At 42.4% G+C, this 220,336-nt stretch overlaps 6 protein-coding genes and 1 long non-coding RNA gene across 14 annotated transcripts; 3 read left to right on the top strand and 4 right to left on the bottom strand.

Annotated features, from left to right (window-relative positions):
• Positions 1 to 2,251: 2,251 nt before the first annotated feature.
• Positions 2,252 to 11,384, bottom strand: OAZ1 (ornithine decarboxylase antizyme 1). Its single transcript, XM_014076375.2, is given in 6 exon segments — positions 2,252 to 2,718; positions 2,867 to 2,952; positions 4,140 to 4,312; positions 4,585 to 4,671; positions 4,673 to 4,730; positions 11,110 to 11,384. Coding segments are annotated over 6 exon segments (657 nt in total). The 5' UTR covers positions 11,232 to 11,384; the 3' UTR covers positions 2,252 to 2,587.
• A 23,845-nt stretch (positions 11,385 to 35,229) lies between these two features.
• Positions 35,230 to 56,108, top strand: JSRP1 (junctional sarcoplasmic reticulum protein 1). 2 transcript variants are annotated; one of them, XM_087702101.1, is made up of 7 exons: positions 35,230 to 35,337; positions 43,653 to 43,791; positions 46,082 to 46,128; positions 48,152 to 48,491; positions 49,174 to 49,317; positions 52,070 to 52,149; positions 53,812 to 56,108. In XM_087702101.1, the coding sequence occupies exons 2-7, from the start codon at positions 43,674 to 43,676 to the stop codon at positions 54,463 to 54,465; spliced, it is 1,383 nt and encodes a 460-aa protein (XP_087558227.1). In that variant the 5' UTR covers positions 35,230 to 35,337; positions 43,653 to 43,673; the 3' UTR covers positions 54,466 to 56,108. The 2 variants fall into 2 exon arrangements, with proteins under 2 accessions (XP_087558227.1, XP_087558160.1); XM_087702034.1 differs by lacking the exon at positions 35,230 to 35,337 and adding an exon at positions 35,590 to 35,650.
• Positions 56,109 to 60,818: 4,710 nt separating this feature from the next.
• Positions 60,819 to 78,882, bottom strand: AMH (anti-Mullerian hormone). The gene is made up of 5 exons (XM_087701924.1): positions 78,102 to 78,882; positions 72,276 to 72,454; positions 70,048 to 70,171; positions 67,825 to 68,008; positions 60,819 to 61,980 (listed from the first exon to the last, which is right to left on the bottom strand). The coding sequence occupies exons 1-5, from the start codon at positions 78,694 to 78,696 to the stop codon at positions 61,035 to 61,037; spliced, it is 2,028 nt and encodes a 675-aa protein (XP_087558050.1). The 5' UTR covers positions 78,697 to 78,882; the 3' UTR covers positions 60,819 to 61,034.
• Positions 78,883 to 85,102: 6,220 nt separating this feature from the next.
• SF3A2 (splicing factor 3a subunit 2) lies at positions 85,103 to 99,962 on the bottom strand. Of its 2 annotated transcripts, none has more exons than XM_087703061.1 (9): positions 99,796 to 99,962; positions 97,064 to 97,215; positions 94,751 to 94,822; positions 93,469 to 93,515; positions 92,127 to 92,236; positions 89,501 to 89,550; positions 88,191 to 88,331; positions 86,483 to 86,551; positions 85,103 to 85,546 (listed from the first exon to the last, which is right to left on the bottom strand). In XM_087703061.1, the coding sequence occupies exons 2-9, from the start codon at positions 97,187 to 97,189 to the stop codon at positions 85,220 to 85,222; spliced, it is 942 nt and encodes a 313-aa protein (XP_087559187.1). In that variant the 5' UTR covers positions 97,190 to 97,215; positions 99,796 to 99,962; the 3' UTR covers positions 85,103 to 85,219. The 2 variants fall into 2 exon arrangements, with proteins under 2 accessions (XP_087559187.1, XP_087559196.1); XM_087703070.1 differs by having other exon boundaries at positions 99,801 to 99,962.
• Positions 99,963 to 100,172: 210 nt separating this feature from the next.
• On the top strand, positions 100,173 to 112,627 carry PLEKHJ1 (pleckstrin homology domain containing J1). Its single transcript, XM_014076377.2, has 6 exons — positions 100,173 to 100,305; positions 102,798 to 102,865; positions 104,095 to 104,164; positions 107,901 to 107,991; positions 108,875 to 108,938; positions 111,097 to 112,627. Exons 1-6 carry the CDS (start codon positions 100,212 to 100,214, stop codon positions 111,160 to 111,162), a joined length of 453 nt encoding a protein of 150 aa, XP_013931852.2. The 5' UTR covers positions 100,173 to 100,211; the 3' UTR covers positions 111,163 to 112,627.
• On the bottom strand, positions 105,538 to 211,382 carry DOT1L (DOT1 like histone lysine methyltransferase). Of its 6 annotated transcripts, none has more exons than XR_015695222.1 (29): positions 211,017 to 211,379; positions 195,440 to 195,483; positions 189,684 to 189,758; positions 184,374 to 184,437; positions 180,674 to 180,902; positions 178,469 to 178,563; positions 175,079 to 175,141; positions 171,106 to 171,161; positions 168,754 to 168,833; positions 164,982 to 165,050; positions 163,450 to 163,556; positions 162,183 to 162,224; positions 161,455 to 161,538; positions 158,842 to 159,079; positions 157,792 to 157,905; positions 155,298 to 155,389; positions 154,160 to 154,261; positions 151,574 to 151,711; positions 149,958 to 150,083; positions 147,272 to 147,756; positions 143,982 to 144,105; positions 140,458 to 140,604; positions 137,161 to 137,290; positions 135,785 to 136,410; positions 130,491 to 130,696; positions 129,120 to 129,184; positions 126,872 to 127,825; positions 120,412 to 120,490; positions 105,538 to 105,662 (listed from the first exon to the last, which is right to left on the bottom strand). XR_015695222.1 is itself a non-coding variant. In XM_087703006.1 (29 exons), the coding sequence occupies exons 1-28, from the start codon at positions 211,095 to 211,097 to the stop codon at positions 125,390 to 125,392; spliced, it is 5,232 nt and encodes a 1,743-aa protein (XP_087559132.1). In that variant the 5' UTR covers positions 211,098 to 211,382; the 3' UTR covers positions 114,501 to 120,490; positions 125,351 to 125,389. The 6 variants fall into 6 exon arrangements, 5 of the variants coding, with proteins under 5 accessions (XP_087559132.1, XP_087559140.1, XP_087559162.1 ...); XM_087703006.1 differs by lacking the exon at positions 105,538 to 105,662 and adding an exon at positions 125,351 to 125,985 and having other exon boundaries at positions 114,501 to 120,490; positions 211,017 to 211,382; XM_087703014.1 differs by lacking the exons at positions 105,538 to 105,662; positions 140,458 to 140,604 and adding an exon at positions 125,351 to 125,985 and having other exon boundaries at positions 114,501 to 120,490; positions 211,017 to 211,382.
• Positions 185,507 to 186,831, top strand: LOC106555420 (uncharacterized). The gene is made up of 2 exons (XR_001313992.2): positions 185,507 to 185,873; positions 186,614 to 186,831. It is a non-coding gene; the product is annotated as an uncharacterized LOC106555420 (long non-coding RNA).
• Positions 211,383 to 220,336: the final 8,954 nt, after the last annotated feature.

Below are 220,336 nucleotides of genomic sequence, written 5' to 3'. Positions count from 1 at the left end.
ATTTCTAATTAGTTACGGTTAGATGTATGCCAGTGTTTCTCAACCTTGGCGACTTTTAAGTTCTGTGGAATTCAACTCCCAGAATCCCCCAGCCAGCTGTGCTGGCTGGGGGATTCTGGGAGTTGAAGTCCACAGGACTTAAGTCACCAAGGTTGAGAAACACTGATGTATACCCTTCTTTTCCTTCAGAAATGGAAAACTATGTACATTTCCCCTAATCCTGTATAGTAATTTGGGTTGAGATACTGACTAGCCTGGTACTAATCATCTTGTGAACTTCTATAGATTAACAACTTTGACCTGAAGAGCTTTAATCTTCTTACTCCAATACTGAACCATCACATTTGTAGGGAAACCCAGGAGGGACCAGCAAAACACGAGAGATGTGGACTCGTAGGGATTTGTAGGTCGTCATATTCTTTCTTGTTTACCTCAAAGTAAAGGCAGAAGTCCTACCACCCTTCAGCTGTTAAATTGCAGCTCCCAGCATACCTCGCCATGGGCCATGTTGTCAACTGCATTGAACTGTAGCTCAGGAACGTAATCCTGAATCACCAAGAGCCACGATAATCCCATCCCTAAGCAAGAGTAATATTGGCAATTTATGCCATAGACGGAACCTATGGTTGTCTTGAAAGGATGGACTAATTATGAAAATAGATGGTTGTATTAAGAAGTCAAGAACAGTCTGAGAAATTCATGAAAAGCACTGGAAATGTAGTATGTGCCTTTGGTTACATTTATCCTGTTAGAACATGACTGCTAACATTCCAGGGCTGTCAGATCACGCCCGGTTTAGCGAAAGGGGGGGGGGAGCCACGATACATCATGTGACACCTCTGTGACAATGTGAATTTGACAGCCCTGTTCTAGGCAAATAACACCACTCCTTCGTATTGGAAAATGAAGAAATCAGTAAGCAGAGAAGAGACAAGGCATTAGGAGCCGTGGTTCAGATAAGACAATGAGATAGATGAAGTAATTCATTTGTTTCTTCCCAAACAACCAGACCCAGTTTAAGGAGACAGGATTATTTGTGCACCCCAGCTTGAAATACTACGAGTGGAAATCTGGAGTTACTTTCATAGGCTCATTCATTCAAGGCTTGGCAAGAGCCAGTCTTCAATTATTCCTGCAATGCGGCAGAAGCAATTCAGAAAAGTAGCTATGGGATTTATTAAGTTGTCCATTGTTTCGGGATAATTTATCAAGGCAGAAGGGGTGACAAATTTACTGACAAAATTTGAAATTGCCCCAATTGTATTTTCATGTGGGAAGGGAAGAAAGGGGCGATAGAGCTTGACAGCAAAAAGGCATGGAGATGAGGGGCTCTGAACCCATCATAACCTCATTACAAAATTATTTTCTCATTGCCTGATTTTTCCAGGTGAAGTTCTTATGATCAGAACTCAAAGACAATTATATACGCTTTTCATTTCCGCAAGTCTTTAGAGGGTAGATTAATACATGTTTTAATATATTTAAAAATATTAATGCAATTAATAACTAGTCAGTGCAGATGAGGAATTCAACCACTGGGGGAGAATTGTTGGATCCCAAATTGTGCATCTAACTTTCCTGTCTCTATAGCATCATCCCCCGAGCTGGCATGCATATTCCTGATATTGGCAGGCTTGAGGCCCTATCCCCACCAATGGGATAGGGCCTCAAGCCTGCCAGATACCGTATTTTTCACCCCAAGAGAGTGAAAATCTGGGTGCATCTTATACACTGAATACAGTAGTTTTGGCCTCCCAAACCCCGCCCCCTTCATAAAAATGGACGTGCATAGGCTTTGGGAAGCCTGCAAAGTGCTCCTGTGGGCTGGGGAGGGCAAAAACGAGCAGGAAACGGGCCATTTCTTGCTCGTTTTTGCCCCCCAGTCCCCAGGAGCACTCTACAAGCTTCCCAAAGCCTTATGCATGCCGTTCTTTTTGCAAAAAAAGGGACCGATTTTTGCTCGTTTTTTGAGGGGGGGGGACACTTTGCAGGCCTCTCAAACGCTCTGCATGCCACATTTTTCACAAAAAATGAGGTGTGCAGAGCGTTTGGGAAGTTTGCAGAGTCCAAAAACTTTTTTAAAAAAATTCTTCAAAATCGGTATATTTTAACCGCAGCTATGGACCAGGCTAGTTAGGAGTAACTAGATTTTAGTACAAATGAAAGATAACAATCCAAGGATTACGTAGCAATTTGTGCCAATTCCTTTCTAAAATGAAAAGGTTTTGAAACAGTAAAACCAGCAGTAAAGTAAAATATAAACTTTTATTTAGAATTAAAGCGAATACTTCAGTATCACAAACACACAATATTAAACTTCCAAGAAATATACTGCTAATTTGGAGTGAGCATTTATTTTTGCACAATTACAACATGCGGACAAGTCCAGGGGAAAAAAAGAGAAAAGATGACAAACAGTTGGAAATTTTCAACATCTTTCCCACCACCAGAGCAGCTGTCACAATAATTCGTACAAAGAGCAAGTCATTTTATGTGTGTGCATGTATGCTGATGCATAAGATGTTGACAAAATTCCTACAGATTCATCTTTGACAAGGAACAAGCTCTAAAAGGCAAACACTGCAATCTAGTCTTCTTCAGAAGAATCTCTTTCAAAGGTGTACACCATAAAGCAAGCGTCAGGTCTCTTGGGGACAAGGGGATGACCTGGTCTCACAATCTCAAAGCCCAAGAAGCTGAAGGTACGGAGCAGCGAAGCTACGCGGGAAAACAAGAGGTTTAGTACAAATTCCTTGAGAGAGAGGACACAAGGCTAACACGCGAGCAAACTCACCCCCCATTCCACCACCACCACCCCTAGGCATGCAGCCTCTGCTCACCCTGGCACCATCCCAGTCTTCCTTACCTCGGTCATCTCTGTTCTTGTGGAAACAAATGAACACATGCTCTACTTGAAGCTGCTCTTCCGCAAACTCAAGAAGAACTGCAAAACTAAAGACAGGAAGAGAGTGAGGCACTTTCCCACCCCCCTCAGAGGTATTTCAAAACTATATTTTTATCTAGCGGAAGATCCGTGACAGGAGAAAGGTTGAAAGATAAAAAAATAACATTTTGTATTAGGAAATCTACTACCACCTACCATATATACTCACAGATAAGCCAAGAATTTCAAGCTCCCAAATGCAGCCGGAAAAAACTGGCTCATTTGTGAACCAGAACTCAGATCATGGCCTTAATATTGGCTTATTGTATAAATGATATTAGCTATAGTTTTAAGAGTAGTTACAATGTGAAGGTAAGCTTATGTGTGCGGTGATGCATCTTTCATTGTATTTTGCTCAAATTTTTGAGGGCTGTCTTATGTGCTATTGCCAGAGGTGGTATTCAGCCGGTTTGGACCAGTTCGCCCAAACCAGTAGTGAAAATCGCAGGTAGACCCACCCCAGCTGTATGCCGTCCAATTTAGGCACATTTTTGAGGCCAGGTGCCTGTGCGGAAGGGACATATGTGAGCAAAGTGTATGCACAGAAGGCCAGGGACATACATGGAAAGGGTGCACGTGTGCGAGGAGTGGGAGCGGGCGCATACAGCAAACCGGTGGTAACAAAATGTGAAACCCACCACTGGCTGTTGTGTAAGTTTATGTGATTTTTGCTCCATAATCTTGGGGCCATTTTAAGTTTCATGCTTTTACTTTTACACATGATTACAAAGCAAAAAGCACTTGCTCAAACACCAACAGCAAAACACACTTTCAATGTAGTTGGTGAAAAATAGTTTTGAGAATTAAAAAGCATCATTCTCTCATGCTTCTGAACACCAGAGGGCACTGATCATTTATTCAATACTGTTTCAGTTAAATAGGACAAATAGTATCACCCAACAGCGAGTTTCACTAATTAATTTTCAAATCTATCGAGATCTAAACTTTGACCTCCTTCACAAATAGCTTCTAGTCATGAAATGTGATCGTGGAAAAGTATGAACTGAATACCAGAAAACAGGAAGCATTTGACATGGGCACAAACATAGCTGCAAGCAGAATACCAAGAACATAGCATTTTGCAGCTGTGGATCAACAACTATATTACTTGAGATTATGAAATGTGCTGTTGACCTAACAGCAACAGCTCTATTTCATAATGTTGAATATTTCAAAATCAGCTATTTTGCTCTACCTGTCTTTGCTCCCCTCCGGCAAAGAACCATTGGGAAGTTCGATATACAAATTGCTGTTATTCAGCACAGTTCTCCAACTGATGTGTTTGGCATCCGTCAGCCTGGATTGGATGTTCAGGATTTTTGTCCTGTTACTTGATGTTATTTCCTCTGTTACATTCAGCCGATTATCCTAAGAAAGCAAGGCAGAATTTAGATTTATTTGTAGAGCTCCTGAACCCTAAGCATATTGATCAAACAATGCACTCCAAATTTTTCAACAGCACAAGATTTGTTCCTATGCTGGCTTACTTGCCAGGCCCAAAATTCAGATAGGTACAAATCTGTGTAATTGCTCTTAACAGCTAATCCAGAAACCACCCCCTTCCAATTCTTTTACACTTCTCAAGCCCTCCACAATTCAAACTGTATCAATCTCCATTTATAAAGAGGTGGTGTACTTACAGAATAAAATAAGTTAGCTGAAAGATTGTGATCCCTCCGACTATTCCCTCGCCCACCTGGGATCTTCAGGGGTGGGTGAGGGACATCAGGAGCACCACCGAGGCCCTGGACCCAGGTTACTACAGCAACTGAAAGACACCCTGGAACTGAGAGGAAGAAAGAAACATTACTGAGGTCAATATTCAAGGGCAGACTAAAAATTTTAAAATAATCAAATATGGTGAAAAATAGCCCATTACACCCAGCCAGCAAGACGTTATAAACCAGCACTTAGAAAGCCTAAAGTTGGAGATGTCTAGATAATCCCATCAGCAAACAGAGATGAAATTCTCTCACTATCATTCCTCCTCTCTGTTTCTACTAGTTAACATGGAACATCTAACTTCCAGGAATTGCACAGCTGCCCCCAGAATCACACCTAGATATATATCAAGTGGGGCAGACTTCAGTGCAAAGTCTCTTCTTAGTTTTGGTAGATCTGATAAGCACAGAACCTTTATGTGTTGCAATGCAACCTTTACATTACATAATCGTTATATTCAGAGATTGTGGTTAAAAAAAAGAACTGCAAATCTACATTTAGATTACAGTAACACATTCTAATAGCCTTTGAAAATGATGTAGAAAACTACAACTGGCAGAAATGTAGCAATCGGGAGGCTAGCAAGAAGGAATATTATTGCAATGTAACATTTATCCTCCAATTGATTGCTGACAAGTCTGAATCCAATTCAAAGTGCTGGGTTTGAGCTGTAAAGCTCCATGGCTTCAGAGACCAGTTAATGTAAGTGGAATCTATCTAACCTAAGTGCACATTTAGAGGGAGGAGTTTAGTAGGGTTCCATTTTGCAACAAGTGGGCGTGAACCCAAATATAGCTCCTATTATAGCTGCCCCATTATGGAATGTATCAGTGCTAGAAGGGGTAAAGACAGTATTATTTAAGAAAGCTTTTTGGAAAATGGTTGGTGGTGTCCTGATTTCTCAGTGACCAGGTGAGGGTTTTTTGGTTTTTGTTATGTAGTTTTGGATTGGTGTTCTATTTTATTATTTTAAATAACCAGAAATGATCTGAGCTGGGCAATATCTAAGTTGTTAGTAAATACATTTTGCATCAAAATCAGATAACTAAAAAAAAGAACAATTTCCTGCAAACATATAATTCCAGACTTAACAGTCCCATCCGAATAGTTCAACTACATGTTAACAGCCCCCCCCCCCCCCCCAATTGCTTTAGTCTAGTAGTCTTTGCCTGCTGTTCTTAGGCTGTAGGTTAAGCGCTGCCATTTGGAAGTAAAACATTCTTAGGAATTTATAGAATTTATAGCTTCTATGTTAGAAAAATCAGATGCTTCCTTTAGGACCCTAATTGCTATCATAGTACACAAAACTTCCATTCTTTCTTAGGTAGGTTGGCAACATATTAGATGCTCCATCATTTTCATTTAAATGGATAAATAAAAGTATTTTTAAAAATGTGTGGGTCTGCTCCAATTATATTCTGTAAGAATTCTGTACGGTAGTTCAATTATGCAACTTAAACAGTTTGTCAGCTTGAAAGAATCTGGTACAGTACAGCGTTTTGTTTGCAGAAGTGATTTTGTGTCACAGCACCCAACTTAACTGAAAGCAATTATTTTGCCTTTAACACCAACCACAGAAACTGCTGTTCCTGCTAGCCCCTCCCTTTGCACCATCCTTCATTCTGCAAGCTCACTGGGGTTGCGTCACCACAGCAGATGCAGCAGATCAAGGTCCCCCTCAGGGAAATTCTCATAACCCAGCAGCCATTTGCAAAACAGAAGGGGGAAAAAATCCACCATTTTGAACACCCTTTAAAAATCCTGAAATTTTTTAGCGCCAGGCATCAAATTAGCATTCCTAAAATAAACGCTTTAACAGACTGGTTTTTCTGCCATATATGGCGGGGGGGGGGGGGGGGGGGTCCCAAAAAAAGAAAAAAAAGAAAATGCAAAACAAATGATATGTTGGTTCACCTTCCAATCAAGAACCCCTTTCTTGCACCTTGCACACAACTGAGGTTTTTGCTATGTGCTAGATCTTTTTTATTAATGTGCAGCGTGCCATGGCAAAGCAAATTTCACCCTGCACTGGTTGAGTAAATGTTAAAACACGGTTTTAGGGTGCACTCCCAATAATTTAAGGTTTCCTGCTTTGTATGTATTTGAGGGCTGCTTTTAAATTTTAAATTGTGATTTTATTTTGAAGGGTAGTGCACATACTTTAGCAATTAAATAATCAATGAATCCCAAAAGAATAGCTTCAGAAAAATTAGGTATTAAGCTTAACACTGCTACTCTTGCAATATGAAACAGCATTTTACTCCTTCATATGGGTAGCTTGAACTATCTGCTGGCTAATGGAATCCTAAACAAAATGCTGAACTAGCAGGACCTTGCTCTAAATTAGAGCTTAATTTCTCAAAAATCCTGAATTCATTCTTTTGTTTCCAAAATGTTAACCTACATGGGTGAACCAAAAAAGTATGGTAAGGGAACTGTCTTATGCAAGATAGATTCAGCCCAACCCTATTTTCTAATCATTATCTTCTATACTCAAAAGCTGTACTGTGTCTGAGGCCATTTCAATAGCTCGGAATTAAAGTTTTTCATGGGATACATTATGCGTTCACTGGGTATTTCTTCTGATATCTATGCTCCACAAAAACTAAGCCAAATGGAGTGCTCATAAACACCATTCAATTAAGTATACCAGCCCCATTCTCTATTATGTGGGAAATGTTTATGGATAAAACAGCTTATTTTGCATACTTTGAAGAATGATTCTTTCTTGCTTTGTTTAAATCTAACTAAGAGTGTATGTAGAGAAATGGCAGGTAGTTCTTGCTGAAGCACTTAAGCCATGTATTTTTTTTAAAAAAAAAACTTGCTAAACATATCCTTAAGATCTCATACATTGAAATCTCAAAAGATAGTGGCATTCATTTCAGTCTGCCTGTCTAAGGTTCTGTTGGTACCATTATTTTAGGTGCTGTAGCATTAATCAACACTGCCAATGCAGGTCTAGAGAATAAGGCCCAGCTAGTTCTTGGGAGAAATCTCAGCATCATTCGTTTACTGCAAATCCAACAGCAGAAACTACACTAAATGGCATTTGATCCGATTTAAAAAGGCAATTCAGACCTGGCTAGTGGGGATGCTGATTCAATTATTTACTTTTATCACAGTACATAATTCAACTATCTGCTAAAGACAATTCACATTAGAGTTGTCTCAAGAAGACATCTTACATAGAATCACTCAACTATCTGCTAAAGACAATTCACATTAGAGTTGTCTCAAGAAGACATATCTTACATAGAATCACAAAGGGAAAAAACAACTTTCATTCATCATATACAATGATAAAGGTAGAACAGAGAAAGGAAATTTTTAGATGAAGTGCATAAAGTTGAAACAGGCTATATTTTAATGCAACAATTTCCCAACCACAGGAAGCTCTAGATGTTGGCCTATATATATCCCATTATTCACAATTATTGATCATGATGGCTGAGGATTATACAAGATAGGGAATTCTGTGAATGGTATCAAGAGGCCAGCCTCTTTTTATACCTTATGAAAAACTTGCTTGGCTCATCAAAGAAATTTCCTTATTACAATGAATATCTTCTCCTATCAGGAAAAGAAAGTATGTGCAAAGCAAAAAAACTAACCTTATCTCAACCAACAATTACAGTCTCAGCTGGTCTGGTTCAGCTGAGGAAACACTGCATGTGACCTTTGTCTTGGTTAGGTGATCCCCATTTCCAAATCACTGGATTTTCCCTGAAGCAGCTTTTTTCCTGACCGCATAGCACTAATGAAATACTGTGATCTTGACTTCACTGTTCGTACCAAGCCATAATATGCAGTTTGGTTTGACACAGTAGTGTACTGAATGAAGCCCTCTAGTTGTGGCTAAAAATTTGCTTAGCATATATGAATCCAAATTCAGAAAACATTAAAAAATATCAATTACAGCTGGAAGAATTATTAATAGGCAGATCAATTACTGAAGAAAATTCTGTGCCATACAGCCATTCACAAATGTTTTTTTTAAATAGGGGAATGATGTAAAGTAAGTGAAGCCATGTTGTATATACAGGGATGGCTGGAAATTACTTTATTTGACTCTTTCTGGAGAGTACAGCAAAGTTTTGTGGTTTCCTTCTTCAAAACTGTGGGGAACCAAAACATTTTCCCTGTAACCATTATTATGACTCTCAGGGGCCAGTGTTAGTTTCTGTTTCTAACTACAAAGCTGATCGCCCTAATGTCACCCATTTTGCAAGCAGAGGCACATCTGCCAAAGATAAATTCAAATTTAAACTGCTTGCCTATAACATTTCAGGATACTTCTAGCTATAAATTCAAACAGCTTTTTTCTTACGCAGATACTCTCTAAGCAAGTTTATGTACAATTCATATTGCCAAGGAAGCACTGTCAGATTTGGAAAGTATACAATAAAACATACACTTCTCCCACCCTTATTCTATTGAACAGCGTAAGTCTGCTATGTGAAAATCTGAATGTAAGAAAAGCCTGCAATCAAGTGTTTTCTATCTTACAATGGATCAACTGTATCCTGCTGTTACTTCTCAGCAGTTCTATTACAGTGCCCACAATTCACCTAAAGGAGCAGATTGGATGGATGCATAGGACATTTGGGGAGGGAAAGGTACAATTTTTCATCTAGAAATAAAACAAGATAACTCCCTTTCTAATAAAACCTTTATTTTTTGAAAGGCAAGATCTGAAGCAGGAAACACCCACATGAAAATGATCTGCATGTCTATTTGTGTGTACTTCTTGTCATCTTATTGCTGCATACTAGCTGGGAGAAAGGAAAGATTTTTCCCCTCTATGAAGATAGGGCTTATTTTATGTATAACAGGGAAGGTGAACACTCTTTTTTTTGGGGGGGGGGCATCTATTCAGGCTTGAAAAGATACACATTTCCTACTACTTGATTGTTGGACCTTTTCATATATGTTAATGCTCAACAGCCAACAGACTGTGGAACTGAGAAAACCGTAATAACTCATTTATAATACACTGACTTTCACATAACAGACATCACCTCAAATAGGACTTTTTTTTCTCTAAGCAATGGATATTATATGATTAGGTTACAGAGGATCTTTCCCAGGAACTATGAAATAAGGAACAAGCTTTTTTACTATTAAAAGAGTAGACAGACAGCAACTAATTTTATCAATAAAGGCTTGCTATTTTCCAATTCTCACTCCTGAAATATACCTAAATTTTCTCTACTTTATGCAACTGGAAGAAAAGGAAGCCATCCCCTCCCCCAAAAAAGCTTTATGGCTTCAATTGCTTTATTGATGGACTGCACATACTTTTTAATTAGGTAAAATGAGTCATTCTTTCTCTTCAATGAGGGACTAATCAGGATTTTTCCATTTTCTTTTCTCCTTAAAACCCAAATAATAATTAGGCAGAGAGCCAGTTCTATACTACAGCAACCAGGCTCGAAATAGAGACTTGAGTTTTAGTCCCACCTTAAGTTCAAGACCAGATGATGATCTTGGGCCAGATCTTGGGACTTAGGAAGGAAGAAGCAATAAGCAAACCACTTCTGAGAAAAAAAAACCTTGCCAAGGAAACAGGCAAGTTACCAGCAGTGGACTAGACTGGAAGGCGGGCACATCCAGAAATAAGGCCTCCACCAGCCTAGGCCCTATTTAGGGGAGAAGAGGGAAAGTGAAACACCATCCGTTGATATCTATACTCTCTCTCTAGCTATCTCTAATCAATCAATCTATCTATCTATCTCTAGTCTATCTATCTATCATCTATCAATATCTAGCTATTTAGCTATCTCTATTCTATCTATCTATCTATCTATCTACCTATCTATCCAATCTCTATCTAATCGATTCCCCTTTTAACTACTCTTCTGTTCTGGTCGGAAAGTAGCTAATAAAAGCGCACAGCTAGCAGGAAGTATGGAGTTCCTATATAGAAACCTTTAAGAAAGCGCAACTCTCGGTTCTCTTTTTTTCTTCCCTTTTTTATGCCAGTTTCGGCTGCAAAGAAGGAAAGGGGCTTTCGGACTCGTCCTGTTCCCACGAGCCGTTTCTGGAAGCTCTTCAAAACGAGGGCTAGGGCAGCAAGGTTTAAGGAACACAGGCAACTGGACGCCAATCCCACTAGCCTCCCCTTGTAAGGTTAAAGGAAAGCAGATGGAGGAGGATCGCAGGAGACGCGCATCTCTCCTCCACACGAGGCAAGGCTTTTTGGGAGAACCGAGTCCTGGGGGTGAAGCGGGGACAACGCGGGGACCTCGGTTTCCGAAGGCTCGCTCTTCCCCCTCACCCCACGCGTTGCTAGGAGAAAGGGGGCGTGGTCCCGCCGGCTCCGCCCCCTCCCCTCGTGCCTGGGCGGGGCTAGCAGGGCGAGGCCGCGGAACTAGGCCGCGGAGCGTGAGGCGTTATTTTGGCCGTTTGTTTTTGCTTTTTTCTTTCTCCTCTCCTCTCACCTCCTCAAAGCGGCGTTGGTGGGCAGGGTGGGCATGGTGACGATACTGGTCTTTTTATTTCCTTCCTTCTCGCGGGCAAAGCAATGACTGTTGAGGATCCGCTGCAGGGAGGATTTCACCATCCGGGCCGCCCCCTGGTCGCCGAACCCCCGGTCGGGTCTTTGCCCTTTTCTCCTCCTCCTTCCAGCCCCGTCCTTCTCGGCTACCTCTTGGCAAGGATTTCCTTCGTTCTCCTCTCTTCGACAACACAAAATGGCGGGCGGCGGAGGACGGCCAACTGCCTTTATATGGCAGTGGGCGGAGATAGCCCCGCCCATCCGTGGCGTAGGATTGCGTAAGCGGCGCCCACTTGCATTTAACGAAAGCCCGGCCTACTTCCGGTTGCTTAGAGCGGCACCCCTCCCACTTCGAGTCTGCTGCCTCGCCAATGCTTTCGTGAAAAATAAGGCCACGCCCCTCCCCTTTCCCTCCCTTTTCTTCTCCACCGTTCGGTCGTGCGGGTCTCTTCTCTGAGGTAAACAGTATTTTCTCTTCCGACCTCCTCGCCTTTGAGGCGGTGCCAATGGGGAAGAAAGCGTTTGTGATTGGCCGATGGGCCGAGACGAAGAAAATGGTGGGGGAGCATTGGTTAAGATGCCGCGTGCGCACATCCTAGTACATTATTCGTTAGGGGCATAGTAGGCAGATCCAAGTGGAAAGTTTCATTGGCTTAAGGAACGTATAGTTCGGCACTCCATTGGTTGTGAAAGGTGCCTTTCTGGAAGGTGACGACGACAAGCGGGGACAGAAGATAGTGAGGAACCTGCGCACGGTCAAGGCTTTAATGGCGGAAGGGTGAAAAGAGGGCAACCCCATTCGGCTGTTTCAACACCTTCCCCCAAAAGTATCAAAAAATATCAAATCTATATGGTCTTCCACCTCACAAAAAGTGACCCTGCAAAAAAAGTATAAAGTAATAAACATGTCTTACACAATTATATTAAAATTATTTTTTTAAAGAGCACGTACGAGAAACGATGAACGCCCCCCCCCCAACATCTCACCGGTCCCCGAGACCCCCAAACCTGACGACAAAGCCAGGTCTTGTGGGACTTCTGGAAAATAAGAGAGCTGACCTTACTTTTGGGAGGGGAGACAGACGCCACGGCAGAAAAGGCAGGGGAAAAAATATTTGCAGTCCAGAATACAATAAAAAACCCTTTTTTCAACTTTGCCCCCCCCCCGACCCATTCAATTGTCTGCTACGTATACTGCCTTGAGTTCCTGAAGGAATAATTTAGGTATAAATTCCCTAACCTTCCTCCAATCTTTAGTGGCCCCAGGACACAGTTCTCCCTCTAAGCCCTTATACGGTAGCCTAAACTGATAATCATAATGATATTTAAATTACCTTGTTATTTTTTAAAGAATTCGTTTTTCTTTGAAAATCCTCATGAAGCAGATTCTCCTTTAATTCATAATTATAATGTGAAAATAAACTGCATCAGAAAAAAGCCACCCATTTCAAGTTTCTTCCTGTTCCATTCAGTATTCATATCAATGAATAATTTAGAAAGAGGGAAAGACTATATTCTTAATAAATGAAATTGTTGTAAAGCTCCCATACCCGTAGGGAACAAAATGAATTTCCAAAAGATAAAATCCAATGGTTGTATCTGAATAAGAAATATCAAATGCATCAGTATGGGGCGGAGAGTAAACCATGCTCATTATTAATATATATGAAAAACATCTAGAAGTTCTTGGTCAATAACAAGCTGAATGTGAGCAGACAATGTGATGCAACTATAAAAAGCGCAAATGCAATCATCAGCAGAAATAAGAGTGCCTAAACCATTCAAAATGAATTTATGAAATATAAAGAACCCTACTATGAAACAGCCTCAGGCAATTTGGTAATTGTTTTATTCTTTATTCTCTAAAAGGAAAATGGACCCGGTGGCAGAAAACATCTTACAAGTCATTGATTCCCCCTAGTGAAATTTGTTTCAGAGAGCACAATAAAGGGGTGGGGGGGATATTTCTGAGATGCTAAAGACATTCTCTGTTCCTAGTCCACAGGGACACCATAGTGTCAGAAAGCTTGGTTCACATTTTATACATTTCCCACTTTTCAATAAGGCTTACAATTTACATTTTATTGATTGTATATTGTATTGTATGTATCCTATCCTATCTGTACATTGTCAAAAGTCCTTAGGAATTCGGTAGGCTTATAAGTAAGAATGTATATAATTAAAAAATATACTCTTATTTACCATAGTCCTTTTTGTATAGGTGATACAGTAATGCTTAATTAGGTTCAGTTTACACAAAATGTGGATCCACAGAACTTCTGATCCCATTTTACCTTGAAAAGAAGCATCCTTGGGATGAAAAGTAAATAGTTGGATTTTTCCCCCCATGTTTCATTTTGGATCAAAACATTTTCCTTTTTTTGTACCGTAGTCTAATAAAGTCAGCTGCTGAAATCTCAGTTTATATATTATGTTCACTTAATATAGAATAATGCTCTCACAAGGACATTTTGTGTAATGTACTTGTTTCTTTTCTGGATGCTTCCACCATATTGATCTCTTTTATTCATCCAATCATTCACCAGCTCTGATGTGCCTAAAGCTTAGTTGTTCTCACTCTATAGAAATGGTTGCAATGATGTGGCACGGGTGAAGATTAAGATAAGCATTCCTTTTGCCTAGAAAAATAAATATTAAGCTCATTTCATTTCTGTTTTTGTTATATTAACAACATAATACAATACTCTCATATAATTTCAGCTTTGTTGTATTAATCTACATTAGGGACAAAGAATTGCATCATACGAGTCTATTATTGCAATTTCAGTTTCAACAGGAAAGGCTGTCAAAACAACAAATCCCAACGGTGTTAAGTATTTATATCTGAGTTACTTTAAACTCAGTTCTATCTTCTTAAAGAACAGCAAACTTTGAGGGAATACCTACACAATATCATTAATTGTTAAATTTACTAAGGCAAATTATTTCCTCATTACTTATCCAAGCAATGGATCGTTTAGTGTTTCTATCTCAAAATGATATATTCATAATCTTAATCATATCTTATTACAGCCAAGGCGAGAAGTATTAAACACCAATACAAATAGTCAAACAAAATATTAGTAAAGATAAAAGATCACCAGAGTGAAAATTGGCGGGGGTGGTGGTGGATTGGAACAAGGCAATGGAAAACCACTTCCATACATGTACTCTTCAACTTATGACCACAATTGGAGCCACAATTTCCATTGCTAAAAAAGTTGAGTGTTAAGAAGTCATGCTTGTTTTTATGACCTTTTTGCCATCCTTGTTACGTGAATCACATCATTAACTAATTCCAGCTTCCCCCATTGACTTTGCTTGTTGGAAGCTAGCTAGGGAAGTTGCAAAAGGCAATCTCATGACCCTGGGTCCCGCAATCATAACAAATACATGCCAGTTGCCAAGCACCCAAATGTTGACCTCTTGGGATGCTAGGATTGTTGCAAGTACAAAACCAATCTTCTCTTTTTCCAGTGTCATTGTAAGTTTGAATGATGACTAAACAAACGGTTGTAAGTCAGGGACTTCCTATACTTGTGTTAACACAATTAGATTGACATACAGTTGTTGAGCTTGACTGAATGGAATATTTACCATCATATGCAAAGGAATATATAAAAACCTTGATTGCTGGATAAGCAATCAAGTATGTATGTTATGTAATATAATGTTAAGTTCCTTCTCAAGGTTTGAAAACATAATCTTATATGCCATCAAGTCATTTTCGATTGGATTGGATTCATGTATTATGCTAACCAAGGTGAGCCAAGGTGGCGCAGTGGTTAAATGCAGCACTGCAGGCTACTGCTAGATCAGCAGTTCAGCGGTTCAAATCTCACCGGCTCAGGGTTGACTCAGCCTTCCATCCTTCCGAGGTGGGTAAAATGAGGACCCAGATTGTTGGGGGCAATATGCTGACTCTCTGTAAACCGCTTAGAGAGGGCTGAAAGCCCTATGAAGCGGTATATAAGTCTACTGCTATTGCTATTGCTATTTTTGGTTTAACCATGGTTTTTTAAAATAAACTACAGTTGGCTGGGATCACATATGACAAACCATAAATTGCTTGTGCAAAACCTGTGGCCTATGGTTTATGACAAAAAGCAAAGTTTACAAACCCTGGTGGGCAGGTTCACACATTAAAGCTAATATAAATAAATATAATATACTAAGGTAAAATTAAACAAATCACATTATGACATACCGGTAGTTTGATGTGCAGTCCAACCGATATCTGTGCTAGCTTCTCAGTATCTTTGTAAAAGCTCTTTTTTTGTATTAAAGTGTGCATCGTTGAGTGGGGGAACATTGCAGGAGGATCTATTTAGCTAAATCCAAACATGTTTGTGATATATTTTTGTTGCTTCAAACTGAACATTTGGGGCATCGGATTATAAAAGAGCTAGCACTTTGAATTGCAATTGTTGGGTCAGGAGAGAAAAATCTATGACTCCTCAGATGATTGCTGCTACACTGGTTTCAGTTATCAGTCACTTTATTTTTCCTCTAGTTCCTATCTTGCCTTGTTAAAAATAAATTGCTTTGGCTGCAAATTAACTCTGCTACGCCCTGCTGTGCTTGCACTGATGTCCACGGATTCCTGGAGCGTATTAAATCATTTGACTGACGTTATATAATACAATCTAGATGGACAGTTTGGCCAGCTCAGTTTTTATCCTTGCATTTTCCCTCTATAGTAGCCGTTTCTATTTTGTGCTGTTCTGTATGGCATCAAACAGGTTTTTACCTGCTTCTTTAAAAAAAAAAAAAAAAAGGACATGGGGCAAATATCCAAACTACAATTTACTTGCTTTGTTTATTTGAAGATTTACATCTCTAAGTATTGCTATGAGATTCTTGCCTCGTTGTTTAGAAGCCAAACAAGTTTACAGATCAAATCATGGCCTCTGGATTGGCAGGACTTGCTGATTTAAAAAGATTAGTTTGTGTCCAATGTGCTGTGAGATCCCAGTCAGTCTGATTAGTTTGGTGTAATGTATGGTTTAAGCACTGAGTTTTCTCATGAAGCCATGAGAAAGTGAAGGCTGGTTTTACTTTACTGATTTGAGGAACAAATCTCTCTGACATTTCACGAAACGAAGAACCAAGAATGTGAAACAGTAAATATGTGTGAAGCACTATCTCGGCTACCAACACCACTGTGCCTCTCTCGGCATTCCAAAGTGTGTTGTAATGCATGGTTTTCCAACTTCTCATAAACTGTAAAGTCCATGGAGAATTACTGGGTGGGAATATCCTAAAAAGATAAATCCTTATTTATTATATGTATTTAGTGCAGTGTTTCTCAACCTTGGCGACTTGAAGTCCACAGGACTTAAAGTCGCCAAGGTTGAGAAACACTGATTTAGTGTATGGAATATTATAGATCGACTATAGCAATAGCAATAGCAATAGCAGTGGACTTATATACCGCTTCATAGGCCTTTCAGGCCTCTCTAAGCGGTTTACAGAGAGTCAGCATATTGCCCCCAACAATCTGGGTCCTCATTTTACCCACCTCGGAAGGATGGAAGGCTGAGTCAACCCTGAGCCGGTGAGATTTGAACCGCTGACCTGCTGATCTAGCAGTAGCCTGCAGTGCTGCATCTAACCACTGCGCCACCTTGGCTCTTGACTAACAATATATATTAACATTTCATCTAGATTAGCAGAACACAATAAAATACAAATGTTAAAAAGATCTATGTTCATATTACCAATGCCTAGGCCAGGGGTGTCAAGCTCAAGACCCGCAGGCCGGATCCGGCCCATGGGGTGCTTAAATCTGACCTGTGGGGCCACCCGGGAAACAGTGAGGACCGGCCCGTGGTGCCTCTGCCAGAGAAAACGGAGCCTCAGAGGGCCCTCCCAGGCTCCATTTTGGCTGCAACGGTCTCCTGCAGCCCTCTGCCAGCAAAAATGGAGCCTGGGGAGGCCCTCGCAGTCATAAACAAAGCCCAGGCAGGCCGCACGCAGCCTCCCTGAGCTCCATTTTCACTGGCAAAGGGTTGCAGGAGGCCATCCCAGCAGAAAACGGGTGTCAGCCTCTGCTTTGCTGTTGCTTCGGCTGCCATGAAACGGGGAGGGAGGGCATGGTATTTGGGAGGGGTTACTCATTGTGCTGGAGGAAGTTTCTGGAGCTTAGCTGCCTGTCGGACTACGCATGCGTAGGAGATTCCCGCCAGGACTAACGGCACCGACATTCCATCTTCGTGATGCCTTTTGAAGTTATCTCACACCTGACACTTGGGAGAATTATGATTGGACTGTGACTGTGATGCCAAGGGGTGGGGAATGGGCTATTCTATATATCAATCGCTTTCGCGCCTAAATAATTAGACTTCGCTTACTGTCAGATCCTCTCCATTAGATAATTAGTAAAAGTACACTTGATTTCTACTCATGGAGTCTCGTGGTCTTCTTTCTTAATTATCTAATGGAGAGGATCTGACAACGGGGCCTCGAGTGATGTCAAACGGCCGGGAGTGGGGTGGGGTGGCCATGCTTCCCCAACGTCAAACACAGCTCTGATGCATCCCTCAATGAAATTGAGTTTGACACCCCTAGTCTAGGCCATTGAAGCAGAGGATTATTTATATGAAAGAAAATCAGATACTTGACCAGTATATGCCCACAGCTTACAACCGGTCATAATGTGACCTACAGTTTGACATGCGACCCCACAGTCACACTGATTGTCACCCATTTATACAGAGAGTCACGGTAGATGCCAGGTGAGGTGCGAATCCTATTCAGGATTGTCCATTGTTGATGTGGTAGCCTAAAGCCCAGCATTTTTTTTTTTTTGTGGGATCGTTTATACCAGAGGTGGGTTCCAACCGCTTCGCACTGGTTCGGCTGAGTAGGTAGTAATTCGGCCTGTCACGCCCCCGAACTGGTTCTATCGGCAGCGCCCTAGGTGCTGCCATCTTGTTTTTTGCTTCTGAGCATGCGCATGTGCAAAGCGCGTCCCTGAGAGAACCAGCAGTAGAAGAAGCCGGAACCCACCCCTGGTTTATATGTCTTTCTATGACTGGCTGTTCAGTGACCCATTGGGATCCAAGAGCCATTATGTTTCCAGGTTCCATCACAAATGCACGCACAACAAAAGCGCGCCTGACTAAACCGCGGTGTCTAAAGCGCGGTGACAAAACCGCGCAAGAATGAGCGACTAATTAGCCCTAAAGCGCGCCGACAAAAGCACGCCGACAGAAGCGCGCTGTAACGTAACCCTAAACCTAACCCTAAACCTAACCCTAAACCTAACTGTAAATCTTACCTTAAATGAAATCGCGCTTCTGTCGGCGCGCTGTTGTCGGCACGCTTTTGAAATCGCGGTTTTAGCGCTGCGGTGTTGTCGGCACGCTTATGACGTTCGCGCTTTTGACGGGTCACGATGTTTCCATACTTTTATTAGACAGTAACATAGACATGGCCATCTTCTAAGAAACACAAATAGAAAACAAAGATAATCCCTATAAAACATATAGGGCAAAGGCAATTATGGTTCTTCTGGTGGATAATGTAGCATCTCCTGATATCGTAGATTCTTGGAATTAAATATTAAATGGGATGTGGTCCAGTTAAACAGTCCTTGTTGTGCATTTAGGAGTGCAAACTCTGTTTTTAACATGAAGTATACATAGCGATAAGACACAGCAGAGCACACACATCTCTCTCTCCCCTCCCACAACTGTGTTGTGGTTTGAGGATTAAAGTAGGCCAAGGAAATGCTTTTGCCATCCATTAGTAATGTGATAGGGGCAACTATTAAAGCTATGTTGTTCATTTGAAGTTTTAGAATCGGTCACAGGGGGCTCAGTTAATATTGCTGATGGTCCACAATTTTCTAGGTTATACTAACAGTGTAAGAACAATATAGAGAGTCCATCTTCCCTTAAATTCTCAGCATGGAGACATACAGATGTGATATTATGTCATGCTCACATGGGCAAGAATTTACATGGTTTCTACATGGAGGTTGGCGGGATTTTCCCCCCTAATTTTTACAGGGTATATTGTATGTGGTATTTTCAGTTTTCATCTCCTGCCAACCAAGCAGTTGGAAAGCATGCAAATGCGAGTAGATAAATAGGTACCATTTTGGTGGGAAGACAACAGCATTCCATGCACCTTGGTGTATAATCATGGCGGTCCCATGACCACAGAAGCATCTTTGGACAATGGCTGGCTATCTCAGCTAAGAAAGGGAGATAAACACCATCTCCTAGAGCAGTGATGGTAAGCCTTTTTTTGCTTGGGTGCCAAAAGATGCCCACGCCCATAATACAATGTGCCCCCCCCATGCATGCATACACAACCCCTCGTGCTGCCCCCCTCTCCAGAGCATGTGGTCTGGCCTCATTTAAGCCTCCAGACGTCTGTTGAGCCCGTTTTTCGCTATCCACAGGCTCCGGAGGCTTTCCTGAAGCCAAGGGAAGGTGAAAACAGCTTCCCCCGGTCCTCCGGAAGGGCGAAAATCAGCTGGCCAGGGTGTGCAAGCATGCTGGAGCTGGCATAGGGCAATGACTTGTGTGCCTTCAGATATGGCTCTGTGTGCCACCTGTGGCACGCTTGCCATAGGTTCGCTATCACAATCCTAGAATCAGACATGAATGGGGCAGGGGAAACCTTTATCTTTTAAAAAAAATCAGTTGTACTGAACACCAGGAGGCGCCGTGTCCCCCCAATTAAGATGGAATTTGGGACACAGCGCCTCCTGGTGGTCAGTTTAATTGGTCAGATGTGGGATTCTCCAGATTTCAACCCTGTACAATGAAGTGTGTTTGCCTGTGTCAGAGGAGTGCTAAGAAGAGCATAACCAGACAGAGATTTGGGGCATTTGGGGGGCTCTAGGGGTACAGTACAATGCCATGCTCCCCCCCCCACCCTCCGATGTCTTCTGAATGTTCTGGGCCCCTGGATTAAAATGGTAATTCCACAAGGTATCCAGATCAGACCTTCAGTCCCTGTTTTAAATCCCTTTCATCTTTTTTTTTTTAATCTCAGCAGGGACAATCTGTTCACCAGAAATACCAGGGCCCAAAGAACAATTTGGTTAAAATGTGCATGCTTCTTTGCTTTTGATGTCTGCAGTGATATTAATCATCTCATCCCCTCTCTCACGCCTACGGATTTCCTGTTCACTCTCGTATCAGTTGTTTGCAAGCATTGCTGGGAGTTTTTCCTTTTTTTAATATACTTGCAGGCACAAATCTTTTAAAGTGTTTTCTGCAGTAATTCTGAAATTGCAGAATATTGCCACGTTCATTAGTTTGTTTGTTTTTTCCCCCTGAATCTTGCCTATACTGTAGCTGGCTTTTCACCACCCTTTTTCAGGAGTAGAAGGAATATTTTCCAGCACAATAGAGCTTTAGGGGAATTACAGCCTTGCCTTCTAGCTGCCTGCTGTTTTTAATAATATGCATTAAGGATTAGAAAGCAGTTTCAGAGAGGAATTTTCAAGCTGTGTTGAACAAATACATGTGTACCCGACTCCTATGGAACGCCAGCAATGCCAATGTCAATTTGGAGGAGGAAGGAGACGAAGATAAAATAATTATTCATCTTTTGGCAGGCGGTGTCTTTAAGCTGATTTCATAAATCCTATTATTAAATATTTTATTACAAGTTAATTTGTTTTGTTGCAATAAAATATTTAATAATAGGATTATTATTATTGTAGGAGGACTTGGCAAGAGGGTGCAAGTTGTTAAATTGTTTTGAAATCTGGAATCCCAAGTTTTTGTTGTTGTTAAATATACGAAACAGCTGTTCCCAACTGCAGGTGTATTTAAGGGTGATAACTGGAAAGAGACAGCTGGAGAGGCAGTAAAGAGGTAAACAGCAGTGGGGGGATGCTCCGAGTTCAGGTGATCCTCTAGTGAAGATTCTGCGTGGTTCAGTGCACCCCCAAATCTCACTCATGGGTGGCCCAGCCCACCCCTCCCCTCTCTTCCCAGGAGTGTCCACACAGCCCGTTTTGGATGCCAGGTAAGTGCAGGGCCCACGCGGAGGCTCAGGGAGGGCGAAAAATGTTTCCGGCCTCCAGGGAGCCTCCGGAGCCCAGGGAGGCTGTTTTCACACTCCCGGAGGTTCGAAGAAATCCCCTAGAGCTGAGGGAGAGCAAAAAACGGGCCTTCCGGAAGGCCGCAAAAGGGCCCATTTCTGGTTTCCGGAGGCCCTCTGGAGCCCAGGGGAGGCTGTTTTTGCCCTCCCGGAGGCTGGAAGAAAACGAAAATGCCCCCCGCCCCTCACCATGGTGCCGGAGGCAGATTAGGCCACGCCCACCATGGCCACGCCTACCCAGCAACCGGCCAGATAACCTATTGGTAAAAATTTTGAAGCCCACCCCTAGTAAACAGAACAAATATGCAAAAGACCAGATGCATGTTGCGATTTGTCGTAAATGTGGACAGGATGTGGTGGGTTTCTTTGCAATAAAGCATTGAAATGAATTCTACATTTCCTGTGCTGCAAATCTGCTATCGAGAAGCAATGGAAAAGCAGCAAATATACAGGCAGTCCTCGAATTACGAACACAATGAAGCCCCAAATTTCTGTTGCTATGTGAGACAGTTGCTAACAATTTTCTTGCCACAGTTGTCAGTTGAATCACTGTACTTGTTAAGTTAGCAACAAGTACAGTGTTAAGTAAATCTGGCTTCCCCATTGACTTTGCTTGTCGGAGGGTCACAAAAACGGATCACATGACTCGGGGACACTACAAACGTCATAAATATGAGACAGTTACCAAGCGTCTGAATTTTGATCACCTGACCATGGGGATGTTGCAAGGTGGTAAGTGTGATAAATGGTCGCAGGTCAACTTTTTTGCTGTTGTAAGTTTGAACAGTCACTAAATGAACTGTTGTAAGTCGAGGACTACCTGTAATACCATGAAAGCATCTGAAAGCTTCAGTTCAATAACATTTGATTTATGGTAAACCTACATAAGGGTTATCTACAAGTTGCATGTATGGCAAGTTCCTAAGTGCTTGCTAATAATAGCATCAGTACAGTGGTGGGTTTCAAAAATTGTTCGAACCTACTCTGTGGGTGTGGCCTCCTTTGTGGGAGTGGCTTGCCGCCCATGTGACCGGATATGAAGATGCCGACGACACATGTCAGAACCACCTTAAATTACCTCACACACAGCACTGGCATGCATAAGAATATGATGTAAACTTGTTTTTTAAAAGGCATTTTTGGTTTCCGTTAAAACAACTTCAACACACGGAATGTTCTGATTGCACCACAAATGCAGTCGTCATCCTTACCTTTCACAGAGGCACTGAGTTTTATAAATATGAGCATGATAGTGTAGAATAATCATATCCAAGGACCAGTGGTGGGTTTCAAAATTTTTTGGAACCTCTTCTGTAGGTGTGGCCTGCTTTCCGGATCCACTGGTGGAACCTCTTCTAACCGGTTCGGTAGATTCGACGAACCAGTTCTACCGAATAGGTGCGAACTGGTAGGAACCCACCTCTGCATCAGTATATCTCCTAAGGTTTGCACCTTATCCAGGTCAATCTTTTAATGTCAATTGAGACATCAGCTGGTTTCATTTGTATATCCTGCCTAGGATCTTTTTCTATATCTTTCATGTATCCTGTCCTTTTTAAATCCACTTTCAAATCAGCCTCAGTTTTGTCCAGTAAAACCTGTTCCTCTTCCACATAATCTTTTAAACATAGTCTGTCTATAATAGCAAACACCTTTATAATTAACATCTGGATCCAGTGTGCACAAATAACCTCCAGTGTTAAAATACTCTGCTCCATTCTGTACTAGTAAGTCAAACTGAAGTGTCCTCTTTTAATTTCAATCTTTAGTTTTCTTTCTTGTTCCCTCTAGTGCCCAACCTTCAAAGTCCTCCCCCCAAAATCATACTTTTTTTTAGAATTCAAAACACAGATTTCCCACAGAAAGGATTCTTATAATTGATTTCAAAATCTTACTTACAAAATCTTACTTACTTACAAAACCATCCATCTGGATGCTTAGTTCTTTTTTAAGTTTCTAAAATTCAACATTCCATTCATGAACCAAGATGATGAGGGGACTGGAGACTAAAACATACGATGAACGGTTGCAAGTACTCAGCGTGGCTAGTCTAATGAAGAGAAGGACCAAGGGAGACATCATAGCAGTCTTCCAATATTTGAGGGGGCTGCCACAGAGAGGAGGTGGTCAAGCTATTTTCCAAAGCACCTGAAGGCCAGACAAGGAATAACAGATGGAAGATTCAACCTAGAAATAAAGAGAAATTTTCTGACAGTGAGAATAATCGACCAATGGAACAGCTTGCCTTCAGAAGTTGTGGGAGCTTCATCACTGGAAGTTTTCAAGAAGACATTGGACTGCCATCTGTCAGAAATGGTGTAGGGTCTCCTGCTTGGGGGGGGGGGTTGGACTGGATGGCCTACAAGGTCCCTTCCAACTCTGTTAATCTGTTAATCTATTTGCTGTTGATTCCCAAAAATTATTTTTAAAACCTTTGACCTATATTTAAAACTTGAAGGAGATTCACTCAATGCTATTGTGTGTGTGTGTGTGTATGTATGTATGTGTATATATATATATATATATATATATATATATATATATATATATATATATATATATATATATATATATATATATATATATATATATATATATATATATATATATATATGATTTTTTACAACCCCTGGTAAGCCCCAATTATGGGAGGAAGCTAACTGCTTCCATCATCTGTCTATCGGCTCGTCACAAGAGTCCATCACGACAGAAATCCCAGTTCAAATCCCAGTAAGGGTATGGCTAGCTGATGAGAGCTAAATAGCTTGAAATAGATCTATACTAGTCTCCCTTTATTTATTTATCAGCACAAATAAAACACACACACACATATATATATATATATATATATATATATATATATATATACACACACATACACACACACATATATACACACACACACATATATATATATATATGTATGTGTGTGTATATATATATACACACACACACATACGTATACATATACATATACATATACATATACATACATACATACATACATACATACATACATATATATATATATATATATATATATATATATATATATATATTTTCTGAGGTTTTCGTGGGTGTTAGTATGTAGGTCTTTGGTTATTCGGGTTTTCTCCCACGTAAAATTGGAAGTGTCTTGGCGACGTTTCGACGAAGCGTTGCTCCTGGAAGCACGAAGCCTGAAGATGACGAATGAGACTTCGTCGAAACGTCACCAAGACACTTCCAATTTTACGTGGGAGAAAACCCGAATAACCAAAGACCTATATATATATATATATATGTATATGTATTCAGGTCTTGGTGTATTCGGTTCTTTTCCCTGTAAGATTGAGAGTATCTTGGCGACTTTTCAATGAGGTCTCACTTGCCATCTTCAGGCTGTTGCCTTTGGCTCCGTGCTTGTGCGAGCAAAGGCTCAGGATGTTACAACTCAGCCAACCCCCCAGGAGGTTGCAGCACAGGACTCAGGATATCACTACAATAGAGCTCAGGATGTCATCACACAGCGTATTACCCAGGTTGTTACAACACAAAAGAACAATAGGCACAGAGGAAGTACCTCAGCCACACAGGATGTTACGAAACAGCTGACTGCAAACATCAACTCCATCAACTAATCAAGATGTTACAACACAGCCAACCAATCCGCCTACAGCAACAAAGCCAGCACTCCACACACACACACACCAATATTTGTAGAAAGACGGCAGCTGCGATCATGCTTTGCTCGTACAAGCACGAAGCCGAAGGCACCAGCCTGAAGATGGTGAGTGGGACCTTGTCGAAACATCGCCAAGCTATTCTCAATCTTACACGGGAAAAGACCCGAATACGCCAAACATAGCATTTGAAGGTTTCTTATATATGAAAAGTAATTAACAAGCAATTTCAAAAAGTGCTCTGGGAAAAGAATGTGAATCCTGTGTCCATAATGGTTTTGAACACAGTTTGGGTGGAGAAGGAGTTCCCTCATCTCTCAGAGGTCTAAACCCACTAGACACCTCTCTCTTGTGGCCTCTTCACGTGGAACAGGTGCCTGGGCCACTTGTGGATAATCCCAAATCCTCTCCTCCTTCAGAGAGGAATTTCAAAGAACTGCTCTGTTCCCCGGCACGTTATTCCACCAGAGTCCTCAATTCGTCATTTCTTCCCTGGAAGTCCCAAGTTTGCCTTAGCACCGTAATGGCTAACCTTTGTCGCGTGCCAAAAGCGTGCGCGTGCACCCATAATGCAATGTGTGCGCCCCGCATGCCCTTGCATGTGACCCCTCTGTGTGCCCCCACCCTCCACGCATGCATGTGTGACCACCACACACTCCCCCCTGCGCATGCACACACATCACCCCCCACATATGCCCCCCGCATGCATGTATGACCCCCCCCATGCATGCACCCTTGCACATGCACAGCAGAGACCCGAAAACCAGCTGGCCGGTGGGAGGCACACATGCATGTGTAGTGGAGGAGTGACGCCTTGCGTGCCCCCAGAGAGGTAAGGCCACACTTGGAACTCGGCATTCAGTTCTGGTCGCTGATGTAGAAAAGATGTGGAGACTTTAGAAAGAGTGCAGAGAAGAGCAACAAAGATGATTAGGGGACTGGAGACTAAAACATATGAAGAACGGTTGCAGGAACTGGGTATGTCTAGTTTAATAGAAAGAAGGACTAGGAGAGACATGATAGCAGTCCTCCAATATCTCAGGGGTTTCCACAAAGAAGAGGGAGTCAAACTATTCTCCAAAGCACCCGAGGGCAGGACAAGAATCAATGGGTGGAAACTAATCAAGGAAAGAAGCAACTTAGAACTGAGGAGAAATTTCCTGACAGTTAGAACAATTAATCAGTGGAACCGCTTGCCTCCAGAAGTTGTGAATGCTCCAACACTGGAAGTCTTTAAGAAGATGTTGGATAGTCATTTGTCTGAAACAGTATAGGGTTTCCTGCCTAGGCAGGGGGTTGGACTAGACCTCCAAGGTCCCTTCCAACTCTGCTATTGTATTGTATTGAGAGAGAGCTCTGTGTGCCACCTGTGACACGCATGCCATAGCTTCGCCATCACAGCCTTGAGGGATACGTATATAATCCGGGGGAGGGGGGTGTTATATACATATCCCTCTTCACCAGTGGTGGGATTCAAATAATTTTAACAACCGGTTCTCTGCCCTAATGACCAGCTGGGTAGATGTGGCTCGGTGATCATGTGACTGAGTGGGCGTAGCTAACTCAACGTCACTCACGTTGACGGGCGCTTCGCCTTAGCTGTTACAATGTCATAAGGGTTAACCAGAGAGGCAGTTTCTGTAAGCAGGACAATAAAGATTAGGCTAGAAGCAACACCAGAATGTTTCCTTCCTGCCTTCCTTACAGGATTAGCCCTGTAAAGTGGAAAAAAAACAAAATGAGATTTCTTCCAACAACCAGTTCTCCAAACTGCTTGCAAAGTTAACAACCGGCTGAATCCCACCACGGCTCTTCACCCAAGTGCCTATTAAAGAAGCCTTGACAGCTATCCAAAACAAATACAACCTGCCCCCACTCCCAGCACATCTTGGACCTGACCAACCACTGCCTAACTAACACATACTTCATCCACAATGGACAAAGATACAAACAGTTAGAAGGAGCACCCATGGGATCACCCCTCTCACCCGCCTTAGTGTTTTTTGTAAAACTGCTGGGCTGACGTTGGGTGAGCTAATGGTGACTCAGCCATTGCTTGCTTTAGAGATAATCTACATGCCATAAAAAAAGATATATTAAGATGAGAATACGTGTAGCGATGATGACTATGCTGATAATCTTCTGTTGTTATGATAATGCTGATGCTAATGCATTGGAACTTTTGAAAGGATGGGGAAAGGCATAGCTGAGAAATCGGAATGCCTACTGTTTGTGTAGAAAAAAACCTAAATTCCTATCTGTGGCGTCTCCAACTGAAGAAATAGCAATAAGCACTTAGACTTAGATACTGCTTCACAGAGCTTTACAGCCCTCTCTAAGCAGTTTACAGAGTCAGCATATTGTACAATACAATAGCAGAGTTGGAAGGGACCTTGGAGGTCTTCTAGTCCAACCCCCTGCCTAGGCAGGAAACCCTATACCGTTTCAGACAAATGGCTATCCAACCTCTTCTTAAAGACTTCCAGTGTTGGGGCATTCACAACTTCTGGAGGCAAGCTGCTCCACTGATTAATTCTTCTAACTGTCAGGAAATGTCTCCTCAGTTCTAAGTTGCTTCTCTCCTTGATTCCACCCATTGCTTCTTGTTCTACCCTCAGGTGCCTTGGAGAATAGTTTGACTCCCTCTTCTTTGTGGCAACCCCTGTGATATTGGAACACTGCTATCATGTCTCCCCTAGTCCTTCTTTTCATTAAAGTAGACATACCCAGTTCCTGCAACCATTCTTCCTATGTTTCAGCCTCCAGGCCCCTAATCATCTTTGTTGCTCTTCTCTGCACTCTTTCTAGAGTCTCCACATCTTTTCTACATTGTGGCAACCAAAACTGAATGCCGTATTCCAAGTGTGCCCTTACCAAGGCATTATAAAGTGGTATTATTGTTATTATAAAGTGGTATATTGCCCCCAACAATCTGGGTTCTCATTTTACCAACCTTGGAAGGATGGAAGGCTTACTCAATCTTGAGCCAATTGAGATTGAACTTCTGGCAGTGGGCAGAGCTAGCTCGCAATACTGCATTCTAACCACTGTGCCACCACGGGTCCTTAGCTAGATTGAGGCTAGAAAGAAAGTAAAACTATCTAGGCCAATCAGAGAACGCTAAGGTTTACGAATTGTAAAAATGTGGGTGACTCTATGTGCCATTTTCCACTGTGGTGCAGTTAGTCCTTGACTTACAATCATTTGTTTAACAACCACTCAGTGTTAGAACGGCACTGAAAAAAGTGACTTATGATTGGTAGTCGAATTTATAACCCTTCCAGCATCCCTACAGTCATGTGATTAAAATCCAGGAGCTGGGCATGTACTGGAGACAGTTGCAGTATTCCAGGGTCATAGGATCACCGTTTGTAAGCTTCTCAGCTGGCTTCTGACAATGGGGGAAGCCAGATTCACTTAACAACACATGATTCCCTTAACAACTGTGGTTAAAAAAGGTCATAAAATGAGGCACAATTCACTTAATAACTGCCTTAGCAATGCTAATGTTGGGTTCAATTGTGGTCGTAAGTCAAGGACTTGTAGTTGGTAGACCAACAGCGGCATCCCAGAAGATCCTGAAATCGGGGAGTGGGGAAGAGGAATCACCTATTAGGTTTTGGAGAATTTAAATGCAAAAATTAAAAATGAAAATGAAATATCTCCCGGGTAGAGAATGAAGTGTAGCTCAAGAGGAGGACACAGGCTTTGAGACAGATGGTGGTGCCATGTCCAATCTGGGGGAAATCTCTTTTTGCCTGAGGCATGGAAAACATTTGTCAGCAATAAACAATTCTGGATTGGATCAAAAAGTGACGTAGTACTGTTTTACTCTCTGCAACTCAGTTCCCAGTATTTATGCATACCCCGCCATCCAAAGCACGGATGTCTATAATATTTGCTTTTACGTATCGATACAATTTAGAATTAAGTGCTATAGAATAGAATAGCATAGAATCCTTTATTGGCCAAGTGTGATTGGACACACAAGGAATTTGTCTTTGGTGCAGATACTCTCAGTGTACGTAAAAAGACAAGATACATTCGTCAAGAATCATAAGGTACAACACTTAATGGTAGTCATAGGGTACAAATAAGCAATCAGGAAACAATATCAGTATAAATCGTAAGGACACCAGCAAGAAAGTTACATTCCTGCAGTCATAAGTGGGGATAGGAACAATGAGAAGACTAATAGTAATAGTCCATGCAGCCTTAGTGAATAGTTTGACAGTGGTGAGAGAATTAGTTGTTTAGCAGAGTGATGACATTTGGGGGGAAAAACTGTTCTTGTGTCTAGTTGTCTTGGTGTGCAGTGCCCTACAGCTTCGTTTTGAGGGTAGGAGTTGAAACAATTTATGTCCAGGATGTGAGGGGTCTGTAAATATTTTCACGGCCCTCTTTTGGACTCCTGCAGTGTACAGGTCCTCGATGGAAGGCAGGTTGGTAGCAATTGTTTTTTCTGCAGTTCTGATTATCCGTTGAAGTCCGCGTCTGTCTTGTTGGGTTGCAGAATCAAACCAGACAGCTATAGAGGTGCAGATGACAGGCTCAATAATTCCTCTATGAATATGATTCTCATCACAGTCAAGAAGGCTGACCAAGTGATCTTCCTTTTTGCCTAATACGGTATTTGTTATCCAGATGCTACCTTTAGGCAAGCAACTTGGAAAGCCTATGGAATATATTTGAAAACCCAATGACATAGTCCCACCAGTAGGGGACGCTAAATGATCATTAAATTAAAAGGGCAAGTCGCCTTTTTTTATATAACTTTCAAATAAGGAAAAAAAAAAAAGAGAACCAGGTCATCCCCTGAAGAGGAGAATATGTAAACACAACAACGGATAGAGTGGATGGAGGGAGGAGTAGAAGGAAAGATAGGAAGGAGAGGAGAAAGGAGAGGAATAGGAGGAAGGGAAAGGCAGAGGAAGAATGGGAGGGAATGTAAGAGTAGGAAAGAGGGGAGGAATGGGAAGAAGAGGGGAAGGGTAAAGGGGAGGAAGGGGAAGGAGAGAAGGGAAAGGAGAGGAGGAAGGAAGGAGAGAAGAAAGAGAAGAAAGGGGGGTAGGAAGGAGGGAGGGAAGCAAGGAGGGAAGGAAGGAGGGAAGGAGAGAAGGAGAGAAGAAAGGAGGGAAGGAAGGAGGGAAAGAAGGAGAGAAGAAAGGAGGGAAGGAAGGAGGGAATGTAGGAGAGAAGGAAGGGGGAAAGGAAGGAGAGAAGGAGAAAAGAAAGGAAGGAAGGAGGGAAGGAAGGAGGGAAGGAGAGAAGGAGGGAAGGGGAAGGAGGGAAGGAAGGGGAGTAGGAGAGAAGAAACGAGGAAAGGAAAGAGGGAGGGAGGGAAGAAGAAGTAGGACCGTTGTAAGATAAGATGGATCTATGGGATGTTAAAAAAGCAATCTTCAAGTATATTGTCAACTGTAGGGAAAAATTGTTATAAATACATATTATTAATAACAGTTATGAGATCATATAATTGTGAATGTATATATGAAATTGATAAAATAAAATAAAAAAAATTAAAAGGGCAAGTCTATACCGTAGTCAAAATAATTTCCAGTTATTTTAAATATTACAAAGATAACTAAGAGATCCAGACCTTTGGCAACGACTTCTATAAGGCTGAAGGCATTTCAGTTGCTAAATGTTGATTAAAGCAACTGCAAATGATTCTTTCTAGAACTGCTCAACATCATCGGAAAGGCTTTTTCTATCCCAAGCCTTACTTTCCCATTGCCAAGTTTATTTGATCTGTTGGAAGTCGTAACCCAGCTTTCTGACATCATTGCAAAAGGCACAGATCACATTTTTTGGCCTGATGATCACCTCTGGGGAAATTTTAAGCAAAAGTAATCTCATTTCTATGCATTAAAACTACCCCAAAGCCCCAAAAAGTGAATGGAAATGTTTTGCCCTTTGTCATCAGATATCCATAAAGTGACTTTGGTGTGCTGTGGAGCTGCATGCAGGCTTCTTGCAACTGACTTTTATTGTTTTTATTTATTGAATGTTGATCCCACCTTTATTGTGTTTATAAATAACTCAAGGCGACAAACATACATAATACTGTTTCTTCTTCCTGGTTTTATCACAACAACAACCCTGTGAGGTGGGTTGAATTGAGAGAGTGTGACTGGCCCAAAGTCATTCAGCTGGCTTTCATGCATAAGGCGGAATTAGAACTCATAGTCTCCTGATGATTGACACAAAGTCACCCAGCGGACCTTCATGCCTAAGATGGGACCAGAACTCAAAGTCTCGTGGTGATTGGCAGTCACCTAGCCAGCTTTCACACCTGAGGTGAGACTAGAACTCACAGTCTCCTGGTGATTGGCAGTCACCTAGCCAGCTTTCACGCCTGAGGTGGGACTAGAACTCACAGTCTCCTGATGATTGGTGCAAAATCACCCAGCAGACTTTCACACCTGAGGCGGAACTAGAACTCAAGTCTCCTGATGATTGGCAGTCACCTAGCTGGACTAGAACTCATAGTCTCCTGATGATTGACACAAAGTTACCCAGCGGATCTTCATGCCTAAGATGGGACCAGAACTCAAAGTCTCGTGGTGATTGGCAGTCACCTAGCCAGCTTTCACGCCTGAGGCGGGACGAGAACTCACAGTCTCCTGGTGATTGGCAGTCACCTAGCCAGCTTTCACGCCTGAGGCGGGACTAGAACTCACAGTCTCCTGATGATTGGAAGTCACCTATCTGGACTAGAACTCATAGTCTCCAGATGATTGACACAAAGTCACTCAGCAGACTTTCATGCCTAAGATGGGACCAGAACTCAAATTCTCCTGGTGATTGGCAGTCACCTAGCCAGCTTTCACGTCTGAGGCGGGACTAGAACTCACAGTCTTCTGATGATTGGCACAAAGTCACCCAGCAGACCTTCATGCTTAAGATGGGACCAGAACTCAAAGTCTTCTGGTGATTGGCAGTCACTTAGCCGGCTTTCACGCCTGAGGCGGGACCAGAACTCACAGTCTCCTGGTGATTGGCAGTCACCTAGCCGGCTTTCACGCCTGAGGCGGGACTAGAACTCACAGTCTCCTGATGATTGGCTCAAAGTCACCCAACTGGCTTTCATGCGCTAAGAAGGGTGAGAATTCATAGTTTTCAGGTTTCTAGCTTGAGGTGTTAACCACTAGACCAAAGTGACTTATATGCATGTAAATTGAGCATTGCTCAATTTAGGAAAAGGATCTCAACAAGTCGAAGATATTTTCAGGGTATTTCAGCAAAAATATATCATTTCCAAATATTGGGAACTAACAGTTCTTTTCTGTTTTAGCCCGGTCAGATGTTTCCTTCAAGACTACATCAAGGTCTGGCCTCCACAATTTCATAAAGCGTGGTCAAAGTAGAACAGGTTCATAAAAGAGCAAGGAGCATGATTGCGGAATGGGAACCAAGTCCTGTGAGAAGAGATCAACATTGCTGGCTGTGCTCAGCCCTGAGAAGGAGAAACTGAGGGGGAATATGATAGCATGCTTTAAATACCCATGAGATGTCCTAGTGAAAGGTATGAGCCCTTCTCTGCCGTGCAGGACATAGAACACGGTATAAATGGGAATAAATTCCATTTGAGCCACTTCCTAACAGCAGAAGCAGTTTGACAGTGGAGCTGATGGTCTAGAATGGGGATATATGTTCAAACAGCCTTCTGTTATGGATGCTTTAATGTGGATGCCAACACAGGACGAGGAGTTGGACTCAATGGCTGAGATGGCCTTTTCCTGCTTCGTGGTCCACTGGCTTTATGAATTTAGTAGGGTTATAATTGTTGTTTTCATTTGGTTCAGCATTTTCATGCTTGGACAAGATGAGGGTTTGGGAGTTGATATTAGTTTAGTTTACTTCATTGTCATTGCACCTCATACAAAGAAATTAAATGCCATTTTCAGTGTAAAGGTAAAGGTTCCCCTCCCACATATGTGCTTAGTCGTTCCCGACTCTAGGGGGTGGTGCTCATCTCCATTTCAAAGCCAAAAAGCCAGCACTATCCGAAGACGTCTCTGTGGTCATGTGGCCGGCATGACTAAATGCTGAAGGTGCACGGAAGGCTGTTACCTTCCTGCCAAAGGTGGTTCCTATTTTTCTACTTGCATTTTTACGTGCTTTCAATTCTAACTGCTAGGTTGGCAGAAGCTGGGACACGTAACGGGAGCTCACTCTGTTAGGGATTCGAACTGCCATTCTGATCGATACTCTTAGTGTCTTTGCCACTGAGCCACCGCTTCCCCCCACCTTCAGTGTACATCATACATAAGAAAACTATACAAATAAAACAAAACCACACATCATCCTTCGCATTCTATTCAATTGAATTGAAGACGCCTGATACTGCATTAATATTGCACTATACCGTAGAATTGAAAAGGGTTACTGCCCTGGGATAGAAGCTGTTTTTCAGCCTATTTGTCCTTGTTTTTATCATCCTGTACCGTCTGCCAGATGGTAATAGTTCAAAAAAAAAAAAGTGCCCAGGATGAGATGGATCTTTAAGAATGTTTTGAACTTTCTTAAGGCAGCGAGAGTTATAAAGCTCTTCCAAGGAGGGGAGAGGGCAACCAATGGGCAATGACGTTTACCCTCTGGAGTGCACATATTAAAAGCTGCTGAGCTTGATAAACATTATTCTAATGCCTCCATCTCATCTCTTGTAAAGGCTGCTCTGATTGAATTGAATTGAATTTATTGCACTTATATGCCGCCCTATTCCCGGAGGGACTCAGGACGGCTCACAATCCAAAGGTAGGGGATACAGACAAGGGATAAACAACAAACAAGCACTACAAAAAGAATTTAAAAACAATCAACAGCCAGACAATTCGAGCAGGGACGGGAACTCGTTAGCCCCAGGCCTGTCGGAACAGCCAGGTTTTAAGGACTTTGCGGAAAGCCTGAAGGGAGGTGAGGGTCCGAATCTCCACGGGGAGCTCGTTCCAGAGGGCCGGAGCAGCCACAGAGAAGGCCCTCCTCCGGGTGGTAGCCAATCGGCATTGGCCGGTAGATGGAATTCGGAGGAGGCCTAGTCTGTGGGATCTAATCAGTCTATTGGAGGTAATTGGCAGCAGGCGGTCTCTCAAGTACCCAGATCCAATACCATGAAGGGCTTTATAAGTGACGACTAGCACCTTGAAGCGTATCCGGAGACCAATAGGCAGCCAGTGCAGCTCGCGGAGGATAGGTGTAACGTGGGTGTACCGGGGTGCACCCACAATCGCTCGCGCGGCTGCATTCTGGACAAGCTGAAGTCTCCGAATGCTCTTCAGGGGCTGCCCCATCTACCTCTCGATCTAGTTTAGAAAGCATAGAACTTTTAGCAGTCCTAAAGTTAATTATTCTATCTCCAGCAATCTTCATCTTTTAGGCTCCTTTCCTTCACATCATTGGTAATGCTGGCTCCTCCCTACTAGTATGGGATATCCATGATCTCCTCAGCAGGCAGGCAAATCACCATACAGTTAACATACCCATCGCTCACCAATTCAGATCTTAACCAGGGGTGGGCTGCAACGGGTTTCCCCGGGTTCGGGAGAACCCGTAGCTAATATTATGGCCGGTTCAGAAAACCGCCCACTGACCTGGATGCTTCTGAGCATGCGCAGAAGCATTGCACGCGTGCACCAGCAAACCAGTACCCCGAGATTTGAAACCCACCGTTGGGTGGGACCCAGAAGAAGGGCCTTCTCCGTGGTGGCCCCCTCTGTTTGGAACATCATTCCCTGGAGATTAGAACAGCCCTCATTCTACATCTCTTCCGGAAGGCACTGAAGACCTGGTTCTGCCAGCGGGCCTGGAGAACCCAGAACGGCATGGAGCCCATTAAATGGCTTGTGTGATCGGCTGTCGCTGGGGCAGGGCGTGATTTTGTTAAATTAATTTATTTGATTTTTTTAAAATTAGTTTTACTCTTTTTAGATGTGGTTTTTATATTCTGTAAGCCGACTTGAGTCGCCACGGGCAAATGGGGGGGCATATACATTTAATAATAAATAAATAAATAAAAGTTGAGGACTACTTGCATAGGATGTGTCCTGCCTGAGCTGGTGGTTGGACTAGAAGACCTCCAAGGGTCCCTTTCCAAGTCTGTTATTATTCCGGAGATTGTCACCATTAAGAAGCATTGGCCCCTGTTTCTTGCATAACTATTTCTGCCTTCTGTCCTTTACCTCCACAGGGCAAAGGAACCTCCTGGTCTTAATATACGAAAGAAAGAGCAGCAGCGTCTCCTTGATTGGCTAATGTTTTCTTCGGAAAGGATCCAACACCTGTTGCTGTATATTACAGCTGTGTGGATTGAAGAGGGGGGGAAAGGAGAAGGCAACTAATCCCGGCGACAAGTCCAAGACTAGACGGTGCGATTTCGAACCCTGGTATGCCGCGGACGAGCATCTGCCTCCAATATTCGGGATTCTGGCTTTAAAAAGGTACCTCTACCTATTCATGTAGGGGTTTTTTTTGGAGAGGGGGGACTTCAGAGCTCAACTGCCGATGACCGTGTGGATCCATCCGCATGCTGGGCTCCTGCAGTCCCCGGGGGTCTGACGGAGAGCGACGTTAGGCTGTAGTCCAATTCGGCTGCCTTGCATGGTTTTGCCTGGATAGGAAAGGAAACTATTTTTGGATGACTCTTTGATGTTGAGTCAGCAGCAGCCTCTGAAAATCCCCCACTTCGGCTCCCTGAGAGCTGCCCTTTGCTGGTTTATGCGAGAAATTAAACCCAGCGATGAAGGTGGAAAGGTATTTTCTTTTATTATTGAAATACCCTAACCGTAGATCTTTAGTGGGCTTTCCCTTGCTGGATAAAAGTGAGGAAGCAGGTGAACAGTTCGGGGAGGGGATGGGGTGGGTGGGGAAACCTACCTGTTTGCAAGCCAGCTAATGGATTTAGAGAAAAGGCAGGTGGTATTTCACTCATATTTAGTAGCAAAGGCTATTGTTGTGATGGAGAGTGCATGGACTTGCATGTAGCAGGGAGCCTTGCTGGCATGCTGTCTTTCTTTCTATGGAGATCCATTGTCCACGAGGACTGTGCAAATCCCCCGAAAGCACTTTGTTGCATAGACAAAGTGCCTGAAGAGCCTCACTTTTTGAGTCCAAGCAGCTGTGTCTTCTCCCCCACCCAACCCCAGACTCACAAAGCTGCTTCCTAAGTGTAAATTACAACTGGTTGTAGCTCTAGTGGGCAGAGGGGTCCCTGCCAAGAGAGATCTGCTCTCGGACAAAGCTCCCCTATACAGCTGATTTCAACCGATTTGAAAAGCGGTCCCTCTGATATTTCCGAAACTCCTACCCTCTACCTCTTGTAGGATTCTCACCTGTGGCTGTGTGACATTCCTCTTCACCGAAACTGAACTGCATAGAGTTCCCAGACATGTATTTGAATGACTGGTGCTGGCAATAGAGCAGCATACAGCTGTATATGCATTGTAATCAGAGGTTGGTTCCTACCGGTTCGGACCGGTTCGGACGAATAGGTAGTAACTTACCAGCCTGGATTGCTGGAACCGCCCCAACGACTCAGTCCTGCCACGCCTCCGAACCGGTTCTCCTACAGCAGCGCCATCTTGTTTTTCAGTTCTGCGCATGCGCAGGACAATTTTCATTCCAAACCTTTATTCCCCCCCCCCCCGTTTTTAAAGGTTTTGCCCATGCACAGACCTTTTTATTTGCAAATGTGCACGTGCACGGAACACACGTCTGGCGTGCATGTGCACGCAAAATTTTTGCACGCACCAAACCAGCAGTAATGCCGGCAGCAACCCACTGCTGATTGCAATTCTTAGATGTGGGCAGGTCTTATTCAGGATGTGTTAGAATAGGGGTGTCAAACTCAATTTCGTTGAGGGCATCAGGGTTGTGTTTGACCTCAGGGGCCAGGAGGGGTGTGGCCAGCTTGACATCACTCATGTTGGGGAGTGGCTGTAGTGGCTCGAGCGCTCTGCTAGCGAAAATGGGCTCCCGAGCTCTGTTTTCGGCCACAACGGGCTCCTGCCACCCTCTGCCAGTGAAAACGGAGCTCAAGGGGTGCCTCAGCCCCTCAGGCCCCGTTTTTGGCCACGACAGTCTCCGGCAGAACTTTGGGAGCTCCATTTTTGCTTGCAGAGCACTGCAAGAGGCCGTTGCGGCCAAAAACAGAGCCTGGGAGGGCCGCGGACAGCCCAGATAAGCTCCATTTTTGCCGGCAGAAGCACCGCATGGCGGTCCTTCGCTGTTTCCTGGGCAGCCTCGCAGGCCAGATCTAAACACCCCGGGGGGCCTTGAATCTGACACCAAGCGTGTGAGAAGGATCTTCATTCTTCTGAGAGGATCAGCAAGACTCAATCTGTGCTTTTGAAATCCTTCATTGGTTGGCTCCAATTAAGGACCACAAGGATGGTTAGAGGTGGACCTTCGTTTTCTGTCTTCTACTCTGTAAGACGAACGTCCTGGTGAAGTGAGATTGGAGTTCCCTGCCCCTGAATTCCCGCCCTAATCCTCCAAACAGGACCTAATTGCTAATTTCTCACAGAAGAGGCTGCCAACAAATCAGCATGCCAGAGCATTATCGAAGTGTTAACAAGCAATTAGATCCCGTCCCTAGGAATCCTCAAAGCATTGCTCTAGGCTGATAGTCCATAAGCCCACCAGGATGCAAAAAAAAAAACCCTCCCACAAACCTGAAACTCACCCTCTTTCCTCTCTATGATACCCCACCCTAATATGACTGGTTCTGCAAATATAAAGCCACTAATTTGAGGTATCTGCGGTTATAGTAAACCCCAAAAGACGGTAGCTTTACATGAAATGCATTACGGTCTCTGCTAGAAGTCTTTTATGAAGGAAGTTGTGGGAGCTCCATCACTGGAGGCTTTCAAGAAGAGATTGGACTGCCATTTGTCAGAAATGGTGTAGGGTATCCTGCTTGAGCGGGGGTGGGTGGGGTTGGACTAGATGACCTATAAGATCCTTTCCAACTTTGTTAATCTGGAGTATCTGGAGATATTCTCATTGGCTGTTTCGTCATTCTGGAACTACTTCCAATTAGAGGTTTGCCAAAGTTCTTGTCTAGGCATGTGTAAAACACCACCTTTCTTTTAAAAAATACGTTTTGCTCCAAGTTTTTATTTAGAACATTAGCTAAATAGAATAACCGAGTTGGAAGGGACCTTGGAGGTCTTCTAGTCCAACACCCTGCTTGGGCAGGAAACCCTACACCACTTCAGACAAATGGTTATCCAATATCTTCCTAAAAACTTCCAGTGTTGTGGCATTCACAACTTCTGGAGGCAACTTCTGTTCCACTGATTAATTGTTCTCACTGTCAGGAAATTTCTCCTCAGTTCTAAGTTGCTCCTCTCCTTGATTAGTTTCCACCCATTGCTTATTGTTCTACACTCAGGTGCTTTAGAGAATAGTTTGACTCCCTTTTCTTTGTGGCAACCCCTGAGATATTGGAAGACTGCTATCATGTCTGCCCTGGTCCTTCTTTTCATCAAACTAGACATACCCAATTCCTGCAACCCTTTTTCATACGTTTTTGCCTCTAATCCCCTATTTGTTGCCCCAAGCATTTTACTCCCTGTAGCAAGATTTGTCGATCCCTGAGACTTTAAGAAGTGTGGACTTCCACTCCCAGAATTCCCTAACCACGGGGAATTCTGGGAGTTGAAGTTCCTACATCTTAATGGCTGGAGGATTCTGGGAGTTAGAATCCACACAGTCACTGGAAACCCTATACAGTTTCAAACAAATGGTCATCCAACATCTTCTTAAAGACTTCCAGTGTTAGGGCATTCACAACTTCTGGAGGCAACTTCTGTTCCACTGATTAATTGTTCTAACTGCGTTTTGTTTCGGTAAATACGTAAAGAATGTTTTTATGTATTTTTTTCCTCAACACAATTTCTGACATGGAGGAGAGGAAAGTTATCTGTTTTGTTAATTTAATGCTAATTTAATTGAATTACGTTTACCTCTCATCTTTCAATCGGAATTTTCAGGGTGGCTTGGAAAATGCTCCAAAGATATTACAGAAGTTTAGAAGCATGTGAAATCTGTAGAAGTGCCTTAACGTTCCTTAAAAGAAAATGACACTGAAATAAAGCAGATAAACATTAGTTAAAAGGACTTGAAGACAGACAGACAGACGGATATATGTGACAAATAAATAAATCTATATCAATACATTATAGGACGAAGCCTCTTCATTGGAGTTTATGGACTGTCATCTCTCATTCTTGCCCAGGGTGAGTTGATGGACAGATGCTTTTTGACTTCAGAATCTAGAGCTGGGAAAGTATGACTGTCCCAAAGTGAGCAAGCCAGTTTTCATGACTCATAGAGGATTAAAACTTTGACCTTGCTAGGAAGGAAGGAAGGAAGGAAGGAAGGAAGGAAGGAAGGAAGGAAGGAAGGAAGGAAGGAAGGAAGGAAGGAAGGAACGAACAATGGATGGAAACTGATCAAGGAGAGATTCAGCCAGGGGTGGGATTCAGCCAGTTCAGACCGGTTTGGGCGAACCGGTAGCTCCAACGATCAGCTGGGGAGTGAACCAGTTCGCTCCGACGATCAGGTGGGCCCGCCTGCCTGCCCGCCCCTGTACTTTATTTACCTATATCCTCTCAGCTGATTTGATCAGCAGAGATGATTGCCGTACCTTAGCTGTGTTACTCCCCAGAAGTAACATGGAAGGTAAGTTTTGTTAAAACTGTGCATGTGCACAGAGCTCGCGCGAAGCACACAATCACCAAAACGGTTGTTAAACCGGCAGGATCCCGCCACTTGATTCAGCCTAGAAATAAAGAGAAATTTTCTGACAGAATAATCAACCAATAGAACAGTTTGTCTTCAGAAGATGTGGGTGCTTGATTGTGTATTTACAATCATGGCCAGACTTCCATGTTTGTTGATAGATTAGATAGATAGATAGATAGATAGGTAGGTAGGTAGGTAGGTAGGTAGGTAGGTAGGTAGGTAGATGATAGATAGATAGATAGATAGATAGATAGATAGATAGATAGATAGATAGATAGATAGATAGATAGATAGAAACTGCAAGACTAACTTAGTCTTTAAGGAACATGGTTCTTAGTTTACCCAAAGTTTTAACATACCGTATATACTCGAGTATAGGCCGACCCGAATATAAGCTGAGGCACCTAATTTTACCACAAAAAACTGGAAAAGTTATTGACTCGAGTATAAGCCTAGGGTGGGAAATGCAGCAGCTACCAATTTCAAAAATAAAAATAGATACCAATAATGCCATTGCCCATTGAATAACATATACAGCCTGCCTGTGCCCATTAACTATACAGTAGCCATTGTAAAAATTTGCTCTGCATAACAAATTATTATCACACAATACCGGTGTATTCAATGAAATACTTCACTCACCTCATGATGCTGATGTCCTGCTGTGATGATGATGTCCCGCCTCCTATGACACACGGCACAGTATCATTGGATCACTGTACCAGAGGAGGTGGGACATCGCTATGTGGCTGCTTGCCATAACAAGGAGGAGGTGGGACATCGTTGCAGAGCGGCAGGAGGGGGAGGAAGGGGAATCGTAAGATAGCCCTGCATTACATTAGAATGTGAGGAGGGGGGATGGTGCGGTGCACGCAGCGCGGCAAACTGACACAGAGGGAGGGGAAACTCAGGGGCGCTGGGCCATTCACGAGTGTCACCCAGCGGCATGGCCCCGCCCCTTTTTCTCCTCCATTTCGGGCAAATTTTTCACTGACTCGAGTATAAGCCGAGGCGGCTTTTTTCAGCTCAAAAAGTGGGCTGAAAAACTAGGCTTATACTTGAGTATATACAGTATGATTTTCATACTAGAACTTTCCCAGGTGCGTTTTTAGAACCCATGGATATTTGCAGTTTTAAATTGGATGGCAAGGCCTTAGCAAGTGTGAGTGACATGTTTCTGGGGATGAGTCTTCTTGATGACTTGGGTTACAACCTACCGTGATGTAGTTGCAAATTTGGAATTTATTGTCTAGTCTTGAGCAAAGTACCAAAACTAATAATAATGGAAAGTCAGTTTGGTCTCGAAATTAAGGCACCAGGAGATTGTGAGTTCTAGTTTGCAATTTAAGGCGCGAAAGCTCGCTGGGTGACTATGGGCCGATTACCAGAATACTGACTTCTTGTCCCGTCTCAGGCATGAAAGCTGATTGGGTAACTTTGGACCAATCAACAGAGGATAATGAATTCTAGCCCCACCTTAGGAATGAAAGCCAGCTGCGTGACTTTGATTCAGTCACTTCCTCTCAGGCCAACCCACCTCACAGGATGGTTGTTATGGGGAATATATTAAGGCGCTGTGTATTAGGTACGTTCATCGCCTTGAGTTATTTATAAAAATAATAAAGGTGGGATTTAAAATAAATTTAAAGAGCCGTTCAGATTCACCTATGTTGCACAGCTTAAATGTTGAAAAAGGGAAAAAAACACCTCAACCTCGTCTTTATTAAACTGTGCTGGGCTGATTAATGTTTTGATAGCTCGCCAAATCAGAATGGCATTTCCCAGACTGGAAGCGGGCCAGCGTACTAGATTTCATATCCCTATTCTTAGAAAACTGCGCGGAGGCTTGAAGGATGAGTGTGCAGGCGAGGCTTGGGTTTTATGTATCCAAGTGTGAATGAAGCATTTCTAGTGAGGGGAAACTCAATTGCTATTTAAAAACCTGACAAAATTCTTCTCCAAAGCCTTCATGGTTGTTTTTTTTCCAAAGACAGTTCTAGATTTTGAATAAAGACAAAAAGAAATGGAAGAAAAAGAGAAAGGGCAATACCCAAAGTTTAATTATTGCTTATTGTAAATATACATACATACATATACATATACATATACATATACATATACATATACATATACATATACATATACATATACATATACATATACATATACATATACATATACATATACATATACATATACATATACATATACATATACATATACATATACATATACATATACATATACATATACATATACATATACATATACATATAGAGATAGATAGATAGATAGATAGATAGATAGATAGATAGATAGATAGATAGATAGATAGATAGATAGATAGATAGATAGTGTCACAACCCCTGGTAAGCCCCAATTATGGGAGGAAGCTAACTGCTTCCATTATCTGTCAATCGGCTCGTCACAAGAGTCCATCACGACAGAAACCCAATATTTTTTAATGTTGCCTTTGTTATATTTGTGTTTTTTTATTTGTGCTGATAAATAAATAAAGGGAGACTAGTATAGATCTATTTCAAGCTATTTAGCTCTCATCGAATTCGAATCCCAGTAAGGGTATGGCTAGCTGATGAGAGCTAAATAGCTTGAAATAGATCTATTCTAGTCTCCCTTTATTTATTTATCAGCACAAATAAAACACACACACACACACACACATCTATCTATCTATCTACCTATCTATCTATCTATCTATCTATCTATCTATCTATCTATCTATCTATCTATCTATCTCTATCTATCTATCTATCTATCTATCTATCTATCTATATCTATATCTATATCTATATCTATATCTATATCTATATCTATATCTATATCTATATCTATATCTATCTATCTATCTATCTATCTATCTATCTATCTATCTATCTATCTATCTATCTATCTATTCTTGCCATCTTTGCTTTGGCCTTTCCACGCAGGTGCTTGCTATTTATATTAAAATGGAAGGCTACAATGTGGGATGCTGCTTGTAGAACATGGTCATATCAAATTGCTTTTCTCCACTCTGCATCTGCACCAAAGACAAATGTCTTGTGTGTCCAATTGCATTTGGCTAATAAAAAATTGAATTCTATTGAATTCTATCCCATCCTGTCGTGTCCTATTCTGTCACTGATATTGACACAGTGCCCATTTGCTTCCAAACTTTGCCATTGCTGACATGGTCAAGGAAAGAAGTGCCTGTTAGGAATATAGTTGGGTTGGCAATATATAAACCATATAGCAATGCTCTACCTGTTTCTCTAAATCATACTGTAAATGAGATTGGTTGCTGTTTCCCTCAATCAGCCATAAGAGGGAGCCAGAATGACTGTTAGCTCTCTGTTTGTTAGATGCTGGGCTGATCTGATCTGAGTGTTTTGGAAGCTGGCTGTTAGAAAGTGCCTTGAGCTATTGTAAGTTTTACAACTGCTAGCAAACTTTGAGTACCAGACTGTTTGTATGTTTATGGACTATGTTATTTGGATTATCCCTTAATTGAAAGACATTGATGACTGACTGCCTTATCCATATATGACTTGGACTGTTTGATGGACTCTGATACCTCTATTTCCATGAAAGTAAAAGCCTACAGTGTCTCTGTATGCTGGTTTGTGTGTTCTCCAACAACACTCTTACAATGCTTCTCCCAACGGGGAGCTCACCCAACAGTGCCTAATGACCAATGAAGCAAGCAGATCTCCATGGTATGTAAAGAGTACTCAACACATTTGGTGATTGGCCAGTACTCAACACTATCTAGAACTGCTGGGCACACCATTCTCCATTCCCAAAGTCTCAAAAATCAATGTTGTGTTGCTGCTATGGTCCCATGGATAGTAGGAAAGATTACAAGTGTTCAACATGTGGCTGAACTTCATCTCTAGATATTTTTTTAAGATGAGCAAAACTATGTACCGTTGGCCTTAAAATATCAGCTAAATAGATCTTAATCCTGCTAAAAGACCTGAGAGTGTTATTTTTTCCATCTGCTCAGCCAGAATACCAAGGGGGTGATATGGCCACAGGTCCTCAGGAGCAGTGGGAACAAAGTGAAGAAGGCCCAGATTTTGTGAAAGAGCTTCTCACCGAGGAGGAAGGCATTCACAATCATCTGAAAGAACGCAATAAAAAAGGTAGGATCGTGTTTGGCATGTGAGTTGAGGTTTGTGTTGTTGCTTTATCATGGCTGCTAAGGAAAACTTTACTTCTCAAATGTATTTACTATATTTTTGGGAGTATAAAATGAACTTTTTCCCTCCCAAAAAAAAGGGTGAAATTCTGGGTGCATCTTGTACACTGAATATAGCATTTTTGGCCCACTGAAACCCTGCCCCCTTTGCAAAAATGGACGTGCAGATTGTTTGGGAGCAAAGTACAAAGTGCTTCTGAGGGCTGGGGAGGGCAAAAATGAGCCAAAAACACGTTTTTGCCCCCCAGCCCCCAGGAACACACCACAAGCCTCCCAAACCTCTGCATGCCCCTTTTTCAAAAAAACGAGGTGTGTAGAGGGTTTGGGAAGCCTGCAGAGTGCAAAAACCTTTTTTTTTTTTAAAATTTACCTCTTCAAAATTATGGTGCGTCTTATACTCCGGTGCGTCTTATAGTCTGAAAAATTCGGTAGTTAGAACAGGGCCCAGCACATTTCTTTTTTCAGACAAGGTAGTCCTTGACGTGGAATCACAATTTGGGATCAGAACTTCTGCAAGGTGGCTGTTAAGTGACTTATGCCCGATTTTATGGTTGTTAAGGGAATCACTGCAAATGTTAAGCGAAGCAGGTGGTCATTAAGCAAATGCAGCTTCTCCCATTGAACTTTATCGGAACCTTTATTGGAGGGGCTATCGTAGTGTTCCAATATCTCAGGGGCTGCCACAAAGAAGAGGGAGTCGAGCTATTCTCCAAAGCACCTGAGGGTAGAATAAGAAGCAATGGGTGGAAACTAATCAAGGAGAGAAGCAACTTAGAACTGAGGAGAAATTTCCTGACAGTGAGAACAATTAATCAGTGGAATGAATTGCCTCCAGAAGTTGTGAATGCTCCAACACTGGAAGTTTTTAGGAAGATATTGGATAACCATAGGTAGGTATTAGTTAAAAAGGTAGACCTATCAAAGAGAGATCCAAAATAGAACTAAGGAAAATTTTCCTGATAGTGAGAATAATTCATCAGTGGAAAGGCTTGCCTCCAGTCGTGGGTGCTCCATTACTGGAGGTTTTTAAGAAGACAGCCATTTCAGTGGTATAGGGCAGGGGTGTCAAACTCAAGGCCCATTGGCTGGATCGGCCTGCAGGGTGCTTAAATCCAGCCCGCGGGGCCGGCCTGGAAATATTAAAGGACCGGCCCCTGGTGCCTCTGGCAGCTAAAACAGGCTGCGTGTGGGGGCTCGGTGGCTCATTTTCACCTCCCCCCCATGGCCTCCTGCAACACTCTTCTGGCCAAAATCAGACAGAAAAATGGACAGAAAACAGGGCCGAAAACAGCTGGGTGAGTGCTGCAGGAGACCACGGAAGGTTAAAACGAGGTACAGCGGAGGCGCGCACGGACTCCCCGTGCCCCGTTTGGCTGGCAGGGTGCTGCAGGAGGCCGCTCCTACCCAGCGGTGGTATTCACTTACCTTCCCTACCAGTTCGCAAATGTGAGCACATCTGCACATCCGCTCAGCAGGCGCTTTGGCTAAAAAAATGTGCCTAAATGGGATGCCATAGAACCAGGGTGGGTGGGCAGTGCCAGCCGCGATTTCCGCTATCAGTTTGGGCGAACCATTCCGAACCAGCAGAATACCACCTCTCCCTCCCCCTGCAGAGGAGAACTACAATGCTGATCCGGCCCTCGAAGAAATCCAGTTTGACACCCCTGGTATAGGGTCTCCTGCTTGGGCAGTAGATTGGACTAGAAGACCTCCAAGGTCCTTCCAGTGCTATGATGCTAAGTTCTAAGATCTCAAAACCCAAGGACAATGTAAACCAGTCTGTTATCAGTGTGTTTACATAAATATCCCTTTATTGAGAGGGTACCAAAACACAATCTCTTCATCGCTTGATGAAGAAACGCAATGAAAAGTGCTCTGAGCTCACAAAAGAAAGGTGAAATATAAGCACAATAGAAATTAAAAGATAAAGAAGAGTCGGAATATTATGAAATTTGGAACAATTGGTACAAATGGCTGCAAAACAGGAATAAAATTAATTAAGCCAAAAAACAATATATATATAAATATATATAGAACTGTGTATAAAGTGTGTAAATATAGAAGCGAAATATTATATACATGTACAGGTATGATGACACAACAATGTTGATGTAATGACTGGAAGGTGGAGTAGAAGGGAAAAAATAATTTTAAAAAATCTGCTACAAAAAAAGAAATATAAGCACAATAAATGAAAACCGTGAATAAATGCAGGGATGGGTGTGTTTTAACAGATGTCAAGATACCTGCAAGTCAAGGAGAAGTGAACGGCAGCAGAAACGTAAGTAGCATAGCATTGGGAACATGTTTTAAAAGTTGCTTCAGAGGACACATCTGTCTCTAGGCCTTGAGGTATCTCTTCAAGTCTTAAAGAATCTGAAACAGACATGTTTGCTTCCAACTCCTGATATTTGCCTCCAGACTGAATGATTATTACAGCATTTTTGGGATGGGCAACTAACTCTATCCAAATAAAACAGCTGGGAAAGAGCATGAGAGCAAGAGAATTTGACCTCTGTTGTGGCCCACCAATGGCCAGCAGAGTTGGGCAGTAAGGAGGTTGGGGAGGAGCATGGGCCAGTCCTGGAGTCTGGAGAAGGCTTGGACGAGGGCTCTGCATTGGAGGGAAATAGGGCCAGGGCCGTCTATCAGTTCTCAGCTGTCTTCGGAGCTAGACAGCAGTGAGGCAGAGGAACAGCTGGAGCCAGTGTGCGCATGCGCAGAGCTGCCAGAAGAAAAGAACAGCTAAGAAACCAGAGTCGGCTTGGGAGTAAAGCTGCAGGTGGACGGTGAATGGCCTCTCCCATAGGGGATAAAAGAGGAGCGAAAGGGGAGTGGGCTTTTGCAGGAAACAATTGGTTCATTTCAGGAGTGTGAAGATCTGTCTGTGAATCTCAGAGACTCTGTGCCCAGTCTTTCCTTGTACAGCACTGCATTTGGAAAATATTTACATGGCAGCTTCCCAAGCTAGATAAGGTCTGTGGTCATAACTTTGCCTTTGAAAGACTGTTTGCCAGGCCTTTGCTGAATGTCAATGAGAGGGATTCACATTCATTTAATAAAAGGGGTTTTGTCGGGACCAGGAATCTGCTTTGTGCTTTTTGGGGAAGCCTAAGTCAGAACAACCTCTTGCTAAGACACGGGAGTCAGTTGGAATCCTTCCCAGCATTTCTGAGCCGCCTGGGCTTTTTAAATTATTTATGTAATTTTTACATTTATATGCCACCCATCTCATTGTTGAGTGACTCTGGTTTTTTGCATCTCTGGCTAGCACAAGTGGATCATTTGTGTTCGGTTCAGGACCTTTTCCCTAAACTTCTGAAAAAGACAGGAACCATTGTCAGTTGGTCCAAATATTGTTGCCAAGTGAACTCCTAAATTTCCAGACCAGCTGAGGACAAACCGTCCTCCCAAGCTGAGTGCTGATGGACACATACAGACCAGCTGCAGTCATTTGACCAACTCATTTGCAACTTTGTCTTTCTTCTTGTGCTGGTTATAGAAATCTTGAAAAGGCCCCTCTTTGTCTCTTTTTAAAATGTTTACTGGGTGTATCTTTTATGAACATTTAAAGCGCTTCCTAAAGGTACTTGCCGTAGGAAAGTTTGGGAGAGAACCCAACTTGTCCAATATTTAAAACTTAAAAAGACAGGAGACCTGGTGACAGTGGTGGGATTCAAATAATGTAACAACGGGTTCTCTGCCCTAATGACCAGCTGCATAGGCGTGGCTCAGTGGTCATGTGACTTGCTGGGTGTGGCCAACTCAACGACACTCACGTCAATGGGCGCTTCGCCTTAGCTGTTGCAAGGTAATCACGGTTAACCAGAGAGGCAGTTTCCGTCAGCAGGGCAATAAAGATTAGGCTAGAAACAACACCAGAATCTTTCCTTCCTGACCTTCCTTACAAGATTAGCCCTGTAAAGTGGAAAAAAATAAAAACAAATTTCTTCCAACAATCGGTCGGTGCCACAATTTTGAGAGGAGCTTCCGGTGGGGGGGGGGGGGAGAGAAGCACAGTGCGCCAGGAGAAGACTCTATGGCCAGGGGAGGGTTTTCCAGTTGTCCCCACAATTGATAGGGCTTTCGGTTATATGACAGATAGAGGAAAAAGTACGCCACGCTAGGAGGAGACTCTATGATGGGGGAACTGAACTTCCGGTCAGCTCCAGAATCGAATGGGGGGCTTCCGGTTAGGACCTTTGTGGCTCCCGGTGTTTTCTTTTCTGTGGGAAACGGGTCCAAATGGCTCTTTGAGTGTTTAAGTACCCCTGTACTAGATCGTTGTCTCTATTCTCTTTCAGGGTCCAGAGGAGGAACAAAAAAACACCCTCCACATTGTTGAGCAAGAGCTCGATGAATTTGTGGATAGCATGAGCGAAGCCACCCCGTCTGGGCTTCCTAAGAAATCACCCGAAGCGGAGAAGCATCTGTTGACTGAAATGGCTGCTTCCAAGTTGCCTCGGGCCGAGCAAGTTGCAGCTAAAGTCCTGAGGGCTGAACGGGTGGTGGAGAGAGCCCAACGGGTAGAAAAACCACCAGTATTGGAAAAGGCGGCAGAGAAAGTGCCAAGGGCCGAAAAGGCACCGCCGGTGGAGAAGGCGGGACGGGTAGAAAAGGCAGCCGAGAAACCGCACCTCGCAGGTATGACTTTTCTCTGAGCCAATAAAGCATTATGTTGGAGAGGCCAATGGCAGACATGGAGGAAACTCCCAGAATTCCCAACAATTTTCATCACCGGCAGGATTTCTAGGAGTTGAAGTCTAAAGATTTGCAGGAGGCTTCACTTGGGAAGATTGATTTGTAGGAGACAATTTATAGGGACAAAGGTAAGTACTGGTGATAGAAGGTTTATAAAATGATGTATGATATGGGAGGACAGAGAGAGAAAAAGAAAGAAATTCATATCTCTCTCACTCCCTCGCTCTCTTTCCCTTTCTCTTTCTCTCTTTCTTTCCCTTTCTCTTTTTTCTCTCTCTCCTTCTCTCTCTCCCTCCTTCTCTCCCTCCCTCTCTTCTTCTCTCTCTCTCTCTTCCTCCCTCTCAAGCATAAAGTCCAGAAGTGATTTCCAAGCAAAAACAAACCTGGGTACGTTCTTTTCCTTAATTGGAGTAGTTAATTTTGCCCCCTCTGTCAGATCCATTACTTTTTCCATTGGTTTTTCCATTGTGGGAATTGATGTATCTTTTCCATAGCTCTGGCCTGAATTCCAATCCTGTGTTTGTTGCAAAGATAACTTCAAAACGCTCAGGAACTGGTGGCAAAAGCCTTATTGTGGGGAAAGCCAATTTGCTCTGCTAATGCTCTGCTTTTTCTCCGCTTGAAGCACCGAAGTTTGTCTCTGTGAAGCGAAAGACAGAAAGCCGAGCTGCTAAGGACACGCTGCCTTGGGAAAATCTGTCTTTGAACAAATGCATTCTGGTGGCAACTTTCCTGGCTCTCCTCAGTGTGAGCTGCCAGGTGGTCCAAGGTAAGAGAGAAGACCACTTTCTCATGGATCCAACAAAGCCCACCCCCCTTCATACCTCTTCTAGCTGATGCCTCCATTGGAGATCATGCCTTAGGGCAGGGTTGTCAAACTCAGTTTCATTGAGGGCCGCATCAGGATTAGAATAACAGAATTGGAAGGGACTTTGGAGGTCTTCTAGTCCAACCCGCTGCTTAGACAGATAATCCTACACCACTTCCGACAAATTGTTATACAACATCTTCTTCAAAACTTCCAGTGTTGAAGAATTCACAATTTCTGGAGGCAAGTTGTTCCACTGATTAATTGTCCTAAGTGTCAGGAATTTCTCCTTAGTTCTAAGTTGCTTCTCTCCTTGATTGGTTTCCACCCATTACTTCTTGTCCTGCCCTCAGGTGCCTTGGAGAATAGCTTGACTCCCTCTTCTTTGTGGCAGCCCCTGAGATATTGGAAGACTGCTATCATGTCTCCCCTAGTCCTTCTTTTCATAAGACTAGAGATACCCAGTTCCTGCAACCGTTCTTCCTATGTTTTAGCCTCCAGTCCCATGATCCGTATACAATGCAATGCAATGCAATGCAATGCAATGCAATGCAATACAATACAATACAATACAATACAATACAATATAATACAATACAATACAATACAATACAATACAATACAATAGCAGAGTGGGAAGGGACCTTGGAGGTCTTCTAGTCCAACCCCCTGCCTAGGCAGGAAACCCTATACCGTTTCAGACAAATGACTATCCAACATCTTCTTAAAGACTTCCAGTGTTGGGGCATTCACAACTTCTGGAGACAAGCTGTTCCACTGATTAATTGTTCTAACTGTCAGGAAATTTCTCTTCAGTTCTAAGTTGCTTCTCTCCTTGATTAGTTTCCACCCATTGCTTCTTGTTCTACCCTCAGGTGCCTTGGAGAATAGTTTGACTCTCTCTTCTTTGTGGCAGCCCCTGAGATATTGGAACACTGCTATCATGTTTCCCCTAGTCCTTCTTTTCATTAAACTAGACATCCCCAGTTCCTGCAACGGTTCTTCATATGTTTTAGTCTCCAGTCCCCTAATCATCTTCGTTGCTCTTCTCTGCACTCTTTCTAGAATCTTCACATCTTTTCTACGTCGTGGTGACTAAAACTGAATGCCGTATTCCAAGTGTGGCCTTACCAAGGCATTATAAAGTGATATTAACACTTCACGTGATCTTGATTCTATCCCTCTGTTTATGTAGCCTAGAACTGTGTTGGCCATTTTGGCAGCTGCTGCACACTGCTGGCTCATATTTAAATGGTTGTCCACTAGGACTCCCAAGATCCCTCTCACAGTTACTACTATTGAGGAAGGTACCACCTATACTGTACCTGTGCATTTTGGTTTTTGTTGCCTAAATGTAGAACCTTACTCTTTTCACCATTGAATTTCATTTTATTAGTGCCCAACGTTCAAGTTTGTCAAGATCCTTCTGTATCTTAAGCCTATCTTCTGGAGTGTTGGCTATTCCTGCCAGCTTGGTGTCATCTGCAAATTTGATGAGTTCCCCATTTATTCCCTCATCCAAATCATTGATGAAGATGTTGAAGAGTACTGGGCCCAAAACAGAGCCTTGGGGTACTCCACTGCATACTTCCCTCCATCCTCTGTGTTGCTCTTCTCTGCACTCGTTCTAGAGTCTCCACATCTTTTTAAAATTGTGACGACCAAAACTGAATGGAGGATTGCATTTGACCTCGGGGGGGGGGGGGCATTTCGAGCTCATGTCGCGGGCGCCTGTGGAGGCCTTAGTGCTCTGCCAACGATATTGGCTCCTAAGCTTCATTTTTGGCTGCAACGGTCTCCTGCAACCCTCTGCCAGTGAAAACGGAGCTCAGGAGGGCCGCGGGCCAGGCCTTTACTGCTTTCAGATCAGCCCCATGGGCCAGATCTAAGCACCCCATGGGCCGGATCTGGTCCGCGGGCCTTGAGTTTGATACCTCTGCCTTAGGGTAAAAAAGAAAACCACCTAAGCTGGCAAAGAGAATATGTAACCATCTATAGCAGGGGTGTCCAAACTTCGGAACTTTAAGACTTGTGGCTGGGTACTTTTGACCGTGATAGTGTGCATTTTGGATTCAAGTTCTGTTAAGATACAGCCTGTTGTGCCGTAAAATGGCTTCTACTGTGCAGTGCAGTGGAGTTGCCATGGTAACAGCTTCAAGTATTCCACAAGGGGGCTCCCTCTGGTAAGAGGGAAAATCCAACATTAGAAATCACATTTGGTCAGGACATTTCCCCCCTATAAATAAATACCTGAGCAACACCAGGTTATCTGCTAGTTGTAAATAAAGATAAAGGCGGTTGACTGTAATTCCAACATCTAAAATTATTAGGCTACCCCACTGCCACTGTGTCTTTGGATCTTCCAGAGTTCCATCCTCAAGGTATGGGATAGCCCTCCACACTGCATCTTGACCACGTAGGAGGCAGTTTGGCCTAGTGGTTAAAGCGTTGTCAGGCTGGAGATCAGGGGACTACGAGTTCTAGTCTGCCTTAGGCATGAAAGCTGGTTGGATGACCTTGGGCCAGTCATTTTATCTCAGCCCAACTCACCTGGCAGGGCTGTCGTTGTGGGGAGAAGAGGAGGAGGAAGGAGTATTAGGCATGCTTGCTGCCTTAATGAAGACAGGATGATATCAACCACAGAAATACATGCAGAAAAAAAATTAATTTTAATACAGGAGCTTGTTCATTCACCATCTCGTCTTCTTTACAGAGGTAATAGAATACGGTGGGGCCGTTCTTGAGGCAGAGCTGAGTGCCTGGACCACGCAAGAAAGCAGTCCTGGGGAAGAGGTGAGTTAAAAGTGGGAAGAGCAAAATAGTCCACAGTAAAACTCATTTCATCAGAGGGCAAAAAAACCAACCTACTTTAAAAAGTTAGCCTTAGGTTTATATACATCTGGAATTGCTTAAGAGACAGCCTTCCATCCTTCCGAGGTGGGTAAAATGAGGACCCAGATTGTTGGGGGCAATATGCTGACTCTCTGTAAACCGCTTAGAGAGGCCTGAAAGCCCTATGAAGCGGTATATAAGTCTACTGCTATTGCTATTGCTATAGACACCCAGTTCTCCTGGATTCATTCTTTGTTGAGCTGTTTTGTGATGGGCAATCTTCTCCCTCTCTCTTATTTCCCCCGTATCCAGAGGTGGGATACACTTACCTTCCCTACCGGTTCACAAATGTGAGCATGTGCATGTTCATCTGCGCATGCGCACTGCTTCTGCGCATATGTAGTGCTCGCGCATTACATCAGGGCAGGGGGGGAGGAGCTTCCCACAGCCGCTGCTACTGGTTCACCCGAACCGGAGGAAACCAACTGAATCCCACCTCTGCCCGTATCCTTCAGAGGCAAAGATAGTCCTGAGAATGCTTTCCTCTTGAACCTCTTTCCCCCCTCTCTCCTGCCCACCTTCAACAGCCTGTGCTATTAAAGTAACCATGAATTTACACAACCCGCCATGTTCCAGCAGTAGAATTTCGGTGCCAAATACAAATAGTTGCTTTTCACAGTCGCTTTCAGTAAGACCATGCTTTTTGAATAGGCAGATTTTCATAGATTGCCGCCTGTGGCTTTTCCAGAAACATTGACTTGACTACTGTAGGAAACAAGACACAGGATAGGGTAGGGTAAGGGTAGGGTAGGGTAGGGTAGGGTAGGATAGGATAGGATAGGATAGGATAGGATAGGATAGGGTAGGGTAGGGTAGGGTAGGGTAGGGTAGGGTAGGGTAGGGTAGGGTAGGGTAGAGTAGAGTAGAGTAGAGTAGAGTAGAGTAGAATAGAATAGAATAGAATAACAGAGTTGGAAGGGACCTTGGAGGTCTTCCAGTCCAACCCCCTGCTCAGGCAGGAAACCCTACACCACTTCAGACAAATGGTTGTCCAACATCTTCTTTAAAACTTCCAGTGTTGGAGCATTCACAACTTCTGGAGGCAAGCTGTTCCACTGATTAATTGTTCTAACTGTCAGGAAATTTCTCCTTAGTTCTAGGTTGCTTCTCTCCTTGATTAGTTTCCACCCATTGCTTCTTGTTCTACCCTCATGTGAGTTGGAGAATAGTTTGACTCCCTCTTCTTTGTGGCAACCCCTGAGATATTGGAAGACTGCTATCATGTCTCCCCTAGTCCTTCTTTTCTTTAAACTAGATTAAAATGGCTCCAGGAGGACTCAAAGGGCATGTGAAGAGTCCTCTTGTATTACTCTTAAGATTAAACTATCCCAGGCCAGGAGATAGTTTTGAAGCCACCGTATCATTATGAAGACGGCTGAATCTTTCTTTCTTTCTTTCTTTCTTTCTTTCTTTCTTTCTTTCTTTCTTTCTTTCTTTCTTTCCTTCCTTCCTTTCTTCCTTCCTTCCTCCCTCCCTCCCTTCCTCCCTTCTTTCTTTCTTTTTCTTTCTTTCTTTCTTTCTTTCTTTCTTTCTTTCTTTCTTTCTTTCTTTCTTTCTTTCCAGGAGGAACTGTGGTTTTATGAACGGTGGTTTGATTGGTCGGACATGGATGAACCTCCTGAGATAGAGGAGGACGAACTCCTGGAAGTAGAAGGGGAACTTTTAGAAGTCGAGGAAGAAGAAAAAGAGGAAGAAGAAGAAGAAGAAGGGGGGGAAGACGGAGAAGAAGAGACAGAACCAGTAGAGATTGAAGAGGAAGAGGAAGAGGAAGAAACAGAGGAAAAACCAGTCCCAAAGGTGGACCTCAGAAAAACCCAGAAGAAAACCCAACGAGAGACACCTTCCAAGAATAAAAGCCGGAAAGAACGCAAAGCTCAGGAGGAGGATGAAGAGAAAAAGCACCTTCAGGACAAGAGACATCGCTGGGAAGGGAAGGGGAAGGAGAAGCAAGAGGAGGACAGGAAGAAGACCCATCGCCACAAACACGGTGAAGCAGCCCATCCACTCAAAGAGCATAAGGAAGACCATCCCCCACAGGGTAAAAGAAGGGGGCACCCCAAGGACGAGCGTGGCAAAGGGAAAGGCCACCTCAAGCAGGAGAAGGACGCGAAGGACAGGAAGCCCTGGCAGATTCAGAAGCCTTTCTTCCCCCCACCCAAGGACAGTGCCAAGACATTTGGGCGGCACAAATCTCAGGAGTGGAAAAGGCACGACTGAGATTTAAAAGTTGCTGATCCGAGGTCCCTGTGGCAAGCAATACGCTGCGCTCTCTCGCTCTCCTGGCGCATCGTTCCTCTGAAAGTGTGGGGACACAAAAGAGACCCGGATTTGAAGCTGGGTGACTCCTGTTGAGAGGCAAGTTTGGCACCTTCCAGATTGGGAGCAAGAGATGCCTTTCCTATGCCTTGCTGTGACCCTTTGGTAGTGGTGGCACCATTCTCAGGAGGGGAACAGGAGTCACTTAGCTGGATCAACCTTACCTGCTCCACCACTCCCTCAGAGTCCTTAAAGAACCTTAAAAAAAAAAGCACCTCCTTCCTTCATTTGTGCTTTACCTGCCCAGTTATCTCTAAATGAAGTGCTAATGTTGGTTTTATAACAAAGAGGAAGCCTTAACCTTTATACTGACCTCAGTCCCTGATTTGAGAGAGCCTCACACACAATTGTTAGTTGCGAAGTCGTATCCGACCCATCGCGACCCCATGGACAATGTTCCTCCAGACCTTCCTGTCTTCTACCATCCTCTGGAGTCCATTCAAGCTCATACCTACGGCTTCAGTAACTCCATCCAGTCATGTCGTCCCCTCCTCCTTTTGCCTTCAATCTTTCCCAGCATGAGGCTCTTCTCCAGTGAGTCCTTCCTTCTCATTAGATGGCCAAAGTACTTGAGTTTCCTCTTCAGGATCTGGCCTTCTATAAAGCAATCAGGGTTGATCTCCTCTAGGACTGACCGGTTGGATCGCCTTGCAGTCCAAGGGACTCGCAGGAGTCTTCTCCAGCACCAGAGTTCAAAGGCCTCCATTCTTTGGCGCTCAGCCTTTCTTATGGTCCAACCTTCACAGCCATCCATTGCAACTGGGAAAACCACAGCCTTGACTAGACACACATTTGTTGGCAGGGGGATGTCTCTGCTTTTTAGTAAGCTGTCTAGATTTGCTTTAGCTTTCCTACCCAGGAGCAAGCGTCTTTTAATTTCTTCGCTGCAGTCCCCATATGCAGTGATCTTGGAGCCCAGGAAAATAAAATCCGTCACTACCTCCATTTCTTCCCCATCTATTTGCCAGGAATTGAGAGGGCCAGATGTCATGATTTTAATTTTCTTAATGTTGAGTTTCAAGCCAACTTCACACACGATAACTGGTGTTATTGCCTAATCTCTCATTATACACAGATTTGCAGCAGGAATGTGTGAACTGCCTCTCTTGTACACAACTGCGTGTTTTTTTTTCCTTTTCTTTTTTGAGCTGATATCAAAGCTGTGTGTTTAAATCTAGAATTCTTCATTCAGAAGTGCAACAAAAGAATTATATGCTGGAATGGACCTTAGATGTTTTTAGCAACTCCCATACCTCGATGAATAGACTTCTCAATTTTATTTTTGGTCACTTTTCAAGAGAAAAGCAAGACTGTTCCTCAGAGTTTGCTTCTTTCCTATTTTGTGGGGGAAATGGACTTTTTTCCTCTGTGGCACAAAAATGAAGCCTATCAATGTGAAGCTGAACCAGCTCCGATTCTCCTTAGGATACCAATGTTACCATAGAGATATTGTAGCAAGTAATCAGCCAGATTGGGGAAAAGTCGTGATAATTTCAGAAATAAATGTCGGCTGTGGACTGCTTAAATATGTTCATGTCTTAACATAAGGAAGAAATAGAATTCACAGACCACAATACAGTCTTTGGTATTCCAAGGTGCTTAGGATATTATTTTGGATTTTTGAGCTGTAAAAAGCAACTTCTACACTTTGAACTGAAACACTTTGTCCAAGAAAATTTCAGTGGTGGGATTCAATTTTTTTTACTACCGGTTCTGTGGGCACGGCTTGTTGGGCATAGCAGGGGAAGGATACTGTAAAATCTCCCTCCGTCCCCACTCCAGGGGAAGATTACTGCAAGATTCCCATTCCTTCCCAATCAGCTGGGACTCGGGAGGCAGAGAATAGATGGGGGCAGGGCCAGCCAGAAGTGGTATTTACCGGTTCGCTGAACTACTCAAAATTTCCGCTACCGGTTCTTCAGAATTGGTCAGAACCTGCTGAATATCACCTCTGGAAAAATTGCATTTCTTCTACATCTATTGAAGAGTTAAACTAATATCAAAGAAATGATGGAGTAGAATTGGACACTTCGAGTTGTACCGCATCAAGTTTGCCGGGGTGAGTTAGCTGGAGTGAGAGGGTCACAGTGGAATGGTTGCGGTGAATTGTCCCATTCCAGAACTAGGGAGGGTCAATTCTGAGATTAGGAAAGGTAATTTCCGAGATGTTTTATCACCCCACATTCCTGCTTTGTACTCAAGATTTTGTTTATTAGACTGTTTTCTAAAGCTGTGACTCTCCCTGTAGAACCCTGAATGTGGCTGTAGCCATTTTCCCAACCCTGGGAAAGCATGGCTGGCTGGGGAATTCTGGAAATTGAAGTCCACACACTAGGTTACGGCAAAAATGATGGTGCTAGTTGGTGGTGGGATTCAAATAATTTAACAACTGGTTCTCTGCCCTAATGATTGGCTGGATGGGCGTGGCCAGGGTGGGTATGGCTAGGGGGTGTGACAGGCAGCACTCAGCCTCCTGCACCTCCCTGGGAGCAAAAACGGGCCACGGGGGAGTGCCGCCCCTCCCCACACCCCATTTTGGGCCTCGTAGGCCTCCCTACACTTACCTGGGAGCCAAAATGGGGCGTGTGTGGATTCCTAAAAGGGGCGGGGCAGGAAGGGATAGGGCCAGCCAGCAATTTAACAACTGGTGCGCCTGAACCAGCCCAAATTGACTGAATCCCACCACTGATGCTAGCTAGTAAATGTATTTTAAAAATGTGAAGAACATATATGTAGTAGTGAAGTAGTTTGAAATGAGATGAATTGTTAAACTTTTATTTCTGCCAAACATAGGGAAATCAGGAAGCTGAGGCAGTTCAAACGAATGTAAAGATTTATTTCAAGATTATGTTATCTACAAGAATCTGAATGACTAACAGCTAAAGCAAATTGGCGGTAGATAAGAGTCAGTGGAATTCAAGATGGGCTGGACTTAGATCCCTTGTGGGTACGAAGGGACTTGAGACTGATGACATGTTTGATCCCTTCCTGGGGTCAATTTCCTACAATTTCTTCGTCAAGGAAGCTTTGTTGTGGTGATTCTTTCAAAGCCTATTCAGTTCACTGAACAATATGTTTGAATGTTTGAATGTTTATTTTATTTATATGCCACCCTTTTCCCCCCCGAAGGGGACTCAGGGCGGCTCACAACTCAACTAAGGGAGGGGGATACAGACAAAAAAATTAAAACAACGCGCAACAATACATAATTTAAAACACACAACGGTCATACCATTCGAGAAGGGGGTAGAAGCTTTTTAGCCCCAGGCCTGTCGGAACAGCCAGGTTTTAAGGGCTTTGCGGAAGGTCTGGAGGGTGGTGGGGGTTCGAATCTCCACGGGGAGTTCGTTCCAGAGGGTCGGAGAGGCCACAGAGAAGGCTCTCCTCCAAGTAGTTGCCAGTCGACACTGGCCGGCGGATGGAATTCGGAGGAGGCCTAATCTGTGGGATCTAATCGGTCTAGAGGAGGTAATTGGCAGCAGGCGGTCTCTCAAGTACCCAGGTCCAATACCATGAAGGGCTTTATAAGTGACGACTAGCGCCTTGAAGCGTATCCGGAGACCAATAGGCAGCCAGTGCAACTCGCGGAGGATAGGTGTTACGTGGGTGAACCGAGGTGCACCCACGATCGCTCGCGCGGCTGCATTACACATCATAGCATTATCCAGTAGAATATATGACTCTCTAAAATATTTTTGTTGCGGCAGGAAAATATAGCAACAGCATCAGAATACAACAGAAAAATACAGAAACCAATTGCAAACAAAGTGAAGAAATAGCAGCTAGCGTTACAAGTAGCTAAATATAAATATCAGCAAACAGTAGTTTGGAATAAATACATCTTCGAAGCTTCTTTTAAAAAGGCCTCAAAGAAGGAGCGATGTAGGTCCAAGGTAGGAAAGTCCTCCAAGATCTGAGGTCTTATCTTGTGTTGAATAAGAGGCATTAGAAAATTGGTTGGGTAAAATATTAGGGAATTAAGGACGTATCTGGATAATGCATAGAGAGGGTGAGAAGATGAGTAAGATTTCAATCTCCTTAACGTGCAGTTGTTCCACTTCAGAATAATGTGGGTGAATAGTAGCTATTGCTGAAAATGCAACTTTAGACAGTCCTTAACAACCATTTGTTTCAGTGACCGTTTGAAGGTGACTTATGACCATTTCCCACACCATTGCGGCATCCCCTGGTCACGTGATCAAAATTTGGGTGCTTGGCAACTGGCATGTATTTAAGACAGTTGCAGGTTCCCGGAGTCCTGTCACGACCTTCTGGCAAGCAAAGTCGATGGGGAAGCCGGATTCACTTAACAACCGTGTTACTCATTTAACAGCTGCGGACCGGTGTCTGTAGAGATGATCCTCAGTCATCCAGGTCATGGTTGTCCCAAAGGTGTTTTTTTTTCAGGAGGCAACTGGACTTTCTTTTCTTTTGAAGACGTTTCGCTTCTCATCCAAGAAGCTTCTTCAGCTCCGACAGGAGTTTCAGGAAGCTCTGAAGAAGCTTCCATTCCCCACTATCCTGTCAGAGCTGAAGAAGCTTCTTGGATGAGAAGCGAAACGTCTTCAAAAGAAAAGAAAGTCCAGTGGCCTCCTGAAAAAAACACCTGTGGGACAGCTGCTGTTGGGACATCAGCTGCAATGATCCCCTTAACAACTGTAGCAAGAAAGAACATAAAATGGGCCCAAACTCCCTTAACAACTGCCTTGGTTAGCAACAGCAATGTTTGGGCTCAATTTTGGTCATAATTCGAGGACTACCTGTACCAATAATTCTCATTTTATTTTCTTGATCACTGGAGGTATTAACAGCATGCATTAGCTCTTTGTTCCTCTCGTTGTCTCATTCCTCTATTTCTCTAATTGGGAGACTGCTCTACACAGCTACTTCCTAAAGGAAGAATACAGATATTGCTCATTTAGCGACCACTCATTCAGCGACCACCTAAAGTTACGATGGTGCTGAATGAAGAGACTTAGGCTGGTCCTTGACGTTTTGGCCATTACAGCATCCCTATGTTTGGGCACTGAGGTTATGGCAGCTGCAATTATCCGATCTCCATTTGCAACCTTCCTTGCCTACTTCCCACAAGGGACGTGGAAAAGGAAGCCAGCGACAAGTCGCAAGTCGCAGCCATGTGACGTCACACTTAGCCACCAAGCACGATTCACTTAAAATGGCAGCCAGAACTGCTGTCGAGTCGGTGCTGCACATGATCTCTCCTTTTTATGGCTGCGTTGCTTAGCAACAAGAGTTCCCAGTCCCATTGCACTGAGGACCGCCTGTAGTGAATTTACTTCTTCCCACCAGAAGACTTGGAAAACTCAAGAGATAGCAATAGGAGTAGACTTATATACCGCTTCATAGGGCTTTCAGCCCTCTCTAAGCGGTTTACAGAGTCAGCATATTGCCCCCAACAATCTGGGTCCTCATTTTACCCACCTCGGAAGGATGGAAGGCTGAGTCAACCCTGAGCCGGTGAGATTTGAACCGCTGACCTGCTGATCTAGCAGTAGCCTGCAGTGCTGCATTTAACCACTGCGCCACCTTGGCTCTTTTCTTGTTGCGCCACATCAGTTAATAAACATAACTTGTCCCTTCAGACTTTATAAACATCCATCTCAAGATCCTCTTCTAAGCTGCTTAGAATCAAGATCACATGAAGTGTTAATACCACTTTATAATGCCTTGGTAAGGCCACACTTGGAATACGGCATTCAGTTTTAGTCACCACGATGTAGAAAAGATGTGGAGACTCTAGAAAGAGTGCAGAGAAGAGGAACAAAGAGGATTAGGTGACTGGAGGCTAAAATATAAAGAACGGTTGCAGGAACTGGGTATGTCTAATGAAAAGAAGAGAAAAGAACAGAAGAGAAAAGAAAAGAGACATGATAGCAAGTCTTCCGATATCTCAGGGGCTGCCACAAAGAAGAGGGAGTCAAACTTTTCTCCAAAACACCTGAGGGTAGAACAAGAAGCAATGAGTAGAAACTAATCAAGGAGAGAAGCAAAATTTCCTGACAGTTAGAACAATTAATCAGTGGAACAACGTGCCTCCAGAAGTTGTGAATGCCCCAACGCTGGAAGTCTTTAAGAAGACGTTGGATGGCCATTTGTCTGAAGTGGTTTAGGGTTTCCTGCCTGAGCAGGGGGTTGGACTAGAAGACCTCCAAGGTCCCGTCCAACTCTGCTATTCTAAATGATTCTGAATGGGGGAGTGACAATTCTCATCCTACACTTTGTTCATTAGGATTCTCTGTAAATAAACTGGAGGAGTCCAACTTTCCCTACCATCATAAAAAGCAAGAACAACGTCGCAAGCTTGCTATGTACACAGCGACATAAATTTCATCGGTAGAACAGGGATTACTGCAGTGCTGTGGTTTAAAATGGTACCCCATACTGGCCAGGACAGCAGGGCACTGTCCAATATCCCATCCTCCTGATGAGGAGGACTCACCTGCCCTTTTCTACCTGCACCCACAGGACTCCGCCACCATATCTGGATAGGCCTTAACTATCATCCCTTGATCACTGGTAAAGGTAACCATGAGGCTTTTGGAATATTTCACCGGGACGCAGCAAGGGGCTCGCTGGAGCGGCATGCCCTGTTCGTGCATACGCAGCAGGAAAATGGTGTGGGAATAGTAGTCCGGGATGCGGGTGGAGAGCGGGCTCTGGCAGGGGCCCACACAGTTGTTGGCATTGTATGACTCCGGTAAAATGATGTACCTGGTGGAGACCAGGTTTATCCTGAGCTCTCGCAGCCGGCAATAGTCATCCTGGACTTGAGTGCTACGGTTAGCGCGTAAGGACACCTTCCTGGCCTCTTGCCAACGAGTGCGCACCACCTGGAGAGCCTTGAGCAACAGAAGGCTGTGGATTTTTCTGCGGGTTTGTGTTTCCTCCGTCTCTGCAGAATCGCTCGTGGGAAACTTTCCGGAGTCCCTCGAAGGATAATAGCACAGAGCTAGCAGAGTACGGAAGAGGTCGGCGTTGGCTTGGAAGGACGGCATGGCTTTCAGCTCTTGGATCACGGAATGCAGCTTCTCCAACAGTTGCCGAAGCAACTTTCCCTCGAGGTACCACTGGCCGAGCTGGCGCTCCATGAAAGCTTGGCTGTTCTCGGGGAAAAGGACCACGAGGTGATTTTCAGACTGCACCAGCCGCTCAAAAGCCACTTTCTCTGACAAGTTGAGCAGTTCGTGAGGAAGGGCCTCCATTGTGTCGAAATCCAGCAGGAGGTGCCCCTGGGCAACGGGAGGCTCACCAGAGGGGTTGAGGACTTTGTTGACAAATTGGGAGAGGGTCTCCAAAAAATATCCAGGGTTTGTGAGCACTGACGCAGTGGCATTGGTTTGGTTAGTGATGGCGGCAGCCTCTGAGAGCGGGTGGGCTATGCCGGAGCTCAGCAAGCTGGTGAAGAGAGGGAAATAATTTTAAAAATTATTTGACTGTCTTCTTGTGCTGCATATGCCCAACTCATCACTGAGTTCATGCATTATGCAGACATTCAAGGATATTGCTCTGACCAAGGCTTCCCAAGAGCATGAAGCAAACTTCTGGTCCTGACAACAATCCCTTTTATTAATTTACTATAAATTCTGCTCATTCACATCCAGCAAAGTCTTTCAAGGGAGGATTTACAGTCACAGACCTTATCTGGCTTGGAGAGCTGACAGGCCGATATCTGCAAAACTTGGCAAGGAGTCTCTGAGAGTCGCCAATTAAGCAAACCAATTAAGCAAACTAATTGTCTCCTGCAAACTCAAATTTCCCTTTCACTCATTTTTTATTTCCTCTGAGAGAGGCCGTTCATCATCCACCTGTGGCCTTACTCCCAAGTCGACCCCTGTTCTTTCGCTGTTCCCTTCGTCTGGCAACTCTGCGCATGCGCACACTGGGAACAGGTTTCAGCTGTTCTTCTGCCTCACTGATGTCTGACTCTGAAGGCAGCTGATAACTGGCATACGGCTCTGGCCCCCACTCTGTCTCCGACACAGAGCCCTCCTCACAGCCTTCCCCAGACTCCAGGACTGGCCTATGCTTCTCCCCAACCTTCTCACTGTCCGAATCAACTGCCAGCTCTGCTGGCTGCTGGCAGGCCATAACAGATACCAAGGTCAAATGGCAGATTCCTCACAAATAAGTTAGATTAATAGTAATACAGTCTTAGTAAATTATTTGACAGTGTTGAGGGAATTAGTTGTTTAGCAGCGTGATGGCATTGGGGGGGGGAACTGTTCTTGTGTCTCATTGTTCTGGTGTGCAGTGCCCTATAGCATCGTTTTGAGGGTAGAAGTAGAAACTATTTATGTTTCTATTGGGTGAGAGGGGTCTGTAGTTTTATCAGTTCTCATTAAATTGAATGGAAGCAATGCTTTTGAATTTTTTTTCCCAAACAAGGGATTTCAGTGAAACTCTCAGAGGTAGAGAGGGCAGTGGACTTGATATACAAATAAGAAGAGGAGTTTGTGAAGCTTCCTATGCCCTCGATGGTTGACAAAGTTACTGGCACCCAACTCCTCAATTAAATCAAAAACATCCCAAAGGGATCCCACTTGTGAGGCCTTTTTCATTTTGGGACATGTGGCAAACAGTGGTGTGGTAATTGTTATATAGAGCAACAATATTAGCAGTGGCATCATTTGTAATCTCCAGTGGAGCCAGTTTGGTCTAGTGCTTGAGGCATCAAGCGAGAAACCAGGAGACAGTGAGTTCTAGTCTCATCTGAGATATAAAAGCTGGCTGGGTAATTTTAGGCAATCACCAGGAGATGGTGAGTTCTAGTACTATCTGAGATATAAAAGCTGGTTGGGTAATTTTGGGGCAATCACCAGGAGATGGTGAGTTCTAGTCCTACCTGAGATATAAAAGCTGGTTGGGTAATTTTGGGGCAATAACCAAGAGATGGTGAGTTCTAGTCTCACCTGCCATATAAATCTGGCTGGGTAATTTTGGGGCAATCACCTGGAGATGGTGAGTTCTAGTTTCAGCTGAGGTATGAAAGGGAGCTGGTTGACTTTGGGCTACTTCCTCCCTCTCACCACAACCTATCTCACAGGATGGTTGTTGTGGGGAAAATAGGAGGGGGGAGGAATATTAGGTATATTCACTGCCTTGAGTTACTTATAAAATATTAAAGGGATAAAAAATATAATAATCAATAATTTTGATGCATAAAGAGAAACGTGAAAGAGATTCTCAAGCATTTTAAGAAGAAAGGGGATGATGAAAACATTAAGACAATGCAAGATAGCATTCAGCCCACAGACCTCAAACATTAAATGACGAGTAATTAACTGAATTAATTACATTCACATTAAAGTTATGCAAACATGTTAATATGGTCATCTTCTTGCAAGAACCCTAAGCAACAAGACCCCTGACACTTCCTGCTCTTCCAACTTTGCATAAAAAAATCAGACAAGATTCCAGTGTTTCTCGGAGGAGATTTTGGAAACAAATGGTGATGAAACGGCTCTTATCTGCTTTATTTACGCTGTCGCTGCCCTCGAAAGCGACACAATGTTCCTTTCGAGGGTTTCCCAAAGTCCTTATCGGACTTCTGGGCAGGCCAGATTGGAAGCAATTAAAGAGGCCCACAGGAATCTGAGACCTTCTGAGAAGTCCAATTTATTTCAGGAAAGTCAAAAGGCCTTTACAAAATATTTCTAGCAAGTGCTGGGTATGCAGACAGTTCTAGCTAACGCTGAGATCTAAATGCAGGGGTGGGATTCAGTCGGTTCAGACCAGTTTGGGCGAACCAGTTCGCTCTGATGATCAGTGTGCCTCCCCCCCCCCCCGGCCCTGTGTTTTACTTACCATATTTTTCAGAGTATAAGATGCACCTTTTTCCCTCAAAAAAGAGGCTGAAAATCTGGGTGCACTGAATACAGCATTTTTGCCTCCCAAAACCCCGCTCCCTTCACCAAAACAGCCGTGCATAACCTTTAGGAAGCATTCAGAATGCTCCTGGGGGGCAGGGAGGGCAGAAATGAGTGAAAAACAGGCTGATTTTTGCTGAACTTTTCCCCCTCCCCCAGCCCCCAGGAGCACTCTACAAGCCTCCTAAAGGCTCTCTTTTTTGATAAAAAACAGGCCTTTTTTGCTCATTTTGGGGGGGCATCCCCCAGGAGCACTCTACAAGACTCCTAAAGACTATGCATGCCCTTTTTTTGAAGAAAAAAAAAACGGGCTCGTTTTCACGAAAAATGGGCCGTTTTGAGAGGTCTGCAGAGTGTAAAAACTTTTTTTTTTTAATTTGCCTCTTCAAAATCTTGGTGCGTCTTATACTCCAAAAAATACGGTACCTATTTCCTCTCGGCTGATTCAAGCGGCAGAGCGGATTGCCGCACCTCAGCTGTGTTACTCCCCAGAAGTAACGTGGAAGGTAAGTTTTGTTAAAACTGCTGACACGCACAGCACGTGATCACTGAACTGGTTGTTAAACTGGCAGGATCCCACCACTGTCTAAATGCCTTGCTTGAACTCTGCAATATTCTGGATAGCCCTCCCTTTGGGGGATGTAGCTTCCTTTCTACCTGCCTCTGTTTGGGGCAACAGACACAGATAGTCCTCGGCTTATAACCATTCGTTTACCAACAGTCCAGACTTACGGCTATGCCTCGCACTTATGACTATCACAGCATCCCCAGTACGATCACGTAATCAGAATTTGGGTGCTTGGAAACCAGCCTGTATTTACAATGGTTGCAGCTTCCTGGAATCATGTGATCACCATTTGCAATCTTCTCACCTGGCGTCTGACAAGCAAGACCAGGGGTCGGCAACCTTAAACACTCAAAGAGCCATTTCCCACAGAAAAGAAAACACCGGGAGCCACAGAGGTCCTAACCGGAAGCCTCCCATTCAATTCTGTAGCTGACCCGAAGTTTGGTTCCCCCACCATAGAGTCTTCTCCTAACACGACGTCCTTTTTCCTCTATCTGTCCTAACCGAAAGCCCTATCAATTGTGGAGCAAGCTGGAAAACCTGCCCTTTGCCATAGAGTCTTCTCCTGGCGCGCTGTGCTTCCCCCCACCCCCACTGGAAGCGACAAGGAGCTGCAGCAGAGAGATGAAAGAGCCACATGCGGCTCCAGAGCCCCGGGTTGCTGCCCACTTGCGCAAAACCTAGGGGGCAAACCAGATTTGCTTAAGGACTGTGTGATTCACTGAACCACTGCAATGAGTTGCTTAACAACTGTGGCCAAAAAAAAAGACCACAAAATTCACCATAACAACTGCCTTATTTAGCAATGGAAAGTCTGGGGCCCTTTATGGTTGAAGACTACCTGTATCAGAGGTCTTCAAACTTGGCAAAGCTGGCTGGAGAATTCTGGGAGTTGAAGTCCACAAGTCTTAAAGTTGCCAAGTTTGGGGACCCCTGACCTATACGATAGAATCTGGCCATTTTAAAACATAAGCATGTAAGTTCTCTGGATACTATTGGAAATTGGGTGCTGGATTGAATGGTGATTCCATCTGACCCAGCAGAATTCCAGTATTTGAAGGGGTGCCACAAAGAGGAGGGGGTCAATTTATTCTCCAAAGCACCAGAAGGGAAGACAAGAAGCAATGGATGGAAACGAATCAAGGAGAGAAGCAACCTGGAATTAAAGTGAAATTTCCTAACAGTGAGAACAATTAACCAGTGGAACAGCTTGCCTTTAGAAGTTATGGGTGCTGGCACTGGAAGTTTTTAAGAGACTGGACAGCCATCTGTCTGAAATGATAGGGTTTCCTGCTTAAGTAGGGGGTTGGACTAGAAGTTCCCTTCCAGCGCTATTAGAAGAGCCGAGGTGGCGCAGTGGTTAAATGCAGCACTGCAGGCTACTTCAGCTGACTGCAGTTCTGCAGTTCGGCTGTTCAAATCTCATCAGGCTCAGGGTTGACTCAGCCTTCCATCCTTCCGAGGTGGGTAAAATGAGGACCCGGATTGTTGGGGGCAATATGCTGACTCTCTGTAAACCGCTTAGAGAGGGCTGAAAGCCCTATGAAGCGGTATATAAGTCTATTGCTACTATTGCTATTCTGATTGGGAAAAAATTCTCCATTTATCTTGTAGTTGTTTTTCAGACAAAATTGGGCGTAAAAGGCAGTGGTAGAGAATGTGCAGGCTTACACATGACTTGTGTAAGGTACCAGGCTTGGAATCAGGAGATCGTGAGTTCTAGTCCTGCCTTAGGCATGAAAGCCAGCTGGGTGAATTTGAGTCAATCACCAGGAGACTATGGGTTCTAGTTCTGCCTTAGGTATGAAAGCCAGCTGGGTGACTTTGGGCCAGTCACTCTTTCTCAGTTTAATTCATCTCATAGCGTTGCTGTTTTGGGGGAAATAATAATAATAAGGAGTATTAGGTACGTTCTCTGTCTTAAATTATTCATAAAAATAACTGAGCCGAGGTGGCGCAGTGGTTAAATGCAGCACTGCAGGCTACTTCAGCTGACTGCAGTTCTGCAGTTCGGCTATTCAAATCTCACCGGCTCCGGGTTGACTCAGCCTTCCATCCTTCCGAGGTGGGTAAAATGAGGACCCGGATTGTTGTTGGGGGCAATATGCTGACTCTGTAAACCGCTTAGCAATAGCAATAGCAGTAGACTTATATACCGCTTCATAGGCCTTTGAGGCCTCTCTAAGCGGTTTACAGAGAGTCAGCATATTGCCCCCAACAATCTGGGTCCTCATTTTACCCACCTCGGAAGGATGGAAGGCTGAGTCAACCCTGAGCCGGTGAGATTTGAACCGCTGACCTGCTGATCTAGCAGTAGCCTGCAGTGCTGCATTTAACCACTGCGCCACCTTGGCTCAGTGGCTGAAAGCCCTATGAAGCGGTATATAAGTCCAACTGCTATTGCTATAGGTAATCCTCAACTTGTGAGCCTATTACAGTCGTAAGTCATCAGTCGTAAAGCAGCTCATCACACAACTGACCCGATTTTCTGAACCTTTCATTTCTTCAAAACTTTTCAACTGGGTCATATGTTGTTGTTTTTTTGCAGTGTGTGTGTGTCCATTGTAACTTGGAGCTGCCGCTAAGTGATCAGTCGTAAGTTGAGAACTCCCTGTAAAGGCAGGTTCTAAATAAATGCAAGGAAAAAGCCCACACAATCAAGGGAAACTGCAAACCCCGAGAGAGAGGCAAAGGCTGGGAGCGTTGGGGCAATTGTTCTCTCATGCAGGCCTGGGATTTCATGGCTACCAGTTCCTGTCTAGAGGCGGGGAATCATGGGTGCAAAGTTTAGAGGATGCTATTTACCTGGGTTTCAGGTATGGTAATACATCTAACTTGCCATTCGCAGAGAGGAAAGAAGAGGGTGGATGGGAGCCAAGGCCGAAGCTTTGTTTCACCAACAGCAAGACAGCCGGGGTCCTGCGGGTGAAACACTTGGCATCAAAGCCAAACAGAAGATCCTGGGCTTCATCAGAGGAGACAGCAGCATCTGGGAGGCAAGGATACAAAAAGAAAAGAAAAGAAGAACAAGAACAAGAAAATGATTTATTGGACCAGCAACAAGATCAGAGGTGGGTTCCTACCAGTTCGCACCTATTCGGTAGAACCGGTTCGTCAAATCTACCAAACCGGTTAGAAGAGGTTCCACCAGTGGACCCGGAAAGCAGGCCACACCTACAGAAGAGGTTCCAAAGTTTTTTGAAACCCACCACTGGTCCTTGGATATGATTATTCTACACTATCATGCTCATATTTATAAACCTCAGTGCCTCTGTGAAAGGTAAGGATGACTACTGCGTTTGTGGGGCAATCAGAACATTGCGTGTGTTGAAGTTGTTTTAACGCAAACCAAAGATGCCTTTTAAAAAACAAGTTTACATCATATTCTTATGCATGCCAGTGCTGTGTGTGAGGTAATTTAAGGTGGTTCTGACAAGTGTCGTCGGCATCTTCATATCCGGTCACATGGGTGGCAAGCCACTCCCATCCGGTCACATGGGCGGCAAGCCACTCCCACAAAAGAGGCCACACCCACAGAGTAGGTTCAATCAATTTTTGAAACCCACCACTGAACGAGATCCTCCCTCTTATTGTTGTAGATTTCTGAGGCCTGAGAAACAATGAAAACAAATTAAAAGATCATAAATATAACACCAGAAGTGGGTTCCTACTGATTCAGACTGGTTCGGCCACGTAGGTAGTAATTCGGCCGGCCACACCCCCAAACTGGTTCTATCGGCTGCGCCATCTTGTTTTTTGCTTCTGCGCATGCGCAAGCATTTTTTAACCTGCTGCTCGTGTGGCATAGTGCGCATCAAGGGCGCACCCACGCCCAAAGCGCATAACTGAATGAACCGGCAGTAGAAGAAGCCGGAACCCACCTCTGTATAATACAGATGCTGTACATCAGGGTTGTCATTTTACATGTGGCTCAAGGCCTTTAATCCTACAGCAGCTCTCAAATTTTTCATTAAAAGTTGGGGGGGGGTGGAAATCCCGAGTTAAAAGTTAGACTGAAAAGTTAAATTTCCATATCATGTCAAGGAATGATGATATGACCATGACTGTGATGGTCGTAAGTAGAAGGACTGGTCATAAGTTTTTCAACCCTGTTATAATTTTGAGTGGTCACTAAACAAATAGCCGTAACTCGAGGACCATCTGTACATAGACACAAGGAAACGTACGTCCCAAACGTTATTAAACTACAATTTCTAGCATCCCTCACTATTGGCCACATAATGAAAACGATGCTGGGAATTGTAGTTTAGTACTTTTGGAGGTCCACAACCTTCTTGCCTGTGATGCTTTCAAAGGGCTCCATTTTATACCACAGAAAAATCACTGCATTTTGATCAGTTGTTTAGAATTTGTGTTTTTCAAACAGAGGAATGGGAGATTTAAGAGGTGGCGCAGTGATTAGAGTGCAGTACTGCAGGCTACTTCTGCTGACTGCCGGCTGCCTGCAATTTGGCAGTTCAAATTTCACCAGGCTCAAGGTTGACTCAGCCTTCCATCCTTCCGAGGTCAGTAAAATGAGAACCCAGATTGTTGGGGGAAATAGGCTGACACTGTAAACTGCTTAGAGAGGGCTGTAAAGCACTGTGAAGCGGTATATACAGTATTTTTCAGAGTATAAGATGCACCTTCCCCCCCCAAAAGAGCGTGGAAATGTTGGTGCATCTTATACACCGAATACAGCCATTTTTGGCCTTCCCTCAGTCCCCAGCAGCACTCTGCAGGCTTCAGCAGGGCTGGGGCAAGGCAAAAATGCCCCTGTTTTTACGGAAAATGAGCCATTTTTCATAAAAATTGAGGCTTTTTTTGCCTTCCCCCAGCCCCCAGCAGCACTCTGCAGACTTCAGCAGGGCTGAGGGAAGGCAAAACCTTTTTTTTCTTACTTACCTCTTCAAAATCTTGGTGCGTCTTATACACTGGTGCGTTTTATAGTCCGAAAAATACAGTAAGTCTTAAGTGCTATGGCTATTTCACCCCGGGGTCCCCACCAGCCATGGAACTCTGCCCTACCTGTATTGTTTTGGTGCCTGATTTCCAAGGAAAGTTCATAGCTTAATTCACCAGGCGAATGTCTCCCAGACATCACAGAGCCTTGGAGGACAAGGTAGCGGGTTTCTCTGGAAAGGCAAACAACCTGAGATGGGAAAAATTTTAAAAATAAACATACTCCAACATCCATCTATTTGATCGAAGTCCCCCCTCAAAACTTTTATTTCCATCATGAAATGCAGAAACTCCCTTGAGGCTTCATTCTTAGGTCAAGAATTATTTAGTTCCTGAGGCCTGCTAAAAGCATCTGCTCAGCCTTGGCAGGCAATTTTGAGGTGTGTGGACTTCAAATCCCAGAATTCCCTAGCCCGCATGCCGGCTGGGGAATTCTGGGAATTGAACCCCATACATACATCTTCAAGTTGCTGGCGTTAAGAAATATTTATCTAGTTCAGGGATCGGCAACCTGTGGCTCTGGAGCCGCATGTGGCTCTTTTATCCCTCTGTTGCGGCTCCCTGACGCCGGTCGGCTCCACAATTGATAGGGCTTTCGGTTAGGACAGGTAGAAGGAAAAGGACGCCATGCTAGGAGGAGACTCTATGGTGGGGGAACTGGACTTCCGGTCAGCTCCAGAATTGATAGGGCTTTCGGTTAGGACAAGTAGAAAGAAAAGAACGCCACGCTAGGAGGAGACTCTATGGTGGGGAAACTGGACTTCCGGTCAGCTCCAGAATTGAATGAGGGGGTCTTCTGGTTAGGAAGCTCTTTGTGGCTCTTTGTGTATTTAAGGTTCCCGACCCCTGATCTAGTCCAACCCTCTACCAACTCTAGAAATCTACTAAATTATCCACGAAAAGCTGGCAGGCCAGTCTCCATTTAAAAATCCCAGTGAAGTGGAATCCATGTCTCTTAATGATTTCCTGCTCCAACCACTAGGATCTCCCATTACCAAACATTCACTAATGTTCAGAGTGAATCTTATTTCTTTAAATTTCACACCAGGCCCTTGGTTTCAACAGAGGGAAATTAGGTAGCAGGAGTGATGATGAGGGCATTCTATGAACTGAAAGGGTGTCAAATCAAGTGTACATGGTATTTTAAAAGATATGGGGCTTTTAACAATTAGGGTCACTATCTTGAGTTCCTTGATGTAGCGTTTTTGGTATTCTGTAGAGTGTTTATCTTAACTTGCCTTAATGTGACCTAAAGAAGCAAAAGAGCTCTTTGAGTCATCCAATGTGGGACATCATCAATGCTTTTTGGTCAAATGAAGGTGGCAAATATACTTAATATTCCTGCCCCCTATTTTCCCCACAACAACCCTACAAGGTAGGCTGAGGTCACAGAGAGCATATTAGGTATGCTCACACCTTGAGTTGTTTATAAAAATCAGATAGGTGGGATATAAGCAGAGAGAAATAAATAGAACTGAGGGCCAGTTCTAGTGGTTAAGACACATAGCTACAAACCAGGAGATTGTGAATTCTAGTCCCGCCTTAGACATGGAAGCCAGCAGGGTAACTTTGGACCAATCACCAGAAGACTGTGAGTTCTAGACCCACCTTAGGCATGGAAGCCAGCAGGGTGACTTAGGGCCAATCACCAGAAGGCTGTGAGTTCTAATCCCGCTTTAGGCATGGAAGCCAGCAGGGTGACTTAGGGCCAATCACCAGGAGACTGTGAGTTCTAGTCCCGCTTTAGGCATGGAAGCCAGCAGGGTGACTTAGGGCCAATCACCAGAAGACTGTGAGTTCTAATCCCGCTTTAGGCATGGAAGCCAGCAGGGTGACTTAGGGCCAATCACCAGAAGGATGTGAGTTCTAGTCCCGCCTTAGGCATGGAAGCCAACAGGGTGACTTAGGGCCAATCACTAGAAGACTGTGAATTCTAATCCTGCCTTAGGCATGGAAGCCAGCAGGGTGAATTAGGCCAATCACCAGGAAACTGTGAGTTGTAGTCCTATCTTAGACATAAAAACCATCTGAGTGACTTAGGGCCAGTCCCTCTTTCTCAGCCCACCAAACAGGGTTGTTGTTACAGGTAAAATAGGTGTGTGTTGGATATGTTTGCCTTGAGTTATTCGTAAAAAATAATAAAGGTGGTATATAAATATACAAATAAATCAATATAAATAAACAAACAAATACACTTGAAATTGTGGGCGGAGGAGTGTATGCTACGTTGATCTCCTTGGAGGAAATGAATGCTATTAGGAATAACACGGGGAGGGGGGAATTGTCCCACATACCTGCTTTTGATGTAATCCTGTCCCTCCCACCAGAAATCTCTTTGGGACCCCTTGATGCACCGGTTCCTTTTCTCCTTGATAGAAGACTAGGAGGACCAGCTGCAAGGAGCTGAGAGGCTCTTCCACATCCTTCTGAAAGGTCAGTTTAAACCTGAGTTTGGTCTCGACTTCCCATTTCACTACCAAAACAGACGAAGAATTTTTTTAAAAAGGGGATACAAAACAGGGACATCCCATTTCTTAACAGATAACAGATGAACAGAGTTGGAAGGGACCTTGTAGGTCATCTAGTCCAACCCCCCCCCCCACAAAGCAGGAGACCCTGTACTATTTTTGACAACTGGCAGTCCAGTCTCTTCTTGAAAGCCTCCAGTGATGAAGCTCCCACAACTTCCGAAGGCAACTTTTGCTGCATGGGTTGATTGTTCTCACTGTCAGAAAATTTCCCCTTGGATATATGTTAAAACTAAAGATGTTTATCTAAATGAAATTATAAATGCCATCAACATAAAATGGAGCTTGCTTAGAAGCTGAAATACACCAAGTAAATGAGATGAAGAGTGTGGAGTAGAGGAGAGAGATAAGGGAAGAAGAGAGGGAAAGGAGAGAGGGTGGAGACTCGAGAGGAGGAGAGAAAGGGGGAGTGGAAAGGGGACAGAGGAGAAGGAGAGAGGAAGGAGAAGAAGAGAAGGGTGACAGAGGGAAGAAAGGAGGTAGGGAGGAGGAGGAGATAGGGAGAAGAAAGTGATGGATAGGGTACAAATATGGTATATGGAGAGCAGAAGAGCCAATAATTGTTTTTGAGGGTTGATTGTAAGATGAATTGATGTAAATATTTAATAATATAAAAAAGATGTTGGTTATGTAACAGTATACATGTGGTTATTTGTTATGAATATGAAAAAATAAAATAAAAAATTCTCCTTCTTTCTAGGTTGATCTCTTCTTGTTCCGTTTCCATCCATCGTTCATCAATTCTCTTAAAAATAAGCCATCTGAGGTGCTACCTATGCTGCAGTGGTGGGTTTCAAAAATTGTTTGAACCTACTCTGTGGGTGTGGCCTCCTTTGTGGGAGTGGCTTGCCGCCCATGTGACCGGATGGGAGTGGCTTGCCGCCCATGTGATTGGATATGAAGATGCCGACGACACTTGTCAGAACCACCTTAAATTACCTCACACACAGCACTGGCATGCATAAGAATAGGATGTAAACTTGTTTTTTAAAAGGCATCTTTGGTTTGCATTAAAACAACTTCAACACATGCAATGTTCTGATTGCACCACAAACGCAGTAGTCATCCTTACCTTTCACAGAGGCACTGAGTTTTATAAATATGAGCATGATAGTGTAGAATAATCATATCCAAGGACCAGTGGTGGGTTTCAAAAAATTTTGGAACCTCTTCTGTAGGTGTGGCCTGCTTTCCGGGTCCACTGGTGGAACCTCTTCTAACGGGTTCGGTAGATTTGATGAACCGGTTCTACCAAATAGGTGCGAACTGGTAGGAACCCACCTCTGCTATGTTGTCTCCTATTGTCCAACTCTCTTCTCTGCCTGCTCTCCTCTTCGGAGTTTCAACCGGTCATTTGAGCTCTTCCTTGATTGACATTTAAAATATTTTTCACACGTGTACGCCTCAACTTGTGACCACAACTGAGACCAAAAGTGCCATTGTTAGCAAGGGGGTTGTTAAGTGAGGCATGCCTGATTTTGCCACCTTTTTTTGCTGTAGTCATTAAGTGAATTATCTGGTCCTCAAGCGAACCATGTGGTCCTTAAGCGAATGCAGCTTCCTTCACTGACTTTGCTTATTGGAAGCCAAGTTGGGAAGGTTGCAAATGTTAATCATGTGACCTCTGGACTATTCCATGACCAGCACACACATTTTAATCACACGGCCGTGAGGATGCTGCAACAGTCATAAGTGTGAGGAATGGTCCTCACTCACTTTTTTTCAGCACCAGGGTGACTTCTAATGGTTGCTGAATGAATGGTTGTATTGACTTTATTTTAAAAATGGAAAACAGTTGAATGGGGCATCCACAGGGTGTGGACAGAAATTCAGTCAGAGTACTGTGGCTGCCATGTTGGCTTTTTTTGGCCGTATCCTGCAGGTGTCCCTGGGTTCAATAAACCATTGACCCATGTTTACATCTCAAGGAAAAATGGTATGTTCTTCTTAACAAGAGATAGATTGAGAGGAGTGTTTAGCCTGATACTGGTGGATTCACACAGGATATTGAGGCTGAGATGGAACAGGATCAGTAATGGGTTTCAAATTTTTTTAGAACCTCTTCTGTAGGTGTGGCCTGCTTTGTGGGAGTGGCTTGCCAACCATGTGACCAAGTGGGAGTGGCTTGCCAGCCATGTGACTGGGTGGGCATGGCCAACTTGTAAAATGTGGTGAAACTCACTTAACAACGCTCTTGCTTAGCAACCAAAATGTTGGCTCAGAAACTCTGGCATTTGAAGCATGCAAGTCTTAAAGCTATCAAGTTACAAGACCCCTGCTCCCCTAACCCTTTAGAAAAAAACCCAGGGGTATTCAAACTTGACAGCTTTAAGACTTGTGGACTTCAACTCCCAGAATTCCTCCTCTCGCTCTTCATCTTGATGATGGGCGGACGGGCGGGAGGACAGAGCTGGAACCGGTTCTAAACGGCACGGTAGGTTTGTGGAACCTCTTCTATAGAAGAGGTTAGAACTAGCAGGAATCCACCCCTGAGCAGGATAGACTGTGATTCAGCACATTGTGGGAATTCAGTCACTGACTTAGCTGATTGTATGAACAAGTCCAAGTCCTCAAAGATGCCATATGGGTAGTCCTCGACTTATGACTCAATTGAGCCCAACACTTCTGTTGCTACGTGAGACATTTGTTAATGTCTCCCTCAACAAAATGGAGTTTTGCTCCATTTTATGAACTTTCTTGTCACGGATGTTAAGTGAATCACTGCAGTTGTTAAGTTAGTAACAAGGTTGTTAAGTGAATCGGGCTTCCCCAGTGACTTTGACATGTCAGAAGGTCGCAAAAGGGGATCGCATGACCCCAGGACAATGCAACCATCGTAAATATGAGTCACTTACCAGGTATCTGAATTTTGATCATTTGACCATGGGAATGTTGCTAGGGTTGTATGTATGGAAAATGGTCGAAAGTTACTTTTTTCAGTGCCATTGAAACTTTGAATGGTCACTAAACAAACTGTTATAAGTCGAGGACTACTTGTAATTTGGTGCATTTGGGTGCTTTACATCATGTTGTACCCATGCTGTAACAAATTGGATTTGTTAAGTTAAGTCTCTGGCTAAGAGCAAGATGTGGACTATACCAAAGAGTTTGAAAAAGACATAAAATAGAGGGGGGAAAATAGTTAGGACATGATAACGAAGAAAAGGGAACAGGAAAGGATAAGCATAAAATTATATCCAGGTTTGCGGGAATATCATCCTGAAAATACACCAGTTGAGAGTTGAAAACAACAGAAAAGGAAAGGAAGAGAGGAGGAGAGGAGAAGAGAGGAAAGGGGAGGGGAGGAAAGAAGGAAGGAAGAGGAAAGGAGAGGAAGGACTGAAGGGATAGAAAGAGAAGGAGAGAGAGTAGGAGGGGAAGAGGGGAAGAGGGGAGAGGCAAGGGAAGAAGAAAGGGAAAGGAGAGGAGGAAGGAAGAAAGTAGAGAAGGGAGGGAGGGCGAAAAGAAGGAAATATTGGGTGGCCATAATACAAAATAGGTGTATGGGATGGTAAGCAAAGCATCCCAAAATGTATATTTTATCCTTTTATATGGAAAAATAAATATGTAAAAGTGATAAAGATAAATAAGAATAATTTTTGTGAATATATACTTGTAACTGTATGTAAGAGAATAAAAAAAAACTTTTATTAAAAGAAGACATAATGTTTTAAAAAAGAGGTATCTGGTGGCCATCTAGTCCACCTCTTTTGCTATGCCCACCTTTTGAAAAAGCAGAACTCTTGTCTGCTCCATCCTACAAGGTTTCCTTTCACATTTGCTCATGAAAAAAAGTCTTTGTCTTGTGTCATCCTGATGTATAAATATTAAGTATTGCAATTTTTTTAAAAAAAGACTTGATTTGTTTAATGCCTTAATAGATCTAACCTGAGGGGTCATTTTCTTTTATCGGAAGGCAATAATTTAAAAGTTGCAGCTGAAGCTTTGGTGATCATCAGAGTGATTGGGACGATCCGTTTCCGTTTCCCCCTCCCAAACTGTTTGCAACTGCTGGAAATGGATATTTTATTCTTTGTAATCTCTGATCTCTAATCTCGGATCTGATTCAGACTTCTGACTAGTCAATATATTTGGTCTGATCCAAAGAACTCTGTGCCCACAAGAAATCTGAATTTTTGCACCTTGAAGCTATTTCAGTCCTAGTTAAGAGACTGATCATTTTTCCTTCTTTTCCTCTTTTTTCAGATTGTTTTCTCTTTTCTTTTTTAAAAAAAAGGTTTTCCCCCTTTCCCTTTGCCACCCATCGATACTGGTATCTTCTGCATGCATATTTACCCCAGTGTTGGTGTTACAAAAAAATTGGCTTAGATTTAATATACTTTGGATTCAAATTGGGTATTCTGTAGAATTGCTGAAGCAAAGGACTATACATTGGGAGTGGGAGAGGGAAGGGAGAAGGAATTTTAGAAAAAGCACTAGATGCTTTATATAAGCCCTTCATCATTTTATAGCATTTTATACTATTACCATCGCTTGGTACTATTTTATCATTTTATACTAAGCATTATCACTGTTCAAGGCCAATTTCTAAAACTTTATTGATGTTTTAGAAATTCTAAACAAAGCTTTCTAGAAAAAAGAGTGCAGAGAAGAGCAACAAAGATCAATGATTTGGATGAGGGAATAAATGGGGAACTCATCAAATTTGCAGATGACACCAAGCTGGCAGGAATAGCCAACACTCCAGAAGATAGGCTTAAGATACAGAAGGATCTTGACAAACTTGAACATTAGACACTATCTAATAAAATGAAATTCGACGGTGAAAAAAGTAAAGTTCTACATTTAGACAAGGAAAACGAAATGCACAGGTACAGTATAGGTGGTGCCTTGCTCAATAGTAGTAACTGTGAGAGGGATCTTGGAGTCCTAGTGGACAACCATTTAAATATGAGTCAGCCATGTGTAGCAGCTGCCAAAAAAGCCAACACAGATCTAGGCTGCATAAACAGAGGGATAGAATCAAGATCACGTGAAGTCTCAATACCACTTTATAATGCCTTGGTAAGGCCACACTTGGAATATTGCATTGTTTTGGTTGCCATGATGTAGAGTGGAGACTCTAGAAAGAGTGCAGAGAAGAACAACATAGATGATTAGGGGACTGGAGGCTAAAACATATGAAGAACGGTTGCAGGAACTGGGTTTGTCTAGTTTAATGAAAAGAAGGACTAGGGGAGACATGATAGCAGTCTTCCAACATCTCAGGGGTTGCCACAAAGAAGAGGGAGTCAAACTATTCTCCAAAGCACCTGAGGGTAGAACAAGAAGCAATGGGTGGAAACTAATCAAGGAGAGAAGCAACTTAGAACTGAGGAGAAATTTCCTGACAGTTAGAACAATTAATCAGTGGAACAACTTGCCTCTTGAAGTTGTGAATGCTCCAACATTGTAAGTTTTTAAGAAGATGTTGCATAACCATTTGTCTGAAGTGGTGTAGGGTTTCCTACCTAAGCAGGGGCTTGGACTCCAAGGTCCCTTCCAACTACGTTATTCTATATTTCTAAATGAGAACAGAGGGAATAGTGGTAATAACAATGTCTTTTTCCACCCTTCCCTGTCTGCACTTACCTTCTTCCAAATGCAGCATGAAGAAACGGTGTCCAGCAGGCCTGCCCAGAGAATCAGCCACCCGCTGGAGTGACCCGAGGAGGCTGTGAGGTGGGCTTGAGGGACAGATGCCAAAGATCTCCAGGTCCTCTCTGCTCCAGTCGGATCTGCTCAGGGCCTTCAGGAACCCACTGTCGTAACGGCTGAGGAGGCCCCCCACCTCCAGGTGGTTAGGACTCCAAAAGCTGCCCCCATCCAGCCTCACGTGACACACCGATTCCTCCGAGCTTTCGTACAGCCATGGCTGAGAACTGGGTTGGGGCCATAAGCTCAAGGGCCTCACTTCCTTCTCAGCCAAGGGCAGGTGGGGTAGGAGACGTCCAGGGGTGTCTTCAGGCTCCAAGGAAGCCACCAGGGCTTTTGAAGGGGCTTCCTTGAAATCCAACCCAACTTTGACGTGTTCTTCTTCTTCTCCTGGGGATTTCAGTTGCCTTAAATTGGGACTCTCCCATTGCCTCGGAGGGGTTTCTTCTAGCAGGTTTCCCTTTATAGGTGAGGAGAGGGACTCGGCTGTTAGCCAGAGACCGAGGAGGATGCAGACCAGGCCAAGCTCCATGGTTGCTTCCCTGATGAACTAAAGCCACCGCTGTAGGATTCCCCAGGGAAAATTCAGAAGGGAGTGAAGGCATCGGATAACACGCACACACACACACAAACAATCACACAGAGCGAGATGGCCTGAGTTTTTCTCCTTAAAACCATTTGACCTTGAGTGATCCTGGAAGAATTCTTGCAACAAGCTGGCTCAAAGGAACTGTCCTGTTCTATTTGCAGGTTTTTTGATATCTTTTCAGTCTGGATGCTTTAGCAAAATGCAAGGCATCCGAGCCGGCTCAACCTTGATGTAAACACTTTTTATCATATTTCAAGCGTCCCCTCCATCAAAGAGATCAAAGCACAACCCACATTCACACACAATTTGTACCTCTCAGTCTTTACATTGTATCGGAGTCCGCTTATTGTGTATTTCCACCCACCCCCCCTTAATCATCTTATATAAAGGCTGGGTTTTTTTTTTTAATCAGCAGAAAAGTATTTCTTCCTTTAAATATTTATCACCTAAAAATTAATACCTTGAAGTATGTTAAAGGATCAGAGAATCGGACATAATGGAATGGGAGGGGGGGGAAAATTCTTAAGGAGTGAAAGAATTTGGATAACCATTTGTCTGAAGTGTTGTAGGGTTTCCTGCGTAGGCAGGGGGTTGGACTAGAAGACCTCCAAGGTTCCCTTGCAACTCTGTTATTCTGTTCTGTTCTAATTTTAATTCTATTCTGTTCTTTTGTAAACACTGTTAAGATAATCTGGGAAGGAAATGTTTCGAGGCATTTTGTTTGTCTTTTTGTGGCTGCCTCCAATGCTTCATGAGAAGGCTGAGCTGATGAAACTCACTGTTGCTAGATGTACTAATGGCCTTTCCCTTCAAATTTTAGATCAAGTTAGCCCCAAAGGTGCTTTTTTTAGGCGGCAACTGGACTTCCTTGTTATTTCTTTTTCTTTTGAAGATGTTTCGCTTCTCATCCAAGAAGCTTCTTCAGTTCTAACAAGATAGTGACAGATAAACCTCCAAGTGCTTCAATGACCTTCTAAAACAGTGGTAGTCAACCTGATCCCTACCACCCAGTAGCGGGCATTCCAGCTTTCATGGTGGGCGGTAGGGGTTTGCTGTAACTCTGCTTTATAAATTTTATAATGTAAAGTTACTTCCCTACTTTATAAATCACCATTACTGTGGAACCGGTAAAATTTTACTACTAACAGAGATACAAAAAGTGGGCAGTAGGTATAAAAAGGTTGACTACCCCTGCTCTAAAAGGATGCAAATTACCAGCTGCTTCAAGGAATAAAAATCCTTCCATTCTACACTATTTTGTCAGAGTTGAAGAAGCTTTTTGGATGAGAAGCGAAACGTCTTCAAAAGAAAAAGAAAAAAAACAAGAAAGTTCTGTTGCCTCCTGATAAAGCACCTTTGGGACAACCATGACTGGGATGACAGAATCTCTAGACTTTTAAATCAACTTAGCAATCTTTTTTATTCAGAGGCTAAACCTTTTTTTTTTATTTGACCTCTGAAGATCTCAATTAATTAATACAATAATACAATACAATAGCAGAGTTGGAAGGGACCTTGGAGGTCTTCTAGTCCAACCCCCTGCCTAGACAGGAAACCCTATACCATTTCAGACAAACGGCTATCCAACATCTTCTTAAAGACTTCCAGTGTTGGGGCATTCACAACTTCTAGAGGCAAGCTGTTCCGCTGATTAATTCTTCTAACTGTCAGGAAATTTCTCCTCAGTTCTAAGTTGCTTCTCTCCTCGATTAGTTTCCACCCATTGCTTCTTGACAATATATAGTCTTCACTGGAAGAACAGGATAAAAAATTCAGTTCCTTTTTTTATGCATTGGGATGACGATGATGATAAAATAAATGCCTTCTGCCAAGAAGACATTTTAAGTTGGGAACTAGATATGGGCAAAAGAAGAAAGGGACAACAGAGAATGAGGTGGCTGGATGGAGTCACCAAAGCAGTCGGTGTGGGCTTGAATGGACTCCAGAGGATGGTAGAGGACAGGAAGGCCTGGAGGAATGTTGTCCATGGAGTTGCGATGGGTCAGACATGACCCATTGCAACCACATGGACAAAGTTTGGTCTCCGGACGCGCTTCAAGGTGCTAGTCGTTACTTTTAAAGCCCTACATGGTTTAGGACCTGGCTACCTGAGAGACCGCCTCCTGCCATTTACCTCCCAACGACCAATAAGATCACACAGGTTGGGCCTCCTCCGGGTGCCGTCGGCCGGTCAATGTTGGTTGGCGGCTCCCCGGGGGAGGGCCTTCTCTGTAGCTGCTCCGGCCCTATGGAACGATCTTCCCGTAGAGATCCGGACCCTTACTACTCTTCCGGCCTTCCGTAAAGCTACTAAGACCTGGCTGTTCCGGCAGGCCTGGGGCTGTTGATCAGTATCCAGCCCCACTGTAACAGTATGCATGGTGTGAATTTTAACCTTTGTATTTTTATTTTTATTTTTTATATATGTTTCCTTGTCTTGTCTGTAAGCTGCCCAGAGTCCCAAGGGAGTGGACGGCATACAAATGTCAATAAATTGAAATTGAAATTCCTCCAGGCCTTCTTGAGTCCATTTAAGCTCACACTGACAGATTCAGTGACTTCATCCAGCCAGCTCATTCTCTGTCGGTCCCTCCTGCCCTCCATCTTTCCCAGCATTAGGCTCTTGTCCAGTGAGTCCTTCCTTCTCATTAGGTGGCCAAAATATTTGAGTTTATTGATTTGAGTATTTAATGCATACAGTAGTGTTTATTTATTTCACAAAGCCAGACAATCCATCTTGCAATCTCTGCAAGTTTATATACTACGCCTGCCGTATTTTCACGATTCAGGTATTGCTCAGCTATGCATTCTTGGGGCTTTACCTTGAGATGTTCCCAAGCGCGCTGTGATTTTTCAAAATGGCAAAAAGTTTGATTTGATCCATCTTTAAACTTTACTTAGTATGTTATCATTTGGGCTAGAGGCTATGTGACCATAAAATAATCAAGAGTTTCCAAGCCCTTTGCTCATCGAAACCTTCATGAAGTTTCAGATTGTTAATTGACCTCCAAACATTTATCATATAAAAATGTTAATATTGTAATAGCTTAATAATAGAGACAAGGCTGCTCTTCCTGGCAGTTGACTATCCCGCCCTGGAACAGAGTCTCACTGCTCATCCCCTCATCATCAGGATTAGGGTGAAGATCTAAAGGGGTCCAAGAGATGAATTGCCTACAATTGACTTTCCATCATTTAGTCACTATTTATTCTTTACTGACCTCTTGAATTATCCCATTGACCCTTGTGGTCAATACTGACCATGTAATCAATAGTGATTGTTTATAGATGTCAAGATATAGTCCTTGTTTAGCAGCAATTGGAATAGGCAACTTGGGTATTAAGGGAAATGGCCGTTAAGTGAACCACAATGTTTATTTTCTTAATTCAGTTTTCCTTTGCTTTATCTACCTGCAAAAGTTGTAAATGTGAGCACTGGTTGTAAGGTTATTTTTTCATCACCATTGTTTGTTTTGTTTTGCCTTTATTTGTATGCCGCCCTTTTCCCTGAGGGGACTCAGGGCGGCTCACAATTCAAAAAGGGAGGGGGAAAAGACAAACAATAGACAATACAGCATGTTAAAAAAAAAGAAAACACAACAATCGCACAATTCGAGTGGTGCTAGAATCTCAACCCCAGGCCAGCCGGGACAGCCAGGTCTTTACAGCGGCGCGGAAGGACTGGAGGGTGGTGAGGGTCCGAATTTCTACGGGGAGTTCGTTCCAAAGGGACGGAGCAGCCACCGAGAAGGCTCTCCTCCGGGTAGTTGCCAGTTTGCACTGGCTAGAAGATGGGATTCGGAGGAGGCCTAATCGATGCGATCGAATCAGTCTAGTGGATCGGTCTAATTGTAACTGCAGTAAGTCCCCAAACAAGGTGGTGGCTAAATTAGAATAACCTGAATTTCAATATCTTGAACAGCCCTGGGCTTTTTCTGCAGCCACAAATTCCTTTTATGTATAATCAACTTGCTTTCGCTGTAAACCGCCCGGAGTCCCCCGGGATTGGGCGGCCTATAAATTTAATAAATGAAATAAATGAATGAATGCTTCCTACATCTGAATTGTCTACCTTATCCATCCATCTACCATGGCAGCCCCCAACTATCCTGTTTCCCCAAAAATGAGACCTCCTGCAAAATAAGCCCGATCAGGCTTTTGAGCGCATGAGCTAAAATAAGTCCTCCTCCAAAAATAAGCCCTCCCTGAAAATATTTAAATGCATGTGCAGCTGGTCCCCGCCATTTCCTCTGGTTGCTTGTTGCGCAAACACAAGGGGAGGAGGTGAGGGCAGGGGGCGGGGGAGGAGGGAACATGCCCCACGCAACCCAAACGGGCTTACCTAACAGCCACTCAGGCAACCTTAGCCACCATGCCCCTTCTGTCATGCTAATGGCTGCTGCAAAAGCCGTTAACGAAGAACAGGGAGGTGACGGTGATGGTGGGATATCCGGTCACAGTGGGGTGGCTGGGCTAACAGCATGGAGCAGAGTCTGGGAAGCATGGCTGGAAGCGAGTGCACGGCCTCAGGGTTGAACAGCTGAGTGGCTGTTGGTGACCACACTCGCTGTCTCCATCTCAAAAATAATAAGACCTCCCCAAAAATAAGGCCAAGTGCTTATTTTTGGGGTGGTGGTGTCAAAAGAAAACAAGACAGTCTTATTTTCAGGGAAATTTGTTCCTGAACAAATTCTGCATTACTCTGACTTGAAAAATTACTTCTTTACTTCATTTTCAGAATCATTTTTGCTAACATAAAAAAGGATCACTGTTGCAAACAGCCAATGAAAATATCAACCCATAAGGACAGTCATGAAAACACACAAACAAAACCACATTCTATAAGAGGGATTGTCAGGGAAGGTATAAAAGGCAGCATCTGGACCGTTTTAGAGAAGAACCTCAACCCGGGCTACAATCCCACTCCAACCGAATTTGTGGAAACTGGTCAAGCCAAATTACTCTGGAGAATATGGGTCACTGGTGGCACCAGGAGTTAGTAATGCAACCCTGGGGTTTTGTGGGTTTAATGTTTATGTGAGCGTGGTGTTAATTGCCAGGAATCCTTGCTGATTACAGCAGTACCCAACGCAAACTATAAACCTAAAAATCCAGCTGGGCTCTTCTAAGATTTCTGGCAATTGATTTCAAGGAAGCCTGAAGCTGCCGTCTGCATTTGATTAGCTCTGGGCACACACGTGAGGCTAATGGAAAGTCCAGTTAGGCAGAGAAGGAACCAGGATCTTGGTTAGTATTTCTTTCTCTGTTTTTTTAAAATTCTTTATTTAAAAAAAAATGTATTTTCTGTAAGACGCCTGGAGTCCTTCTAGATTGGGCGGCCTATAATTTTATTAAATACTAATACTAATACTATCTTAAAAAAGCAAACCCCCAATGTAAAACAGATTCTTTTACTTAAAAGTAGTCTATCACAGGGGTCTCCAACCTTGGCAACTTTAAGACTTGTAGACTTCAACTCCCGGAGTTCTGGGAGTTAAAAGTCCACAAGTTTTAAAGTTGCCAAGGTTGGAAAGCCTTGGCCTAGAGCAGAGTTTATCAAACTTGGCAGCTTTTAAGATGTGTGGACTTCAATTTCCAGAATGCTAGCCTGTAGAATTCTGAGAGTTGAAGTCCACACATCTTAAAAGTTGCCAAGGTTGAGAAACAGTTCTCTAGAGATGAATGTTTTAAGATTACTGTATTTTTCAGAGTATGAGATGCACTGCCCACCCACCCCCAAAAGAGGCTGAAAATTTGGGTGCTTCTTATACTCCAAATGTAGCTTTTTGGGAGATTTTTTCCAGCCCTAATGCCAACAAAAGATTTGAAAACTGCCTAAAGAGGTACTTCCTTTGTCCAGTTTCTATTTTTGGGAGATAATCCTGTCAAGGGCAAGGCAGTATGTTCCTGTGACTACATGATTTCTATTCTTTTGGGGATAATCCCTTTAAGGGCAAAGCAGGGATTTTTCTGTGTTTTTTCAATAGTCTCCTTCAGGCAAACACTGGGCTGGTTTGTTGATTCAGCTTTATATTTTTACTAGGTGTGAAGTGTTTTTGGCTGAATGCCCAGACATCTAGTTAAGCTTATTAAGAGTTTCCCATGGAGAAAGAAAAAAAGTGGAAAAAGGTGTCATTTTATTATACTATTCTGTTTACTTGCTTTTCTGGTGTTATGGGAATAAAAATGAATACCTGGTAGGCAGATTTTTTTTTTTTTTTTGGATTTTCTCCCAAAAACTAAGGTGCGTCTTATAGTCTGAAAAATACGGTAATCATTTCTTCTCCGTTAGAAGAATGGGAGCAATGAAGATGATTATTTTTTTAAATGAAGCCACAACATTCTGAACTGAAGTCACTGATGTATTTAAAAAGTACACAAGGAAAGAAACGAGACAAGATCAACTGGTGCCTTTTAAAAAACGGTGCCAGGGAAAGACAGGAAGAGTCCCCAAAGAAAGGACTTTTCAACTGGTGGGTGGTGGTGGAGGAATGTTCCCTGGTCCTTCCGTAGGGAGAGGGGGTCTCAGCATCGGGGGCATTGGAGCAGGAGGAGGAACGCCAGGGGCTGGGGGCATCTGGGGTGGACCTGGGGGCAAGGGTCCCGTCGGCGGAGGCATGGGAGGCATAGCCATACCCCCAGGAGGAGGGGGTGGGAGAGATTCCGGGAGTGGTGGCCGGGGGGGCAGGCCATTCATGAGAGGAGGTGGGGGAGGCCGCTTCACGGTAGCTGGAGGTGGGATACTTTGAGGAGCAGGTGGCTTCTCCATCTTGAAATGGAATTGAAGGAAGAACTAAAAAGGAAAAAAAAAAAAGGGGGGGGGAGAGAACATTAGATTTTATTTGACTGCAAGGACCCAGTTAGATCTTCCCAAGGTAAAGATAAAGGTTCCCCTCGCACATATGTGCTAGTCGTTCCCAACTCTAGGGGGCAATGCTCATCTCTGTTTCAAAGCCAAAGAGCCAGCGCTGTCTGAAGACGTCTCCATGGTCATGTGTCCGGCATGACTAAATGCCGAAGGTGCACAGAACACTGTTACCTTCCCACCAAAGGTAGCTCCTGTTTTTCTACTTGCATATTTACATGCTTTTGAACTGCTAGGTTGGCAGAAGCTGGGACAAGTAATGGAAGCTCACTCCATTACACAGGATTAAAACCGCTGAACTGCCAACCTTTCTGATCGACAAGCTCAGCCTCTTAGTCACTGAGCCACCGCGTCCCAATAGATCTTCGTGAAGGATTCCTCAAAACCAGGATTTGGGAGTAAACTTTCTCAAGAAGCTTTCTTGAGCTTCTTCCGATCAATTCAGTCTGATTCACAGAGTTCCTACCTAGCTGGCTGGAAACAAATCTGTCATCCCAACTGATTGGGGAGAATCCAAGTTATGCAAAAGATATGAGACAGAAATTTCTAAATTTTGTTTTTAGAGACTCTGTCTCTGAGTCCCCTCCAGCTTCCAAAGAACCCGCCTCCAAGGATTACGCTACAGGAATCACAGGAGTATCAAAAGGCACCCAGCCTGCCCCTCCAACATCTAGGATTAAAAAGATTGTTATGCAACAAGGTGATCTTTACTTTTCTAATAACGATGCTGACTAAGCTTTCTGATCTTGGCTCACAATTCCTCTCAATAGTGAAAGAAAGTTGGTTTTTAAAAATGAGTTTTCAAATTATTCATCTCCCTTCAACAAGGGTGGCTGGCGGCTTTCAACCTCTTAAACCATTTACCTGTTTTGTTTCTCGATTCCAGTGAGTCCAGAATTTGCCTTCAGCTTTGTCAATCTCCCTACTGGGCACCTGCAAAAGAGGAAAGTTAGGAGGGGTGCCAAGCTGTTGCATCACAGGACATCAAAGGCTGGGTTTCAGCAACTTATGAAAGAAGGCAGCCAGTTTGTTCAAAGTGAAAATAACAGAAGGGGAGGGGGAGAAAATAACCCCCTCTTTTTCCCTATCAAGGCCAAGATAAAAGAGTCGAAGATGCTTTGATCTTTGCATCAACTGAAAGGAGGAAAAGCAAGCAGAGAGAAACATCTGCCGCTATCTAGTATTGAACTCTCAACCTTCCGAGAGGGAAACAAGTGTTTCACCACTACGCTACACCCACCACATTTTGTATCGGATAACTCATGTGCTGCAAACTATCAATCCTGACAGCCCAAGTGCAGCATCCAATATTTGGCTATATCCAATACAGCAGCAGTAGCCGGGACTTATCAGTTGAAAGAAACTAATAATATCTCTCATTCAATCCATCAAATAATCAGGAAATGTCTCCTTGAGGAGGAGGACAACCAACCAACTACAGGGATGCTTGAGAATCAAATTCAGCTTCCAGGATTTGATCTCACGATACAAATCGTTCAACACAAACGGAAATTCTAGAACAACTAGATTTTATTTTCAATGCAAAGTTTAATAGAAACCCTAATCTTAGAAAAAAGGCAGGGGTAGATGAATCAAAAGTTGGAATTAAGATTTGCCGGGAGAAATATCAACAGCCTCAGATATGCAGATGATGCCACTCCAATGGCAGAAAGTGAAGAGGAACTAAAGAGCCTCTTGACGCGGGTGAAGAAGGAGAGTGCAAAAGATGGCTTGAAACTCAACATTAAGAAAACGGAGATCGTGGCATCTGGCCCTCTCAATTCCTGGCAAATAGATGGAGAAGAAATGGAGGTAGTGACAGATTTCATTTTCCTGGGCTCCAAGATCACCGCAGATGGGGACTGCAGTCAAGAAATTAAAACACCTCCTGGGGAGGAAAGCTATGGCAAATCTAGACAGCATACTAAAAAGCAGAGACATCACCCTGACAACAAAAGTGCGTATAGTCAAGGCTATGGTTTCCCCAGTTGCAATGGATGGCTGTGAAGGTTGGACCATAAGAAAGGCTGAGCGCCAAAGAATGGAGGCTTTTGAACTCTGGTGCTGGAGAAGACTCCTGCGAGTTCCTTGGACTGCAAGGCGATCCAACCGGTCAGTCCTAGAGGAGATCAACCCTGATTGCTCTTTAGAAGGCCAGATCCTGAAGATGAGACTCAAATACTTTGGTCACCTAATGAGAAGGAAGGACTCACTGGAGAAGAGCCTCACGCTGGGAAAGATTGAGGGCAAAAGAAGGAGACGACAGAGAATGAAGTGGCTGGATGGAGTCCTCAAAGCAGTCAGCCTGAGCTTGAATGGACTCCAGGGGATGGTAGAAGACAGGAAGGCCTGGAGGAACGTTGTCCATGGGGTTGCGATGGGCCGGACACAACTTCGCAACTAACATCAGCAATCTTAGATTTCTGCTTCATGTCATTCCCCTTTCTTTCCTTTATGAAAACGAAAGCCCTCAAACCAAATCCCTTCCCAGAAGCACTTACGTTTCCACCACTAAATCTACCCTTTTGTATGTCCCAAGAACCTCACAAAAGAGGCCAGACTAGAACATTACCTTGAAAGCGATGGTCTCGTAGGGTTCTGCTGCCATCAAAAGGTACTGCCAACGCCGGTCGGGAGGCTCAATTCTCTGCTCGTAGGCTGACATAAAGCGGTGCCTCGGCATGATAGTTTCAGCAATCTCCGGGTAATCGATCTGTGTGGTGCAGAGCCAGAAGAAAGAGAAGTTGGAAGTGCCGTTTAAATCCAACAAATCCAACTGCCTGATCATATGGATAACAGCCGGGGACAAAAAGAAGGGGAGGGACAGAAAGAGCAGGACTGTTCTATGCTCAGTTTCACAAATAGATACTCAATAGTTGGGGGAACCAATAGGAAAAAAATATTCGTAACTCAGGCCTAAACTGCGGAGTTCCTGGTGCCCACTGAGCTTGGCTGTTCTCCTGAATGACAGAGAACAGAACAGAACAGAACAGAATTAGAATTAGAATAGAATAAAAAATTAGAATAGAATTAGAATAGAAAATTAGAATAGAATAGAATAGAATAAGAATAGAATAGAAAATTAGAATAGAATAGAAAATTAGAATAGAATGGAATAGAATGGAAGGGAAGAGAATTCTTTATTGGCCAAGTGTGATTGGACACACAAGGAATTTGTCTTTGGTGCATATGCTCTCAGTGTACAAAAATAAAAATAGAATACTTTCGTCAAGAATCATAAGATACAACACTTGATAGTCATAAGTTATTAATAAGCAATCAAATCATACTAGGAAACAAATAAAACAATATAAATTGTTAAGTTACAAGAAATGTGGTTATAGTAAGTGGGAGGAGCTAGGTACTAGGAAGGATGAGAATAATAATAGTAATACAGTCTTAGTAAATAAAATTCATACAGGAGAACACACAGGAGAAAAATTCACACAGGAGAACAACCAAACTCAAGAGAGCACCAGGTATCTCAAACATTGGTTTTTTTTCACTGGGCCAAAGTCACTTATTGTACCTATTTTTTAAAAAAATATACAGGTATTCCTCAATTTATGACCATAATGGAGCCTGCCCATCATAAATCTCGATGGTCAATCACGTGATTGGCCAGATTTTACCACCTTTTTTTGTGGCAGCTGAGTGAGTGCTGCAGTTGTTGAACGGTAAACCTGCAGTAAATGCCAGCTTTTGGCAAAAACCGTCGTAAAGTCAAGTCATGTTGCCATGGAACGCTGCAAATGTCTGTAAAAGCAGCCCCAAGATAGATCTGCCGGTCACTTCAATTGGTCACTAAGAAACTGGGTTGTAAGTTGAGGACTACCAACATGTAAATTTTTATTAAAGAAATTAAATTTAGATGCATCTTACCTGGAAAAGGAGGCTCTGCTGGCCTGTTTCTGGGTCCCTCTGCTTGGTTACTGAAAGGAAGGATTAAAGAGAGACCGAGGGGTCAGCAGGGCTTTGCGACAGGATCCTTTGGGCTTCAAGAGCTCGGAATCAAATCTCCTATTGAATGTCCCAATAGCAATAGCACTTAGACTTACTGTATTTTTCGGAGTATAAGACGCTCCGGAGTATAACATGCACATTAGTTTTTGGGGAGGAAAATAAGGGAGGGGGGAATTTCTGCCTCTGCCTACCACCATCCATCAGTATTCATCTAGCTAGTGTCCTTAGCAAACAGCCTGGTGAGCTTCAGCACATCAGCCTGATTCAGCACAAGCAGCTGATTGGCGGATAGAGTTCCTTCCCGGAATACCCCCCCCACACACCAATCAGCTGTTCTGAGAGGGGAACTTTAGCAACAGGTTTGCTGGTTGAGGCTCAAACGCAGCGTCAAAAATGCAGCTGAACTTCGCAGGGCGCTTCCGTCAGTACAGCAGGCGCTGTGCGGAACCGGTCTGACAAGGCAGCAGCTGTTCTGGGCTGCCTTTTGGCCTCTGTGCCTCATGTTTTAAGCCTCCGAACACCACGTTTTTGGCCTCTCGTGTTGCGTTTTCAAGCAGCAATGTGCTCTGGGGATCCCCGCATCGTTGAACGGGACTGAAACTGAGCGTTCGGAGACCAAAAATGCAAGGCATGGAGGGAGGAGATCTGTGGCAATCCCTGCTGCCTGTAACAGGTCTAAAATGCGACACATGGAGGCCAAAGGGTGGGGGGGATGGCGGGTGGGCAGGGCTACATTTGCTGTATAAAAAGGTAAAGGTACTAGCACATATGTGCTAGTTGTTCCCGGCTCTAGGGGGATGGTGCTCATATCCGTTTCAAAGCTGAAGAGCCAGCGCTGTCTGAAGATGTCTCTAATGTCATGTGGCTGGCATGACTAAATGCTGAAGGTGCACGGAACGCTATCTACTGAGCCGAAGTGGCGCAGTGGTTAAACGCAGCACTGCAGGCTACTTCAGCTGACTGCAGTTCTGCAGTTCGGCTGTTCAAATCTCACCGGCTCAAGGTTGACTCAGCCTTCCATCCTTCCGAGGTGGGTAAAATGAGGACCCGGATTGTTGGGGGCAATATGCTTACTCTGTAAACCGCTTAGAGAGGGCTGAAAGCCCTATGAAGCGGTATATAAGTTTAACTGCTATTGCTATTGCTCTTACCTTCCCACCAAAGATGGTTCCTATTTTTCTACTTGGTTTTTTACATGCTTTCGAAAGATGCACCCAATTTTTCTCCCTCTTTTAGGGTAGGGGTTGTGCGTTTTATATTCCAAAAAATACAGTATATACTGCTTCATGATTTTCCCTAAGTGGTTTTTATTTGACTGACCTCGGAAGGATGGAAGGATGAGTCAACCTTGAGCCAGTCAGGATCTAACTCCTGGAGTGAGCAGTGAGTTAGCCTGAAGTATTGAATTCTAACCACTGTGCCACAACGGCTCTTATGAATATGAATATGAATTCATATGAATACGAAGCAGCCATCAAGGCTGCTTCAAGCACACTGGAAGCCAAAGTGGTTGAGGAGGGGAAAAAAACCATTTCAAATTCAACTGTTTCCAAAGGAATACTGTGGAAGACTCCGCTGTCTGTCTGTCTGTCTCTCTCTTGTATACTACCCATCCCACCAGAGGTTAGTTAGCTTATAAACATTGGACAATATTCAGAATAAAACATTAAAACAATAAAGATTTTAAATTTTAAAGTGAATTGAAAATAATGGAATGTGCCGAAATTGACATTTGAAATTAGAGAGAACAAGAAGATAAACAATTTTATAAGGTATGGGATTTATTTTATCAATGGTTAGACAAAAAAGTATGGAAATGAAATATGCTAAAGAATTTTACAATATAAGGATAATGGAGTGATACAGAATATAATATAAAGATATACTACTATTGGATGGATTTAGGATGATGTAATGAAATGTCCTAATATAAATTAATTCAAAATTCAGAATATCTCGCATAAAATGAAGAAATAATAGTTATAGTCAAATAAATGATTAACAATGCTAATAACCTATGCATATATACTAGATTGATAATATGAGATTCTATATAAATTGTAAGTGAGGACTATGGAGAGGATGCACAAAAGTTTTGTAACCAACCAACACACTGTATGTAACTGGAAGATGGTTTTATGTTTTGTTTGTTTGTTTGTCTAAAAATAAAAATCTCTTAATTTTTTTAAAAAAGTGAATTAAATTAAAACTAAGCAAGAGGGAGAGGAGGGTGTTCTCTATGCCATTACTGATCTCTAACATGTCACACTCCTAATTAGGGCCGCAGGCTACTTGCCACAGCTGTGTCTTAAAGGCCTTTTGGAAGATCCAAAGGGTGGGAGCAGATTTGACCTTGGCAAGGAGGGTGGGGTGGGGGGAATGTTCCAGAGGGTGTGAGCCAAGGTAGTAAAGGCCTTCTGGACCCTCCAAGCCAAAATTCCTTGCCTCGCGGGGTCTGCAGCATGGCCCTTCTGCGGGCATCAATAGGGCTGGCTAATTCCATTAGGGTGAGATGGTATCTCAGGCAGCTTGGAGCCACGCCTACCTTTGTAACCTGGACGACCAATTTTCACAAATTTCTTCACTTCCACCTTCACCTTTTCTGGTGCAGGCTGAGCTGGGGCCTCTTTGGCTTCTTTGGCAGCTCTTCGAGCTCTGTAAACGAAAGGAAGGGGGGATTATCAAACCGCACTGAGAAAAGGGAGGGGGGGATTTCTTTTACAGAGTTCTCCACCATTGGGGGAAACGATAAATATTTAACACCTCTGCATAAGGTCTTTAAAATTATTCCTGCACAAGTCATGCTGCGCTCGGGTCTCGAACCCCGCTCTGTCAGCTTGCCAGCTCACAAGCTCAGCATCTTTACCTGCTGAGCCACTGTGCCCCCTTGGGAAAAAAAATACTACTGGTAAGTAAAGGTAAAGGTTCCCCTTGAACATATGTGCTAGTCATTTCTGACTCTAGGGGGCGGTGCTCATCTCCATTTGAAAGCCAAAGCTGTCCAAAGATGTCTCTGTGGTCATGTGGCCGGCATGACTAAATGCTGAAGGTGCACAGAATGAACGCTGTTCCCTTCCCACCAAAGATGGTCCCTATTTTTTTACTTGCATTTTTTACGTGCTTTCGAACTGCTAGGTTGGCAGAAGCTGGGACAAATAACGGGAGCTCACTCCGTTACGCAGTGCTAGGGATTCGAACCGCTGACCTTTCTGATTGATAAGCTCAGTGTTAGCCATTGAGCCACCAGAGGGTAGCCACCGGTAGTCTAGTATAAACCCAAATGGTCATGTAAAATCAATTTATATTGGTCTCATAACTTTATTAACAACCCTTGGAGACCTACATGAAATAGGTAGGTCTCCAAGTGTTGAAATATCCGAGGCTGCTTAGAACAACTGCAGAATAACAAGAAGCAACAAGTGCTCTGGCTTGGTTCTCCCTCCATATAAACAAAACTGTCCAAATTGCTTTTAACTGTACTTACTAGGGACACTTCTGAGATCAAATAAACTTTCATGTAAAGCTTTAACTGTGAAACTGGCCTTCAGCTGGAGCCTTCAGACGATGCACCCACATACGCCTAGTGACACCCAATCTTGAGAAAATCAGACACACTGTCAGCCAAAGCCCTCAAGGGTACTCCTGAGACAGTTTCTTATCAGGTGGAGGAAGGCTGACGGATGTCATGAAAAACGCTACATCCCAGACTGGCGCAAGGCTGCAGAAAGACAATTGTGTCTTTGTGACTAGCGGATTTTTAGCTGATTCCCAAGATGCTCTTTGCTCTTGCAGAGCGTATAGGTTTTTGGCCTATGCAAGGATAGAGGAACAGGAGGGAGAGGTTTTGATAAAAGAAAGAAAAGAGGTGCTTACGAGTAGCAACTTACAAGTTGGTCTGATGTTTTTTCCCCTGGGTGTGTGCCAAGTAGCTTCCCTGTGGGATAAGAAGAAAGGGTGGGGGGACATTAGTTAAATTCTGGGCCAAGCCTGACTGCCCCAAGGATAGACAGAGCTGGGAGGGAATCAGCAAAGTCAAGCAGCCTCAAATCTCCAGCTCAGCTTCAACTCTGCACGTTCAAGGGGCCAAACGTGTTTTTTTAAAAAAGGTTTCAATTACAGTAAATGGGCTATTTATTCAGACTGCTGAAAATGTTCAGCTGAACATTTTCTGCTCTTTGTTGGCAGCAGTTTTCAGAGTTTTAGATGAGTGTCTGGAGATGCTGGAGATGCCAGATGTTGTAAATCTTTTATAGGGAAAGGAAATATTCAGCTATTCAGCTAAAGCTTTTCTATAGGTAAAGAGAAGCTGACTCGATACAATATGCTCGAAATGAGTTAACAAAACATAATTCCTGTAGACATCACCTGCATTGCAAAAACAAACTATAGTATGGGTTAATATGATGGTCTGGTTCTCACACTGAGCTGAGAGCATTTGCTGGGTTCCCACCTGCTAAACCATCTGTAAACAATAAGGTTCCCGACCTGTTATAGCCAATTGTGGGAACACAGGCTAATAGTCTAGTTCCTGTGGTTTTGAGGAACAGGATTTAAACAGATTTGGAGGAAGCTGCTTCATATCCATATCATTTATTTGTTATGCACCATCAAAACAAAGCATGATTCAAAACATTTTGCAAAACAATCAACAAATGCAGCCGTAACAGTTAAAATGTAAATTAAACAACTAATCAAAGGTTATTAAAAATACAAGGATGCAAGGATAACGACATCCAGCGTGGTTTAGTGGTTAACACACCAGACTAGAAAGTGGGAGACTGTGAATTCAAATCCTGCCTTGGCCATGAAAGCCAGCTGGATAACATTGAGCCTGTCACCCACTCTCAGCTCAGCCCACTTCACAGGATGGTTGTTATGGAGAAAATAGGAGGACGATGATGTGTGGGATATTTTTGCCATCTCAGGTTGTTTGAAAAAATAGTAAAGGTGGGATATAAATAAATAAATATAATAAAAGAATTAGCAAAGCCAAATAAAACAATATCAATAATTAAACCAAACAGCAGGTTTTAGAAGGTCAGAAAGATTGCAACACAATTCAATTCTTCCAGAAATACTTGAGCTGAGCTTGGGGCATTTATAATAACGTATTGCTATGTCACAACATTCCTTAGCGGACAAAGTGCATTTGCAAAAATAAGTCCTCACCTCATTGTTGTGCAGCGTTAGACAGAGTTTGCATTCATAGGACCCCAAGTGGTTTTTCATAAAATAGGGATCCTGTTGAGAACAAAAATAAGAGTTAAGTCTCAGTTTAGGCAGTACAGAAAGCACACATGTACCACACCCAGGATGTAGACTTCACACACACACACACACACACACACACACACACACACACACACACACACACACACACACACACACACACACACACATATATATTTGTGTGTAAAAAAATCTAATAGATACCTTTCACCCTGGCTTCGCTGATAACGGATAAGAGCCTGTGGCCTAATGGCGAAGAAGTCTGCCTAGGATGTAATATAGCCCAGGTTCAAATCCCAGTAAGGGTATGGCTAGCTGATGAGAGCTAAATAGCTTGAAATAGATCTATACTAGTCTCCCTTTATTTATTTATCAGCACAAATAAAAAAAACACAAATATAACAAAGGCAACAGTAAAAATATTGGGTTTCTGTCGTGATGGACTCTTGTGAAGAGCCGATAGACAGATGATGGAAGCAGTTAGCTTCCTCCCATAATTGGGGCTTACCAGGGGTTGTAAAAAAATCTAATAGATACCTTTCACCCTGGCTTCGCTGATAACGGATAAGAGCCTGTGGCCTAATGGCTAAGAAGTTTGCCTAGGATGTAATATAGCCCAGGTTCAAATCCCAGTAAGGGTATGGCTAGCTGATGAGAGCTAAATAGCTTGAAATAGATCTGTACTAGTCTCCCTTTATTTATTTATCAGCACAAATAAAAAAACACACACACACATATATATATGTATGTATGTATGTATGTATGTATGTATGTATGTATGATGTATGTATGTATGTATGTCTATCTATCTATATCTATCTATAGATTGCAATAGCCTGTGCCTTTGCATGCCCCATTTTCAACCTCCGCATCCCGTTTTCAGCCTCCGCACACCCCATCTTCAGCCTCCGCACACCCCGCTTTTGGCCTCCCCCCCCCAATTTTCCACCTGTTTTGGGCAGCAGGAATCAGAATGGGCAGAAAACAGAGGCCAAAAAAGGGATGCAGAGGTTGAAAATGGGGCACCTGGAGGCGGCAATAGGCTATGGCCATGATGGCGAACAGGTGGCATGCAGAGGCATTTGTTAGAGCATGTAAGGCATTGCTTTGTCAGCTCCAGCGTACATCTGTGTGCTGGCCAGCTGACTTTGGCCTTCTTTTAAGGACATTTTTCGCCCTCCAGAAGCTTCCTTGAAGCCTCCAGAGAGCGAAAAACAGCCCTACTGGCAAACCGAAGTGACTTCTGGTTTGGCCATACGGTCGGTTTTTGCCCTCCGGAGCCTTCAGGGAAGCCTCCTGAAGGCGAAAACCAGCCCCACAAGCAAACCGGAAGTCCGTTCCTGAACTTCCGGTTTGCCCATAGGACCTGTTTTCCACCCTCCGGAGGCTTCAGGGAAGCCCCTGAAACCTCTAGAGGGCCTCTGGGGGGAAGGAGCTGTTTTTACCCTACCCAGGCTCATAGAAAGCCTCTCAAGCCTGGGGAGGGTGAAAAAAGTGCAACAAACCCGGGGGGGGGGGGGATCCTGGTTATGTGCACATGGCGCTGGGGTTGCGCGCATAGCATTATGGGTGTGGGCACGCCTGCACACGACCCCTCCCCTATGCTTCCCCTGTTTTTGGCACGCAATCCAAAAAAGGTTAGCTATCACTGGGCTATGGCAATCCCTGCAGCCTGAAACAGCTGATGGTCGGGAGGCCAATCCAACTGACAATCAGCTGCTTGTGCTAATCAGGCTGTGCTGAAGCTGAAACATACTGTTTGCTGCAAGGAGGCAGAGGCCAAAGGATAGGGGCCAGCGGGTGGGCGGGACTACATTCGGTGTATAAGACACATCCAAATTTTCACTCTCTTTTAGGGGGAGAAAAGTGCGCCTTATACTCTGAAAAATATAGTAAATGCCATTTCTCAAATTTGAAGATCAAGCTAGAGATAGGTTGTTGAAAAATATGTGTTCTGTCTTAATCAAGCCATTCTTTATTAAGTGTATATACTGCTTTTCCTCCAGGAGTGTCTTTTGCCATGCATTACAATTTCCCCCCTTAATTTGATCCTTGCAAACAGCTGGCGAGATTGAGAGTATACGGCAAAAGACATTGTGGCAGAGGATGGACCTGCATCTGGCGTTCTTAGTCTGAATGTAACACCTTAACAGTTGAATGATGGTGGCTATGGAGCAATAGATTCATCAGACCTTTATTTCATTACAATGTTATATTTCCTATTTACCACACAACAAAAAAGTAGAAGCTCACCTTATTGATATCTATTGTTTCCAAGGCTAGTTGCCTCAGCCTCTCTCTGCGGTCCCTGTTGCTTTCTGAGGCTGAGGCAACGCCTCCACTCCCTGTTTTTCCACCTGGACGGTGCTGAAAATCCATGACTGAAGTCTTTGTGCTTCAAAATGCTGGGAATCGGAGAAAGAGAGGAGAAAATTAAGTTGGTGTACTTGAATGGCAGTAAGCAAAGGACTATCTATATTGTGTTTTACACTGTGATCTACCCAAAGTCACTCTAGAGCAGGGCTGTCAAACTTGTGGCCCGCGGGCCTGATGCATCACGCGCTGGCCACACCACACCTGGTTTAGCGAAGGGGGAGGGGGGAAAGCTGCAATACTTCACATGACGCCATCGTAAGGATGCAAGTTTGATATCCCTGCAATAGACTCAGATGCTACCTAAATGACCTTGGCCCTAATATATCCTGAAAAAACATGGAAAATCTGCACAATAATTAACAGTGGCAAAATCACGTGACAGTAAGTATTGTATCTCAATTGTTATAAAAAGGAATCCCTGCAGATTTTACTCTGCTAGTTGTAGTTGACTTTAGGGGGTGGCGCACATCTCCATTTCAAGGCCACTGAGCCAGTGCTGTCCAGTCATGTGGCCAGCATGACATCATGGAGTACTGATACCTTCCCACCAAAGTGGTACCTATTTATCTACTCGCATTTGCACGGTTTCAAATTGCTAGGTTGGCAAGAACTGGGGCAAAAATGAGAAATCACCTTGTTGCGTGACACTTGGGTTTCGAACCTGGGCTGTTGAGTTTCTAGCAAACAAGACCCGCCCCTTACCGCTGAGCCATTGTGTCACCCACCTCAAATGTTATAAAAAAAACTCTATTTAGCCAAACTGAAAGGCAGAAATCATAAAAACCAAAAAAGAATTTTAATGACAAGGTTTCCTAATAGAGTGGAAGGTAGTCGCCCTGAAACAAAAACAATGATCTTTCACTAGGACGTTAACATGACATGTGAGGAGCTTTAACATAAGTGAGAAGGCAAGCCTTTTGGTGTGGGTGACTAGAATGAATCCATATAGAATGAATAATCCAATTAATAACCATTATATTCAGAATTAAGAGCACAAAAGAAAAATGCTGCGCTAGCCAACTTCAATAGTCTGTAGGAAAACAAACTCCAAATTCACACACTACAAGCTGTTGCAGGGTTAAATCTGGTTTGGTCACCGGGACCAGAGGTTTTGTCTGAAGATGGGCTCCAGCACGAGTTCAAAAGACAAAACCCCTGGTCCTGATGACTGACCAAGTTGGAACCTGCAACATTATCTTGGGACACGAATATTCACTTTCATTTGTGACTACAATCTGTTTCTAAGATGAAAAGGTTGACCTTCTCTTCTGGTTGGTGTTGCCGTAGAGGTTGTACACCGTTCTCCTTTAGTGCCCATTCCTGCCATAACGAATCCTTCCAGGCTAAGCTTTCATTCTCCCTTGGCTAATTCTCCACATTCTTCCATGCAGGAAGACAGAAAATCTTTCTCCAACTTTTTACGAACCAAAACCGTAGTCTCCGCTCCATCTACAATCACCCTGCCTCTTTCTCCTGCAATGCAATACTGCTCCTTTCCACTCTAGCTCCAGTGTTTCCAGCTCCTCCACCCTGTTAACTGTCATTCATTATGCCTTTTCCATCATCACAGATAATCTTCAATTTATGACCATAATTGAGTCAAAGGTTTCAGTGGCTCAGCAAGACATTTGTCTATGGAGGTTCTCAGTCATGGTTGTCCTTGTCCCAAAGATCCTTTTTTCCCCAAGAGGCAACTGGACTTTCTGGTTTTTCTTTTCTTTGGAGAAGTTTAGCTTCCCATCCATGAAGCTTCTTCAGCTCTGACTGGATGGTGGGGAATGGAAGGACTTATACTCCTTGATTCTTTCATTGAGGAGTTGGAGCTGTGCTTTCTGCAGGATGTTTTCTTTATACAAGGAGTATAAATCCTTCCATTCCCCAACATCCAGTCAGAGCTGAAGAATCTTCATGGATGAGAAGTGAAACAACCTAAAAAACAAATAAACCAGAAAGTCCAGTTGCCTCTTGGAAAAAAAAGCACCTTTGGGTCAAGCAAGACATTTGTTAAGTGAGTTTTGCTCCATTTTACCACACTTCTTGCCCGAGTTAAGTGAATCATTGAGTTGTTAAGAGAATCACTGCAGTTGTTTAGTAACATGGTTAAGTGAATCTGGCTTTCCCATTGACTTTGCTTGTGAGAAGGTCCCAATCATAGAACCCAGGGATACAAAAACCGTTATATAAATAGGAGTCAGTTGTCAAGCAGATGAATCTTGATCACGTGACCACAGGGATAATGCAATGGTTGTTAAGTGTGAAAACTGGTCGCAAGTCACCTTTTTCAGTGCCGTTGTAACTTTGAATGGTCACTAAATAAAGTGTTATAAGTCGAGGACTACCTGTTCAAGCTTGTACAAGGGAATGCAGGTCTTCCTTCCTCCAAAGCAAGGCATTTCCTCTATTGCCCCCATTCCCACGATCGGCTGAGCCCCATTAAGTTTGGAGGCCTGTTTTCTCCTCCCATCAGTCCTGCTGCTTCCCCTCCAGTCTCCCCACCACTTAAGTTATACCCTCCTCCCGCATGTCTCTCACCCCCAGGTTTAATTTCCCCCATCACGGCCTCAGAGCTCTGCCCTTCTCTCAAGGCTGGCTCTCTCTCTCCCTCTTACCTCACCCGTGCCGTTTCGACTCCCTCTCGCTTCCTCAGCCGCCGAGGGGCACCGAATCCCCCGAGCGACCAAGGCCGCCTTTACCGCGTCGCCGTGTTACCGCTAGAATTTACTACTAGGCCAAAAGCGCTTCAGGAGCTTCCACTTCCGGGTTAGATCACCGTCGGCGATAGGATATTCTCCCGGAAGTATATCAAGAGGAGGGACGAAGAAGGGGGGGGAAACTTCCCAGGCGTCTACTCTAGGAATAGAAGAGGATCAGAGAGAAAGAGGCCACTTTGCCGGGAGGGCGGTGGGAATCGGACCCGGAAGTGTTACGTAAGGGCAAGTCCGGGTCGTGAGAAAGCCATGGCGGAAGTAAGAGGGAAGAGGCCATCGATCCGAGAGGCCGGGGGGGCGGGGCTGCGGTGGAAGCGATGCGGTACAACGAGCGGGAGCTGCTGTTGCTCTCCCGAAAACCGGCCGAAAAGGCGGCGGAGGTTCTCATGCGCGCCCCCAAGAAAGGAAGCGGTAAGGAGAAGGGGCAGTGACGTCACGGTGGGAAAGGGAGGGGGGATGTGACGACACGAGACCGGGGGAGGCTAATTGCGTCATCTGAGGGCGCTGGGAAAAAAGGAAGCGAGACGTCCAAGGGCCTCTGGCATGACTGCCATCCCTGAGGACTAGACTCTTGAGTGGGCTTTTATCAGCCCTCTGGTTACTAGTCCTCAGTTCTAGCTTCTATGCAGTTTACGTCTTCCATAATCTCTTGTTCATTTTCACCATGACTCTGATTCATTTACCGATTTCATGTTTACGCTTTGTATATTTATTTTGTATTTGCCTTCTGCCTAGTGCCTCCTGGTCCCCGAAACTAATAAATTTATAGTAAAACACAGGTAGTCCTCAACCTACGGCCGCAACTGAGACCAAAATTTGTGTTGCTAAGTGAGAAATGTGTTAATCGGTACAATACGTGACAGTTGGTAACTTGGGAATTTTGCCCCATTTTACGACTTTTCTCCCCGCATTTGTTAAGTGAATCACTTCATTTTTTAAAATAGTAGCACGTGTTGCTAAGTGAATCTCCCCCCCCCCCCCCCGACTTTACTTGTCAGCAAATCGCAAAAGGGGATCACAGGACTCTGGGACACTGCCACCGTCATAAATGGGAGTTTGGCTGTCAAGCCTCTGCATGTAAATCGCATGACCGTGGGGATGCTGCCACGGTCATAAGTGAAAAATGGTCACAAGTCACTTTTTTCAGTGCCGTTGTAACTTTGAACGGTCACTAAATGAACTGTCGTAAGTTGAGGATTACCTATAGTTAAGGTGCTAGTTTTTGCTACAACCGACTGACAAACAACTTCTAATGGAGTTCGTTTAAAATTACTTTCTTAATCCAAACATATTAAAATCTCCTTCCTTAATATGGCAGCATTTTTATATAATTTTTTTATATAACTATAGATACAGATGCACAAACCTCTAGTGCAGAGGCTTCTGTATTTGGAAGGCCCATCTGCCAAAGCAGGGTGCTCTGCTCCATACCTTTCCTTGGTATTTCCATCTCCTACTTCCTAGCCCCTTAGTTTGCTCAGTTCTTGAGGGGTGTGTGTGTGACTTTGGAGATTCTCCCCATCATAATGCGGCAATCAATTCTGAGGTTTGTTTTAAGTACCAAACAGCAGCAAAGCAGAGGTACTGGGGTACTTTGGGTGTCCTGATTTCAGAAGGTGGTGCACTTGGGGGAATTAACTTCACTGTTGGCTTATTGGATAATGTCAGTATTGTACGTGATAATTGGTAACTTGCTGTGCCACTGTGAATACTAAAGCTATTCTGTTTAAGTGAACAGTTTGGCTATTTTGCTTATTCATATGCATGCATAAATACAGCATTATTACATCAGGGATTAATAACTAGACTCCTTTTAGCACCCCTTTCTAGATCTTATGATCCCCCCCCCCCCCCGGTTATGTTGGATTGTAATTCCTCACCCCCAGTAGGATAACACATATTTGATTTTAAGGATTTTAATGCCCTTTTTTGACCCTTCCAGATTTAATTTTCTTAATGCGAGTCTCCAGAAAGAGAATTATTAAAGGGCAGGGAAAAACTGTTCTCAGGCATTCTGAATCTACAGGACAGAATGGGCCCATTTATTATAATATCGAGTGGTACTGATTTCATTAGGGGGCTAAATATTCTTAGGGCAACTTTTGAGGGTAAAAAGCTTTTTATTCTAACCACTCTTTGCCATGAAGTGACACAGGTAGGGAGACAAAGAGGTATCGTGTCATATACCGAAGCTAACAGTAGTTTAAAGGTGTTAATGTGCTACCTATGCTGGTAGGAAAGGTTTGAGCATCCTTTGATTATAACTGGTCTCAGGTGCACAGTGTGGACCTGCTGGGGTGTAGCAGATGCTGAGTTATGCTATTCCAAACTCAGGGGCTGCTTACAGGCTTCCTGCTGATAACCCAGCTGTCAAACTGTGCCTGCCCAGAGTCACTTGGTTGTGTTGGGCCGTGGCACGACAAAACCGCGCTCGACTAAAGCGCGCCTGATTAAACCGCGTCGCTGACGTCATCAGCAGGGCAACAACAGCGAGCGCGGAGAAAGAAGGGCGCTTTAAATAGCGCTTTGAAAGCAAGCCGATTCAAGTTAAGGTAAGGGTTAGGTTTAGGATTAGGTTAAGGGTTAGGATTAGGTTTAGCGTTAGGTTAAGGGTTAGGTTTAGGGTTAGGTTAAGGGTTAGGTTTAGGGTTAGGTTAAGGGTTAGGTTTAGGGTTAGGTTTAGGATTAGGTTTAGGGGTTAATTTTAGGTTTAGCATTTACAGCGTGCTTTTTTCTCCGCGCTGTTGTCGCGCTGTGATGACGTCAGCTACGCGGTTTCATCGAGCGCGCTTTAGTCGAACGCGGTTTTGTGGTGGAACCGTGTTGGGCAGCCATAGAAATCGAATAAATGAGTAAATAAAATTTTTAAAAAACGGTTTGTTGTGTCCCTTTTCACTTTGCAGCCTTGAAGAAACGCCTGGTGAAATTAGTGGTCAATTTTCTCTTTTATTTCCGAACAGACGAGACTGAGGTAACAGTAGTTAGCAACGGTGTTAAAACGTGATATGAATTGCACTTTAATTGCACCTAGGTCTAAGGGGTTAGTGCATCTTGCAGTAATTGGGTGATCACTAAAAAAAATTTTTTTTCTGGTATTTGGCCGTCAACCAGGATGCAGGAATCTGTGGCCCTTCAGCTATAATTGAATTATTGGCTCTGCTTTCTGAGATGTATAAAAATCAGAACATCCAATATATCTGGAACAATAAGGTTGCCTACTTCTGTAATAAAAGTAAGAGTTGGGATGTATTTTTAAGTTCAACCTAGGCCAATTCTAAGGAGTGTGTGTGTGTGTGTGTGTGTGTGTGTGTGTGTGTGTGTATAGGCTGTTGTAGTGTTCTATGGTCATGTGATTGTGATTTGCGACTTCTTTTGCCATTTACTGGCAGAAGATTGCAAGAAAGGACCCAGGTTGTTGGGGGCAATATGCTGACTCTGTAAATTGCTTAGAAAGGGCTGTAAAAGTACTATGAAGCGGTATATACTGTATTTTTCGGACTATAAGACACACCGGTGTATAAGATGCACCAAGATTTTGAAGAGGTAAGTAAGAAAAAAAAGTTTTTGTCCTCCCTGCCCCCCAGCAGCACATTGCATGCTTCAGCAGGGCTGGGGAAAGGCAAAAATGCCCCCATTTTTCACCAAAATGAGGGCATTTTTCCCTCTCCCCAGCCATGCTAAAGCCTGCAGAGTGCTTCTGGGGGTGGGGAAAGGCAAAAATTCCCAAATTTTGCGAAAAATAACCTGTTTTCCACCCATTTTTCACAAAAATGGGATGTGGAGGCAGGGTTTAGGGAAGCCAAAAATGGCTGTATTTGGTGTATAAGATGCACCAACATTTCCATGTTCTTTTAGGGGGGAAAGGTGCGTCTTATACTCTGAAAAATACGGTAAGTGTAAGTGCTATTGCTATAAAAGCCCATTAAATATTGTCGATTCATTAACACGGTATAGTTTGCTTAACCACCATGCGGGTTCGCTTAATGTCCACTGTGACTTATTTTCCACTTACAGCCATCATAAAAAGAGTTGTAAAATTGAGTCCAGTCACTTGGTGCCTCAACTTACAACCAATAATGACTGACGACCAAAATTTTGGGGTCCATTGTAGTTGTAAATCAAGGACTTCCTATAACATTTCCATCTTCATTGAAAAGTGGATCTGATTCTTTCTCTCCCCGCCCCTCTATCTCTCCTCAGCCCATTGGTGCTTTATTGTTGGAACACTGCAAGATCAGCAAAGAAGAAGGAAAAAACGTCTTTTCCATCAGTAAGTGCTTTAAGAAAGAGTTGTTGAGATGTTTGTGTCAGGAGAAAATTTCTCCCCCTTAGAAAATTGGCAGCCTTTCATTTTTAACATTGACAACATAACAACGTCACTGATTACGTTGAGCCAATTCGCCAATTCACCGGTCCATTCAGTCTCGGTTTGCTGGCTCTGACTGGCAGCTGCTTTCCCTATTTATAAAGTTATTTATACACACCCATTTGCATTATTTTTTTTTACACCTGTTTGCACTACTCAGGTGATCCTGAGGGCACAGATAAGCCTCCCAAGTTGTTTCAGGGACTCTCAGAAAGGGTGCTAATGGCCAGGGGACTATACATCCTTCCATCTTCCACCCTTCAGTCAGAACTGAAGAAGCTTCTTGGATGAGAAGCGAAACATCTTCAAGGAAAAACAAAAGTCCAGTTGCCTTTTGAAAAAAATGCACCTTTTGGACAGCCATGACCTAATGACCGAGAATCTCCATAGACAGTTGTTATACATTTTACCCCCAATCTCTTCCTAGCAATGGGACTTGAGGGGGAGGAAGAGTTAAAAGATTAGGCCTCCTCCGAATTCCATCCGCCGGCCAATGCCGACTGGCGACTACCCGGAGGAGAGCCTTCTCTGTGGCTGCTCCGACCCTCTGGAACGAGCTCCCCGTGGAGATTCGAACCCTCACCACCCTCCAGACCTTCTGCAAAGCCCTTAAAACCTGGCTGTTCCGACAGGCCTGGGGCTAAAGAGCTTTTCCCCCCCTCCTCGAATGGTATGGTTGTTGTGTGTTTTTAAATTGTGTATTGTTATGTTTCGTCTTTTTATCCCCTGTCTGTACCCCCTTCCCTGACCGAGTTGTGAGCCGCCCTGAGTCCCCTTCGGGGAAAAGGGCAGCATATAAATGAAATCTAATCCTAAAAGATTTGCTCCTTGCACTCCCTTTTCAGGCAGGAGTAGAACAGCTTCTTCTCCTCTTCCATTACTTGAAGCTGGAGAAATCTCATATTGCTGGCTAAGAGAGAGGTCTTAAGAGCGACTAATCAGGGAATGGGACTTGGGGAGAACACCAGTGGTGGGTTCCCGGAAATTCGGCCCGGTACAGGACTACTGGTGGCAGCTGGGAGTAGCGCCTACCGTACTGGAACGGTGGCTCGTGTGGCCCACCCGCCCGCCTGCGTTCCTTACTTCTTTTTGATGCAAACGGGCCAATTGCGCGCACAGCATTGCGGCGCGCGTGTGACCTCCGCCAAGCAGCTGAGTGTCGCTGGGCAGGGGTGTGTGCATGGATGCGCAGCGCGCGTGCCTTACAACACCTGGCCCCGTCACAGCATACCGGTTGCGACGGGATCCGGAACTCACCATTGGAAAAGACAGCTAGTTCAGCGAGATCTCAACAGTCTACGACCAGTTGTGGCCATTCCAGTCTAAAAGCAGATAACTGTAGCTTGAGATGGAGCCTTTTTCCATCCTTTGGTTGCCACAATGTAGAAAAGATGTGGAGACTCTAGAAAGAGTGCAGAGAAGAGCAACAAAGATGATTAGGGGACTGGAGACTAAAACATATGAAGAACGGTTGCAGGAACTGGGTATGTCTAGTTTAATGAAAAGAAGGGCTAGGAGAGACATGATAGCAGTCTTCCAATATCTCAGGGGTTGCCACAAAGAAGAGGGAGTCAAGCTATTCTCCAAGGCACCTGAGGGTAGAACAAGAAGCAATGGGTGGAAACTAATCAAGGAGAGAAGCAACTTAGAATGGAGGAGAAATTTCCTGACAGTTATAGAACAATTAATCAGTGGAACAGAAATTGCCTCCAGAAGTTGTGAATGCCCCAACACTGGAAGTCTTTAAGAAGATGCTGGCTAGCCATTTGTCTGGAACAGTATAGGGTTTCTTGCCTAGGCAGGGGGTTGGACTAGAAGACCTCCAAGATCCCTTCCAACTCTCCTATTGCATTTTTACTCTGGGGGAACCCTTAAAGTAATTTTTAAGTCTCAGGGAACCTCTGCATAAAAACAGCAAAAAAAAAAGTGAGGGGAAGGACACCTAGCACTGATGATATTACCTAGTTGGGTAATGAAACATCTGGGGGGGAGGAACCCCAACCAAACTCAATGAGAACCAAAGACCCTACAGTTCAACCCTGAGCTACAGATCCTCTTGCAACAGAATATACTCCATTCCTTCTGGTGGTGAAAAAAGTCACACTTTAATGGAATTCTGTTAATACGATTCAAGATGTTCTTCAAATAGATAAGATTTTGCATAGCTCTTGACAAAGCCAGCTTTAGTTTGATCCTGCTTGGACGGCTGTAATTTCCTGGCAGGGTTGAGATAAACTACGTCATGAAATTGGAATGGCTAGTTTTCCCAAGAGTTGAGAACATGATAGCAAGGAAGGTCACGGGAAAGGTGGGGCTGATTTGGGAGTTGTTTGGTGGAAGGGAACAGAGAGACTCTGGGGAAAAATCAACAATTCTGCTGTCAAGAATTCAAACAGCAATGTGAGAGTCTCTTGTATAAAATGTCCCTTCTGATCATGATAGGAAAACATCAGAATTCTTTGCATCTGGGCTTGAAAATCAGCATGGCCCCTAATTAGTTGGCCCATTAGCCTTTGCTCAGGTCAGAATCTGCCTTCCGTGTCAATGGTTTTCACTACCACGTTATTTAGGTGGGGGGAGGGTCTATTGCCCATCTCGCTCTCAGAGTGATACTGTAGTGTGTAAAACGTAAAAAAAAAACATAAAAACACAATGCACAACAAGTTCAGTAAAATAAGAGCCAAAGTAAAAACACAGATACAATAAGTAAAAAACTAAAAGCTAATGGGGGTGTTTTCGGGGTCGTAACACCCCCCAGGATTGCATGCCCCTCTTCGAGCCCTGTACATAAGTTGGCATAGCCAGGACTTGACACTTTCCCAAGAGACCGAGAGAATGAAGGCCAACCCCATTTCTGAAAGGATATTTCATCAAGTAGGGGCAACAACAGAGAAGGGGCTCTTCCTGGACCCCACTGTTGTGGCTTGCCAGCAGAGCTGGCAGCAGAGTCGGACAGTGAGAAGTTTGGGGAGGAGCATGGGGCAGTCCTGGAGGCTAGGGAAGACTCAAGAGGGCTCCGTGTCGGAGGCAGAGGTGGGGCCAAGGCCATTGGGCAGTTCTCAGCTGCCTTTGGAGCTAGGCAGCAGTAAGGCAGAGGAACAGCTAGAGCCTGTTCCCAGTGTGCGCATGCACAGAGCTGCCAGAAGAAAAGAACAGCTAAGAAATCAGGGTCAGCTTGGGAGTAAAGCCACAGGTGGATGGCGAATGGCTCCTCCCATATGAAATAGAAGTGAAATGGGAGTGGGCTTTTTCAGGAAACCGTTATTTCGTTTCAGAAGGGTGAAAATCTGTCCGTGAATCTCAGAGACTCTGTGCCCAGTCTTTCCTTGCCCAGCACTGCGTTTGGGAAACATTTACATGGCAGCTTTCCAAGCTAGATAAGGTCTGTTGTCATAGATATGCCTTTGAAAGACTGTTTGCCAGGCCTTTGCTGAATGTGAATGAGAGGAATTCACATTCGTTTAATAAAAAGGGGTTTGGTCGGGACCAGGAATCTGCTTTGTACTTTTTGGGGAAGCCTAGGTCAGAATACCCGCTAGTTGAAATTCTTTCGTAACATATTTGCCCTGTTCTGAGAAAGTTGAGTTGAAGCAACAGAAGTAGTCAGGATGACTGTTGTTTTGTGGGCTTGTTTTTGTAGGCTTCCATGAAGAGCCAGAGAGGAAATACTACTTTGAATGTGATACAGAAGAACAATGCCAGGAATGGATTGACGTCCTTCGCAAGGCCAGGTGAGCTTATCTCGTCACCTGAAGGTTGATAAATCTTATTTGTCTGTCTGTCTGTATCTATCTATTTGGAGAGAGTACCAATTCAAGGCAAGCCTGAAGGCAGTGACAATATTATCTGATTTACTTTAATTTTTATTTGGCACCTGCAATAGATTTATTAATAGGAACTACCGTATTTTTCAGAGTATAAGACACACCTTTTTCCCTCAAAAAAGAGGGTGAAAATCTGGGTGCGTCTTATACACTAAATACAGCATTTTTGGCCTTCCGAAATCCCGCCCCCTTCACCAAAATGGCCATGCATAGTTTCTAGGAGGCTTCCAGAGAGCTCCTGGGGGCTGGGGAGGGCAGAAATGACCGAAAAACGTGCCATTTTTTGCTCAATTTTGCCCCCCCCCCCAGCTCCCAGGAGCACTCTATAAGCCTCCTAAAAGCTATTCATGCCCTTTTTTGACAAAAAATGGGCCCGTTTTTGTAAAAAACAGCCCATTTTTTGCTTGCTTTTGGGACCCCCTACCCCCGCAGGAGCACTCTACAAGCCTCCTAAAGGCTATTCATGCCCTTTAAAAAAAAAACTGGCCCGTTTTTGGGAGGTCTACAGAGTGCAGAAACTTTTTAAAAAAAATTTGCCTCTTCAAAATCTTGGTGCGTCTTATACTCTGAAAAATGCGGTAAATAAACTATGTTGCCTTAAAAACATTCGCTGCCTACATTGGGGCTGCTTTGGAAAAACAAGGGAGAAAATAGGCTCATCTCTGCTGGGTGGCGTTTCTTTCTTAAGTGACCATCGGAGAGCGAAATGGTCTATCTATATCGCATACGTTGCATCCAAACAAACTTTGGGCCAGTTCTTTCAGTTCTCCTGTTCTCTTTTGATCTACAGTTACGAATTCATGAGAAGCAGCTTGATCTTTTATCGGAACGAGATCCAGAAGATGACGGGGAAGGTAAGCCAGTGGTCACAACTGACAGTCCTTTGCTCAGGTTATTTACAGGCCTTGGAGATGTAGACACCAACCAGATTCACACGCTTGCCACCAAGTTCCACTATGGATTATTTTAACCTTGGGTCTGTTGTGTGAATATTTGTAAATCACAGTGCAGAACTGGGTGCTGGTGTGTGGAACCCAGCCAATCATGGCTTAGCTAATAAAATTGGCTTATCTCCGTTGCAAGGATAAAGTCATGACTGTGGCTTGAAATAAGTTTGTGAGGCTGTTTGAATTGGCCAATAGGACAGCTTCATTTCTGAAGGCATTTGAGAACATTTACTAGCTAGAAGACAGCGATTGAAGGTCGGCAGGGAAGACGTGAATAGCTTTCTGCTCTTCTTCTCATGTGATTTGATTGATTGATTGATTTTATTATATTTATATGCCGCCCTTTCCCCCCGAAGGGGACTCAGGGCAGCTCACAATTCAAATCAGGGAAGGGGGGGTACAGACAAAAAATAAAAGACGAAACATAACAATACACAATTTAAAAACACACAACAGTCATACCATTCGAGACGGGGGCAACAGCTCTTTAGCCCCAGGCCTGTCGGAACAGCCAGGTTTTAACGGCTTTGCGGAAGGCCTGGAGGGTGGTGAGGGTTCGAATCTCCACGGGGAGTTCGTTCCAGAGGGTCGGAGCAGCCACAGAGAAGGCTCTCCTCCGGGTGGTCGACAGCCGGCATTGGCCGGCGGATGGAATTCGGAGGAGATCTAATCGGTCTAGTGGAGGTGATTGGCAGCAGGCGGTCTCTCAAATACCCAGGTCCAATACCATGAAGGGCTTTATAAGTAATGTGAGTTATAGACACAATTGTATACCGTGTTTCCCCAAAAATAAGACAGGGTCTTATTTGCTTTTGACCCCCGAAATAAGCGCTTGGCCTTATTTTGGGGGAGGTCTTATTATTTCTGAGGTGCAGAAAGCGGCGAGCGTGGTCACCTCAGGGCTGCTGCTGTGGCAGACAGCATTGTGTGTCTCCCAGACACAAAATGGATAGGCAGTCCTTGAATTAATCTAGATGTGAAATGTTTTTAAGTGGCAGCGCAACACAGCCGCTCGTCAGCTGGATGCTTTTCAATCAAAGTACCACTCAGCTGCAGGAGTAAATGGCGGTAGGTAAGGTGAGGCACGTCTCCGGGGCCTGCCGCTTTTTGCAGTGGCCATTGGCGTGACAGAAGGGACGTGGTGGCTAGGGTTGTGGGCGCTGCCGTTAGGTAAGGGCGTGTGGGGTGCATGGGGCATGTTCCCCACTCCCTTTCTCCCCCTCCGGCCTCACCTTCTCACCTCGCGGCAAGCAACCAGAGGAAATGGCAAGGACTGGCTGCGCTTGCATCTAAATATTTTCTGGAAGGGCTTATTTTAGCGCATGCACCAGTGGTGGGATTCAAATAATTTAACAACCGGTTCTCTGCCCTAATAACCAGCTGGGTAGGCGTGGCCCGGTGGTCATGTGACTGGGTGGGCATGGCCAGCTCAACATCATTCACGTTGATGGGCGCGTCGCATTAGCTGTTACAATGTCATAAGGGTTAACCGGAGAGGCAGTTTCTGTAAGCAGGGCAATAAGGATTAGGCTAGAAGCAACACCAGAATGTTTCCTTCCTGCCTTCCTTACAGGATTAGCCCTGTAAAGTGGAAAAGAACAAAATGAAATTTCTTCCAACAACCGGTTCTCCAAACTGCTTAGAAAATTAACAACCGGTTCTCCTGGATAGGTGCAAACTGGCTGAATCCCATTACTGGCATGCACTCAAAAGCCAGATTGGGCTTATTATCCAGGGAGGTCTTATTTTTGTGGAAATAGGATACTTAACTCGGGGATAACGTGATTTCAAAAGACAGGGGATCAATCAAGCTGAAATCTTAGAAGCATCTAATGCTTAAAGTCTTGAGTTACAATTCTCCGATGAGGAACCAGAGCAAAAGGCAACGTGTCATGCTGTTCAACACCAAGCCAAGGCATCTGCTAACTTGGGAGGAGATACAGATGACCTCAGTGTAACATAAGGCCAGGCGAATGTAGGTAGCTGGCCGTTTTAACCAGCGTAGAAGAGAACACAAATAACTTGATGGAACAAACTGTCAACCTTCTTCCTTCCTTGGATGCAGGACCCCTTGGAGCAATATGGCATCTCAGAGGAAGCCCGTTTCCAGCTGCGGGCACGGAAGCTTTAATCCACGTAAGGTGAACCCAGGAACTCCACGGCTGAAATGTCGACAGAGTTAATTCTCTATTTTTTTTACGAACTTAAGGGAGGGGAAGGGAATGTTTTCTTTTTAAAAAAAAAAACCACTGTCCACACACGCTGTATTTCTTCTGCTCCTTTGTGATCTCGTTTTTGCGACTACCGATAGCCACAGCTACAATGAAGATTATTGATAAGGAGGATCAGTTTTGTGGGTTAATTGAATCAGTTCTGCCTTTATTATGTACAGGTACAAAGAACAAGTTGTAAAAATAAAGGAAATGGGGAAAGGGAGCTTCACATTTGGAAGGCCTCGGTTTTAAATCCCCTTTGGCAAGGCAATGAGGTTTTAGTGGCAGAATGTGTTGTCCATCAGCAGAGATGAATTTAATAGGTACCCCAGCTCTGCAGTGTTCAACACTCCCAAATCCTCCCAAACCTTTGTCAGATAGTCTTCCTACCATCTCCCTGCATTGGGTCTAATTAAGCATTTGAGTCAGATTGGAAGAACAGATCAGATACGGTATCTGTCTCTTCAGGAGTTATTGCAATCCATCATGAAACTTAACGTGTTTCCCCCAAATAAGCGCTTGGCCTTATTTTTGGGGAGATCTTATTATTTTTGAGGTGCAGGAGGCGGTGAGCGTGGTCACTTCATGGCTGCTGCTGTGTGGCAACATTTTTGGGGAGGGCTTATTTTAGCGCATGGACTCAAAAGCTCGATTGGGCTTATTATCTGGGGAGGTCTTATTTTGGGGGAAACAGGGTACCAAGGCCAGCAATTTCTCCCAGACACAAAATGGATAGGCAGCCTTTAACTTATTCTAGATGTGTTTTAAGTGGAACTGTTGCCTGGCAAATGGACACGGCAACTAATCAGTGCTCAAAATAGGCAGAGCGGGATTTACTGATCTGAAACAAACGATTTAACGATTTGAGGTGGCAAATAGATCGTTGGGCATCGCTGGCAGCCCTTACAGTCAGTAGTAATTATTTCCTGCAAGAATAAAAAGGGAAGATGGAGCCTCTTTTCAAACTCTCTTACATGCTTAGTGTTTAGATTATGGGTGACGAGTGTAGTGGTTCATAGCAGCTGTGAAGATACACTCCTGAATTGTCTGGTGTTTGTAAAAAATGTCTCCTTTTATCCACCACATTCTTGGTGTTACTCGGCCTTTCTGTCACTTCTTCCAGTATCTTTCTTGTCCAACTTTGGGAACTGGCAGCTGAATGTATTTTAAAACCTGCTGTGAAATTTCTTCAGGCATTTTGAAAGTTTTCTTAATTTTTATCAAGAAAATGGGGAAACCGCTTCTCATATAGAATGCCTGTGGTTATTTAGAAAAGTGTTTAGAGCCATTAGAAATTCATGATGTACTGTACCCTCAAATCTCCCTTCCCTTCCCCTACCATTCCATCTCTGTATAATAAAAGAGCAATTACTTTTCCATGGATGGGTTTGGTTATTTTGCCTTATTTACCTGCTTTTATTTTCTGCTGCTCTGCCACTCGTGTTAAAAGTATTTAGTAGTAAGTGCGTTGGGCTTTCAGCAAACCCTTTATTTGGTGACTTATTATCTACTTGTCCTTTAGGATAGGTAAATATTTAGGAAAGAAACCTGCTTAGGTCTAGTGAATGGCACCCATACATATTGAAAAATTAGATGGGAAATGCTGTAATTGAAAGATATGGTACATTCTGAGATAACATCTTCCAGCTCCTTCAGAACTCTGGGATGTAATCTGTCAGAATCTTATACAGAATATCAGGATTGGAAAGAGACCCTGTAGGTCATCTACTCCAACCCCCTGCTCAAGCAGGAGACCCATTTCTGACAAATGGCTGTCTAGTCTTATCAACCAAGCGGTCAAGCCCGAAACACATGTCCGAGTTTGGCAAAACATTAAGTCAAAACCAGTTTGCTTCTTTGTGATGTAGCAGATTGTGTGGTTTATAAAGCATGGTTCATGCTTTCTGTTCCAGTTATTTATTTAACTACCTATTCTCAAGACAAAACATATTTCTCTGAGACTTTCTTTGATAGCCCCTGTGAGTGTGAGTTCTAGCCCTGCCTTAGCCATGAAAGCCAGGTAGTTGACCTTGGGTCAGTCATTCTCTCTCATCCAGACTTACCTCGCAGGATTGCTGTTGTGTGGGAAATGGGAGGAAGAGGGAGAATTGGATATGGTCACCACCTTGCGTTGTTTGTTAAAAAAAAAATAAGGGCAGGATATAAATAATGACACGTGTCACAGGTGACATGCCAGGCCTCCAGACCCTCTGCAAGTCACATGAAATGGTCTTGCTCTCATGCAGCCCCTGAGGTATCCATAAACCATGTAAGCAGGGGTAAAATGCTACCGGTTTGCCCGAATCGGTAGCAAAGATGCCAGTTGTTCACCCGAACTGGGAGTAAAAAAAATGCTGCCGGTTCGGACGATCCGGTTTTTTCGACGATCAGTTGTGCTGCACGATTTATATTAGCTAGAAAGCAGGATTTCCTGCTTTCTAGCTAATATAAATCGCGTGGCACAACAGATCTCCCCCCCCTGCTGTTCGCTTACCTTTGCAGGTGCACTTAATAGCAGGCTTCGCCCACCCGCCTGGATATTATTTGACACTGTGCATGTGCGGAGGTGGTGCGCGCGCTCATATTGCTACTAAACCAGTAGCAAAGGTAAGTGGATTTCACCCCTGCATGTAAGTCTTTGCATACAACTTCCAAATGATCTGGAGAGGAGATCCGGAGAGGCCCCTTTTATCCATTTGTGTATGTGTGCATGTATGTGTTACACCCCAGTAGAGCCAAGGTAGTATTTTACGAATTTTTGAAACACCGAACCCAAAAAGCTCACCATTCATGCTCTAAGGCAGAGGTGGGGAACTATGGCCCCTTTATGACTTGCGGACTTCAACTCCCAGAATTCCTGAGCCAGCATGGTCGAAGTCCACAAGTCATAAAAGGGCCCTAATTCCTCACCCCTGTTCTAAGGTATGGCATTCTGTATGTTAATAGTTTCTGCAATACCTTCTCCAGTTCAGCATGCTGATGCCATCATTCCCAGGAAACAGAATATCGGTGATGGCTATCTGATATTATTTGACCCTGGTCAAAAGTCACATAAGGCTGTGGAAGACTCTTATATTTTATGTTTATATAATTGCTAGATCTGGTCTTCCTCATTAGATTTGCTTAGCAATTAGAGCCACACAAACTCATGGCCACAACTGTATTTCATGGCAAATAATTCATAATATAGCGACCTGCGTTTGAGATTTTTTTTAAAAAATCCCAAGCCAACTTTAAAATGAATGGAAGCACCACATTTAGTACAGTGTATTAAAATACATACATTTTTAATATAAAGACAAACTTCAAAGCCATTTTTCTTTCATTTACAAATCAAAGTGAAGTGTGGGAAGATTCAAAGAGAAGATTAGAATGGAAATTCTAGAACTGGAAAGATCAGAAGAGTGGAAAATATATCGATAAGCTTATTATTACATACATATATACACATGCCAGAATTTTCTATGTGACTTTTATGGAAGAATGGCAGATAAAACATAAGGAGCGAAGTTTAAAAAACAAGACGCGACAAAAGATACAGTGGAATAGGATTATCCAATCTGGACTGCAAGGCTCGGAACAGCCACCAGGCGGCAGCAAGGAGATTTCTACACCTTTGCTGTCCTCTGGTTCTTTGCAGCTCAGATCCAGTAGTCCTACCACAATGGAAAATTTACTCTTTAAATAAATGCCATGTTCATGGGCTAATGTGTACAAATCAATTCCTAGACCCTAGGAAAAAAACATCCCATATTGCCACCTTTTAAGAAAATGGATACTCTCTTCAATCCATTTACAAATGGATTTTATATAATTTTTTTTTAATATTTTACAAATGAATTCCTGAGCAGCAGCAATTTCCATTATTGACTGAAGTTCCCCTTGAACTCCAACACAGACTTCCATTCCATTCCGCAGAGAATATATCCAAAAAGGCTCAAAAATGCAAAACGCTGACACAAGTCACCATAGTAGCTAGACTTGTCTTACCCACCTTTTTTATTTCCTCATTTATTTATTTTTAAAAAGAAAAAAAATATATATACCAGAAAGTTAAAGAGTTAGCAAGGCTAATCTTTGAAAACCTGCAGCACGACCTATGTGGAGGGGGTAGGAGAGAAGCATGTGGGAGAAAATGAATTAAATAATATGAAAAATCCCCTCATTAAGTCCCTGAAATTTGCACAGGGGATCGCTTCAGCTTGAACCCGGCGTTTGAAAAGGCTGAATCCAGGGAGTCCCCCTAAACTGAGTTACTCTCCCCGTATCCCCAAACTATTACTGGATATTATAAACTGCGGTTCGAGTGAACTTTGGGCAGGTTTTTAAAAGATCTCCCTGGATATGAAGGATCCATACAAGCTAATTTAGAAACTCTGGAGATGAAACCTTAATGTTTAACCTCCTGCATCAGGAGGAGCTCGGAGCAGATTCCTCAGTGAAAGTCTGCTCCATCCTCTGTAGGTCCCTGCGTATCTAATATCTCGTGGGAGGACACATGCCTCCCCTCGGTTCTCTTACTTTCAAACCATAGGTCCCTTGAATGCAAGTTTCTCTGATTTTTGCTGCTGTGATAGCACACATGAATTACACAACATCCCCCTCCCCCCCGTCCCCCAAACCCTCCAAGTGTAGACAATTAATTTCATTCACTGATTTTTGGGCTCTGAGCATAAATTTTTAAAAAAATGCTTACATATCAGGCCAAAGAGAAGATGCAAGATAGTCAAAGATATTTAAAGGCAGACGAGGGGGAAGCAAAATACATGAAATGGTTATATTTCAAGACCGCACGCTTCCCATTACACGGATGAAAGGGGTGCCATCAAGACACTGAGCACTGATAAAAGCCACATTTCATTAATCAATCCAGGACAAGAACAAACAACAAACAAGATTATTATCTAAACAGTGACAAATCAGCTGTTACCTGCGCTTGGAAGAATCTAAGAAGAAACATGGATAAGAACAGATCCCAGGCTGGCCTGAGAAAACACCCAGATTAATAGCACCATAACCTATGCTGAAATGGGGTCAAGTTGAGTGTTTGCGCTTGTTCTCCTGAAAACTGCAGGAAATACAGGCTGTGATTTCCTAATCTGCTTAAAATTCATTTTCTGTGCATTTAAGGAGAGATAATATTATAGGATGAAAAATACTTAACAGGTAAGATCTGGTCTCTTTCTTTAGCTGCAGCTGAGACTGGATAGGTGAAAAATATCCATAAAACCTCAGCAAGCATGAAGGGCCTAGGAAGGAATAGGACTAGCCCACTCTACTTAAAACATCCTGATTGACCCAGAAATGTTCCAAAGACTTCTTAGCCATCAAGTTTCTTCTCAGCCAGGACAAACTCCACATCGGAAAAGGGTACAGGTTTCATTTCCCAATACCCCGTAGTGCAAAGAACTGATTGGAGCACCATAGAGATTTATCTCGGCCTCAGAAACAGATAATCATGTAGCTGGACAGAAGATTTTACAACAGTTAAGAGGCTTCGTAAATCCAACTTCTTGCATTATGCATTTCTTACACCTGAACAGCACCAACAAGAAATCAGATGCTTGTTTTGGAATAAGGCAGAGTGCTTGGGGAAGATAGCTTCATAGTCCCCCCTCTTCGGTAATCTTGCTTGTCCAAAGAGAAACCGCCACCTAATTATGTAATCGGTGGTTTACTAAAATCAATTTCACTGAATGTGTATTTTGATCAGCACACCCCAATTTTTTGTTTTAAAGAAAGAAATTAACCTTATGCTGTGTTATCCTGTTAGCTCACATATATTCTGAAGAGGTTCCTAATCCATGGCCTCTTATTTCAACTTTTCAGGGCAAGACAGTAGAGCAACAAAACTGGGGATTTATTAGGCTTTCTAAGATAGACAGGGGAAGAAAAATAGAAAGAAAGCAGATAAAATGCCACAAACCAGAGCTTGCCCTTGCAACCACAACAGAGCGAGAACTCAAGAAAGGGGAGAGATTTTAAAAAGACTGCAGGTGAATAGGCTATACATGCTTCAAGTTAAAATGATTGTATCAAGAATGAAAAGCCCTTTCCTCTCCTTTTTACCCAGCCAGAACATGCCTCTTGTGCAATATTTCTCCAACTCAACAACTTTTAAGATGTGTGGACTTCAACTCCCAGAATCCCCCAGGAAGCCTTAAAGTCCACACATCTTAAAGTTGCAAGCTTCTGGAACTGAGAAACACGGGAAGGTAGCAAACTCCACATTCCTGTGCCACAAATACTTGGTTCACATTTTCTAATCTCCTTCCTGCCCTACAATCTCCTTCCTTTCCTCATGGCAAGCTAGGGAAAATAACCATCCTATTATTGAAGAATTGTTTTGTGGTGTTTGTTCCAGGTTGCCAAGTGTGTCAAAACTTTCTGTTCAAGCTATGCAGTTGGTGTAAAAACCTTCCAAAGGGAAACTGAATAGTGTGGGGCAATCCCCTCCCCCTCCCCTTTATTCCCTCCTTTTTTGGCTCAAAGGGAAGAAATGCAGGAATTATGCAAAACCTAGGATGTTTTTCAATATCATCAGAAAGAGCTCAACTTTCTTTCTAAAACATTTTTCTCACCCAGCCTTTTGTCCTACTCCTGTTCTCACTTCATTCCTGAACTTTGGTGAGGCTTGCTGAGATTAAGAGAAGCTGTGGTCTAAAACAGCCAGAAGGATATGTACTATGGAACCAAAAAGGCCAAAAAAATAAAATAAAAATGGAATTATCCTGTAGAGTTACCCAGAGCTTTAAGCATGCATGCGTGCATTTTCTAAAGTTGTCTGAAAAAGACATTAGAGTTTTTAATATGATCAACTGATTTGATTCTCACTGAATGAGAACACTGACATGTTTTTACCTTGCTCTTCATATGACTTGTATTTCTACTCACGATTTTTGCTCCTTTCGGTTCAAAGGTTTACACCAAAGTTTTTTCCTTTCCTTTCACACTTGTTTTACTTGCTTGAAAAAAAATTAAACCATACCCCTCTTCCTATTTTATTATGAACAGTCTGATACAAAAATAAACGAGAAGTCACCGTCATTTTCTATAAAATATTTGTTGCTTTTCCCAAACTGTGTGCCTTATATTTTCCTCTGTAAAGTGATAACTCCCAAATCACAGATTTGATTTCTTTCTTTTTTCTTAAAAAATATACTCAGCGTGATTTAAAAAAAAATTAACTTTTGAGTGTTGTGGTTGTTTCCTCTAATGTGAAAGTAAATAACATTAAAAAGCTTCCTTAAAAGCAAATACCATATATCAAAACCAGCACGTGTTCAATTTGAATAAAACAAAAAACAACAAAACTCAAAGCTGCATCTCAATCAAGTATTAATGTCTTGCTAATTTAAAAAAAAATACACTGTACTTCAAACAAACCAACTCAACAGACGAACCTGAGGGCAGCCCGTTTCTTGACGCAAGATTCAGCTGCCTTGACTTCTCAAGTTTGACAAAGGAACAGTCAGACCAACATCAAAGGACTTCTGCCTTTATAAAATGTAGGCAATTCCCTCTGAACAAGGGAGGTGATATGCAGAAGATACAGCTAGATGGGGATACTATCTTCCCATCTGGCTCCTAGATCGGTTCCTAGGGATCTGCAAATACATAATAAGCTCACTAGGTATTTCCCAAGGGTGTTTGGGAGGGGGGCGCGGGGGGAGGCGTAAAGGACAAAAGGCAAATTAGCTAGTTGGATGATCTTCCAATTTGTGAATTTGTACAAATTAATTTTCGAACAATATGAATCCCGGAAGATGCAATCCCAAACCCCCTAAACAAAAGAGGGAGAGAAAGAAAGGAGAAAACCTTCCTCATTACCAACCAAGAACCCATGGCCCTCCAGATCAGGGGTCTCCAACCTTGGCAACTTTATGACTTGCGGACTTCAACTCCCAGAATTCCTCAGCCGGCGCATGCCAAAGTTGGAGACCCTTGTTCCAGATGATAGCAAATCATACCATCCTTGACCGCTAGCCACCTGGGACTGATGGAGGCTGGGATCTAAGGATCCTGGAAGGCTTTCACACAAGGCCAACCACCCCCACCCCCACCCCCGCACCAATTTGGAGAACAAAGGCAGAGGCTAGTCTACTCACAGCTTCATGGAGTCAGCCAGCATGGCAACTATAAGACTTTGACAAGTCAACAACCTGATTCTTGATTGCCCAACGTAAACCAACCGCCCGGAATGGCAAGGATCATTTTAATAACCACCCAATATTCATAGAAGGTACAATTTCTTTTCACCAATGACTCAGCCCCTCAATTTTTTTTTTAATGCAACCCTTTGGCTTTCACACAATTAAGGCAGAGTATACCCCCTTTCCAAACAACCACTGCATGACTGAACGCTGGCGGAGAGCCCAACAAGAGCACCAACAGCTGAATCCCGCCAGGAGAGGCTAAAGAAGGAAGTCGGGGAGGGAGGGAGGGAGACAGCTGACCAAGGCTTGCATTATAAATTACACCCATGTCAGAATCAATAAAAAATAAAAGTTTTCAAAAGAGCTATTTTCCTCCCCCCCCTTCTCCCACATCCAATGCTTTCTTGATTTCAATATAAAAATTAGCCGGCTGGCAAGTGTCCCATGGGAGCAGGAGGAACAAAAGAAGCCAGGTGAGGTACAGAAACCACAAAACTTCATATTGATCATCTCCACCAGGCCAAAAAAAAAGAAAAAGCACCATGGGGTTCAGAACTGGAGAGGCACAGTTTGTCCGATGTCAATAGCACCAAGAGAAGCTCTGTTACATCTCTGCTGATGTGCCAGTCTTTTTATTTCAGAGAAAACGATGGTTCTGTTGTTAAAAGAAGTTCCTCTTCTTCTTCCTCCTCTTCTTTCAGTTCTACAACTTCAGGTAGAACGGAAAAATGTCGAGAGGGAGGGGGGGCCCGTGTGTGTTTTAAACATTTAAAAATATATAAATATCTACTCTATCAACAATACAAACTGGAAGCTGTTTCTAAGCATTTTCTTCTGCAGTCTGAATACATATATATTTTAACTTAAGATTCACAGTAGCATTTTCTTTCCTCTGGTTTTACATTTATGACTTAAGTTTGAGTCCAGTAGTAAAAGAGAAGTGGGGCCATGGGGAAGTGAGGTCATGGGAGGGGGGGGGGGAAGAAACCCTTAAGCCATAGAGGCAAGCACCTTCAGTGGGAGCTGAGAGAAGTTGGTCCATGTTGTCCTTGCATAGGTCACATCAGGTTGAGGTAGAAGTCCTAGTTACCTGCAAAAGAGGAAGGAAGGAAGGGAGGGAGGGAGGGAGGGAGGGAGGGAAAGGACAAGGACAAGATTCAACTTTAGGTTGGCATTTTAATCAAAGTCAACTATGAGTCTGTTGTTGTTTTTTTTACATTAAATAATTCTTTCCAGACTGTCAAACAACAGACCTAAAATAAAGTTCTCAGCAAGCAAGCAAGATGGACTTAGAACATTCTACAGTTTTGGCACTCTACCATGGACATGCAGAAGGTCGATGGGAATGAAGAGCGAATTTATGATGGCTTCCTGCTTCCGGTGATTTAACAATAGCAAAAAAGGCTCCCTGTCTACCTCCAACAAGCTGAATAAACCTCAAAGAATTTCTGATCTGTGCTAAGTAAGATTTGTATTGGAATTTACAAAACATCCCAGATAAATCTTGTTGGTTCCTATTTAATGAAGCAGCACAATGTTTTTATCTACTTATTTATTTATTGGATATTGAGGCTGCCCAACTGCAAATAGACTCTGGGTAGCTTACAACATTTAAAACAACACAGGATTCAATTGGAGTTGGGCAGCCCTTGAATTAAATCAAATCATAAAGAAATGAATTAAATAATTAAAGAAACATGACATAAATAACATTCAGGGGGGAAAATCCACAGGAGCTTCCACAAATATCCTAACTCTAGAGCTGACTTTGTATACTGTGTGAACCCAGTCAATTGATGATCATCCAACAATCATAGTTAAGCAAGCCAAATAGTTAGGCAATCCAGAAAATTAGGAGATAGATCCTCCCTCTGAATCATTTGTCTCCACTCCCGGCCTATGTAGCTTGAATGGATGGACGTTGCATTTTGCTGAGGTATATGGATATAGTAGACCACGGATGTCAAACTCTTCACATGACGTATCGTGACTTTTTCCCCCCTTTGCTAAACCGGGGGGTGGGGGTGGACTGTATGACACATCTGGCCCATGGGCCGCGAGTTTGACACCCCTGTAGTGGACTGAATAAAGCTTGGAATTCACTTATGCTGCCATAGGCCAATTAAAATATAATACCAAGCCATAATATTGATTGCTTGATATTGGCTTATTATACTGTGTGAATTGAGTATGCGCTGGCTGAGGAATTCTGGGACTTGAAGTCCACAAGGCGTAAAGTTGCCAAGGTTGGAGAACCCGGGCGGTATATGACACTGTTTAATCCATGAGTCTCTGAGCATGCCAACTCTGTTTTAGCACCTGTATCTGTGTCCGATCCCTGATTATAAAAGGATAATAAGGAGAAGACATGTGAGGCTGATTGAGGAGATTTCTAAGGCTGCCTCTCTTACCGGTCATAACTCTGGGTGGCTCTCCCAATGAATCAATTAAAACAAAATAAACTAGAAAAGCACACATCTAAAGTATAACTCCCTGTGCTCTAAACAACAGTTCACAGAATACTGAGTTTCACCCTATCCAAATGCTTGGTCTTTTACACAACTAGGCCCTCTGTCATGTAGGCCTTTGTAGGTAATAACCGGCACCAGAATAGTCCCCCAATTTAGTGGTAACCAGGGCTATATGGATGTAGTAAGATCTGCCTGTAACGGTTCACATTGTTAATTTCTGGACCAACTGAAGTTTCTATGTGGTCTTCAACAGCAGTGAAATCCTCCTGCTACCGAGCTACCGTCGGCTACTGAGTGTGTGCTTTGCTCACATGCGCACCTGAGGCGCGCCCACAGTGCACTAAAAAAGAAACACTTTGAAGCCTTCCAGGTAAGTAGAACAGTGAGGGGGGGAGGAAATCCGCTGTGCCACACAATTTAGATTAGCTAGAAACAGGAAATCTGACGATTCTAGCTAATATAAATCGAGCAACACAGCTGATCGTCAGTAATACCAGTTCGCCCGAACCGGTAGCATTTTTTTTTACTATCGGTTTGGGTGAACCGGTAGCATGTTACCTCTGGTCTTCAAGGGCAGCCCCATGTAAAGTGCATGGCAATATTCTACCCACAAGATAGCCAAGGCATGAGTGACGGAAAGAGGGTCTCCCAGTCCAGGAATGGGCACGAAGGGTAACCAAAGCAGATCTGGGCAATGGGTACAGCTGCCGCCAACTGTCATGCAGATGCTGAGAAGGCCCCTTTTTCCTCCAGGTTGTCTTTTCTGCTGTTGAAAGCCTCTCATTTCCTTATTCTTTGCCGCTTGTCTGCTTTTATCTTTCCTTTCCTTCTTGCAGTCTTCATCCTTATCTTCACTTTCACACCTTCCCACCCCTTTTCCTGGCACTGAGAAACTTCTCAACCACATCCTTTCCCCTGACAGCCCAAAAAACTCTTATGAAGAATTATACTATAATGTCTGCGTGATACAGTGTGGTTTTTTTTCCCTATTTCGGGTTGTCATTGTGACCCCAACTTGCCTAAATTATCAATTAAGCTTGAATAGAAAACATCAGAAGACAAATGAGTTATAAAGCCACCCCCCCCCTTTGCCCCATTCTCTTTCCAAACAGCTTCAGCTAAGATTAAACGTCTTTCGTCACTATTGCAACTTCACAACAATCTTCAGTGTTATTTTCACACTCCAGGACATCTGTGTAGCTCCTGCCTGCATGGACATTCAGGACATGATCCATGTCAAGGATTGTCATCGTTTCCCTATCTGTTTTGTCTTCTGTTTAATGCACTGAACCATAAAGTAGGTTACAGGTAGCCTTCAGCTTATGACCACAATTGGTCATGATCAGAATTTTGGTCGCTAATTATGTGACCGGAACCTGACATTAACCCCATTTGATCACTTTCTGCCTCAGAATAATCTGGCCCGCCTAGCTCATTACTGCCTATCCAAAATGTACAAAGATTTTCAGGTCAACTTCTTTATATACTACGAGATAACCCGGTGTTGCCTGGGTATTTATTTATACTGGGAAAATGTCTGACCAAACATAATTTCTAATGTTGAATTTTCCCCCTTATCAGAGGGAGCCCCCTTGTGGAGTATTGTGAATATAGCAATAGCAATAGCAGTGGACTTATATACCGCTTCATAGGCCTTTCAGGCCTCTCTAAGCGGTTTACAGAGAGTCAGCATATTGCCCCCAACAATCTGGGTCCTCATTTTACCCACCTCGGAAGGATGGAAGGCTGAGTCAACCCTGAGCCGGTGAGATTTGAACCGCTGACCTGCTGATCTAGCAGTAGCCTGCAGTGCTGCTTTTAACCACTGCGCCACCTTGGCTCTTTGTGAAGCCATTACCATGGCAACTTTACTGCACTGTACAGTAGAAGCCATTTTACAGCAGTACAGTAGAAGCATTTTAAGGCACAACAGGCTGCATCTTAACAGAACACACACTCTGAGGGGTGTTAGGGGTGTCTTACCCCCCATAGTATTTGTTTCCAGAGAGTAAGTCATCTGTATACCAAGTTTGGTTGAAATTGCTCAAGGCGTTCCAGAGTCATGCTGGAACGTACACACATACAGAGAGCCATTTTTATAATAGAGATTTTTAATTTAATCATAAAACTTTATGGCAACCTTTTCAAGAAATGACCACATTTCCATTTAGAAACAAAGGGAATGCCCAGAGGAGCAGTCATATTTTTGGAAGACTGTTGTGTGTTTTGGAGGGACAACAAATTAAGATCTCACTGTACAAAGTCAAAGCTACATTCCAATCCCCTCTTTTTGTTTTGTTTTTTTGTTTAACACTGCAAATCTGACTGAGAGTGTCCTGCAGATTTTGTGCATCCTGGGGAGGCCCACTGACCCTCATCTTTGGAAGTAATGTTGAGGTGTTTCTTTGTGCAAAACCCTGGGCCTCATTACTTAGTTATGGACTGTCCCAGAGGTGGGTTCCGGCAGGCACTACTGCCGGTTTGTTCGTATGCGTGCTATGCACGCACTTGATGCACTCTCTGGGCACATGCGCAGTGCAATTAAAATTGTTCTGCGCATGCGCAGAACTGAAAAACAAAATGAGAACCAGTTCAGGGGCGTGGCAAGCCTGGATCACTGCAAGTTCCAGTGACCCAGGCCGCCAAACCACTACCGCTTTGGCCAAACCGTTCCGAACCAGTAGAAACCCACCATTGCACTGTTCCCAAAGTTCATATCTGATTAGCACCAGCTCTCCAAGGTCTCCTGCAGAAAAGGGTTTTTCTCACTTCTTGTTAGTGAACTCTCCCAAGAGGAAAGGAATTAAATTTGGGGCGTTTTTGTTTGTGAAAAAAAATATGCACTTGGTTGTTGAGCTTCCCCTCTAAGAGGGCTGTGAAAATATTTACAGACCCCTCGCATCCTGGACGTAAATTGTTTCAACTCCTACCCTCAAAACGACACTATAGAGCACTGCACACCAGAACAACGAGACACAAGAACAGCTTTTTCCCGAATGCCATCACTCTGCTAAACAAATAATTCCCTCAACACTGTCAAATTATTTACTATTACTATTATACTATTACTATTAATCTGCTCATCGTTCCTATCACACATCTCCTCCCACTTATGATGATACAAATGTAAATTTGTTGCTTGTACGGTTTATATTGTTTCCTAGTATGATTTGATTGCTTAATTGTGCCGTATGACTATCATTAAGTTTTGTACCTTATGATTCATGACGAATGTATCTTTTCTTTTTATGTACGCTGAAAGCATATGCACCAAAGACAAATTCCTTGTTTGTCCAATCACACTTGGCCAATAAAGAATTCTATTCTATTCTATCCTATCCCAACTTCTAAGGGAAACAAGGGCAAAATACATATTGGAAAGGAGAGAGATGTGATCCCATACGTCTTAAAGCATGTCACAGCGCCAACCTCCTACGGACCACCCTTACCTCACCCAAGATAAACCACACCAGCCTTACCTTACAGAGCACCAGTGCTTAAAAGCTAAGCCTAGCTCGTTATCGTGGCTTAACTCCAGAGAGATGTGAAGCATAAGGAGACTGCATGCCAAGGGTGACCCACATAGCAGGCGTGCCAGCTGTGTTGGACTGTGGGATCCCAGGCGTGGCTTGGGCCAGCGCCAAGCGGGGCAAAGGTGGATGGTGGACAGTGAAGGAGGGGCGGGAGGTTTTGTGCTGAAGAGAAGCTAGTTTAATAGACAAAGCGGAGTTAGCAGTGGAAGATGGCGGCAAGAAAGCCTCTGAGACTGGCAGAGATGACAAACTCTGTAGGAGGACAGGTTCGGAGTTAGAAGTGAGGAGGGGAGGAGGTGGTGGCAATGAAACATTAGGAGGAGGCGGAGTCCGAAGGGTGGCCCGTGGTGGGGCACGGGTGAGGTGCTGGGCGTCGTTAGACGGCGCTGGGTTGGGGGACACATGGAATGATGGTGAGCTGGAGGCAACCTGCAGAGGATTTAAGCTTAAGAGGGTACAGCTGGAAACGGCACCATTGCCAAAATGGAGAGAGGGAGTGGAGGATGAAAAGGAGGAGGTGGAGGGAGAGGGGGTGGAGGAGGAAGAGGAGGAGGCAGAAGGCACCACATGGTTAAAAATACCTGCAAACAGGAGAGAAAAAAACCCTCAGCAGATGGACTTTATACAGCTCACAGCAAGAGAAGCAAAACAAAAGCAGGCAGGCAAGCAATAATGCAGTAATGAAAACAGCAGCAGGCAATGGGCAGTGGCAGTAAAAACAACAACAACAACCACCTAGCAGAAGAGAGACACACTTACCTCTTCCTTCCTCACATTCTAGAAGCGCCAAGGGGGAACTCCGTGGCTGAACTCAATATCCCAACACAACCCCCAGTGGAGATCAACACACGGACCTTAAGTAGTCAGAATCGTTTGACAAGCTATCATTCATTCTATCTAGGCCCATCCTCAAGATACATGCAGGATTTGTCTCCTGAAATTCTTAAGGTGCCTTGGTTTAGAGAAAAGCCTAAAATATAACGCTGCAATGTGTTACGAGTCTCTCCTCGTCCTAGCTCAGACATTCTCACAGAATGGATTTAAAGAGGCTCCAGAAACTCAGCTTACATGACAGGGAGTCACAGGGATTCCTCACGAGATAAATCCAGGTGGAAAAAATTTTTTCCAAAAGAAAGAACGCTTGAAAGTATCAGCCATCAAGGTGAAGGGTATGGAACACCAGGAAGGGGGGTGGAATCTGGGGCTGAATTCTGGATGGAGGGGCTCCTTCCCAAGGGACTAACAAGACAAATCAGCCTTGAGTCCTTGGTATGCAGAAAAGGTCTAGACTCACCCTAAACCTTCATAGCCTTTATCTGACAGTTATGCAGAGTGTGCTTTAGTCTGGCAAGATTCCGGTCTATGGGCGGACAGCAATAAAGAAAGTGCTTTGAACAATTCATCATGTCGTTCTTGCTTCCTTGCACCTGACAGTGTGTTCCTTTCAGCCAATCAAGTTCAGCTTACCTCCAACTGTTCCACCTGTCATCCCGGGAGAGAAGTTCCCCATCGTGTGTGAGTTGGTCAGGCGGGTGGCAGCTGATGATACATGCACTAGGCTGGCGGCTGGCATCGAATTAAATAAGGACTGCAGTACCGAGGAGTTTGTTACCATGGGGCCAAGGGGGAACTGCGCGCCGGTGGCTAAGGAGTTCAAGAAAGGGTGGTGGGTCTGAGAAGAGGGGGCTGTGCTGGACGACTTGCCAGAGCTGGCTGCGGAGAGGCTTTTGCCATTGAGAAGGCCACCAGAGGGGACAGCAGCAGCGGCAGCGGCAGCAGCAGCAGCAATGAACAGGTTGTGGCCGTTCTTGAATTCCACGTCTCGTTCCCGTCCTTTGCCGAATTTGTTGTTTAGCACCGAAGCCTTGTCTGAAGAACCTCCCAGTCGGACGCTCAGTTCATTGGCCTCTTTGCCTTTCAGTCCCGACCAGCTTAAATCTTCCCCTTTCCCACCGCCAAGGCTCTCTAGCTGCCTCTTGCCCAAGAACGGATTTGTCTCGGGGACTCCAGCCTCTTTGCTCCTCTGTACAAGGAAACCCAGGGAGGAGCCCCCTAGAGCCGTCACCACGTCAGCAGATTTGTGAGAAAACGAAGCACCATCAGTAAAGCTATGTAAATTGACATCTGCCGACAGGCCACCGTTGTAAGCAAACCCGTTCATGGCGTTGGCACTTTGGCCCAGCCCATCGGAGGCAGCCATGTGCTTCCTCGCATGCGTGCCAGCCTTGTCGCCCGCCAGGTTGTCATCCGAAGACGGTCTGAAGGCGAAGAGGGTGTTCTGACTCAGGGACGCTGCAGACGCTTGCAAAGGACTGTCTGCCGTTTTGGAAAGGTTGATGTCAGAAATTGGAGAGAAGGTTGACTTCCATTTGCTGCTGTTCATGCTTTCAGCAGCTTGCTTTCTCCCAGCCGAGTTGCTGCCTGGTTTGCAAAGACAGAAAAACGTAGGCGTCAGTTGTGTTCCCCCTTTTTGGCAGAGAGGTAAAACGGAACGAGGAGCCTGTTTTTAAACAGGGTTGGCTTTTTTGATACCAAGGAGAAAATTAGCTAGACTGTCTATCAGAATTCCGCAGCTGGGAACTGCCATACATAAATCGTCCACTGTGCAAGAACTTGTAACGGAAGGAGAGTGACTTCTGCATTCATCACAATTAGAGAACAGCAGCCCATCTTGCTTGGGTCAAAATCCATTTAGTCCAGTACTTCTAAAAATAGTCACCCAGATTCATACCACAAGAGATATACTGTCTTAGAAAAGAGCACAAGTTATCTGATCTCAGCCATCCACTCAGTGATTAAAACTAGGAGGGCCAGGAGGCAACATCACATCTTTTGAAATAGTATTTCGGTCACTACCTAAACTTAGACGCTCACCTTTTTTAAAAACAGTGAATTCACACATTTTGGTTTCGGTAACAGCTATGAGACTGTGATGCTTCAGGTGATTCATGTTAATGCTGGTAAAAGATTTGCAGATCTTTTTAGTTTTGTTTTTTTTTAACAGAAATCCTACATCTATTTTCTGGAATTGGGTATGTCTAGTTTAATGAGAAGAAGGACTAAGGGAGACATGATAGCAGTCTTCCATTATCTCAGGGGTTGCCACAAAGAAGAGGGAGTCAAGCTATTCTCCAAAGCACCTGAGGGCAGGACAAGAAGCAATGGGTGGAAACTAATCAAGGAGAGAAGCAACTTAGAACTAAGGAGAAATTTCCTGACAGTTAGAACAATTAATCAGTGGAACAACTTGCCTCCAGAAGTTGTGAAAGCCCCAACACTGGAAGTCTTGAAGAAAATATTGGACAATCATTTATGTGAAATAGTATATGGTTTCCTGCCTGAGCAGGAGGATGGACTAGAAGACCTCCAAGATCCATTCCAACTATTCCATTCCATTCCATTCTTCCATATTCTATTCTATTCTATGCTATTCTATTCTATTCTAAAATCTACAGCAGAACTAAAACAAAGCAGAACAAAAAGCATTACCATCAGCGAACCAACCTCCCTACCAGACTCAAGCTGAGGGAAAAAGGGAAAACTGGGCCACATACAAGGCCAACAATTTGTGGCTCCTTTTTTTCTTAAACCTTTTCAGCGTCAGAAGGGCTTTATGAGAAGCAGATAACCACAAGCGGTTGAGTTTATTTCTGTTCTTGTCCTGATCAATTCCTTTTGTCTTACCACATGCCCACCTACTGGTCTACAAACTTACTAGTTTCCAGCGGCTTTTGTGGAGATTTGCTTTCCAGAGATATTGTCGCAATTTTTCTTTCAATTCTAGGAAAGGAAAAAGGGGATTATTTGATTAATATACAGATGTTTTAGAACAGTCTCTGTTACAGGTCATGGATCCTCCAGGAGGATAACGGCGCAAGACATACACCTAGAGCCGTGGTGGCACAGTGGTAAGAATGCAGTACTGCAGGCTAATTCTGCTGACTGCTGTGTGCCAGCAGTTCGCCAGTTTGATTTTCACCAGCTCAAGATCAACTCAGCCTTCCTTCCTTCTGGGGGTGGTAAAATAAGGACCCAGATTGTTGGGGGCAATTATGCTGACTCTGTAAACCACTTAGAGAGGGCTGTAAAGCACTGTGAAGTGGTATATAAGTCTAAGTGCTATTGCTATTACCTAAGAGAACCCAAAAACGGTTGAAAACCTAATATTAGACTGTTCTGAAATGGCCTGCTATGATTTGAACCCAATACAACATCCATAGAAAGAGTTCCAACTCACAGTTGGGAGTTTCCTCATCTAAGACAATTGGAGTTGGGCAGCCAATAAATATAAAGAAAGAAAGAAAGAAAAAACTCATTGCCACTGGAGCTTCAGAAAGCACTTGACTGCAATTATTGCCTCAAAACAGTATGTTACAAAATATTGCGTTGGGGTACCAATAATTACAGGGAGTCCTCAAATTACAATGGTAACTGGAACTGAAAATTGAATTGCTAAGTGATGTGATTGTAAAGTGTGATGAGATGTTACATCACATGGTGACAGCAATACCAGCCCCCACTACTGTCATTAAGCAAGGACATCATGTGATCATGACTTGAGACTGTCCCTTGGCTTCCAACAAGCAAACTACTTAAAAAAGGTAAAAGTTCCCCTCGCACATATGTGCTGGTCATTTCCGAATCTAGGGGGCAGTGCTCATCTCTGTTTCAAAGCCAAAGAGACAGCGCTGTCCGAAGACATCTCCGTGGTCATGTGGCTGGCACGACTAAACGCCAAAGATGCACGGAATGCTGTTTCCTTCCCACCAAAGGTGGTCCCTATTTTTCTACTTGCATTTTTACCTGCTTTCGAACTGCTAGGTTGGCAGAATCTGGGACAAGTAACGGGAGCTCACTCCGTTACACTAGGAATTCTAACTGCTGAACTGCTGACCTTTCTGATCGACAAGCTCAGCGTCTTAGCACTGAGCCACCGGGTCCCTTTATTACATGGTAAAGTAACTTAAAATGCATTTTCAAACTTAAGCACGGGTTTAATGTTGGGGAAGGAAACGCTGTGGGGTTTGAGACCATACATTGCTTTGAGGCAGCCCCTCATAAAAGGACTGCACCTGCTGCTACTCGCCTGGTGCTGTTATGGTCATCCTCCAGACTCTGTTCTTCATCAGAGGTTAGCGGAGAGTAATGGATGCCATTGGTCTGAATTAGAGGCTTCTCCTTTTTCAGCACAGGTGGCTGATCATTGTCTTGATATGGAACAGGAGAATTCTTCAGGGAGTTTTCGGGGGAAGAAATGGCTGTTATTTCTAAAGGCTGGTTAATGTTGCTGACCTGAGGAGGGAAGACAAAAAGAGAACATTAAGGATTTGAAAAAAGACAAGGAAGAAAGAGCTTAACTGTGTTTCTAGGGATTTTGCTTTTAAAGACAGCGTTGCTCAGCTTTGGGGAAGAGAAAGGAAATAACATTACTTTTCAGGTAGAAAGTTATTACAAGTAGTCCTCAACTTAGGATCATCCATTTGAAGTTATGACAGGACTGAAAAAAGTGAGTTACAAGTGTTCTTCACGCATACAACTGTCATAGCATTTCACAGTCCTGTAATTGTGGTCCAGGTGGTTGGCAACTGCAACAAAACTTAGATTTATATACCGCTTCATGGTGCTTTGCAGCCCTCTCTAAGCGGTTTACAGAGTCAGCCTCTTGCCCCCAACAATCCGAGTCCTCATTTTACCCACCTCGGAAGGATGGAAGGCTGAGTCAACTTTGAACCCATCAGGATGAAACTCCTGGCAATGAACAGTGAGTTGGTCTGCGATACTGCATTCTAACCACTGTGCCACCAGGGCTCCTGGCAACCAGCCTCTTCTTCATCTGAACAAAATTGTTCCATAGACCAGGAATGGGCAACTATGGCCCCTTATGACTTATGGACTACAATTTCTAGAATTCCTGAACCAGTATAGCTAGCTCAGGAATTCTGGGAGTTAAAGTTCACAGGTCTTGAGAGGCCATAGTTGCCCACTCCTGCCTTACACTGCAACTGTTTACAATTCTTTAGGGAAGGGTGGGAAATCTGTGCCATGCCAGCTGGGATGAATAACTTGCCCAAGATTTAGGTCAAAAATGGGGAACTTGTACCACAGAAGCCAAACCCAGCTGAGAAGGCCTTCCTATTTAGATTATAAAACCTCAAGAAAGATCCCAACCTGTCACATCTCTCCCTCTACAGGAGAAAGTGAGCGCTATTCCTTGCCTTTTCCTACATCTACAGAAAAACAATTTACCATATTTTTTGGAGTATAAGACACACCGTAGTATAAGACGTATCAAGATTTTGAAGAGGTAAATTAAAAAAAAAAGGTTTTTGCACTCTGCAGACCTCCGAAAACAGGCCCATTTTGGGGGGAATCAAAAAAAGGGCATGCAGAGCCTTTAGGAGGCTTATAGTGTGTTCCTGGGGGCTGGGGGGGGGTTGCCCTCCCCAGCCCCAAGGAGCACTGTATAAGCTTCCTAAAGGCTCTGCACGACCATTTTGGTGAAGGGGTAGAGTTTCAGGAGGCAAAAAATGCTGTATTCAGTGTATAAGATGCACCCAGATTTTCAGCCTCTTTTTTAAGGGAAAAAGGTGCGTCTTATCCTCTGAAAAATACGGTAATTTCATTCAGTTAGGATGGCAGAAATTAATGCCTGGGATTATTATATTATTATATATATTATAGTAATAGTAATAATAATACATTATAAACAGCTTATATCCCAGGGCAATAACTATATTGAATTCTATGGTATAGTGCAATATTAATGCAATATCTTGTTTTCAATTTCAATTATATATTGTGTTTGTGTTTTTAGTTATAAAAACATAAAAATACACACTGAAGATGGCATTTAACTTCATTGTACGATGTGCAATGACAATGAAGTAAGCTAAACTAAATTAGAAGCACTAAGGAAATTGTTCAAAACAAGGCCATAAGATCACCAAGACTTTCCCAACTTTTTATAGCTCCCTGATTAACAGATTCACAAAGGAACTATACAATTATCTTTGGTACATGTTATTTATCCAGCTATTCAAATACAGGTAGTCCTTGACTTACGACTTATGATTGAGCCCAAAGTTTCTGTTCTTAAGTGAGACATTTGTTGAGTTTTGCCCCCATTTTACAATCTTTCTTGCCACCGTTGTTAACTGAATCACTGCAGTTGATAAGTCGGTAACCCGGTTGTTAAGTGATTCTGACTTTCCCATTGACTTTGCTTGTCAAAAGGTTGCAAAAGGGGATCACATGACCCCAAGACACTGCAACCGTCATAAACATGAATCAGTTGCAAAGCACCTGAATTTTTATCGCATGATCATGGAAAGACCACAACAGTTGTAAGTGTGAAAAAAATGGTTGTAAGTCCCTTTTTCAGTGACATTTTAACTTTGAATGGTCACTAAATGAATTGTTGTAAGTTGAGGTCTACCTGCAATTTCCAAAAGATCACCGATCTATGAAAAATCCTATTGGCCATCATTCAGGAAACAATTTCCAATTATATTGGAATTTACCTTAAGCCGAGTAGGTTATTTGAAATTTGAAATTTAATAAATTTGTATGCCGCCCAATCCCGTAGGACTCTGGGCGGCTTACAGAGACAAGATAAAAACGATTAAAAAATTAAGAATAAAAATACAGTTATTAAAATTACACAACATCCATTCTGTCTAGGTGGGGCTGGACATTGATCAACAGCCCCAGGCCTGCCGGAACAGCCAGGTTTTGGTGGCTTTTCGGAAGGCCAGGAGAGTGGTAAGGGTGCGGATCTCTACGGGTAGATTGTTCTACAAGGCCGGCGCACCTACAGAGAAGGCCCTTCCCCGAGGGGCCACCAGCCGGCATTGTCCGGCCGACGGCACTCGGAGGAGGCCCAACCTGTGAGATCTTGTTGGTCGTTGGGAGGTATGTGGCAGGAGGCGGTGTCTCAGGTAGCCAGGTCCTAAACCATGTAGGGCTTTAAAAGTAATAACTAGCACCTTGAAGCGCATTCGGAGACCAATAGGGAGCCAGTGCAGCTCGCGGAGGATGGGTGTAACATGGGTGTATCTAGGTATACCTAGTATCGCTCATGCGGCTGCATTCTGGACCAACTGTAGTCTTCGAACACTCTTCAGGGGCAGCCCCATGTAATCCAGTCTTGAGGTGACGAGGGCATGAGTGACCATTTGAAGTGCCTCCCGGTCCAGGTAGGGTCACAGCCTGGTGCACCAGGCGAACCTGGGCAAAAGCCCCCCTGGTCACGGCTGACAGATGGTGTTCTTACGTCAGCTGCGGCTCCAGGAGAACACCCAGATTGCGGACCCTCTCTGAGGGGTGTATAATTTCACTAAGGCTAAGAGATGGAATGTCAGGACAATCCTTGGGAGGCAGCATCAATAGCCACTCGGTCTTGTCTGGATTGAGTGCAAGCTTGTTCGCTCCCATCCAGACCCTGACAGCCTCCAGGCACTGGCACATCACTTCCACTGCTTCGCTGAGTTGGCACGGAGCGGACAGATACAATTGAGTATCGTCCGCATATTGATGATATTTGATCCTGTGCTGGCATATGATCTCACCCAGCGGCTTCATGTAGATATTAAATAGGAGGGGGGACAGGACCGAACCCTGCGGCACCCCATATTTGAGGGGCCTAGGGGTCGATCTCTGTCCTCCAACCAACACCGACTGCGACCTGTCCGAGAGGTAGGAGGAGAACCACCATAAGATGGTGCCTCCCACTCCCACCTCCCGTAACCGTCGCAGAAGGATACCATGGTCGATGGTATCGAAGGCTGCTGAGAGGTCAAGAAGCACTAGGATAGAGGAATCTCCTCTATCCCTGGCCCGCCAGAGATCATCGGTCAGCGCGACCAAAGCAGTTTCGGTGCAGTAACCAGGCCTGAAACCCGACTGAAAGGGATCCAGATAATCTGCTTCATCCAAGGTCCGTCGGAGTTGAAAGGCCACCACCTTCTCAACAACCTTCCCTACAAAAGCGAGGTTGGAGACTGGACCATAGTTATTAAGAATGGCTGGATCCAGGGAAGGTTTCTTAAGGAGGGGTCTCACCACCGCATCCTTTAGAGGGTGCGGGAAGGATCCCTCCTGAAGAGAGGTGTTAACAATCCTCTGGAGCCAGCCACGTGTCACCTCCCTGCTGGTCGAGACCAGCCAGGAGGGACACGAGTCCAGTAAACAGGTGGAGGCACTCACCGCTCCCATGGCCTTGTCCACTTCCTCAGGAGCGACAAGTTGAAACTCGCTCCAAGAAATCCGATCAAGGCCCTCCCCCGGCATCTCGGCTGGTACTGTCCAAGTGGAGTCCAGGTCTGTCCGAATCCGAGCGACTTTGTCCGACAGAAACTGAACAATTTCCTCAGCTCTACCCTGTAAGGGCTCGCCCGCATGTGTTTATCAAGCATCATTTCCCATGATAAACACTCTTCTGGGGATGAAGCAGGTTTGAAGTCAGACAGTCCCAAGGGATTCAGCTTATGCAAGTTTGAAAATTGTTTTTAATTATGTTTTCATATAATTTTGTAATCATTGCTCAAATAAAACAATGGGCTGACTGATACTTGGATTTAGAATAGAATAGAATAACAGTTGGAAGGAACCTTAGAGGTCTTCTAGTCCAACCCCCTGCCTAGGCAGGAAAACCTACACCACTTCAGACAAATGGTTATCCAACACCTTCTTAAAAACTTCCAGTGTTGGAGCATTCACAACTTCTGGAGGCAAGCAGTTCCACTGGTTAATTGTTTTAACTGTGGGGAATTTTCTCCTTAGTTCTAAGTTGCTTCTCTCCTTGATTAGTTTCCATCCATTGCTTCTTGTTCTGCCTTCTGGTGCTTTGGAAAATAGCTTGATTCCCTCTTCTTTGTGGAAACCCCTGAGATATTGGAACACTGCTATCATGTCTCCCCTAGTCCTTCTTTTCATTAAACTAGATATACCCAGTTCCTGCAACTGTTCTTCATATGTTTTAGCCTCCAATCCCCTAATCATCTTTGTTGCTCTTCTCTGCACTCTTTCCAGTGTCTCTACACCTTTTTTACATTAAATAAACACCACAGGTTAATGTGAAGTGTGAAGTTGTGAGTGCTCCATCACTGGAGATTCCAATGAGAAGAAGAGACTCGGTGGTCCCGTAAAGAGGATTTCTGAGCCTTCCGTGACTGAAATGGAGCTCTGGAGGGGTCAGGCTGTAAAAAAAAAAAAAAAAACCTAGGATCTTCTATTAACAAAAAGAATCGGTGAATAAGCTAACATCCATCTTCAAAATTATTTTTTGCCCTTGGTCATCATCCCCGTTAAGGCCTCTCCCTTATTTCCGGTGGGCAAAATGATCTGGCCTTAAAACTGCAGAGCTCAAACCTAGATTCTCACCATGGAGTTGATGTTAAGGGGAGATCCAGAAGGCTGAGCAAAGAGCCCAGCCATTGGGGGCAATGATTTGCGTTTGGGTGACACCCCGGAGTTCACACTCGGCGTTCCTGTGGAGGACCGCTTCCTCCGGCCACGCTTCTTCCCATCTTGCATGTATGCTTGGCCACAATCCATCCGGATGCTTGCGGTGAGGGGGCTGTGCTTATTTGATGGAGAATGTTTGAGAGTTCCTGTGGCGGGGGAGATGGTGAAGATGATCCTTCGTTTGCTCTCGCTCTCGGGGTCAGAAAAGGCGGGGTCGGAGGTAGGATCTCCTCTGGCGTTTTCAGCAAACATTTTTTGAGTGTCTATGTACTGCAGTACCCCTCCCAAGCTCTGGGAGATGCCATTCAACCTAGGGCTCGCGGAATGCTGGTGTGCAGGCGAGTTTTGTCCAGAATTCCGTGAGGACGACGTAAGCAAGGAAGGATGCTGTGGAGTAGAGCTTCGAGACCCTGTGGAGTTGAACAAGCTTCCCGAACTGGATACTTCCTCCATAGCTACACTGTCAGAAGCTGGGTTCAATGGGCCGGGGCTATTTGAAACAATCCCGCCAACTGGTGCAGAGCCAGACATGTAAGAAAAACCTGGGTAATGAGGAATGAAGAAAATTAGATATAGCAACAGCACTTAGAATTATATACCACCTTACCGGGCTTTATAGCCCTCTCAAAACGGTTTTCCAAAGTCAGCATGTTGTCCATAACGATCTGGGTCCTCATTTTACCCCCCCCTCGGAAGAATGGAAGGCTGAGTCAACCTTAAGCCTGGAGAGATCTGAACTGGCAAATTGCAGTCAGCAGAAGTAGCCTGCAGTACTGTGCTCTAACCACTGCACCACCGCGGCTCACATCAGGGGAAGTAGGTTAATTGTTTTAGCCAATCTTAACATTTATGTTTATTTAATAAATATATATGCTGCCCATCTCTCCAATAAAGCAACTTTGGGCAGCTTACAAATCGTAGAAAAGATAAAATAGAAAAGCAGTTAAAATTTTAAAACTATGCAACTTAAAAAATTAAAGTATGCAAATTAAAAAAAATTAAAACTGTGCATATGAGTTATCTTATAAAGGAGTTGGGGGGCATAAAAAATAATGAATAAAATAAATGCATATATGTTGCTCTGTACATTAAGATCTTCAACAAAGGTCCTTTACAGATATTCCTGGCATTAGAGGGTCATTAGAGGCTAAATCCTGGAGAAATAGCTTTCTTCAAGCTACTTACAATGAATATGAGACATTCTCTCCAAAGTGGATCCCTTGATCCCTCCAGCCTTCTCAAACCCTCCTACTGGAAGCTGGAAAGCAGCAGTGGGGAAGGAAGGAGCTCACCTGAGGTAGCCAAGGTCAGTGGCTTGTTACCAGCAGCAGTGCTAATGCTGTTGTGAGAACTAGCACCAAATTGTTTTTCAAGTGTTGAAAAGGAATCGCGGTTCTGATGGACAGGGCTAGGTGTGCTTCTCTGGAAGAAGAAAGGGAGAAAAAGGAGACGGTTGGAAAAGGAAGCATAATAAAATTAACTTTGGTTAAAACAATAACTTTTTAAAATTACTGTATATACTCAAGTATAAGCCTAGTTTTTCAGCCCACTTTTTGAGCTGAAAAAAGCCACCTCGGCTTATATTCGAGTCAGTGAAAAATTTGCCCGAAATGGAGGAGAAAAAGGGGCGGGGCCATGCCGCTGGGTGACGCTCGTGAATGGCCCAGCGCCCCTGTGAATTTTCCCTCCCTCTGTGTCAGTTTGCCGCGCAGCGTGCACCGCACCATCCCCCCTCCTCACGTTCTAATGTAATGCAGGGCTATCTTACGATTCCCCTTCCTCCCCCTCCTGCCGCTTTGCAACGATGTCCCACCTCCTCCTTGTTATGGCAAGCAGCCACATAGCGATGTCCCACCTCCTCTGGTACAGTGATCCAATGATAGGAATCACTGTGCCGTGTGTCATAGGAGGCGGGACATCATCATCACAGCGGGACATCAGCATCATGAGGTGAGTGAAGTATTTCATTGAATACACCGGTATTGTGTGATAATAATTTGTTATGCAGAGCAAATTTTTACAATGGCTACTGTATATTTAATGGGCACAGGCAGGCTGTATATATTATTCAATGGGCAATGGCATTATTGGTATCTATTTTTATTTTTGAAATTTATCGGTAGCTGCTGCATTTCCCACCCTAGGCTTATACTCGAGTCAATAACTTTTCCAGTTTTTTTGTGGTAAAATTAGGTGCCTCGGCTTATATTCGGGTCGGCCTATACTCGAGTATATACGGTACTTCGCTTGTGTAAGGTTATAGGCTGCTGGTAAGTAGTAGTCAGAAAGAAAGTAAAACATAGTTTCATTCAGACATCTGTTTTTCCAGGAGGACCCGTTTCTCTCTGCAGATAATAGCAGCAGTTTTAAACCCTGTCAAACTATTCATCCATCCCAGTTGTCTACTCTGCTTAGCAGTCATTCTCTGCCCATCACCCATGACCTAACATTCTAGCCCCTGGATTATATATGGTCACATCTTTTTTCAAAGCCCTCAAGAGACCCTCTAACTATGAGGGCCACAAACTAATGGCATGGCTGCCCATCATACTGAGGCTGCGCACAAATAAATGCTAGAGCAGGGGCTTCAAAGTCGATTTCATTGAGGGCCGCCTCAAGGTTGTGTTTGATCTCAGGGGCGGGGGGGGGGGGCAGCATGGACATGGCCAGGTTGATATCCCTCGTGTTGGGGGTGCCTGTGGTGGCCTGAGTGCTCTGCCAGCAAAAATGGTCTCCCAAGCTCTGTTTTTGGCTGCCACGGCCTCCTGCAACCGTTTGCAGTGAAAACGGAGCTCCGTTTTCATTGGCAGAGGGTTGCGGGAGGCTGTGGCAGCTGAAAATGGAGCTTGGGAGACCGCTTTCACTGGCAGAATCACCACAGGCCAGTCCTTCACTGTTTTCAGGGTGGCCCCGTGGGACAGATCTAAGTACCCCGCAAGCTGGATCTGGCCCATGGGCCTTGAGTTTGACACCCCTGCGCTAGAGTGTCAGCCCTTAATAGCAATTACATAATTTAAGAAGCAAAAGAACGCATCCAAACTTTGGAAAAAACATGGAAATATCAGGGTGTGCTCACTATAAAGCATTGTTCCATGCACTTCTGCCCTCATTCTTTAAAAAATTTTAAGTGCAATCCAGAGCCGTTAAAGGATTGCCTATCCTCATCCTAGTCATTGAAGTCAGGACTGAACCTGGGATGTCCTGTATGCAAAATTTGTGCTTAGTCATTCAGCTACAGCTGTTTTATCTAGGAAAGACAATAGTCTACACAATCCATATCACCCATAAGGTTATATTCTGATTCACGCATCAAGTATTTAAACTAGCCTTTATTCAGTTAGGTTCCCCTCGCATATATGTGCTAGTCGTTCCCAACTCTAGTGGTGGTGGTGCTCATCTCCGTTTCAAAGCCGAAGAGACAGCGCTGTCCAAAGACGTCTCCGTGGTCATGTGATTGGCATGACTAAACACTGAATGCTGTTACCTTCCTGTCAAAGGTGGTTCCTATTTTTCTACTTGCATTTTTACATGCTTGCTAACTGCTAGGTTGGCAGAAGTTGGGACAAGTAATGGGAGCTCACCCCATTATGCAGCACTAGGGATTTGAACCACCGAACTGTTGACCTTTCTCATCGACAAGCTCAGCGTCTTAGCCACTGGGCCATCTCATCCCTGATGTAAATAGTTACTTTATTCAAATAGTTACAGCTTGACAACTTCAACAACAAAATCAGAAGCTAGAACAAAACTGCTCAAAGTAGCTTAAGCGCTGGACACAGATTTAACCACTTCCTCTTATAGCACATGTATAGAAAGCAAATAAATATATTGGATAAATGAAAAATATGAGAATGATTTTTAAAAAAAGAAAAAAGGTGTAATTTCTTAGGAATCAGTTATCACATATCAACTTAAAAAGATTTTTGAAGTGGTTTAGTAAGTTCTGTTAAGCAGCAACAAGAAATAGAACCATATGGTCTAGTGCAGGGGTCGGCAACCCGCGGCTCTGGAGCTGCATGTGGCTCTTTCATCCCTCTGCTGCGGCTCTCTGTCGCCAGTTGGCTCCACAATGGATAGGGCTTTCGGTTAGGACAGGTAGAGGAAAAAGGATGCTGCAGTAGGAGGAGACTCTATGGTGGGGGAACTGGACTTCCGACCGGCTCCAGAATTGAATGGGGGGCTTCCAGTTACGACCTTTGTGGCTCTTTGAGTGTTTAAGGTTGCCGACCCCTGGTCTAGTGATTAAGGCACCGATCTAGAAACTGGGAGACTGTGAGTTGTAGTTCTGCCTTAGGGATGAGAGAGGCTGGGTGACTTTGGGCCAGTCGTTCTCTCTGAGCCCCAACCCACCACACGAAATTGTTGCGGGGAAAATAGGAGGGGAAAGCAATATTAGGTATATTTGCTGCCTTGGGTTATTTGTACAAATAATAAAAGTGGGATAAAGATAAATAGATAAATAAAGTACCCGAGGGAAGCATGCTCCCTTACCTTGCACCGCACTTAAATAATGCTATTAAATTCATTGTAATATGCACAACTGTCTTTACGGCAAGGACTATGGGGGAAAACAAAGTACCCCTACTCACCACCTTCTCAACACGGCTAGGAAGGACTACGCTGGCCAAAGGAATACTAACAGGGAGTTTATTGGGCTGCACTGTGCTGAGGGGGATACTGATGGGAAGGCTGGTGATGGTCTCCCCATTATTCGCAGACGTCCTCTCGCGCAAAGCCTGCAAACACACAAAGCAGACAAAGCCAAAAATGCAGCTTGCATCATCAGCCAGAGCTTCTGGGCCGTGGCTGTCGGCCAGAGTACTTGGTGCAAGGAGGCGTCCTGAAGAATTGCAAGCATTTCCCCCACCCGTCAAACAAATAAACAAAAAACTTTCTTACAGATGCAGACAAGGTCAATTGCCTCAGCCAGCCAACATAGACACACACAGACACATACCACACAAACAGTTCATGTTTTATTTAATGATCTAATAGGGAAACATAACCGCAATGGTGTCGCTCGCCCAACTAAAAACACTTACCGCGCCAAGTATTTATACTTAGCAGCTGTGTTTGGGATTGCTATGGTGCATGAGGAAATATTTCCATAACCTTGTGTCACTATGGCAAAGTATATATAGTAAATTTACAACTAAGTCATACTGCACAATAGATGGTTCGTCTTTTCTCTAAACTTATGCCCTTCAGTTGGGATCACAACCCATTGGTTTATGCCAACTGGGAATTGCAGTTCTAACGACTCTCCAGGCTGTGAAAGTCTGAGCAAGCTATTATTGATTGCCAATTGAATAATAATAATAACAACGCATATACAGCGCAGAATACTATTTTAGCTTTGATCAGGACACAAAGAGCAAGAATGTAAGTCTGAGGAATACTCTCTACTTTCCCTGGTTACATTAGCCATAAGGTTTGTATATGTGTACATACAGGATATAAATACAGGTAGCCCTCGGCTTATGACCACAACTGAGGCCAAACGTTCTACTGTTATGTGAGAGATTTATTAAGTGAGTTTTTCCCCATTTTACGAACTTTATTGCCTCGGTTGTTAAGTGAATCACTGCAGCTGATAAGTTAGTAAACTGGTTGTGAAGTGAATCTGACTTCCCCATGGCCTTTGCTTGTCAGAAGGTCACGAAAAGTCACTAAACTAACTGTTGCAGGTTGAGGACTGCATGTCTCTTTGAAAAGGATTTGCTCCTTCTGCAGACACAAGCACAGCACCCCTTTTCTGCTTTTTAAAGTAGTCCAACTAGTTTTTGGTTTTTTTGTGCAAGCCTGAAAAAAACGTGGCACGACAAAACCGCAGTCCATTAAAGCGCGCCCGATTAAAGCGCGTACCTGACGTCATCAGCAGCGCGACAAATACGACCGCGGAGAAAAAAGGGCGCTTTAAAAAGCGCTTTTAAAACAAGCCGATTCACGTAAAGGTAAGGGTTAGGGTTAGGTTAAGGGTTAGGTTTAGGGTTACGTTAAGCGTTAGGGTTAGGTTAGGGTTAGGTTAGCATTAGGTTAAGGGTTAGGTTTAGGGTTAGGTTTAGGGTTAGGTTAAGGGTTAGGTTTAGGGTTAGGTTTGGGGGGGTTAGGTTTAGATTTACGCGTTAATTTTAACTTTACCGCTCACAGCGTGCTGTTTTCATCGCGCTGTGATGATATCACGTACGCGCTTTCGTCGAGCGTGCTTTCGTCTACCGCGGTTTTGTGGTGGAACCGAAAAAAAGGCCAACTCTTCTATCTGGACTTTTAGGAATATTGTGGTGCAGTTTGCAATTTTAAAAAATGGGTAAGTTATTTTGTAAGTAACTTACAAAAAAGGATTCTTGAGAATCCTGTAATCTTTACACTATTACAAAAAATAATTTGCAAAACTCTAATAGGATATAGCATGCATTTTAAAAATGCAAACAGAAGATTTGCCAAGCAATGAGAAAGCATGAGAGGACAAAATTATAGTCCAAAACAAAGAAGCGATTAAAGTTAGAAAACAGCAATTCTTTTAGGTCTATGTATGATTGCCTACATAATCAGACCCTACAATGGAATGGCAAACTTAGTTTTAAGGGAATTCAGATTTCCATTATGTGAATTATGGTCAAGAAAATATTAATTTCATGTTGTAATCACACAGTCACTTGATAGCAAGATAGGTGGCATATAAATTCAACAAACAAATAAATTATTCTAGAATGGTGAACTTATAGCCCAAACACTATCACATGTTATAGCAAGCAAGTGAAGAATGCTGGGAGTTATAATTCATCAACTAATGGAGGAATTGGTTCCTAAATAAAAGGAAACCATGGAAGGGAAGGGATGGGAACTACACACTGCCCATCACACAGCTGTGCTTTGGAGTTCATGAATTTATCTGCACCTGTTTCTACAACAGTGCATCTGATTTAAATAGTTACGCCATCATGTTTACTTTAATTTGCAAACAAATTATGCCTCATTTTTTAATCAAGCCTGATTACAATTTGGTGCTCGGTTATGAAGCCCATTTAAATTTGAAGGAGATGCAAAACAAGACATATTCTCTTCCTCTTCCACACCTCAAGAATAGGCATTGTGTAGGTTCGTAAAACATGATTAAGCAGCAGACAAATGTATTTCACACTAGGAATTTTAAATATTGGGACTTTAACCTGAGGTTTTTTTTAAGTCCAGCAGTACAACAATGTTTTTTTTCTCCATCTCATTTTGGCTGGAAAAAATACCGATCAGACTTGCACACAACTCTATCAGTAATCCTGGTTTAACAAAGTATCATAAACTTAATAAACTAATAGTGTGCTTGCTGCGCACAGTTCATTTGGTCCCACATTGTATCTAAACCTGAAATTAATAAAATTAAATCATAATTACAAAATTTTAGTTGAGATTAATGTTATCATAATCTCAGGTCAAGACGTGACTCAAGGTTTCTCCGTTTTGATTGCTACGCCTTCCAATACTGGTTTATTTACTACAACAGCAAATTGTTATAGTACTTGCATCAATGCACTGTTCATAATCTGATTTATTTCTAATTGAGTGTTATGGATAAGTACAGAAGTAACTGTATTTGTGTTGGTTCAAAATGCTACAGGTAATCTCAACTTACAACTGTAATGGAACCTGCTCATTGGTTGTAAGTCACGATGGTGGTGACTGATCCTTATGACAGTCATTAAGCAAATGCAGTGGTCGTAAAGCAAATCCATTATTCTTTATGGAACGTTTTTGTGAAAAACACAGTTACGGGTCTGTGGGATATTGCAAAAGCCATAAATACAAGCCGAAGGTCTGACGTGCATTCATGTGACTGTGGCAAAGGGGCTGTCAGAACTATGGAACGGGGTCGTAGAATGGGCTTTTTGGAAGTCCATTCTAACTTTAAATAAATGGTCCTAAGCAATTGGTCATAAATCGAAGACTACCTGTATTTGGTTTTTCTACTCAGCGATTTTTTTCTGCACCCCCTAAGTGATATTAATTTTCAACCCTTAGCATACTCTCCATTTACACCAAGAGTTCCCACACAGTCGCTGCTGCTCGGTACAAGAACTGGCCCGAGATTGTTCTGAGGCATCGTCCAAAAATTCCTTACCTTCTCATTCCCAGCTGGGAAGGCTGCTGGGGAAGAGGGCCGAGCTTCCAGAGGGCTCATCTTCATGCCGTTTGATACTGAAGGGCTTGGAAACGTAAGGCCATTTTCTTTTAAATGTTCAGCCCTGAAACATTAAAAAAAGCACAGGTTTTTGAACGTTTCTGCTTCGTTAAAAAGAAAGATTTTTGCATCCTATAGCGAGAAACAAATGCAGAGGAAGCCCCTCTTCCATGTGTCAGAAAGAAAGATTTCTGTTAGGATATTCATGACTGGGAGAGACATGGTAACAAGGTCAGCCAATGAATAGGCATGGCAGCTAAGTCAGCCAATGGGAGCTTAAACAGGTCTGAGTCTGTGCTGAGAATTGAAACTGAAACAAGACTGATCCTGTCTGCTCTGAATTCTGAAATAAAACTGACTCTTTCTCTCCTGCTTGTGTTCTGCTTGTAACTTCTACCACGTTGAATCAATCTACTATTGGTATTGTACATTTATTCATCTGTTATTATGTATATGAAGAAGTTAATGAATCCAGCTGAATCAGTTATGTGTGTATGCTTTCTGGATTTGATTTTTTTTGCAACAAACTCTGACAGTTTCTGATAGCTTGGTTCTCTTCAAAAAGGCTGGCCTTTTACATCTTAACAGCTTAGTGGATTTCTAAGGGAAGAAGTGGTTTGTTAGACAATATTTGATGCATTAGACAGAATTATTATGCCCTTTGAAAACTGAAAAGACATTGCAGGCTCCATCCCAGACCAACTGTTATCTACGCACAAAATGGCTGCTAAGAAAGAGATTGGGGGGGGGGGATGTAGTTTCGAAGACCGCTATCTCTTTTCTCTTTCTCTTCCATCCACAGAATGCTTTCTGATTCTTCTGTTGACTGAAAGATACAGCTTTCCTCTAAACAAAGAAGCATTCTTGATAAAAAAAAATGAGCCTGGAGGATAAGTGCTCTGATTTTCAGCATGCCAACTTCCCAGATACTTTCAGAGTTTAGCCATTCAGGATTCAACTAAAGGTAGCACCCACAAACAGAGTATACATTCTCCATGGCTATCCAGAGTGCCACTGTTAACCCAAAGGCAACTTCCAGTCCTAGAGAATATATATATGGTTCATGGTTGTAGTATTGAGAGAGCCAGTTTGGTGAAATGGTTAAAATGCTGGCTTAGAAACCAGGAGACTGTGAGTTCTGGTTTCGCCTTAAGCCAGGAAAGCCAGCTGGGTGACCATGGACCGGTCACTGTCTCTCTTTCTCTCAGCCCAACTCAACTCATGGGGTTGTTATTGTGGGGAAAATAGGAGGGGGAAGTAGTATGTTCACTGCCTTGAGTTACTTATAAACTAATAAAGGCAGAATCTTGCTTTTTCTGGGCTTAGTTATTTATTTTTATCCTGCTTTGGTTGTTTTTCTGCAGATGTGTCAGTACCACGAACATGATCACTGCATGGGAAAGCAAAGTTTACTGGTTCTTTATATAGAGCAATGCACCTATCTCTATCCATGAAAGACAGGTAGAAAATTGGCAGAATCCATCCATTGACATCAAATGGCGATATGAAAATTCCACAATCTCTTAACACAGAGACAAATTTCTCTGTCAGTTTCAACTGAGGAACTGCTGGCATTTTATATCAAGATAAATTCAAAAATGCTAGGGAATTCTTTGAAACTTGGCATTCCGACAAATCGGCCATTAACAAACATATAAATGATATATACACACCACTGAAAAAACATAACCAAAGCTTAAGGAACGAACCAAATCCCCCACCTCCTTCCTAGCAACTGACAACCTAATAAGTGGGAAACAACACCAGATTGTTGTGCCCTGCCAATGGAACTGGCAGCATATTCAGACAGTGAGGAGGTTGGGGAGGAACATGTGCCAGTCCTGGAGTCTGGGGAAGGCTCTGACGAGGGCTCTGCAACAGAGGCAGAGATGGGGCCAGGGCCGTCTGACAGTTATCCAGACATCAGTTGGGCAGAACAGCTGGAGCCTGTTCCCAGTGTGCTCATGCGCAGAGCTGACAGGAGAAGGGGACAGCTAAGGAACAAGGGCTGACTGAGGAGTAAAGGCACAGGTGGTCAGTGAATGGCCTCTCCCATAGGGAATAAAGAGGAGCGAAAGGGGAGGGGAGTTTGCAGGAGACAATTATTTCAATTCATTAGGCTGAAGATCTGCTCCTGGCTTCTTGCCGAGCAATTGTCTGCTGCAGTGTGGCGTTTGGAAGATATTGGCTTGGCAGCTCTCCTGCCCGGTAAAGGTCTGTAGTTGTGAAATCTCTTGATTGTTGGCCTGGACTTTGCTGGAGAGGAATTCACTTTAAACTAAATAACAGGGGTTTTATCGGGAGGAGGAGTCAGCTTTGTGCTTTTGGGAAAGCCTAGGCCAGAACACAGATAAACAATCAGGGAAGAAATAATATATTAGTCCAGGAACTTTCAAAGAAGAAACCTTATTCTAACCAAGACTGGCAGAGCTATCTACTATATATTAACAACTAGCATGCTTCACTTTTCCTTGCATAGATCTTACCTATCCTGGTGACAAAATGTCTTCAGGAAAACAATCAAACCTCAGAGAGCATCAAGAACCCAACAGATATTTTCCAAGTCTCCTCGAAAGTGACTGAACCAGGGAAGATTGTTGGAACAAACTGAATTGAAACATTGAAGATACAAATCTGTATACCCTCAAAGCTTCAGTTGGTTCCTAGTTGGCAATACCAGAATTAGAGAGAGCAGTATGTTCCCTTTTTCATGGATCTTCTAGGCAAATTGTCATTCCAACCAGGATGTACAGGAAATCCTTGACTTACAATAGTTCATTTAGTAATCGTTCGAAGTCACAACAGAACTGAAAAAGCGACTAATGACTGTTTTTCACACTTACAACCACTGCTGCATCCCCATGGTCACATGATTAAAATTCAGCCGCTTGGAAACGGGCTCATATTTATGACCGTTGCAGTGTCCTGGGGTCATGTGATCCCCTTTTGCAACCTTCTGACAAGCAGATAGTGGGGAAAGCCACTTAGCAATCATGTTACCAACTTAACAACTGCCGTGATTCACTTAACTACTGTGACAAGAAAGGTCATAAAGTGGGGCAAAATTCGCCTAATGACTGTTTCGCTTGGCAACAGAAATTCTGGCCTCAATTGTGGTTGTAAGTCAAGGACTACCTCCAGTGATAATTCCCCCAAGGTTACCACCAAAGTGGGGGTGGGGGGCGGGGGACGACGACGACGACACATGACCTAACCACTCTGATCCTCACCTCTGATGGTTCTCACTGGGTGCTGTTTTCCCGCTGCCTATGTGGTCTTGGTTCAAGTGCCTCCGGAGGGCGATCTTAGCTGGAGAAAACCTGGTATAATCTGGCAGGGATAAGTTTGAGCCTTTGTCCAGCTTCTGTCTGCAGCTATGGATCGGGGTGCACGGAATGATGTCTTGGTCCACGTGGGCAGGTGGATATTGAGGAGTCGTCTGCTTAGAAGCTGGTCGGCTGAGTGCATTATGAATTTCATAAGGTGTGGCATGGCCATTTATGGACAGTTCGGGACTCATGCCATTGACCTGGGGCACGGGGAACTTGGGGCACTCTAGCTCCAAGTGAAGCGTGTTGTGGTCAGGCTCTGCCTCCCGGTTCAGGTGGTTTTTGTGGCGTGGCTGGGCTGGCAGCGATTCGTCAGAGGGCATGTAGGATTTCAGCTGCAGGAGTTCCTGCTGCCTTTGGCTTTTCTCAAGCTCCACAATGCTGATCTTTAAAATGATAGGAGAAAGAAGAACATTGTCAGAGTGCGCACAACGTGACTACTATTTTGAGACAACCCAGGAGCAAAATACAGTACACAGAGGTTGTTTCTTTCAAACAGTGGTTAATATACAAGATACATACATACATACATACATACATACATACATACATACATACATACATACATACATACCCATATTTTTTGGACTATAAGAAGTACCAGTGTATAAGACGCACCAAGATTTCGAAGAAGTAAGTAAGAAAAAAAGTTTTTGTCCTCCCCGGCCCTCAGAAGCACTCTGCAGGCTTCAGCAGGGCTGGTGGGAAGACAAAAACACCCCCGTTTTTGTGAAAAACGGGCCATTTTGTGCATAAACAAGGGCATTTTCACCTTTCCCCCAGTCCTGCTGAAGCCTGCAGAGTGCTTCTGGGGGCTGGGGGAAGGCAAAAACACCTCTGTTTTTGCAAAAAACGGCCCATTTTTCGGAAAAATGGGATGCAGAGGCAGGGCTTTGGGAGGCCAAAAATGACTGTATTCAGTGTATAAGATGCACCAACATTTCCATGTTCTTTTAGGCGGGGGGGAAAGGTGCGTCTTATACTTCAAAAAATACAGTACATACATGTGTTAGCAATCAATCAATCTTCAACTCTACACAAGAACTACAATGGAGATAGAATATGAGGAGAGAGATACAGAAGGAGAGAGAGAGAGAGAAAGACGCCCTCACATAGCCTCCCTTATATATATAGCTTCTTAAAGTGGCAGTAACCCTGCTGACTCATCCTCATGTCATCATCTCAGTTTACAGCCTTAAAGCAGCTGGTCAGTTATTAAATCATCATTACCCTGACAAACATCATTAAAGGTTATTATCGTTATGTGTCTATGGAAATTCTCAACCATCCAGGTCATGGTTGCCCCAAAGGGGCTTTTCCAAAAGGACTTGGGAATAGGACTTTCTTCTTGTTGTTTTTTTTCTTGAAAGCATTTCGCTTCTCATCCAAGAAGCTTCTTCAGTTCTGACTGAATGGTGAGGAATAGAAAGACTAGCCTTCAGAGTACTAACGAGCAGAGATGACTGCAAAGAATATAAATCCTTCTATTCCCCATCATTCAGTCAGAACCAAAGAAACCTCTTGGATAAGAAAAAGAAATGTTTTTAAGAAAAAACCCAATAAAGTTCAGTTGGCTTTTTAAAAGCACCTTTGAGATTATTATATTTTAGGAATAACTGTCCCTTCACATTTTTCAAGGCTGAAGTTCCTTTGACTCTTTTAAGAACCCAACAAACCCTGCCCCACTTTCTTCCATTTAGGAAAGTAAACCATACTGTGGAAGCAAGCTTGTGCCCTTGTGACCTCTCGGCTGGAATACTGCAATGTGCTCTACATGGGGCTGCCCTTGAAGAGTATTCGGCGACTTCAGCTGGTCCAGAATGCAGCCACGCGAGCGATCGTGGGTGCACCTCGTTTCACCCACGTAACACCTATCCTCTGCGAGCTGCACTGGCTGCCTGTTGCTCTCCGGGTGCGCTTCAAGGTGCTACTTGTCACCTACAAAGCCCTGCATGGTATTGGATCTGGGTACTAGAGAGACCGCCTACTGCCAATTACCTCCACTAGGCCAATAAGATCCCATAGATTAGGCCTCCTCCGAATTCCATCTGCCGGCCAATGTCGGCTGGCAACTACCCGGAGGAGAGCCTTCTCGGTGGCTGCTCCGACCCTCTGGAACAAACTCCCCGTGGAGATTCGTACCCTCACCACCCTCCAGACCTTCCGCGTAGCCCTTAAGTCCTGGCTGTCCCGACAGGCCTGGGGCTAAAGATTTCAACCCCACTCGAATAGTATGACTGTTGTGCTCTTTTAATGATGTATTGTTTTCGTGTTTGTAACTTGTTTGTCCTCCCTTCCCCTGAATTGTGAGCCGCCCTGAGTCCCCTCAGGGAAAAGGGCGGCATACAAATAAAGTATCTAAATCTAAATCTAAATCTTTTGCTCAATAGCCTGCCCTATTTTGCCTGAACTGCCCATTCATTGTAACCCCCTCTGAAGAGAAGGAATTAGTCATGTGAAGTACCTGGTCACCCACCAGACCGCCAAGGAACACTGCTGAATCCATTGCCCAGGTTTTTCTTTTTTTAAAAAGGCAACATTAGAACTCAATTCTAACAAAAGGTATTACATCCTAGCCATACGCTACCTGCAATTCCAAGCAGTGCTTTTGCTTCTCAGAAATCTGATTTTTTAATGCTTGCTTTTCTTTGAGAAGGTTTTCCAGTGAAAGTGTTGACCAATCCAACTTTAGTTCTTCACATCTAGCTTTCAGCTGGAAGGAGGCAGAAAAAGAACAGGGAGATATATTATTTGGAAAATGTTATATCATACTGTCAAAACTAACCCTTCATCTATGTATATAAAAACAGTTCTCTCTGTGTGTGTACCAGCATAACTCTGGAACGCCTCAAGCAATTTCAACCAAACTTGGTACACAGATGACTTACTGTCTGGAAGAAAATACTGGGGGGAGGGGGGGAGGAAGACACTCATAACACCCTTGGGTGTGTGTGTGTCCTGTTAAGATGCAGTCTGTTGTGCCATAGTGGTTTCTACTGTACAGCACTGTGGAGTTGTCATGATAACGTCTTCACAGTACTCCACAAGGGGGCTCCCTCTGGTAAGGGGGAAAATCCAACATTAGAAATTACGTTTGGTACAGACATTTTCCCCTATAAATAAATACCTGGGCAACGCTGGGTTATCAGCTAGTGCCATATAAATCTAAGTTATATTTATGCTCTTGATATAAAATGTGATGTATCCCACATTAGATGATCAGTTCCAGTCTAGATGTCTGTGGAGAGTCTCAAATTCATAGCAGGGATCACCAGAATTAGGGACAAGTATGTTCCCTTTTTCATGGATCTAGGCAAACTGTCAGTTCAACCAGGATGTACAGGAGGTCCTTGACTTACAATACATTGTAATGTGCATTGTAAAGCTAGTCCTTGACTTATGACCGCAATTGAGCCCAACATTTCTGTTGCTAAGTGAGACAATGAATGTTGCTCTATTTTACAATCTTTCTTGCCACAGTTGTTAAGTGAATCACTGCAGTTGCTAAATTAGTAAGATGGTTGTTAATTGAATACGGCTTCTCCACTGACTTTAAATGTCTATGGAGATTCTCAGTCATCCAGGTCATGGTTGTCCCAAAGGTGATTTTTTCAAGAGGCAACTGGACTTTCTGGTTTTTCTTTGAAGTCATTTCACTTCTCATCCAAGAAACTTCTTCAGCTCTGACTGGAATCTGAATTCTTCCATTCCCTACCATCCAGTCAGAACTGAAGAAGCTTCTTGGATGAGAAATGAAACATCTTCAAAGACAAACCAGAAAGTCCAGTTGTCTCTTGAAAAAAGCATGTCTAGCTTCTTCTGTCTGGTGGAGTCTGCTGGATAAGACTCCAGTGTCACAAAAATTCTAAGAACTTCACATTGACTACAGCTCATCCAGCTAAAAGTAGTCCAGCTACAGATTTTCGCTCACACCTACGTACAAAGTTTCACATTAGTCTGTTACATCTAAGCCACCACAGTCTGTCTTCAACTGGGTGCAAGTCTCCATGTTCCTGGGATCTCCTAAATGCTACGCCTAGTTTTTAATCACGAATCCCCCGGTCATTTCACAATCTCACAGTTTTTGGAATAGAGGCCCAGGGAGGATGACAATCTTAAATTAACATTAAAGGCAGAAGTGGAATTTGTGATTGATATCAAAACAAGATAAAACTGTGGCCTGATGCATCTAGGAATACAAACCAGCTGTAAACTCTGATTCCTGAGTTCACCATTATCTTTCTCCAGCTGTTTGGTCTGCTCTTTCAGCTGCTGGTTGTGAGCAGAAATTTCTTTCTGGGCCTGGATAAGGTCATTGTACGTCAGTGCCTTAACACCCAGCTACAAGGGAAAAGGAAGAGGATAGAACAGTTAGGACCACTATTTTCCCAACAACAAAAAGGCAATGAGTTTGTTGAATGCTAGAAACCCTGTCAGCTTTGTCATCTTTTTCTCAAGTTTTTTTTTTAAACTCGTAATAGGAACAGTTTATCATACTATTTGACATGCAGTACAATTGAACCAATATTAAGGATCGAAAGAACTGCAAGCATTCTATCATTGCTTTATTCTCCAAATAACTGGCCTCTTTTAGTTAAGCCATTACTGTAAATCGGGGGTGTCAAACTCAAGGCCAATGACAATAAAGTAAAGTAAACTAAACTACTGTAACTATAAATCCCTAGGTCTAGGAACATCTGCCAGGTATGGTAACTCACACCCACAGAGTGCTTAAATCTGGCCTGGAAATAACAAAGGACTGGCCCGCAGTGCCTCTGGCAGCCAAAACTGGGGAGTGCTTGTGCCTCCCCTCTGTGCCCTGTTTTGGCCTGCAGAGTACTGCAGAAGGCTGTCGGTCCCACCTCTCCCCCCCCCCCCCGAAGGAGGAGGAGAACTACAATGCTGATCAGGCCCTCAAAAAAATCCAATTTGACACCCCTGCTGTAAATGGTTACTAAAACATTCTATTGTTTTAATGATATGTTCCTAGTATTTGCTGATTTTAAAAGACTGGTACTGATATTTGAAACTGTATACAGTGTAAGTTATTTTGAATTATATACTTGCAAGGTATTCAAAACCGTAAGTTTTGATCAGCATTTGTTTAGTGATTCCTTAGATTAGTATCAACTGAGTTGCAAGTATTATGTATTATTCAGTTTGGTATGGTGGCTAAAAGCACCATTCTAGAAATCAGGGGACTATGAGTTCTAGTTCTACCTTAGGCACAAAGCCATTTGGATGACTTCAGGCTAGTTCAATCCTAGAAGAAGGCAACAACAAACCACTTTCAAACATTTGCCAAGGAAACCGAAGGACATGTCCAGGCATTCACCAGGAGACAAGACTGACTCAAAGGCACCAACAAAACAAAAAGAAACGAAAATTCTGTTTACACTGCAATAAAATATATAGGGCAATTAATATAGTGCTTTGGTATGTATGTTTGTGTACTACTGTATTAAGAACTGTTCTTGATTTGTTTTTGTTTTTTACTCAGAACAACAAAGTTTGATGTTATGCATTGACCTCGCTTTCCCTATTAGAAATATATTGGACTAAATCACTGGAAAAGCACCATACAAATTAAAAGAAATCTATCGGAAACCGAGTGATTCCTCAGAGTTATACTCAGTGAAGTCTTAAACTTACTTCGCATCCACCTCAGGTAGCAATTAATTTTCATAGTTTAAATTTTAGTCCACCATTATCGCAATTGTTAGACATTTGATTATGTTATTAATGAAAAAAGCCCTGTCGGACCTAGAAGCCATCTTTTACATTGAGCCTTCAGGTCTGCCACATTTTCTGCTGTGGGAAAATGGGAGGGGGTATTATATGGAGTATGGGAGGTATATAGTCAAAATAACATTCTTTTCTCAGAGAGTCAAAGACACCTTGCCTTGCAGCTATGATGGTGTGACTGGGAGGCATCTCCAGTTGGGACGGTGCCTGATTGGGCCATGTGATGGACATGTGGGTGCTGAGCAGGTACTTGGACTTTCATTTGGGTGGGGAAAACCTGGAAATTTTCAGGTTTGGGTTTCCCCAGATGTGCCAATATGACATCTCTAATAAAGTAGAACTTTGAGGAAATTCAAGCCTCGGAGTCTTCTTTCATTTGGGATGTTACTTGGAAACCTGACACCCACATTTACACTCATGTGCCTTGAACTTCAGCCTATTCTAAAAAATGTCAAATTCATTACATCCTTTATGGGTACTTGAGAGACCGCCTGCTGCCAATTACCTCCCAAAGGCCCATTAGATCCCACAGATTAGGCCTCCTCCGGGTTCCATCTACTGGCCAATGTCATCTGGCTACTACCCGGGGGAGGGCCTTCTCTGTGGCTGCTCCGGCCCTTTGGAACGAACTCCCCGCAGAGATTCGGACCCTCACCTCTCTCAAGGCTTTCCGCAAAGCCGCTAAAACCTGGCTGTGCTGGCAGGCCTGGGGTTGACGAGTTCCCTTCCCCTCTCGAATCGTGTGACTGTTGATTGTCTTTTTTAATTCTCTTTGTACCTTGTTTGTTGTATTTCCTTTTGTTTAACCCCCCCCCCCCCCTTGGGTTTGTTAGCTGCCCTGAGTCCCTCTGGGAATAGGGCGGCATATAAATACAATAAACCTTAACCTTAACCTTATTTTCAGATTTGGACTTAATTCTCAGTTAGGGATTTACCAACTCTGCCTTTCTCCTTGGTTCAGTTCAAACTACCTTACAATCCGCAGCACCAAAGACCTTTCCCTTTTGCCCTGCAATCTGTACAGTAGTCCACTCCTCACTGTACCTCATCTAGCTTCTGCTGGAACAGTCGTTTTATTTCTTCTTTCTGAGCCTGGCAGTGAGTAAACAACTGCTGAGCCTTTCCCATTAACTGAGTATTCTTTTCCTAGGAAACAAAAAAGGGAAGGAAACGCCAATACTTCAGAAAAGTAAAGATGTCATTCCTTAAAATGAGTGACATAACAGTGTTACAGGCATATAGATACTACAGGCTGAGAAGGATTGGAGGGAGACAAATGTAATCAGATCAGAATCCTAGAAGCAGAATTGAAAAGGACCTTAGAGGTCAACCTTCTAGACTCAATTGAAAGATCGACTCTGGAGTGACCTGATTCTATTGGCAATTAATTGGCAATCCTTTAAAAAACAGTCCAGTGTCAGAGCTGCCATCCTTTGCTCAAATCTGTGCTTTGCTAGGTATCAGTCTGCCATACATTGGGGGGGGGGGGAGAGGAAGATAGAGGGAGGCAGGGAGGGGGGTGGGGAAAGAGAGAACCTGAGAAGAGGACCTGGGAAATCAAAAGCAATATTTGTACAGCCCCGAGACATCTCAAGACCAGAGCCCTGGGAATGGAATGCAGCACATATCCATCTAACCAACCACAGGGTGGACAGTTACCAAAACATATTGAAAAGAATAGAATAAAATAGAACAGAACAGAATAGAATTAGAGTAGAGTAGAGTAGAGTAGAGTAGAGTAGAGTAGAGTAGAGTAGAGTAGAGTAGAGTAGAGTAGAGTAGGAGTAGGAGTAGGAGTAGGAGTAGGAGTAGGAGTAGGAATAGGAATAGGAATAGGAATAGGGTAGAATAGAATAGAATAGAATTCTTTATCAGGCAAGTGTGATTGGACATACAAGGAATTTGTCTTCGGTGCGTAAGATCTCAGTGTACATACAAGCAACAAGTAATAAATCATTATTATAGCCATTAAAAATACATACTTCTTCTCTACATGTGACTGGACAGTGGGGGTGATAAGGGAGGATGCAAGAAAGGGAAAGTTAACTAGAGTAATTTTCCCACTCAAACTCTTAGTCCTGGCTTGGCTTACTGTAACCACTTGGCTTTAGTGAAAGTAATATTTTAGCTACGAATGGAGTCCACAGTGTTTCTTTCCTAAGAGACCAAGTCTGACACCTACCTTTTCCTGTTCCAATAACTGCTGAAGAGTTGCCTTATATTGATTTGTTTTCATATAAGCCATGAACTGCATATACTGGATCTTAAAAGAGTCTGTAAGTGAAGGGAAAAACCCACATGAACAGTCTGCAAGCATATTAGTACATCAATCTTTTGTGCAACTTCAGCTTGTTGCATCTAAATTAGAAATACACAAATACTAAAATCTATTCCTAAAGTACTAAAACTTCACACATTCTAGCTCTTTAATTTAAAATAATAGTGTCATGCTACTCTTATTAATCAAGTGAGAATCAGAAATTCTCAACAATCTCCTGTTAATCATTCTGTAATTTGATTAGAAGATCCAGATAAGTAATCTGTTGACCTTTTCTCTTCCTCTTTGTATTAAAAATAAACCTTATTTATCCACAGAGGCTCTAGTGAGAGAACTTGTTTTTCTACTGCTGTGTCTGGCAACTTCCAAGAGATAGGCTGAAAGGTACCGCATTTTTCAGTACAAGACGCACCTTTTTCCCTCAAAAAAGAGGGTGAAAATCTGGGAGCATCTTATACAGTGAATACAGCACTTTTGGCCTCCCAAAACCCTGCCCCCTTCACCAAAATGGCTGTGCATAGCCTTTAAGAGGCTTCCAGAGTGCTGCTGAGGGCTGGGGAGGGCAGAAATGAGTGAAAAATGTGCCATTTTTTGCTCAATTTTGCTTCCTCCCAGACCCCAAAAGCACTCTATAAGCCTCCTAAAGGCTATGCATGCTCTTTTTTGACGAAAGACGGACCCATTTTTGTGAAAAACAGGCCATTTTTTGTTCATTTCCCCCACCCCAGGAACACTCTACAAGCCTCTTAAAGGCTATTCATGCCCTTTTTTTTTGACAAAAAAGCGGGCCCATTTTTGCAAAAAACAAGCCATTTTTGGGAGGTCTGTAGAGTGCAAAAACTTTTTTTTTAATTTGCCTCTTCAAAATCTTGGTGCATCTTATACTCTGAAAAATACGGTACTTTTCATATTCTGAGTTTATCTGGAATAGGAGATAAGAAACAGAGATATGTATGTACTTTCAGCACATTGTGGTATGGTTATCATGAATCTTAAACAACTTGCCTTGTAGTGGGGATACTAAACAGGCAAAAAATTGGAATTCCAATTTTCCAATCTGATTGGAATCTAGTGGTAAAACCCTACCTAAAATAATGCAGCGAGGATTGATAATGCCTCATGGCCAAAATTTTAAAAATGGTTTCAGTAAGTTAAATCCCTAAAACAAAGAAAATCAGAGTGGAGAAAAAGAAAAAGTATTATTTTAAAAAAATAGAACTCAATTTTTATATGAAAGTTCAAGAAGTGCAAAGTTTAGTTTAGTTTAGTTTTACTGAACTTGTATGCTGCCCTATTCCCCGAGGGGACTCAGGGCGGCTAACAAACTAAATAGGGGAAAGGGGAAGTACAAAAAAACGAAAAGACAGACACATACAAACAGATTAAAAACTCATCAACAGCCGCAACAATTCGAGTGGGGCTGGGAACTCATCAGCCCCAGGCCTGCCGGAACAGCCAGGTTTTAACGGCTTTACGGAAAGCCTGAAGGGTGGCGAGGGTCCGAATCTCAACGGGGAGATCGTTCCAGAGGGCCGGAGCAGCCACAGAGAAGGCCCTCACCCGGGGGGGGTCGACAATCGACACTAGCTAGTTGATGGAATCCGGAGGAGACCTAATCTGTGGGAACTAATCAGTCGTGAGGAGGTAATTGGCAGAAGGCAGTCTCTCAAGTACCCAGGTCCGATACCATGTATTAAATCCAAGACTGGATTTAAGAGGAGCCCTGTCCTTTTATTCCACAACTGAAGCTGGTTTTCCTTCAGAGCTTCAGATGTCTACTATTCCTCATCATCTTCATTTAATGACCCCATAATCCCTGGAGCGGTGGAGTCTGGGCAAGTGAATGGAGCTAGCAGACTGTTGTAATGGCCGGATGCCATTCCTGTTGCCAATGCAGAGTTTTGTTCAGCAGATATATTCTTAGTGAGCCCAGAGAGAGAAATATCTGGCTTTACCTAGGATCGAACTCACGGCCTCCTGATTGTGAGGCAAGAGCTCCACCTCTAAGCCACCGTACCACAGCTTCAAATGTCTATTATTGAATCTGCCAAATAACTTCCCACCATTCTCTTGCAGGCAGACTTCACATATCTATTTCGGTTTATTTTCAACCATCTCAATAGTTAAGAAGAAAACACTGATTATTTTTTATAGGTTGTGAGGGAGATCTGCAAGTGCACGAATTCACCCACAGGGGAAGATTCATGCACCTGCAGATCTTCATCACAACCTGCTAAGTCTGACAGAGGTCATAAAGATTTTTTAAAAATAATCATAATAATCATAATAATCAAAACTGTGAGAAAGATCAGAGCACAGGGCCTTTCTTTCTACACCTTCAGCAAATGCTATGTCAAGAAATATGAACAGCTCAACAACATGGGGGAGATACCCTTACCTAGCAGCTTCTGTAGTGCAGGTGGAGTAGGAGTAATCAAGAGCTGGTTGGACGAATGCCGCTGTACTTTAGGAGGTAGCTGGTAAAATGGACTATGAGGTGACCTATAAGCATCTGGATGGAAAGAGAACATGAGTCCATTAAGCTTCTTTCTATTGGAAGGAGTCCAGCCTGGGATCAGACATTCATCATTCCCCTTTGATATAATTATTGGCCTGTGATACAAATTTCCCCCACTGTGGTTTAAAAGTAGTTCACAGTTTTAAAAATATGCTACAGGTGGTCCCCGACTTACAATGACGATGGAGTCAAAAATTTCCATTGCTAAGAGAGAGTTGTTAAGTGACTTGTGCCCGATTTTATGACCTTTTTGTCCACAGTTGTTAAGCAAATCACTGCAGTTGTTAAGTGAATCCAGCTTCGCCTTTTGGCTTTGCTTGTTGGAAGCCAGTTGGGAAGGCCACAAATGGTGATCACATGACCTCAGGGCGGGGCAACTGTGATATAATACATGCCAATTGCTAGGTGCAATTTCCAAGTGCCCAAATTTTGACCATGGGAATGCCTCAATGGTCGTGAATATGAAAAATGGTCATAAGCCACTTTTTTTCAGTGCTCCCGTAACTTTGAACAGACACTAAATGAATGGTTGTAAATCGAGGACTACCTGTACTATAACTAACAAAATCATAAATGAAAGCTACATCCAATCACAGCAGGATCGAAACTCATGTTCCTGGTCTGTAGAGATCACATCCCTCCACCTGTTGCGGATAACCTGGGATACAGCCTTGAGAAAAGTATGTGTGGAATGTGCTTCTGGTTGTGGCTGCCGTGCTGCTCCTTCAGTTCCCCCCCCCCTCCTGCCTATGGCAACTCGAGAGAAGGCCAGGGATACTTTGAATTGACATGTGGACTTCAACACCCAGAATTCTGAGAGCTGAAGTCCACATAGTTAAAAAGTCACTGAGGTTGAGAAGCACCAGCCTAAACTGACACAAGAGAAGACCTTTTCTAAGGGGATTGGCATTCCCCAGCTGTAGGGCTCACCCTGAGGAGAGGATGAATTTGTTTGTGATACAGTTTGAGCATGGAGAAGCTCCAGCGCGGTTTGGTTCTTCTTGATCTTGCGGTCGGCATTCACCACGTTCATTTTCTTGGGGCGCCCACGCTTCCTACCAGCCATCTTCCTTCCCTTTTTGCTCAGCTTCTTCTTGCGTGCTTTGGAGGGAGATGGTTTTTTGACAGTGTTAGCCGCAAGGTTCTTGTCTTCTTCAGCACCATCGTCCTTTAAAAAGAAAAGAAAAGAAAGAAAGAAAGAAAGGAGAGAAAGAAAGGAGAGAATAGGCAACATTGAGATAAGAAAAAAAAAATGGTTCATTCTTTCTCCTTATGGAGGATAGTCAAAAACAACCCCCCAAACTCAGTTTTTCGTACAGGTAGTCCTTGACTTATAACCTTATAAGACTTATAATTCATTTAGTGACTTTTTGAAGAATGGCACTGGGAAAAGTGACTTAGGACCATTTTTCACATTTATGACCGTTGCAGCATCCTGATGGCCAGGAATTTTGGGCTCAGTTGCAGCTGTTAAGTCGAGAATTACCTGTACTACCATCAAGCAGAACTATTAAAAATTCCCTTTCTGTAGGAGACTTGAACAGCTGCCATCAACCAGAGAAGGCCAGCTATGCTAGAAGAAAATAGCATATTAATAATTATCTTCCTGTATAAGCCTATTGTGCCATGAAAGATTAATATAACCTTTCATTCCTGAGAGGGGTGAGGTTTCTGTTTTTAAACTAATTTCCAAAGGAATTAGAGGTCAAATAGACAATTCAATATACAATACAATAGCAGTTGGAAGGGACCTTGGAGGTCTTCTAGTCCAACCTCCTGCCTAGGCAGGAAACCTTATACCGTTTCAGACAAATGACTATCCAGCGTCTTCTTAAAGACTTCCAGCGTTGGGGCATTCACAACTTCTGGAGGCAAGCTGTTCCACTGATTAATTGTTCTAATTGTCAGGAAATTTCTCCTTAGTTCTAAGTTGCTTCTCTTCTTGATCAGTTTCCACCCATTGCTTCCTGTCCTGCCCTCAGGTGCCTTGGAGAATAGCTTGACTCCCTCTTCTTTGTGCCAACCCCTGAGATATTGGAAGACTGCTATCATGTCTCCCCTAGTCCTTCTTTTCATTAAACTAGACATAACCAGTTCCTGCAACCATTCTTCATATGTATATATGGCTTAGAGCTGTGATAGTGAACCTATGGCACGCATACCACAGGAGGCACGCAGAGCCCTCTTTACAGGCATGCGAGCCATCGCCCCAGCCCAGCTGCACCATGCATGCATGCATGCTTCTCCTGCTGGCCAGCTGGTCTTCGGGTTCTGCTGCACATGCATGTGGTGCATGCACGGGGGGGCGCTCGTATTGCATTTTGGGAGGTTCAGGCATGCACGCATGCATTTGCGAGTGCACGCTTTGGGCAGCACTTGGCACCCAAAAGGTTAACCATCATTGGTTTAGAGCAATTGTCTATGAAACAGGGAACTGGGTGGCTTGATCTTTAATACAGCCTCTGGATCCATTGAACTACAAATCAATAATACCTCAATCAATCCTAAGCCTTGCACTTCTGAAGAACATGTGATTGGGGAATACTGCTCTAAAGACATGCATTATGATGTTAAACCCCTCCATCCTCCATAGCCAATATTGTAATATAATAATTCCTAGCGCTTCAAATTGGCTGGCAATGAGGGTGGGCTTGCCACAAATACAGGTGGTCCTTGTCTTACAACCGATAATTTAACAATCATTCAAATTTAGAATGGCGACTTACAATTGATCCTCACAATTACGACCCTCACAGCATCCCACAGTCATTTGATCAAAATTCGGGTGCCATATGTATTTACAATTGAAGCATGTTGGGATCATGTGATCACCTTTTGCAACCTTTTCAGCTGTTTTCCGACAAGCAGAGTTAATGTAGGAAGCTGGATTCATTTAACCACCATGTAATTCCCTAAACAACTCCAGAGATTCACTTACAACAGTGACAAGAAAAGGTTGTAAAATTGGGTACAACCCACTTAACAACTCCTTTGCTTAGTAACAGTCACAACTGTGTTCATAAGTCAAGGACAACCTGCACTGAATTACTGTTCACCCATCTATTCTGTCATCACATCTCTTCTGTCTCTTTCCAGAGCATCTTATCAACCACGTCATTATTCTACTGTTGGAACTCTGGAAGAACTGCAATTTAATAGGAATGCCTGCTATGCTAGGAGGAAAATCCCAGGAGTCATTCCCCTGGCATTCTTAGGTCTGGAATCCTGAAGATTATCATCATTCATTGTTGGCAACAAAAAATGTTGCACACAAACTAAACTAGTTTTATCATGTTTTCAAAAGCAGCTCTTACGATTCCAGTTGGGATAGGAGCTTACTTCTAACGGAAAGCAGATGACACAACTAGCTATTAACTGAAATGTATCCACTGAAGTTTTGAGAACTGATCTGTATCATTTACCCCTAATGGAGGTATTACTCTAGATTCTTTTCTGTACAAATTTTGTGTGTGCGTTTATGTGATTTATATACAGGTTACCAGTAAATAGTGACATGTAAGGAAGCCTTAATTAGAATCAGACCTTGTTTTCTTGGACTTTTGTTGGAGTTGTTGTGTTACTCTTGTTTTCTCTTTGTTGTCGACGTCTAGCTGCCTCTTGTTCTTCCTGTGGAAAATAAAATAAAGGAAATAGTTGAGTGGGTGAAATACCGTACTGTCCCCAAGGTAACTGAGGAGGGCACAAAGACTCTAGATTAACCTCTTACTGTTATTCAAGAATCTTTAGAATAGAAAGTTGAATTAAATTGCATTCTTGTGATCCGCCATCCAATATATATTAGTCACTAATCTTTATCCAGACTCTATTGAAAGCAACAGTGACATTCCTGGACTTCTGAATCCAAAACATCTTAGTATTATTTAAGGAAATGAATACATCTGTATTCATCATGATGACTTATATGCAAGATATACAAGTAATACTTTCCTATGTATCATTACTTTTAAAGATTTGTTCATCTTTCCTCCTAATTTTAAAATGAATGCTCATAATAGCAAAAATGTAACTGCCAGGTACAGGTATTCAAAGGATGGCAAGCTCCATATTCTGCTGTTTTTTCTGTGCCATCCCAGAACTGTAACAGGCATGCAAGTTGATACAATTCTATGGACACAGAAGAGCTAGGCCTACTTCGTTATCTTACAGGAAAACAAAAGCTTCCAAAATCAGAAGGAGTAATATCTAAGGCCTTCACTATTTTATTTTCTTCTTTGGAGGAACAAGATTTGTTGACAACAACAATCACTTACCCTGAGTTTTGGATTTTTGAGACTAGAGAAGTAGTTTTCAAGCTAAAATGGAAAAATAAATGAAAATGACAAATGGACATCAGAAGAAACATTTAAGAGGTTTATAATGCATTTCACAAAGAGATAGAAAATAGTGGACAATGTACTTAGAAATTAAAAACCTCCCATACATATTTTTCCAGCTTTCCAAAGAATAAACTTACAAGGAAACAACATTAAAAATTCATACTGAGCCAATCAGGTGTAATTAGGCAAAGGGTTCTTTTGAAAAGATACTTGGCCTCCTAGGAATATAAATTATGACATCTTTTATTCACTTGGGATGCCATGGTAATTACTTTACAAAACAAAACCTGCCATGGCACCTGTACTGCTGGAAAATACCAGTGATACTGTAGCTGGTCCTTCAAACCAGGGGTCGCCAATCTTTTGGACCTCAGGGACCACTAAATTCATAATTTTAAATCCCGCAGACCACTAATATGAACTGCCTAATGACTGGCTGGGTGGGTGTGGCTAGGTGGTCATGTGACTGGGTGGGCATGGCCAACTTGATGTCACTCACATTGAGGGGCACCTCGCTGGCCTCTACTCGCCCTTCCCCTCCCAGCTATTCCTCACTCTCCAGGGTTCCTTAGGGCCCCAATAGGAAGCAGCCTATTGGAGCTAAGCAGCCACCACAAGAAAGACAAAACCACTGGCTCAGTTCAAATTGGAACTGACCGAGAAGGAGGCTCAGTAGAAGCACCTTACTAAGGACTATGAGCATAGGCTTTCTAAGCAGAGAAAAGACCTGCAGGAGTGCAAGGCGAGGTACCGGCGCCTGGAGGCTCAGCGGACTGAGATGGTCAGCCAGTTCCAGACCATGATGCAGTCCCACTTGAACGAGGCTCTCTGGCTCTTCGTCATCAGCAGCACTTCCCTCCAGCCTTCGCCCAAAGCCTCGCACCAGGAGGTTGAAGCAGACCCGAAGTCAGAATTTCTGCCCCCTCCAGCTGCACAAAAAGACCCTGAAGGGGGAAACTCTCTGCAGCAACACAAGTGTTCATTGCACGTATCCGGCCCAGGGGCTGTAGTTTGAGGACCCCTGATTTAGTGCAATATAAAAAATGCAAATCATTTTTCTACCACCAAAATTTTATTGCGGACCACCAGTTGGTGACCGTTGCTTCAAACAATACGGTACAATGCCAGGTAGGGCTTTATAGATAATAACCAACATCTTGAATTGGACTAGGAAGTTGATTGGCATTAGTGCAATACTCACTATGGTTCGATCAATAGTATGCAGGTAGTAAGAAACTGGTTTCCCGGTCCATGAGACAGATCCTTTCAGTGGTGACAATTCTACAACTCTCATTATAGTGCCAATATCTTTGAAATAAATAAATAAAAGGTGAACAAAATTAAGAAGTTATCTGCTGTAATTAGATGATGTAATGACATATAGATGGGATTCGATTTTGCAAAGACACCTATGTTAGGTCACTGCAGAAAAACCACCAACACAAGCTAGGTATTCTTAGCTCTGATATGTGGGTGTGGAATCCTTGGAGTGAAAAGGCAGTTATATACAACTGCAACCAATTGTATACAAATTTAAATGCAGCAAAACCTTAAAGGGGCAACCACATACCCTATGTTAGGACTGAAAGGGAGGAGAGAGAGGACCCAGGGATGCTCATGCAAATCCTACCCCCCCCCCCCCATGTCCCAATCCCATCAGATCTCTACATTCAACAGGAAGGACTGAAATGGGTTTGTTTGTGTTCACCCAACTTCCACCTAGTGGAGAACGTTGCTTTCTTTTCTTTTTTTTTAAGGATCAACCAATGGAAGATCAAGGTTTATTTTTCTATCAGCATACAAAAACCTATTGTACATCAAACAACTAAAAATAAAAATACTCTAAGGACTAATATATGTAGTTTATACCAGAGGTGGATTGCTGTGGGTACGGCCCGGTACGGCTGTACCGGTAGTGGCCAGGAGAGCATACCGGTTCACAGTGGCTTGTTTGGCCCACCTGCCCGTCCATGCTCCATGCCTGTTTTTATGGCACACGGTAAAGTGCGCATGTGTGCACAGCATACGGTGCCTGCGCGAACCCCAACAAGCAGCTGGTTGTCGCAGGAGCGGTGGATTGAGCATGCGCACACAGTGCAAGTCAGGCACGTGCACGAACAGAATGCACGAGCATGTTATCAGCATACCGGTATTGATAGTAAGAGCAATCCACCACTGATTTATACAGAATAAACTTTCTGGAAATTGATCTTTTCAGTAGTTCTGGTTATCTTAATGGACATGACTAATTCAGAATTAAGTGTTGCTTTATTTCTAATAACCCAGAAACTTTTTCTTATGGTCCAAGTATATAAAATACAATATAATACAATAGCAGAGTTGGAAGGGACCTTGGAGGTCTTCTAGTCCAACCCCGTCTAGGCAGGAAACCCTATACCGTTCCAGACAAATGGCTGTCCAACATCTTCTTAAAGACTTCTAGTGTTGGGGCATTCACAATCTCTGGAGGCAAGCTGTTCCATTGATTCCATTGCTTCTTATTCTACCCTCAGGTGCCTTGGAGAATAGTTTGACTCCCTCTTCTTTGTGGCAACCCCTGAGATATTGGAACACTGATATAATGTCTCCCCTGTCCTTTTTTTCATTAAACTAGACATACCCAGTTCCTGCAACCGTTCTTCATCTCTCTCTCCCTCTCTCTCTCTCTCTCTCTCTCTCTCTCTCTCTCTCTCTCTCTCTCAGAAAATACACAAGAAAAAAACCAAAACTTACCACTCAGGTTTCGACTGTTTATTCTAAAGTTTAATGGTGCAAAAGGTTTTGAGGATACTATTTGACCACCTGGAAAAAAAATTATGCTACAGGTTAATTTCCTTGACAAATTAGGAAAAAAATGTGTAAATTTATTTACTTCTGTGTCATAAAGATATATGTATCTTTTCATTTGGGATGCCCCTCCCCGATGAGCTTAATGTATCTGGTGATTTTAGATGTCAGTGATATTTTCAAATGATATATATGAATGCTGAATATAATAACAGAGCAGTGTTGTTCAACCACTGTGCCGCGGCACACTAGTGTGCCGTGACATAGTGTAAGGTGTGCCGTGGGAAAAACACCTTATATACAGTCAATATAGGCACAGAGTTACATTTTTTAAACATTTTCTAATGGTGGTGTGCCTCGTGATTTTTTTCATGAAAAAAGTGTGCCTTTGCACAAAAAAGGTTGAAAAACACTGTAACAGAGGATACGTTTGACACACGGGTAGTCCCTGACTTACAACCATTTGTTTAATGACCATTTGAAGTTACAATGGCAATGAAAAAAAATGACTAATAACGGTTTTCATACAACCACTGTAGCGTTCCCCCCCCCATGGTCATGTGATCAAAACGGTTCTAAAATGAGGCAAAACTCACTTAACAGCTGTCTAAGTTAGCAACTTAGGCTCAATTATGGTTGTAAGTCCAGGACTACCTGTAGATAAAATTGGCAACCAGAACTCTCAGATTCTGTCTAAATAGTTGAAGGAAAGGGAAAGGAGCAAACCCTAAAACTATCAGTTTCTTCTGAAAAACAAATCTCTGTATATGTATATATTCATCTTCAGTTCACATACAATCCTTCAAAACCGCCCTGTTACACAGGGAAAACAGAGGCTGAGAAACACAACTAAACTGCAAGAATATGACAGAGACCACAGGACAAAATAAAAGGATGCAGAACTACCTATCTTCTTGGAAAACAACAACGAACTGGGGAAGACAGACGTTTATCCAACATTAAATTGATGTTTATGGAAAGCCCCAATAATAATTCACTGCAGGGATGTCCAACTTTGGCAACTTTAAAATTTGGGGACTTCAACTCCCAGAATTACCCAACCCCCAAGTTTTAAAGTTGCCAAGGTTGGACACCCCTGATTTACTGCTTGCATGAAAAGGGACATTATAAAGAATCGCTCTTAGGATCTTCTGTTCTTCAAAAAAGCAACCAGTACAATGAATGTGATTCAGTGAACATTTTTTGTTATATTAGGAGGACCGCATTTTAATTGCTTTGGCTCCTTGGGCCAGCAAAGGGTTGGCAGGTTTGACTATTTGAAACTGGAGGATTAAGGGGCAAAATCTATACCTTGAGGTTTGACCTTTTTTTTTTTTTTTGCTATGTAAACCCCTCCATGAAACAGAATGGCAACAGGAGGAAGTTGTACTTTTCAGGAACAAATTTCCCATTTCCCTTTCATCTTCTCCCCAAATCTCCAACAACACAGAGCAAAAAAGGCATTGGGATAATAGGGGACTATAGGGGGATGCATATGGTGTATGGTCTGACCATCTCAAGATTAAGAAAAATATAGGAAAAATTCATAAAATAGCTGGACTATAACAGTGATATGGATCATTGGATGTCAGGACAAAAGAGACAACGCTAAACCTCTGGATGAATTATAGCTCCGGATAATGGCTTGGAAATGTTCATGTACCCAAATGGCCACAATAAGCATGGCTCGATGCCCAAATGCATTACCATACATGTACTTTTATTAGCCATGCATATATATTTTTCCTCACAGCTGACAATCCCTCTAACTGCATGTTATGACTCAGCAGAACATTGAAGGCATCTGGTGAAAGGAGTGGGCTGCAGCCTTAGACTACAGTCAGTGAAAGCTTTAAGCCATTCAAGAATTTAGCCTAAAAGGTCCTACATGACTTTTCATTGTTTTGCTGTAACCGATGAGTAAAATGGTTAAGTAGAGATAATTACTCAGCCCTTCCTAATCCCTGTTCAGGGCATGTCTTAATAGCACTGCATCTGTAAGGAAACCAGCTCAGCAGCTTTACTGTGAATCTGCATTTTAAAAAGTTTTTGGTTGACAATGTGGGGAGCTTTCAGAGAGCTTGATGGCTTAAGAAATGAATGGCCTAATGAAAGGGTTATAACAGATGGCTATAAAATAACTCCAAAGGCCACACCCAAGAGGATTTGAATACAGGGCAGCTCCCTGGCAGGTGAAGTAAAAAAGCTTTATTTAGAATAAGCACCAGAGGAGAAATTGTATAGCTCTGGGATTGTGCAATGGATCACATTTCAAGAACAGATGGCAAATCTCTCCCTTGGTAATTAAGATAAATTCTAAGGTAAGGCAAACCTAAGTCAGGTTTCTTGCTAAGGGTGAAGACTGGAGTGCTGGTTCCAAGAGCAGGACTTAAAAGCTGCCCTAACAGATCAGATCAAGCTTATTTAATTCAACAATTTCCTCTAATGATGCTAAATTGAGGTGCCTCCCACTCTTTGGCTAAGCACCTTGTCTTCATCTTAAAGCTGCAGCTGGCCAATAAGGCTACCAGGCTCAGGTGCAAAATGCAAACATAGCCAAGAACTCTTACTCTTATCCCTTTTAATGTGAATATATAATGATGGCAAATAAAGGAACCATTGTCACAATCTCAAGGCCCTGATCAAAATCTGATTCCTTTGATCACTACCCCACAACCCTCACTGTAGAGAAAATAACATATATATGCCAAGAGGGGGAAAATATATTTGTAATTCAAGGCACTCTCGAAGATGTTTTTTTTGCAGACATTACCTAATTAAGATACACTCCCACCAATATTGGTAGGGTAAGCCACATATATAAACAGAGAGCAAATCCCACTTCTTTCATCATCGTTGATGATGTTACCTAGTTGAGTAATGAAATGTCTACAAGAAAACAAACAAGCTCAGAGAGTACCAAGGACCCTACGGTAATCTATGCTGAAAGCACGCTGGTACATGAGTTTTGAAGTGGGCACTCACCATTCTGGGGGTTCAGTAATGTATTAAAGGGCTTATAGCTGGCATCAAACAAAACTCCTCTGGTTTCTTTTCAAAGGAATTTGAGGAACTCTAAAATTTGTGGTTATAGCACAAATGATGCTAAAGAGGAGATTATTAACAGAGAGTTCTTCATAGAGCTTTAATGTTTCTCTTAGAGAAAGCCAAATAGCTTACATGGGTTTCAAGGTCAAATGATATTATTGCTTCAAGGTAAATTTAAAAACAGGTCAAAAGCCCAAGGCCTTGTTCAATGAAATGAAGGAGGGAGAAAGATAGGGATAGTAAAAATAGCATGTAAAGGTTATTTGCTAAAGAGGAGAACGCTCAGAAGTTCAGAGCCTAAAATTATGTAACCGCATCATTCAATATATCCGGAAGATATGAAGAATATGAAATTCCTGATATTATTGCTAATACTGATTGCTTCCATATATATATAAAGCTTTATGAGTTAACATTCATACAAGGTAACTCGGGGAGCTTAGAATCTTAGAAGAGACAAAGCCAAGAAAAGGTAAGTAAAAGACATCAGCTGTAGGAAGCAACATTTGACAGTCAGTTTACATAAACTTTATGATTACAATCACAAGTCAAACCCCCAGCCCATACTTGTAGCTGCATTCCAGCTTGGTTTTTGTATGTATGTAGGTATGAATGTACTATGTATATTTAACTGAAGAAAATCTTGATCAGATAATATTGGATTTATTACCTTCCTTCATGTTTGCGAATCGCTCCTTCAACTGGTGATCCACTTCAGGACCAAAAGCAAAGTTATTCACAAAGATAACACTGCAAAGCAAAACAAGGAAAAAATCATCTTCCCATTAAGCTTTTAAAAAAATTTCTGGAGAGGGGAATATTTACCTCTTACAAAATTTAACTAACTATAGTAAATAAAGCCAGAGAAACTTACAAAAGTGTTCCTTTGTTTGTAAAAGAACTGAATACAGGAAGTCTTTGACTTATGACCGTAATGGAGCCTGCCTGCCCCATCATGGTGGTGAGTCACAAAGGTTGTAAAATGGATTGGTCACATGACTCCCCTGGTTTTATAACCTTTTTTTTTTTTTTTGCAATAGTCATTAAGCAAGCCCCATGTGGTTGTTAAGTAAACCAATGGTTTGCCATTGGAGCGGTTTTGCTGAAAACTGGAGTGGTACTTTTCAGCAAAAAATGTTCCAAAAAGAGTCATGTGACTGCAGCATATACAAATGGCAGTGAATGAATCCATCCATTCCAAGCACCCATAAGTTCAGTCACGTGATGGGGGGGAGGGGGAAACGGGTCTGTCTGGGTCATAAGTAGTCCCAAGGTAGGTCCATGATAACTTTGGTCGAAAGTCAAGGACTACCTATTAGGCTTTTGATAAAATGCCTTCACCACAACTATGCAGTATAAAAAGGGGACTGTAATAGCAATTAATTATGTGTCAGTGTACAATTTTATTTTCTTCTAAATTTTAGGAAGGAGAAGGACTAGAATGAAAGCAGACCAACTTCAAGAAACCTATGTGATTTCTCTAGTTTTCTGGAGCTTCCTTTTTTAGAGTTCTACCAACTGAAATTGGCACAAACTAAATTGAAGTCAATTAAAGAATTCCAAGCCCAGATTTTTGGTTTGAGTACCAGAACTGAAAATAAAGCTCACAGAAGCTTCTACATCAATATGCAAACCAAGGTTCCTTACGTATTTTTAATTCCAGCAGTATATCTGAGAACGGAAGCCTTCTTTGCTGTTTTTCTGCCGTTATTAAGTATTTGGGATATATAAATCCTTTTTTAATCTCATTATAATTCCTTCTGAGATCTATCAACAGATCTGGATTTACATTTTTGTCCAACCCTGTACTAGAATTTAGATTATTTACTCTTCCCTGACCTAAACTCAGAGAAATCTTTCCAAAAAGAAACAGACTAAAGCATCATTCCCTTATTTAGTGGTGAGAATTTCTTCTTCAGAAAAGTATCCATGTTCAAATAATACTCCACAGAACTTACACTAATGGAAACTAATGTTTGAGAGATCACGGGAGTTTGGCATATTAGAATGACACAGCCTTAAGAGAACAGAACTTCTACATCCCATCTAATGTCTAAAACAAGGGTCTCCAACCTTGGCAACTTTAAGCCTGGAGGAGTTGGGAGCTGGGAGTTGAAGTCAGCCAGGCTTAAAGTTGCCAAGGTTGGAGACTTCTGATCTAAAAGGTTTTGCCTGCATAGGCAGAGGAATTTATTTTATTTATTTATTAAATTTAGAGACCACCCGCCACATTCTCAAAGCAACTCTGGGCGGTGTACAATTAAAAATACCTAAAAGAATGGGCTGAGGTAATTTTTCAGAAAAGAGGGCCTCCTTGTAATGGTGCATGGGTTACAATGCTGTATTGCACGATGACTCTGAACACTGCCAGGAGTTCAATCCTGACTGACTCAGGGTTGACTCAGCCTTCCATCCTTTCAAAATCAATAAAATGAGGACCCAGACTGTTGGAGACAATGATCTGATTCTATAAACCACTTAGAGAGGGCTGTAAAGCACGGTGAAACGGTATATAAGTCTGCTATTGCTATTGCTCTGGAGCTATATTGTGGCAATCATGAATCAGCCATTGAACAGCAATGTATATCCTTTGGCTTCATTTAGTTTTGTACATAAACATATAAAGATAGCAAAATCAAGGGATCATTTAGGCCATCTAATACAACCCCTACTTAAGGCAGAAGTCCAAATTAAAGCATTCCCAACCGATGAATGATTGGCTATGCCTGGATATATCCATCAAAGGGATGGATGTCCACCACCTCCCTGGGGAACTGACTCCAATACCATGAAAGCTATGCTTAAATTCTACACTGTTTTCACATACAGAATATCCCCCGGTCCCTGTGAATACTATCCCTGAAATTCCAAGAAATAGGGAACGTTAATGTTATTTGCTAACGAATCAATGGAGCAGATGGGATACTGAATAGCAATCCTCAACATGGGAGAGGAGACTGACTTTTTATCAAACAATTTTATACTTAGGATGGCAGCCCTGGAAAACAAGTTAAAGCCGTACCTTGTGTTTGCAATTCTGTCTCTCCATTCTTCTGAGAGGAAATCACCTCTTTCCAGCTAAAAATGGATTAAAGAAAAAAGGCACTTGAAATTTGAATGTAAACTAAGCCGCTTTTTAGATGTCTAATCCAAACATATCTATTACAACACAGAATAGAGAAGAGGGAGAAAAAAATCTATGTTTTTTTATTGTTGAATGTTAAGGCATCAAAAACTTGGTATGAAACAGAGCACAATCCATTTGCAAAGTTCATTTGTGATTCTAATATAACCAGTTACTTGTTTCAAGAGAAGACTAAGCCTATGTAAATCAAAGGACATTTTTTTCCTTTTTCCAACATTAAAAACACACAAACAACTATACAAAGTATAATTATTAAAAGAGGATTGAAGAGTGGATGCTTAAACTTTTTCCTCCATTCCGAATTCTCACTTTCCATCCTACATTCTGTCCCAAAAGGAAAGGACAGGAATTCCAAATCGGTGGAAGATTTAAACAGCCCACCAACTGCAATCACCATTCAGCTTTCAGAATTAAAATGTACTTTGGAGCACAAATATAATTCTATATTTGAGACACAGCACATGGTGTCAATAGCTTGTACAATTTACCAATACCTAAAACTGTTATTGAGAATCTGAGCACATACATGGGGCCCAGACATAAGGATAATAGTACTTTGGGGCTTACATGCTGTGTGAAGCAAACTGTTGTGAGAACAGGCACACAAGAGAAAAGATTTGGCACATCAACATTTTAATCATGGTCAACAATACATGCCAAAATAGAGATAACCAACCTTTTAACTAAAGGATCTAGGCCAGTTGCTGCTACTAATTTCAAAATCAGGAAGAGTTTGATTGTTTTCTGATTATGGATAATCCTCTATTTATGACCAGAATTAAGGCCAGAATTATAGTTGCATGTTATGGCTTCCATTAAGTGCTTACCACACAGGTGGACCTGATTTTATTATCCTTTTTGCAGCAGTCGTTAAGTGAACACCTTGGTTGTTAAATGAACACGTGGACATTTTGGTCAGAAACCAGAAGTAAAGTTTGGAATTTGGCAAAACAAAAACAAAAAAAAGCCAAAAATAATGGTCATCTGACTATAGGATGCAGCAAATTCGCTATAAATGCAAGTCAGTTGCCAAGTGCCTTAAATGTGATCATGTAACCATGTGTGCCGAAAATGGGTCATAAGTAACATACAGAAGTCCCTTGTAACTTCAAACAGCTGCTAAGTGACTGGTCATTAAATGAGAATTACTTGAACAAACTTCATTAAAAGAGTCTACCAGACTCCTGACTTTTTTTACAGCCATTGACTAACATGTGTTTCCTTCGGCAATACTGTTTGGTTAAACATTCCCTGTTTCGGCCAGCATTTTCCAATTCAGCAGGACTATTCTAAATGTAGCAAAAGTTTTTGATTCAGGTTTCTATGCATATGCCAATGCCAGGCCTATCTACCAAAGACTAGGGGAATTACATTTATGGCAACTAAAGGCTAGAATCCAGCCAAAGAGGCAGCCGGGTTCCCAAGTAGGAGCACTAAAATGACATGTGACTAGAGTAGAGGCCAATCACATTAAGAAACCAGCCCCTTTCCAAAAAAACCTGCTTTTCTGGAGTTTAGAGCTCAAAAAGAAATCCGAGAAAAGAAATCTACCCACAGCAAACCGTCACAGTAGGAAGAACCAGAACCTGGCTGGCTGCCTGTGTATATAATACCACACACACAAATGGTTTCATTCCAACAGCCACTGTTTAATACATTTGGTTCCCAAAGAATTGTTCTGCCTGGAAAAGCACATGCAGTTATTTTTTTTAATAAAAAATAAAAAGGAACACTGCTAAACATGGCTCTGTTTCAAAACCACAGGAGGGACTGGAGGGTTTTTCAAATATCTGAGCGGGCTGAAGTTCCCGCCAAAAAATAGGCGGTAAATATATTCATCCAGAAACAAATAAATATTCTGCTGGCTTTTTTTGTGTGTGTGTCAAAAGAGTAGATCTGTTAAAACAGTCCTTGCACAGGATAGATGAGTGGGGAGAAGGCTATGTTGTTACTATTAACAGGGGGGAAATAAGTGAGAAACAAAAAGAAACGGGATGGAGATGGGGATTTTATTTGTTTTTATTTTAAAAAGTTTGTTCATTGCCCAGTGTCACTTGGGGAGGGAGGTGGGGAAGGAAGGAAGGAAGCTGTCAGGCCTGCAGTCATATTCCTTTCTGGATCTTTGGCCTGCTTGGACTGATTTAATTTTGGATGTTATTTGGAACGCGGAAGGAAGGAAGGAAGGAAGGAAGGAAGGAAGGAAGGAAGGAAGGAAGGAAGGAAGGGGATGGGAAAATAAAATCCCTGGGGAACAGGATTTTCATTGTTTGAATTACTTCTGGTTCAAAACATTCTATTATATTGAGATGGATGAATTGACAAACACACAGAGACAAACAAGCATTTGCTTTTGGGAAATTGTGTAGGCTGCTCTACATTGTAAGCTAAATGGGAAGATACATAAGCTGAATAAATTACACAAATGAATACGTATTCTTCATAGCATGTCTCATTTACCTTCTATCAGCGAAGGATGTTGGTTTCTGCTTTTCTAGCCCACCAATTTAATCTGAATTCTAATTTTGGGCAATTCTCTTCTTACCCCGGATAAAAGGATTTAATAATTCACTTGATTTATTTTTCTGTGTTTATGTGATTTCTAAGAGACTTGATGGCACATAATCTCACTTGACTTTTTTCTTGATAGCCTCATCAAGAAAGTAGGAGTAGACATAATGGCCTGTTCATATTCAACATAGCTAAGCAAAAAAAAATCCCCCCAGCCTTGGAGACAGCTGCCTTAAGCATTAATGTGTCATTTTTTTGAATTAGTGTGATGTATAAGCAATGGCTTGCTGAATACTTTAAAATTCCTGGCTAACGATTGTACAAAGAGACATTAAACCAGATCATCTCCCTAATCCAAGCATTTTAAGGAAACATTATAAACTACCAGTGGATCATTTTCTTACAAGTTGTGCCATCTTTTTAAGTCCATCTCTATTTCTAGGCTCCTTATTAATAACTTGGAACATAACTTATTAGGAAAATTGAGAGGGAAAAGTGGCACAGGAAAAACATTCAGGGGAGGGAGGAATGAAATCTTTCAGACAAAAATTCTAGAAACAACCATTCAAATCTAAGTGGTTTCATATCAATACACCCTGTGTAGTTTGCCAAGTGTGGTGATAACTTCCGTGTAATCAGCTTACATAAATTACAATGAGTTTTGAGTCTTAACTCAAAGCACAGGAAGAAATTCCCAGATAGTATATCAATGCTAAACTCTAAATCACCTGTCTAAAACAGTGTTTCTCAATCTTGGTAGTTTCAAGATGTGTAGACTTCCAGAGTTCTAGAATCTGGGAGTTGAAGTCCACACACCTTAAAGTTTTAAAATTTGAGAAACACTGGTCTAAAGTGTAAAGAAAGTACCTCTCTTTTATTACATATTCAAAGGCAAAATTTACAAATGTCAGAATGATACTATATCCTCTAAGCTCTTGGCTCAATGGCCATATTCGTACATCATTTCCTGGTCTGTGGTGAAGACATTTTTTCAGATTAAAAACTGCATTTGGGCTTTTATGGACAAGACATAAGCCTCAAGTCGAAACTTGTATCAGTCCAGACAAAAAATAAATGTAACTTTACTTTAATGAAAGAGCACACAAGTTGTCTGAACTTGCAAATGATTCATTCATATTCTGGTTTATTAAAGTTTTCTTCATTACCAAAAGGAAAAGAGTTCTTTTGACTTTTCAGACCAACTTTAATTTCAACCACTAACTGGTTTCAAAGGTAATTCTCAGAAACTCCTACACTAAAATAAAAAGTAATTATTCACATTAGGGTTATCAGAAAGGTTTGCTTGGTTTTAAAAGGAACTTCGTGGTTTAGTTTCACTCACTGTGTAATCTGCATGTTTTTTCCCATACCATTTCATCCACTTTCTGAATTCTTTGTCCATCGTCTAAAAAAAGTAGAAGAAAGAAAAAGAAAGAAAAATAGATTATTATTATAAAATAAAAAGGAAATCCAGAGAGTGTGTTTCTACAAATAGAAGAAAATGGCTACTATGAGAGTGTCTAATGAGAGACTTCTACCATACACAAATTTGCACTTCCATTAGCATAACATTTTAAGATGTGGAAGGTAGCTGAATTTAATCTTAACTTTATAGAAGCATGGTGAAATTAGCAGCAAGACACATTGAACAGCTTTTGGGTTTACCACTTGAGAAATTCAACACTTGTAGTCCCTTTCACAGAATAGCAACCTACAGTACTTGGCACAAGGAAACTTGTGGTAGTCCTTGACTTACAACTATTTGTTTAGCAACTATCTGAAGTTATGTTGCTACTGAAAAAAACGACTTATGACCAGCCCTCATGCTTGCAACCATTGCTGCATCCTCCAGTCCTGTGATTAAAATTCAGTCGCTTTGCAATCAGCATTTATTTACAATGGCTTCAGCGTCCCAGAGTCACGTGATCACCATCTGCAACCTTCCCAGTCAGTGCCTGACAAGCAAGGTTAATGGGGGGAGCCAGATTCACTTAATGACCATGTAATGCACTTAAGAACTGCAATGATTTACTTAACATTCATAGCAAATAAAAAAAGTTGTAAAATCAAGTCTAACTCCCTGAAAAACTGCTTTATTTAGCAGTTTAGTCCCAATTCTGGTCCCAACTGTGGTCGTAAGTTGAGAACTACCTGTGCAGATTTCAACCCAGATTCCTCCATTTGACAAAATTTCAGAAAAACATCCCTGTGAGAGCTATTGGCCAAGGAGCTTAGATGGCCATGTGTTAGAGAAACGTGTCCTAGTCTTATATGGGAACTAAAATCAATGGCAGAACACAAGCTTTCAAGAACTTAAAATACCTGGCATCTAGGAGTTAAAAGGAAGAAAAAAAGAATAATGGATATCCACGCAACTTTATCCAAAAGTCCCTGACCATCCAACCTAATACAGCCCAACCAACACAAAACCTAAAAAGAATTACGCTGGCATACATCAAGAATATCTCAGAAACCAATAGCAAGACTTCTTTAAAACCATATCGAATCAGCATAGCACACAAACCAACTAAAGCCCTTCAAAACATCCTAAGCAGGCCCAAAGATCCAACAACCCCAGGGGAAAAACAGGAGTAATCTACAATATACAATGCAAGGACTGCAACAATGTAGGGAAAACAGGCAGAAAACTGACAAAGGCCTCCACAAACACCAAGGAGTCCGAAGACGTGATGAATTTTTTAAAATTTCACAACTTGTAGACAGATTTAATCACAGTTTCAATTGGGAAAATGTGACCATCTCAGACCAAGCCAAGTCCAAAGAAAACGCCAGAGAATTTCTAGAAGCCTGACACTCTGACAAATCAGCCATCAATAGACACATGGACATTAACAACATCTATAGATTATGCAAAAGGGACTATCACTCAGCCCAAAAAGGAACAAAAAGACTCAAGCACCTCTCCATCAGCAATAAGAATCCTGATTAACATCAATTAACTCCTCCATACCAACAATCAAGCAAACAATACCCCAATCAAGAAATCTGTCAAAGAAGCCAACAGCAAGAATCTGTAGTCTACAACCCCCACCAAACCCAACAGGTCAATCCACTAAAATATAAAGTGACAGAAAACTGCACTCCTTACTAGCACTGATGATGTTACCTAGTTTGGTTAATGAAAGGTCTGTAAGAAAACAAGCAAGCTCAGAGACCCCCTCAGGAAAAAAAAAAGAGTATTATGGGAAAAGGGCAAATAAAACTATGCACTGATTTCTATACTGTTCAAAGGCCTTGATGCTACAGAGCCAAATTTGGTAGCAATTACAGCCTCCCCTGTAATAAAAATTATCCCTGAATTGTATATTCTACCCACCCACCTCCTAAGAAATTGTTCTGAGAAGCAATATCCCTTCTTCCAGTCACGATTCTACTGAAGCCCAGCCTGCCAATGCCTTCTGGTGCCCACATGCCACCTCCTTTTAACTACATGTTATATCCAAACCTTCTATGGTACTGTATTTGGCTTAGAAAAGAATCCTTTTAATATAGTGTGCTATGAAATCTAAAACAACTGGTACAGCTTAATTCAGACAATAAGCACTATGAGGGAAAAATAAAAATAAAAATCAGCCAACAATGAGGTAAATTGGGCAGCTCCTTCACAAGCAAGATTTCACCTTCTGCAAGGGCAGTTCTATGTTGGAATTGTTGCTAACAGGCCACTGTAAGATGCAGTTCGCTAATAAATAATAAAGTATTGGGCCTTTACCTGAGCTGCCATTTTGAAAAGTTCTTAGCCCCTGTGGGAAGGACATTTCTTTCAACACCGCGACATGCATGAGAGTAGGACGCAGTTTTAGAAGCCAGAAAGATTCTGAATAATTCTAGGATCCATATATAGTTTTTTCCTTTCTCTTTCCTCTTGGGAACACTGTTTATTAACCGTCACCATAGACTATAAAACTGAGCATCTAAACCAGTGTTTTTCAACCTCAGTGGACTTCAACGCCCAGAATTCCCCAACCAGCATGCTGACTTAGATATTCTGGGAATTGAAATCCGCACAGCTTACAGTTGCTGAGACTAAGAAACACTGATCTAAGCACTGGATGTTGAAGATGGTGTTTTTAAAAATGGATGGCATATATAATCACTCTGGCCAGATTTCTAACATACACTATATTGCCAAAAGTATTCGCTCACCTACCTTTACTCGCATATGAACTTACTGTAAGTGACCTCCCATTCCTAATCCATAGGGTTCAATATGATGTCGGTCCACCCTTTGCAGCTATAACAGCTTCAACTCTTCTGGGAAGGCTGTCCACAAGGTTCAGGAGTGCGTTTATGGGAATTTTTGACCATTCTTCCAGAAGTGCATTTGTGAGGTCACACACTGATGTTGGACGAGTTTACGTGGCCTACCACTTCGTGGCTGAGTTGCTGTCGTTCCCAAACACTTCCACGTTCTTATAATACAGCTGACAGTTGACTGGGGAATATTTAGGAGCGAGGGAATTTCACGACTGGATTTGTTGCACAGGTGGCATCCTATCACAGTTCCACGCTGGAGTTCACTGAGCTCCTGAGAGCGACCCATTCTTTCACACAATGTTTGTAAAAACAGTCTGCATGCCTAGGTACTTGATTTTATACACCTGTGGCCATGGAAGTGATTGGAACACCTGATTCTGATTATTTGGATGGGTGAGCGAATACTTTGGCAATATAGTGTATATTACAATTTTAACCCAAGACCCTATGTTACCTCAGCGTATTTGGCCGGAATATCAGCTTTCTCCACACCATAGTGATGCTTGCAGTTTGTTGCTGCAGCGACCTGGAGCACAACTTGACCCACACCTAAAAGAAGGCAACAGAGTATTACAGTTAGGAGGACTGCCACAATGTCACATGAGAAGCTAAATTTGGAGTAAATTTTACATATGAACTTCAAGTATATGAGTGAACTTTTAAACATGCTATTTTGTACTTCAAAAAGTAGAGTGCCTTTTGGTTCATGAAGTCCAGGATTTTTCTTAACACTAGAAAAGTTAGAAATGGAGATTTAACATATAGACATAGGTTTTAATGCCAATATCAACACTTTGATCTGAGCTCGAAGCAAAGGAGGTTACCAGCTGAACTGGCATATAAGACCAGAGTGAAACATTTCAGGCTGTATATGTTAGACAGATGTCTGGCTGTCAGATTTCTCAGTCCACTGAAGTTTCCAGAGCTATTTTCAAAACGGCACTGCAGTAGTCCAGATACTTAAAGCCAAGTCTGTTTTCAGAAATGCATGGACAGATTTATGTGCACTTAATGCCACTGTTATGTCAGAATTATGGTTCAGCAGATGTTGCCTTTTCCTCCAAGCCATGGTTTATTTAGCTTACAACCCTATATTATCAGCTCAGGAAAATGTTCCAAATACAACTTTGCTTTCCCTTTTTTTTAAAAAAAAACTTCCAAAACAATCACCAACTGAGGGGGGAGGGGAGAGAGAAAGAGAAGAAAGCACTTGTAGATCTTTTTGCATTGACAAAATAGCAGGAAACTGAGTGACTTTGAACTGGTTACACACACTCTCTCTCTCTCCCTCCCTCTCTCCCCCCACTTCCCCCCTCCCTCTGCCAAACTCACAGAGTTGTTGTTGTGTGGAAAATAGGAGGAGGAAGATGTATTGGATATGTTTACCTCCTTGAGTTATATGTAAAAATATTAAAGGCAGGGTACAAATAAATAAATAAACTACAATGATAATAACAACAATAATAATAAACAGCAAGGCATGACATTGTTGCTAATTCTACTGCCTGCCCAGAAACAGTAGGGAAATACATTAGTCAAAAATATATTAAGATGTCATGCTATCATGACATAATAGCTGGAAAACTAAGAATCTGTACAGCAGAATCAACAGGGAGCTCAAAGACTAAAGACAGACTCTGGAAACTTTAATTCTCCTCTGTTCCTTAACTAATTACCTAGCTGCAAGAGAAGGAATAATTCAGTCAAAAACCTACTCTAGATGAACCCAACAATTTCAGATTGCATAGTAGATTTCCCCCCCCCCCCCATATTGGTTGCAACATTCCTCTCAGTTTCACTGTGGGTTTGCCGTATGGCACAAGGAACTGCTCTTCAACAAAGGAAGGTTCAGCCCCACCCTAAATACCCACAACAGCCACCCACTGACTGTTTTCCCTGGGTGAATTGACAGTGACAGGGTGATATAAATGTTATTAGCTGCATTAACTAAAGTTCCTGCTTCTCCAACTACTAGATTCTATTTAAGTGAATTTTAGGGCTCTAGGTTGAGTCAAAACCGGCAACACTATTTTAAAATTTGCAATTGCAAGAAATATTAAACTTAGGTCTTTTCAAAGCAAACAAATCATCCAAGCACTTCCTGGAAGCAGAGGAGCCCACAAGGGGAACATAGTATTGGAGCCACCTAGCGATTTAAAGAGAAGTACTAGTTGTTAAGGCAAAAATAAATTCACAGGGCTAAAACTACACATGCTGGAGACATAATATCACAACCGCTGGCTGGCCAGAGCTTGATGTCACATGTTATTATTTTTATTTCCACCCCCACCCCCACACTCTCTAGTTACTGCCCTCATTTTGTGGTTCTCAGCGGCCTAGTTGGACACTGATGATGTCAACTGCCACAATTATGATCTATTTCCATCATGTCAAAATGGGAAAAACCACTATGGTTTCCAATTCCAGGCACCAAGCTTTGCGTTACAGTAAATTATATTTCCAACTTGGTACTGCCTATTAGAAGCCAGGGCTGCAGTTCACCAAGACATGAAAAAAGTCAATGCCAAAGAACCTCATTTGCCAGTAAAACAAAACAGGAATTTCCAGCTACAGATTAGTTATTCAGAAAACATGTAACAATTCTGCTTGAACTATTTTGAGTCGAGTCAGGAGAGAGAACTGGATAGTGAGCACTCACCACTGCCTAAGTCTACAAAGAGGTCATCTTCAGTCATTTTTATTTCATCTATCATCTGGGCCACTAAGTCAAAAGAAGTCTCTCCATACACTTCTGGGGAAAAGGGTTCATAGTTGTTGAGTTTTTCTGGGTCCGTCACTGAGTGGTTATATACTTGCTGTAAGATATGGCGCAGAAGCCCATTGGAAGGGCGGGTATTCAGTTTCATGGGCTGGGTGGTTCCTTTCCACTGAAGAATGAAACAAGAAACTCAATTATCTCGATCACAATTTATTTCTTATAGAAAAAACACCTTTTAAAGCACAAAACTCCCCTCAACGCTTGTTCATAACATCAACAGCACCAAGAACATTATTCGAGTAAGAAGAAATAGGCTGGAAAAGTTAAAGTGACTAAGTAAATCCTTCACTCTGCGACAAATAGCTGCCATGTTGCTACCATGTTTCCCCAAAAATAAGAACAGGGTCTTATTTTCATATCTATATATCTATATCTATGCTGGTCTTGTTGTATTCGGGTCTTTTCCCATGTAAGATTGAGATTGTCTTGGCAACGTTTCAGCGAGGTCTCGCTCGCCATCTTCAGGCTGGATTTTGGGCTTAAAGTGTGATCGGAGCTGCTGTCTTTCTATAAATCTTGGTGGGGGTGTGTGGAGTGCTGGCTTTGTTTCAGTAAGTGGAATGATTGGTTGTGATCCCCACCCATCATCCAGGCTGTTACAACACGAAACAACAACAGACACACAGCCAGCACCAATCAGCCAATCATGATACAACCACACAACCAATCATTCCACTTACTGAAACAAAGCCAGCATTCCACACCCACCCACCAAGATTTATAGAAAGACAGCAGCTCCGATCACACTTTAAGCCCAAAACCCGGCCTAAAGATGGAGAGTGAGACCTCGCTGAAACGTTGTCAAGACAATGTGTGTGTGTGTGTGTGTGTGTGTGTGTGTGTGTGTGTGTGTGTGTGTGTTTTCGTAGATTTTCACGGGTGTAGGAATGCTGGTCTTGTTGTATTCGGGTCTTTTCCTGTGTAAGATTGAGATTCTCTTGGCAACGTTTCGGTGAGGTCCCACTCGCCATCTTCAGGCTGGTGTTTTTGGCTAAAAGAAAGTGCCATACAATCACATTATACACAAATAATCTCATCCAGTAATCTCATCACCTTATTTTTGGGGAGGTCTTATTATTTCTGAGGGGAAGGACCAGGTGAACCAGGTCGCCTCATGGCTGCTGCTGCATTGCATGTTGCTGGGCTTGCCGCTCTTTTTGCGGCAGCCAGTAGCATGACAGAAGGAGCACAATGGCTAGGGCTGTGGGAGCGGCCGTTAGGTATGGTGTGGGGTGCATGGGGCATGTTCCCCGCTCCCTTTACCCCCCCCCCCAGCCTCACCTCCTCATCTGATGTTGTTTGTGTAGCAAGCAACATTAGGAAATGGCAGGGACTGACATGCATTTAAATATTTTTGGGGAGGACTTATTTTCGGAGGAGGGCCTATTTTATTGAATGCGCTCAAAAGCCCGATTGGGCTTATTATCTGGGGAGGTCTTATTTTCAGGGAAACAGGGAAGACTTACCATGTAAACATTACATCCCAGTATAGTCAACTTACATCTAACCCGTTTTAATTAGAGCCGAGGTGGCACAGTGGTTAGAGTGCAGTACTGCAGCCACTTCAGCTGACTGCTAGCTGCAGTTCGGCGGTTCAAATCTTACCGGCTCAGGGTTGACTCAGCCTTCCATCCTTCCGAGGTGGGTAAAATGAGGACCCAGACTGTGGGGGCAATATGCTGACTCTGTAAACCGCTTAGAGAGGGCTGAAAGCCCTATGAAGCGATATATAAGTCTAACTGCTATTGCTATTGCTATTGCTAATTAAGCATGTATGCTACCAAAATTCTTACGAAGTGTACTGTTGGTAGTAACGGACATCATATATAATCATGGTCTGTGCTTTCTAAACAATAAACAAGCTATGGTTTGCAGCTCTCCCCCACCCCCATTGCTCAGCATTCCTGAGCTGAGGAATATTCTATGTTGGCCAAAAAAGTTTCTTTTGAAAATGATATAAACAAAGCCTGATAGCCACAGGCTTTCGGTCGTTTGTGCCCCTAGCTATTGATGTTCAAAGACAGGCTTTCTCTAAAATAACCCTTCCCTACAATCATCATGGCTAATTGTCACGGATCAATCTTTCCTCCTCTAATGCAGCAGACATTATGCAGTAGACACTTATGTTAATGGCTACTATGTCTCACGTTTGTCTGGTGTTTAAAATCAGTTTGACAGGCCCAGCTTTTGTTCTAACTTTATCAAACTGTAGGCAAATCTATAAGGCAAAAGTCTTCTGGATTATCATTTTGCTCCTGGGGAGACCCAAGTTCAAATCCTCACACCACTTTGGCAGGTCACCAGTCATTCTGGTTCTCAATGTAAGTTGTTTTGCAATGTTCTTTAAGGCAAAATGGGGAAAGGGTGGGAGAAAAGAGATTAACCAAGTATTACGCCCCAAGGTCCTCTACACAAAAGGTAATATAAATATAAATTTATAAATAAATGTTGGATTTGTCTATTTATTCACTTGTTTTACTTACTACAATGAATATTTTTATTAATTAATATCAATATTTGATGTTATTATAGTCTATATCATTTTATTGTAATTTATGCAAAAGTGGTATACATATGCTGAAATTAAAAGTTAAGATATTCCAATATTAAAATATGGAATATTGCTTTGCTCTCCTATGTCATTATTCACTATGGCTCATCTAAGAGCTGTGGTGGCCCAGTGGTTAGAATGCAGTACTGCAGGGCTAACTCACTGCTCACTCCAAGAGTTCGATTCTCACCGACTCAAAGTTGACTCAGTCTTCCATCCTTCCAAGGTAGGTAAAATGAGGCCCCAAAACTTTTTGGAGGGCCAATATGCTGATTCTGTAAACCAGTTAGAGAGGGCTGTAAAGTACTGTGAAGTGGTATATAAGTCTAAATGCTATTGCTATAATTGAGCCTGGCAATTATTATTATAAATTGTGAGTTGTAAAGTGACTGAATCCAATTTTATGCCTTTTTGTTTTTTGTGGCAGTCATTAAACAAATTCAGTGGTCATTAAGCAAACACATTGTTCATTATAGGGCTTTTCTTCCCAGAAACTGGGAATGCTGGTTTCCAGAGAGAAAAAAGCATAATCACGGTCATAAATCACTCCAATCTATTATGTGATTGGAGAAGGTGAAAATCAAAACTATAGCTTTTTGAGGGGTCTGTCAAAACTTTAAACAGTCACATAGCAACCAATCATTTTAATTCAAAGGCTACCTGTGTGCATGGATGTTTATTTTCATATGTTTTTGAAAACAAAACAATCAAGAATACCAATGCTGAAAATAGTATGCTGGAATTGAGAAGGAGTCCAGCAAGATTACTTAAGTCTTATGGTGACAGATAGGTAAAGACTGAAATCTCCTTATTCACCCCTCAAATACCAAATTGGGGGATTGATTTGGCTGCTAGCTAGCTATTGATTGGTCCTAAATCAGACAATTACTGGTTAGTGAGCCACTTTTAAAATCTTATATCTATGTAATCTTATACCTATAGAATCAGCAAAGTGATCTGTACTGCTTGATGACCTTGAAACCAACTGGCTAAACAAAATGCAAAAACAAAACAGAGAGGAACACATACCAACTGATGAATGCTGTCAATAGCTCGGTTGTATTTGTCACAAAGTCTTTGCATGCTTTCAAAGCTAAAATAATGAGACACAAAGACAAGAGTAAATTAGGCCAATACATATTCTCTCAATATTCTTACAATTGTCTGCCCAGACACAAACATCCTATAGAAATTGTATTAATTATACTTTTGGACAACTCTCCAGAAAGTTTTTCTGAAGTATCTTCTAATATATGTATGTATGTATGTACAAGATGTCAGTAAATACATCTAATCTAGTCCCAGTAGCCACAAGTAAATCAACTGGAATATTTGTCTGGAAAAAAATTTGTAGTAAAAATACTCTCGTGACATAGTCCTATACATTCAGGAATTAGTTCTGAGTTCACACAGACTCAATCATACATAAGAGGATAGGAACTTGAGCGCTGCAAATAAAATAAAATTTTCATTTGAAACCTATGTTTTATTGAAACATTTAAAACAATTAAGAAAGCACAATTCACTAACTTCTACATTGTTTAACATGTCGGCGTTATAATGTATGGACCCGGGTGCGCCCTTATTGGCGGTTAATAATTCTGATTTTTCAGAAGCAGCATTTCAAAATAATTCGGTGCTGAAGTTCTCCTAGGGACAATTGATTGTCTGACTAAATGATACTCGTTTTCCAACCTGGTGCCCTCCGATGCCTACGCTAGCTGAATAGTCTGCAAATTATAATCCCAGGAACACCCAGAGGGCACCAGATTAGAAAATGCTGCTGTAGGCATACAAGATTCATCATATGAGCTGGTTGGACTAATGTTTTTTTTTCCCCCTAAACCAGGCAACCTAACTGAGGATGAAAGAATTAAAGAATCATCTCAGGTCATGAGGATCGAGGGGGAGGAAAGAAGGGAGGGACATGGCAGTCACATGTCCACTGCATAATCAGATTTCAAGCTTCAGTGCAGAGAGCTGTGCAGCTACACCAAAACAACAGGAGAGCATATTGGAGCACGTCAGCAATAAACCTGCCTTTGTAACTGAACAGCCACCAATGTTGTTACCTAATCCCAAGGGGCGTGTGGTCAATTTCCAATTTATCTCTTGTTGTGTTTGTATTTTCAAAAGGTATCCCAGGATACCTCGGTGGCATTCACAGTAGCACACTCCCTCTATTTGGAAAAAGCCCAATGGCGTATCTAACTCATGCAATGAGAATGCAGAAGTACCTTTTTTTCCCTAGAGAAATATGCCTACAGTTCCCATAAACATTAGAATCCATATGTTTGGAACGGGCACATGAGCAGCTGGAAAATCTCTTTGCCCCTGAAGCTGCTAACTACTTCTGTAGTTGCTACTTGCAGTTACTTGTGCAAATCTGTCCTTCAGTGTGATGTGCTCTTTGAAGTGTGAGAGATCAGGAACCAGAGAAGACAGCTTCAAATGCAAAAAGAGAGGCCATATTCTGAGGCACAGCCAGAAAAGATCACAGAATTTTAATAAAAGAACAAAGTATATCTGGTAAGCGTGCCTACCTACACATTAATTAACAGCCATGTACCTTTCAAAGTGTAAGGTACAGAGGGAAAGCACAAAGGGGGCGCGGGGAATCCCAGATGAAAAATTTACCAGATTAATTGACTCACAATATTCACAAACAGTTAAACTGGTAATGAACAGCAATCTTGTTTGCCAAGAATATTCCTTGTGTTGTGCAATTATTGACAAACGGGATAGCATTTACTGATCTCCTAAAGGCATAGTAACAGCCTCTAGGTATAATATTGAAGCATTAAGTACTGGAGATTTAATCCATGAAGAGAATTTGTCAAAGTTAAAATGTTTTGCTTATCTTGGGGGGAAAAAAGGCTCATGAATTAAAATGGAGTGACATCGACTGTAGTCTGAAACTACACTCCCATGTGTGCTGAAAAGGTTTATAGAGTCCTGCCAGTTAATATTTAACACAGGTCCTTGGTTAGGCTGAAAATGACATGCAGGATTTAGTATTTGTTTTGTCATTTCGCAAGGGAAGAATAGCATGCAAACAACTCCGTTTCTACATACAAACTAAAATAAAATAAACTACCTCTACCCCATTCTAGAATTTATTAAAGTCAATGCTCAAACTCTACACTTCTCCAATTTTTGCTTTCAAAAGTGAAGTTCAAATAATCAACAATCAGCATATGTGCAGAAAGTATCATGGTAAAAAAAAGTATTTACTGACAAGTGACTACAATTTCAAATTTTATTTTCAGGTTCTCCTAATGCTGCAGGATCCTGCCTCTCCAGTGAAATCAGATGAAGATGCTTCTTTGTATATTCCCTTTATATCTATTCCTCTTTTAATCGGAATAGAGGACAGAACCCTTCTGTCCCATAAAGTCTGTTTAACAGTTTCTTTATGTATCATATTGTTTCTTTGAAAGCTATTTGTTTCACAGCTGTTTAAAAGTTAATCTGATTAATAATGTTATCTGCTATTTGCTTTTCATTTGTGGTTATCGCATGTATCCCTGTCCTTAGAACTGTTAGCAACTTAGGCTTTCTAGGAGATAAAGGCAAGATATTCAAAAAATTACACAAATAATTAACTTAAAAACAATGAAAAGTTTCTAATGAATTAAGCCCAAGGAGTTATTTACCTACTAAAAAACACAAAGAAAGGGGATTAAAGTAACTTTCCTAAACCTGTTATCTTCCAGAGATTAGGCCACAATTTTAATTGTCCATAGCCATTATACTCAATAGGAAGGACACCCAATTAAGGAAGACACTATGAACTATCACAATTAACACAATTTGACTGCAAGTTCAGCCAAAGTTTAGGATGGCAGAAAGAGATCTGGACAGAGAAGAACAAGACATCATTCAACTGGGAGAAACTTAATTACATTTAGAGAAAAATATCGCATGCACATATAAGATGGGGAGTTTGTTGTTTGAAGATTTGAGTATGGTCATTGTCCATGAACATGTATCAGCATGAACATGTGAGAGGCAGCTGCTACAAGGGCAATGTACTCATGGGCTGCATTACAAGATGAAATGTACCAAAGAAACAGGAAGTTGTTATTCCTCTCTACTGGGCACAAATGAAACCACAACTGGAATACTGTACATTTCCAATGATTTGGGGTTAGAGCAGGGGTGAAATTCAGCAGGTTCTGGAGAACTGGTAGTGGAATTTTTGAGTAGTTTGGAGAACCGACTAGTGCCAGAGTGGGGTGGGAATGGAGATTTTGCAGTATTCTTTCCCTGGAGTGGAGTGAGAATGGAGATTTTGCAGTATCTTTCACACCCACCAAGCCACACCCACAGAACCGGTAGTAAAAAAATTTGAATTTCACCACTGGGTTAGAGATTTGGCAACAAAGGTGATACAGAGACTTGAGGGCATGTGAGAAGAGGTAGGAATGATCAATCTGAGGAAAAGAAGATTTTGGGCACACATAATAGCAAAGTTCAGGTACAGAAAGAGAAACTATGGGAAAGATGACCAAGAATTATTTTCCATGGCCACAGAAACCATGTGCAGAAGATGTGAACATATAAGTTTTAGCTATTGGATTTCATAAATAGAACAAAACTCTTCTTAGTTGAGAACAGATGAAGATTGTCAAATCATGCAGGTAAAGTTGTCTGAAGGTTGAATCATAGCAATTGGACTTATTTTTGACTCAACTTCCAGACATCTTCTTAGTCATGCAATACTTCCAATAAGCATTTAAAGAGAAGATGTGCCACCATCTCTCAATGATGATGGAAGCGGTTTCCCTGAACGCTGCAGAGGGATGACGATCCTTAGTCCCCCTTCCAACTCTACAATCCTATGGTTTTATTATTCTAAATATAAGAAACTTAAAAGTTTATTAACCGTAGCATTGCCTAAAAGATGCAGTTAGGATTCCTTGACAGGAATGGCAGAATAATTGATCATCTAAAGCTCCCTAGCACTATTTTGGCAGGTCAGCTGGGAACCCTTTGGACTGCTGCTCCAGATTAACTCACAGCAGAATAACATTTTTTAAGAGTTCGAAGTCATCTTTAAGCTGCATTGTATCTCCCAACAGGGATATACATAAATAAAATAAAGCTGCCGTGGTTTATTTTGGTAACATCTGCTTCCAATTTACTTTGAAGTGGAAAAGGAACAACCTCTAACAATGAAACCAGGATTCCCTCAAAGGCCTTCATTAATGCCAATTTTGGTTAAGTGCCTTAAGAGATAAAACACAAAGTGGCAGTCAGACTACTCATTTACTGCTTGGTGTTTTGCAGCAAAAGAAAAAAATGGGGAGGGGAGAAGATTTCATGCAGTGGTTATTATTTATTAAAGTATTTTTTTTTACCTTTTAGCAAATATGCTCAAAAATGCTGACGATGTAAAGAAAAACAAAAAGGCAATAAAATACATTCTCAAAAGAAATTATATTTTTGGATCCAGAAACAATAATTCATCAATACCAAAATCTGCAACTCAGCAGTTGAAACATCCTGCCAATGGGAGCTAAGAAGGGCTTGTTATGCAAGAGGTTGCAAAGCACAACTGCAGCCAAAGAAGACCTTTGCGTGGGTCCAAACAATCATTCATATTTGGTGGGATGGAATAAAGATGAAAACCTTTGCCAACAATTGATGTTTATACTTGTTCCTAAGGATTTTTTAAGCTCCTTGTTGCTTGCTCCACATGCAGTTTAGTTCAGTGACTGTTCAAACTTAAAAAGGTCCCTGAACAAATGATAGTTGCAATCAATCTTCAGAGTTCTGGCCATAAAAGTGTCCCCCACAATCACATGAACACAATTTCCAATGTTCCCTGCCAGCTTCCCACAAGCAAAGTCAATGGGGAAATCTGCAGGAAGTTGGAAGTTGTGATCGTGCGAGGTCCTTGGTTACTGATGCAGGCAGCTCTTACTTAATGATGGCAATCAGGACTGCCAGAGTTGCTGTTGCTAAGCAGCACTTCATGTTACATCACACTTTACAACTCTATCACTTAGTGACAACAATTCTGGTCCCAATTGCCACGGTTAACCAAGGATTACCTGTATTATGTAAACAGCTGCTGTATTCAGCTCTTAAATACAGGTATAGCAGACTATAACAGAAATATAAAATATAACAGAAATATTCAGAAGCACTATTTATATTTTTAAAAATTATTTGTACAGCATCTGACATTAATTCCATACCAGGAACCAATTATTCAGATGCCTTTTATAACTGCAATGCCTAATTCACAAGCCTATTTTAATTGCTGCATTTAGTCCGGCTATATAATAAGTTATCCCTACTGAAGAATTAAATAGATTATCATTTTCTCACCTTTTAGTATCATAGTCAATTAAAACATAGTTTTCCATAGCAAGCTTGAGGTCTGGAATTTCTTCACAGACCCACCTGAAAAACAAAAACAAAGAAGATCAATTAATCTTTCAAACAACTCTCCTAAATTCCTATCTGCTTTTTTTAAAAATATCACTACCAGTCCAAATATATTTACTATTCATCATTTGCAGTTCCCTGGCGGTCTGATAAAAAAAAAACATTTATTCAACTGGAGCAAAGAAATATTCTTCTCAGGTATTCAGCATAATGGCTATTTTCAAGTCTCCAAGAAATAAATTTAAGGTAATTAAAACTTTTTTTTATTGGGTTGTTTTTTTTAATGAAATTTGTTTGCTGCCCATTTTTCTATCAAGCAACTCTGGGCAGCTTACAACACCATAATTAATAGAATAAAATAATTACTGAAACATTACATCATCAGTCATCAAAAGTTAAAAACAGATCAAAAGAACCAGTGCATAGATGAGGTGGAGGTGGGATCTTCTACTAATCTATTTTATGCTTATTATTTCAGGAACCCTCCTTAACAACATCCATGAAGAATAATGTAAGCAACCTGCAATATTAAGTGCTCAGTTTTTCTCACTTCTTTCAAAGAAGAATGTTGCAATACAATGTAAGTCCACTAAGACCAACATGGTCTAATCTGACAGTACTAAATGGCATTTTCATCACCACCGAAAGCCTTGGAATTGGAGATGCCAGGGATTACCATCTTGGACTGACTTGGTCATTCAGAGCAAATGTTAACTATTGATGTATGGCTCCTCCCTTCTGATGCTTACAACATTTTATGTTTTTTTGCAATGCTGCAACAAAACAGCAATGCTAAATACAGGTAGTCCTTGACTTGCAACAGTTCATTTAGTGACCATTCAAAATTACAACAATAGCAATAGCAATATTTGCTACATTTGCTTGAAAATATTGCTAAAATTACAACAGCACTGAAAAATGTGACTTATGGCTGTTTTTCAGAGTTACGACCTTTGCAGCATTCCCATGATCATGTGATCAAAATTCAGATGCCTGGCAATTGGTTCGATACTTATGATCGTTCCTGTATCACAAGGTTATGTGATCACCTTTTGTGACCTTCTCACAAGCAAAGCCAATGGGGAAGGCAGGTTCATTTAACAACCGGGTTACTAACCTATCAACTTAACAACACAAATTTTGGGGCCAATGGTAGTCGTAAAGTTGAGGACTGCCTGTACTATAAAGGCTGAAAAACTGGGGCAATAGAAACTAAAATGATAGTTATTCACTGGGAGAACTCTAAATTGAAAGGGAGAAAATGTTCACTTATCGCCATCAGCAAGGACAGATGTTTATCCTGGCAAGCAATAACTTATCGCAGGAAAAAAAAAAGCCTGCAATTGCATATAAGCACTTTATCCTTGCTCCCCAACAGCTAGTCCTTAAAAGAAAAAAACCAAGATAAACAGCTCATATAGGTGGACCCTCTAACATCAATGGAAGCTTTATTAAAGATCAATATGAGTTGTATTCTACTGATGCAGAGTCTGGAAAGCGGTGGCTTTTTTCAGCCTGGAGATACCAGGCTAACACATTGGAAAGAAGTGATATCCAAATAAGATAGAGTGAGATAAGAGGCAAACACACAAATTACTATTCCTTTTCTGGAGAGACCATGGTGACTGGCTTTGAGCACAGTAAGCTACCAATCCTGGTTTATTAGCTAAGCCATGATTTGTGATATTTCTTGAAGTACATAGAGAATTTTCCAAAAAGGGAAACTAATATTTCTATCATATCTCCCTTCTTTGACCCATATCATACATAGTTATTATTTATTTTATCTATTTGTATCCTACTTTTAGGTAAAAATAAAGGTAAAGGTTCCCCTCGCACATATGTGCTAGTCATTCCCGACTCTAGGGGACGATGCTCATCTCTGTTTCAAAGCCAAACTAGTGCTGTCCTAAGACATCTCCATGGTCATGTGGCCGGCATGACGAAACGCCAAAGGCGCACAGAACGTTGTTACCTTCTCACCAAAGGTGGTCTCTATTTTTCTACTTGCATTTTTACATGCTTTCAAACTGCTAGTAGAAGCTGGGACCAGTAACGGGCGCTCATTCCGTTATGTGGCCCTAGGGATTCGAACCGCCAAACTTTCTGATTGACAAGCTCAGCGTCTTAGCCTCTGAGCCACCACGTCCCTTATCCCACATTTATAATCCCACAAATAATTCAAGGCAGAGAACATGCCTAATACACCTTCCTCCTCCTATTTTCCCCATAACAACAAACCTGAGAGGTGGTTTGGGCTGAGAGAAAGGGACTGGCTCTCAAAGTCCCTCCCCCCTCCTCAAAAAAACTGGCATTCATGGATAAGTTTGGACTAGAACTCATGATCTCCTGCTTTCTAGTTTGGAGCCTTAACCACTAAACCAAACTGGCTCATGGAAGACTTAGGCAAGGAACTCTTAGATGTACCTATGTTTATGCTTTCTTCCTAGTAGAAAGTCCATGTCCTTTCTATCTTGATAAGCCTGAACCTCAAAAATTGATAATATTTTAAATAGCTAGATTATGTCAGACAGAGGGGCTGTTATTGGGCAAGGTAATTTGCAGCTTATTCTTCACTTGAGGGTTCCATAAAAGGTTGTTATCTTCTGTGTTACATCAACACAATAGGAATGAGGCAATGCTGCTTTGCCCAAGAAACTTAAAACCACATCCCACTGAGCCAAAGAAAGGAGTTATCTGAAGGCTTAGATTTAGTGGTTTTTCTACAAGATAGCCATTTGTTATTCATAACAGAGTCAATGAGGTCTTTGAGAGAATGCTACTTAATGCAATAGAGTTACTTCAAGGGGCATAGATAGGAGGAGGTTTCTGGTAGAATCCAGATAAGATTATTTGAGCAGCTATTTAGGACAATGACTGCACTACTAAAATCAAACTATTGGACTAAAGGTGAAATAATTCCCATACATGAAGGACTGAATCTTTTCTGGCACAATTAATTTTCAAACCAACATACTACACTACTTTCTTTCATGGTTTCCTCTTTTCAAAGAGCCAAGGTGGCGCAGTGGTTAAATGCAGCACTGCAGGCTACTGCTAGATCAGCAGGTCAGCGGTTCAAATCTCACCGGCTCAGGGTTGACTCAGCCTTCCATCCTTCCGAGGTGGGTAAAATGAGGACCCAGATTGTTGGGGGCAATATGCTGACTCTCTGTAAACCGCTTAGAGAGGCCTGAAAGGCCTATGAAGCGGTATATAAGTCTACTGCTATTGCTATTTTTAAAACAAAATCTCAGTCTTCTTTTCACTGGCTAGTAGAGAAAGTCCTGCTATCAATAGTAATGTGCCTGCCAAAGGACTGTGTATGGATAGGTACGTGTGCTGTGCATGTACAGGCAGGCACACATATGTGCATTAATGCTGATGAGAATTTGTCGCCCCAAAGACCAGATATGTTAATATTTACTGAAAATGTCTAGCATACAGGAATTCATATAAATAAGCATCAAAGATCATTTGTGAATACAGAAATACATCAAATATGTTCTTAGCCCTTTAAACTGTACCTATATATTTGTTTAATACAAAACAAGTAATTTTTTTCAACTTTTATTTATCCCTATTTCTCCAAGAGTAAAACTTAAGGTCTTTAAAAATGATGCAGTAGTTCATTGCACACTTTTTCTCTTTTCTGAACAAAAATAGAATGTCCATAGTTTTAAGGTTGCTATTGTGTTTTGCTCAAATTATAAGCACCATTAAAAGAAATGTAGACTGTAACTTATTCTGTACATTTCATAAGTATGTCAATGAGGCATTAATTTTAAGTTACATTTATATGTTTTAAATGTATTAAGTTCATACCTAATTATTTCAATGTGCTCTCAAAAATTTCTTTTTCCTCTATTTTCTGAATGTCCTTTTAGAGAAATTTCACTTTTCTAAACCTAATTCTGAGAAAATAATCAACTGTCTGCAAAAGTTACAAAGGGATCTGCTCTGATCCTATACATCTTGTTGTTTGTTGCAGTCACGTCCGACCCATCGCGACCCCATGGACAATGTTCCTCCAGCCCTTCCTGCCCTCTACCATCCTCTGTAGTCCATTTAAGCTCATAGTGACTGCTTCGGTGATTCCATCCAGCCACCTCATTCTCTGTCGTCCCCTTCTTCTTTTGCCCTCCATCTTTCCCAACATTAGGCTCTTCTCCAGTGAGTCCTCCCTTCTCATTAGGTGGCCAAAGTATTTGAGTTTCCTCTTCAGGATTTGGCCTTCTAAAGAGCAGTCAGGGTTGATCTCCTCTAGGACTGACCGATTTGATTGCCTTGCAGTCCAAGGGACTCGCAAGAGTCTTCTCTAGCACCAGAGTTCAAGGCCTCCATTCTTTGGAGCTCTATACATCTAGAGTGTGATAATCTTTACAGTGAACGTATTTCAAGCTTTGTAGGTCTCACACATAACAGTAATAAATCTGTTGTTTGGAGGACAGGTTAAACCTGATTTTAATGCACGCTTTCAATCAGAACACAGCACAGTTCAGTAACCTGCAGACTAGTTAGAAATATTGTCAGCATCCAGACCTACACAAACAGGAAAAACGAACAAAGATCCCATGCCTTCCTATGCCCTAGGATAAAAGGATAAACTGCAAGCAATGTATGCTAAGCTGGGTTACAGAGAATCTAGTCCATTGCCTACTATCCAATTCCCAAAGTAGATGCACAGCTATAATTACTGAGGGAAAAACCAAGGTGACACATTGCATCATCTTCCTCACTAGTAGCCGCAGTAACTGAGGTACATGAACACCTTTGAGCCTGTGCACTGATATGCTGTTATTCTTGGCACTGGAAAGCACTGGAGAATTCCTGGTCCAATCCCTGACAAATCCAGTTATAAGAATCAGACTGCAGGTGATGTGAAAGACTATTGTTGGAAACTCTATGGCTGCAATTAAGAGGCTGCCTTATTTATCTGCTTGTTTGTTTGTAAAATGTACTGGCTGCCCACTATACCACAGGGTAGTTCTGAACGGCTTACAATCTTAAAAAAATAAAATTGACACAAAAGCTAAAAGACATAAATATAATACTGTGAAGATTAAAATACTGTGCCCAATTAAAATATGGGGAGGGTGGGAGGAGGAGGGGGGAATTGGTTGCTAATCTATTAACCACTTCCACCGGGAAAGTCCCCCTTATGGTAAGTCAATCTGTGACTAGATGCACGCAACGTAAGAACATCAGAGGGTATATGACAACTTGCCATGGGACAACTCACCATGGCCAACTTGCCGTGGAACATGTTTTACACTAATATCAAAGAAATGGTGGAATAGAATCATTAAAGAAAAGATGCCCAAGGAAGGAAAAAATGAAATGTGAATCAGAAAAATTAAAATATTTTTAAAATTGTTTTAAATAATTAAATTGAATTGTTGAATTGTCCTGCGGCAAGTTGTTCCATTCTGACATCAGAATGGGATTTGGTTTTGAATTAGGAGGTTGTGTGACTTGGTCAAATAGTAAATGGGTTATTTTAAGTCTGTCTGGAAAAGCATACCATATCATGGGAATTTGAGATTACACACCAAGTATAGAATCCTAACAAGAACCAAGCTTCCATTCTTCATCTCTTCCCTATCAGAAGACTCACTTGCTGTTTTGAGATGCAGCCCTGGAAAGAACACGTAAGGGAGAGAAAATTTGTAGTGCATATTTGCCTTAACACCTACCGAATTGTCTCAATGATTTCGTGAGCAGCATCATGGTGTTTGTCCTGAAACAACAGAAAAAAAAACACAGAAAGAGGTGGCTTCAGGACATCTAGGAAGTGACATCATCTACGTTGGCTGTCAGTATAAGAGTCATTTGCTTTAATAAACATCATTTGCAAATGCAGAGAAAGGAAACTTAACCTCCTTCATTAAAACATTTTATCAAGAATAACACAACACAAATTCTATGCTTCTTATTTCTCCCCAATATTTGTGTGAAAAGTATTCCTTTTGGGTCTTCTACTCAACACCAGATTAACCTACTGCAATCCTATCTCTGGGCACCACAGAATGATGAAAGCTATGTAAAATACTACCAGTTGCATTTGGTATCAGCAGAACAGAGGAGCTAGTTCCACTTCCAAAATGGAAGGAAGTCGATCCCTTCAAATCCATAGGCCAATTTTATTTCATTCCAGCTAGCTAAATTTTTTTGGGGGGAAAAAAGGAAATCCTTGGGCTGTCAGACTCTTAAACACAGCCACAATCACTCCAAGCACATGCAGAAATATAAGACTAGTTGTTTTTTTTCTTTCTTCTTCTTCCCCTAATTACTTGCATTTTATTCTTTATACTATTTATGTTATTTGTATTTGTTGTTATGGATTGCACCAGTGGGCTAAAACCAATTTCGTTGTATTTATTTTGTACAATGACTATAAAGGTTATCTATCATCTATCTATCTATCTATCTATCTATCTATCTATCTATCTATCTATCTATCTATCTATCTATCTATCTATCTATCTATCTATCTATCTCCTTTATAGTCATTGTACAAGATAAATACAACAAAATCTATATATATATAGAATAGTTTATCTTCAAGTTTTGTATGCAACATGTCCAAAAATAAGTATTTCATATAGTAATATGCAAGAGTAGAAACCAATGCTTGCCATGATATCTCTATTGCAGTGGCTCCCAACCTTTTGGGCGCCAGGTTCCGTGAAGAGAGGTTTTTCCGCAAACCGAGGGAAGAGGGATGGCTTTGCGCACTGTCTATATGCCACGGATGCACAGATGGGGCTTTGCTCATATGTGCAGCCTCATTTCTGACATGCTGCAGACCAGTGCCAGTCCACATGCCTAGGGTTGGGGACCCCTGCTCTATAGAACATTCATTTTTAGAAGCAGCCAATCTCTGATTTCTAGATGCTAAGGAAAGACAGCAATTTATATCCTTCTTGGGGCCTTTGGGGGCATCTGTTTAATTGGGGAAATCAGAAATATAAAATAGTTAGATCCTTAGTAAAAATCAACAAGATTCTTCATGACTTCTGGGGAAAGTAGGGTGAACTGAAGATGCGGAGCCAATGACTGCAGCAAAGACCAAGGAATTGGTGGGTAGATTGGCTCCTTGGAACCTATTCAGATAAACAGAGGACAGGAGATAGCCCATATATACTTCAAACAGCTACTCCTCATGAGGAGACCACAGGATAGCAATTTTCCCTGGATTGAGTGCTGGTAGACAAAGGGATCTTCCTTCTTGCTTACAATCAAGATAGAGAGTTTTAAAGGATACTGAAGTTCACGGATCTCACTTTCTGCTTATTAATTGGTTCTAAGCTATTAGAGAACAACTAGTTTGAAAACACCTGGTGAGTGTCCAGGAAACTTTAATCCTGAATTAAAATAATAATAATAAACATATATTTAAAGAGACTGAAATAAATAGCAAAAACCTAAATAAGATTATAATCTTAGAAAATTATAAATTGACTAAGGGGTGCAGGTAAAATTAGAGTATTGAAGCTTTTTCATAAGATTTTGGATTAATTCTAAAGAACAAGCAGCTTCTCATGAAAAATAGATTCTGTTTCAGTTTTTACAAGACAAAACGAAGATAAGCAATTTCAGGATTTCAAAAATTGGATACTAAGGGAATTAACACTTTTAGGTATAAGCTTATAAAATGTTGTAAAACGTTTAAAAATTAAAATATTGAAGGAGACTTTGAAGAAGGGAATCGGAAAATAGCAATCACAATATCAACAATGTCAATAATAATATGTTTCTACATTATTGAAGAAATAACAGATGTAAAACAAATCAAAAGAGTGATTTGGGTAATTTTTTTCCTACTGGATTTACAAAAGAGGCATGTTAGAGCCTCGAAAAATTATATGTGATGCAACAAAGAAGAAATGAAGAGAAACTACAACAATATTTTAATAAACTATAGGTCAAGCCTTTTAGAAATAACAGAAAAGAATATAAAGTTGGTTTATTTGATCAAGATTAAAACAAGATGTTATAACTTCTGGCAACCCTTTATGGATTTTCTGCTAACACCAGGATTTGTTTATAGATAAGAAAAGGGATATGGAATGAAGAGATAAATGTTTGTCAATTTGGAGGAGGTGAAAAGTCACTAAATTTGTTTATACCGTACTTTTCGGACTATAAGACGCACTCCCCTCCCCCAAAAGAGGGTGGAAATGTTGGTGTGTCTTATACACGAATACAGCCATTTTTGGTATCCCGAAACTCCACCCCATGCATCCACCCCATGTCTCCTGTTTTCGCCAAAAACGAGCCCGTTTTTTGAAAAAAAATAGGTGCGCAAAGGGTTTGGGAGGGCTGCAGAGTGGTCCTGGGGCTGGGGACAGCAAAAAGTTTTTTTGTTTTCCTCTTTGAAATCTTGGTATGCCTTATACTCTGGTGCGTCCTATAGTTCAAAAAATAAGGTATTTATTGTGATGACAGTTGGAAGTCACTTCTTTATATATTTCTTTCCTCTTCTATTATATTCTCACTTTTCTCTTTTTTTTCATTTTTTACTCCTTACTGTTCACTTTTTTTTCTTTAAGGTTGACTTATATTAGATTTTACTATTATAATAAAAATTCTTAATGAAAACTACGTCACAAAAAACCAATAAGATTCTTCTAAAATTCTTATGCAAAAGAATATTTTTTACTTACAAGTTCTTTTCATTTCAACTATCTATCCCTTTGAGTAACAAATAAATAGAAATTAACACTGGTCTCTTTACTGAATTCAAAAACATAGAAGCAACAGATAGAATCTGATTAAGCTTTCCATATTCCTAGTGAATTCAAGACAGTGATGGGATTAAAAATGGGAATATCTTGACTCATAAGAGTCTTTTAATAAAATTCTGTCTTTACACAATGGGATAAAACAGTCCAATCTATCAAAAACATCACCACAAAAATCAGATTAGGAACATTGAAATAGGGAAGAAAATGGTGAGCATCTGTCTACCCTAGACGAGTTCAAATCAGCAGGACCGGATGGAGTATACCCCAGGGTTCTGAAAGAACTGGCAGATGAGATCTCAGAACCACTGAACTATATCTTTCAGAGATCCTGGAGCACCGGGGAACTGCCAGAGGACTGGAAAAGAGCTGACGTGGTTCCCATCTTCAAAAAAGGGGAAAAAATAGATCCAGGAAACTATGGACGTATCAGCCTGACCTGACAAGGAAAGATTCTGGAAAAGATAATCAAGCAGCCAATTAACGAACACCTAGAAGTAAACAAAGTAATAGCCAAAGCCAACATGAGTTTGTCAAAAACAGATCATGCCAGACTAATCTTATTGCATTCTTTGACAAAGTGACAAAATTAGTGGACCAGAGGAATGCTGTCAATATAGTTTACTTGGACTTCAGTAAGGCATTTGATAAGGTAGACCATAACCTACTATTAGATAAAGTAGAAGAATGTGGGTTAGACAGCATCACCACCAGATGGATTTGTAACTGGCTGACCAACCGCACTCAACGTGTAGTCCTCAATGTAACTGCATCTACATGGAGGGAAGTATGCAGTGGAGTATCCCAAGGCTCTGTTTTAGGTCCAGTACTCTTCAACATCATCATCAATGATTTGGATGAGGGAATAAATGGAGAAGTCATCAAATTTGCAGATGACTTCAAGCTGGCAGGAATAGCCAACACTCCAGAAGATAGGCTTAAGATACAGAAGGATCTTGACAAACTTGAACATTGGGCACTATCTAATAAAATGAAATTCAATGGTGAAAAGAGTAAGCTTCTACATTTAGGCAAGAAAAACGAAATGTACAGGTACAGTATAGATAGTACCTTGCTCAATAGTAGTAACTTTGAGAGGGATCTTGGAGTCCTAGTGGACAACCATTTACATATGAGCCAGCAGTGTGCAGCAGCTGCCAAAAAAGCCAACACAGTACTAAGCTACATAAACAGAGGGATAGAATCAAGCACATGAAGTGTTAATGCCACTTTATAATGCCTTGGTAAGGCCACACTTGGAATACTACATTCAGTTTTGGTCGCCACAATGTATAAAAGATGTGGAGACTCTAGAAAGAGTGCAGAGAAGAGGAACAAAGATGATTAGGGGACTGGAGGCTAAAACATATGAAGAACCGTTGCAGGAACTGGGTATGTCTAGTTTAATGAAAAGAAGGACTAGGGGAGACATGATAGCAGTGTTCCAACATCTCAGGGGTTGCCACAAAGAAGAGGTCCAAGGCACCTGAGGGTAGAACAAGAAGCAATGGGTGGAAACTAATCAAGGAGAGAAGCAACTTAGAACTGAGGAGAAATTTCCTGACAGTTAGAACAATTAATCAGTGGAACAGCTTGCCTCCAGAAGTTGTGAATGCCCTAACACTGGAAGTCTTTAAGACGATGTTGGATAGCCATTTGTCTGATATAGGGTTTCCTGCCTAGGCAGGGGGTTGGACTAGAAGACCTCCAAGGTCCCTTCCAACTCTGCTATTGTAGTTGTAAATGCTATATAATATGAAGAAACTTAAATGTAAAAGCTTAAGAATTCAAATACACTTTAAAATATTAGAAAGTTAGAAGAGGCATTTGTTTGATAGGAAAATCTGCTTCCAAATGTTGTTCTTAGCCCTCTATATTTTTGACTATTTTCAAATTTAAAACAAAAAACTCTTTTTTTTCTGAACCAGAACAGATTTCGTACTATTATCTAAAGTAATCATGAACTGAATTCGCTATGTGTTATGCGGAACTTCATTGAACATAGAATAGAATAGAATTCTTTATTGGCCAAGTGTGATTGGACACACAAGGAATTTGTCTTTGGTGCAGATGCTCTCAGCACAGTACATAAAAAGACAAGATACATTCATCACGAAACATCTCCATCCTTTAAGTTATGCAGGACACTTAGCTCCTCCTTCTGACTTTCTATTCATACATTGTGAATAACTCTAAATCATGTGAATAGCTGTATATAAAGACTTGCAGATAAACTGGAACTAAGCAGCATATGATATGAGTCACATGAAAATCTCTGTGATAGTACTATAAATAGTTCTCTTATCATTTTCAAAATATTAAAATAGTACTTTTTTTTCAAAATTTGAAATGGGTATTAAAGTGAGAAATTAATATAAAATCAATGTTTTAAATAATATATTTGATTTATATTACTTTTATTTTAAATATGTAAATATTACATGGATGAGTGGCTGAGAGCTTAATGGACAAGGAAAACTGAGGAGACTATCAAACAAACGTTTGACTTGACAAGGAGGTCATCTGGAAACCTCCCATATTGGGTAGATGTGTTATTCTTTAGTCAGCAACACCCAAGCATTTTCTTTATGTGGATCACTACATTATTATCAACAGCTTTAAAGAGCCAATAAACTAAGGACTGGTAACATGGTACCTATCAATGCTATAATACGATTCTCTTCCCCTGAACATATCTACACTACCACAAAATTACATTAAAAACATCCAAACCTAATGAGATGTTTGTATTCTCATGGGACTGTTTGGATTTAGAGGCATTTGCATCTAAATAAACAAACAACTTTAGCTTGTCTCCTTCAATTCCGGCTACATTTTAAAAAGGATTTTTGAGAAACACGAAACATGAAGCATACACATCTAAACAAACAAATAACTCTAGCAGTCTCCTCTGATTCTGGCTAAAAAAATTTAACCATTTTTAATTCTGTTTTGCCACATGTATTAGACTTCATTCAAACACTGCTTTGGACCAAATTTTAGAAACCATCAGTTTAGGAAATGCAGAATTAGAATCCTATCAGTGTAGATATATATTCATGAATTGGAATAGGGCTTAGTAACAAGCTCAGCCAATGGATAGACATGGCAACAGGTCAGCCAATAGGGACTGTTTGGAAATTGAAACAGTATTTGATGGGAGACAGCCAGGAGCCTCGTTGCTAACTTCTGTGCTGAGAACTAAATACTAGTCTGTTGCTGGAACTGGAAATTGTTCTCTCTCTGCCAGTGTTTGCTTGTATTTTACTACCACAATGGAAGAACCACTCTTGGTATTGTATATATGTCTCATGTATTATTATGTATATAAAGAGAAGTTAATGAATCCTGCTAAACCAGTTACCTTTCTGGATTTTATTTCTGCAACAAACTCTGACAACGCCTTAGTTTATTATTTGAATGAGACTTTTTAATTGCTCTGATTTAAATTAATCCATCCTCTCTTCAAACTTTGGTTAAGCAAAACTTTGGAAGCATAGACTCTGTACAAAGGTCACCTTTCAAAGGTTCTAGCAGATAATATTCATATATTATTAAAATTCTGATTCCTGTAGTCCTTAACTGGGCAAAATGGTGTACTATAGAGCAAAAGCTTTTGATCCAAGGTATCTCAAACTAGCTAACGTACAGAATGCATCTAAAACACAAGACTCCAATGGAAATGAAATTTGGCAAATTTTATAAAACATTTTATGACATAAAACTTATGATAAAACAATTTATGAGCTCTGATGGCAGAGTGGTTAGAATGCAGTATTGCAGACTAACTTTGTCCACAGCCAGGGAGTTTGATCCTGACCGGCTCAAGCCTTCCATCCAAAGTCGGTAAAATGGGGACCCAAGTTGTTGGGGAGGTAATACTGTGTGCTGACGTAAACCATCCAAAGAGTGCTGTAAAGCAGAATGGGTGATATACAGGTAGTCCTTGACTTACAACCACAATTGAGCCCCAAACAAGAAATCTGTTAAGTAAATTTTGGCCCATTTTATGACCTTTTGTTGCCACAGTTGTTAAGTGAATCCCTGCAGTTGTTAAGTTAGTCACCTGGTTGTTAAGTGAATCTGGCTTCCCCATTGACTTTGCTTATTAGAAAGTCACAAAAGGGGGTCACATGACCCTAGGATACCGCAACCATCATAAATGAGTCAGTTGCCAAAGCATCTGAATTTTGATCATGTGACCAAGTCTGCAACAGTCAGGTGAAAAATGGTCATAACTCACTTTTTTCAGTGATGTTGCAACTTAAAACGATCACTAAATGAACTGTTGTAAGTCAAGGACTACCTGCATAAATTTCCTGCTATTTCTATTGCTATGATAGAATATAACATATCATAAAACATTTCCTGTGCCAGTGTTTGACTATGCTACACAGTTCAACCTGAGCTATTTCCAAGGGAGATGTATCTCTGAATGTATCCCAGTTTTCCAGTATAGGCAATAGATTAGATTAGAAACTCTATCATTATTAAAGTCAATGAGGGGAGACTACAAGCCAACACAAGAGGTATAGTTTAGTTTGGGAAGTTTTTTTAAAAAAAGACATCCTGCAAAAAGGCAATAACAGGCCATTTGCATACTACTGCAAGAAAACTGCAAAGATGCATCCAAGAAGCTGAATTTCGCTCAAAAGCTTTTTTCTTTTCTATTCTCAGTGGAAGAAATATATACTCCTACTGTCCTAGAAGACATTCAGTAAAATAGCCTTTTAACCCCATCGACTATAGAGAACCTAAATAATCTCTAATCTCTCTTGCTTAGCATTGGCAAAAGTCTGTGGGGGGAAGGGGGGGGCAATAATGAAAGGTTTTCACAAATGGCCAAAGAGGAAGCAAAAAAAAAACCCACTTCTATTTCACATGCTGATGTTTTGAATGCCAGAGGTCAACTTCAGAAAATATTTTCTGAGTCACTGAGGGGGATGGAGAAGTTATTCAACCCTGTAAGAATCATCTTACTCTAATTTAACAAAAATACTTCTGATTCATCAGAAAAACCCTCTACATCCCCTTTCAGGAAACCTGAAGGTGGGAGGCAGAGTCACACACGCTTCACTGTGACATGAAAGCCAGTGGGAGGATTGCATCTGGAACACCAAGACACCCTTCTCCCACAGCCTTAATTAGCTTTGCAAGGGAATACACATCTCACATCCTCCTCCCAAGCTCTTAACAACCAAAATCATGACACCAGCAGCTTTTCCCTCTATCAGCTAAGCAATTATGCAAATATTACAGTCTTTAGCAGTAGTCCCCGGGTTTTTATCACTGTGATGCACACGTAGCTTATTCAATAAACTCTGGATATATGTAGAGTCATAAATTGGCTTTATAAACTTTTTTCTTAAGAAACTCCCAACTATTACTCATCATTCCAATCCAACATCAATTCTAAGAAAATGAGAGAAGCAGAAGAGAAAACCAGTGTTGGGCTACCACAGGGAGACTTTTGTTCAAATCTTCATGCAGCCATGAAAATCAACTAAACTTCCTCTCTTAAACTATGTTACTTCACAAGGAAAGGAGAGATAGGAGAAAAGGGATCCATTCACTGTCAGGAGCTTTTTCAAAGAAGAACGAAGCACAATTATAATAAAACAGTTTAGCTCCATGATGGCGAACCTATGGCACGCGTGCCACATGGCACCCCCGCCATCAGCTCTGGCACATATGCACGCACCGGCCATCTGATTTTTGGCCTTCTGGAGGACGGGGGGGGGGGGGCTGTTTTTGCCCTCCCAAGACTTCAGGAAAGCCTCCAGAGTCTGGGGAGGGTGAAAAATGGGCCCAACAGGCCAACCAGAATTTTGGAAACGATTCAATGGGCTGGGGGCATTGAATTGTGGGTGTGGGCACGCAAGTACTTGCAATAGTGCGCACACACACAATTTCGGCACGCCTTTACAAAAAGGTTCGCCAAAGCACCTGAGAGTGGAACAAGAAGCAATGGGTGGAAACTAATCAAGGAGGGAAGCAACTTAGAACTGAGGAGAAATTTCCTGACAGTTAGAAGAATTAATCAGTGGAACAGCTTGTCTTCAGAAGTTGTGAATGCCCCAACACTGGAAGTCTTTAAGAGGATGTTGGATATCCATTTGTCTGAAACAGTATAGGGTTTTCTGCCTAGGCAGGGGGTTGGACTAGAAGACCTTCAAAGTCCCTTCCAACTCTTTTATTCTATTCTATCACTGGCTTAGCTAGTTAGCTATTCTGGATCCTTAGCCACTGGAAAAAATACTGAATTTCTAACAGGCACTGCCAATATAACTATGTATATAACTCATATGAATCTGGAACTTGACATAATCCAACATACGAACAAACCCTTCCTGGTAACTTAGTAGCAGAATGCCTGCTAGGCAAGCAAAGGTCCAAAGTTTAATACGCTGCTCTGTTTTATAGCTCTTGCATTAGCAGAGCTGGTAGAAACTTTTCAGTGATCTAGGAGATCTGGCTAGAGTCCACCACGATTAAGAGAAAGAGTCTGCCACATGTTTTTTTTTTTAAAAAAACCTGGAAGATCTGTATTATGTCTTGTACAATATAAGGTACAAATGAGATGATAAGTGCTAACACTTAGGCTCCATCTTGCAAAGAGGCTTGTTATCAGGAACTGCTTTTATGGCAATGCAAAAAAAAAAGTAAGATAGGACCATGTATAAGGAAGAAACTGAAATTTCTTCTCCAGTCTCCTGAGGTGTCATGTTGCCAAAAAATTCAAACCTGGCCTTTTCTATGGAACACTCTCGTCACCTGCCACATATAACACAGGCCATTCCCCCTTGGCTGCCTGAAGAACCAAGAAGAACTAGAGCAGTGAAACTAAGAGGCCTTTTGTTGACGTCAGAGAGAGCTACGCTCCAAAACCACAGCAGACCCCCTCTTCCCCTTGATGCCAAATAGCTTCTATACCAGAGGAGGAGGAGGGGGAGGAGGGGGAGAGAAAGAAAAATAATGTCTTCATTTGACTAAAGTACAATATTCCTCTAGTTCCTTTGGTTTTCAAGATTATTTCCCCCCCCCCCAAAAAAAAAAAGATTTTGCACATTTCTGCTGCAATGGCTTGCCTTGCTCTCTCTTTCTGCAGCCATTTCAGTGCAATTTGGAAAAGGGGTGGGGGTGGGGGAGGCTCCCAAACGCTGGGAGTTTGACATTTGGAAAGAAAACGCTTCTTGACACAATTCTGAGGAACTCCCTGCCATGAGATATGGCAGGTGACGAGAGTGCGGAACTCCCTGCCATGAGATATTGTGATGACAAAGGACTCAGAAAAATGAATTGGACAAAATGAGAGCCCAACTCACAGGGTTGTTGTGGTTGTAAGGGAAAAAGGGGGAGAAAGGGGTATGTTTGCTGCCCTGAGTTGTTTATAATAATAAAATCAGGGTAGAAAGAAAGAAAATAAGTAAAAGAAATAAACATGGAGGACTATTTAAGCTAGTAATGATTAGCCAAAATCAACAAACAGATATTTCAGTGGGTAGGCTATGGACTTTGAAATTTTTCAAGAATATCTATCTAGGCTGCCAATTGTTGGAAACCCGATACGCTGATTCAGCAGAGATCTTACAGATTTATTTGGTGATCATAAAGACAACCAGGATTGGACTGTCACAATATACTACTTCACATTACTACAACTACAACAAGAAAAACAGATTCTGAAATGTGTCAGGTTAATAGTCATAATAGAAGTATCAGATTCTCAGAAAAGATTCTAAGAAAAGAACTGTCACAGTCAAGACTTGGGAGCCCAATAAAATAAGTATTCTGTCCTTAATATATTGCTACACCAACTTCCATAAGAGCTTGAGTTAGACTTACATACTGAATGCACTCCATTCATTAGTAGGAATTATTTTGTGGGAAAACCAGTCAAACCAATTGCAGATAGTTGCCACGGAGCAACCGAAGCATATTAATTCTGCGGGGGGGGGGGGGGAGATTTGTGGCAGGCACCACAGCACAGCAGACATTTTACAGCTCACACCTTTAGTGAATAAAGGGAGAATAAACTTCTGAAATGCTTGCATTCATTTGTTTCTAGGAAGCAATGGGTAGAAAAATATAGTCCTCTAGATATCACTAACCTACTATGATGTTAATCACAGTAAGGAGGCTTCTAGATCAGATAAACCCACTGGCCTGATCTATTAGAGAAGGAAAAAGCTTCTGTGCACAAGGCCAGATTATATTTTGCCTAGCTAGTGGATTTTGTCTTTTCTGACTGGTAACAGCTTTACAACAAAAAAGAGTTTCTTTTTTTATTAACTACTTCCTGATCCTTTTAATTGGACTTCCTTCACTACATTGCACTGAGCAATGGGTCTTCACCTCATGCTTAGAAAAGTATATCCTTGTATTTTCCTTTAACATATGTTGTTCTAGCTTTGGAAAAAGAAAATCAAAATTTCAAACATTAGCAACATTAGTAAAACACTAATGTACAGAAAGAAAACGTTTTGTGATGATCACACCTTAAGCAAAATATGCTCTGAGGAAATGATTCCAGTGTTCAATAAAGATTCTAATGTACTACATGCCTATTAAGATCTGCAGAGCTTAATAGCACTTACTCCCATGTACACTTATTTAGGATTATAGGCAAGGTGGATAAGCAATTACTGTAGGCTTTATACTGAAATTAAAAGTAAAGTTTAAAAAAACCTCATTAGATATGGATGCACCTCTCTCTCCATCTCTCTCTAGAGAGGGAGGGAGGGAGAGAGAGAGAGAGAGAGAGAGAGAGAGAAATGGAGCTGGCCAAGCAGGAAAGGCCACATGAACAATTGCAGGCCCCATGGTCTCTGGGAATGGCAGTCAAAAATAGCTCATCCTTCTGAATAAGCAGGAAGTTTTTAGAAATCAGATAACTGAGGACCCAAGATGACATAAGGCCAATGATAGCACAATTTAGTCATCTTTCCACAAAAAATGCTATTGTAATTCCTCATATCATCTGCTGAAATGCAGTAGAAATACCCATACCATGTGACTTTCTGGCAGCTCAAGTTCAGGTCACTGAAATTCAACAGCAAAATACCTCATTTAGGGTAGCAGCATGGCTTTCGCTCAACTTTGAACCCGGGTGGCTCTTTGGTTGAAAATGGAAACACATAGCCTTTTTGAAGCAGTATGTTTCCCATTCCTACTCTTAAACCCTCCCCAAGGTAAAAATCAGACTGAACATTTTCAGTCCACCTCTTCCAGTAATGCCTCAGATAGCCATTTTTGACCAGCTGGTAGGCAGAAAAGCTATGGTCCTTCCCCTGATCCAAAAAAAGATGCTCAGTTCTAATCTGCATCAGTCAAATTCAATATATTGTACAGCCTACTTCCTTTACACTGTGAAATATGGAATACAAATGGAGAAATGCCACACAGTGCAAGAATAGCCAAACAGTTCCATGCCAAGTTTTTTTTAATACTTGTAGTCCCACTCTTTAACAAGAATACAATTCCCCACCCCTGCTAAGATAGCAAACACATGCTATTGCAAGTTTGTGAAGATTTACACATACGCGCACACACACACTCTCTCTCTTTCTGACACCCCCACAAACATATTCTATATTCATAACTGTCATTTCCCAGGGCCACATCATTACAAAACACCATGATTCATTAGAAAGGGTTAGCCAAAATTTGTGAAATGTGTAAAATATTATGCAGCTAAGGCATTACAAAAATAAAATGAAGCGTCATCACTGATGTGTGCAATAACCAAATACGGACTGCAACTATAGAATTAAGAAGAATCAATTTGTGCATTTATCACTAAATAGAGGAAAGGGAAATTTGCAAAGAATTCTTTATTTAGGTTTCAGTTCTATCTTCCTCCTCCCACTACTGTTTCATTTCCTTTTTAAAACAGAGGAAAACGAAACATATTCCTCATTCAGTACAGTCAGAAAGTTAACTTTACAGATTCTTCTATGTTTCAGTCCAAAGCAATTCCAAAAATGTACACCTGAAGAAAGGAAGTAAAGGATAAGCTAATTAATATTCCAATTATTTTATTTAGTTATAATCAGTCTTCTACCTCCTCAGAACTCTGTTATCTAGAGTAGAAATAATATCCTAGTCTTTATACAAACATTCTAATTCATACAGACACATTCATTCCAAATTACAACCCTTCTTATGTGATTTAAACCCACGGTCTGGTTATTTAAAGTGCTTAGAAAAAGAAAAGAGAAAAAGAGATAAGTTTTTAATCAATAGTAATTCATCATGAAAATATAAAACATGAGACTGTTGAGTAGGGCTACAGACAGAGATTATGGAGTGTAGAAAAGACAGGGAGGGTGGAATAGAATGGAACAAATATTGTTTGGGTGTGGACAGGGAGTATCTGCAAGTAATGAGTCACCCACAACAGGAAAAGTAGGATTATTTTAAAATGGCTGGCCTGGGATGTAAGGAATGTTTGTAAGTTTTTTTTTTTTAAAGTGACAGGGTGGGGAATACCAACGAGTTGGCAGAGAACCAAGAAAGCAACAACAGTGTCCTGAGGGAGGCCAGCTATCTGTGGGTCAACTAAGGATTTGGGGGCTAAAGCAAATTCCAGAGTTTGACAGGCAACAGTTGAATTGTAAGGAGGACACTCCTTCTCTGAAAATAGATTCTCACAATAGCAGTGAGAATAAAAGAATAAAATAAGTCCCAAGGCAATGGAAAAGCTACATTGAATGCAGGAATGCAGCTCTTTCTGCATATCATAAACCTGAATTCATCAAGACATTAAGTTAAGACTAGATGACCTTTAAAGTTGATTCCAACTTTGCAATACTATTACAAACAAGAAATAAAAACTGCAAAGGTGGCATCAAGAACACAAAATATATAAAATACAGTACTTTCAGCAGAATGTAAGAGATAGTTGGAAAGAATAGACCAAAGTTTCATCAAATCCATCAACCTATTTTCCAAGGTGGCTGTTTGTCACACACAGTCTTGATTAACTGAACTACAGTATTAAAGATTAAATAAATTCTATTTCCTAAATTCCCATAACATACAAGGCAGAGTTCACACAACACATTTAAATGTCATATGTATTCTGAATGCAGCCAGTAGTTTGATAAAATGTTTTCAATAATCCTAAAGACCCTCCCTCATAATTGCATCCAAAAATTGACATTCAAGAAATTTGCTACCTTTAAGACAGTTTATCTTTTGAACCTTGATAAGGATAACATGCTTATTCTACATTGTCTAATTTCTTTGTAAAGTATGCACATTAGAATCTATTGCATACAGATTGTGATAGCAAATTGTAAAAAGCATTATAAATGTGTTAAGAATGAAAGGAAGTTTTTACTAAGGTGATCAATCAAAAGGAAAACCTAAAGTCTGAGAAAGGAAAGTCGAAGAGAAAACAGTACATTTTCAGAACACATACTGTACTAGCATGAAAAAAAAATTGGCAGCAATGTAACTAGAGGACAACTCCAAATATATCTGGTTTAGAAGACGGTTGAGAACTTAGGTTTTGAGGTCAAGCCAGGACGAGTGCCTGGGACATAAAAATCTGGGAGAATGAGAAAAGATGGTGCAGATAGATGAGCAGAAAATATCAAAGGTGAAATTTCATGATTATTTCCTCTTTCTTTAGAAATAAAAGGAACTAGAAGGGAGGGAACAAGGGTTCCTCAAGCACCCCTTTTTCTATCACAATGCAATCAGGTCTCCCCCATTTCCTATGCCTTACATAACAGCCCCATAATGCATCCAAACCAGGGGGGGGTGTCTTTGCACCTATTATTCTATAATAAATGTTACTAAATTTCCCCAGCACAAAAATACCCTTTCCATTTTCCGTTTAGCAAGAATTCAAAAGGCAATTCTCACGGGCTCGATTCCCTCCATATAATCTTAAATGAAAACCTGGGCGAAGTGACACCAAACAGCTGCCTGTCAATCCTCCCCAACTCCGTTTTCCTAAGCCTAAGGTACCTCGCTACAATGACAGCACATTATTTCGCTCTCCCCTCCACACACAACACTCTTGTGGTTCTTTTCCACGAGGCTACCTCACACCCGATTTCGGTTCAGTTCAGCCTCCCAGTTCCCCTCGTCTAAAAAATAATAATAATAATTTAAAAATAAACGCTTGCGATTCCCACTCGGCACCTTTCTCAAACTTTTCTCCCCCTTTATTTCTAATCACTCCCAGCAGACGTCCCATCCATGACACCCAAATAATCGTACCCGGATTTTTCCTTTGCATTCCCCCCCTCCTTTCCAGGTTAATTTCCTCTTCCAAATTCCTTTCTACTTTACTAAAATTATTCCCGCAGGGCTCCCCGTCTCTCTCTCTTTCTCTCTCTCAAAAGGGCACTTCTCTTTCTCATTTCCTACCGTGCCCATAAAAGTAACCCTCCTGGGACTCCCTGCTCCTTCGGAAGACCCCCCCCAATATTCCCGTGACACCCCGATCCCCTTCATCTCCCCCCCCACCGGGGCGCCCAAGGACGACTCTCTCCTTCTCCCGCACACTCACATAAACGGGCAGGGGCCAGGGGTAGACGGCCGGCTCCGCTCCCACTGGCGACTTCAGCCTGAGCTCCAACCTCTCGCCCATGCTGGCGGCGGAAGAGAGCGAGCAGAGCAGAGCCTCAGTGAGAGGATAGGTCAGCTCGGGGCGGCCAAAGGGAGCAAGTGGCGGCGGACCCGCACCATGCTAGAGCGGCAGGGCGGCGGAGAGCGAAACGGCGGCGGCGGCGGCTGAGGAGGACCAGCCCGCGAGCGAGCGGCCGCTCCTTCCCTTCACGCGCTCTCTCTTCTCTATTGTCGCCCGCGCCGGGCCGGGCTTTTCGTCAGCAATAGCAGCAGCAGCAGCAGCAGCCGCGCCGCCGCCATCTTGGGCCGCCCCCGCCGGCGTCAAAAGCCAGGGGCCGCCCAGTGGAGGTGGTGGTAATGATGAGGGCGATGACGGTTAACAACGAGAAGGGAGAGGGAGGGCAATTATAATTTTTTTTTAAAAAAAGAAAAAGAATTTTAAAAAAACCCCTTGCGGGCGGAGAATGTCAACCCAAAATGTATCAAGTGCAGCTTTTATTGCTCGTCTTACGTCCTTCACTCCACCACTCTCGAAGAAAAATTATAGCTTCACGTAGAGAGGCGGGGGGAGGGGGGAGCCGACGTTGTGCGCGACGAGGGGCGGGGGGAGGAGATTGGCACGCACGCACTCGTGCTCCTTAAGGGTACGCACGCACGTCCCAGATGTAAGTGAATTATTCGAAAGAGAAGCCTGGGCGAAGGGGAGGGAGGAGAAGGGGGGAAGGAGGGGCGCGCGCGCAGAACTCAGACGAAGAGGCGCGCGGCGCCAAGATAAAAGGAAGGACGTCTGCCTTCGTCCTACCTCACGTTCTATTCTCCCAACCCCCTCCTCCTCGCTCCTTTCACACATTCGTTCGCTCTCCCCCATCCAGGCTTTTGGGTTTTTTCCCCCCTATGTACGCTAAGGAGGAGTCTCAGTGGATTAAAAAAAAAGAGCGCGAGTGTCGGGAGCGAATTTAAAAATAAATATTTAAAAAAAGCGGGCCCGGATCTGTGTCCGCCTTGGCCAGAACGCGCGCGCGCCTCCTTGTCCTCACTTGCCCTCAGTGGAGGCCTCGGCTGCGGCTGCGGCCGCGCGCTCGCGCTTCCTCCGCCTCCTCGAGCCCCCCCCACCCCATTTCGTGTCTCTCGGCGCGCGAACGCCCCCTCCTCCTCACGAAGCTTCCCCCCTCCCCAACGCACGAGGCGCACGAAGAAAATAGTAACGGTCACGCTGAAATGTCAATGAGCCCCTCTAATCGTTACAGTCGTGTTTTCAACCCACACACCACAAGACACGCATATTCACACACACAAAGCGATTCCCTGGGCAATCCTCCTCGCGCGGGAAGTCACGACGCGCACGTCAGATTTTCCTCAGGTATGTATTCGACTTATAAATAGTAGACACACGCAACGCAGACTTTATGTTCACACGTAAAAAGGGGGGCTGGTGTGAGGGAGGGAGAGACGTGGAAAAGATGACAAGGCAAGCCTGGAAAGGTTTGACTCTCTGTCTTAATTAAGACCAATCTGCCTCTGAATGAAGGCGGAAGCTTTTCCACATAGAGAGATTTCCTGGTTTGTGCTCATTTAGCTGGGTCTTGTCTCAAAATTGCCCTGTTGCTGCCAGCCTCCCCCACCACCAGCCGCCGCCACAGAGATAAGAATACACCATAATTAATGCTGTAGCGATTCGGTGCTTATGCCGAGGGGTAGCAGGTACATAAGGGCAATTGGATTCCTCTCTTTCCCCCTGGAAAATGACCGCCTATCGTATATTACGCGTATTTACAAATACTAAAAGGAGAATAAAAACAGCACAAATGAAGTTATGGTGCAAGTCTTTATTTCCGATGGAAATCTGCTTTCGACTTTGAGGTTAAAATACCAAATAATTATTCATGTTTGCTGGCAGCTGCTGGGGGCATCCTCAGAAAAGTCCAGGTAATGCATATATTGGGGGGGGGATACCAATTAAACTATCTCAGTAGGCAGTTGTGAGGATAAACGTTGAGGTTAGGAAGAGAAAAGCATTTTTGCTACCCTGAGATTCTTGGAGGAAAGGTAGGCAAAGCAATTCTTCTATAAGCCACCCTCCATGGCAAACTATTATTTAGAGGTGGACTGAATCTGAACATGGAGTTGCCATCAGAGTGTACCTGAGAATGCAAGAAATTGTCAAACTAAATCAGGTTAGAGGTCCATGTAGCCTTCAAAAGAAGACAAAAACAGCAGTTCTATTTTGTTTATCCTAAATTTGTAAAAAATTTAGGAGATGAGAATACAGAAGTGTTTTCTACCTGTAGAAGTGTGATTTGGCTAATTACATTTGTCCTCCCCTCCCCCATTTTTAGTTATTTAATCTAGTGGTCATTGTTTCTTTTTTTCTACATGTTAGTGTGAATTAATGTGATTATCCTGGAAACAGAAAAGTATACATGTGGGAATAAAAATATATTTGTACACTAAGAATCTATTCTGCAGTGTTTTCCACATCAGTAACAGTGGTATTTATCAACTGTTCAAGAGACATAATATCAGAACTAGGCACAGGATTGCAGCTTTCCATCTATCTTGATGCTTTTGTTTACTGTTTTCTGGTTAGTAAATTTGAGATTCCGTGGCACATTGCAAAGGGAAATGGGGATGCTTGGAACGTGCAGGCAGATGCTCCCTGCAGCTGTTGGTACAGAACATTTGAAAGGAGACGTCATTGAGAAGCTGTTCAAACTGTGTCAGCGTTTCTTGCTGATAGGGAGTGAAGCATATCTATTCAGTCCCTCTAGCATCTGCTCAAGGACAATTCCAAAGAGTTCTCCTATGTTCAAGATCACCACTATTTCTGCACATGAATGTGAATTTAAATAAACGAACCTTTATTATTGCATGTCTAAACACAGTATATAGCTGGCACTGAAGACATTTCCTTTTCAAGTCCACAGCAAAATTTAACAGTGCTCTCAAAATTCAAGTCTAGTAGTTTACATTTCAAAGGTTTTCCACTTTTGCTTTTGAAACATATAACAGGCAATAAATATTACCACACCCTCTCTTTCCTATTCCCTCTACACCTTTTTATTCATAGCAATACTGTAGTTTTAAATAGTTCTATGGCTATGTGAAGTCATTTTACATCAGTTTAATATTACTGAAATTAAATGCACTTCCTCCAAAATTCAAAGTAGTATACTAACTTGCACTCTTTCATCTTCAGATGTTTCTATGAGATATAACAGCTTCAACAAAATTAAACTGTTTCAGGTTTACATTCTGGTATTCACTGAATTTAGGAAAATATGGCTGCCCCTGATGCCAGATCCTTAAGACTCAGTTAATTCCCCCTTGATAATAAAATGACAGCAACATAGCCAACGATGAGCAGATCACATTATGCCAATGTATCACTGATGCTTTGTGAGCCGTACTTATTGCCAGTTATTTTCAAGTGCAATTTTAGGTGCTGGTTATCACCTGTAAAGCCCTATTGAATAAGCTAGGTTCTTTGTGGGTCCACCTAGCTTCAGTAGTTTCTACCTGTCCAGTAAGATCAGATAGAGCAGGGGTGTCAAACGCAAGGCCTGCATACTGGATTTGGCCCACCAGGTGCTTAAATCTGGCCATGGGGCTGGCCTGGAAATATCAAAGTTCCGGCCTGCGGTGCCTCTGCCAACCAAAATAGGCCACCAGGGGAGAAGGATGCATGTGCCACCCACTCCCATGACATGTTTTTGGCCTCCCCGGCCTCCTGTAGCACTCTGCTGGTCAAAAACAGGCCATGCGGGACCTCTGCATGGCCCGTTTTTGGCCAGCAGTGTCCTGCAGGAGGACTGGATTGGACTGGATTACAATTATGTTACCTCAAGTAAGTGCCAGATCTGGATAGAAAACAAGCAACATCCTATGTTAATGCTACAGTTTAATGTCAGATTTTACATACTGTAAATCCATTTAATCTACAATCAACGATCTATAATTGACAGACATTTCTATTTACTATCCTGGAAATTCACCTCCACTGTTAGATCTTGTATTATCATGTTATTTATGCTATTCTGCCTGGAAAAGCAATTTACTATTAAACAATGGGGTATAAATCTAGAAATAAAAAGTTTAGTAGAGTATGAAGAATAAGTAATAAATGTTTGCCAGTAATATCTGGTAGGAGAGATAGGAAAATGGTTATACTAAAGAACTGTGGAAAGAAAATAGGGGGAAAATGCATCTTGAACCTATGTCCACCCCCACCTTGTCCACCCCCACTCCAGCCACACACCACCACCACCTGGCCCTCCAAGGTCAAACACAACCTTGATGTGGCCCTCAATGAAATTGTGTTTGACATCACTGAGATAGTGATCACACCCCAAATCCCATCAATTAAAAAGTCTACAGACGTTAGGAAGCATACCTGGTGATACCTGCACTGTGGAACATTGTCCCCATACATCTGTATTGTTTCCACCCCACTGCTGTTCTACAAGTCTTTGAATATCTGGATTTGCTCCCTGTCTGGGATTAGGATAACTGTCAATCCTCTTATTAGTTTTATGTTGTCTGGATATGCATGTCTTCTTTCGTTTCCTATTTTGGAGATGTAAACCACTCACACAGTCTTTGGAAGTCAGGCAGCCTCTCTATCCAATAAAATAAAATATTTTTTTGCAAAAAAAGACTTGACATAGTTGATTACAAATTGAATGAGTCAGCAATCTGATGTGCCTCCAAAAACAGCTACTGCAGCTTTAGGCTGTATCAGCTGAAGTATCATTTCCAAATAAAGGATATAATAATTCCATTTCATTTTGCTTTGGTCAGACCTTACCACAAAACTGTTCTGGACACTACACCTAAAGATGAATTAGAAATTAGAACAGTTTCAGGGAAGGGCAGCAAAAATGAATAGGGGACTAGGAACTAAAGCCTACGTGACATTCAAATTTAGTAATATAGGAAAAATTCTGAAGAGAATAGTTCTGACAAAACTACTAGTAAAACCAATTAACCAGAGAGTTGGTGGGCCTCCACACTGTATATGTTTAAGTGAAATGAAGTAATTTAGCCAACAATCAGGGGTGTTTCATTTTGGGTTTCTACATTGAGCAGGGTATTGGCCTCATCATTCTGAGTCAATCAGTTAGTAATCTTAGTATTGGCCATACTGGCTAGGGAAGTCTAACAGTCTGTTTTCTCTAAATATGTAGAAAGAATCCCATTGAGAAAATGTAGCAGAAGTTCCCCTTAACTGAAGAAGCTGCTTAGATGAAAAGCAAAACATTTTCAAAGGAAAAAAGCCAAGAAGTCCCATTGCCTTTTGGAAAAAGTATCTGTGGGACTACCATGACCTGGATGATTAAGAATCTCCATAGACATTGCAGCAGAAGATAGTTTCCAATGTTCTGATGTTGTAACTATTATAACTATAACAACAGGAGTCATCTTCCAAGATTAGTGAATTTCATGTTGGAAAACATGACACTCTCTGGGGCAGCTGGTTGCTGATTGAAACTAGAAAGTTTTTTTCTCCTTGTTCTTTTCAGCTGTTCTATATACCTTTATCTGCTTCTCAACACATGTGGTACAGAAGCACATTCTGGTAGTTATCTGCTTTGTATCATAAACGCTTTCATGATATAGCATGATATATGCAAGTAATCTTGTTTTTTAAGCAGGCATATTAGAGTCTCATCAGTCTGACACATATTGCATTCACACAACTTTCTGAACTTGGTATGTTTCAATATATTGTATATTTTGGAGGGCACTTGTTTTGCATTGTGCAGATCTTGCCATTGAGGTTTGTAAGTAATTATTTAAGGCTTTACCATACTCTGAAACCAGCCAACTATGTTTATTCAATAAACCATGGTTAAACATTGTGCAACTCAAGAGACAGAGAACTGCAAGAAGGTAATCCACTTGGTTAAAAAAGCTAATTAGAATAGTCATCTTTCATCAATTTTACAATCGGTACAAAATTGGACACATTAATTTGTGTAGCTATGATATATGTTCCACCAGCACCAGCCCAACCTTTGGTTTTAATCATATACCTCAAGAACTTCCAGTTTAGCTCCTGTCAGTTCTGAACTGGGGAACCTCACTGATATAATTTCTATAGATAGTTCAACTATTAAAAGTTCAAGAGCATTCCCCGGAAGAAAATATGGCTATTCTGGATCTCTTCAAATATATACATGAGCTTAGACACAGAAAAGTATCTTAACACTTTTAGTGACTATATTTTATCCTTTAGTCTTCTCATCTCTCTTACTTTTTAAGATTATGAATTCTCAACTTCCCACCCTGGAATGTGAAGGAAAATACAGGACCAAGAGATTTTTGTTGGATTTCTTCATGTTCTGTCAGGACAAATCGCACAATTAAAAGGAAAAATACTGATCAAATCTAGAAATGCTTCTTTTCTTGAACAAGAGCCAGAATTTGGAGACGAGAACATTTTCTTCGCCCTAAATGCTAAACATCACCCATTTTACGATACTCAGTTGTATCTGTCCGCCCCGTGCCAACTCAGTGAAGCGGTTGACGTGATGTGTCAGTGCCTGGAGGATGTTAGGGTCTGGATGGGGGTAAACAAACTGGCTCTCAATCCTGACAAGACTGAGTGGCTTGTGTTTTTCCCTCCCAAAAATTGGCCATGTATTCCAACTCTCAGGCTGGGGGGTGAAATTATACGCCCCTCAGACAGGGTTCGCAATTTGGGAGTCCTCCTGGATCCACAGCTGACTTTAAATCACCATTTGTCGGCTGTGACCAGGGGGGCATTTGCCCAGGTTCGCCTGGTGCACCAATTGCGTCCCTACCTGAACCGGGAGGCTCTCACAACAGTCACTCATGCCCTTGTGACCTCAAGACTGGACTATTGCAATGCGCTCTACATGGGGCAGCCCTTGAAGAGTGTTCAGAGACTTCAGCTTGTCCAGAATGCAGCCGTGCAAGCGATTGTGGGTGCGCCTCAGTACACCCACGTTACATCTATCCTCCGCGAGCTGCACTGGCTGCCTATTGGTCTCCGGATACGCTTCAAGGTGCTAGTCGTCACTTAAAAAGCCCTACATGGTATTGGACGTGGGTACCGCCTTCTGCCAATCACCTCCCATAGACCCATTAGATCCCACAGATTAGGCCTCCTCTGAATTCCATCTGCCGGCCAATGCCGGCTGTCGACCACCCGGAGGAGGGCCTTCTCTGTGGCTGCTCCGCCCCTCTGGAACGATCTCCCCGTGGAGATTCGGACCCTCGCCACCCTTCAGGCTTTCCGTAAAGCCGTTAAGACCTGGCTGTTCCAGCAGGCCTGGGGCTGTTGAGTTCCACCCCTACTCGAATTGGTTGTGCTTGTTGTGACTTTTTAAATTGTTTTGTATTGTTGTTTGTTTCTGTTTTTACTTTTTTTGTCTTTGTGCCCCTTCCCTCCTGGTTTGTCAGCCGCCCTGAGTCCCTTTGGGAATAGGACGGCATACAAGTTGAATAAACCACTAAACCACCACTAAACCAACCATTTTAGAAAATTCTGCCTGGTTGAATTTAGATGATATACTTGAAACCAGGATGCAACTACCACATGAAATTTTGTACCGTAGCAAAACATCTGACAGCAGTGATTTTTTTTGGGGGGGGGGAACCATCTCCAACTGGGGAGAAGGTTACAATAAATGGGTTATTTTGAACCAATTCTCACAAGATTGTTGCTGGGGGGAGGGGGGGATAGAAGTAGAGAGTACTATTTCTCTTGCTTTTGAGTCCTAAATGAAAGGTAGAATACAAGTAGTCCTCAGTTTATAATGGCAGCTGGGATCATCCGCCATTACTAAGCAATGTGGTCAAAAATCATAACATTGCATGACTCCTCTGCTTAGCAACAGCAGTTCTAATAATCTCAGTTGCCATCATTAAGGGAGGACCACATGTGACTACATAATTTCTAACTTCCTACAAGTTTCCCCATTGATCTTGCTTCTGAAAACTTGGTCATCCATTCCATGTTCTTCACCTCCCGGTTGGACTATTGCTGTGCATTCTACATGGGGCCCTTGAAGAGTGTCCAAAAAATTCAGCTGATGCAAAATGTGGTGGCACAAGCAATTATATGGTAGAACACACATTACACTTCTGCTTTGAGAGATGCATTGGTTATCAGTTTGTTTCCAGGTACAATCCAAGTTGTTGATGTTGTCCTTCAAAACCGTGGGACTAGATTACTTGAGGGACTGCCTCTTCCAGCTAGATGCAGATCCAGAGAAAGCTATGGGTTCTGTCAGCTAGGAAACTTCAGTTGGCAAGCTCTAGGCAGCATGCCTTTTCTGAAGTGGAATCTTCTTCCCCCTGAAAGGAGGTTGACCTAATCACTTCTGAGAATCCCTGAAGACCTGATTATGCCAGCAAGCCTGGGGACCCCAGGGGACAGGTAAACGTATTAACATCGTTTTGTTCCTTATTTCCTTGTTTGTTCTGTTTTTTATATTTTTAAATGCTTTTCCCTAATTAATAATAAATGGATTTATGTATTTATTTACTGTTTTAGTTTTGTTGTTCACCACCCAGAATCACTTTTGGTGAGACGGATAGCTATATAAATTAGATCAGTCAATCACAATCCCATGACCCTGGCTCACTGAAATATAATCACAAACTGCACGCCAAACTGGTTAAGCATGTTATATAATTTTGTATTATTTCAACTAGCCATTTTATAATAAAAGAACAATCCTTTTTCCACAGGTCTGTCTGGCCAGACAAACAATGCAATAATACAAAATATTGCTTTAAAAATGTTTCTATGGGGTTGTGTTGTACTGCCCTCAGCTGGAAAAAAATAAGCACAACTATATATTGGCATATTTAACTGCCATTTCTAGCTTAGTGCCCTCTAGATGTGCTGGGAAGGAAGTTGCAGCTCAAAAGATCTCAAATGCCTGACTTGGGGAAGACCGGGATATTATACTGAAGCGTACAATTCTAATTACTTTCCTAAAGTGCACTTGACTTTGTTTCAAATGCATATGTTTTAATTATTTTTAACTAATTTATCTTGCATATTTTTAATTGAATTAAATTAAATTAAGTGGATATAGGAAAAAGTAATACAAATATTTTGACACAAATGCTAAAGTTGTGTAAATATTTACTGAAAACTATACCTATTCAACAGAAATGTACAGAGAAGAGCTGCCTAAGTATGCTTGGTGTTCATTTATCATATTGTGTAGATTAACCATCAAAATCTAAGCATCACAATTTGCCCGTTAAATCAAACTGTGCTAT

This window comes from Thamnophis sirtalis, unplaced genomic scaffold, assembly GCF_051295495.1.
Source record: "Thamnophis sirtalis isolate CommonGarterSnake01/CBP01778 unplaced genomic scaffold, rThaSir2_p1.2 scaffold_1, whole genome shotgun sequence".
Classification (NCBI taxonomy): domain Eukaryota; kingdom Metazoa; phylum Chordata; class Lepidosauria; order Squamata; family Natricidae; genus Thamnophis; species Thamnophis sirtalis.
Note: the sequence above shows the minus strand (reverse complement) of the source record. Positions and strands in the feature narration are given on the sequence as shown.

Excerpts from the sequence above, each read along its gene's own strand:
- JSRP1 (XM_087702034.1), top strand. The coding sequence starts at position 35,615 with ATGCGAGAAATTAAACCCAGCGATGAAGGTGGAAAG. Across the intron at positions 35,651-43,652 it reads CCAGCGATGAAGGTGGAAAG|CCAGAATACCAAGGGGGTGA; the intron begins GTATTTTCTTTT and ends CCATCTGCTCAG. Across the intron at positions 52,150-53,811 it reads AAAGCAGTCCTGGGGAAGAG|GAGGAACTGTGGTTTTATGA; the intron begins GTGAGTTAAAAG and ends CTTTCTTTCCAG.
- AMH (XM_087701924.1), bottom strand. The coding sequence starts at position 78,696 with ATGGAGCTTGGCCTGGTCTGCATCCTCCTCGGTCTCTGGCTAACAGCC. Across the intron at positions 70,172-72,275 it reads CAGGATTACATCAAAAGCAG|GTTGTTTGCCTTTCCAGAGA; the intron begins GTATGTGGGACA and ends TTCCCATCTCAG. Across the intron at positions 61,981-67,824 it reads TTACCATACCTGAAACCCAG|CTTGCTGAGCTCCGGCATAG; the intron begins GTAAATAGCATC and ends TCTCTTCACCAG.
- SF3A2 (XM_087703061.1), bottom strand. The coding sequence starts at position 97,189 with ATGGATTTTCAGCACCGTCCAGGTGGAAAAACAGGGAGTGGAGGCGTT. Across the intron at positions 92,237-93,468 it reads AAAAAACATCAGACCAACTT|AGCTCGAAGAGCTGCCAAAG; the intron begins GTAAGTTGCTAC and ends TTTCGTTTACAG. Across the intron at positions 88,332-89,500 it reads AGCAGAGCCTCCTTTTCCAG|ATCGATTACCCGGAGATTGC; the intron begins GTAAGATGCATC and ends TGCACCACACAG.
- PLEKHJ1 (XM_014076377.2), top strand. The coding sequence starts at position 100,212 with ATGCGGTACAACGAGCGGGAGCTGCTGTTGCTCTCCCGAAAACCGGCC. Across the intron at positions 102,866-104,094 it reads TCCGAACAGACGAGACTGAG|CCCATTGGTGCTTTATTGTT; the intron begins GTAACAGTAGTT and ends ATCTCTCCTCAG. Across the intron at positions 108,939-111,096 it reads TCCAGAAGATGACGGGGAAG|GACCCCTTGGAGCAATATGG; the intron begins GTAAGCCAGTGG and ends CCTTGGATGCAG.
- DOT1L (XM_087703006.1), bottom strand. The coding sequence starts at position 211,097 with ATGGGCGAGAGGTTGGAGCTCAGGCTGAAGTCGCCAGTGGGAGCGGAG. Across the intron at positions 136,411-137,160 it reads ACTGACCTTGGCTACCTCAG|GTTTTTCTTACATGTCTGGC; the intron begins GTGAGCTCCTTC and ends CTCATTACCCAG. Across the intron at positions 130,697-135,784 it reads CCCTTAACATCAACTCCATG|GTCAGCAACATTAACCAGCC; the intron begins GTGAGAATCTAG and ends TTCCCTCCTCAG.